Source organism: Nothobranchius furzeri, chromosome 1 (assembly GCF_043380555.1).
Source record: "Nothobranchius furzeri strain GRZ-AD chromosome 1, NfurGRZ-RIMD1, whole genome shotgun sequence".
Taxonomy (NCBI): domain Eukaryota; kingdom Metazoa; phylum Chordata; class Actinopteri; order Cyprinodontiformes; family Nothobranchiidae; genus Nothobranchius; species Nothobranchius furzeri.
Genome location: NC_091741.1, coordinates 79810986 through 80098231, shown reverse-complemented (window position 1 = coordinate 80098231; position 287246 = coordinate 79810986). Strand labels below are relative to the sequence as shown.

General features: G+C 41.2%; 15 protein-coding genes, 1 long non-coding RNA gene and 1 other non-coding gene across 23 annotated transcripts; 4 read left to right on the top strand and 13 right to left on the bottom strand.

The window, feature by feature from the left end:
* Window positions 1–13251: 13251 nt before the first annotated feature.
* rab28 (RAB28, member RAS oncogene family) lies at window positions 13252–50236 on the bottom strand. 2 transcript variants are annotated; one of them, XM_015949970.3, is made up of 8 exons: window positions 50027–50236; window positions 42383–42479; window positions 38129–38217; window positions 37016–37145; window positions 18383–18486; window positions 18216–18293; window positions 16026–16127; window positions 13252–15337 (listed from the first exon to the last, which is right to left on the bottom strand). In XM_015949970.3, the coding sequence occupies exons 1-7, from the start codon at window positions 50099–50101 to the stop codon at window positions 16032–16034; spliced, it is 669 nt and encodes a 222-aa protein (XP_015805456.1). In that variant the 5' UTR covers window positions 50102–50236; the 3' UTR covers window positions 13252–15337; window positions 16026–16031. The 2 variants fall into 2 exon arrangements, with proteins under 2 accessions (XP_015805456.1, XP_015805465.1); XM_015949979.3 differs by lacking the exon at window positions 16026–16127.
* On the top strand, window positions 50207–64754 carry LOC129162901 (uncharacterized). The gene is made up of 5 exons (XR_008562890.2): window positions 50207–50296; window positions 50393–50443; window positions 64033–64126; window positions 64256–64382; window positions 64666–64754. It is a non-coding gene; the product is annotated as an uncharacterized lncRNA (long non-coding RNA).
* On the bottom strand, window positions 53394–55939 carry nkx3-2 (NK3 homeobox 2). The gene is made up of 2 exons (XM_015949991.3): window positions 55251–55939; window positions 53394–54651 (listed from the first exon to the last, which is right to left on the bottom strand). The coding sequence occupies exons 1-2, from the start codon at window positions 55621–55623 to the stop codon at window positions 54227–54229; spliced, it is 798 nt and encodes a 265-aa protein (XP_015805477.1). The 5' UTR covers window positions 55624–55939; the 3' UTR covers window positions 53394–54226.
* Window positions 59299–60386, bottom strand: LOC139071005 (uncharacterized). The gene is made up of 2 exons (XM_070553853.1): window positions 60151–60386; window positions 59299–60064 (listed from the first exon to the last, which is right to left on the bottom strand). Exons 1-2 carry the CDS (start codon window positions 60220–60222, stop codon window positions 59528–59530), a joined length of 609 nt encoding a protein of 202 aa, XP_070409954.1. The 5' UTR covers window positions 60223–60386; the 3' UTR covers window positions 59299–59527.
* Window positions 64755–81597: 16843 nt separating the features above from the next.
* Window positions 81598–97663, bottom strand: bod1l1 (biorientation of chromosomes in cell division 1-like 1). Of its 2 annotated transcripts, none has more exons than XM_015950001.3 (30): window positions 97418–97663; window positions 97120–97244; window positions 96849–97039; window positions 96293–96775; window positions 96071–96220; window positions 95795–95961; window positions 95608–95704; window positions 95348–95474; window positions 95212–95272; window positions 93080–95129; window positions 92927–92997; window positions 91884–91998; window positions 91595–91708; window positions 91473–91516; window positions 91355–91400; window positions 91225–91274; window positions 91066–91132; window positions 90838–90878; window positions 90615–90753; window positions 90486–90532; window positions 90253–90391; window positions 90101–90162; window positions 88002–88128; window positions 87696–87748; window positions 87476–87599; window positions 87129–87196; window positions 86083–86173; window positions 83081–83219; window positions 82812–82883; window positions 81598–81949 (listed from the first exon to the last, which is right to left on the bottom strand). In XM_015950001.3, exons 1-30 carry the CDS (start codon window positions 97532–97534, stop codon window positions 81829–81831), a joined length of 5298 nt encoding a protein of 1765 aa, XP_015805487.2. In that variant the 5' UTR covers window positions 97535–97663; the 3' UTR covers window positions 81598–81828. The 2 variants fall into 2 exon arrangements, with proteins under 2 accessions (XP_015805487.2, XP_015805496.2); XM_015950010.3 differs by having other exon boundaries at window positions 90678–90753.
* Window positions 97664–97984: 321 nt separating this feature from the next.
* Window positions 97985–98066, bottom strand: trnal-aag (transfer RNA leucine (anticodon AAG)). Its single transcript has one exon. It is a non-coding gene; the product is annotated as a tRNA-Leu (tRNA).
* A 212-nt stretch (window positions 98067–98278) lies between these two features.
* aurkb (aurora kinase B) lies at window positions 98279–105046 on the bottom strand. Its single transcript, XM_015950034.3, has 9 exons — window positions 104927–105046; window positions 103580–103618; window positions 103401–103482; window positions 103272–103317; window positions 102990–103178; window positions 100092–100230; window positions 99810–99958; window positions 99525–99699; window positions 98279–98976 (listed from the first exon to the last, which is right to left on the bottom strand). The coding sequence occupies exons 1-9, from the start codon at window positions 104930–104932 to the stop codon at window positions 98803–98805; spliced, it is 999 nt and encodes a 332-aa protein (XP_015805520.1). The 5' UTR covers window positions 104933–105046; the 3' UTR covers window positions 98279–98802.
* On the bottom strand, window positions 104927–108349 carry LOC107379313 (F-box/LRR-repeat protein 12). Its single transcript, XM_054739259.2, has 3 exons — window positions 107946–108349; window positions 107734–107809; window positions 104927–107230 (listed from the first exon to the last, which is right to left on the bottom strand). Exons 1-3 carry the CDS (start codon window positions 108044–108046, stop codon window positions 106190–106192), a joined length of 1218 nt encoding a protein of 405 aa, XP_054595234.1. The 5' UTR covers window positions 108047–108349; the 3' UTR covers window positions 104927–106189.
* On the top strand, window positions 107862–113808 carry cops6 (COP9 signalosome subunit 6). The gene is made up of 11 exons (XM_015950045.3): window positions 107862–107977; window positions 108426–108498; window positions 109576–109701; window positions 109870–110001; window positions 110166–110254; window positions 111398–111460; window positions 111537–111584; window positions 111676–111790; window positions 112477–112569; window positions 112897–112997; window positions 113404–113808. The coding sequence occupies exons 2-11, from the start codon at window positions 108456–108458 to the stop codon at window positions 113542–113544; spliced, it is 951 nt and encodes a 316-aa protein (XP_015805531.1). The 5' UTR covers window positions 107862–107977; window positions 108426–108455; the 3' UTR covers window positions 113545–113808.
* A 398-nt stretch (window positions 113809–114206) lies between these two features.
* Window positions 114207–117139, bottom strand: and3 (actinodin3). Its single transcript, XM_070550475.1, has 5 exons — window positions 117015–117139; window positions 115764–115822; window positions 115633–115677; window positions 115400–115560; window positions 114207–115185 (listed from the first exon to the last, which is right to left on the bottom strand). The coding sequence occupies exons 1-5, from the start codon at window positions 117095–117097 to the stop codon at window positions 114394–114396; spliced, it is 1140 nt and encodes a 379-aa protein (XP_070406576.1). The 5' UTR covers window positions 117098–117139; the 3' UTR covers window positions 114207–114393.
* A 147-nt stretch (window positions 117140–117286) lies between these two features.
* mcm7 (minichromosome maintenance complex component 7) lies at window positions 117287–124438 on the bottom strand. Of its 2 annotated transcripts, none has more exons than XM_015950080.3 (15): window positions 124297–124438; window positions 122546–122625; window positions 122157–122321; window positions 121931–122055; window positions 121678–121858; window positions 121464–121601; window positions 121237–121386; window positions 121017–121131; window positions 120795–120926; window positions 120258–120341; window positions 119965–120176; window positions 119624–119889; window positions 119352–119520; window positions 118410–118519; window positions 117287–118046 (listed from the first exon to the last, which is right to left on the bottom strand). In XM_015950080.3, the coding sequence occupies exons 1-15, from the start codon at window positions 124325–124327 to the stop codon at window positions 117821–117823; spliced, it is 2184 nt and encodes a 727-aa protein (XP_015805566.1). In that variant the 5' UTR covers window positions 124328–124438; the 3' UTR covers window positions 117287–117820. The 2 variants fall into 2 exon arrangements, with proteins under 2 accessions (XP_015805566.1, XP_015805573.1); XM_015950087.3 differs by lacking the exon at window positions 124297–124438 and adding an exon at window positions 123105–123897.
* Window positions 124439–124662: 224 nt separating this feature from the next.
* LOC107379349 (cohesin subunit SA-1) lies at window positions 124663–173397 on the bottom strand. Its single transcript, XM_015950067.3, has 32 exons — window positions 173065–173397; window positions 172659–172759; window positions 172172–172262; window positions 171697–171924; window positions 171079–171175; window positions 170794–170870; window positions 170199–170403; window positions 169812–169963; window positions 163835–164032; window positions 163266–163364; window positions 162615–162694; window positions 150623–150730; window positions 150167–150263; window positions 149797–149899; window positions 149528–149631; window positions 149288–149380; window positions 149110–149202; window positions 147627–147827; window positions 147096–147163; window positions 146928–147015; window positions 146617–146697; window positions 146029–146121; window positions 145770–145938; window positions 145305–145432; window positions 144901–145002; window positions 127450–127583; window positions 127136–127258; window positions 126519–126694; window positions 126226–126418; window positions 125587–125688; window positions 125410–125497; window positions 124663–125211 (listed from the first exon to the last, which is right to left on the bottom strand). The coding sequence occupies exons 2-32, from the start codon at window positions 172685–172687 to the stop codon at window positions 125161–125163; spliced, it is 3651 nt and encodes a 1216-aa protein (XP_015805553.1). The 5' UTR covers window positions 172688–172759; window positions 173065–173397; the 3' UTR covers window positions 124663–125160.
* A 1256-nt stretch (window positions 173398–174653) lies between these two features.
* gpc2 (glypican 2) lies at window positions 174654–197569 on the top strand. Its single transcript, XM_015950099.3, has 11 exons — window positions 174654–175134; window positions 176552–176710; window positions 179580–179714; window positions 181346–181521; window positions 181645–181725; window positions 181944–182109; window positions 183858–183988; window positions 185109–185255; window positions 191849–191985; window positions 194756–194928; window positions 195425–197569. The coding sequence occupies exons 1-11, from the start codon at window positions 174978–174980 to the stop codon at window positions 195694–195696; spliced, it is 1734 nt and encodes a 577-aa protein (XP_015805585.1). The 5' UTR covers window positions 174654–174977; the 3' UTR covers window positions 195697–197569.
* Window positions 197570–202093: 4524 nt separating this feature from the next.
* On the bottom strand, window positions 202094–223175 carry LOC107379381 (integrin alpha-6). Its single transcript, XM_015950111.3, has 25 exons — window positions 222913–223175; window positions 222706–222824; window positions 222259–222338; window positions 221731–222001; window positions 221286–221405; window positions 220963–221176; window positions 217287–217483; window positions 211032–211120; window positions 210830–210957; window positions 210285–210374; window positions 210140–210204; window positions 209600–209739; window positions 207192–207329; window positions 206593–206714; window positions 206342–206498; window positions 205996–206079; window positions 205836–205915; window positions 205684–205758; window positions 205505–205607; window positions 204926–205102; window positions 204762–204848; window positions 204509–204619; window positions 204336–204440; window positions 204052–204177; window positions 202094–203904 (listed from the first exon to the last, which is right to left on the bottom strand). Exons 1-25 carry the CDS (start codon window positions 223086–223088, stop codon window positions 203857–203859), a joined length of 3102 nt encoding a protein of 1033 aa, XP_015805597.1. The 5' UTR covers window positions 223089–223175; the 3' UTR covers window positions 202094–203856.
* Window positions 223176–235885: 12710 nt separating this feature from the next.
* Window positions 235886–240313, top strand: LOC107379389 (uncharacterized). Of its 3 annotated transcripts, none has more exons than XM_054739260.2 (5): window positions 235886–235962; window positions 236052–236393; window positions 236482–236775; window positions 237111–237221; window positions 240134–240313. In XM_054739260.2, the coding sequence occupies exons 1-5, from the start codon at window positions 235923–235925 to the stop codon at window positions 240154–240156; spliced, it is 810 nt and encodes a 269-aa protein (XP_054595235.1). In that variant the 5' UTR covers window positions 235886–235922; the 3' UTR covers window positions 240157–240313. The 3 variants fall into 3 exon arrangements, with proteins under 3 accessions (XP_054595235.1, XP_070411120.1, XP_015805609.2); XM_070555019.1 differs by lacking the exon at window positions 240134–240313 and having other exon boundaries at window positions 236052–236166; window positions 236308–236393; window positions 237111–239032; XM_015950123.3 differs by lacking the exon at window positions 240134–240313 and having other exon boundaries at window positions 237111–239027.
* Window positions 240314–269532: 29219 nt separating this feature from the next.
* Window positions 269533–272337, bottom strand: LOC107374738 (uncharacterized). Its single transcript, XM_054737391.2, has 6 exons — window positions 272223–272337; window positions 271811–272137; window positions 271269–271622; window positions 270953–271060; window positions 270109–270155; window positions 269533–270028 (listed from the first exon to the last, which is right to left on the bottom strand). Exons 1-6 carry the CDS (start codon window positions 272335–272337, stop codon window positions 269909–269911), a joined length of 1071 nt encoding a protein of 356 aa, XP_054593366.2. The 3' UTR covers window positions 269533–269908.
* Window positions 272338–277967: 5630 nt separating this feature from the next.
* LOC139070978 (uncharacterized) lies at window positions 277968–281306 on the bottom strand. 2 transcript variants are annotated; one of them, XM_070553852.1, is made up of 6 exons: window positions 281262–281306; window positions 280865–281191; window positions 278698–279042; window positions 278443–278556; window positions 278320–278363; window positions 277968–278247 (listed from the first exon to the last, which is right to left on the bottom strand). In XM_070553852.1, the coding sequence occupies exons 1-6, from the start codon at window positions 281302–281304 to the stop codon at window positions 278179–278181; spliced, it is 942 nt and encodes a 313-aa protein (XP_070409953.1). In that variant the 5' UTR covers window positions 281305–281306; the 3' UTR covers window positions 277968–278178. The 2 variants fall into 2 exon arrangements, with proteins under 2 accessions (XP_070409953.1, XP_070409952.1); XM_070553851.1 differs by having other exon boundaries at window positions 277968–278363.
* Window positions 281307–287246: the final 5940 nt, after the last annotated feature.

Here is a 287246-nt window from a genome sequence, read left to right as displayed (position 1 = left end):
TACAATACTAGCTTACTACCTATGTGTATATACATGTACCTTTGTTATTATTATTCTTCAAATTATTCCCTTAAGTGTTGGTGCTGCTGTAACAAGTGAATTTCCCCATTGTGGGATCAATAAAGTCTATTTTATTTTATTCTATTCTAATTACATCTAAACAGATGAGTTACAAAAACATTCACCCTACTCATATTTGTCATGACAGAAAACTTAATTAAATTTAAACTATTAAAAATGTAGATGTTTCTCTGAACCAGGCTGTAAACATGTTTATTTCTGCTGTGAAGTTTGTATTTTTAATGCAGGAGTCGATGGGAACTTGCTCCTTTCTGGAGCCAGGCCCTTGTGGATGAAGGAGGGAACAGCAGTTTTTTTTTGGTCATTTCCGTGCTGGCTTCACTTTTGGCAGCCAAGGTTTTACACTTGGCATTTACTCAACTACTTAAAGCTGTTTTAGCAAATCTGTGAAACAAACACAGTCATAGAACCCCTCCCATCCCCCTTGTCCACCAGATATGGGAACACACATTCCCAGAGTAATTGAGCTAGTGCTAATCACCAGTCACCATTTTTTAGATCCAAACATTTTTTGTTGTCCGTAACTTCAAATGGTGTTTTTCTTTTTTGAACTCTGGTAATTAATCCTAAAGTTGAAGAGGTAGCAGCCGGCAGTTTCTCCTTCTCTGACATTACTGAGCTGAGATCTTCTCACACCATTGGTGTTCTGTTGCTAAATACGCAACTGCATAATGAATGGAGGCCCCGGGGAATGGTCCAATAGTTGTGTGCTTGGTAGAGGTTTTTAGGCAAATGCAAGAGAACCACTTAATTCTTTTCCTTTTTTCTTCTCCACAATATATATATATATATATATATATATATATATATATATATGGCCATACTATGTTAGAATGTTGTTAAGAGGCCAAATAAATGTTGCAATGCTTTAATGAGCACTTCATGCATGTCTTCATGCCGTCGACATTTCCTGTCTCTAATTGCCTAATAATTTGAAAACACTTAGGTTGGCTCATTAGTTGTACAGAAATACTTAAAGAGAGGAAACTGAACTTAACTCAAATGAAAAGCATTATACTGTGTTGAAATGCAGGGCAAAAAAGGACATTTTTATTATATTTATTACACTTTATTACAAATACACAAATAAACAGGTCATTTCCATATATCTGCTTGTCTTATCTAGCCTGATAATTTCATGTCTCTGACCTGAGACAGAGTAAAAAAAACTTGAGTAAACAATCCAATAGAAGCTGCTGTGATCATGCAAACTTTACACATGGAGTGTTTTGATGATACTAATCAGAAAATGTTTTCATACAAATGTTAAAGGATCTGTAATTACGTCACTCTGTATATCCAAACTGGATTGATGCCTGGCTAAAAATTCTGTTCCGTACTTTTCCTGCAAACCCAACAGCTCCTTAGATCACATTATAACATTCTCATTTAAAATGAGTCTATTGACCTTTTTTTCTCTTGTTTCAATTGGATCTGCTAATAAATCAGCTCTCAAAGATATGCATTAGCCACAAATTCCACCTTGTAGGTGAATCGTTACGTAAGCATGAGATTTTTGTCATTTAATAACAAATTCTTTAAACTGTTTATTTCTGTGTGATGGCAGGTTTTCACACGGGACTCACAGATCCTCTCACCGATCTTCGGCGTGGCCACGGAAAGATTTGCCCCTGGAAGCGTCACCTTCCTGCCATCTTCCAGCCCCGTTGGCTCACACATTTCTGAGCAGGAAACCCAAGACCTCAGGCCACAAAGGGCTATGTAAAGCATCTCACCCTTCCCTCTCAGAATAGTAATTAACCTGCCTCTCACCTCCGTGTCCAGCAGCGTCTTCAGAACAGCCTGGCAATCACCAGACACTTTACACAACAGCCTGCACTCGGCAACATGACCCTCACGGGTCCTTTTCTTCTTTTGTGACACTTTTCTCAGTGGCACTTCTCTTTCCAATTTATGGCAGCCAGCCACACACACACACACACACACACACACACACACACACACACACACACACACACACACAATCGTCACATCCTGTAATGACTCGATGTCTCAATAAAAACAGCTTGACAGATCAATGTGAATTAGTAGCTACTTGAAGATGATTTCATAGGAAAAACAACTCCTTGATGTGCTATTGGAGCCTCAGACGTCAGTAAATCACAGGCTCCGCTCTGTCCATGGGTCAATTTTAAAAGTAAGTAAGAAAATATTAAAGACTTATTAACTATTAGTAGATGTTCGGCACAGGTCAAGAAATGGAAACAGACTAAACAGCCAATGAAAGCATGACTCCCTCGCTGGCGCGGCTCACGACAAAAGCAGCCCTTAAATCAGATGTGAACAACTCGGCCTTGTTCGTCGCTTGTCTGAGCTCCACGTGTTCAGAAGGGCACGCCTTTAGGGCAGACCTGCACCTTTATTTCCATCAATAATTTCCTCTTCTTGGCTGATGACCGTCCGAGCCCCCGGTGCAGCCTGGTTTTGATTACCACTGCTGTGCACCATAAGTGTGACCTGCAGCGTTCGTGATGCTATGATGGATACTCACTCACCATCCAGATTTTCCACACTGGCCACATTGTGTCGGACAGAGAGAGGAATGCTAACGTCACCTCGCATTATATCAGCTCACAATGTAATCCTGCTACTTTTTTCCATCATAGACGTTCTTGTTCTGGCAATAGAGTGTGTGAGTGTTGTCTGTTACTTTCAAGAAAATGACCCACTCACTGTCGCAGCACATTTCTCTCAAGCAAAATCCCTCGACTTAAACATTCGGGTGCTGCTGCATATCGTGCCAGTTGCTCATTTAGCCCATATTGTTGTTGGCTAAACCAGTGGGGTGGTGTTGTGATTAGTGTCACGGTACTTCAGCCAGACAGCCGGGGCTCAATTCCCTCTGACAGCCAAAGTCCACCCTGCTGAGGTGCCCTTCAGCAAGATATGGAATTCTTTCCAGCTGTAGAGATGCAGTTCTGAAGCCAACTTCACCTACACTCAGTGACTTAATATTTTTAACAATAAAATGTAGCTTTCCTATCCTTTTGGCTCTTCAGTCAAAGAAATAAAAATCTGTCTGAACATTATGACTATTTTATCTGAAGCACTAAATCAATTTGTATTCTAGTTTAATTTGTTTTTGAGACTTTCAGTTCAAACTTCTCAGACTGGTCTCTCCCCAGCACCTGAAACTGGTCTATGGGTGTGTTTTATCCATCCAGCAGAGATTAAAATACACGTATTTAAGCTGACAGGCATTAAAAAAGAAACTGGTATAGTGTAAAAAGTTTACACAGATGTTATAAAACAGATGTTAAAATATGTTTATTATCACAACTCTATGGGTCTTCTTGACTGATGAGGGCATTTTACTTTCTGCACCTGGTTGATTAGAGTAATGTAGAAACCCTGCAGACCCACTACGGTAAGTCTCGTGCTTGCCTAAATCTTACAACCTGCAGGCCTCTAACTTCTCTGCCATATTTGTGTAGAGCTGGTTTTGCTTGATTGGCTTTTGCACATTACAACATTTACACACACATTCTTCAGAGAAAGCATGAGGCTTATACATCAGATGCTCCAACTACCTCCTGGGACACACCTACAGAAGCAAGGCTGCCTTTCACCTGCCTACTACTGGTCTCTCCAAACACTACCAGTAAACAAGGCGAGTGAAATGTCTTGCCCAAGGGCACAACGACTGAGATGGATGGCAGTTACAGGATAATCTCCTACCCCCTGAACCACTGTCATTCCTGTCCAAGAAGGATCATTCATCACATTAATGCACCTAACATTTACAACTCTACTAATTCTTGTGCAATCCTAAAATCTCTTATTTTTGTTCACCAACTAATGATGAAATATTAAACATAAGCATGGTTCAAATCCCCAAATGACCAACTTGTATGTTTACATGATTTACTTTTTCATCTCTTTTTTAACCTAAGAACTTTAAAAGCAGAAAACAAAACAGTTCTTTGACAAACACGAAAAATTTAGAAAAAATAGAAACGGTCACTCTGCTTTTATTTGTCTGAAAGATCACATTTTTACACCCCAAACACAAAAATTGACTCAAATGTAAATTTTGAGAAAATGTCACATGGAACCAAGTTTCAAAATTATGTTCTATGCTATTTCCTGGATGCTAATCAATCCAACTAAACATCTCCATAAATATTTATTGAAATTTATTTTATCTAAATTTTTAATTCCAAGTGTGCTTCTGCTCATTTATCATAGTCTCATTGTCAGTTCAAATCAGATAAATGTGGTGTTTTACCAATTGCTCTTTAGAATAAAGTCTTAAAAATAAAATGTTTGCATGACACAAGAAATGCCTTTCCAGCTCGCTAAAACGGTCATTTTTCTTGACGGCAGAAAAGTTGACTTTGTGGAGGTTCAGTGATGCCCCCTGTCCACATCAGGACACCATCTTTAAAAACACCTGGTGGGAAAATTTTGTTTCCCATGCCACGCGTTTGAAAATAGGTGGGTTAGACAGGCCACATATTTTAATAGATTCTCCTGGTTGAAGTGGTCGACCCTGCTGGGAAAACGAACACCTGAAGCGGTCACTCGTGGATGTCAGTAAACACAGACACATGCCATCGCCACAGACCTTTGTTTCTGCGCTGAGACCTGAACAAGAAGCTCATTTTGGAGCTGAATGAATTTTCCAGTCAGATATGGAGTCAAAGTTCCAGTCTGTCGCACGTTAAATGGGACATAATGTGTGGCGGAAATCAATATGGAATTACCATATTTCCACAATTCCAGATGGAATATGCCCTCTATAATTAGCAATGGAGCTCAGTTCACTTTGGCAATCACCAGGTTTTCTCTGTGCGTTGCTTCCCATGTGGATGATTCACTAGTAAACTCAACCTTTTTTTGTTCCTTGAGGCACTTTTCTACAGCAGTAGCTGTTCTCAAAACCTCTAAAAAGTGTCATCACTGGATAAATGCAATTTACAGTAGTTTGTAATGAATAGCACTTTAAAAATGAATAGGCTTCGTATCGGGTTTTACGTCCAGTATTCTGTAGAACAATGAGGTAAAAATCACAAAGCGGGAGACAGGGAGAAGCAAAGTTGAGTAATGATCTTGTATTCTGCCTCTTTCTTTATATTTTCAAAGTCCTTATAAACTTCATTTCTTTTTACCTGCCGTGACACACAACTCCGGATCCGCCCGGGCTGGAACCTCTTAGTTTGAGAACGAGCAGAAGCTGAACTGAAGTGCTCAGAAGTGGTAAGTGTTCAGGTGTTGGAATGTTTCTGTTACTTTTACATTATGATATCATTTTTCCCCTTCTAGCATAACAGATTATTTATCAAACATGTAACTGTAACAGGCCCGCAAGCCAGAAGAGGTCTCAGTTATCAGCTCTGAAGAGGCCATTTACCACGTGCTGTTAAACGAGTCATTTTGTTATGATTGTGCACACTTATTGCATATCAGATGCTCTAAGAGAACCTTAACAAGGATGATTAGATGTTATGACAGGGGTGTTATTTTTCAAAAGATAGAAGCACAACTGATTGGCTCTGAAGTCACCCTATTTGCAAAGAAAAGCAGAATAACAGATTGCTAACCATTGTGCAACATTTTAGCTAGTAATACAAACTACTGCGATTCTAAGATTGATACTGTTCTCCTAAACACGACACATGCAGAATTTCAGACACATACAGTTTTAGGCTGAGACATTGTGTTTGATATCTAAACTAATTTGCCTGATTTGATGTTGGATTTAAACAAACATTCCTGTGTTGCAGCAGCTCTACATTTCTCTGTTTTTAAAATGTGATCATATGTAAAATGAACTGACAGAAGGCTTGCACTGTTAAACCTGTGTGGACAGCTATGCTGTTAATAGATTTTAATGTTACCAATCTCTGGTACTGAGGTCACTGAGGTGGTCAAAAAGCTCCTTGGTGGCAAGGGGTGGCTGAGAGCCGCCCAGAGTTCCTTAAGGCTCTGGATGTTATAGGGTTGTGTTGGATGACGCAGCTCTGCAATATCACATGGACATTGGGGGCAGTTCCACTGGATTGGCAGACTGGGGTGGTGGTTCCCCTATTTAAAAAGGGGGACTGCAGGATGTGTTCCATGGGGGATCAAACCCCTGAGCCTCCCTGGTAAGGTCTATTCAGGGGTTCTGGAGAGGAGGGTTCATCGGATTGTTGAACCTCGAATTCAGGAGGAGCAATGTGGTTTTCGTCCTGGCTGTGGACCACTGGACCAGCTTTATACCCTTAGGAGGGTCCTAGAGGGTGCGTGGGAGTTTGCCCAACCAATCTACATGTATTTTGTGGATTTGGAGAAGGTGTTCGACCGCATCCCTCAAGATGCTCTTTGGGGGTGCTCCGGGAGTATGAGGTACCAGGCCCTCTGATACGGGCTGTTAGGTCCCTGTATGACTGGTGTCAGAGCTTGGTCTACATAACCAGCAGTAAGCTGGGCTCGTTTCCGGTGAGAGTTGGACTCTGCCAAGGCTGCCCTTTGTCACAGATTCTCTTCATAATTTTTAAGGACAGGACTTCAAGGCCCAGCCGTTTAGGTGGCCTGAGGATCGGGTCTCTGCTGTTTGCAGATGATGTGGTCTCGTTGGCTTAATCAGAACATGATCTCCAACTCTCACTGGAGCAGTTCACAGCCGAGTGTGAAGCAGGGGGAAGTGGGATGAGAATCAGCTCCTCCAAATCTGAGACCATGGTCTTGAGTCGGAATGATAAATGATAAATGACCCACACTTGTATAGCGCCTCTTAGAGTAAGGACTCCAAAGCGCTTTACACTAGAGTGTATCATTCATCCATTCACACACACATTCACACACTGATGGTGATGAGCTATGATGCAGCCACAGATAAGCTACGATGTAGCCACAGCTGCCCTGGGGTGAACTGACAGAGGCGAGGAAAAGGGTAGAATGCCTTCTCAGGGTCAGGGATGAGGCCCTGCCCCAAGTGGAGGAGTTTAGGCATCTCAAGGTCTTGTTTATGAGTGAAGGAAAGATGGAGCACAAGATCGAAAGGTGGATTGGTGCTGCGTCTTCAGTGATGCGGGTGCTGTACTGATCTGTCATGGTGTGGAGAGAGCTGAGCCAGAAGGCAAAGCTCTGGATTTACCAGTCAATCTACGTTCCCACCCTCACCTGTGGTCACGACCTTTGGGTAGTGACCGAAAGAATGAGATCATGGATACAAACGACCGAAATGACTTTTCTCCACAGTGTAGCTGAGCTCTCCCGTAGAGATAGAGTGAGAGGCTCAGTCATCCAGTAGAGGCTCAGAGTAGACCCGCTGCTCCTCAACATCGAGAGGATTCAGTTGAGGAATGCCATGGGATCCCTCCGGAAGAGCTGGCCCAAGTGGCAGGAGAGAGGGAAGTCTGGGCCTCCCTGCTTAGGCTACTGTACCGCGACCCAACCCCAGAGAAGCAGTCGAAAATGGATGGACCTTTTAATAGGTATTTAGGTTCTTAGTTTAAACTAGTCAAAGAAGAATCATTCACATAGTTTTACATTTCATAAAATGATACCAAGTTTGGATGGGTAAGACGAGTCTTTGTCAGGTCACATTCCAGATTGATTTACAATAAATAAATAAATGAATAACTTGTGGGGAACTGATCTGACCATAGAAAGCATTTCTTGTTGCTAGTTATTTCTTTTGTTTTTAGGAACTTTTTTCTTGATTGCATTTTTTTGATGCAGTTCAAACTTTCTGCCCACAAGATGCCTTTCTGTAAAAATAGTCTATTCAGACGGATTACTTTATTTGGTTTTTATGAGAAAATGTTTGGGTCACAAAAGATGCATCCTACCTTATTTTATGTCTACCAAGCTTGACAATTTCCCCTTTCATCGCACCCTTCTTTTCCTGTGTCTAATCTCTGGTATAAGAACTATTTTATTTTAATGCATTTACACTTAAAAAAAAATCAGTTTAGCACGCATGCACAAGTTCAAGCTTGAAGTTTTCTGTCCCCCGTTTCTCCCTTTCAGAATTGTTGTTTTTACTGGCAGATCTTCTCACCAAACCGGCAGGCTATAAATATGTCCCCTCTGAATGCCCACATCCTTACCCCTAAAATAAAGTGTGTGCCTCTCGGCTGGACCAGACACATGCTACCTACCAGGACAGCGCCGTCTGTCTACACTGACAAAATTCTCAGTTCACAAACACACACACACTTCTAGAGATACTCACAGAAAGCGGAACAGTCTTCCAAAGTACCGTGGGAACTGACTGATGCCGGCTCACCTCATAGTTCTGAACAAACCGATGCCAGTTGCGGCCCAAAGGAGGCTCTAAATCTGACGCTCCTGTCACTCAGTTTTCTGCTAGTTGGCCCATTGTAACAGCAGATCGGAGCCAGCGTGGGGACCAGGGGGACTGGAGCTCATCAGAGGAACTGACTCAGTCCTGCCTGTTCCCGAAGTACTGTGGGTCTGGCACACTGCACAGGTGGAAAACGGAAAAGGGTGAGTGGGTAATCATGAGGGTGTTGGCCCCGTTCTGCCCACACACACACACAAAAAAAGAGCACAGCCCACAACTATGGACCTCTTACCAGCTTGTCATGTGTTTTTTTTAAGATTGTCATCACAGAGTTTCAGCAATGAGAAACACAGATGGGAAAGAGGGAAGAGAAATCAGAAAAAACAGAACTTGTACAGATTTTAAACACACAGACCTCCAGAGTGAAGAAGTGTTTGGGTTTTGTGGAAGACCATAACTCAGTCTGAGATTGTAAAGTGCGGAACAAATTTAAAGTGTCAGAGTGAATACTAACCTTTGCATTTTGTCTGCATCTTTGCTGCCATGTGTACCTAAATGGAGAGCGAGCAAACATCAAAGCAGCTCGCCCAATAATTCACATGGAACTGCTGAAGAAACGGGTAGACAAATTCATTTTGACGCTAGTCCCCCTTGACTTTGACGATCTGTCAAAACCTCACCAATCAGGCATTATCCTCGTACCGATATTCTCTCCTTCCATCTTTAGAGTGTTGTGAAGGGTGTAAGCTGGAAACGGGCTGCCGTTGTTTCCTTTGCAAAAACACCTGTCTAAACAGCAGCAAAGCCAAGGGCGAGTCTCGCCTGTCAGAACTGGTGACAGCGCTTGACTAAAATTCAGCAGAGACATATCCTAAGACATCCACTCATGCGAAACAATGCACATGTGCTGGAATGACCTCACCTGGGCAGCCTCACTCGCCATTAGGACCCATGCTTGTTTGTCTTGGCTCCACAACCGAAAGTTGCATTTACCAACACCTGAGAGGATGTAAAATGGAAAATATCCACAAAAAGGTGGTGTTTGTCTTGTTTGTTTCAAAAGGGCTTCAGATGCGCTTAATCCCTCCAAATATGTCGGCATATTTGGTGACACTGACTCAGCTCAAACCCTTTCACAGCTGTGTGACAGCAACTAAAGCCTGAACAATGTAGGTGACTCATTAATACAGCTTACAACCATTTATACAGCAGTCTGGATCGTCTGTCCTGAGTGGACTTAGGAGCTTTTACAGTGAAGATTTACTGAACAAAGACCAGGAGGCTCATTAGCTACCAGGGATTAGTTTGATCTGTATAGGGAAGGATCACCAGGGCGGTCAAGTTTCTGCCCCTTACGCTTAAATTTCATTGCATGGATCGTTAATGTGCAACATCCTTATCGCTGTTGGTCTAGATCTTATCCTCTGCCGCTCGCATCACCTCCTCCAGGGCCTCTTGCTTTCGGAAATTGTTGTCAGCATCAAGAGAAAAATTGCAGTGACACCGAGCCTCGAATGTGGCACAAACTTTCAAAGGTTGAGTAACAAGAAAGTCTGCACACATTGTGCAGAGCTCACTTTGAGAGTAGTAAGTGTATATGTCTCAAACTCACATCAGTTGCCGATCACAATAATTTAAATAACAGCAATTTAATAATGAGGCATACAATAGCTGAAAAAACATACAATCTGATTTTCATAATGTTTACATTGACAGAAAAAATATAAATGATTTTAACTGCTTCGTTTTTAAGCTATGTGTGTACTGACATTAATTTCTTTTAGAAGAAAAAATAAACATCTAATCTGATATTTCCTTGAGTTTACTGAATCAGCACATTGTTGGAATCCACATGCATGCAGCTGAATACTAACATCTAAATATTACAATCACAACGTGAATTTAAATACTGCCATCAAAAAGACAGAAGGAGAAATAACTCATCGTTAACCAACAATACTCCTACACAAGGATCAGGTAAAGCCATAGTTGGCATGTTCATGATGGAACAAATGTATAAATAGACCTCCCCTGTATTCCATAGCCTCATAATTAAATGTTAATTACATTCAAAAATAAAAACTGTACTTTATGTTCTTAGATGAAGAAATTGACATGTTTTGTTATAAAAAATGTGCTTGTGCACATTCCTTTATGTAAAAATATAATAAAAGTGACAAATCCCAGAAATGTAAAAATCACTGACCATTTTCTGCTAAATTCCTGAACAATAGTTTTAGAAATACGATTTCTATTTTTTTATTCGTTAGCTTACTGCCTTTGTGTATTTACTTGTACTTTATTTTTCTTTGTTTTCCTTTCTCCTTTTCTGGTGCTTTAACGAGTGAATTTGCTCACTGTGGGATTAATAGTCTATTCTGCAGGAGATGTGAGAGAAAATGGAAAAAGGACAAACTGCATGGCTCCCTGATTGCCCTAAGGGAAAGCTGGAAAAATTATCAGGAGTTTGTTAAAAAGGCAAAGACTGACTATTATTCAAACCTAGTCGCTTCTAATTGTAACAACTCTAGAATGCTTTATGCCTCAATTAATGCTGTGATAAATGTGGATAATGGTTTCCCTGCACAGCTATCAGACGAGATGTGTACTAGTTTTCTTGGATTTTTTTATTGAAAAGGTAGCATTGTTGCGTTCTGCACTGTCAAGAGCAAATATGCGAACTCCCTCATTTCCTTTGGATAGACATTTAGTCTTTTCAGCCAGTATCCCTTGATGACTTAGTTAAGTTGGTGGACGTAATAAAAACCGAGTGGATTTCCTGAAGACATCATACCACCACTGCTGCTTAAGGAAGTCTTTCATGGAATTGCACCATTAATATTGAAAGTTATTAATAGCAGTTTGGTCTCTGGCTATGTCCCAATTGGTTTTAAAAAGACGGTTATTAACCCACTGTTAAAGGAATCGGGGTTAGATGGTATGCAGCCTTGCAACTACTGGCCGATTGCAAAGCTCCCTTTTCTGAATAAAATTCTGGAAAAATGTGTCTATACTCAGTTAATGGAGTTCATAGAAGAGTCTAACATTAAGGAAACTTTTCAGTCTGGCTTTAAAGCTTTTCATAGTACGGAATCGGCACTGATAAAGGTATTAAATGACATTATGTTGGAAACCGATAGGGGAAATCCTGTGCTACTTGTTTTGTTGGACCTTACAGCTGCGTTCGACACTGTGGACCACAAAGTGTTGCTCCATTGGTTGGAGTATAATGTCGGAATCTCTGGTCTGGCCTTAAGACTGGTTCAGATCTTATTTGAAGGATAGGACTGTAAGTGTAAGGATGGGTGGGTTTAGTTCTGGATTCACACACCTGCAGTGGGGAGTCCCACAGGGTTCAATATTAGGACCACTATTGTTTTTGATTTACATATTGCCACTGGGGGACATCATGAGGAAGTATGGAATTCGATTTCATATGTATGCTGACAATTGCCAACTTTACTTACCCTTGGATTATAGAAGCGACTGTCCCATTATTACCTTAATGCACTGTCTAACTGAAGTTAAGTCATGGTTGACGGGCAATTTTTTATGTCTGAATGAAAGCAAAACTGAGGCAGTGCTGTTTGGGTTACATCATGATTTAGAGCGATCAAAACTAGATTGTAGGGATATGAATGCCTACCTACGTTCTTCGGCAGTCAACTTAGCAGTGACATTAGATAACGCTTTCACCTTTGATGCACATGTGGGTGCGGTTGTATCGTCCTCTTTTTACCACTTGCGACGTCTGGCCAAAGTGAAGTCATTTTTAACTAGAAAGGACCTCGAGACTGTTGTGCATGCATTCATCACCTCTCGTTTAGACTACTGTAACTCTGTCTTAATTGGGTGAGACAGAGTACAGTTGCTCGTCTGCAGCTTGTGCGAAATGCTGCGGCAAGATTCCTAGAAGGGAAAAGGAAATATGATCATATGACACCCATCCTGGCAGATCTGCACTGGTTACCGGTCGTTTTTAGAGTGTGTTTTAAAATTCTTTTATTGGTTTTTAAGGCATTGAATGGGATGGCACCAGAATATTTATCTGACTTGCTACAGCCATATATACCTAGTCGTTCGCTCCGCTCAGTCGCCATATGCTTCTAGTCCCCGCAACTAGGCTCAAAACAAGAGGAGACAGGGCTTTTTCGGTAGCAGGCCAAAAATTATGGAATGATCTTCCATTATCTGTGCGACTCTCCATGTCAATAGAGGTTTTTAAGAAGGCGCTGAAGACCCATTATTATAATTTGGCTTTTAAATCTGTGTGTTAACTGATGTTTTGTATTTTGCTGTTTTTAATTTTTTTTTATTGGGTTCCTATATATTCTTTGTTTTTATCTTTTTAGTTTAGTCTTGTGCAGCACCTTGGTGACATGATATATGTCTGTAAGGTGCTTTTATAAAGGTGATGATGATGACGATGATGATGATGATATTCTATTCTAACAAACTGTTATTTTTCTGCATTTAATGTAATTTATTATTATAAATTTATTAAGTCTAAATGTATGTATTCTTCATGGAACCATGGAGGATATATTGGGATACTTTTAACATCTTCATGAAAGTTCTTACCTGTTGTTTTCAGCCCAGTTAAAACAGGACACCTGTGGCCTGCTGTTGAGGTCATTAAGTCACCTCTGATTCAGAGTGGAGATAAATGTGGTCAGCTATCAAGTATGACTGTCAGCAGACAGTGAAAATTTTGTTATTGTTTTCTGACCCATGAGCTTTCAAATGAAGACATGATTGTTTTTAGAAAAAAAAATTCCCATCTAAAACCTTCTTTTATTTTCTGATACTATATCATTGGGAACATTGCATTCAGCACTCTACCACACAAGTTTTGAAGATTCATATAAAATAACAACCACATCATGCGTTCACACAAGAATACACTTTTTGGCTTCCATGTTGCATTTTTTTTATTTACAGACAAATCATTGTCGCTTTGCCATACCATGTATATATATACTCAGAGTTTAAACAACATTTACACAATCATAATTTACAAAATATTTTCAGAAATTTTTAACCAGTGGCAGAGGGTTTAAACTTGAGCATAGTTGCTTTTACTGTACCAATATATAATTTACACAAAAAGCATATTTGATTGATGGACACAGTAAATCATGACAACATGTTTAACCACGTTAAAGCCGTACAGATGAAACTGATACTATGGGTGTTTCTCAATGCCAAGTCACCTGGCCTTGCGAGGCGATGTCTTGTGAGGCCAGGCGCCTTGCTTACGAGGACACTGGCCTTCCTTGGTCAAAGAAAACGGTTAAATGGAACAGACTTGCATCACGTGACCACGGCGGTCACGCAACGTCGTGACATGGGAGATAATGTTACATTTTGTATGTATTAGTTTCAATATAAATATATAACGAGCCTTTTACTTTTAAAATTGTGTATTTGTTTATTAAATTAAAAATATAAACGAGTTACTAACCGCTAGCCACCAAAGCTGCAACTAATTAGCAACTAACCAATAATAGATAACTTCTTTGGATCTAAAAAAAAACATTTTAAATTAGCTGACTTACTTTTAAACTTGAAAATTGTCCCCGAAGTAGCTGCCGGCTCCTGATCCTCTGTCTTTTTGAAAATACCGCTGTGTATTGTGGGTAATTTTTGACCAAGGCTAGGCTACAAGACACCTCCCGTGTGTCCTTGCTCAGCTAGCTAAACGGCTAACAAACGGAGAACACACGCCTTGGTAGAACATGAACACTGGAACCGATTGGAACACGTCTTGGCGGGTCCTGGTGACGTATCTCCTAGGCAACTGGGGCGGGGCCAAGACACCAAGGCACGGTTCCTTGACATTGAGAAACACCCTATGTTGGAAGTAAACGACACATTAGCTTTAGCGCATCATAGCCACTCTGTTACCAACCTCTGTTCTACAACGGACAGTTACATAAGGCTATGGAGAGTAAGCCAATAAAACATTTACATCCACTGACTTGAATGCTAATTCCTTTAGCTTTATCCTAAAAGCATCAGACTTTTCCTTGGGAATGTGAAAGTTGAATCACTAAAATACATTTTCATTTCTAAGAGAAACACCTCATTCGCAGATCTACCACCTGAACAGCATAGACTATGTCTGTATGTATTTTGAAGAACTAAACAGGAAATATTCATTTGTATATCATTGTTAACACGTTAATTGGGAAATAGGAAGATGAGATTCAATTTCAGTTAGTAACTTCTTTTGGTCTAGCTAATGAGTAAAAGATATGAGAGAATTACAGAAGAACAGAACGAACATTTGGTTTCAGCTTCACATTTTTACCCAAAGATGTAGCATATTTTTTTTATTTAAAAACATTCATTAGAGGCATTAATGCTGTCTTGAAAAAATTCACTGAAACTAACAGTGATGGCAGAAGAAAATCTAATGTTTTACAGCACCAGTGACTAATTTCAGGGGCTATGCTCCTCCTTAAAAGGACCGGTCTCACAGTAAAGTAGAAACCCGGTAGAAGCTTTGAGAGTGTCAAAGAAATAAAACGATAGCTGCATGTAAACTTGAAAAAAGCTTAGGACCCATTTTCCTTCTTAGTGAACCACCCAAGAACTTGCTCCTGCTGAATATCCGAACTACACGCCAAGGCCTCGGAGCCACGCAGTCTGTTTTCCATCCTCCCTTACAACCGGCACGCAGGAACACAGAGACCACGCTCCCAACACCTTTCATCCATCGACCAGAAACTCCAAACAGACTAATACTGACTGAAGACAACTTAACGTCTGTGTGTGTGTGTGTGTGTGTGTGTGTGTGTGTGTGTGTGTGTGTGTGTGTGTGTGTGTGTGTGTGTGTGTGTGTGTGTGTGTGTGTGTGTGTGTGTGTGTGTGTGTGTGTGTGTGTGTTTGTGTTGGAGGAGATCACTGCACCACACACATGGAGCTGCGAGGGTGGTTGACTGTCCTGGCCACGGTGTCCTGACTGTAGTTGACAATGTCCGCCTTCACGACACGCTGTCAAGACAAAAACACACACACAGATTTGAAAAAGCTGCGACGATTATTGCATCACTTTGGTGTCTACTGCTGAAGAGATACAAAAACTGACATAATGTTTATAAATGAGCTAATCCCTTCACCTAAATAACGTCCGACTTACTCCGTGTCTGTTCTGTAAACACGAAGCTAAAAGGAGGGTAAACACGTCTCTCTCCTGGAGTAACACAACCCAAAAACACTCCTTCATTTACATGGTTAATTCTGTTTGTTAAATATGTGCAGAAACTGAACTGCTTTTCATGACGGAGCAGCAGTTTAGTTGCTGACTGTTGGATTATTGGTCGTGCTCAGCCTGGAGTGTGCTGTTGGTCTGAGTCTGAGTAAGCATTTAACTCAAACTGCTGAGTTGTTTCTTTAATATTTCTTGGAGCACAGCTCATAATCCATGCCAGCGTTTGAAACCATGGTCTAAATGAATGTTTGAAGAGCAGCAGGAGTCGTGTTCATTTCATCATGACAGTTGAGCAGAGAGAAAAAACTCAAATCTTTATTAACACAACATTGGGATTGGGATTATAAAAAAATTTTTTAAACTTTATCTGAACTAATGGGATCTAAAAACTAATCTACTGTTTCCTACAGCTACAGTTTGTGTTTTCTAGCAGCTTTACAGCAGATCTACCGAGTAACAGTCAGGACCTACTTCCAGCTATTGAACTGAACATATTTTGCTTTGCTGAGTGTTTTCTTGTGTAATTGGCCCTCCATCCTGCGGGTAGTCCACCAGCTCAGCTTTCACAATCCTCTGAGCAGCAAACAAATAAAGCAGAAAAAGAAAATACAGAACAATGACAGAAGCAAAAATTAACAGAAGGGGGGAAAATTATTATAAATAATGAAGCAGTGGACGAATAAGGACATTTAAAATACATCTAAACTAAAATATAAATTTAAACAAACCAAGTCAAATATAGGGTAGTGTATATTTAATGAACACAGCTAAGCTATTTACTAATCTGAAACTAGTTTTAAAATATGTTAGAACTTGTAAGAAAAACTACAAACAGAATAAATTCAAACTAGAGCTCAGTTTGATCCCAAAACCACTGATTTTTACTAATTTATCTGTTTGATTTAGAATTTTCACCGAAACTCTAAAGCTTAATGAACTCATTTAGACTTTTAGTTGATCGTCTTATTTAGAATGGCTTATTCTTACTAATAATCTCACATTAGCATTTATTTGATGCAAATCCCACACCACTAAATGGGCCTAATTTTGCACGGTGTGAAGCGGAGGCAGCGGGCTGGCTGCCTGATGAACGAGCTGTCGAAGCCTGGTGTCGGGGTTACTGAGTGATACGTGCTCTCACTATCTGATCGAGCAGACAGAAGACCATGATGGAGGGGACTGCCAGGCAAATATAATGCTGTCGGAGGTTGTGACCCTCATGTTCGGCTCTCTAAACATGACAGCTGATAATGAGACTTAGCTCGGCCTGCAGCTACACCCAGAGCCGTGACCCGCTCCAAGCCTCAGCTCTGTAACCATGACTCAAACTTTAAACTATGTCTTTCTGAGAATTTGTGTTCTCTGATGAAAAATGGCAAACCATCCTGTATTTAAATCCCATGTGGGGGGAAATGGTTTTATTCTGACTGCTGTCTTTTTTATAAGGTGTTAACTGACTGGCTGAATCCACTTGTGGATAATAAACAAAAATGTTATATATTTTTGGTTTTGAGCATTAGTTATTCTGGTTCATCCAGGCTTTAAAAATGAAGTTTAAAAAAAAATAGGAAAGCAATCACAATTGATACGAAAACAAGACTTTACCAACTTGAATCCCTGATATTTAATATAGATATTTATATATAAGTTTTTGGAAAAGGAAATTTTTGCTGTAAAATTTTTGCTAAACATCAACATCACTAAAAATATCATAAAATACTAAATCAGGCAACAAGATAATTTAACACAGGTATCAACCTTCATTCACATTCATACTTTCCTCATGTATATTGTTTTTATACTAAACATTAAAACATATAACTCTCCCAACCATTTTTAGGTGATTATATAAATAGTCTTTTTGTTGAGGCATAAACTGGGCCTAGCCTATCACCCAGTCTGATTTGACTGGATTAAAGCACTTTACTTAACTGACAGGACTATCGAAGGGAGGGCTGGGTGAATAAAATAGATGGACAGTTCCATTAGTGTGAAGCCATTTTCAGTTAGTGAGCAGCCCCGTTGGTGATGGGAGTGGAGTTTGAGAATTTGGCCTGTTCTTCCCCTATATGCTCTCTCTTCTCAGGGGGTCCTGACCCCTCTGTAGCCCTCAGGCTCATCAACCATTACCCAGCCAGTGTGGCTCCAGCCGCTCATATCAGACCCAGGATTAATGCTTGTGTGGGAGGTAACCTTGTAAATCCTACAACTGCCACCACTGGGCATCTTGCTCTGACTGGCAAGCTGAGGCTGCCTCATCCAGAAACGGTGGGAGATAAACTTAATAAATCAGACAGCTACCCCTAACCTCCTCACCCCTACGACTGCCTTCCTCTGACCCCAGACTTCATACATTAATGTGGTCAGTGTGGTTCTATTTACAGATGGACAGCATCAGTGGTAGGTTGAGCATCACTGGAGGCAGACGTAACAAACTCATGTTTACACAACAAGTCTCTTACATTGTGTGGTAACCTTTGGTGACCTAACACACTCCCTGTGACCTGGCTTAAGTTCATGCATAACACTGCATATATTCCATGGGGAGAATGAACCAAAAAAAAAAAACTTTCCTTAAGAATGAAGGGGGAAAATTTGTATCCTGATTAGGACCAAATAAGTTGACTAGAGACAAAAAAAACATGCCTATGACTCACTCACCTGGGACTGTTCTATTTCTGCTTTATTTAGCTTTATACCAAGAATTTCAGCAGCCACTCTCTGGAAACCAAGATACACCTAAAGAAGGATAAAAGATAATAATAAAACAAACAAAATATAAAAAAAAATAAAACTACTGATGACTTGTAAAAGTAGCTAACACTAACCGAATCTCCTGTCTTGGCTGACACAAACTGACTGATGAGGCCATTCTCCTGGCAGAAGCGCTGGTGTTTGTCTGCCTTTACGGTCCTCATGTGCTCCAGGTCGACTGTAGACAGAACATGTGAGGAAACTTACACAAGATGGATAGATAGATTTATGTGGTGGTTAAACAGCACTCTCACAAAGCTAACTGTTACAAATCAGAACATAAACAGAGAAGATAACTGTTTACACTTGAGTTAAGATGGAGGGGGTCTGTCTAGAGTGCAGGGATGGTGCACATAAAGACTTGAGATAACAAAGCATTTTTTAATTATGTTGCTTTTAAAGCCATTCACTGAAGATTCACTAATTGCACTTTTTCATTTGTGGAATCATTTTATGAGCAGGAATGATCCAAGTAGCTTCCATTCCCAGCTGGTTTAAAGCTGGATGTGACACATTCCTCGGTGTAAGTTTAGTACTGTTCCACCCTGAAGCCATGAACCCCTGTTTGACCTGAAACAGAAAAACTAGCCCAGCTGAGGAGAAAAGCTTCAGAAACAATGCATGAATGACCAAAGACTTGAGGCTACACTGGCAGTGTGAGTGTAGATGGCGAAAACAGCTTGACTTATGAGCGTTCTGGGCCTTTTAGGCGGCTGCAGGGATCCCAGATCTGGGGCCATTACCTACATACTGATTTAGTGAGATGACACAATGACAGCATCCTTCTTTTTTTTTTTTAGCTTTTGTGAAGATGTCGCTGTGCATTTGACTCCTGTGCAATGATACTGGGAGCTCAGCTTCTCTCCTTCCTTACTATGGGGTCACACTGGGGTCAACCAAAAAGGGTCACCTGGGGGTCTTGAAGCTGAAAGCAATAGCTTCGTTCTTTATTTCTGGCTTTGTCCAGGAAGGTGGGCACGCCCGGTATCTGGTGCATACATGTCTGTGTTAGCTAGAGGAGGTCAGACTACTGTAAGGTGTTGCATTTCTCTCATCCCCTTCCTGAGTTTTTGTCTTTGTGTAAGGTTTCATTGAAGTTGTGAAGGATTTACCCTGTTCTCATGCCCCTAAGTGTGTGTGTGTGTGTGTGTGTGTGTGTGTGTGTGTGTGTGTGTGTGTGTGTGTGTGTGTGTGTGTGTGTGTGTGTGTGTGTGTGTGTGTGTGTGTGTGTGTGTGTGTGTGTGTGTGTGTGTGTGTGTGTGTGTGTGTGTGTGTGTGTGTGTGTGTGTGTGTGTGTGTGTGTGTGTGTGTGTGTGTGTGTGTGCGCGCGTGCGTGCGTGTGGAGATGGGAGACAACAGAAAGACAAGTATGTCTGTCCGGACGGACGGGCGTGCATACGTATGTACATACATACATACATACGTACATACCTACGTACGTATATAGGTACATAAAGAGAGCAAGAGAAAGAAACATGTTTATATATACAACATTTCTGGATTACAATAGACACTTTTGAAGTTTTTCAAAGTCCCGGTTAGACTCTCGTGAATGTCACTGCACATAAACACAAGTGTCTCAAAGGCGTCAGTAAGTTATTTATTCCATTCATTAACAACGGAGTTACCCAGCATGCTGCTCGAAGTAAACACAGCTAATCCGTTTGATCCTGTACACTTGGGGAAAGTTATCAATCATATGTCACAAAAGATAAACAAACATTATAGCTAGAGCTCAAAAGCTAAGGAAAGTGACCAAAAAAGCGCATTTTCGGTTTTCAGTCGAAACACCTAAAGCACCGAAACAACACAGCCGTAACAGGCCGTCAGGTGAACCCCATTTTCGTTTCATCTCACTCTGCTCTCATATGGAAACTTGCTCTTTGCTTCATAAAAATCATACATTTGTACTGATTTCTAAAGCAGAGTTTTTCCCCTTTTAGTAATGCTGTTTTATTGCAATCTCTGCAATATTCATATCAATTATGTGAATAGAAACATGCAAAGTGTTTCTCAGATTGAAGTTACACATCTCCACTATCTTCTGGTGTAAAGTAATAACTTCATGAGGGATTATTTTAGCAGCTGTGGTTCATTAAATGCAATATTGCAACTTTGGCGTTTATTTCAAGGTAACTGTGGCAACACTGCAAATGAGTTTGTTGTTGTTTTTTTTTTTGTTTTTGTTTTTTTTGGTGACGTACAGGAGCTAAAGGTTTGGTTATTTGCCTGCGTCTAGTTAAAGAAAATTAATATTGCTCCTTAATTTTCAACCTAGAGTCAGATGTAATTTAAAGTCTCAGGACAAAGTTCTTAAAACGAAATTACTTTGTCAATATATAATTTACTCTAATGGCTAAACAAACATGAGTATGCCCGGTTTTGTAATTGGCAAGGTTCGCAATTTATAAACTGTGCAACTCCATTTAGTCACAGAAAATTAATGTAGGTGGGTCTACTTTTTCACTGAAAGAATTTTCAGCCTGTGGCATCAGTCTGTGTAAACTGAATACAAGGCTAATCCCAAAGTTTTAGTGTTTTGCTCCATTTTTCTCACTAATGTACCCATTTCTACTTATCAGGTCAAAACAATCTTCATCCAATGATCTGGTTTCCCTCCATTTCTGTCAAAATGTACATAAGCTTAACAACCCCTAGGAAGTGACTGCAAACACGAAATAAACTGTTTAGGCCTCTGAGCACATAGAGATAGTAGAGAGGGTCATCACTCGTCATGAGTAATTACCCTCCCTCTCTCTGGTCACCATCAGTGTTTATTTAAAAGGTCTGCCTGTCATTGTGTTGAATTACTGGACAACAGAGATTGATATCAGGCGGATGAATTGGGCTTTTACCGTAAATAATTGATATGTTTTTGTGATGGGAAACACCAAATGAGACAAAAATATAAATGTAGATCTTCACATTTTATGTTGATCTGAGTCCAATTATTTCATGGAAAATATCTTCTCACTGGCAGATCTAATTATTCTGAAACTATAAAATATGAAAGGAGATTTTAGTCAAAAACTGACACTGTAATACGTCATATTGGACTCTTGTATTGTCACAGTTGGCTGACAGATGTTTTTATGACAAAACACTGAGCTAACAGGTCCAATAGCTCATTTCCATCTACTGTTTTGGCATGGAATGGGAAGGACCGGATCGCTACTTTTCCTGTTCTGATTGTAATACCTGTCCAGACAACCTACCCGAACCGAGCCAGTCACGGGGAATTTTTTTGGCCCCCTTCTGTTGTAGGCCCAGAAATTTCTGGAGTGGTATGGTTAATCGTTGTACATGAATGTGAAAAAATGCCAAAAAGTAGCAGCAAGTTTTGGTCACCTGCAGAGCTCCATACATCACTCACCGTCATCATGAGAGCCCACACTCAGGAGGTGCTAGATGAATTGGTAAGGAAGTTTGTTTTCTCGGCGGATGGAAGCCGAAGGATTCGAGCGTACGTTGAAACGGTGTCGGGCCAAGCTGAAGAAATTAAAGCTCAATATAGAAAAGTTAAGGACTGAAACGGCCAGAGAGGATTTTATTTTCCGGATTGGGAGAAATACATGGAGATGCTACGACGCACTGGATGCTATTTATAGTCACAGACCGGCAAACCGAGGCAGGCCTAGACTCAGCAACCACACTCTGGAGTCACACGTGCAGCCTGTGGTAAGCATTTCGTTTTTGTCTCTCTGTAGACCATTTATTGCAGCACAAAAATAATGAATAGTTGCACAACTTATTTTTAAAATTGCGTGTGACGTGTCATTCTTCTGGTGTCGGTACAGGATCGGCTTGAGGTCCTTTGACTGCCGATGACGTCACATTACTGCAAATCTACTCGGCTTTCACACATACGTTTTGGAAAGACATCAGCAGTTTTGTTAATAAATTCTTATTTAACACCTAAATGTTTTCTTCATAGTTGTAATTTGTTAATACCGTATTATCTTTGTTTTGTAACGAATGTAAAACTGCATAAAACCAACCTCGGATTGACAAAAAAATAGAACAGTTCTTATATGTGAAGCCATATCTGTTTGTATTAATGTGGAGTTCGTCTGCATATTTACTTAGTTGTTATCTAAATACATTCTTTGACTCAAAATATTGCTTGGTGTCTTTCAATAAAGTTCTTATATTTTATTTTATTTATCATTTGCTTATATTTTACATTTCATTTAGAAATTCAAACATATTTTCTCCAAAAACTGTTGATATTTGGACTACAGGACTACAACCGCTAAGACTACGACCGCAAATTTGTTTTGACCAATCAAAATCATAACATGATAACGTCACTTCCGTAAGCTTCATGTTCAGCCAATCAACTACTTTGACGTCATCGGCAGTCGAAGGACCCCAAGCCGATCCTGCACCCCGAGCAGATCCTGTACCGACACTGGCTCTTGGGCAGTACAGACATTTTTTTCCTCCTCTCGTCCCTATCTTATCCCCAAGGTTCTTTGTCTGTCTTTGCGTGTACGGAGCTTCTACATTTTTTCTGGAAACTGGAAATTATTAAAAATGGACCTGGTCACTCAACGCGATTGACAAAATTTTCTCAACAATGAGAACAGGAGAAGGGGCTCCCGGGTGCCCCTCTGGGACAGATCCAGTTGGGCACATCATGGACTCCTGGAAACAGTTGAACCCGATTTGCCTATCTCAGCTGTCTATAGAAAATTCTGAAGATGTCTGGATATTCGCGGTGTTCATAGGCGTCATTTTAACCGAGGACACCGGGGACATGTCCCCGGCAAAATTTGTGATTAGCAGCTATGTCCCCCCCACTTTCAAAAAAGCCTGCTGATGAGGATTTTTGTTTTACCAGCTCAGATCTTATACCAGGGGTCGGCAACCTGTTCCCATCAAAGAGCCATTATTACCTGTTTCCCGCAGTAAAGAAAACACCGCAGCAGCCGCGGCGTTGTGGGCGGGGCCTAGTCTCAGACAGCAGAGAGCTGCTCACATCAGGTGACAGCAGCCGGTACCATGGGCGTCGCACCCGTGGGGGATTCAACACCCACACTTTTCCAGCTGTTTTGCTCACCTCCACACCAGTCTAGTTTCTTTATGTCGCACTCACTCTGTTTGCCTCATCTCCATCTTCACCTCCGCTTCTGACAGCCGATGTCGGGTTTCCAGGAGAGCAGGAGAGGGAGGGACGGAAGAGCTCGACTGAATTCATAATTTTACATCTTGACATTAGCTGTACAAAGTCTGAGTTTGATAACGTGAAGAACAATTTGCAGAGGTTCATAACAGGCGCGGCGTCAGGTTTTCATTTTTGGGTGGGCCACGGTAATTCTGGACGAACCTTAATAAGCAGTGACTTAGTGAAGCAGGCAGGTCGCGCTAGAAAATTTTGTTTAAAAAGACCTCATAAATGTTTTCCCCCATAATTTTTATTTATAAAACTCCCAGTTTAATTTTCATTCATTTGTCATTAATATGTAGTCTACACCTGTGCGTTAAGTGGACCATCTTCCAGTAAAAGCCAAGCATCCAGCCCATCTCTCCAAATGCGTAAAATGTGCATCAGCCGCTAGTTAGGCGTGCCGCGCGCACCGTCAGCTACGTCAGCCCAGACAAGAGCAGAGCAAATAGAGAAAGAATAGAGGATAATTGTGTCTGGATGTGGATGGAGATTACATTTTACAGCAGCCTGATCATCATTTAAATACATAAACCATCACCTGTCTTCTAGTCCATGCTATCAGCATTATTTTATCTGGTGTGTGTGTGTGTGTGTGTGTGTGTGTGTGTGTGTGTGTGTGTGTGTGTGTGTGTGTGTGTGTGTGTGTGTGTGTGTGTGTGTGTGTGTGTGTGTGTGTGTTCCACTTCAAACACTGGTCTAACCAACCAGACCAGCGTGTCCAGTAACATATTAATGTTACAATTAAACAGTTTCACTTCATGTAGGCTAGGAACATTTCACCTGCCGTGGCCCGACCGCTTCTGCTCCACATAAACTTGGTGCGTGATCAAATGTCTCTACAGGTGCTTTCTGCGCTGCTATTCTGCCTCAGACTGGATGCGTCATGCATCTCCATATTGGAGACGGGAACAAGCGCTGTTCAGCCAAACTTTCATAATTTCATAAAAATAAAATTTTTCCAAGTGACACATTCCTCAGAGAGACCGGGTTTCCAGACCGCTTCAGTGGGAGGAAATCAACGAACATCCTTGAGTTTATCCGTCAAAATAAACAGTCAAATGGAAATATCTGTAACCTGCCATTTAACTGTTTTGCCTTCCTGTGAAGATTGTTGCAAAGAGAAACAATTAAACTTGATTAACCCCAGAGCCACGCGCACTGCACTGTACTCCTGACTGTAAGGGGAAACGATTTAATCGGATCCTTTTCTTTTCAACATGGTTTAATGTAAAGTTTCATTCAGTACAAACTTTAGTTACACCAATCTAACGAGACAGAGCCTGGATTTGTATTCTGAACAGTTTAAACATGTTTAAAACGGAGACATGCGTGACGCGCCTAAAATTCGCACCTGCTCCGCTATTATGGAAATTAAACTAACAAGATGAATAATATGAACTTATTTTAGGCACAGACAACATCCCCAACACTTTTGAAAATCTTGCAACACGCCTGGTCGCTCGTGTATGTCAAAGTTATCTTTCATAAAAAGATAATCAATAAAACGATTTATATAAAGATGATCCAGAAGTTGTAGCCCCTCTCTGCCTACAATATTTTGATATTTTTCACCCTGTTGGTGGTTTTACTGAGCAGGTGCCACTTTTGTCACGCGATTCTTTTTAAAACATGTTTAGACTGTTCAGAATACAAATCCGGGCTCTGACACGTTTGATTGTTGTAATTAAACTTTGTAGGTGGGGAAGGTCAGAAAGCAGCTCAGAAGCGCCGATATGATTACGCACAAGCGTGACGCGTCAACCCGGTCTCACAGTAAGACCGGGTTGGAACTGTTCAGGTTTACGCAGACAATCTTTACATTTAGAATTGGCATACAGATGTAAAATTAATGCAGTAAAATATAAAGCATTTTATTTAAATATCCATTCATTATTTTACAAGCACAGAGAGCCGCATGATGGATGGAGGAGCCGCATGCAGCTCCAGAGCCGCGGGGTGCCGACCCCTGTGCTAGCCTATATTGTCCCCAGCAATTTTTAAACCCCATTCAAGTGTATGGTTATTGTCCCCAGCAATTTTGAAAACAAACTGACGCCCTTGGTGGTGTTGGTGTCAGGTTTCCTGCTCTTTGGCCTTGGAGGTTACCTGACTTACCAAAAAATTAACGAGCTGTCGAAGAATATTGGCTCACTCCCGGAGCTCAGATGTGGGATGCTGCCGTTGTCATGGCAACTCTGTCTCCCTATCCCAGCCTGGGCGGGACTACGAGCTGTGAAGGCCGCTGAATCGGTCCAGGAGTCACTGTGCTCTGTAAATCCAACGACCTCCCACCCCTTTCCAGAGGTGAAGAGCGCTGCCTATCGCGGCTGCTGCTACTGACATGTGGAGAGTCCCAAAACCCTACCACCCACCTAGTGGACACTTATGTTGTGTAATGTCTGAAGTCTGTTGCATTTCTGCCTGAGGTGTTTTTTTGCATAGGAAAGCTGCCCTCCCTGTGGAAGGTAACTCTGTAGTGCCTTTTTTTCTCCACCTGATCCAATCCTCATGTAACCCCTCTGTTCTCTAATAAGGTAGTGCGACTCGGGTTGTGAACAGTCACCAATTCTTGTCATGTGTCTTTGCCTATGTATGTCTGATCTCAGAATTGTGTGTACTGAAACTCTTAATTTCCCTCTGGGATTAATAAAATATCTTTGAATTGAATTTGATTTAACCCTGCCATGCCAACCTGAGAGCCAAAGCTGCGATAGAAACGCTCTCCTGAAAATGCAGACCCTTACCAATACACGACAGTCCACAATAACTTGCTCCACTCTGTGCCAAACCTTGTAGACAGATAAGTGGCATAAAATAGCTAACCAAGCCAAAATGCTAAAATTGCACATGTGCCCCATGTGTTTTTAAACAGTGTGCTGGGATAACAGTGACATATACTCGCTGTTCTGCCCAGTAGGCTGCTGGAGACCAATAAGAACAGTTTATTCTGGGAGCAACAGCCAGAAAATAGGCTTGCCATAACACGGTTAATTGCCTGCGGTCAAAATTTAAACTAAACAGCAGTTGGTGCATGGAAGAGTGTATTTAAGGTGGAATGTATGTGTGTGTCTGTGTTAGTAACGGTTCATGTGTGTGTGTGTGTGTGTGTGTGTGTGTGTGTGTGTGTGTGTGTGTGTGTGTGTGTGTGTGTGTGTGTGTGTGTGTGTGTGTGTGTGTGTGTGTGTGTGTGTGTGTGTGTGTGTGTGTGTGTGTGTGTGTGTGTGTGTGCAGTAAGAGACTTGAGGCCCTACGAGGTCATATCCCATTAAGTGAAAGTTACAAGGTTGAGACTAATCAACCCCAGGGGGGAACCTATCACTTCCAACATTACCTCACAATATCCCTTGAAGTCCTTTTTAAACATTTTTGCCTGAGTTTCTCCCAAATGACGACCGTGAATTTATTTAAAGCGTACAGTGAAGGCAAAGACAATCAAACCCAATACGACTACTAATGACTTGGAAATTTCTGGTCCAATTCTCAGTTCAAATATTCATGGACCACTGACTCTAAAAACATCCCTTAACAGCTCTGGCTTTTAATATGATATGGTAAGCCTCAACTCTTGGCTTTATTGGGCAAATTGCAAAAGACCAGTAATGTTCTTGTATAGCTATTCTCAAAAAGTCCAAAATGTGGAGGTCGAATTGCTTGGATTTTCTCTGATTTTGCATTTTAAACATGTGCTTCACAAAAGGAGAATCTTTCCATGAGGTGAGGTTTGATGACACAAATTGCTCCCAAACAATAGTTAATGCACAAACAATGCCGAATGTGACACAGCTGCACTCTGTGCTTTGTTCATTGATCAGATTCCAGATTAGGATCACTATCTGTGATGGAGACTGTTTTTCTCATCTCACCTCTATAACTTGACATAACAAAAAAGATCCATTTTGGGAAAGTAGCTCTAAAAAAGTATGACGTTTGATGTAGCAACTTTATTCACCATATACATAATGGTAATTGAAGCTTCTGGTTTCATTAGGTACATTTACAGGTGCCAGATGTCCTGTATTTGATTCAAATCTTGGTTGATTGGAAATCACATCAAAACATTTGCACTTAAGTGTGAGATGCAATATGTATACATTTGTAACTTTTCTTGCAATTCATGTCTGTCATCCCATCAAGTTATCAATTTTATTGTGATTAAATTTACGTCTCTAAAATTCAAAAATGCCATTTCTCTGCAAACTCAAGTGCTGCAACAGCTTGAAAATATCATCTTGAAACATAAAACAAATCTCTGCCATCTGCCACAAGAATTTATGAGGAAATTTGCATTGCACTTGGTTTAGGAGTGATACAAATATGATTTTTTTTTTATCTTTGCCAAACTTTTATTACTTTTGGCTTCCAATTTGTGGTTTTGGAGTGCTTTTGGAAACTGTACTACAGTAAATTCAGTTACACGTACAAATCTTGTATAAAAATACAATAAACATGCACGAGAGTTGTTTGGACTCTTAAACCATCTACTTTCCTATTAAGCTGCAGGAGTCTGCATAAGCAGCAGAGTATTTTCTTGCTTAAAGTAGAACCTGTAAAACTTGTTGCAGTGGCTTTTTATTTACACAATAAATATTTTGCTACAAGATATGAGAAAATAATTATTATAGGTCAGTAACAGCACAATAAATCTTTTGGGTGTGATTAAACTAGACTCTGATTAAAATTTCACAACACAAGTGGCTCATAAAACAAAACGTGCAGACTTTATGTGAAGCATTTAAAATGACTGAGCCCAGCATGACTCAGAGAGAGCTTTAAAATATTTTGTTTTTTATGTAAAAATGGGTGATTATCCTAAACCTTTAACACATTTTGTGCTATTAAAACAAAAACTACCCCCAAGAAAAATTACTGGCTAACCGATACACTGTAAGAAATGAAATGAAAAGAAAAAGAAATGAAATGTTGAATTCACTTAACCAAGTTATGTGAACTGGTTCAAGGACACGTTGTTACTTAAAGGGGTATTATGGAAGTTTGACAGCCAAAACATGTATAGAAATAATAAATTTCTTCTTCATACATTCTCCTGCAATGCCCTGGTCCTGTAGAATGAGCCCTGGCATTTTTACTGTGATTGCCTGTTTTTCTGTAAAATCACAGAAAAAGAGAGTTGCTCGGGTCGAGCAGGCTGCTTCATGCACGTTCACGCTCAGGCATAGCTATCAGTAGCTTTAGCAGCAGAGAGTGAGGCAATGCCACTTTGTCGCTGTTCCTAACGCCTAGTGACAAACCTAGCTACATTTCTGAGGACCCTTAGCTACTTTCTGTATAACTTTCTTCTAGATATTTCCTGCAAATTAGCAACAAAATAACCATTTTCGCTTCGAACCGTTCTTAGAACGTTGGTTCAGCTGTCATCGAGGATATAAATGTTACAGATACAAAAGACGTCACTGGCGCTTTAGCTCACCTAGTAAGACGTCGGACTCTCGTGCAGCAGACCTGAGTTTGATTCTGGATTTTACCATAGTTTAATTAGAGTTTCTTTTTTACATTAATGGTATATTCTTTACAGTAAGATGCCCAATTTTTTATTTGAGACTCGCCGAACGGCATTGAATTCACAGTTAAAAAAGATGTGGGTTCAACTTTCATTTTGGAACAATTTTTCAAGCAAGGGAAGGGAATGGTCTGAGCATGCAGGAGGACGACCCATCTTAAACCTTTGTCGGCTGTGCTGAATAGAAAGGTACAGAACCAAATTATTTAATTAATTAGCTGCGTGTTCTCCTGTCCTCTGGGCCACACACACACACGGTACTGTCTCAGCTGTTATTTTCGTTAAGGAGTGTGCACGTACAGCATGCGCGTCTCGTGCATGAGCCTACTATTGAAGTTGCCATTACGCTTTTGGCCTGAGGGGGCAATCGCGAGCATAAAAATTCAAAACTCCGTAAAGTCCCTTTAAATGTAAAGAAAAATATACCGTACATTATTATACATTGTGATGTTAAAAGTAAATGTATATTCCTCTTTACGTTTAAGTAACTAGGTTTAGTGGAACCAGAGGACATATTATGGTTAAGTCATTTCAACATCTTGTTTCTTTGAGTGTGGTTGCTTTTCCGATAAATGTAGTCAAAAATGTTTTACTGATTTATTTTTGTTTTTGTACTAAACATTTATTTCAAAGTCAAGCTGCATATTTCACTGCTAATTAACAGTGTATTTATTGTTCATTTTTAAATTATTGAATATTTAATTAACTAGAGTGTAGCCCAACATGGTAACATGGTTTTTAATGACTTCACACACACATATGATTAATCTAAATCTGTATAATCACCAGAAATAATAATAATCAGCATACTAAGGCTTGAGGGTCGGTTGATAACATAATCTTGACTTTACTGGATGAGGACAGACAGATGAAGTGCTGTTAGTTAGGTGGGTGTTGTTGAGGTGAGCGGGGCCCATACAGGAGTCCTCGGGGTGTTCCTGACAGAGACAGAGTACTCTTTGTGCTGCGGCGCCCCTGCTCCGGTGGCCTGAAACGGGCCAGCACCGTCAAGGGACTCACTTTCCACTAGGTCAGAAGTGTTCTGTCGACAGCTCATTGATCACAGCTCATCTTGTCATTCGATGACTTCTTGTGAAATGATGTGCAGACACAAACACACGTGCAAACACACACATTCAAATGCACACACATTCACACTTTAAACATGATCAGACCCTCCACAAGGGCTAGTAAACAATGTGGCCTTCCTCCCCGCTCAGGGAACGTAAAAGCGAGTGTCCAGCAGTCGCTCTGAAGGCAGGGAGTTAGCTGGCCTGTTGCTGGTATAGTCAAACCTGAGGCCAAGGGCCTTGCAGGCTGGGTTAACGGGCTCTAAGGACTCATGAAAAGGGAACAAAAAGCCCAGTTCTGAGCCGACCGCACAAGATGCAGTCCAGATTTCACTGGCCATGTCCTCTGCGCTCTCCTGCTGCTGTTAAACTAAGTGGACTTTTATGGGAGAGCAGTAATACTTACCTCCGTGAGCCAGCACCAAAACTATAATAATTATACAGTGCTCAGGGCAGTCTTCAAAATTATATGCATCTCATCACTATAAGTTTATTCATAATTACAAAGTCTTCCTATGCACAATGATGCATAAAACTGGCCTACGCTGACTGCACATGCCGGGGCAGTGAACCAAAACACTGAAAGAGTTCCGATCACAGCTGCCTGAAAAAACCTCTTCAAAGTTTAAGCCTGAAGATATGAGGTCATATTTCACTGCATAACATGCAGTTACAGCACAATGAAAAACTAGGAATAACAGTTTCACATACGTTTATAATATAATCCTGCGGGTTCATATCAATCAGTTATTTACCCAGACCTGTGTCAGCAAGAGCCCTTCCAGGAATTCCTCCATATCAATGTTGTGAAGCAGCGAAGAAATAAAGTATAGCCTGAGTGTGATGAGGGTTCCAGGCTGCACTTGGGTCAGGTGGCTAAGCTGCGCTGTGCAACTCAAATGGTCCGTAACCTACCACACAAGAAGGCATTCGAAGACTGATCATCTACTGCATGTGCAACAATATTTTCTTTATGGATGGCTAAAGTGAATGAGGACTTTCCACGTTTCAACAGACATAAGAATTAAGAGAGACATATGCAGAGATCTTAAATGGGTAAAAAGTTGGTACAATTAAATCCTAGAACTTAGCAAGGGCTAAAAAATTTGTGTAGCACATTTTCATCAACAGTGAGTACAAGTAGTTGTGACTCTTAAACTTATCAACTGCAGTTTATTACAGCTGTAATTCTTTATTCATCTCCTTGTATTTTGTAACATGAATCTCTTTTCCCTTCTTTTCCAGACTTACAGAGAGACGACAGCCTTCAATCAGTGTGGTTACTAAGAAATTTTGATACACACATCTAGTTTGACCCTTTACCTTAAATAAAATGTGAAGAGAAACAGGAAAGATTGGATTTGCTGTAAACTGTAAACATTCCAGGTCTCAACCCAACCATTCACCATGCCTTACTGGGTCTTTATATTGTATATATAATGTTTTACTGCGTCGAACCTGTGGTCTTGCTACCCACAGAGCAAAACAGACACTGCTGACGTGTTCATCCCTCCTATCTGAGGAGGGGCGAGGATGTCGGGTAAGAGTACTGGGCTTTTGTCCCACCACATGTCTATTGTGGCTAAACCTTTCCCTTGAGGGCAATTAGGACCTTTTAGTTTGTTGTAAGAGGACCTAAGTACGAGTGGGCTGAGCCAGTAAAAACATTTTTGAGCTAAACCAAAAACAGAAGTACACTGAGCTTCTCAGCACTCCTGGACTTCTGAGCATCTCTCTATTAAGAAATGTGCAGACCTACACTGCACAGACGGGAACTGTGGCAGCTGTACAGAGGCAAAGAGGTGGCGGGGTGGGAGAGCAGGGGAGGGGGAGTCTTCAAACCCCACCCAAAGCCGAGCCAAGAGGGCAAACAGCTCAGGACCAACAATATCTTTGGGCAAGGACATGCTTCATGAGAAATGTAGTTAGAGGATATCCATGTTTCACTTGAACTTTCACACGGCTGAATGGAAAACTGGGGCAATAGAAGTGCAACAAGTAAATGGTATGCAAAGAGGTCTGCTGTAGCACACAGAAAGCAAACACACGCATGTTGTTTAACACAACAGAAATGGAGCACATGAAAAGACATTACTGTAAGTGAAGGCAGCCACAGCAGTGGTGTTAGTCTACACATGTGAGATAAGCATGAGGGGTCTATGAATGAAAGAGTTTGTGTTTGCAAAAGGGTGGAAATGTATGCATGTTTTAAAGATGGCCAAAGATAGTGGCTCGGAGGAGAGGGAAAGAAAGCAGGGGAGCAGAAGAAAAAAGGTAGGGAAGCCTAATTTAAGTACACAAACTCTCCTAATGCAAAAGATCTTATCTCCCTTCATAAGGTAACATTTCCCATGGCAAGCCTGAGTGGATCGCCAGCAAACAGTGGTAGAACCACTAAGCAAAACCCCATGAGTAATGAGGAGGGGTTAAGAGAACTGAACCCATTTAAGTCACCCAAATAAGGGCTGTGCAGGACTGTGATGGATGCTTCAGAGTTCCTGAGGGAAAAAGAGCACTGGCAGTGGGAAGGGTGATGTGGGGGAATGAGCTGAGGTCCTGTGATCGCCACTTAATGAAAACAAATTGATTTGATAAATGACACAAGCCTAATGTCTAAAAAGAAATAGGTCTATAACCTCTAAAGTCTCATAAGCCACTCCAACCTCTTTTGGTTCATACAAATGATTTACAACCCTAAAACGATGCAAACTATGAATCAGAGCTACCAGTATGGCACTGGTTTTCTATCAGATTTACATTTTTGGTTCATAAAACAGTCAGAAATAACAAAATGCAGATGGAATTGTATCATTTTAATTATAGACAAAAATTCAACCCTGTGTTTAAAGAGACAAAGCTAAGCATTCTCCCATTACCCATGTGTTTCCTAACATGTCATCAGTGTGTTGTTTTACTCATGTATGTGTTTCTGTGGGATCATGTATGTGTGCAATGTGCATAAACAATTGTGTCCACAGACGTGTGTTCTTAATAAAAAATGTCATCGGCTTCCCCTCTAAATCTGTACAAGTGGTGTCATTATTTAACACGAGACTGTGGCCAGCATGTAGAGGGCAAAGGTGTGCAGCATACTTGTGCTTAACAAGCACACTTAACCCCAACCGGCCATGCAACGCCAAAGAAAGAAAAGACTGTTCCCCGGCAGTGGCATGGCACACGGGAGCAGACAGATCAATGTAAGGAGAGGAGGGGACAGCATCATTAATGAGTCTAGTGGCTCAAAAACCAACCAGAGTAAAGAAGACAGGCTTTGTCTAGACTACACTGTAAACCAGAGGGAGGTCTTTAAATTCAAGCTCAATGTCTTCTATAAGCCAGAGGAAAATGGGGATGTAGCATCTGTATTTTCAATGTGCATAAAATATCACACGACAATGATGCAAGCATCTCAAAGCACTTCAAAAAATACTTTTAGATACTTGTGTACATGGTAGTGCTCTAATGAGGCACTCCTGTAAGTAAAACCTTCAGCATTAACCTTATCTCTCTGGAGAATGTTTGAATGAAGAAACATCCCAATCCCCCCTAATTCAAGCCTTCACAGGCATAAATCTGCACTGCTTTTGTAAGCTCCATGTTATGTCTGGACTTCTATTTCAGTTGTCTCAAATATGTTGCCTCTCTTAGTGCAATATCACGGGAACAATCTGAAATCTAAACTTTAAAAAGTATGCTGACAAGTCCTTTGCTCAGTTCTTGTAAAAGTGTGCCAAGTGCTGAATTTAGAAAAGAAAAAATATTCAACACTTCACTAAGGATTGGAAGAACAAAACCTCAATGACAGAAAAGTTAAATTAAGAATTTACTTTTCAGGACAGGCTTATAAACTAGTTTACTTTGAGAATATATTAATGTAGCCAATATGACACAATTCAACAGTTTGTCAGTTGTTGTTTTGAAGCATATTGTCCAGACTTGGGCTAGCAGTAGCTCAGGAGGTAGGGTGGGTTGTCCTGTAGGTTGCAGGTTCAATTCCGGCTCCCACCAGAGAATGCTGCTTTTGTGTCCTTGGGCAAGACATTTAACCCACCTTGCCTGCTGGTGGTGGTCGGCGGGACTGGTGGAACGAGTGTTTGGCAGGCCTCGCCTCTCGGTGTGCTCCACAGCAGCTGTGGCTACATCATAGCCAGCCCCACCAGCGTGTGAATGTGTGTGTGAATGGCTGTTTTGTGAGGCGCCTTGGGGGGTTGTAGAACCCTAAGAAGGCATTATACAAGTACAGGCCGTTTATCATTTTTTAATCAAATGTAACAATTTTTTGACAGCATAGTGGAGTTGTAAAGTGATACCTGAAACACTTCCAACTATGTCCAGTAAGACTAAGTCTTACACTAAGTCTAAACACTTTAACCGGTTCTGAGCCTAGCCTGTGAATCTTGATAAGGACTTTATTAGAAAATTTGGTGTTTTAGGAGATGAGCTGCCACCTATGGCATTAGACTTTGAGAAACTTTCATATTTACATTTTTTTTAAATCAGCACTTGACTGTCATTCTCTATATACAATCTCAAGCTTAAAGACCAAGTTCACTCATTTTTTAATACATTTGCAGTGGTCTCATTAATCATACCTACAAACTCAGAACTTACTGAACCCGACCAACCCCCACCCCACAAAACTAAAGTTCTTCGGATCTGTACAATGATACTTTCCGGCAAAAAGCAACACGTCTGCAGGTAGGATTAATGCCTTGTGAGTCAGTGACAAAAAAGCTCTTGTACTCCACTTTCAAGAAGCAGAAGTTAGTCGGAGGAGAGGTGACCAGAATTCAGCAGGATATGGAGTCTTTTATTTGCTGATATTTGGACATCTCTTGTATTTGCTGATATTTGGACATCTCTTGTATTTGATAGAAGAAGAAGAAGAAGAAGAAGAAGAAGAAGAAGAAGAAGAAGAAGAAGAAGAAGAAGAAGAAGAAGAAGAAGAAGAAGAAGAAGAAGAAGAAGAAGAAGAAGAAGAAGAAGAAGAAGAAGAAGAAGAAGAAGAAGAAGAAGAAGAAGAAGAAGAAGAAGAAGAAGAAGAAGAAAAAAACACACTCACACACACACGTAAAAGTGTTAACATGTTTTTACAGATAGTCAGCCAGAATATTTAACTGAGGATGTTTTTTCTACTCAGCATCAGTCTCCTTAAACTCAAACCAGGTCTGATTAACCAATGTTATCATGTCTTCTTTATGAGCACGTCTCCATCCACCTGCTGCGTTCAGAGAAACGGGGATCCATGCTGCAAACCCTAAATGAATTTGCATGTTTCCAGTACAGACATGAACATGTTTGTCTAATGATTTGTGCAATAATCAGATTTTTATTTTACTTCCACAAAATGCAAGTTCTGGATTAGATATTACAGAAACGGGGACGGCTTGCCATCATATTTAAAAGTGCTCATTAATTATGCCGTCATTTTTTAAGTCAGGCAGTCTAAATGACAACGGGGAGGCTCGCTAGCTGTTGCACACATGCGCAGTGGGCATTATTTTACTCCAACAATCCGAATGGCTGTGTACATGCACGTCAATCGGAACGATGATCGGACAAAACCACCTCTCTCAATCTGATTGAAATTTCATTCCGATTGGGCCGAATCGGATCAGAACATTCCGATTGGCATGTTTACATGCAGAATTATTGATCTAATTGGGCATTCAATCCGATTAATTGTGCGCATGTAAACGTGGCTAGTGTGAAGTAGAGCTTTGTGGCTTTTTCTGGCCTGTGCATTCCCCCGTCTATTTTCCATCAGCGGCTAATGCAGGAAATAGGGGTAGGATATTAGTTTCACATTTAGCCTGCATGTGAAACTCAGAGTGACCAATCGTATTTTAACAATAACAAGTAAAAATCAGTGAACCTCGTCTTTACAGCACTGAAAATTTGAGAAATCAGTTGAATGTTTCAAGTATTAATGACAAATTTATCCTAGTGGGGCAGCTTGTGTGTGTGGCTTTATTTATTTGTTTTATAGTCTGTGAAAATGGGGAAAACACACACTGACCATGATCACAAATTTAGTAATTTGATGGAAGGTGCAAGTGGAGCTGAGAGACTGAGGAAAGTGCTGAGCCTGACAGCGGGATGACCACTGCTTAAATATTACAAAACTCACCCACACAGCTAAGACCTAGCCTAAATACAGAGGCGCCCGGTGTGTAAGCCGGTGCATCAGATGTTACAACAGATGTGAGGACAAGAGAATCTGCTTTAGACAGCCGTATTAAAGCATGACCTATGGTCCCCATTGAGTAACATTAGTGGGAGCTTCCTGTGTGCAGGCACCATTCTGTTGACCGTTCATCACAGCTCGGGAAGGTGGACTGTCACCATTGCACACACACACCAGCATCTTCCTTTACAATAACACTGCATCAGCCATGACTCCACATCTGTCAGGGAGATGTTTAAAAAGAGTTCTCATTATTGGTTATTTGGAAGATGAGGGGGTGGGCGCAGACTGATAGGAGGAGAACTGTCTGGTTAACGTCGAGTTCCTCATCCTAGCCAACTATGTGGGCCAGGAGAGCAGGCTCAGAGATGAGGGGGGTTGAGGTCGAGCAGACGGGTACTAACTGGGAGGGAAAGGGCTGTAGATAAGCAGTAACCTGGGTCCGCTGGCCCGAGGATATTAAATCACCGTCAGTCACTCCCATGAGTTCACAAACATCAGCATTCCCACTGCTTTCAAACTCTCTTATCACAACAATCAGTTATCTGGTGCTCTAACAAACATGTCTGCAACCATCAAACACTCACTCCTTCCCTTGCAATCACACATGTGAAAAAATGCATCAGATAGACATTCATCCAGAAATTCATAGTCCAATAAAACCTGATTAAAGTGTTTATCAGGAAGTTAAATTAAAGCAATCTATGCAAGGTGCATGTAGTTTTTTAGACCTTCTCAAAGCAAAAGAGGAAACATACTTACTTTTGTTGCCTACCAAGAAGACAGCAGGCTGAATGTCAGAATCTTCATTGGCCTTTTTGACCATGTTGAACCAGTCCTCTAGATTCTCAAAGCTCTGGTAGTTTGTTATGTCATAAACAAGGAGAACGCCCTGGAAAACAATCAATTAAGTTTTTAATCTTTCATTGAAGCACTTATAACAAACATGTGTATGCTGATAGATAAGGACTGGCGAGTTATTGTTTTTAACTTATATGAGTCACATTTAGCATCAATAATAAATGAAAAAGAAACAGTAGGTGGCACTGCTTCTCTTCTGACATTCAGGAAAAGACTCTCACTCAAAGGTTAACTTTGGCCACTCTGACAAGATTATAATTCCAACATGAGTATGTAGACTCAAGCATATTCATTTCAACCGACTGTCATATCTATAATCCAGATCCACTGCAGAGCAGAGGTCGGATTTGGTTATCTACTGTCTGAGCTAATAAATGAAGGCTGGCTTTAGTAATCAATAACCCTGCCATGCAACAATACCAAAGCTACGTCTGAGCAAACAGAAGTCTGAAGGAGTTGTTAAAATGAACACATAAAAGAATCAAAAAGCAAACAGAGACGAGAGCTGCTGGCTTACATCAAGCAACCACCTTTATTAGTGCTGAAACTTTTACTTGTTCTGAAGCACTGAAATGAATGAGAGCCAAAGAAAACACCTCTTCTTTAACTACATGATGCAACATGACTGAAACGCCTTCTGTTGCTTTTTGTTCAACCGACACACGCTGTCACAACATGCAAGGTTGGTGACGACAGCCAACGTCTCTAACAATTACTCTGATCCGCTCTGAGCAGCAATGATTGATTACAGGACGCCTGCTGCCAAACAATCAGTGTTAAAGTTTTATGCAGAGTCGATGATAAAACTCATTAAGTGAAGTGTCGTAATTTAGCATCCATGTATAAAATACAATTAAATAAGTACATTATATGGATTCAATGCAGAATGACTTAAAACATGGTGGACAATACATTACTATAGATGGACAGGAAACTAAGATCTATTGTTCTTATTTTGAATTGTAGACTGAGATGAGTAAACTTGAGTGTGTGTGGTGTAGCGGTAGGTCTTACATGAGCTCCGTAGACATATTTATCCAACATCTTCCCCCCTAATGTTTGGCCTCCAATATCCCACACTTGCAGAGTTACATTCAAGTTGCCTGTGTTGACAAAAATGAGAAACAGAGATATTAAAGTATCAAAAGAAATTACATTTTAATGGCAAAAAAAGAGAAAATGCAATGTGATTTTCATATTTATTTAAATAAATCACAAAAATATAATGCAGCAAGTTCTGAGTTTCCATTCTTGATTTTTTTTCCTAACACTAACACATTCTTTATACTCCCGTGTCAACAACAAACACAGAGTAACCAGAGCCTGTGCTTTGGGTGACCAGTTTTTTGTTATAATAAAACCTAAATTGTCAATCCATGTAATGAAAATAATAAATCAGTAAACAATCTGTAATGCAGTAGGAGTATAAACTGTTAGATTTAATACATTGAGCTCACATCCAAGAATATCCTGCTGAGATGGAGGGGGATGAATATGTATGCCTACCCTCTAATTTTAACCTTCTCAATACACTGGCTGTCCGAAAATGACTTCATATTAAGCGGGGAAACACTGTTTGCAATGTGTCATGTGCTGCCAAGTACGTAAAGTTGGGAGAATTATGTGCTGTTAGGGAAAATAGCAATAATTAAATTGAAAATGAGAGAAAAAAGAAGAGTGTTGTCCTTAAGCTTGTGGAAGGAGAAAGAAAAGGTTAAATTAGAGAGAAAGACTGGCACAAAAACCAAATCCAAATAAATATTTTCTTCCTTTGGAAAATAAAAAACGTAGTTAAAAACGATTATGGAATGGAGAAGGAGGGAGGACCAGACAGCGAAGCCCTGCCTCAGACTGCAGCTCTGATTGGGATCAGAGAGAAAGACGTGGACATGGCTGTAGCATCGTCCAAGACTTCCCGTTTTAAAGCCCGACTTAAACGCAGGGGTTCACAGTCACTTCATCTAGACTATACAATGTCAAGGTAAACTAGGGAAGGCCATGAATTATGGCCTTTGGTGTCATAAAGACACCCTCGACCCATTACCCTTAGTTTTATTAGTGTTTAAAAAAACATGTTGACTCCAAGTTTCAGTACATTTAAATTCACAAATTGCTTAAATAAATAAACAAAGGAATGAGAATCTTTTCAGCTAAGTTGAAAAACACAAAATCCCAAGTTTAACCAGAATCAATATCAAGTAGATTTCACCTCCCGTTACAAATCTCCTCTGCTGATGTGCATCACTGGTTTGGCAGGGACATCTAGACGAAGTATTGTTATAAAAAGCACACACAGAGGAGTTTGTTGTGTGCCAGTCGGCCACTCCTCACCTCTGCCTGCATTGGAAAAAGTACATTAAGTTTGACAAGCTGGGCCTTCATGGTGAGAGGGGCCAGCTCTGGCTATAAGCTACTCTCCCCCCCGCTGCACAAAAACCCTTACAGCCCCATAGAGACCCACACAAACCTCTCCAATACAAGGCAGAGCGGAGGTCCTAACAAAGTTCGGGACCACCCAGGTCGAAGAGCCACCCTCCTCTTCATCAGCTCATCAACACCCAATTCCCCAGAAAATGGGCTATTTAACAACCGGGGTATTGAATCCAGCTTTGTTGCTGCCCCACTGATACAGAGACATGTAAACTAGATTCAAACATAAGCTACCACTGAAGAGGTCGCAGGTTATTTCAAGGGTGAAAGTTACTGGAAAGAGAAGTCAAACGATTAGCAGCATTTATTCAGGTTCGGAAGTTAGCCCAGCCTGTGCTTATAGTTGGCTCTTTTCATCCCGACTCCACCACAACATTTTTGGGGGTTTATTTCTCCTAAGTCTCATGAGCTGAAATGGACACAAAATCAAAATAGAATCCCTTAGCCAACTCACAAATCAGCATAACTTTTACTTTTAGCACTCAATTTGCCCTTGCCTAATGTTGTTTTATTAGTAATGAAAGAATGGAGCCACTTTTCAGATTTCTGGAGAGTAGGCTTTGGCTCAGCTTGAAAAATGCCTCTTAAAAAGCTACAAAAATCCCCATTTCAGACAGTATGAAGTTTTAAAAAAAGAGCATTTTTGTCTAAATATAGCATACAGCAATAAACATTCATTTCATAGCTTTAAGAGGGGTGCCTGTTTTTCCTTTTCTTTGTGGGTTCAGTACAAACAAGCAGGTTTTAAATGGCTCAGAACAAAGATCAGATGAACTCACAGGTAGGCGTTGTGGAAATAAAAATGTTAATGTATTGTTCTCTGAACAGTTCAGCAAGACTCATCAGGCTTAACTTGACCATCGTCACTAAACAGTCAAAAAAAAGGCACTGTTTGCTCAGGAGAGTAGAACCTTCAGAGTGAATAAGCCTGAGATGTGGCAGACACTATGATGAGGAGCAAAAGTCACATTCAGCTCCTGCATCAAGGGAAAAACTAACTTTAAGAGAAAACACTCACAAAAAATGCATTTATGACAGAAGCCGATGCCGTTCAGGTCTTTGTTAAAAAGATATTTAACATTCTGTTGAACACAAAATCCACACTCAAGTTTATTATGACCACTAACAGTTAAGCCAGTTGGTCTAAAAGCTTTTTAAAGATGTGGTTCACTCATTTAATCAATACATCTGCTCTGGTCTCAAGTAGGAATGAATGCCTTGTAAGTCGTAATCTGGGTAAACAAAGCTCCGGTACACCAGTTTCAAGGAGTAAAATTGAGCCACAATGGAGTTGAGCTGTAAACGGTAGTAAGGCTGCTGAATTAATAGAATTTTAATCCCAATTACGATCTGAGTTTTGAACGTTTACAAAAACAAAACAAGCCGATTATTTGCTCCTCCCACTTGCGCTGCCCTGAGTTGCAAATGAAGCGCTCCTCCCAGAGTGTTGCCAATTTAGTGACTTTGACGCTATTTCTAACAGCTTTTCAGACTAGGAAAGGGAATGATGTAGTGACGTGTCGGTCACTAAAGAAACAGCTCTCGGAGTCGGCTCCCTGTTGGGTTAACCAGGGTGAGTGACACACACCGTACCCCAGGGCTCCTGATTCGTTAAAAAAAGCTAAATGTGCACGTGTGGCGCGCAAAACGCACGTGCAGCTTGCCCCTGATTGCTGTGAGACCGGGTGAGGAGGGGGGTGCAGCTGTGGTTGCGACAATTATTACATTAACTGATGGACTTGTAAATAAATAGCTCATAAATAAGGGAGAAATAACTTCCTCACACTGAAAAATAATAACTAATCTCTCTGAGACTGAGAACACGGTGCTAGTGCACTCTCCTACAGCACCTTGACATGACTAAATACATATAATGCAAAATTTTGTGATCATCAATTTATTTGTTATAAATGCCACTGTATAATTCTTGCTGTCAGTATTTGCAAGATATTGGTATTTGGGTCTGTACTGGTTAGACTTAAATGAGTTAAACCAAGGTCTATAGCCCTTGGGTCATAAACTATGAGCTGTAAGTATATTGGTCTTTTTACACTGGGAATCAGGAGTTATTTTAGTGATCATCTTGTTTCTTTTTTTTTTTGTCCTGATTGTTCCCCGAGCAATTTTATGACTGAATAAAAACAAATAAAATCAAAATTAATTGAAAAATTGTCTTAAATAATCGAGATCTCAATTTCAGAAATAAAAATCGTTATTATTTTTGCCATAATCGTGCAGCCCTAAACGGTAGGATTTGGAGTATTTTTTCCTGATATTTGGACATCTCTCCTTGGAATGGATAACAGCAATGTGACTCTACCACTGAGTCTGTTTGCTCTGTAATGTTGATGTTTCATCTCCCCAAATAACACAAATCTGGAGGTTTTCTGCTGTGTGGTGGAGCTGCTAATACTAATGGTTAGCTTCTACTAGCGGGATTGTTCTATGATGTTCTCTGGATGCTAAACCAACAACAGTCTTCCCTGTTGCCTTGCCAAGATGGGTGAGTCTGTGAATGTTAAGTGACACTGTGATGTAGATCTGTCAGCATTTTCAAATCCTAGAGTTTCACCATCTAGTTTCTATCAGAAGCTATCGCAGGAGATAGGTGTAGGAGACCAGTTTCATGCTCAGCCTGCATGAAAATCTCAGAGTGACCGATTATAATCAGAAATAAGATTTTAAAATGGATTTTCAGTTAACTACAACTTAAAAAAACGCTAATTCTCATACTTCCTTTGCAGAGACGGAGACTGCTGCTCTGTGCTTGTGCAATACACTTCTGTACAGCATCTCAGAACAAGCAAGTGCTCCCTACAGATTATAAAGGTGTCTCACCTGGAAGGCTTATTCTCTTCAGAAAGAAATCCAGGCCGATGGTTTGTTTGTACTGCTTCCCAAAAGCCTCCTGAGCAAATCTGGTGGCGAGTGATGTCTGAAAAAAAGAATGACAAAAGGACAGATGTGGAAAATGAGTACCAGACACCACTGCTCCATTAAGAGGACTACAAATATGCCCTTCATAGTAAAGCATTAGGAAGAAATGTTTTATAATAGAAGAGAAGCTTTCGTAGTATTTATATTGAATATCTACACGGCACAGCATGAGCCGCGGTGAATTCTGGATGCTGAGAAACTACTTCCAGGAAAAATATACAGACTATCAAAGGACTTCCTGAGAAGGTGATATTTTGGTGAGGCAGAAGTTTCAAAAAATAACAGCCAAGATGTACTAAAAATGAGCCAAACTGGGCTTTTATTACTGCATTTCCTAAAAAAATATGGTGTCATTAATATAACCAAAACAGTTCAGTGCAAGTTTTCAACCAGGCATGTGTATAGGAAAAGGTAACCTTGGACTTTGTCCTGCAGATCATTAGGCTTCATCATTCAAATCCTTCTAAAACTCGGGGTCTCTGATGTAATGGTCTGTCTCCTTTGCTGTCTCACTGCTCAGCTATGAGAGTGACAGTGCAAATCAATGTGAATTACAAAAACAGGTGACGGGAGATGTGTCATGTCTCAGACCTAATAATCACCACAAATTAGAAAACCTCTATCACTGTCACTGCTGTTTTTAAGGAGGGAAAATGGAGTGTTGGGGCTCCTCTAAAATCTGTGGGAATTCACAGAGCAGTCAGTACATGCCAACTTTAATTCATTTTGATGGATGAGTTTGAAAAAGAAAAAAAAAAGAAGTGCCGAATGTCTATTAGCTATCTTTAGAGTAGCGTGCTTCCACAAACACAACAGAGGAGCAGAGTAATGGAATCCCCTCAGTGTCAGACCGTGTCAGTAAGTAAATTCTAATGTGGTGTTAGACAGTCATTGTGGTTTTAAGGATTTAAAACTAGATTTTCTCTTTCAATCTATTGAGATTTCACTTGAGCATGGGGTTTTCTCCCCATAATTCATTCCCAAAGGATGTAGATTAAGTCAAACAGTGCTTCAAATTTTACAGGATTTTCTTCAAATTACTCAGGACTGATATAATCTATAATAGGATAAATAGGATACCCCTTATTACAACTAGGGATGCATTGTATATAGGCAGTAACATCGGTATCGGCTCATGTTAGTCATTTTATAACAGATCGGTTCGATAAGTAACATGGGGCCAATATTAATAACTGATGTGTATTTCCATAGGCCCGTTTCCACCATCTGAATTTCCAGGTAATTTTACCAGGCCTTCGCAGCATGCACATCTCCATATCAGCGGGTCAGTTTGAAAGGACCACTTTCCAGAATGTTTCAGGAGCGAACCAGGTACCTGCCTTGGGGTATTTACCTGGAAGTGGTCCGGTAGAATCACTGGGTGGGAATTGTGATTACTCCATGTTGATTATATCAGCAAACGTCACCAAGCAACTGGCATTTGTAAAGTTGGAAGAGTTGCTGATGAAGACGAACAGAACCCAAGATTCAGAACTCAAGAAGCTTCTTGGATGAGAGGTGAAACCTCTTAGAGGAAAACAAAATGCCAGTTGTTTCCAGCTGAACTGTCCAGATTACCATGTCCTTGACAACTGAGAGTCTAGGAAATGAAAGTAAGCAGAGTTGACGCTGCTTAAAGATCGCCATTTCCAATTCCCAATGATGACAAGTGTGGCAGATAACCCTACACAACTCCACAATTTACACTGCTTTGGGGTATCTGACAGAGTGCCATAGAAACTTTTTGTCTGGTCACTGAACACCATTTTTTACCTAACATAACAGCTCTCCTAACCTATCCCCTCAATGGTGTGAAATACAGCATACTTGGACAGAATAAAACAGGGGTGGGGAACCCTGGTCCGGTCCATCGAGTGCCACTATCCAGCATATTTTAGTTTCAACACTGCTTCAACACACCTGATTTCAATCAGCAGGTGATTAACAGGCTCCTGCAGAGCTTGATGAGCTGCTGAACAGGTGAATCAACCACTGAATCAGAAGTGTTGGAGCAAAGACATGCAGAATACGGGCCCTCGAGGACCAGGATTCCCCACTCCTGGAAAAAAAAAGTAGGGCTGCAGCTATCAAATATTTTTGTAATCGGGTACTCTATCGAATCTTTTATCGATTAATAGAGTACTCTAATAAATTACCCTTTTGTGTTTGTAAACCATTTTATCAAATAGCATGTTATGAAATATGAAAGACCTCTTAAAATGAGCAAGCAAGTGCCAGTGATTCTTAAAGTTTTATTCAAAATTAGTTTTCAAAACTTCAGCAATTCAACTTTACTTCACAGTAAACAAATGTCTGTGCAAAAAATAAGTACACAACCTGAGCCGATTTTTCCCTCGTGTGAGAATCTGGCAAGCCAAACAAAAAGGATAAATGTTGAAGTAGCGCTGCGAGCGGCTGCGGTCCAAACTGCACCAGAATCGCTCATGGCTCACGCGCAAACATGGCTCGCCAGTTATTTCCCTATTAACACACACGTCCGTTAAAATTTCTACACGTTTTTTTCTCACACAATAACAAGGATTGTCGAGAAAACATGTTTGCCGTGGTTATGGCAAATTATACTGATCACAAAACATTTATTTACTTTCTTTCTTTTTCCTCCGCCACTCTCATAAATACCTGTGTCCTCCTGCAGCATTCCCGAGGGACAACAGACATCAATAACAACACAACAAAAAGTCAGACGTGTTGTGTAAAAACTGCTATTTTTAGCACATGTGTAGGTCCGGCGTGTTACTACAAGACGCATAGTGTGAGCTGAAACTGAGTGCTACAAATGAAAATGTTGCACAGTGTCCGCAGAATATATAGCAGACCTCCGAGTCCACTCGCAGGAGTGACATTTACATGTGGATGTTACCTGGTCAGGTTGCAGCATGGAGGATGTGGTGTTGTGGTAGGCTAAATCCATTTTACAGCATTTACACGTTTTCTGCCTCACAATGTGAAAAATGGTCCCACACCTTTGACATTTTCGGTCTTTTTCGCACTCCAACGGGGTCCAAGTTGTCCGCCATGGCTTAAGAGAAAGTTAAGTTATATATGCTACTCGCGTGTGTGTGCATTCAGTGCAGTGTGTATGTGCATCACTTATTTCGGTACGGGTGAAGCATGACCCCGAGCGATTGCAAAGCCATGAATTAATTAAACATGAATTAAACGAAGCCTCGAGGCAAAGAATTTGACTCGAGGCTTTTTTGTACTCCAATTATTCGAGGTACTCGAGGAATCGTTTCAGCCTTAATAAAAAGTCTTTAATGTTATTAATGTCCGTGACTGTGGGCACCTTTTGTCACTGATCAGTTATGTCACTTTCCACCGAAATGGCTACTGTTTGTTAACGTCTTAGCAAAGGGCCATTTTTCGTTTAGAGACGCAACAACTGAGAAGACTGATCCAGTGCACTTTCCCTGTCACCTCATTTGGTTATGTGACAGCAATCGTCTTAGAAACTGAAATAAGTGTGCGTATATAAAATTCTAATATCGGTAAATATTGGTATTTGGCCATGACCACAATATTAATATCAGATATTGATATTGGCCCAAATTCTCATATTGAAGCATCCATAGTTAGAACTCTTGGCATGCACTGTTTTATTAGGAAAAGGTCCTAATATCTAGGATTTCTTTGCGTTTCAAATGTATTATTCAATTTTTCTGTAAATGAGGTTTTTTCTGTGACACAACAGATTGTTTTTCTTTGGGTATAAAGTTTGTTTTGTTGCCTGACAACTAAAAATATCAGTGATCTATAGAGCTTTTTTCCTCATCCTGTAAAACTAGTCACAGCCTTGTGAGTGACTGAGAAATTACTAGAGGTGACTGATGCAACAAGGAGAAAATCGGCCATTTAAGTAGCCCAAACAATCAATAACAACATAAGGCTAACTTGTTGGGACAGCAAAAATGTATTCCACATGCTCTCACTGGCCCGGTCGGCCATTTCTTTTGGCATTCTAGTAGTTTGGCTCTCCTTTCTTTCCCACAGCACAACAAGAACTAACCAGTGAAATGTAATTGCTGGCATAATCTTGACACTCCAACACAGAACAGCACAGGGTCACCACTGATACCAGTGCCGGGAAATGAGGGAAGGGCTAATGAAACAAGAAACTTGCTAAGACCATGCGATGCTACTTAGAGGAGAAGCATTTTTACAGTTCTGTAACAAAACGTTTAATCTTTAAAAAGTTCTGATAGACATAAATGTTGTCTGATTAGGAGTTTAGCAATAATTAAGGTTCAGGACCTGCACCTAAAGCTCCTTCTTGTCCTATGGGTCACAGAGAAGCAAATATTGGAAAACTGAGAGGCTTCTAACTCAGGTTGTAAAATAGACCAGTGTGTACACTCAGCTCCCCATCTTAAGAGCCTGGCTAAATGCAAGAGTCCATATTTTAAAAACATCTTGCTCAGGTGGACAAGCCTTCCCACATCTGCCTATATTCTAAATGGACAACCAACCGCAAGCAAAAAATACCACTGAAAAGGCTGTCCAAGAAAAACTGATACGATTGCAATTTGCTCAGCAAATTGACATTAATAAGGGGGGGAAACGGCATTCAAGATGTCAGTCAGTGGTGCCGAGTCAAAATGGGGGGCAGGGCTCCTGTTTTCTGTCCAAAACGGACAAGCAGGTAAGTCATTCAGACAGAGACGAGCTGACACCTGGCAGCAAAGTGAGGAGGGTTATTAATGTAGCGTATCTACTGGGAACTGGGTTGTGTGTGTCCCCTGAACAAACCAACACACACACACACACACACACACACACACACACACACACACACACACACACACACACAGATAGAGCCCCTCCCAAAAGAGTAAAAGTCAACTTTCCATGAGAGCATTCATTTTCCTCATTGGGGCTCACTATTACAGACACATTCGTTTTCTTTTTCTCCCACAGGGTGAAGAGATTAGTTACAAAAGAGGATGTGTTTCTGAAAGGCAATCACAGTCAGCTTGGGAGTCAAGGTGCAGTGAAGAAGAAACATGGTTGAGTTGTCATGACAACCACCCTGCTTTCACTGCAGATGATGGTTTAGTGAAAATCTCCTGTGTAGTTCTGTTTAAGTCCAAGGCTGGGTTTGAGCTGTAATGATTATTAATCACTTTTTACTTTGAAAGTGAACCCAAGGTCAAATGTGAGTAGCAAATGATGATTTATCAATGAGATTTAATGGTGTGTTATTTTTACTAATTGAGGAGATATCTATAAATAAAGTATGTGACTCTGTCTTAAACCACTAAAAGACAGTAAAGTTTCTTATATGATGATAAATGATAAATGATAAATGACCCGCACTTGTATAGCGCCTCTCAGAGTAAGGACTCCAAAGCGCTTTACACTACAGTGTATCATTCATCCATTCACACACTCAATCACACGCTGATGGTGATGAGCTACAATGTAGCCACAGCTGCCCTGGGGCACACTGACGGAGGCGAGGCTGCCGAGCACAGGCGCCACCGGACCCTCCGACCACCACCAGCAGGCAACTATGCCCAAGAACACAACAGCAGAATTCTCTGTCCGGAGCCGGGATCGAACCTGCAACCTTCCGATTACTGGACAACCAGCTCAACCTATTGAGCTACTGCTTCCCCCAGACACATGTTTCCTAAATAGGGCTCTCCCTGGAATCACATGCAGGGGGGTTGTAAATATATTGGCCATGTGATGCAATCAGCTGTGAGACCTCAGCATCCGTACTCTTCTATTAATGCTGCACAGTACGATGTTTTAGCCAGACAGCAGTAGCAGTTTTAGGGTATGACATATAACTATTAAGTTTTGTGTGTTACTCAGTGTTGAACCAGGTGGTTATAGTCTAAAGACGCCTTGTTCCGTGTAGAAATTAAGTTTAAATAAGCTGCAGGAGTGTGGTACCTTTAAAACAGTTTTCTTAATGACTGACAGGCAGAGACATCGGGCTGTCAAGCAACATTATAAAAATGCTAATTATGGTTTTCAGTTGTTTTGATTTTTGTAACTTGTAAGGTCTTAATCTGTGCTGTCTGCTCAGGGCATTCTTGAAAAAGAGACTTAATTTCAAATCTGATTTTCTAGTTAAAGTGTGCTTCTTGGCAATGCACTGATGCAAGAAACTGTATATTTACTCAAAAGTAAACAATTGCCGTTACAATAAAACACAGCAACACAGACACAAGTCTACTACTTCACTCAATAGTACATGCATCATGGATTAAAAGCTGGATAGACTTAAGTGGTTAGAATGACGGATTTGTGTTCGATTTAAATGCATCATTAAGACAGAATCATAACTTTAACTGTTCATCAACTTTGCATGAATGCTATTTGATTTTTATCACTTTAATAAAGTTGCTTTCCCCTCCTGCAAACCAAATAAAAATAATTCTGTTTTTAAAGAAAATGGCACATTTTTATAACTTTGTTATTCCTCATGATTGTTTCTGTTGTTTTCAACATGTAAACTTTTTGTATTAAGTCAAATATAAATAATTGGAAACATACTATTTGATTTAGGGAATCTACTGACTGCATTATGACATGTTAACATAGTTGTTTAGTATCCAAATAAAGCTAAAATTAGTAATCTAATTAAGTGGTTACCATCCAGTTATTTTTATTTATTTGTTTGTTTATCTATTTGTTTTTTGTTTATGCTTTTTATGCAAAGCTACTTTGACGAACTAGAGCAATTAAAAAAACAGTACTTTTTTTTAGTAAACACAAATGTACATTTATTAACATTTCCACCAAGTCGTCAGCCTTTAAGAGCTAACACTTCAGTTCTGGTGAATAAAGGAGAAAGGTCATGGTTTACTAACCTTACAAATGGCTGAGCAGGCATTTCAGATTCCCTCCAATGATATGTAAATTATTATAATGTAGTTTTAATAAGAAAGCATGAAGGCATTTTGATGAAAAACATATCGCTTAAGCAATCCTTTTTAGTAGGAGCACAACACAAATATCTTTAAAAAGAAAGATGTTTTTGTGTTGTACAACACATAACAGATATTTGAAGATGTCAGCTTGAATACTGCACACAAAAGGTTTGACATTATTTGTTTTGTGTTATTTAACTAACTATTTTGATAAACGCAGAAGTTGTGACATGAGATATTCTCAAACCACACACACACACACACACACACACACACACACACTCACACATTTCTCCCTGTCTTTTTTAAACGTTTGCAGTACAAAACAAAGAAAACGTGATGTAGGTGTTAACTTAAGTGTTTAAGTTGCGGTGCTAAAATCAGAAGGAAAAGCTTTGACGTTCCGTGCTGCTTTGTTTTTGTGCTGTGTTGTTGTTAGCTATGATGCTAGCCTGTCTAGCTGCATTAGCGTCGGTCGCCATGGTGACTAGGGCAGTGCTGTGTCAGCAGGAGCTGGATGCTGCTTTGAAAAGTCTCGCAACAGACAAAAACACAGTTTGCCGACAAATGTGACGCTAGAATAGCTGTGCTGTTCTCTAATAGCGCGTAACAACAAGTGGTCGTTTTGCTGCTACGCTCTCACCTTCCCACACGCTCCGTCTCCAACCACGACAATTTTGAGCTGCTTGTCCTGACTGTCCTCCTCCGAGTCCGACATCTTGCTAGCTATCCTCTAAACGTTTGACAGAGAAACGCTGGTAACCAGTTACAGGCTGCTGAGTCCAGCTATCAGAGCGATCACTGACGGATTACAACAGACGCCATTTTAACTTCCAGCTAGAGGCTGCAGCTGCGAAGTTTGCATCACGCACGCGCTGCTGCCTCAACGTTTTTATTTTTTATTTTTTGGAGGGTTCGTTTTATTTTTAAACTAGGATAACGACCACCACAAAGACTGTATTGTAACCGTAGCATTGTAATTCAGTCTGTATTTTTTTTTGTTTTGTAGCATCTCAACAGGAAACGATTACAACCGGAAGTTGGATCGCATGTGAGTCCTGTGAGTAACGCTCTACTGTTGCTATGGTAACGGCAAATGTCGATAGAAGAAAAGATTTTCCCTCTAACTTGTAATTATAATTTAATTTTCATTTATTTTAATATTCCACATTTAAATTTCTTGCTGATTTATTTTTTGTATACATTTTTTATGGAATAAAATATTTGAAGAGACAATCTCGTCATATTGGGTATCGGGCATTATTATTGTTATGCATCCGTTTAGAAACACACTTAACAAACTTGTAATTATCGATAATTGCTCTATTTAATTTTTGTCAAACGCTTCCAGCGATGTTTAGGCATGTAGAATCTTTGTGAAGCAAATCTTGAATATTATAAGGAATTTGCAAGAAGTTGACGTTATAATCCTGCTGCTAAGGATTATGTAACTAGTTGAATCTCAGTTATATATTTCACAAGCGATCATTTTGTTCAAATACGCGGAACAAAATATTTTCAGCGTTTTCCTGTTGCAATAGGTTGAAGTTAATTTTTGCGTGATTCAAAATTCGATTATAAAGCCATGAAAATGAGCAAATGAATAAAAATTACACACTTTCAGGCATTTACTATGGTATTTTTGTCCATATGTTCTAGAAAACATTGATATTTCTCACTTCTTTTTTTGTTTGTTTGTTTGTTTTTTTTTTTTTTTTTGTTTTGTTTTGTTTTGGAAAATCAATTTAGAATCCGTGAAATAAATTTGGAGATAAGAAAATAAATGTGGCCTGCTTCTGGAAGAGAATAAGACACGGGACATCTCACTTCAGAAATATTTCCCTTCACTTTTCTTTTCTGCAGAATGACGTTTATTCACAAATCCAAGCGTGTGAAATGATAAAGTGAGAGAGTTTAGAAAACATCTTTTCCTGGTGTTTGGGATTAGATTTGCTGTTGAATGTCGCTCCTCGTCTTCCCAGATATCGCTGAGCGGAAAGAAACCTGAACCTGAGCCACTTTGAGACAGGTGGCAGCTTCTCTCTGTCATGAGATGCTCTCATGTCTGCTGACAGTTTTGCTAAAAGAAGAAAGGAGAGAAAACTTTGGGAGGCACTTTTTAAAAGAAGGAAAATAGGTCAAAAGAGAGGATGCGTTTAAAAATAAGAGACTTACATGCTTCGTGCTTTAATTTAAAATATTCTGCAGCGGGTTTAATGTGCATGGATGAATTATAAGTAAACAATGTATATTTTTTATTAAACACTTGATCACATAGAACTTTCATTACTGAATACAAAAACAAATAGTGTTAAAAGTCTCGGGTTTTTTTTTTTTTTACATGTGAGGGACAACCATTATTTCTCTGTCTGAGGTGGGTTCATGTTTTAGTTCAAATAAAAGTTACTTTGTGCAAATATCTAGAAAATTCAGGAGCGCTTCGACCTAAAGGATGCATGCAAACAAAATCCAACGAGCTGAGCTCATTTTGACATGACGAATCAGAAATCACATTTGGTTAAAATTAATCTCTGAGAATAGATGTCTGATAAAAATGCGACATTCAAAACATAAATGAACATGGTTGTTTTAGTTATAGCTACGTTAAGACCCATCTAATGATTTCTGCGTGAATAAACAATAATGCGTTTGACTGATGTTCTCATCGGTGAATCTGCTGCGGTGTCCCATCACAATTATGTTTTATCTTACTAAAATGAAAATTTAAAATAACAAAGCGATTAAAATTGTATTTCAAATATAAAAAATCGAAATAAGCTGTTCAGCTCCAGGTTTATGGACCATAACGCCGTAGTTGTTAACAACAAGCGTTCAAATTGGGATAAATCCCATTGGAAACCAAATAAGTCACAATAAAAACTAAAATTATCACATGAACGTTGCTTTAAAAAAATCTTTTATTTACTATTTTTACAGGAGTTGAAAAGTCCAATAAAGATTTATTTATCTAAACAAAAGGTGAATTTAAAATATATAGTGTGAAATCAGCGTAATTATATTAAAATATTATTTAAAAAACTAACAATGGCTTGAGAGGGAAACTGGGGACAGAAAATTAGGTCACCTATTCTAAGACAGACGCGGAGCCTTCAGTGCGCCATGAAGAAGCAGCGCACTGTGGCCTGTGATGGCACGCAAACCTGCGTCAGACTGATTCGATTTAGAACAAATCGGCACCTTAAAGAGAGAATAGTCCCTATATGGCAAAGACGAGAGTACTCTGATTAACCAAAACATGCACTGATGAGTAATAAAGGTAGTTCCGCCAGATGTCACACACTTCTGAAATTGGATCATTTAAATGTCAGCTGATTGCTGCTGGGAATGAAGGGTGCTTTCAGAGCCGCGAGTTGGCTTTTTATTTTGGGTTTATTTTGATATGAGATCAAATCCCGAAGACTCCAGGTCTTCTTTACGCGCTGATCTACAGTCAGACTCCTTGCGTCTGTAAGGAAATAAAAAGTCAGTGAAAAGCGACGCAGCAACTCCTGACCTGTATTACCTCCTAGACGTTAAGAGTCACAAATGAGGCGACTCATGCAATATTTCACTCCAATAAAAGACAAATAGTTTTCAGATGCCTTCTGCTAAAAGTGAAAAACCTGCTTATACGTCTAGGTGCGCCGAGCTCCTTAACACCAGAATACTCCTCTGGTTGTGATGACATGGTCCTGTCAGTCTTTCCTGTTCGGGGATCATTTTAACACTAGGAGGAATCCTGGTCCAGGAAAAACAACAATCCAGTTTCTGTTCCAAACTCCAGAAAAATGGGCAGAAAGAAGAAAAATACATTTTGTCCAGACGACTCCGGAAATTTTAATTTGCAATGGCAAAAATATTAATATTAATGAATACATCACTAATCACGTGTAATAAAATGCATTACTTTTAAAAATCATGGCGCTTAGATAAAACAGTCAGACGTATGTAATTCTAATGTGTTTCCTCTCACTCGTGTCCCAAAACCCCACAAAAAGAAGCATCATGAATGAAATGTCTGATATGTTTTAATTCAATCTAATCAGCCATTTGACACAAATCAAACATTTCAACTGGGAGTGGGTTTGTTTCAGCCTGCCTCCTCCTGCTCTCAGGCCAACAAACGCTGCATGCATTTACACGGAAATAATGTAACAGATATGCTGAAAAGTGCTTAAATATCTTACCTTAACAAACACAGCAAGACACGCATGCACACACGCATGCACACACGCATGCACACACGCGCACGCGCACGCACACACACACACTGTAACAGAGACAGTTATTTTGAAAGTCAATGGAACGTGTCTATTTCGCAGAGGTAGGAAGGCGCATGTAAAGTCAAAACCAACAGAAGGTGTTATTTTAGGTCTGGCTGAGCCTCCGGGTCCCACAGTAGGGTCCAGGGGCCCTCGGAGATCCGGGAGGGGGTCCCAGCCAGCACACAGAGAAACAGGCCTAAGCTGCTTCTATTTTTGTTATGTCAGTCCACACAGAGGTTTTATAAGCAGGTCCTGTCTGTCCGCCCGACTGCAGCTCAGACATTTACCGTCTTTGAACCTAAATTTTACTGGGGTCCTTCGAAAGAGACTCTTATTTTAAATTAAAAAAAAAGTATAATTCGATCTTTTAAATTGTGAAAAGGTATTTTCAGAGTGTGGAGAGCAAACGGAAGAGTTTGTGACCCCCCTGGTGTTGCTGTGACGACACAATGAGGCTGTTCAGAGGCGCAGAACTGATTAACAGCTCCCTCGGGTCTCCTCTTCTTGTCAGAAAAACATAAAGTTAGTTTGGTTCCCGGGAACAGGAATAATAAAAAGAATAAATACAGTCTGACTTTTCACTGATTCCCCGCGCACGCAGACAGTGTCCATGCGGGGAGGCAGTAGGCATAGGGGTAATAGTAGGACGGCTGCAGGGAGAGCAGCGGGGGCCGCATGATCTCCCCCGGCCCATACTGTCTCTGGTCGTCCCGCACCAGAACCTTCACCGCCACTTTCTTGGCTGCCGGTGTGGACGCCATCAGATCGGCGGCCATCTGCCGGCGTTTGGTCTTGTACCGACGGTTCTGGAACCAGATCTTGACCTGAGTCTCTGTTAGCTTCAGGGAGGCCGCCAGGTCCGCCCGCTCCGGCCCAGAGAGGTACCGCTGGTGGTTGAAGCGGCGTTCCAGCTCGAATACCTGCGCGTGAGAGAAAGCGGCTCTGGAGCGCTTTTTGCGCTGTTTGGGCTGATCCGGGTTCTTCTCGTCCAGGATGCTGGAGTCTGAAAGTAGGAGACACACACACAGGAGCATTTTAGATCTCTGACTGCGTCTCTTATGACGCAGGGTTGCTCTGGGTTCTGCGTTATCGGGACAAGAAATAACATGATCCACACCTAAGAAAAAAACATTCTTGTTGAGTTTTTCTTTAATTAAATAACTTTAAATGATGTACGCTCGTTGTCATTTTTGGAGTGAAAGCGTTAGAAACGAATAAGTTACGCAGGAGTTTTATTTTGGGAAATTAAGCAATCAGATTCGGGAAGAGTTAAATGATTTAAAATAACTGTTTAAAGTGCAGCATTTATACTCATACTGCAAGACCATAGTTTCTCCTTTTGTTTTGTTTTGTTTCAACTTGTTTACAATCACGCGTACAATCAACAAGCCGTGCGTAAAAGTTAGGAGAGGTTCTTTAGAAAATAGGCCTACCGACTGCAGTGCCCCGAAGGAAACGCACATTATCATTATGCACAGCGTTACCGGCCATAATAAACATCATATTTAACCGCTACTGTCTGGTTTAGATCGAGAACATTCGTCATAGATCCACTAAATCACGGAGCCACACTTTACGCACGCACCCCTCAGGCCCACTTACCCGTGGTGTTATTTGGCTCAGTGTCGCTCTTTGTGTTTTCTGTAGCTGCAGACTCGTGGTCCGTCTCTTCTTGCAGGCTCTCCTCCGGCGCGTCTGACGCTGCGTCCCCGTCCTTCTCCGGCTTACGCCCGCCCGGAGTCTTCCTATCGGTGTCGTCGCTAAGCCCAGAGTCCGAGTCGTAGCCTTTCTGCTCAGTCTGCTCACACGGCTCCCCGTCGCTCCTCCCCGAGCCTACGTTCATCTCACCGAATATTTTCCAGCACGCCGTCTTGGACAGACACATGTCCAAATCTGGCAAGTGTCGGCTGTCGTCCTTTTTGTTCAGGATCGCCTGGATGGAGAACGGCATCAGCGAGTTGCCACGAACGGCCATTTTCAAAGCAGCGGCGTTCAGTCACTTTTTAACTTGAGTAATTAGATCGGATCGTTCAGTAAATGTCAGTTCATCCACATTGCGTAACTTTTGTCTCCCCCAGCGGCGATTTCTGGTTGCATCCCCGCGGGAGAAGCGGTGGAAGGTTCCTGCTACATCCGCAGAGGCGATGCTGCTCCGCTGCACAGCTCCACCATCAGCTCAGGCTCGCTCCTCTCTCCGGCCCTTTTCACCCAGTTTTTTTTAACCGTACAAGCTTCACCTGTGACTGACGGACACTCCTTATCTCCTCCTATTGGTCTAGAGAGGAGGAAAGCCTTTATTCGGATTGGTCACTGTAAACTACGTCATGCTGCTTTCAATTGAGTGGGAAAAAGTTAAGAACGATTTTAGAGGAGGTTTTATTTTTAGATCGAATCGGCATGCTGGCTACAGCTGAAACGTTACCAATCTTTCGTACAAATCAGTATAGATCATGTTTGAAAGTTTGGGAAAGCGAACGTGAATAACTGGATTGTTTTCTCAACTCCTAAAAAGAGTTTAAGATAAATGAAAGAAAATACAGTGCGAAAAATCGGAGAGAGAGGCTCCAACATCATAAAAGCGTTTCAAACGCAACCCTTCATCAATCGGACAAACATTAGGTGCTTAACGAACGGGTCTGGCCGCACTCGGACAGGTCTGGTTCATTTTCAGGTCATTAGGGTTTATTTTAGCTGCTTTTATCTCCTCGACTGCATGATGATTGTAGTTTTCTGCCATTTTTACATAATAATTCCACTTTTCAATTTAACATGCAAATCGTCGTGCACAAGCTGAACGTTTGAACAAATGCACAACGATGATTAAATGATCTAATTATTATTTAAAACAAAATATTTCAACCGATCCTCTACGTTGTTGATGTTTAATTTAATCTGACATGAGAATGTTGCTGCTCAGCTTGCTGACGACCTGTCGCAGTTGACATCAGCGCTTAATCTTTTCTATCTGATAAACATCAGCCTGTGCAGGACAAATCAGTTTAATGCTCTCATTTGTTTCATTTAGTCTATTATTGGTTATCCAATGAGACAGACATGCACATTAGTAGTGCTATTCTTGTTTTCTGAGTTTTGTACTTCTATCATTTGTCACGAAAAATCACGAAGAAAACCAAAACGTTCAAGTTGTGTCTGTTTCGTTCATTTCTAATGTTCGGGGACTCGAAAACAATGTTGAACACAGGCTATTCGTTCTTTTTGATTTTTGTACAAGAAACCCAAAAATATGAAATCTTTTGGAAATCACAACGAGGAGATGTAATAGTGGTACGGAGCGTATACTCGGCAGGTGTAATGAGACTAAACAGATTTAAGGACGCACATGATCCTGAAGGGCATTGGTTATTAATGGTTGTAAAATACATTCATGTGTTTATTTGATGTAACAAGGCGGTGAATAAGAGCTTTATTAGCAAGAAACGAAAGAACTGGAAATTGAGACATCAGATAGATTAAATAAAATAGGAGATTTTAAAAATTCCCCGAATTGTTACAATAATCATTATTATTATTATTATTAACTTACAGCACGTTTTTCTCCAGATCAAAAAGTACAAAAGTGGATATTTATCATTGCTTGATGACAAGCTTAAAATGTCAGTTCACAGGTGTGTCATATGAACGGACCAATCCAGACATCATGTTATTATATATAAATATATGTGTATATAGGATTTTTTTCCAAATAGCCCACCCTTAATCCAGCATGTCCAAAATAAGCCTAAAATCATAACGTCTTTTAAAGGAGCAATATGTAAGAATTCTACAGTGAAATAATCACAGAACATTCTAATCAAGTGGGAAAGAAGGTTATATTGAAACAGATTTTCTTCTCATTCAGCTGTGTGTGTGTGTGTGTGTGATCCTTTCAATAAAACTAAATAGACCAAGTGAAGAAATAAGAGTTTATCAACTGTAAGAATAAACTTTCTGTATTTTTAGAGAGGACACGTTCAGTTTAAAATGAAAGCCAAAACTACTAGCATAGTTTCAAGGCTGCCTGTGAAGAACACTGGACCCACAGTGAAAGAGAGGAAGAGGAACAGAGATAGAGACGTAATTTTCAGTTTTTTTTTTTTTTTTTGGGGTCATTCAGAAGATCACCTTGGTACTGTGCTTTGGATCATTGTCCTGCTGCATAACCAAAGTGTGAGTGTCCTTAAGGTCCTGTATGGATGGCTGGACATTCTCATGCAGGATTTTCTGTCAGAGAGCAAAATGTCTGATCTAATAAATTAAGGGAAGTTGTTCACATCTTAAGGAGGCAAAGTACTCCAACCCATCCTCTGCCCTCAACCAGTAGAATTTCTATGGCATCCCTTGGCCAACATAGAAATATAATGCCTCCAACATGTCTTGGTCGATCCAGAGGCCTCCTGTCAACAGAACATGCCCACAACATCTCCCTGGGAGGTGATCAGTAGACATTCTAATCAAAAGCCCAAAACACATTTGGCTCCTCTCAGTAAATCGCTGTGAATCATTACTCTGGAAAAAAAAATTTACTAATCATTATCTGTTTTATTGTTGTGATTTTTGAGATTATATTATGAAATATTTATATTTATTCCATCACACCAACATCACCCATTTACCTCAGCATCACACCAATAGCACCAACAGACACATTTACCAAAAATTACTTTAAAATTCATGACTAAGTCACAAACGTCTGTTAGACTTTGTGTCCAGCAAATTTAGGTTTGATGAGCAGAACTTCTGACAAATTTATATCCATTAGGTTAATGCAGGTTCTTCTGACAGAGATGCACATCTATAAGCACTGATGTAGATAAAGAAAAAATGTTTTACTTTCTGAATTTTTTTTAACCAAATTATTCCCAATAGTATAAGCAGGAATTTCCAATTATGTGTTTTTTCAGACATTTTAAGATCCAAGATTACAGCCAATTTTCTTCTAATCATACGTTACATAAAGTAAACAGAAGTAGATTAATACCTAATGAGATTTTCCACGCTCCCTTAAAAGTTGGTAGTAGTAATAACAGTAATATGAATAGTAGTAGTTTGTGCAAAAATAATTTAAGCCCTCTCTATTAAAGTGGGTAGGTAATGAGGGGCAGGAGAGTCAATTTAGCACTTCAAAAAGGGAAACAAGAAACAAGACAGCAGGGGCAAAAAGAGCAGATCCAGACAGTGCCCCCTCCTTAAGGGTGGCTCCCAACACTCAGAACAGAAATGCAAAAATAAAAAAGGTGCGGGGGCAGGAACTCAGACTGCTGGACTTCCTCTGAGAGAGGCAGGGGGTGTTTCTCAATGCCAAGGAACCTTGTCTTGATGTCTTGGTCCTGCCCCGGTTACCTAGGATATATGTCATCAGGAACCACCAAGGCGTGTTCCAATGTTAATGTTCTACCGAGGCGTGTGTTCTCCGCTCATTAGCCGTTTAGCTAGCTGAGCATGGATACACGGGAGGTGTCTTGTAGCCCAGCCTTGGTCAAAAATTTCTCAGAATATGCCGCAGTATCTTCAAAAGGATGGCGGATTAGGAGCTGACAGCTACTTCAGGGGAAAATTTCAAGTTTAAATGCAAGTAAACTAATTGTAGCTATCGGGCTGATATCTAAAATGTTGTTTTAGATCCAAAGCAGTTAGCTATGGTTGGTTAGTTGCTTAGTCATTGCAGCTTTGGTGGCTAGGAGGGAGTAACTCACTAACATATTTAATTTAACAAATATAAACACAATTTAAATAGTAAAAGGCTCGGTATATATTTATATTGAAACTTATACAGATAAATTATAATGTTATCTCCCGTGTCACCTGCCATTACGTGACTGCCGCGGTCACATGATGCTAATCTGCTCCACGTTTTCTTTGATCAAGGAAGGACAGTGTCCTCATAAGCATGACGCAAGCAAGACATCGCCTTGCGAGGCCAGAGACACCTTGACATTGAGAAACACCCCCAATCTCTTCACGTGGTACAGCTGGGGTCTCAGGACCGGGCAGCATGGCTGGGGCCTCTGAAGATGACTGAGGCTTTTTACAATGGCTGGATTTTGGCGTGGATCTCCAGGTGCATCGGCATTTGCCCAGTGTGACCTGCAGGTGCTTGGTATTGATCTCTGGGGGGAGCGACAGGTGCTCGGCAGGAACCCTTCAGTCGGCACAGCTGGAGCCTCAGGACAGGAAGACACGGCTAGGGCTTTTGAAGATAGCTGGAGCTCAGTGTGGAGCTCAGGACGTGGTGGCAGCAGGTGCTCAGCATGGACCTCTGGGTGCAGCTGAAGGTGCTCGGCATGGACCTCTAGGTGCAGCTGCAGGTGATCGGCATGGACCTCTAGGTGCAGCTGCAGGTGCTCAGCGTGGATCTCTGGGTGCAGCGGCAGGTGCACGGACTTTGTGAGCAGCAGATATGCTGAGAGGCATGCTGACTATCCAGGAATACATAGGATACGTTAGAATGTGCTGTCTCGTTTATTTGTCAATGCTTATCAGAAAAACTAAAACATACACCAACCTGCTCACCTCTGGATGCTTTGTGGTCAGATCCTTCTGTCAAGAAAAAATGTTGTTTGATTTGGACCCACATGCAGGGGACCAGGCACAGGAAGCAGTCTGGCAGGTAAAAAGAATTGTTTATTAGAATAATGGCAGGTAGGCTGACACGTCGGGAAGCCAGGACGAGGATCTGGCACAGACAAGCACAAACAGAGGCTTTAAATGCACAGGGGCAATCAGGGAAACAAGGGACAGGTGAGTAGAATGAACACTTAAAAAGGTGAGACGAGACACAAGACAGCAGGGCCATGAGAACAATATGTACCATACTGAAAGATGGTAAATTGCTGACATTCCCAGAGCTGGGAGAATAGTTCCAGTTGGAAAATATACATATCTTTCCATATTTGCAGATTAGGGATTATTTTACAAGAGAAATACAAGCCCCCAAATTTCAAGGAGTCTTCTTGGTATGGTTATAAAAACATACAAGGGAACACAATTCAAAGAAATTTCAACATTTTATAAGACTATAAGAGAAGCTATACTGATATCAAGCATGTATTTCAAAAATAAATGTGAAAAAGAAATCAAAACTGATTTATCACTTGAAGAATAGCAAGATATAAAGATAAACAGGGTATAGCGGTGGGTTCTTAAAGTAATAAAAAAGCATCAAATTCAGTAGAGCCAAATACAAGGCCTTGAAAATATAAGAAAAGGGCATTAAATTATCAAAAAAATAAAGATACAAATTTTGATTATTTTGATGGTTTTAAGAATTCTGGCCAAGCAACTTACCCCGTTGGAAGATTTTTTTTACTCAAAACAAGAAGCTTTTGATAAGATTTAAAGTGACATGTGTATTTTTCCTGGAGATTAGGGCAGTACATACCTAAATCAATGCAAGAAAGAAGTATTTTTGGGTTTGGGTGAAACCTTATCAACGAATGTCCATTAGGATCAAAAATCCCTGCAAGTGTCGTAGCACACATGCTTTGCCCATTTGGAGGATAATTTAGTGACACAGATGGATCATTCTTGCTGTGTGGTTGATTGTTTGGACTGTGCGATATTTATTTTGAAGTTTTATTGGGATTTCCTCCTTTAAGGACCGCAAAATATGTTAAATAAAGAGATGCCTGGATTCCTGCAGAGCCAGACAGTTTGTGAGGCTAATTTTGATCATGGTAAAACCTTGTGACTAAGTATTTGTTAATTAGAGAAGATGTTTTTAAAAACACGGTCGCTTTACACTCAGCTGAGAATCAGCTCCTTTAAATCCGAGACCATGGTCTTGAACCAGAAAAGGGTAGAATGCCTTCTCTGGGTCAGGGACGAGGTCCTGCGTCAAGTGGGGGGGTAGTTTGAGTATCTCTGGGTCTTGTTCAAGTGTAAGGGAAAGATGGAGCGTGAGATCAATAGGCGGATTGGTGCTGCATCTGCAATGATGCGGGTGTTATACCGATCTGTTGTGATGAAGAGAGAGCTGAGCTGGAAGGCAAAGCTCTTGATTTACAGGTAGATTTACATTTCAACCCTCAACTTGGTCACAAGCTTTGAGCAGTGACCGAAAGAACTAGATCACGGATACAAGCGACCAAAATGAGTTATAAGCTAGTCCTGCCTTAAGCTCAGTCTGGAGAGTATGTTTTCGGGTAGATGGGTCATGTTATTGAGTCAGTGTGTGGGTTCACTAGTCTTGGATTGTGTTCATTTTTCTTAAAAAATGGTAAATTATTGTGTAGAGGAGGTACAAACTTCAGCAGGTACGGACACAGAGTCCACGGGTTTTCAAATAAGAGAATGAAAGGCACAATCTTCCGTTCCTGGCGTTTTGGGCAAACTGAAAACACGATTGTTTCTGCTCCGCACTTCAGACCAGAGGATCACAATCCCAGTGATGTGATGGGAGTTCAAAATGTCTCCTATCCTCCAGAGCACCGTGGTGGAGTTTAGAAAAATACTTGCCAACTCATTGAGCCCAAATCAAGTCAAGGAGGTCCGCGCTGATCTCCAGAAGCAGATGGGGAGCTTTTAAAAATTCCTAGCGAGCTGGGGATGTTGGTTTCTGGGTCGGAACCAGCTCAGAACTGGCACCCCCGACCTCCAAAAGAGGATGCAGAACTTTTAAAAATGGCTAGCGTGCCAGGGAAGCTGGTTTCTGGGTCGGAACCAGGTCAGAACCAGCTCGGAACTGGCACCCCTGACCTCCAGAAGAGGATGCAAAGCTTTTTGAAATTCCTAGTGAGCCAGAGAATCTGGTTCCTGGGTCTGAACCGGCTCAGAACTGCCAGTCTTGACATCCAAAAAAGGATGTGGAGCTTTAAAAACCCTGGTTTCTGGTTTGGAACCGGGTCAGAACCGACTCAGAACTGGCGCCCCCAACCTCCAAAGAGGATGCAGAGCTTTTAAAAATGGCTAGCATGCCAGGGAAGCTGGTTTCTGAGTCGGAACCGGGTCAGAACCAGCTCAGAACTGGCGCCCCTTACCTCCAGAAGAGAATTCAAAGCTTTTAAAAATTCCTAGTGAGCTAGGGTATCTGATTCCTGGGTCTGAACTGGCTCAAAACCGGTGCCTCCGACATCCAGAAGAGGATGCAGAGCATTTTTAAAAATGGCAAGTGGGCCAGGGAAAGTTTCTGTGCCATGAGCAGGCGTCTCTCCCTCTCTCTAAAGCGCTAACCCAGATAGCAGACGACTCCGCGCTGGATCCGGTTTCAGGCCGGCAGATCCGTAACAGTCACATCCATTTTGCCTCTGGCCCCCGAACCAGAGGACGGGACTAACACTCGGCTCATCTACGGTCTTGGCTCTGGGAAATGGAAGCGCCTTTTTCCCCTCCTTTCCCTTTTTTTCTCCCAGGAGGAGAAAAGAAGGAGCAGACTGCAGATATTGCATTTAGCATTGTCTTTGTTTGAAATGAACTGATTTTCAAAGTAAAACTTCATCAAGGTAAGGCAAACTTGGTCAAAACTTGTCAGAAAAATATTTACTTTAGCTTTGTTAATTACTTTAAGGACCTAATACTGGCAGTTAGTGTTAAAGACTTGAGCTAAGAAAGCTTTATAAGTGTGTTCATAGAAAAACTGTTGATTTTATGTTTGTGGTATGGTTAAAAAAAGAAAAACATACAAGTTGTAATAATTAGTTAAAGCCCTAAAATTATTAAATGAACAAATGTGCCACTTAAATGCTGCTTAGCATTATTTGGGTTTTAGCTTTGTTAGCTTACAGCCTCCTTATTAATCTGTCTGTATTATAGACAGTGTTAAAACCAATTAGCTCAATAATTTTACAACTCTATCAAAATACAGGTTTTTGTCAAAATTAGTATAGGTTTAGATGTCTAATAATTTATGTGTATCTAATAGATTAGTCTAATTCTAATCTATCTGGTTTGTTAAACATGTAAACTGAGACACGTGTTGTGAAAGAAAAACATGTAATAATAATAAGCACGATCACAGAGCAAAGTAATGTGTAAGCTGGTGGAGACTCTTGTGTGACTCTGTCAAGCACACCATAAAGGGAGATGGTGTGTTTATTTCTACCAGATCTCTACCAATAAATGTGTGTTGGGGTACAAGCCAGGCTTGATTTTCGGTACGAGAGTGACGGCGTGAGTAATCCCAACCATTACACAGTTTAGTACTCTAGTTTTATATGGTGTTGGCTAAAAAGTATTTGGGTTTAAAAATATACAAATAAAATGTGAGCAAATCTGGCTTGTGATCATTCCATTTAATAGTAGGCTACAGGTTATAAACCTTAATAAATGAAGACAGACCACTTTCATGTTTTTTACAGCTGCATTGTCTGGATGGATACAGTTTAGAAACTAAATCTCTTACCTGCAACTAATGTCATGTCAATGAATATGGTTTTATAAATTTCCACAGGTGACTGTCTAAGGTCCAGGGAGAAACTGGAGGCTTCACTGACCTGCCATACTTCTGAGTTACACACGAAAGATGAGGAAGAAATTAAACCAAGGTATGGAACTCTGAGACATGATGCATTTACATTAGAGAATAACAGCAAAATCATTTTTAAAAGCTATCGTATTTATTATGAAGCTATAAATAAATGAATAAATATGAATGGGTGTTATTTGTTTTTTAGGGTATTTGCATCTGTACTTTGGACCATCCTTCTGGACATTAGGAAAGGGAACGATGTGCACATGTGCAGCACGATCACGTTACACCGACTAACCAAGAAACAGGGATCAAACTGTCACACGATGACTGTGAGACACATATATAACTTTCTTGTTATTTTCCTCTTTATTTTGATCTTGCAAATGTTTGCTCTCCATATCTGTCTTAATCATGATTATCATCTTTGCTGTAATGGAGCAGACCTACTACCCCCATGCTACTTTTGTCAGTGACTTAAAACAAGTCTAGTTGGTTTCAGACAAACTTCAGACATTTTTTGATTTAAGGGTACAAGAGTGAATGCTTTCACATAGCTGCCTATCTCCACCTCCTGCATCATAACTAATGTTTTTGCTGTATTTCTTTCCCCAGGCTGCATCATCTGTCTCTATTCCTGTGTACGACATGCCTTCCAGTCCTCTTCTCCATGTCAGGAAGGTGCCCGATCTGAGAAGCTCTCACTGTGTTCAAGGTACCTTTCTTCATCAAAGTTTTCACCTATGAAAACAGTTCCAGAGATCTCCATTTTCTCCCCATTCTACCACTTGGCTTTGAGCTCCCTGCATCTCCTCTGAACATCAAGGCGGTGTGTTTAGCTCTAGATGCAGACTGGGCCAGATGGGTGCTGGACCAGTTCCTCGCTCAGGTAAAACATTTGTGTTTTAAGCTATGAAGATGATATTTAAAGCCTCAATGTGTCAGATTTACTTCCACCAATGGTATACCACAATACATGTTCTAGTGTTTCTCCTGCTCCTCTCACAGAATACAGAACTCTTAAGTTTTATTGTGGAGCAAACTAATCATGAAAGATGGCATATCTGTGGATGATAAACCTGAGTTTATTAATAGACAACATGAAATGTTACACACAGGGGCTTTAATTCACAACACTTGGTTGATCTGTTTAGCTTCTGTAGGTGTTAATGCACAATGCTTTTAATAAAATGTTAATTTTTCAGCTGCACATACTGGCGTTACTGGAAGAGACGAGGGAGCAACAGATGCTGCTGCTGTCACTAACCTAGCCCCACAGATTGTTGTCTGATGCTCCTGTGGCTGAAATGCTGCACACCATCAACACCCCACTGATGACCATGTCTGACGGTGAGGAACTGGAGGAGTGGCTTAAAGATCCCAGGTATTCATGTGAAATTGTGTCATGCTGGATATAAAAATGTGTTTGTCTTAATGGCAACAGGATCTTGGTGTGTATTTGTGTTTTCATACATTTCAGCACTGGTGTTGGAGGGCAGATCGACTGGAAGGATGTGAATGGGAAGAAGAGTTCCAAGGATTTGCAGAGCATCTGTTTGTTGATCAGTAAGTGCAATATAATACAGATAATTGGAGTATTTCCAACAGGACGTATGAAATATCTTTGTGCCACCTCCAAGTATATATCCAGATTTTTGTGTGTACTTCCTGCATCTGTGGGTCACAGCTGAAATGGCTTACAACTCCCTGGATACTGGTATGTGCAAATGTATTAAAAATGAATGATGACAACTCAAAAGTTTTTATTTTCACTGGTCAACCAAATCTTTTGCTCTCCTCAGTCTCTTCCACTACATTTTTACTCCAACGATGTATGCAACACTATCATGGACTTTTTTTAATCAGAAAAACGAGAAAATTCACCACCTTTCTACAGTTTCTACTGTCCATCCTCCCCCTGATGTGTTTAGTTATTCCTCACCTCTGTCCAGTTTATCTATTCCAGACGCCTCCACTATTTCATCACTCATCCAAAAATCTAAACCTTCAACCTGTCTTCTAGATCCTCTTCCAACCGCCTTAGTTAAAGCCTGTCTCCCATCCCTTTTACCCCTCATCATCAACATTATAAAGTCATCTCTTACCACTGGTTCTTTCCCCGCTCTGTTTAAGATGTCTGCTGTCACTCCCATCTTAAAAAAGCAAGGTGCTGATCCAAACGACTACAATGTCCTCCGTCCAATCTCTAACCTTACATTTCTATCCAAAATTCTTGAAAAAGTGGTCGTTGTTCAACTACACTCTCACTGCACCAATCCAGCAACTGCTGCATTTTAATAACTAGTATTAAAGGTGAATACACCAATATTTGCACAACAAAAAAATTTGTTTTAAACTCTCAGTGACACACTTTGCGGGGGTGGGGGGTGGCATTAAATACTTCTTGGCATCTGGAAAAACATCTCCTTCTGCCCCCCTTTATTTGACTTTCTCCAAGATCATTACTGGGCTGGCCCTATTAAACACGTTCTACACCCCTGCTTAGTAGACTTAATGAAGTATTTTTAAGCCAGTATAAAAATGACTGAAACACAAATTTACATATTTGGCATTATTGACCAATATCTTTGATTTAATTTATTTGTTAAGAACATCAAGATGCATTACGGTGAACATTATAATAAAGTACATTTTCTAGTGCAGAGAGGAGACAACCCATAAAAGCACTGATTTGATCTCATTTCAGAGAAAAATAGAACAGGTCAGATGCACCTAATAAATAAAATTACTAACAAACTCAGGAATCTGTTTCTTTGCTTCATTGTTCTGGTGCTGAAAATATCACTAATGCGGATCAAAGGAGACACACAGATGAATGCACCTCTTATTTATTATTTGGAAATCAGTGGGTGTGGTTTACATCAATACATTATTTTAAATCTGAAATTGATATGGATTGATCAGAAGTTGCTATGTGTATTGTTTATTTCAATTCAATTCAATTTTATTTATATAGCGCCAAATCATGACAAGAGTCATCTTGCAAGCAAGCATATAGCAACAGTGGAGAGGAAAACTCCCTTTTAACAGGAAGAAACCTCCAGAGGATCCTGGCTCAGTATAATCAGCCATCCACCACGACTCACTGGGGATCGAGAAGACACAGCACACACACACACACACACACACACACACACACACACACACACACACACACACACCAAGCAATGTGTCTATGGTTACGCTGTGATTGCTTAGTAAATATTCTATTTGGCGAGAGATGAACTTTATTGTATTTATCCTAGTGAATCTATAATTAAACGGGTAAACTAGTAGTAGCACATCCAACGTCAAGGAAAGCAAAAATTTATTATTAGGAGAAGGAGAATATTTAAGTGGTTAGCAGCAGTGTGCTAGACGATGGCCCCCTCCATGAGGCCACCACAGCTCAGCAGAACATCGTTGTAGCTTCTTCTGGGGAGAAAAACACTTAGAGAAAAAATAAAGTTAACAGCTGCAATAGCAGGAAATACTACAGTTAAAGAGCAGATTGTAGAAGAAAGTGTGAAATGTGGTCAGTGTATCCTCCAGCAGTCTAAGCCTATAGCAGCATAACTACAGAGATAACTGGATAACCTAGCCCTTTTAGATGGAGGCATGTTGGAGGCAAGGCAAGGGAGAGCCATCTTTACAGACTACACTCCACCTCCCTCTACACCCCACTTGTCCAGATCTAGGCTGATATCAGATTTTAACCACAGGCCCTATCAAATAAAAATGTTTTAAGCCTTGTCTTAAAAGTAGACAAAGTGTCTGCCTCACGGACTAAAGCTGGGAGCTGGTTCCACAGGAGAGAAGCCTGATAACTAAAAGATCTGCCTCCAATCCTAATTTTAGATATTCTGGGAACCACCAGTAAACTCTCAGTCTGAGAGCGAAGTGCTCGCTTAGGAACGTATGGAACAGTCACTGATGTATGATGGACCTTGATTATTAAGAGCTTTGTATGTGAGAAGGAGGATCTTAAAATCTATTCTGAATTTAACAGGTAGCCAATGTAGGGAAGCTGACAGGAGAGATATGATCTCTCGTTTTAAATCTCATCAGAACTCTAGCTGCAGCATTTTGGACAAGCTGAAGACTTTAAACTACATTCTGTGGACTTCCTGAAAACTATTTACAGAGCAGCCTCAGAATTGAGATTAAATATTTTTGATCACAATAGTAAAGGAACTATTACAGAACAAGTTTTTCAGTAAAATCAGAACATTAATATTTAAGTGCATGAATTAATACATCTGAACTCATGCAGTAGGAACTAGGAAATATGAAATATTAGAACCATTTTATTTTAATTTGATTAAACTGATTTTTCCTAATGTTGTTGGCATTTTTCCCACACACAGTTAAACAAAACAATGTTGATTGAGGTGTGTGTGTGCAAGAGAGAGCGGGAGGGAGAGAGAGTTAAAATTAAAAAAAATTAAAAATAAAAACAACCGGAGCGGAGGCAGTGACCGACTCATGCACGAGCCGTTTTCAGCTCTGTCTTGTCAAATGCACCACGGACGGACTGAGCTCCCGGCTGCAGTTTTGTGTGTAGGGAGGGGCGGGTGCTCTATGTGACTGGCCAATCACAGAGCGTGAAGACAGTCAGTTACCCAATGAGGATTTTCCTTCAGCATGATTACAGATATTTACGAGTTTTACTCGTTTCATGCTCGTATTCGTCAAAAATGCTTTATCCGTACCGGATACTAGTCTGAAATGAGTATCCGGCTCATCCCTAGCTTTAACCACCCTGCCCTGCCTCCTCCTCCTTGCTGCCTGCCGGCTATGATCACAAGCAACAACAGAGTAGTCCCTGCTGCTTCTTCGGGAAATGGTGCAAAAAAAACAAAAAAAATTAATAAAACTTGGGATCTTGCAGGCATGACGCTTGGATTTCAGCCATGGCAGGCCGCCACGGCTACAGCTATGTAAGGGAAATGTTTGTCAATTTTTATCTGCACAGTGTCCTTGAAAGTCCTGAAAGGCGCTTCAAATTAAATGCATTATTATTATTATTATAAACTGAGAAATCACCAGCCTTGGATGTGTTCAGATTCTTAAAGTATAGGCTTGTTTCCTTTAAACAGCAGCAGTCTGGAACAACCATGCAGCTGATTCCTGTGCTGGTTCGGTCTTGCTTCTGACCGTGGAGGTGGCTGGAAAGAGAGCAGCCAGAGAGGCCATTTCTGAGGTAAGTTTTACAGCATCTACAAATAAAATGTGTTGCACTCATTTTGCACAGCGTTTGATAACTTGTCTTACTTATTCAATATGAATGTCTATAAATGCAAATCTGTATAGTTGGGCTGCTCGATTAATTTAATTTAAATAAAAATGAAGATCCTGGTTTTGAACAAACCCATCCATCGATTTTCCTCCGCTTATCTGGAGCCGGATTTCAGGGGTGTGTGTTTCTTTTTCTCTGATTGTGCTTTGGTGCAATTTTATGGTCAAATAAATAAATGAAATAGAAGTTAATTTAAAATAGTCTCCTAAAAACAGATATCACAATTTCAGTGAAGATAAGTGTGATCATCATTTTTGGCGTAATCGAGCAGCCTTACTGTATATCATTTAGGAGTTCTTTCACCAAACCAACAATAATGAAAACATAGTTTACTTACTTGGCTCAAAGCTGGACTTTATTTTTACCAGTTTAACTTTACTTAACATAATACTATGAAAATGGTAAATAGCTTGTATTTGTATAGTGCCTTGCCTTCTAGGGTTCTACAGGGCCCTTCACAACATACCTGTCATTCACCCATTCACACACACTTTCACACTCTGGTGGTGATGAGCTACATTGTGACCACCGCTGTTCTGGGTCGCACTGACAGAAGCAAGTGCTACCAGTCCCTCCAACCACCACCAGCAGTCAAGAGAAGTTAATGCCTTGATCAAGGACACAATGACTGACAGACTGAGCAGGACTCAATCCCACAAACTTCCAATTACAAGATCATCACTTAACCTTGCGTAACAGTTCACACTTTATCCTTATCTAACAAAACACCAATCCTAAACCTAAGCTCATAGAATAAAGTGTAATAGCAAACTAATGTAAAATACACATAAAAACTTAGAAAAAGATTTGTTTTTTTTTTTTGTTTTTGGCAGGTGCCTCCTCACTGAAGACTCCTGTTGAAACAACCAGAATGTTTTCTTTTTTCGGCTTTTTTCAGTTTTTTTGGACTATTTGTGTGTGTTTAGAAAAATAAACATGTTAAATCAAATGTTGCATTTGTCCTTTAAATTTGAATTTTATTGGTGAATTCTGTTGCTTAAATATTTCAATTCATTATTCTGATTTAAATTACCATGGTCAGATCATATCTGGATCTGCAACGGAGCTGGGCCAGACTCAGGCCAGATGTGGTGCAGATTTGTCTTGGAACTTGACCAGAGTAGGACTGGATGACAATTTAAGAATCCACATTCGGCCCGGTGCCGGTCCAGTTTTGGCCCTGATTTGGAAAAATGGATCCGCACCGGTATTGGCCCGGTGTGCTAAAGGACACAGGCCCGGGTCCATTTTGCGGATCCGGGCCAGATTTTACGAAGGCTCAGAGGCCAGATCTGGGCCAAATGATTTTTGCTATCTGGGAAGCTACGTTACGTGAACAGATATTAACGAGTATGAAACAGATGACAAATGCTCATTATATAGTTTGTTATTGTCAAGAATCAATATTATATTAAATGACCAATAATATTTTAAATGTCTGGTCTGGTGCATGACAGTAATCTGTTAAACATTGGGATGTTAGCACACGTGTTTAAGCTAGCTAGCTAGCTAGCATTGTTCACTCAGCGAGACACCTGCTCTCTCCACAGAACCTCCTGGCACCACAGCTAAATCTTTCTCTCTAAATTGCTCTCAGGGGCGTGCAGCAGGCTGATAACTGGACAGTTGTGGTCCACCATAGGTGTATTAATAAACATTTAAAGTTTCCTCTGTGTCAGAGTCTGCATTAAAATCCATATTTTTCTCTGGGTCAAGCCAACAGGACTCCCACTGCCTCCCCCTGTCTGGTTTTGCAGAAAAAAATGTTTTTCTCATAAAAACGACTCAGTGCCTAACTAATTTATTTATGTGTACATTTTTATTTAGAACGAGTTCCTATTTGTTCACAGGAGGCTCTAACCTGCAATATGCTCTTAAAGAATATTTGCCTTATTTTAAAGAGCAAGTCACCCCTTACAAGAAGCGTACCTCACTCCCACTTCATGTTTCAAAAATGCAACAAATGCTGTTGCCTAGCAGACCGAGAGGGTGGAGCCACTAACAAATACACACACTCATGACATTGTGACATCATAATGTACCAGTTTACATCATAGTATACCTCTTAGCCAATAGCGGTGGCAGATTTAAATTCAAATGCAGTGAAGAGTTTTTACCTGACAATGGCACAGCACTGACAGTTTCAGGCAGAAAATTTAAATTTTAACTAAAATGCACTAAAGTGCAAAACTATTGACTACACGTGTCTGCAGCACGATTAGACACGCATTTATATAGTTTATCTAAAAAAATAGTTGGTTTGGGGGTGACTTGCTCTTTAAATAATAGAATATTTTTTCTGTTTAGACTAAAAATATATGAAAATGTCTAAAAATTAGGCTTTTTTAAAACTTTCTTAGAAATCAGTTTTTGCAATGTATCCATTTATTACAGCGCATAGGAAAAAGGGCATCTAAGACAAAGGAGGCAGGTGCTAAAGCACTCAGTTTTTTTTTTAAATATGTCCTTATGCAAATATCTGTCCAGAGACTGCAGGTGGCTTATAACAATGCATTAAGACTTCTGGTTAAAAAAAAAAAAAAAAAAAAAAAAAAATCCCAGATGTGAACTGTTTGTTTCTGCCGGGGTCAGCACATTGAAAGCTGTTTTAAGAAATTTTATGTATAAATTTATATGCCATCTTAATATGTCCAAGAACAGTGTCATCCTAACTCTGACTAATACCAGTTATAGTGCTGCATGCTACACCTCTAAGCTATGGAAGCACTGGTATGATTGTCTCTTGTAGGATACTGTTCTTCTTTGTTGTTTTCTTTTTAATGTCACCTTTGTATATTTTTCTATGTATGTTTTGGACCGTGAGTCTGCAATAAAGGCTACTACTACTACTACTACTACTACTACTACTACTACTACTGCTGCTGCTACTACAACTACTTATGCAAATGTCTGTTTCACATCCATATCTGTTTTGTCATGCATTAAATATTTTCTGTAAACAATAAGGGTGATTACTGCATCAAGAAAAATCATCTCATCAGGCTCATCAGTTTTTGGAAACTGATGAAAACTTTTATCAATTTTTTATATTTGTAACAATTTTCAGATGAAAAGGGGCTGTCTTAACATGTTTGGTGCTGAAAACACCATTGTCCTATTTATAAAAAATGTTTTTCAATTTGAATTGATGTATTTATGCAGTTAACGATCAGCGTGCTACATGACTGGATTTTTTTCATTCTAAGTGTAAAAAAGTGAATACGAACAAGAACGATAATTGTAGATCATGAGGTTTGTGATTAGTTCTTTATGTGTGTTCTCACGCCCTCTGTTGGTGGGAACAAAAACCTGCACCCATAAAAAAGGTCAAGTGGGAAGATGAGATATTCATCTTATAATAGCAACATCAGGGGGAAAATATGTATTTTATTTATTTTATAAATTCACATTGACACAAGTCTTTGACCGTAAAACTTGAGGTAAAATCTACAGCCCATTTCCAGTAAAGAACTCAAATTTAATGGCTTATTAAAGTCCATTAGAGACCGCTACATCCGCCTTCATCCTACTGACTCCAGTTATTATGCCACTTTTATCTGAGGTTTGAACTAAAATTTTGTCTGATGTAGTAAAAGCCCGTTACTGTGGCAACATCATTATTTCTCCCTTTCTTTTTCTTTCTTTTTTGCAGGGTGTGTTTATGAAACGTCTTGATTTTTGTGTTTTAGTACGGAGAAGCAGGCACACACCACATCACTGCTGCCAAATTGTGTTCAGATGTAGCAGCACAGCAGAGGGCACTGCCAAGAGTCATTTGCTGTAAATGCTCCCAAATGCCCTCTAGATTTCTCATCAAACATCAGATCCACCATGATCGCACCCATAATCAGCATCAGCGCTAGAAAGTGGAAGGCAAGAAAGGGGACGGGGAAGGAGGTTGCTGCCAGCTTTAAGTATGCTTTTAGTGAACCGAACCCCTTTTTCCCAAAGAAAATTTTTATTTGCATGCAACTGAGCTTTAAATGAGACAAAGCACTTAGTGCAGCAGATGGAAAAGGGACACAAGTGCAGACGTTCCCCTGCCTTTCTGCAAGCTTTTCAAAACATCTCAGCTGCATACACAAGAGCAGGACTGCTGCTACAGTCCAATTAATGTGTGTAGATGGCACAGACATGATTTATAGTTTTATTTTCAGCTCTGCCTTGCTGACATTCGAGCTTCCATCAGCCTCTGGCATGCAACAGATAATGCATGCAGCTCAGGCACACAGACTTCTGAGGTCTGAAGGACCTTTCGTTGCCTACTCAGGGCTTCTTTCTCTTCCGCTCATGCCTAAATAAAGACGTCCCTCAAAGCTTTTCTTTGATTTTGGGCAAAACCATCACATCTGAGTAGACGAGTGGACACAGATATGAATACTTCAAGGATCATCTAGAAATTCTTCTTTTCTTTTCAGACGGTGAAGTGGGCGTCAGAGGCTGCAGCTGTGCTATATCATGGATGGAAGGAAGACATTTATCTCTCTTAGAAATGTTCCGAGCACCAAGGCCTCCGCTAATGCACTGATTGTGTGTTGATTGATTAATCACCTTTTCTGAGACTTGCAAAGAAAAACGTTCACGTGTAAAACTGGCAAAGGAGTCAAGTAACCAGATACAATACTTACTATACTTAAGTACATTTTTGAGTATATATCACTGAAGTAATTACTCGACTTTTACTACTACTTTAATTTTCACACAATTATTTGTACATTTTACTCCTTACATTTTAAAAACAGCTTCATTCCTTGTCGGCTACTTGTCATTGCTGTCTATTATTATTAAACAAAATGCAAACCCAGGTTAATTGCACCATCCAGATGGAGTGAATTTGTTCCATTTGAATGATAAATCTACCATTCTCCCAACCTACTGGTTTGTACCATTCCCATAGGATTCTTTGATTTAAATGGTAAATGGCCTGTATTTGATATAGCGCCTTCTAGAGTTCTTGAAACCCCTCAAGGCGCTTTACAACACAATCAGTCATTCACCCATTCACACACACACATTCACACACTGGTGAGGATGAGCTACAATGTAGCCACAGTTGCCCTGGGGCGCACTGACAGAGGCGAGGCTGCCGAGCACTGGCGCCACCGGTCCCTCCGACCACCACCAGCAGGCAACGTGGGTTGAGTGTCTTGCCCAAGGACTCAACAACAGCGACAGACTGAGCGGGGCTCGAACCTGCAACCTTCCGATTACAGGGCGAGCGCTTAACTCCTGTGCCATTGTCTCCCCCAAATTTGCACTGTACTAAAATGCATTAATTTGTGATGGGTGCACATGTGACTAACAGGTAGCATAAGAAAATACTGATACTGAAATATCACAATATTGTGTGTTATGAAACTAAACCAATATTTAAAGTAACACCAAAGAGGTTTCAACAAATTATTCCTTTTAAAGTGATTTTCAGTGATTCTTGAGGTAGAAACTTTACCAACTTTACTCTGCAGCCCTCTGCTGACCACTGCACTTATTTACCATTCTTACCAGGGACAAGTAGGTTCACTAGGTGGAGCTCTCTAGCTGCTTTACAACTGTTAGCTATTTACTCTGCTGATAGCTAATATAAAGGCCAGCAGTTAGCTTTATAGTTCACCGACCATCGGAAATAGCACAAGGAAAAGGTTGAATTTTCGAATTTTCAGTCTCACCAAACTGTCGTCGTCATGAGTTTAGCGGGCTTCAAATCCTTCTTTCAGGTAAAAGAAGGAACAATAAATGTGGAGAAAATCACTTTAAATCTGGCCATGTGGTAAGCAGCAGATACGCTGAGGGAGAAGAGATTCTATTGTACTATGACATCAAATGCAACTTCTGATCTGTAGTCTGTTCAATTGCAAATTTTAAAGTATGTGACAGATATAGATGAAAGACACAATTACTTTTCATTTAAACTGAAGAACAACGTATGTGTGGTTCAGGGCATAAGGCAGAGTTATTCAGGGCCTGGAGGGCCACTATCCAGCACATTTTAGTGGTTCCTCTGCTCCAACACACTTGATTCAGTGGTTGAATCACCTGTGTAGCAGCTCCTCAGGTTCTGCAGAAGCCTGTTAATCACCTGCTGATTGAAACAGAGTTAAGACTAAAACCCACTGGCCCTCCAGGCCCAGAATTGATTAACCCTGGCATAAGGCAAAGCAGAGTAGAAAATAGAGTTTGTAGCATCATTCACTTTCATTCATTTTCTCTGTATTCTGGGGACCCATGAGCCGACCGGTGGGGGAGGACACTCAGGCTTCCTATACTGGATGTGTCTTTAAAGTGTCCTGATTTTTCCAAGTGACAAATATCAACTGGCTTATATATATATATATATATATATATATATATATATATATATATATACACACACACACACACACAGTTTATCCAACTATAAATAGTGTAATGTCGATTCAACCTGGGTCATTTTTAGGGCTCCCTCTTGGTGTGTCAGATGAGGGCTTTCGGAAGAACCCGTCACCCTTTAAGGCAGGGGTGGGGAACCCTGGTCCTGGAGGGCTGCATGTTTCAGTTGTTTCTCTGTTTCAGCACTCCTGACTCGGTGGTTGAATCACCTGTTCAGCAGCTCATCAAGAGGCCTGTTAATCACTTGCTGATTAAAACCAGGTGAGCTGAAGCACCAGATTCTTGCCTAGTGTATCAGAAATTTATAAGTTTTATTTAACTGAGTCTTTATGGCCTTTTAAAAATGATTTTGGTAAGCTGCGGCTACAGCTTTTGTCTTTAATGGCATTAATTTTTGTTACATTACATTTTCTTTAAGTAGACTTTTTTTTTTACTTTTACTCAAGTAAAAAAGTTTGAATTGATACTCCCTACAGAATTTTTTTTACCACATTGCAAAGAATGTGAATACTTTTGACAATGGTTAGAGGTCTAGTTTTGTAAAGTTAACCATAAATAAACTAATTTGAAAACTACTTTGTGTGTAAAGCTCATCACCCTCAACATACAGACTGATGAAAATGAGCTTTTATGCTTTAAATCCGCATATTATGAGCTAAAAATGTATTATTTCTAATGAGATTGGTGTTTTTATTGGATTTATTGCTGTCAGAATTAGTGAACAGTTCAGAGAAATAAAGACAGGTAACAGGTAATAGAAAAAACAGGACAAGAACATTAACCTCTGAAGATCAGGTGTCTCTGTTTAGGTTTCTAGTTTCATTGGTTGAGTTTGGCTTCACCTGTCCTAATGAAAACAGTTTCCTCCTGAACGTGTGTGTCCATCCTCAGATTACAAGGATGGCTGATCTAATCCTTGAGAGCATAAAACCATGTGCATCACGTGTCTGTTGATCCTCTGTGAATGTACTTTGCATTGCTCAATAAAAACAGAAAAGTCCAGATTAAAAGCATAAACATGTGTTTTCATGACTTCATACGGAGCTGACATTCTGCAAACAATCCATCTGCCTCCATGTGGGAAAGTAAACATTTTTGCTGCACATTTGTTGCAGCTTCTGATGCCAAAAGTCAATCTCAAATCTCCACTCAGCCGCAGAAATATCAAAATAACCACAGAAGAGTGAAAAAAAAGAAACTACAAGACTCAATGCCACCACTCCTCCTGCGGCCTGTCGCTGGCTATTTCTCAGACTCTTGTGTGAAACATTTTTGACATTAAACACCTGTTAACTTTTATGTCTTGTGAGAAGAGTGGCTGAAAGGCAGAGCATTATGTTCAGTGCCAACCAGCCGGGTCCAATCCCCAGTAGAGGAAAGACCACTCCCAGAGTAGAGGCACAGCAGCAGGAGCGAGCCCCATTTCCCCCCGCAGCAGCATTTCAAGGATCCCCTACACTCAGAACCAAAAGTTAGATCTATTCCAGTTGACAGCTGTGTAAAACCGCCATCTTTCCACAGCTCTGCTGCACAAACGGCACGACTACCACCTGCAGACCTGCTGGAGAGCTAGAGGAGGGATACGTGAGGTAATTTATGTTGAAGCTGTCCTCCCTCAGCTCTCTCTTTTCTGCACTTTCAGGTTTGGATAACAGGTCTGGGTGTGACGAGCTAGAGTGCAGAAAACCAGCAGCCCTCATGTTAAAGTACATAAAAAAACAAGCTGCACAGCCTTTTTCCAGCTCGCTGCAGGTGACTCAGCCAGCATTTTGACTTTCTTCAGTGTGACTGAAGTTCTTATGCTTTTTCTTTACGCCATCAGAAGTGGAAGTGACGACCTTTCATGGTGTCTCTTCTAGAGGTGGATCGATATATCAGTAGGCCGATATATCGGGCCAATATTTACCATAAAATATATACATATATATATGTATATATATATATGTATATATATATATATATATATATATATATATATATATATATATATATATATATATATATATACACATATCAGCATCGACTGAAATACATTGGCTTGTGAAGACATTTAACATTTTAAATGTATATTAAAGTTCCTGAATAACAGCTGCACAATAAACACAAACATTTCGTTTTGTATTTAAAAACTTGGTCAGTTAATTGATTTTCTTCATCAACTTTAACTAGATGGGGTTATTAGTGACATTTTATCATGCAGATAGAAAACATCTAGATACCAACCATGAAAACTGACCCATCGGCTGACCGTGACCTCTGCATCTCGACGTTTTTAGAAAAGCCCATCAGTCAACCTCTGGTCTCTTCTTCACCACCTGGACTCAAACATGTTTTTATTTATTTGTTTTGGCAGATCTGCACAACCATTAAGCGCTCATTGCAACGCTTGATTGGTATTGTAACGGAAACAAAGTGATGTAACTATCTAAAGTTGTATTTTAATACACTGTTAGTAGTTCACTTTTATAAACAGAAGAATAGGCTGTTTTTATCATCAGGGAGTTTAATTAAACACTCTGTATTGACTTTGAGACAAGAAAAGAGAGAGAGATGGGATCGTTTGAGAATCTTTAATTTCTGAATTATAAATTCTAAACAATCTACCAGGACTACTCTGTGATGGATGAGAATGGATTCGGATGTTGTGTTGGTGCGTGTGTGTGTGTGTGTGTGTGTGTGTGTGTGTGTGTGTGTGTGTGTGTGTGTGTGTGTGTGGTTCAGATTCTCTAGGATGACGTAATCGAATCTGGTCGTCTTTGTTATGACTAGATATCACGAGGCTTATAAAGTGATGACATGAGCCGCTATTTTGCCGTGTAGTACCCAGTGGGGGTCTCCCAGGTAGATCAGGAAGTGCCAGGTCTGGAGACCTCGGATGTACGATGGAGCTGTCGGTGCAGCGATCACAACGTTTCAAAGCCCGTCTGGAGGGTCGACCCCGGTACCGTTCAGAGGCGTCAGCAGGTGCTCTTATTTTGAAAGGACGTCGTTTGGTTGTTAAACGACGAAAATCTCCCGCTTCACAGTTCTTAGTTTAAAGAAGAAAACACATGTGGCCAGGCTGCGCTTTTCTTTAGGATGACGGTGAATAGAACTGAAGTCAAAATGGAACTGACTTAAAATGGCGTTGCCTTGTTTTATATCTCTGAATTGTTGATAAGTTGGAGTAAAGTGGATTGGACACTTGAAGTCAACACCAGATTCTCCTGCGGCAGCCGAAAGCTCTGATTGGTTGGAACAATGTGTCATGCGTTTCTATGGAGATGAGGATCAGTATGTCTGTGCCGTAGTCCTGTTTTCATTAAACATAATTCATGACATAATATTTCACAGATCATTCACTTGATTATTGTTGATCAACATCTGTTTTGCTTAATAATTTTAATCACAAATAAAGTACTTTGATTAAGTAAAGCTTCTTCTTCTCCTTCGGACTCTTCTCCTGGAATGTAAACAGTCTGAGGAACACCCGACCTTGGTTTTTCTACACGGTGTTATTGTGCCCAGGGGCCAGCTGTATGTAGCTGAAAACAATGAACTTCATTACCTTACAGTGTGCAGATCTTTGTTTTTGAACAAATACCCACTCCTACTGTATTTTGAATACCTTATTTAATGATTTCACTCAAATGCAAACCTAAAATTAAATGTTTCCTTCCCTGAATAAAAATTTGAACTATAATGTAAAACTCACATTTCTATGTATTTCTCTTGTTTTACTTATTTTCTTCTGTTGACCTAAAGGCATCCTCCTTCAGTTAAGATAAGGCTGGCAAAAAAATAAAGTGTAATCTTAAAATCACCCTGATGACTTTACACTAACTGCATTCCATTTTTAAATCAATTTGAAATCACTATTAGTCAAACTTCAGAATTCTGATCTGTAAAAATTCAAATCTCTCAAAGTTCCTGTCACCAAACGAGTTCATTTTAAGTGTTTCATGTTTTTCTCACCTATATTACCATTTAACTCCAACATTTTCCTTTTAAATGATAAAAATGTCAAAGTTGGTAAAAACACGTTTTATCGATAATTTGCTCAATGCTCCCAAAAATATTTTGATTACATCAAACGTCTCCAAATCTGTCTAATTAACTGGGAAACTAATTATTTTTGCATTAAATCGTTGTTTTAAATCTTTTTCTTTTCTGCTGCTGTTTTCTTTTTATTATGTATTTTTATTTTCTGTAAGAAAACATAAGTGTGTGATTAGCAGCACATCTGGCACCAGAGGCAGCAACAAAAGTGATGTTTGGACATAGCACATATGATTTAAAAGGTTAGTGATTGCTTTTATTTTAGCGTTTCTGGTAATTATTTTAAATTTTAGCCTCAATTTGAGCTCCTTGAAAAATCCTCTTTAAATCCGCCTGAGTCTGCAATTTTCAGACCTGCAAAAGCTGCTTATCAATTGAAAAATCATCGCGGATCACAAAGTAAACCTGTTGTTCTGATGGTAAGAGTGAAAGGTGCACTGTTAGTGAGCCAGGCCTGGGGGCTGCATGAAAACTGATCCAAAACCCTTTCAATAAGACTTGTTGAGCTAATATTTTATGGCTTGGATTGCAGAATCAGGAAATACCCGAGAGGTACACCTTTAAGGAATAAAAAAACTTGGCAACCCGCGGGAATGGTTGGAAAACTTCAGGCAGAGAGCTTTCTGCATCCTCCCTCCCGAAAGCTCACACACAGCGATTAAAGCCGGCTAACGCGTTAATGGTAACAGGGACAGCAGTAGCTCAACAGGTTGAGCGGGTTGTCCAGTATTTGGAAGGTTGCAGGTTCGATCCCGGCTCCGTACAGAGAATTCTGCTGTTGTGTCCTTGGGCAAGACACTTAACCCACCTTGCCTGCTGGTGGTGGTCAGAGGGACCGGTGGTGCCTGTGCTCGGCAGCCTCGTCTCTGTCAGTGCGCCCCAGGGCAGCTGTGGCTACATCGTAGCTCATTACCATCAGTGTATGAATGTGTGTGTGAATGGATGAATGATACACTGTAGTGTAAAGTGCTTTGGAGTCCTTACTCTGAGAGGCGCTATACAAGTGCAGGTCATTTATCATTCATTTAATGACGGGGGATATTTCCCTTGGAGTTTGTCAGTTTTACCCCCCATTACCAGGCAGGAATGTTCTCTCCTCTCCTCCCACTCGCAGGTGACTGGTTTGAGCTTGTGTACACATCACACACAGAACATCCATTTAGGAAACACTTGAGATAAGGTTCAAGACATAATACGGGTAAATGAACACAAACACACGATCTGCTCTCAGATCAGCAAAGACAAGGGGTTCTGTTGTCCCAGAGGAGCTTATTAGATAGTAAAGAATTACCTGAGCGAGGGAATGAAAATGAAACCAGACATTTAAGTGGAATTTTAAGGTTTATTATTAAAAACAATTAAAATAACATGTTTACATAAATGACTTAAAGACTAAAATAACCTAAAGAGATACTTTGGTCAGTCTTGGTTATTAATAAAACTAATGTTTGTATACTGACAGCTGGTAAAAATAATTCAACATCTATGTAATCAGTAGGAAACAGCGCTGAGCCCGCAGGAGTGAAAGAGTGACACTCAGACATTTCTAATACTTATTAAACAAACTAGACTCTCTTTTATGTAAATATTTAGACTGAATAAATTCATGGTAGAAAAATGTTTCCTTTCATTCACAGAATGAATACCAAGAAATGAAACTGACAACAACCGTCGGACGAGAACAGGTATGAGAGACGTGAGCCGTCTGAAACGCGACGCGGCCTCTGCCGAGTGGCAGCTAGCGTTCTTTATCTTGAAGCAAAAGCTCGGAGCCACATGAGGCCTCCGATTGGCCCGAAGCACTCTGGATCGGACTTCAGCGCTTTGTGGTTTCTTTAGTAATGCCCACAGTAAACCAAACCATATGGGCAGACGGGATTGTGGGGGATTCTAACAGATTCTCTGATTTACACTCCGTCATCGGAGGAGAGTGTGAAATACTCTCCAGAGCTTTTTGGCATCGACGGTCACCGAGGCACAAACATCTTTACACGCTAACTGACAGCAGAGGTCTCTGAATGTGAAGTGTAAAAACAACACAGCGGGGGCCCACGGCTGCGCCGCTCTAAGAGGTCTCAGCGCTTGGCTCTCTTGGAAGGGGGCTCCTCTGATTTCTGTCCTCCCCGCGTTCTCACAGCAGGAGGGCTGGCCTCCCGCTTACGGGCCCCCTTGGCTGCAGCCTGGGCCCTCGTCCCGCTGCAGGAGGGAAATAACGAGCAAGTGTCAGATCATTTGTCCAATCTAAGGTTTTTTGTGAAAAGCCCTGCAACAGCTCCGACATGCACACAGACCAGAGCTTGTCCACTTTACAAAGAAAAGAAACCGCATGAGAAAGAATTTAAAAACACCATTCTCAGGTTTCAGGACGTCTGTAACTTTCCTGGAATTAAGAAAAACACAAAAGAAACATTTTGGATGACAATCCGGTTTAAAACAGGAGCGAGGAGGAACAAAACCAGGAAAACTGTACTAAAACAAACCTTCAAATGTGGTCATATTAAACATGGAAGTGCATTCTATCACTTCAGAGACCTAAAAATCGTTTAAAAATGTGAAAGTTCATTATTCCACGTTGAACTTCTAAATCGAGGATGCATCTTCTTAAACTTTAATTTTTTAACTTGATATTGAAATTGACACAAAAGTATGTTTTCCATGGATTTGTTAAAAACAAAAAACAAAGCTAAGGAACGTTTGGCTGTAGCGTTACAATTAGATAAATTTCTGAGATGAAGTCATTTATCAAATAAAGAATAACTTATTCATCCTTTTTTTCTTTAGCAAAATAAAGAGAACTTGAGGGGTTGTCTCAAAATCCTGTCAATAACTGACCTTTAATTTAAAATAACCATAAAAGAACAAACAACTTTTATGAAAATAGTCTCAAAAATGCAATAAACAATCACCGTTTATTACCTCCTTCATAAAAACAGTTAAAAAGATTTATTCATTCATTTATTTCTGGGCGCTAATGAGATTCCAGGAAAAGGTTGAATAAAAAGTTCTCTTTGACAGAGCAGCAGCGGTTTGGTGCTGAAGCTCAAAGAGACGGACTCACCGTGTGCCAGCTGTGGTCTCCTCTTTTACGTTTTGTCGACTAGCCCGCGTCGACGGTTTGCTCGGCTTATTTCTGGGAAGCAATAAAAGAAAATGACAACTTTAGCACCAGATTTTCCTTCTCTGCATTAAAGGTTATGAAATAGATTTTTTTTTTCCAGCTGAATATTTGTGTGAGAGGAGTGCTGACTCAGCACTGATAGGTTATTTTATAGGGTAACTAAATATTATCAGCATGTTTTCACTCTCTAGTGACTAAACTTAAGTTACCTCTCAGCCTCCAGACGAGACGCCAAGCGAGTCGTAGCTCTGGTTTTCATTTCCTTTCCCTCCTCTCCTTTCTCACCATCATCGTCCTCTTCGTCGTTCTCCTCCCCGTCTTGCTCGTCTGCTTTGTTGTCCTTTTTGTCTGAGGGAGACATGAGTGGGAGGCTTTGTGAATTTCAGCTGTGGAAAGTCTGTCCTGCCATTAATCTAAATAGGCTCAACTGGACCCACAGGGCTACATATTGTGGACAAAATTGTTGGTACCCTTTAGTCAATGAAAGAAAAACCCACAATGGCCACAGGAATAACTTGAATTTGACAAAAGTAGTAATAAATAAAAATGATATAAAATTTCACCAATGAAAGACACACATTGTTTTTCAACCATGCTTCAATGGAAATATTTAAAAAATAAACTCATGGAACAGGCCTGGACAACAATAATGTGACCAAAGGGACGTCTTAATTCAAGGTGTCCACTAATTAGCATCTCAGGTGTCTACAATCTTGTAATCAGTCAGTGGGCCTATATATAACGCTCCGGATAGTCACTGTGCTTGGTGACATGGTGTGTACCACACTCAACGTGGACCAGAGGATTGTTAAAGGTAAAGGCTATAGGACCATCTCCAAGCAGCTAGATGTTCCTGGGACTACAGTTGTACATATTATTCAATCCATGGGACTCTAGCCAACCTCCCTTGGTGTGGCTGCTCAGAGAAAATTGATGACAAATCAAAGAGACAGATAACCCAAATGGTAAGGAAAGAGCCCAGAAAAACTTCTAAAGAGAAGGTGAACATCAGTGTCAAATTGCACCATCCGTCGTCGTTTGAGCCAAATGGGAGACGACGAAGGAGGACACCATTGTTAAAGACAAATCATGAAAAAGCCAGACTGAAATATGCCAAACTGCATGTTGACAAGCCCCAAAACATCTGGGAGAATGTCGTATGAACAGACGAGACAAAAATGGAACTTTTTGCCAAAGCACATCAGCTTAATGTTCAGACAGAAAAATGAAGCTCATCAAGAAAAGAACACTGTCCCTGCTGTGAAACATGGAGGAGGCTCTGTTATGTTCTAGGGCTGCCTTGCTGCATCTGGCACAGGGTGTCTTGAATCTGTGCAGGGTGCAATAAAATCTCAAGACAGTCAAGGGATTCTAGAGAGAAATGTGCTGGCCAGTGTCAGAAAGTTTGGTCTCAGTCACAGGTCATGGGTCTTGCAACAGGACAAAGACCCAAAACACACAGCTAAACACACCCAAGAATGGCTTAGAGGAAAACAATGGACTATTCTAAAGTGTAAAACATGCCGTCTGAAAAAGGCGCCCTTCAAACCTGAGACAACTGGAGCAGTTTGCTCCTGAGGAGTGGGCTAAAATACCTGCTTGAGGTGCAGAAGCCTCATTAAGAGTTACAGGAATCATTTGATCACAGTGATTGTCTCAAAAGGTTGTGCAACAAAATAATAAGTTAGGGTACCATAATTTGTGTCCAAGCCTGTTCCATGAGTTTATTTTTTTAAATGTTTCCATTAAAGCATGGTTAAAAAGCAATGTCTGACTGTCAGTGGTTAAATTTCATAGAATTTTTATTTATTACTTTTGTCAGATTTCTGTGACCATTGTGGGTATTTCTTTCATTGACTGAAGGGTACCAACATTTTGTCCACGTCTGTATACCCTTGGTTGTTTTTGCTTTTTTTTTGGTCACATTCATGTTTCCCATTAGCAAAAAAACAAACAAACCCAGATTTAACACAAAATGTAGATTTCAAATGATCTCATTCATTTGTGGTAGAAGTCTTTCTGAACCAATATGGACTCCACAGTTCAGCTGCCCGCAGAATTAAATCGCTTCAATAGAAGCCGTCTGAGACCATGAAGGAGGCCAAACGAGCTAAAGCAGAAACATAACGTCCCAAGTTATAAAGAAATTCAGGAACAAAAGAACACAAACATCATCTAAAGCTCTGAATGTCTGACGTAGCTCTGGTTAAGGTCAAAGGTTATAAATCAACAAAAAGAAGTTGTTTACATTACATTGTTTGCATGTTTGCCATGCTTGTTTATACTGTGAGTGCTCTTGAGAGCTTCCTTGAGAGTTTTACAAACTTGGCAAAATGATCAAATTCTGAAGAAAATGGGTGGAAAATGGCCTCCCAGGGATGATTCCACATCCAAAACCTCTACTGACCAAAAAAGAACACAAAGGCTCATCTCATACTTGATGATCTCAGTGATCCCCAGAGCCAGGACTTAGGGAAAATTCGCCTGTGGACTAACAAGACTAAAAAGTGGAAGAGCATCCTGTTCCATGCATCTCCCAGCTGTCCATTGAGGACATCGAAGACGTGTGGATATTTGGCCTGATGATCGCTGGACTTCTCCTGATTGGAGTGGGAGGATGTCTGGTTTTCTGGAAATTTGGGAAGACTGGAGCGATTGGAGGGCAACCCGCACCCGTGGAAAGCACCGTCCGTGTGGAGACTTCTCAGACTGGGACGTTACTCGAGGTGAATCGTAAGCTGGACAATGTTCTAGCTGCGATACCGGTATTAGTGCGCACAATGGATGTCATCCGGAGAGAGTCACCGGACGGTATGGACAGGTTTAAAACCCAAAATTGGCTTCACTGAAGGACTGGAATGATCAGTTTAAAGACTGAAGGCAGAGAGGAAAATTATCTCAGCCTGACCCAAACAAATTTTTGTTATCCGAATCTGACGCCCTGGTAGCCTTGAGCGGCGAGCACATAAAACCCCCACGAAGAAATGCAGACAGATGTTGGGAAAACCCGACCTACCTAGTTTTGTGGGTTAGGGGTCACTTACTACATAAATAAAATTTACTTACTTACATTTTTCATATCAGCGTGGTTTTGTTCCCTAATTCGTTAAACATTATTTGAACCACATATTGCATTCCCTCAGGTTTGTCTTTGTCTGAAACTGGAATGTGTTTGCTAATCTGGATTATTCAAGTGTGACAGATAATTAACCTGAGTCTTCTGCTGCGGCAGCCTTTGGTGGACGTCCTCTCCGTTTCTTTGGAGTCGGCTCCAGGTCCTCCTGTTGCTCCTCCTCCTCAGTCTAGACAGAACAAACACTTCCAGATTTAACGGACAGGGAAAACACAGAAAAACATTCCAATACAGACAGAAAAAAAAATATGTGCAGACCGTAGATAACATGTTTACAAATATTAAAAGGTGTGGATCACTTGTTTAATCAATAAATATTTATTTAATAACAATTTTTTTAATTTTCTAATTTTTATGATTTTTTAAAATCTTTTTGAAGCGCCTCGTGATTTTTCTCTTGAGAGGCGCTATATAAAAGATTACATTTGCAGTGGTCTCTAGTGGGATTGAATGCCTTTTAAGTCGTACTCTGGGGTAAAAAAAAAAAGCCCCAGTGCACCTGTTTCAGGAACTAGCAGAACGCCAAATCAGAGGAGAGCTTCAGACGACAGGATCTGGAGTCTCATTTCCTGATATTTGAACATCTTCCCTGATTGGCTAGCGTGACTCCACCACTGACTCAGTTTGTTCGGCAACTATCTCTACGATTAACGTACACCTGGAGCTCTGCCATGTTGGGGAGTTGCTAATGCTAACAGTTAACTTCTACTAGCCAAGGTGTTCTCTGCTGTTTCCTGGACTCTAAACCAACAACAAGATGGGTGAGTCCATGAATGTTAAGCGACAGTGTGACGTAGATATGTCAGGCTTTTCTAATCCTAGAGTTTCATCATCTATTTTCTATCAGAAGCTAATGCAGGAGATAGGTGTAGGAGACTATTTTCATGTTCAGCCTGCATAAAAAATTCAGTGACCAATTATAATAAGAAATAATTATTTAAAAAATGGTTTCACAGTACCACACCTTTAAAAGGAGCACACATGTAAGAGTTATTTTAATTGAACTGATCTCTGAACTGCTTTTCACAGAGACACACAAAGACAAACACCCAGTCACACACTCAATTTAGAGTCTCCAGTTAACCAAGCATACATGTTTCTGGTCTGATTAATTTCAGTCTTACATCGTCATGTTTCTGCTCACTGCAGCTGTCCACGTTTACATCCTCTGATTGTTCCACAGATGGAGAACCTGCAAAAAATATTATATGCATCAAAGATATAAAATGAAATGTTCACTTACGATTTTATGATCTATTTTGCACTTTCAAGGTTTTTATATGTTTTTGCTGTTTTTAAACTTGGTTTCTTTATTGCTCATTTTATTGCTGTAAAATGTTTCTTGAAAAGCACTTAAAAATAAAATGCATTATTATTATTGTTGTTGTTGTTATTATTATTATATAAAACTTCAGAAAGCATCAAGCCATTTTCTGGCAAAATTAAAGAGGCCAGGATGAAATAATCTAACCTAAATATGTGGGGCTTATAAAAGATCTGAGTGTTCTTGTGTCCTCGCCACCGTCTCCGTCAGGTCTTGCTTCAGGTTCTCTTTGTTCACTCTCATCCATCACCTCCTGCTGAGCCTGGGACTCCTGTAGGATTGGAAAACAGTCATGGCTGCAGTTAAAGCACTACACAGAGAAAAACAACAGTTAAATAACATTTTGGGTAAACAAACATCCTCTGACCTCTCCAGAGTCCTCTGCTTCCTCAGATGGTTGTCTTGTGATGGCTGGTTCCTCTAGTACAACAAACATGACTGATCCCATCAACTGTATCATTTCCACAGACAAATTTAAATTGCACAATACAATTTTTAAATGTATAGTTGTTAACAGTGAATGTAAGAAAGAACACACATTTCCATTGCTGATTCTGAGTGTATTTATGTGTGAGGGTGGGTGATATGTTTCCTGCCTGCAGGTGGCGCCACTGTATTCTTAAAGGACTGTTGTGCTGCAGGGGTCACAGACTGGACTTTAACACACACTCACGCGTGTCCGCAGACTCCTCAGAGTCCAGGTGTTCAGCATCTTCACCGTCTTCTGGAGCAGCAGAGGGAAGACAGGCTTCTTTTCTGGTTTGGTCACTGATCTGCTCTTCACTCTCAGCTTCAGATTTCTAAAAGAGAAAGAAAAATGTTTGAAGAATGAAATAAAAACAAAAATAAATGGTAATCCTCTGAATTATTCTTATGCCACAGATCTAGAACGTTTGACGTTTGTGAGCAGTAGCTCAGGAGGTAGAGCGGGTTGTCCAGTAATTGGAAAGTTGCAGGTTCAATCCCAGCACTGACCAGAGAATGCCGTTGTTGTGTCCTTGGGCAAGACACTTGACCCAACTTGCCTGCTGGTGGTGGTCAGAGGGACCAGTGGCGCCTGTAGCTACACTGTAGCTCATCACCACCAGGGTGTGAATGGGTGAATGACTGTGTTGTGAAGCACCTCGGGGGATTGTACAAGTGCAGGCCATTTGTAAAGTTTTTTGCTTGAAATAAAATGAGGAAAAAACAAGTAAAGAAACATGCTGTTCAGGAAGTACTCTGATAAACGCGTTAATGTTACTATTACATTTAAAAGTAGCTTCTTCACTCATACTTCAAGTGGTTTTGTGTGGCTGTTTGGAGCAATGCACATTCTTTTTGAACAGCTTTGAACAGATTAGTTGCAAAAATTGAGACGAAGCCATCCTAAATCCTAGGTGTTTTTGACTGAAATCACTTTTGATTTAAGTAAATAAAACCGCCAAATGACACAACTTCAAAAACCATTTTGAGTTATTTACAACCTATAAATGCTTTGAAACTGTTGTGTGCAATCAGTTGGAACGTTGCATTTGAAATTTTATGTTTGTTCAATACCATTCAGATTATAATCTGACAATTACAATAATTATTATGAAAAACCCGAGAAATATAATGTGTATTATACTTTGGAAAACACTGTTTAAGCATATAGAGGTTATGATTTTAGCACAATTCTACAAAATCAGACTGAACTGTGTGTGCTGATGTCTTCTAAATGAGTACACAGTTGATCTTATGTGGAAGTAAGTAAGTAAAGTTTATTTATATAGCGCCTTTCACAGATATAAATCACAAAGCACTGTACAACATGATCATGGATCATGTGATCAGGGCAAATAGCATGAGGCATGTGGAAGCATGAGCTAATCCCGAGTCTGTGACAACACAAAAACTTACGTGTTGGAAGTTATAATCTGACACTCTGATTTCTCCCAAATGGCTATTTGATCCGTCTCTCCTCTGTCTTAAAGACGTGTTGTTCTCATCTACTTTAAGCCTGTTTTAGTTTCTTCCTTTAGTTACCTTGTCTGTCTGTGTTCCTAACCTTTCAGCAGACGCTGCACCAAACGCTTTAGTGGCAGGAGCTGAAGAGAACATGAGAGAGAAAGTACCCAAAGCCGAAAGAAAAACCCTGAAACAATCTTTGGAACAGCTGCAGAACTCTTGATGAATAAAAGACGACAAGAAGGTCTGACTCCTCAGGAGGAACAGAGAGAAACTAGAGGAGGTGTTTATGTCTGCACAGCAGCGTTCATTTGGACTCATTTTTATTTAGTCCAAGTCTTCTGACTAAAATTATTTTTAGTCGTCCAATTTGTTTCAACTGTAGTCGACTTAAAATGTACTTCATTTCTTCTGATGCAATAATTTTAACTCCTGTAAAGGAAGTCTGAAGTACACCTACTTGAATGTGTGAAGAAACATGAAAATTTTACACTTTTGATCAATAAAACTTTTAAAATATATATTTATAATATAAATAAATATTTATAAATGTTTATTAACAATGAAAAATACCTCAATGGATTTTTGTTAATTTTCTGTGTCTTATTTGTCTGTGAACATGTCGATCTACATTTGTCATAATTTAGTCTTTACTGGCATGTCTTTTTTAGTTTTTGTTTAGTTTTAGTCCACAAAACGAAATTTGTCATGAAATAAACAAAACAATATTTTGTCAATAAAATGGACACTAGTAGGAACGTAAACACGATAAGAAAGCCACATGATCAGTGAAAATGTGAGTGCTGTCACATAATCATTAACTTCTTGATGACGTTAACACACCCGTAGCTCCTCCGTAGGTTCTGGTGTTGGTACTTCACCAGGGCCGTCCTCGCTGCTTTCATCTGAGGAGGAAAAATAAAACAACAACATCAGAAAAACTCACAGCAGGGCGCCGTGTGTAAACCTGATCAGTGTATTCAGGATAATAATACCAGCTGTTGCAGCTTCTGAACATCTTTCCCTGCAGCTCTGCATCTCCTCTGCTCCTTTCTCCTGGTCCACTCCCACCTCCTCCTGCTCCTGCTCCTCCCTAAGTGGTGTTTTTACCTCCACCACCTCTTGCTCAGTTTCCTGCAAATAAAACACAGGTTAAACTGTAGATAAACACTTTTACTCAGCCCTTCTCTCATGTGCATGGACACCAGCAGGTAGAGGTGGTGTTTACCTGGGCAGACAGCTGGTCCTCACTTTCTAGTTCATCCCTGGTGTCACCTGAGGAGTTAACCAGCAGCACACCTTCAGTTTTAATCATTCTGGTGTCAATCCAGATATATGAACATCAGACTTTATTTACTACAAAGGCAGTGTGAAGTCTTTTGTGTTGATCCTGAATGTTGGTGGGATATATAATTGTTACCAGACTCTTCCTCTGGTGCCGTTTTCTGACTGGACAGCTTTCGTTTACGTCTTCCTCCGCCATCCCCTTTCTCTTCCTAAGAAACAACATGATTAAAACAGAAACCTGCCTCCATTTACTTTTATTCTAATATTTCTCATTTTAGTTGGAAAAAGGTTACCTTTTCTGAAAGGTCTGAGCCATCTGTGCTGGAGACATCACCTGAAACGACAGAGGTTAGAAGAAAAGGATTAATGTCTGTAAAGGTGGATTGGGGGCATTTAATCGTGTCAAATCCATATTTAGTCTTAAGCTTAAAGTACAGTTAATTTTCTTTTTCTATCCAAAAGCAAAAAAAACAAATAAAATGTATGAATTTGGGCAAAACATCAGTCAAAAGGCGACTCACTGATTTGTGTGACTACTCTGGACTCTGGTTTAGTTTCCTCTGAAGCATCAGGAGGGGTTGTTTCCATCTGAATGAAATTAAAAACAGTTATGCAAATAAATAAAAATCAACATGTTGATTAAAACCTGGTAAAAAGATCATATTGAGTGGAAAACTTACCTCCAGGTTAACAACCTGGTCCTCCGCTGTTTTACTCTCAGTCTCATCGACTTGTAAAGCAATAATAATTACCTTTAATTAACTTTATATATTCATCATAATGGATTTAAACCAACAGGTTGTCTCATACCAGCATCAGTTTCTGTCTGGTTTTCTTCCCTTTCCTCCTCTTCAACCTGTTGTTCAAAATCAGATCATTTCCGTGTTTCTGTGCCTAGAAATCACATAACATCAACATGAATACTCACCTTGAAGCTCGTCTCTGTAACCACATCCTGTGTCTGGGCAGGCCCTTAGGTACCAAGCACAAGATTAAAAGTCAGTTAAAGAAAACTACTGAAATAACAACTTTTTCCCCATCGACACTCACCTGATGGACTGTTGGGAGTTTCTGGAGTTTGTTCAGGCGTGTCAGAAACAGCAGCTGCTGCCGTTGCTTCTATGTCTGTAGTGATGTCCTCTGATTCAGTCAGAACCTCCATCACTGGTAATGAAAACAAACCATAAAATATAGCTGTGAGGTTGGTGCAAGAGCAGCACGTCACCATCAGAGGAGGAGGAACAGAGATGTGAGAAGAACCAAAACCAGAAGAAGCAGATGAACAAGCTGCAAACGCAGAAGAAGGAATAAGAGAACAAGAGTTGGAAATCAGCCGCACCTTCGCCGTCTGCTGTTTCTGTTATTTTGTCATCTGATGATGTCTCGGGAGAAACTTCGGCACTTTCTTCTCCTCCTGACTGAGTCCGACACGAATCTGAGGGAGCGTCATCCTGCTGCATGGAGACAAAATTGTCCTTTTTACCAGAAAAGCTAAAAAAAAATAAATTCTCCAAAACAAATCATTTCCTTCCTCTGTGGCATGTTAGACTGCATGCCCTTACTCATGGAGTGGACAGGCAGGGAGAAAAGAGACATACAACACAAACGGAAAGACAAGGAGGGACAACAGCACACAACAATTACACAACAGACAACACACACACAGGCAGGACAAAACAGTGATCATCATAGTTTTAAAAACATGAATACAATCTACAGGAACAAATGGAATAGGTACTGTTGAATGGTATTGTCTATATTTGTGGTATATTTCTGTGTGTGTGTGTGTGTGTGTGTGTGTGTGTGTGTGTGTGTGTGTGTGTGTGTGTGTGTGTGTGTGTGTGTGTGTGTGTGTGTGTGTGTGAGTGTGAGTGTGAGTGTGAGTGTGTGTGTGTGTGTGTGTGTGTGTGTGTGGGTGTGGGTGGGTGTGGGTGTGGGTGTGGGTGTGTGTGTGTGGGTGTGTAAGTGGATTTGTCACCATGAGTGTTGTTTATTTTTATTTTTTCATGTGATGAGGGAGGGACTGCCCGCAGCAGCCCAGCACCCACTAACGCTGGTGTCCGGGGCCACACATGCTCCAGCAGCCAATGGCCACCAGCAGACGGGCACCAATAGGCCAGCCTAGAGGGCAGACCCCAGCCCAGGGAGGAAAAGGGGCCAGCAGGAGGACAACAGGTCACCAGCCCCCAGCCAAAAGTAACCCATTAGGGGCCGCCGAGCCCGGAGCCCCCAGTCCAACACACCAACACCACCACCACCACCAACACAGACCAGCCCAAATCGAGACAGCCCCAAGGGCCCACCCCAGCACCCCACGGTAGAATTCTTACATGTTGCTTCTCCAAACAGAATCTCATTTTACAAACCTCACGTGTGTTTTACCTGCGAAGGAACCATCTCTGATAGTTCAGCCTCAGTCATGTCCATCTTTGTCTCTGCGTTTAGTGACTCATCTGTAAACAGAGCCAGCTTTAGCCAACGTTGGCTCTGAATCGCTCAAGTATCCAATTACATATGTTGCCATTTTTCACATACCTCCAACGTCTGATGCTTCATCAGTGAGCTCAGATGAGGGAGGCATCTCCACAGGAGCTGGCTGATCTCCAGCGGCAGCAGTTTGTTGGGGTTCTGGTTGCATCTCCACAGAAGACAACTGCTGCTCTTCTTCTGCAGTTTCTTGAGGTGCAGCCGGTGAGATTTCAGAGACACGGAGCTCAGATTCAGACGCTGGTTCCTTCTCCTCGGAAGGCAGAAGCTCTTCACCTTCAACAGATTGTTGAGGTGCTGTTTGCATCTCTGCAGGAGAGGGCAACTCTTTTTCTCCATCAGCAGTTTGTTGGGATGCAGCTGGTGAAGCTTCAGATGCTGGCTGCATCTCCTCGGGAGAACACTGCTGCTCCTCTTCAGCTGTACTGGTTTCTATTGGTTCCGGACTGGTCGGATTTAACAGAGATTCCTCCTCTGTGCTTTGGACCCTTAAGCTGGAGGACACCGTGCTATCAGGATCCATGGAGAGAAGCGTCAGGGCGGCCTCTTTCATCTTCATGTCAGCATCCTGAATTTCCATCTCAGATGACGCTTGCAGCTGGAGGTTCCTAGCGGGAAGTCTCGCCTCTGCTGAGGCACAAACATCCATGAGCGTCAGCAGCGCCGAGGCTTCAGCGGGTACAGCTGGAACCTCATCAGGATGGGACGCCGCATCACCCTCGGCTGGTTCTGGGGTGATGTCACTTAGAGCGTCACAGGTGTCCTCTGAGAAGGAAGCTGTACCGGCGGCGGTGACGGGATCAGAGTCTGGGCTCACATCTTGGACAAGTGGTGGTTTCTCTGGTGGCTCTTCACTCTCAGGATTCACAGACAAACCCGAGGACTTTGAGGATTTATCAGACTTGTCCAATTTGTCCTCTCTCTGTGATGTCCTCTCCTGCTGACCGTCCCTTTTCTTTTCAGGAACTTTGTCCTTCTTCTCTACTTTTTTCTTTGCACATTTAAGGTCTGGTTTCTCATGCAAAGCTTCCTCAGAGACTCTCTTCACGTCTTTGTTTCCCTCTTTTTTCTTTCCCTTTGTCGTCTCAGCTTTAGACGACTCTTTCCCTCCAACACTTTTCACATCAGGACTCTGAGCTTTCTTATCTGCCTTTAATAAAAGCAGAGCTTTTGCCTCCTCTTTGGACTTTTTAAACTTTTCTGCCACTCTCTTTTCCGTTGGTTTAACACTTTTGGGATCTTTGTCCGTGTCGGAGCTCGACTTGTGTAACTTCGGTCCATCCCGGTCAGACTTACTCTTTTCTTTCTCACCATCTGTTTTGGATCTGGGTTTGTCTCCAGGTTTGTCCTTCGTGTGGCTCTTCAATCGTTTCAACCCTTCTTTGGAGTGTTTATCCCTCTTTTTGGCGACGTCCGAGCCAGGTTCCTTGTCAGAGCGATCCTCAGAGGAGCACGTGGGATCTGGGCGAAGGAGCTGCTTCAGATCACCTTTAGCTGAACTTTTCTCCCCCTTGGCTTTTTCCTTTTCTTTGATCTTATCCTTTTCTCTTAGCTTGTCCTTCTCCACTTTAACACCCTCCACAGATCCGCCTTTTGCCTTCTTGACATCTTTAGAGCCTCCCTCCTCAGAACCAACTTCAGTCACTTTTCCTTCTTTTGTACTTCCAGCAGCTTTCTTCTCACTTCTGATTTTGGACTTCTTCTCTTTCTCTTCAGAAGACACCCTAACAGCAGAGCCTTCCTTCTGCAGCTGTTCTTCTACTGGATGCTCACATTTCTTCTCCTGCTTCTGTTTGGGCTTGGCGCGTTCGTCGGACAGGCTGCGTTCCTTCTCTTTGCGCTCCTTCAAATGAAGCTCTTTGCGAGGCGGGCGGTCAAATTTGCCAAAAGAACGCTGTTTGAGAGCCTCTTGGGAGCCTTGTTCCAGATCTAGGATGAAGGAGTGGGTCCGGTTTTTGTCCAGCAGCTTCTTTGCATCACAGGAATCCTCGGAGATGCTGCCGCTCATCCGCCTGTGCCCGTCATCAGAAGACGCAAATTCTGTCTGAATCCTTGTTATTTTTGCTTGCGGTGTCTTGGAGGATGAAGATTTTCCTTCCTATTTGAAAACAAAACCCAAAGTGTCTGGTAAAAGGAACAAGGCCTATGAATCTGGTTCATCTACGGTGGCTTCAACATACTGCTTTCTTTAATGCGTCTGCTGCATCTCCTTTCTTCTTGCTCGACACGTCTGCCTCCTTCCTAAAAGGTTACATTCATATTTACGAGCAACAGAAAGATGGGTTTTAGAAGAGTTTGGGTTTTCTGACGGCTCACCTGGAGTCTAGTTTCCTCTTCCTGCTGAGAGCCATTTTTTTCTCTAGAACTTTCTTTTCTTTGCGAGCTTCCTTTGCTTTTGGGCCCTCCAGCGCAGCCGACTCTGTGCTCTTCTGCTTTTTATCATCTGCTTAAGGTATGAAGCAGATATTTGACAAGTTTAATGTGATGTGTTCCAACCAGTTTTTGTGAAAACATCAGATCACATTTGAAAAGTCTACAAGCAGATGAGATGAGATTAAAATAACAAACAGAAAGACCTTGTTCATCAGACTGAGAGGCTTTCTGTTTCCGCTTCTCTTCCATTCGCTCTCTGTTCTGCTGCCTCTTCAGGAGCCTTTCCTCTTTATCCTTCGCCTGTGAAGACACGCTCTCTTACATGGCTGCATTGGATTTATTCATTCTGCCAAACGTTTCCACTGTTGGTGCACACAAATGTGAACTTACGGCAGATCTGCGACGTTCCTCCACTGTGATTTCGTCATCCGAGTCGCTATAGTAACGGGAGTAAAGGAAGGGTTTGTGAACGTAGGCTTTGCGGCGAGGTTTGCTCTCTTTGTCTTCATCTCCTGTGTCCCCACTGGTGTGCTTCTTTCCTGGTTTTTCCTCTTGATCTGGGGACAAAATCCACACGCAAAAAAGAAAAATAATAATAACCCACCAACATCCAGCCACCATTCTCAACAGCTCAGACTAATTCTGGTACAATAAATATGTCCGGACCATCTGGTGGAAGCTCTCCTTCTTCTGATGAATCAGACGGCTGCTCCTCTTCCTCGCTCTCCTCCTCAAACGATGACAGGTCACTGGTGTGGACGGAGCTCACTGTGATGTCGCTCAGCCCTTCTAAGTCGGAGTCCTCCAAAGAATATTCTGCAATCAGGAGCACAAATGTTTTTAACTGATTAAAGCTTAATTATTTAAAATAAGAACCGCAGGACTCACCCTCCTTTATCCTCTGCTTGGCATTCTGTTTAGCCAGACTTGAAGAGTTTAACGTCTCATCATCCATCTTTTCTTCTGAGACTTTGACACCGACTTTGCTCACGTGTTTGTCTTTTTTCTCCTCAGTCTGCTCCGGGGATCCCGACTCCTCTTCCACTTTAACCTCCTGTATTAGCTGCTCCTTTTCCACCTCCATCATCTCCTGCACGTCCTCCGTTTTCACTTCTGATGCTTGGACATCTGTGGCCATTTTCCCCTCCTCCATCTGCTTTTCATCTGGGTTACTGTCCCCTTCCTCTACAACATCCATGTCCTGCTCGTTCTCCTCGGTCAGTGGCCCAGAATCATCCGGAGTCTGACTTTTATCGCCCTTTTCAGTTTCTGAACCGGACCAGACGCTAGCCTCCTGGTTGAGAGACGTAATGGTGTCCAAGATGGACATGGCATCGCTGGCAGTGGACGGGGCTGGAGTTGATGATGAAGCTGTGAACACATCAGATTAAGAGCAAACTTTTTCACTATATACATTTACTTAAAAACACAAACTGCTGTGTACCCTGCTCAGGAACGCTGCTCTCTGCTTTGACTTCTGCTGGAGTCAAAAGGACTGGGGGCTCTTGGGAGCAGCTCCCCGGTGACAAAAACTCCTGAACCACCTGCTCCACCTGTGGCCTGAAAATATGGTTGACTTTGGGATCCACCACCTGGGCTACAATCCTGTCCACTCCCTGCTCCAGCATTCCAGATCTAGGAGACACAATGGACTGTGATGTAGAAACGTAATGAATGAAAGACAACTGAAGAGCAGGACACAGGTCCTCGCTTACTGCAGGACGAGGTGTCTGATGTTGTTTCTCAGCTGGTTTTTGTTCAGATGAGGGCTCCATGTGTGGTTAGACAGGTGATTAGAGACAAAGTTATCCACTCTTTGTTTCAGGTTCAGGTAAGCTGGCTGTAGGAGAAGAAAATGATGACAAACATTCAGGATCAGTTTCCACATCAGCATTGAAAGCTACATTTTAAACTAGCTTAAAAACAACACATTACGAAGCCTCAAACCAAATGCACCAACTATAAAAACAACTCTACCAGACACTCATACAGACAAATATCACGTTGAATTGCCTTGGTGTCGACGTCTGCGAGGCAGTCCCTCCTGAACTGGTCGAAGAGACCTTGTGTTTTTAAATGACTGACGATCATGGAGACCAGCTGCGGATCTCCCGGTGGAAGACCGGCCATGTTCCGGTGCTGCTGGATGACACTTCAGTCTTTTCAAATAGAACAAAGGAGCAAACCATCAGGTTAAACACAGCAGCTTTCTGTTGTGGGTCCGGACGTTAGAAGGTCTATCAAAGAGAGCGCTTCAAGTGAACCGGAAGCATTCCGATGGAACGTTTCCTCTACCAAAATAAGAGTTTTAAATTAGACGTAAAAAAAACACCCAAAAACCAATAATACGGTTCAATGTTATTTACCGTACGCAGAAAAAAATAAAGAAATTTCTTCTAAGATGGTTAGAAAATTTACTTCTTTTGTAAAGGCGTCGATTTTCATTAAACCTGTACGTCTCGCAGGGACATTAGCCACTGAAGCATAATAAAATACTTGTTTTAATTACCGTAAACCTATTTAAACTACCTATACTAAACTAAAATCTGCCTTGCTCGATTGAATAGACGCAAAAGTTTTTGGCAGCGGTGGGATTCGAACCCACGCCCCCGAAGAGACTGGAGCCTTAATCCAGCGCCTTAGACCGCTCGGCCACGCTACCGTGTTGCTTTTCGGCAGATGTTTTTAAAACAATTTTCGATTTCAGCGACTTCAGATGGTATATTTAAAAGTATGAATGTTTTTGTTAGAGCCCTTTCTTTTTCCACCTCCCTTTTAAAGTCAGAGCATGTAAAGTGAGAGCTGGTCTTTTCCCAAACTGAAAACGCCTTTTTATTACAAAAGCAACAAGAACAAAATAATGCTTACACAGTCTCAATGTGATGAAAACAAATATTTATTAGAAGTCTGCAAAATACCTTAGGCCAATGGAAACAATCTTGGCAACTCAAGCCAGTCACATCTTTACCAAGGAGGGTAACAGACTTGACTCTGAGAAAGGCTAACAGTACTTTGGTGATCACAATGTAGCAAAACATTGAGAACAAGGATAAGTCTTACACTGTCGCATTAATCAGAATATATAGCTTAAAGAACACTAGAAAATAAGAAACCAGGAAAATATTCTACATATAAAAACATCACAATGCAAATATTAAAAAAAAATCAGAGCTGGTGCATTAAAAAAACAGACCCATAATGTGGTACACTCTAAATACTCTAAAATACTTGCTGCGTATTATTCCTACTATATATAATCAACTACAACCATCAAACCAACAAATTTGCCAGAATACTAGCAGTTTAAAGCCAATGGCAGTGATACAGTCTCATGCTGGCCTACAGTTTCTTGTGGAGGACAGAAGACACCCAAATGTTTACAAAGCAGGCAGGAGCGCTCAGGAATTTTCAGTGGGACATGTTGGAGGAAGGAGCCTACGAGAGTTGGCCCGCACCCATGGGTGGTCCATAACCTCCTTAAGAGGGAGGCGATCTTTAGGGTTGTGGCGAAGAAGCTTAGAGATTAAGTCCTTTGCACCATCAGACACAACATTCGGGAAGATCAGATCCACCTGAGAGGAGCGATATGAAGTTTGGTTATCAGCACAGCTTACGACAGTGACCACTGACAAAAATCTAAAATTCTGCTTATTAAAATGTGATACTAGTCATAATCATGTCCAGGATTAACTCAGAAATACCAGACGTTGACGCTTTCCCCCCAGCATCTATGAACAAATGGCTTCTGATCTTGTAAACAGCTTGTCAAGACATAAATTTAGTTACCCCAAAACCTTTAACCAGCTGGACCACAAAGTCTGTGTAGCAGATTTCATGGCATTGACTTATCTGCATGCTACCCCAGTAACCACAATGTTGGCAAATACGACATAGTAAGGCTTCAAATTAAAAGATTCTTTTAGTTCACTGCATTATTTTGATTAGCATTTTGCAACACTCACAATCAATTCCTTCATTAACTATAAATAAAAAACTGCAGACACTTCATTCCTCAAGAATAAAGTTTGATACCCAAACCGTTCCTTTCACACCAAAAGCAAATTGTGTTAATGGTTTCCAGATCCTTGTAAAGCTATTGCACTTAATTGCCTGAACAAACCTTTGTAATCCTTTTGTATGTTTCTGAATGACTGGCAGTCTCAAAAGGTGGGTGGCCAACTAAACATTCAAAGCAGAGAACCCCGATGCACCACAGGTCCACCTTCTCACTGTGGATGCGCCCCTCAACCATTTCTGGAGGAAGGTAGTCCAGTGTCCCACACATAGTGCGACGTCTGGAGGAGATCAATATAAGGTGACAAGAAAAACACACGGTAGCTTTAAGTGGAAGCATAAAGTAAAATAAAATGAGAAGAAGAGATGCTTTACTACACTGGCTTCTCACCTTAGAGAGGGCGCATGAACGGACCAACCAAAATCTGCTATTTTCAGCTCTCCACGAAATCCGAGAAGTAGATTCTCTGGCTTGATGTCCCGGTGAATCACTTTCCTCTCGTGGCAATACTGCAGAGCATCAGCTATCTCCTCCATGTACTAAAGATGTAAAAACCAGCAAAAATTTGAAGCACTAATGACATTTTAAAAAATTTAAACCCATAAACATTTTGACACTGCCCAGAACACAATGACCAACTCAGTCATGGAATACATTTGATTCAGCTCCTACCGTTGCCGTTCGCTGATCATCAAACCGTCCGTATTTCTGTAGCTCCTTGTACATCTCTCCACGTGGGGCATACTCCAACACTAGGAAAACTCTCTTGCGATCATGGAAATAGTTGTAGAAGCGCAGGATGTTAGGGTGCCTGAAGGTAGACAAAGTACATTCTGAGAAAACCCGTGTCCAACCCGTGTCTAAAAGTCAAATAAGATCTTTGCATTCAAAGCAAAATGAGACAATTTTAACAGACGAGTTTGAATTTTGTTTCACCCACTTAATTTATGGTGATATGACATAATGTATGGTGATGGAGTGCATCATTGAAATAAGCTAGTGTGCAGTAGGGTTAGGCATTGTTTGATTTTGAACGATTCCGATTCTGATTCCAATTCCTTGTTATGATTCCGGTTCCTATCGATTCCCGATTCTTTGAAGACATTACATGAGCTAGCTAACCACAGGTCCTACAAGATGAAATCTTAACTTCAACATGAATTTTAATTCTATGAACAACAACATCTCCTTCATTTAAACAAAAACATGTTTTGGAGAAAAAAATAAAAAGACTTGCAGCACAACCAGTGTGTTTGTTTCTGACCACAACCAAAGTCTGGAAGCAGCCTCTGGGATGAGAGGCTAAATGTCTCCAACATATCCAGAAACGTCCAGCTGTTTTCAGCTAAAACTCTCAGGATGATCATGTCCAGGATGACTGAGAACTACACCTCCGTGCTGCAGCAGCATTGTCAGAACAGAAAGTGAAACTTAAATCTTGGGACGATGGTGGCACAGGAGTTAAGTGCCCGCCCCGTAATCGGAAGGTTGCAGGTTCGAGCCCTGCTCAGTTTGTTGCTGTCGTTGTGTCCTTGGGCAAGGCACTTAACCCACATTGCCTGCTGGTGGTGGTCGGAGGGATCGGTGGCGCCTGTGCTCGGCAGCCTCACCTCTGTCAGTGCGCCCCAGGGCAGCTGTGGCTACATCGTAGCTCATCCCCACCAGTGTGTGAATGTGTGTGCGCGAATGGGTGAATGACTGATTGTGTTGTAAAGCACCTTGGGGGGTTCCAGGACTCTAGAAGGCGCTATATCGAATAGAGGCCATTTACCATTTTAAATGTAGCTGCTGTCAGGAACAATCTGATTTTAAACATTAAAACTCTCAACAGAAATAGATCAAAAAGTAAATTTCACAACTTTGTGTGTGATTTATTATTATTATTTATTGTGGCAGAAGCTGGTGTGGTCCACCACAGAGAAGCTTCTCTAGCACGATGACTTTAATTTCTACAGGTTATTGTTCAGCCTTCTGACGCTCACACACACACACACACACACACACACACACACACACACACACACACACACACACACACACACACACACACACACACACACACACACACACACACGAGTGTTGGTGAGCAGCTGCGTCTGACTGCTGACGCTCCGTGTGTGTTTTTATTTCTGCCGTGAGACAAACTCACCTCACACCGTCCAGAGTTTGTTCTTTAAAGCTCCTATTAAATTCACCGTGTTGACGTATTTTAACAAGTTTCCTCTAACGTTGCAGGAATTAAAGTTTACATTATGGAGTAAAAGTTCAGCAGACGTGTTTGTTTATATCTGGCCGCTGCGTGCCGGGTGGGGTGAGGGGGCTCTCGGTGCTGCACACAGACAGCTGCGTGATCAGCTCTGGAAAGCGTTGATCACAATTTGCAGATCACGATTATTTTTCCACTGAGATGGGCAGCGGATTCCTCTTCTAATCGGCATTCTAGGAATCAAAACTAGGAATCGAAATAAAAAACGCTGAGCGATTCCGAGAAAACCTAACAGTTGGTCCCGGTGTTGCACCAAATTCTGCGACCCATCACAATGTGTGACCCCAGGGGGCAGTGTTGCGTTTTGTTGCGTCTTTACATCCTGAATTGGAATAAAAGAAGATGATACTTTAAACCGTAAACTACGTAAGCTTTAAGGAAGTTGTGCGGCGCGGGACCATGGATATTAAAAAGAGCGTTTGTTAATGTTTATTGCAAACAAACGGGACAATAAATGCAGCGATAACCAGGGCTTTGACGAGAAATGTTTGCTAACGTTAAACATTGATTTTACAACATGTGAGGTCCGCAGGTAAAATGTTAAGAACTTCCATTTATTGAAATAAATTGTTGTGATCCACATCCTCAGTTTATTAGAAACCACTGCAGATTATCTGGTTGCTACGTTTTCTTTCCTGTCATTCCAGTGCCACTCATATGAACTGGTGGAGATAAAAGGGAAATAAGATGACACAAACATCACAAAACGCCTTTTGTTGTTATTATCTTTAGTGAAAATTGAAGACATCTGCATTATTACTGAGATGAAGATGGCCACATTCTGTGATAGCCACTTTCATATTGTGCGACCTTACTGTAACTTCAGTTATAATGACTTTTACATCACACAAACTGTTTCTGGTAACTTCTCTGATGATGTAGTTTATAAAAAAGTGCATTTGACCTCTGACATCTGCATTATTACTGAGATGCAGATGGTCACATTCTGTGATGGCCACTATCGTATTGTGTGACGATGGTCCGCGCCGCACAACTTCCTCAAAGCTTACGTAGTTTACGGTATTAACGTAGCATCTTCTTATTTATGCCAATTCAGGATGTACAGACGCAACAAAAAACAAAACCCAACACTGAGCCTAGGTCACAAATTGTGATGGGTCACAGAATTTGGTGTAAGACCGGTTCCAATCGATGCTCGATGCCCAACCCTAGTGTGCGGTAATAGCAAAGCCAGTATTACAGCACTGCACTAATGATACTAGGAAAAACAGGAACCTTAATTTTAAAAATACACTTATGGATCAAAAATTAATCAGACACACTTTTAAAGGTGAGCCACTAACCTGAGACGAGCTTGGATCTCAATCTCCCTCCTGAGTTGATGCTCCACACCTTCGGTCTCCATCTGAGACTTAAACAGAACCTTCAGCGCTACTATAGCTTCCACCTTCTTCACCCTTGCAAGGTAGACGTTGCCAAACTTGCCCTTTCCAAGAGGCCGACCGATGTCAAAGTCTTCAATGGAAATTTTCCTAATAAATAGATCAGAGGAAGATGCTATACGCAATAAAAGTAACAAATACAAATACTAATAATAAACGCAGTGTGGTTAACAGTCCACTTACTTGGGTGGTAAACTAGAAGATGTGCTTACACATTCTCTTCCAGGACCTAAAAAAAACCAATACCAATCTATTCACATGACTATTTTAGTTTTTAAAATCAGATCTATGTACAAAGGAGAAAGGACTTACCCGTGACAGTATTTTTCATAGTTTCTGCTCGTGGCTTTACTAGAACACGCTGAGGTCCTGTACTCATGCTCGGGGTCTGAAACTAGAGATTAGAAAGTACACAGTCAAACATGCCAATAGTGAATAAGTTAGACGGATCATTTGACTCCAAAATAAACCTTTGACAGTTTACTACTCACAGGCCTTTGAAGACCCCTGGGTTCATAATTTTCTTTATTCTGTAAATTAAACAAATTAATCAAACGAGTGAACAGTACAGATGTGATTATTAGTTTCTTATCCCCCGGATCTAGGAGTACAAATATTACAAACCTAGATCACGTTGGTTACAGAGCAGAGTCCATTCAAAAACTTAGGTTTTAAAACTTCCTAACCAAATTAATCATGAACGTGTGAATGCAGGCATCAGTGAGGTGTCACAATAAACGGGTGGACGTACAAAGGGTGAAATACTAACGTATTTTTAAAACAGGCAGACAGAGGCCTGAAGAAGCCGATCATAATGCCTCAGCCACAGTCAACTCTAATGTACAGCAGATGGCAAATAAAGCACCAGTTAGTTGGGGGAACTGGGTAGGCCTAGTTTAGTGTAACGAGTGATGTCTAATCACGATCCTCAAGGACCATCATACTGCATGTTTTAGTCGTTTCTTCGCTTCAAAACTCTTGATTCAATGATTGAATTGTCTGTTTAGCGTGTGGTAAAGCTCTGTAGAAATATCCAGGGACTAAAGAGAAACCTCTAAAACGTGCATGATCCAGAAAGACAGGCTTTAACATTACTATATATAAATGTGTGTGTGTGTGTGTGTGTGTGTGTGTGTGTGTGTGTGTGTGTGTGTGTGTGTGTGTGTGAAATGTAAAGACATAAGGAATTTGTGGATCTGACCTAGTTAAGATGGAAACAAGACAACTAGCGCAGCAAGGGTTTCTGGAAGCTTAGATGATAAATTGTTGCCACCTTATTCTTTTTACAGCAATGCACTTTACAAAAAGTAAAGTACATTACACAAAAGTACAAGACAAAAAGCAGGTAACCGTTTTGGACAGGTAGTGTTTTGTATACAGTTTCAGTGCAAAAGTTTAATGGTTTTGTTACACTTTAGTTGCTTACGTTATCACGAAGCATGTTGCAAATATAAAAGAAATGTGTCACGATATCTAGGTTTAGATGAATGCAAAATATTTAATGTTGTTTCGGTTATTTTCTGTAAAGTACATAACGTTTAAAATGAAAACGGAAGTATCCTTTGTGACAAAATAAGCTAAAAAAAAGAAAGAAAGAAAGCATACAAAGCTTTTGACTTGACTTCTGCTACTTTGAATGTCGCCTGTAACGGATGTGTGTAACACATGAACTTTGTCTCTTTACTTTACCATTACGTCTGAAACCGACGGAAGCTACACGCTAACATTAGCTCAAGTGTGCGTCAACCGTAAAACGACACATGCCGCACCATTAAACGTTTTTCACAGTTTTTATCAAGTTCACATTAATATCAAACAAGTAGAAACAATTACACTACCTGCATCTTCGTGGCAAAAGAAATGTTATAACGAGCGTAACGTGGAAAACTGGTGGAAATCTTCACAGGCCGCCTCAGGTTTTCAAAAGTCTGACTTCGCACGAACAGGATTGGCCAAAGTGCTACACAGAGAGCGCTCCCATTGGCTAAAATTACTGCAGAAGAACGTATGTGATTGGTTAACAGACCATTGACCTGCCCCTTTTCCGTTTTTCTTATCTTCTCTTCCGCCTCATTTTCAAACAGCTAATGAGACATGTTTGAAACATTTTTTTTAATTATTAAATTGTTCTGTGTAACTGACCTTCTGTAAAACCAACAGTATTATTCTCAAACATACTTTATTTACAGTGACATTAACAATAAAAAGCAGTAAGCATTCAAACAAAAATGGTGTAATTAACCTTCATAACATTTTATTCACAAGTCGCACTCTCCAGATAATAATAATAATCTATCGATACATTCATTATAATAAAAGTATTTTTGTCAGTTATTACAAATATCTGCACTTTCAAGATTTAAATTGTTAACAATAGTGTAGTTTACCTAAAAAAAAAACCATAGGACTACAAAATGTGGAAAAAAAAACCTAAAATACTGTGGAGATGCATGACTATGAATAATTATAAAATGACGAATGCTTTAAAACTGGAAAATTCAGCCTTGGGAAAACTTTAAACATCAATTCCAATTCAACTCATAAAAAATATTTTCTTAAAACATGACAGACAATATTATTCTTAATTTCTTGTTTTGTGGTTTCTAAAATTGATGACAGTAACACAAAAGTGAACCGGGGGGTGAGGGGGGGGGGGGGGGGGTGAGAAAGACTTCAGTATGCTATGGTGTGCATTTGGTCATCACGTGTGATTTTGATTGTAAAAATAAACAGTTAAACAACAGGAAACAGGTGGAGTTTCTCACAGTTTGCTTCAGTTATCTGGCTCAAACACCTGCATACACGATTAAGTTTAAAAAATGCTTTTCTTGCCTTGTTCCCAAAGCACTTAACAAAATATCTTCTCTCACATTTAATCCTTTTTAATGCATTGACAAACTCACTCATATACTAATGGCTTACAGTCTAAATGATGAGCTCATCTTAACTGATGTTTTGGTTTATCTACTTGTCTAAGGTCACTTTAGTAAGTGGATTCTTAGAGCTAGATTTTAAGCCTGCCACCTAACAATCAGACATTTCTCCTTTTTGAGCTACAACTGTCCTGAGAAGGAAAGGTATTCTTAGCTACTTACACAGATTCAGTCTGAAATAATCTGAACAGAACAGTTGGTGAAAACCAGAGAGCAAGATGGCAGCAGGACAGCTAGTGAGCGCCGCAGACTTGGGAAAGGTTCATTCACATCTGGTGCCATATTGTCATCATTCATATTTGCATCTGCACCTTCCTCTTTGTCTGGTTGTTCATCATTACCTTCTTGTTCCTCTTCTACTTGAGGATTCTGAATGGGCTGAAAGATCACGTCCAAAAACTCCAGCCGACGCAATCCTCGAAGCATCCTGCAGCTCCGCACAATCTGCAACTCACTGAGCTTGCAGGCCCAAAGGCACAAATGCTTCAGGTCCTTCAGACGGCTGGCACAGAGCAAACCCGGCCCCACCTCCTTACCACCAAGACTCAGCTCCTCCAGTCCAATCCACCCTGCCCCTAGTCCAAGGGAGGCCATCTGTAACTGGTATCCTTGTCGTCCCGTAATTCCTATTTCAAGAAATTTCAGCCGTGAGAGCCCTTCTACCCCCGAGAGACCATCCTTGGCTGCACAATTTCGAAGCCCATTAGCTGTTATACGAAAAGTGTCACGCAACTCCAGTTGACTTAGCCTCTGCCACGATGTTAGACTCTGCAGATGCTGGTCTGTGAAAGAGGGCACATTGTTGAGGATTAACTTCTCAATACAAACTCCCAGAGGAGAGCCAAGCCCTGTTCCTTTCTGATCCCTTCCTTGATGAGGAGCACTAGAAGTGGCTTCTGCTTTGCCAGGGGGATGAGTGGCTGAATTAGAAGAGCTTTGGTTGAAAAAACCCCGAGGCAACTCACAACCACGCAGCTCCAGCACTCTCAAAGTTCGAGGGAAAACCAGGCAGTTAGGTAGACTTCTCAGGTCTGTATGCAGAAGGTAGAGCTTACTCAGACGGGGACATCTTGTGGACAAAGCTTTGAGCCAAGACTCAGAGAGAAAGGTGCCGCCTCGGGCTGACAGCAGCAAACCTCGCAAGCGAAGGCATCTTAGTCCACAACCAAGGTACTGACGCAGCAGGACCCAAAGGATGCGGGATGTCACCTGACACAGTGGATAGTGTGTGTGTGTGTGTGTGTGTGTGTGTGTGTGTGTGTGTGTGTGTGTGTGTGTGTGTGTGTGATGGGGAAAAGGAGAAAATAACTGTTAATAACTATGCAAACAAACACATTTTTCTTTAGGTTAAAATACACACGTATCACTGACTGGTTCATTATGGGTAAATAAGTTGATTTTATTCATGAGAAAGTTCCTCTTTTACTTTGGTGTTGCATCTAAAACCATCAAGTGACTTTACAAACGCAAAACTTTGTGTTTACCGTTTCTGTACATATTTATGAAAAAGCGTATAATTTAGTCATTCAGACAAAACATTAAAAATAACTTCCTTCTGACACAGGTGTTACTGGAACAGATATTTTATGTCTAAAACCTAATGCAACATTGTTTGTAACTCGCAGGTGTTACTTTATTGTGATTATTTTCATAAAGAATAAACATCAGATAAATAAAACGTTAAAGCCACACAGTGTGCTGACAATTCTTACCCCCTTCCATGAGGTCAAGTCGACAGTTTTCCACAGTCTTTGGTCTTTAACAAGGCGTTTCCATCTTTTGCACACCCTAAAAAAAAGAGGAAAACAATGGCAGCAACACAGAGCAAACTCACTTACACCACCGGATGAGTCATAACAAAGAAAAAGCCTGGCGCTGAGTTTTTGGCATACAAGCAAAATTTCAGCTGGAATACAGGTCTTACCTTCCAGCTCTGACAAGCTCTTTGACGCTCAGGTATGACAAAACATCTATCAAAATGTTCTCGGGAAAGTAGTCCAGATTACAGGCTTTAAATTCGTCCATTTCGTTAAAAAAAAAAAAAAAAAACTCGTAAAGCTTCCACACGGACTAATATCCTGACGCACACGGGTTGCGCCCAAATCAGTAATCCCCAGGAAACGGCTACTCGTTGACTGTATGATGCTGTATGACCTAGACGTTGGATTAAAGAACATACAATATTATAAATTCCTTCGGATAGTTGTGTCTCCGTCGATATTTTCTTTCTTTTGATAACACTTGACAAATTTCTGACAAAGGTCGAGCTCCACACCTTGTTTTGAAACAGCCTGAAATGCAGTTTGTTGCCACCTAACGTTCGTTAGCTGAACAGCCCTCCTGCGCCTGCGCGTTGAATAGATGTTGCACCGAATTGTGTGACCATGGTATATTGTGACTCCAGGAGGCGCTGTTGCCTCACACACCGGACAAGATGGCGACCAGCGATGGTGGAGGAATGGAAGTGGATGGGGCAGGCGAGTATTTATTTCTTATTTCACCATTTAAGTCTGACATCAGCATAGATGGATGTACGATTCCCTTACATGCTGTACAGTTTGGGTGTGAATGACCCCAAGTTAAGACTTAGTGTCATTAAAGGCTGCTGCTGACATAAGTGGGTTAACGTGCACTGCTCAGTCTGTAGTCATGACTCTGGATGTTACCGTCGCTCCTTTTCTGTTCTTTGACTGGAGTCTGGATGACTTGTGTGAATATAAATTTATATACACTAATTGTTTTTTGAAAATACTATTTTATGTATTCTGTTCAAATTACAGCACAGCATATTAGAGGAGCACACGAGGGACGTTGTGTACACCTGATTTCCATTGCTCTGTCACGTCATTTTGGCAAAAACAAACTACAGTTCAGTTGCTTCCCTTATTTTCGCCCACCTATGGCTTCACTACTAAGTTTATTTCAATTCGGCTTTGTTATTTCTGTGTGATGATGCAAACCTAACTCTAACCAGTTATATTTATCCTGGCTGCTGCCTAGCTTGGCCAGGTCTCCCTTGAAAAAGAGGTTGTTAATCTCAGTGGGATCTTCTTGGTTCAATAAATACATCAAACATTGGCCATATAAACAAAAACATCTGCTTGTTTATTGTTGTTTGTCTGGGTTGGTATCTGGGTATGATATTGCTGTGGTTAATGTGATTGACACTTTCTCAGCATCTAAAAAAAACTGATTCACCCATAGTGCTGCAGCAGTTAGCGCCATACCACAGAGACAACTCTTTAAAAGGAGAATTGAGAGCATTACATTTAATTAGTCCAATTTCTGATTTAGTGGAGACATCCTTCAGCTGATTATCTGATAAATGAGACATACGAGGGATTCTTTGGGATCTGCCTTATTGGAGTTAAAATATTATTTTTATACATAATAAAACTTCAAATATTTGCTGTTTGTTAAAATGCAACCTCCTTTTTCCCAAAACCAGTCATTTGTTTTACAGTTTTTGTTTGTTTTCGAGTAAAGAGCTTTATGTTACATGTTGCTGGTGTCCAGTTAAAGCTTATTTTACATCTGTGTCCACGTGTCTGTAGTGGGCCCTAGTGTCATGGCCTCGGGAGTCACCGGGAGCGTTTCTGTGGCCTTGCACCCTCTGGTCATCCTCAACATATCAGACCACTGGATACGCATCCGCTCCCAGGAAGGGCGACCGATGCAGGGTATGTGTCTCTTTCTCACCTGTTTGTTCTTAAAGAAAAAAAAACTGCTTCCAGGGAGAAACAAACCCTGCAGTTATCAAAGCTTTGACTTAGATTCTCTGTAATTAAAATGCAGTAACGTTTAATGCCATAATAATAAGTGTTGTTCATCATGTGTTCTCCTTTCAGTGATCGGGGCTCTGATCGGAAAACAGGAGGGTAGAAACATCGAGGTGATGAACTCCTTTGAACTTATGTCTCACACCATAGATGACAAAGTGCACATTGACAAGGAGTACTACTACACCAAGGAGGAACAGTGTAAGCATGTTTAAACATAACACGTTTGACAGGTGTAAAGTGTTCTTATGGGGTGATTTTAATAAGACAATAATGAAATGTGTTCAGTTTTAAACTTTGTAAATCAAGTTCCTCTTCTTTTTTTTTTTTTCAAAATGATTGTTAACTTTCATTTTGTCTTTCAGTTAAACAGGTCTTCAAAGAAATGGAGTTTTTGGGCTGGTACACCACAGGTGGCCCCCCCGACCAGTCAGACATCCACATTCACAAACAGGTAGAAACACTCTGACGTCCGTGTGATCTTAGCTGGAAGGAGATAAAAGACAAAGTTAAAAAATGACCATAAAAGCAAACATGACCTCGTTCAGCAGTGTGAAACTTTATTTTTTCCAAAAATTGTCTTAAAATCCTTCAAATTGTGGCTTGAGTTATGTTCAGTTCTATTCAGTTTATCTATATAGCAAAAAATCATGACATGAGTTGTCTCTCAAGCCCACACTGTAAACATTTCAATAATAATAATAATACATTTTATTTCAAGCGCCTTTCAAAGCTCTCAAGGTCACTGTACAAGACAAAATATAACAAGCAAGCAATACAAACAACAAGAAATAAATGCTAAGAGTAATTCCCAAGGGTAGAGTCGGAGCAGTGCAATGGATAATAGACTAAAAAGAGTAGATGGAAGGAGGACAGTTACAGTGAGTAAGCCAGGCAGAACATGTGAGTTTTGAGTTGAGACTTGAAGGATGAGAAGGAGTTTGTATTGCTGAGGTCAGGCGGTAGAGTGTTCCAGAGTTGTGGAGCTGAGTGGCTGAAAGCTCTGGCTCCCATAGTACTGAGACGAGTGCGAGGAACAGACAGGTACGGTGTAGATGATGATCGGAGAGAGCGAGTGGGAGTGACAATGTGGAGGAGATTAGAAAGATATGGGGGAGCAGAGATTATGGATGGCTTTAAAGGCATGAAGAAGGCATGAAGTCAATTCTGTACTTGACAGGGAGCCAGTGAAGGGGTAATGTGATCAAAAGTGGAGGTCTTGGTGATTATCCGGGCAGCTGAATTTTGGACTAACTGTAACTTGTTGAGTGATTTTAGAATACAGGTCAGTTCATTAAGCCAATCAGTAAAATGTTTCCTGTATAAGGAACCTAGCAGATTGCATCAAGTCACTGACTAGTGTCAGTGACTTTACAGCAATCCTTATACTAAGCAAGCATAAAGCGACAGTGGAGAGGAAAACTCCCTTTTAACAGGAAGAAACCTCCAGAGAATCCTGGCTCAGTATAAGCAGCCATCCTCCACGACTCACTGGGGATCGAGAAGACAGAGCAGGCACACACACACACACTCATGAGTTTTGTTATTAATAAGTGTTTATAATACTTTTGTTGTATACGTGTGTGTTTGCTGCCAGGTGTGTGAGATCATTGAGAGTCCACTCTTCCTGAAGCTCAACCCAATGACCAAACACACTGACGTAAGTTTATCCTCGGTGCATCGGTGAAGCAGCAGCAATCAGACGGGTTTTAAAAAGTGTTTCCTTTCTCCTTCAGCTTCCTGTTAGTGTTTATGAATCTGTGATTGACATCATCAGTGGCGAGGTACGTCCTGCTCAGTTGAAAAACTTCTTTTCACAATAATTTTGTTCTCTACTAACATTTCTGTGTGTGGTTTTCTTTTGTTGCCACCCAGGCTACCATGTTGTTTGCTGAGCTGACTTACACTTTAGCCACAGAGGAGGCAGAGAGAATCGGTGTTGATCATGTAGCTCGAATGACAGCCACCGGCACCGGAGAAAACTCCACAGGTGAGGAGAACAAGCCAGGCCAAACAGGGATCTAATTCAGTATTTATTTATTTTGTTTGATTTGTTAGTCTGTGTTTATGACTCTGTTACTTACACCAAGTTTAGCTCAATATCTGTAAACTTCACTAAGTTACATCCATCTTCGTGTTTGCTAACGTTGATTAGCTGTGACGGCCATCTTTAATGGACTCTAAAGCTAATTTAATTGTAAATACACATCAGAGTTTCGATAAAACCCACCATGTGGGTCATGAGATGCTTTGAGAGACGAATACACACCAGCAGCTGGTTCAGAGTCAAGGCGAGTGAGGAAGAGGCAGGTTGTTAGTCACCACTCTGATGTGTCTGATGTCAAAGTCCCATTAGTTGTCACACACACAGGTGTGTGTGCGACATTTGTTCTCCGCATTTGACCCATCCCCTGGGGGGAGCGGTGAGCAGTAGACACAGCCGCGCTCGGGAACTATTTGGTGGTTTAACCCCCCAATCCAACCCCTTAATGCTGAGTCTCAAGCAGGGAGGCATTGGGTCCCATTTTTTCAAAGTCTTTGGTATGACCCGACCGGGAATCGAACCCTGATCTCCCAGTCTCAGGGCGGACACTCTACCACTCGGCCACTGAGAAAGGTTATTCTAACTGACTGTGTTTGTTTTTAATGTGTTTATTGTTCTCTTTCCTCTGTCAGTGGCTGAACACCTTATAGCTCAGCACAGCGCAATAAAGATGCTCCACAGCCGAGTGAAGATAATTCTAGAATACGTCAAAGCCGTCGAGGCAGGTGAGAGACACGTTTATGAGGCTCCGAGGGGAAAAATGTCTCAATACATCAGTTAAGCAGCTGTTCTCACTAGGTTCTTCCCCTCTTGTCTTCACACACACACACACACACACACACACACACACACACACACACACACACACACACACACACACACACACACACACACACACACACACACACACACACACACACACACACGTACAAGCCCTTTTGTAAATAAACATGATCCCAACACATTATTATATGCTTTTTAAGTTATTTTTCCTGTGTGTGCATGCATGTGTGTGTGTGCATGTGATGCGTGTGTGTTTGTGTGTGTAACAGGAGAGGTGCCGTTTAACCACGAGATCCTTCGTGAAGCTAACGCCCTCTGCCACAGACTGCCGGTCCTCAGCACCATAAAGTTCAAAACGGATTTCTATGACGTGAGTAAACTTGGTTGTAATTCAGAAATATTCATGTTTCATGACTAGATTTTTAGGTTTTTTAGAAAAAGCGCAAAGATTTAGTTAATGAACACCTATTTATGAGTTTTAAAATGAACACTGAGCTAAATGTTGATGTAGAAAGAGTACAGGAGAGCACGGAAATTATTAGAAGCTATTTATTCCTATAATAGAGAAAAATGAGCCTAAACCTGGGTAAAGCTCAAAGCAGCAGGGCAAACATGGGGCTGTCGTTGTGTTTATTTAATGTGAGTAAGAAAAAGAGATTTTCAGGTTTGTTTTCTACCATCTAAACATGACGCTGGCTGTTTGTGAGCAAAATATCAACATTTATGTAAGCAAAAGTCCAGATTTGATATGTTCCTATTTCCCCTTGATCCTGCAGCAATGTAATGACGTGGGCCTCATGGCCTACTTAGGCACCATCACCAAGACTTGCAACAGTATGAACCAGTTCATCAACAAGTTCAACGTCCTGTACGACCGGCAGGGCATCGGCCGAAGGATGAGAGGACTTTTCTTTTGAGCTGAGAGACAAAAACGCACCAACTCCTCCACCTTCTTCTTTGTTTTTTTGTTTGGTTGTATTTTGATGAGCTAAAAGAAACTCTTACGCAGCTTTCCCCCACAAAGTTCAACAGCGAGTGTATCTCAGAGCACACGATTCAATAGTCAATCCATACAAACTCTTTTAACTCTCTGGGTCACTGTACATGGACTTGATCTAATTTTACTCCGTTTGTTTTACTGTTTCTGTAATAAATGATCTTGTTTTTTTTTTTTCATGGAACCTCGTGTCTGTTGTTTGAATGCATTAATAAGAAAACACACATGGTGGTAATAACACAGCTGCAGGTTTAAAGGAGCTCATGAAAGCTTCGCTACGTGGAGCTGCAGCTCTAGCAGCTTTAGTGTTTGTTGCTAACTCATCGTTTTGTTGTGTTTTTGAACTCGTCCTCCTGCTGCGTGATTTTTGCCCGTGGAGGTTTTGAGACAGACATGCATGTGTGGCAGGAAAAATGAGGTTCAGAGCTTCCAACGGAGTCAGCAATTACTGGAGTGTTTAATGCAAAGCAGCAGCGGATGTAATGACCTGTGAGTTGGAACTTTACGAGTCCCAACTTAAACCCGAGAGGATCCAACCCTTTGGGTCTCCTCTTGCATTTTTCATTAAGTCAAAAACTCCACTGATTTCACTCATCTTTTTTTTTTATTGGCTCACAACTTAAACATAATTTGCACATCAGTGAATCAGGTGATGATAAATACAGTCAGGTGTGTTTTTATTCACAACTCATCAAAGCTGCTTCCTTTACAGAGACACTGAACCCCTGGACGGGTGTTTTGAGTCAGTTCGTTTCATCTAAAGAGACGTTCACTTGCCCCCCTCTGCAGGCCCCTCGGGGGCGTCGGCCGGTTGTGGGTACTGGAAGCGGGCCGGGTCGTACAGATCATCTCTGGGGTCGTAGGGGTGAGCATAATAGTAAGGGTGAGGGAAAAAGGTTAGTTTTTTCTCCATGGGGGCAGGAGGTGCAGGTGGTTCCTCCACAGGTTCCTCCTCTTCCTCCTCTTCAGGAGGGGGTGGTGGCGGTGGGGGGACCAGGATCTTCCCCTTGACAGGCCTGGGTGGGTGGTCGATCAGGCAGTCGGGGTCCCAGTACGGGTCGCAGTCATACTCCATGCCCTTGAAGGTGCGGATGGAGGCCGGGGGAGTCTTCTTGACCAGGACCGGAGGAGGCGGGGAGAATTTTTTCATAGGAGGAAGAGGAGCAGACTTAAATACTTCTACAGGGGGAGGCGGAGCCTTCTGGGGAGTGCAGTGGGGGTGGTAGCGAGGGTCACACAGCACGGGCACAGCGCCGGTGGGCATGTAGACGATGTGGGGCTTACAGAGGGGGTCCTTGTTGTTGCACAGGAAGAGTACATCTGCCTGGGAGATTGCTGGAGCAGGAGGAAGAGGAGGAGGTGTGGCAGGAGGATCTGTGGCCTTCGGAACACCTTTCATTGCAGGAGGAGGAGCTTCTTTGCACCTCTTATCTGTAACTGGGTCACACATGATCATCGGCACGCCCAGTTTGCTCTGGAAATAGGAGGCGTTTGGGCCATAGGCGTGTTCAAGGTACCGCATCTGCTGGTAGAGCATCCTCAGCTTGTCGATCTCATAGAGCTGAGAGGTGGAGAAGAACAGCAGACAGGTGACATCACAGCTTCTAGAGGAACTTCATAAAGTCATGAATGATTTTACTGATGAGTTTCTCATTAAACATCAGCTAGAATCAGAACACACTTGGGTTTCTGCAGCAGTTTTGATCTAAAACTTGATACTTTCAAAGAAGTTTTAGCTTCACGTGACAGACTGTATGACCAGAAACCCGTCTCACCCCCTCGGTGTGTCCGATGCTGCTGTAGTATCTGTAGTAGGACTGAAAGTCCGGGTTTCCTCTGTACCACCTGGCGTCCACGTTCCTCTTGGGTCTAGAGTGGGTGAGGAAGCCGTTTGCTCGTTCTGAGGTGATGCTGACATCACCCACGGGAACCATCTCTGTCAGACAGAAACAGCAAGGTTGATCCTTATAGAGGAGCTCAGAGAGCAGAGCGGCTGGTGGGAACTTACCTTCCTGCTTGATGGCCTTCAGCAAAGATTTGGCATCCAGGAGGCCTTCAAGAGAGGGTTTAAAGGACTTTATGGAGTTACCTTCTGAGTAATTTGTCACGTTTGTTCAAGTTAAAGAAATCAGAACTGACCTGGGAGAAGCAAAAAACAAACGGGCCCCAGCAAGCATAACGACGAAACCATCTTCAACCTGGAACCCAGAAAAAGGATTTTTATTAAAACAGATCATCTGAGTGAAGCGTTAATGAATCCGTTTTACTCTCCCAACATCCTTTCTGGAGTTTATAATAAATGTTTCACGTACCAGCTCAGGCTGTCTTCTCTGGGCCAACAAGGGTCCAGTGAGTTAAATACAAGCCCCCCCTCAGCCAGTCTCCCTTCAGCAGCATCTCTTGTCCAATAAGAGCTCACCAAAAACCTCGTCTCCACCTCCCTTTCAATATTTGCCTTCAGCACCAATTAGGAATAAAAAGCCCCTGGACCAGAGCCATAAAGAGAAGACTTCAAATGGAACACGACCCCCCCCCCCCCACCACCACCACCACCATTAGGACTGGGAGGAAACCATCACCTGCTGGGACGACTACAAACCAGCAATGCTGTCTTGACTATATCTCAGCAAAAAACAAAAAGGAAAAAAAAAAAAAACAGCCGACGACTGATCGAGGTTCAAACTAACATTTAGAGACATTTTCTAGATGTTTGAAGAAGCCTGATCCGAACGGTGGAACAGCTGCTTTCTGACAGATCTGTGGCTGAGGAGGGATGTGAAATAGCATCCTTTGTCTCAGCATGTTGACTTTTAAACCTGATGTGCTTATGCTGCATACCTGTAGGAGGCTGCTGTACATGCAAGTCAGTTCACAACTCAACAAGGCTCCGGAGTCCATCATTAAATGTAAGATCTCATCCGAGTACAGAAACAGCTTTTTGCACCGGTGAGTTTGAGCTTGAATCTCATTAAACCAGAAAGCACCCAACAGTCCCCCCAACGCCTAGAAACCGATGCTGTAATTAACTGATAGAAACTTTATTAGGGTTTTCAGGTTGAAGCTTTCAGAAGTTGAGACGTTGAAGGAGAATTCGACTTAAAGGCGAGATGGAGGATAATTACAGGTTAGCTTTGTGGGCAGGCACCGAGCTGCAGCACCACCAAACCAGATGTTCAGACACTTCTGTCCTAAAATAAAATGTTTTATTTTATTTTAATTACCTTAAAAGACTCAAAGTCTCTTTTTACACTTTATATTTATTTAATCAGGATCGTTGTCAAGTCGACGCCAGAAACAATGAAACACAACTTGAATATCAGATGAACAACAAGGCTTTATTTAACCGGCATTCATACAAGTTATCAATCATGAACGAAACATTTCTCTTACCGTTGCTTATGGGTGGAGAGCTGAACACCCCAGTTAGAAAACGTAATCCATGATAGGTGAAGAACTGAACACATGTAATCCATGAACCTCGTCAGGTAGAATCCTTCAAGCAGCTCTAACCCCCTGAGCTCTGCTCTGCTCCTTATACATTCCCTGATGTGCGTGCAAAGCTGCACACCTCCACCATGATTACCCTTGATTACATCCTCATGATAAGTGTGATTGACAAACAGTAGTGATCAATAACTTATATAAAGCAATTATACAACAGATGACAAGTTCATTTTTATTACAACTTCTCATGACACCAGGAGCCAAACTGACAGTGATGTTTATTACTGAAGCATTTATTATAACTAATACAAGGTTCAACATCAACATCTCATTACAAACACAATGTACAAGAACTCTCACTGATAAACTGATGCTTTACCCCACTGAACTGCAGATTAACCTTCCCACTGTCCTAATGGGTGTGACCCCGCGAAGAAAGTTGACCATTAAGCAGGGTTGATGGTTTATCCCTTGGGTCCATGTGGCAGGGGTGAGGTGGTGCTCAGTCCTCACCCCTGCCACGTGGACCTCACACCCATTAGGACAGTGGGAGGGTTACACAATGATGTGCTCTGACAAATATTTACAAGAAATCCATTAATTAACAGGAAACCAGTCAGGAACAGGATTTTTCATCATGTCCAGGTATTGAGAGGAAGTCTGCGTTCTGCCCAACTTGGGTTACAAAAGACATGATGCAGAAATAAAGAGAGCTCTAGTCGATGGCTGGGGCGAAGCGTGTCCAGGTGTGTTCATACGAAGGTGATGCGGCTGCGGGCCTGGTTGATCTGCCACACATTTAACTCCTCATACTCCTCCAGAGCCTCCTGGAACTGAGCGGGCGTGAAGCCACGAGAGATGCAACGCTGCTCAGCTTCAGACATGCGAACCACACCGCCTGCCCCGCCACGGCCGATCGTGCCCTCAGTGGCGAGCTCCCGCACCAGAGAGAAGATGACATCAGCTGGACGCTGCGCCCTGCAAGGGAGGAGGTCAGAATCAGGACAAACCAATCAGACGCTGATTAGAGGCATTAGGAACCAAACTGCCAAGAAAAGTTTGTTTTCCAAATAAAAAAAAACAGAAGAGTTTTGTGCATGGAAGGCCTGCTGCTTGAAGCACCAACTAATGACCAAAGTGAACATGCTGCCGTGTGAACCAAGCTCTATAAAACACCAGTCATGTTTTACAGCTTCCTGCAGAGCAGCTACTGCATATTCAGCAAACACAAGAAACCCATAAAAGGGAATTCTGGGTTTAACATCCGGTTCCCTCGTGTTAGGCTCAGGGTGCCTAGATGACCCCCCCCCCACACACACACACACACACACACACACTAACCTGGTGGTGCTGGATTTGTCAGCCTGCAGCGAGTCCTTCGACATCTCCATCAGCCGCATAGCCTCGTTCACATCCTCCTTCTCCACAGTGTCCATCATGCGAAGCCGGGCCTGATGGCAGGCATGGACAAAGTGTGGTGATGATGGCAGTTGTACATAAACACACACAAATATCCGACTGGAGTCATGTAAGAAGGTAGGCTGCGATGTGCCGGCACTGTCAGACCGAGACAAGTGCAATGCCCTCTGGAATGGCCGGCAATTGCTCAAGTCTCCGCCTCTCAAAACCAGCTAGTCTCTCCACAGGTTAAAAACTAAACCACACGAGATGAATGAGTCTTTTCAATCTACTCTACATGTAGAAGCTTGTGTTGACAGTTCTCGTCATAGTCAGTTTTGCATGGGTTTGCACAGCTGGTCCTAATGCACACAGGCTGACTGCCCACCCTGCAAAGCTGACCAGGATTAGAAACAATCAATCCCACTTGTACATTTCTTTGTATCAAACAGAACATGAATACTAAACTGAAGAGCAGCTGTGATCGTGCGACATCCCTGCTGCTGAGAGTGCCCCCTTGTGGACGGTGGTGTGCAGCACATTGCCTGCTTGTTTACCTGAAGTGCTGGTTTTGCAGTAGGTGGATGACTGCTACCTGCACAAACAGCACTTTTGACAACCAGAGGCAGAGACACCCCCCCCCCCCCCCCCCGTTAGGTTCAGTCAGCCTGAAGAGTCGGTTCAGCGTGGGAAGCAAGTGCTCACACTGCAGTAGACCAGGTTATCACTACCTGCACTGTAAGCACTTTATCACACACGGAGCTGTCCGTGAAAGTTTACTTTACCATTTCTAAACCCTCACAGTTCCTGTCACCATCTAAACTGATCACAGCTGGCAAAATGTGGAAAACTTTGATTTGAGGGTTGCACAGTAAGAGTTCTCACCAGGGCCGTGGACAGGCGGAGGATGGAGAGGAGGGTACGTGCTGAGGTGAAGGTGGTGTCTTTGCTGACTCGAGCTTCTTTCCTCATCTCTACGTAAGCAGCGGTGATGTAATCTGCCAGTGACTCCGGCACAACGGGCTGACGCTTCTTACACAGAGCTATGTAACGCCTGAAGGAAACAACACGTGTAGACGTTATCAGGAGGAAAACACCGTAAAAAGTCTCACCGTAATAGGTAAGCTACTTGAATTATGACAAACGTGTAGAAATACCTCATGAGTTTCATGTCGATGGGGGTGAAGTGAGTGGGCGGCTGGCGGGAGTGCTGGTGGACGTAGGTGATGTGCTGAGCCAGACGCAGGTCAGCATCAGCGTCGGGTTTGTCCTGGATGAGCCAGAGCAGATCAAACCGGGAGAGCAGAGCGGCCGGCAGCTGAATGTTCTGCTCGATGCTTTTACGAGGGTTGTAGCGACCGTATGCCGGGTTGGCTGCAGCCAGAATAGAACAACGTGCGTTGAGGGAGGTCATGATGCCGGCCTGCAGCGCAGAAACACCAGCAGCATTAGTCGGGATGTTAAAAGTGCGTAGACTGATCACTGCAGCAGGTCATACCTTAGCAATGGAGATGGTTTGCTGCTCCATCACCTCGTGGATGGCTGTTCGATCAGCATCTGCCATCTTATCAAACTCATCAATGCAGCAGACACCCTGGTCAGCTAGCACCAGGGCTCCACCCTCCAAAGTCATTTCACCGGTCAGAGGGTCACGCATCACCGCAGCGGTCAACCCGACTCCAGACGACCCCCGACCTGTCGTATACTGGCCTGAAAACCACAAAGGAAACAAGTTTTAAAGTCAGGTCAATAAAACAACAAGATCTAAACAAATAAAACCTAAAAACTTACTTCGAGGAGCCAGTCGGTCAATGTAGGACAGCAGCTGGGACTTGGCCACTCCAGGGTCTCCCATCAGACAGATGTTGATGTTGCCTTCAGAGATATTTCATGAAGAGGTGCAATTATTACGTTATTAAAAAGTAAAGCTTCAAATTAAACAGACTGAATAAATTACATTGAAACAGTGTTGGGAGATAAATCAAAAACGTATCATTATTGAACTTTCTGAGTAATCAATATCGTTTTTCCCATCTTGATAATAAAAGAAATGATAAGGTGTGTAGGTTGGCCACGTTCATGTCACTTTAGGGAGCTGTACCACCTCAAGTCACATGACAACGCGACTCACTGTAAGACACGTGACAGCCCCGTCTAGTGGACGACTAATGTTTCTGTGCATACATGTCGTTATCGTCCATTTGCCATCATCATGGAGAACTCAATATTCTGTAATACTGACTTCAGGCCGCTTCGCCCTACTTTGAGAAAATTGACATTTTACCAATTCCATTCAGACAAAAGCCAAAGTCGAGTGTTTGAGCTCACCTCTGATCTTCATGCCTTTGGGAGCCTGTTCCACGCCCCCCACCAGCAGCAGCAGCAGAGCTTTCTTAACATCCTCGTGCCCGTAGATCTCTGGTGCTATCGAGCCAGCCAGCTTCTCATAAAACCCTTCCTCTGAAACAGAAAGGCTTTCATTTAGTTGATCCGAAACCACAGCACATGCGTGCTAGTTGAACCGCACCAGAGTCCTAGACAGATTGAGACCTGTGATGCTGCGCAGCTCCATGTCGGTCAGCTCCTCGTTGCCGAGCTCGTCGTCCTCTGACTTGTTCATCAAAGTGATGCTGTGAGCCTCCAGGAAGGTTTCTGACAAAAGTCCCTGAAAACATCCAAATGAGAAGATATTTGAGTAGTTTTAATACTTAAGTCAGGCAGGTAACATACAGCTACCCGGGTAAGTGAAGGCAGCTGAAACACAAATTACCTGCACAGCCTGGCTGAAGCCGGTACGAAGCAAAGGGAGGAAGATTCCCACGATGGCTACGTGGTCTCCGGGCTGAGCCAGACGTGTGTTTTCACCACGAGCATACACAGTCATGCTCCTTGGAATATTACCAACAGGCACCTGGTCACTCTGCAGAAGATCAGAGAAAACAAATAAAGAAACGAGTACTCTACAACAAAGACAACACCAAAAGAAAGGTCCCTCACGTGCTCCTGAATCCGTAGCTCCTGGAACTTCACAAACTTGGACCCTCTGGTCTGCAGGTAGAGTCGTCCTCCAGATTTGTTGGTGACACACTCTTGACTGGGACACATGACCAGAGGCATAAAGGTGGGGGACTGGATCTGGTGGGTGCATGAGGAGGACATCATGAGGATAATAATCTTACATCAAAACTTGAGTGGTTTTACCAGATCTTACTGGTTGGTAGGTTTCAGCACCACACTGGTCACACGTGTACGTAGCTACAGCCATCATCGGTTTGACCTCGGTGGCGCGGGTCACGATGCCTCGGACTGTGACCAGATGGCCAATGCTGTCAGCCCGGATATCACGCACCACTTTGGGTTTTGAGGTGCTGGAAGACTTGAAGTAGAGCTCACTGCAGAAACAAGCCACTATAGTGAAAAAAGCCCCAACACACAAGGAAAATTACGAATCTGGTTCTACTCACAATCTCCTCATGAGCTCAGGTGGGTACTGGTTATGTGGATCTCTGGTGTCGGCCGGATCACGACCCCTTTGCTCCATCATCAGCCTGTGCTCAATGTACACGTCCAGGGAATCTTTGGCCACAATCTAAGCACAAAATGTATCTTTTTAGAATTCCTTCAGATAAAAAATCTGAAATGCACTGGAAGCGGATTTAAAAAATGTACTCAAAACTAAGATCTACATACATCTCTTTCCTTGTATTCTGGCAGCAGCTCGTGTATGGCGTCAGCAAACAGGTTTGTGTAGCGTTTTGCATTCTCACAGATACTCTCAACCAGATCTGGGTCTTCCTCAGCCACATCTTCCAGCTCAACAACCAGGGACACCTTCTCCCGGTGGGCCAGCTGCACCTGAACACACAAAACAAATAATTAGTCAAGCTTCAGAAAACAATTACACATGTGCTTTTGTGAGAAAAAAAAACAAAAAAACAACAACAAATGACTACGATATAGAACGACGAGACAAAAAAGAAACAACCTAGTTACAAAACACAAACTAGTTGTCAAAGCAGGAAGATAAACAGAATTACATCACAAAACCTCTTTCCGTAAAAAGCATTCACTATACTCACAAGTTGCACTCCATATTTGAACACCTTCTTCCCATCGTCATCCTCCGTGTAAAACTCCTGCAGAAACCTTTTGCACTTCTCTGAAAACAAAAACACAACAGCTCCACTTTACAAGACTAAATAAAAAGGCCACGTTCACATATGTCCCTTTCCTAAAATAGCAGTATTAAACCCAACAGCAGAGGGCCTGCACACTGGGAGCTAGTTTGTTGTCCTACGACGAGCCCCCCTTTGTTGAGTAACACGGCATCCTGTAATCTCGATGAGTCACTATTGCTACAGTTCAACATAAACTGTCACTGGGGCTCAACATGGAGCGAATGTCGCTCATGTGAGTCTCGTCTCCTAGTTTTAGAGTGAAATAACAAGTACTACGCAGCGTATGGCCCCGGGGTGGGAACGTAAACACAACAGGCGCGCTCAGTTCGGTCCTTTTTTCCCCTTCCTCTGGTAAATATCCCCCCTCACTTCTCGAAGGAGCCACAACTACCAACGATATTTAACTAGGCGCCACGGGCGACGGAACAAGCCTTCGAACTGAACTTAATATTCCACTTACTTTACCGCCGTAGAGGAAATTTGCTGCGTCGTGGGGTTATTTCCATGTTCGAGGATGTTATTGTAAACAAAGCAGCACATGGCTTTTGTGCCCAGTCACTGGAGATATCCCTCCGCGATTCCTCCGCTCCTAGAACCAGTCCCGGTTGTTGTTTTCAAACCGTGGCCAGCCATTTTTTAACATTAGCCCAGGTTAGCTTAGAGTTGTGAACGCAGCAGCTGCGCTGCCTTTTCTAATGTCCTGATGACAGAATCACTAAGCGGCGAGAGGAGGTTTGCTTAATGCTTACCACGAGACGTTTATGACGACTAAGAAATTGCTGCTGGTTAGTGCGTTCGCTGAATTAGACTCGGAACACGACTACGTTCAGGAACTACGCGTGTATACGATTCATTAATACACCACATATTGCTACAGAGCCCTTCCAAACCCATGTGAGTGATCAACATAAACCAAAGCTATAATCGTTTATGCTGAAAACGAATAAGCTGGAAGCAAATATCAGTATTAAAATTCATTTTAGCTAGTAACGAAAAAGCTAACAGCACTGTTCAACCCTGTAAAATCAAAATATAGCCCAGACGGTGCGTTAACGGACACTTGACAAAAAGTACAACATAGTTGGGTGAAGGATTTTCCTTTACTTCCCGACCACATAGATTACCCCTAAACTAAATCATTTTATTTTACACCGACACACGTCGACAGCATAGAGTATAACTTTGCAAAAGTAGTTTTTGAAAGGTCCGACTGTCTGCACTCGTTCCTTGACTACTTATGTACTCTACACGTCTTGATAGTGTGCGCGTTCCCGGATGTGCTTGCACAGTGGCGCCTGTTTCCTTTGTTTAAGGATCCATCCGGGTCACCGGGTAGTAAAGAGCAGACAACGCTAAACTGGTTACCGACGACCCAACGTTAACAAACTCACTGTGAAATACTTAACTAGTACTTCCATTACATCGCTGCTAAATGACGCATATTCGTACACATATTTAAAATGGTAATTTTCTATCTAACTCAAATGGCAATATTTAAAAACGCTAGTGACGTAAACTACTGAAACAGGACATGAACATGTAATTCAACTCTGAAAGACACATACTTCATATAGGTAACATTTATTAAGACTTTCAGTCCAACCTGTTGCTACCACCCATGCTGTTACTGACACACACAGACAACTATTTACCTTTCTCTGCCAGATAATCTTTACGAGCCATGGCAGCACACGTTGATGTTCAGGCGAATAACTTGAAAACGAGATCTTGAGGTGCCCACGTACCTAAACGAGGTTTTTACTTAAGAGTTTAGCAAATTTCTTGCACCGGAGACTTGAATTCATTCACATGCAGCCAGAACTTCTCCCGGTCTCAAGAGTAGAAACTGGCGCCACTCTCCTCGGCCAGCAGCAAATCACGTCGCATCTTTCACGAAGTATGGGCGGGACGTTTTGGTGGCGCGAAAATCGCAGGAAGCTGCGTGTCACATGGTTATGAAAACTTCCGCCGGGGTTTTCCACTAATGGCGCGAAATGTTCTAAAGACAACACAACTCATCACAATGGGTGTTATTTATTGTATGTTACACACAAACAACTCAACACGTTAACAGCAGAGTGCATGCAGACACAGGCTGCTTTGAAACACTCATCAAAAGTGTCTCAAAAACGGAGTAAAATGATGATCAATTTTGGAATGAATTGTCACCACTAACTCGCTTTTCCATTTTATTACAGACTTCGAACCGATAATACTTCACTTTTTATGAACAATTATATAAAAAACACATCAACAAAGCAAAAATGTGTTCAAAATAGGTAGCTTTAGCTTTCATTCGGATAACTGTACTAAACATTTTTAATATCAGTTTTTGCTTTTCATCAGAACATTAACAATTCAATCATTTAATGGCAAACTGCAGCAAGTCAGATAACATGAAGATAAAGATGTAGTCACAGGGATGAACAGGTGGCTGAGATTTCAATTCATGCAAATACTTCAAACACTGATAACATAAAAATGGCATCTGAAAATGGTGGAAGCGTTCCAGTACATCACTCAAAGAGCTCATCCAGGAAACTGGCAGAGGTGTGGCGTGTTGAGGGCTTTAGGGGGAAAATGGAGAGACTGACTGTTTAATCTTACCAGGAATACAATTATTTTATTCACATAGTTTTAAATCAAGTCTTCAGACTGTATTATAACTCCACAAATCCCAATTGAACTCAGATCTTCAAAGTTTTCCTTTATCCAAATCAATCCTAAATTACTAAAGCTAAGATCTATCAGTATTGCTGTTTTACCAGTGTGTATCCAGACTCCAGGTCACTTTCATAATCTTCAATCTCAGGCTCCTCTTCTTCTGAAATGTCATCCTCTATCAGAGAAAGCCTAAGTGGCAAACAGATTAATTAGCTTGTTTAAGAGTTAAAACGTTATTCACAAAAACCATCTTCCCTTTAGTTCTAGACCAGTCTTACATGGTGAGGTGGGAATTCAGATCCTCCTGCTCGTGAGGGGGTGCAGACTGGGAGGAAGAGGCTGTTCCTTGCTTGGTGGGCCTCACATTAGGCATCTGTGACCTAGTGAACATCACAAGGTAAATGGTCTGTATTTGATATAGCACCTTCTAGAGTCCCCCCCAAGGCACTTTACAACACAATCAGTCATTCACCCATTCACACGCTGCTGGTGTGAAGCCAAAGCTGCCCTGGGGCACAGACACAGGCGAGTGCCATACACAGGCACCACCGGTCCCTCCGACCACCACCAGCAGGCAAGGTGGGTTAAATGTCTTGCCCAAGGACACAGCGATGGACTAAGCAGGGCTCAAACCTGCAACCTTCCGATTACAGGGTGAGCACTTCTGTGCCACTGTCGCCCTGTGTGTGCCCCGTCTATACTTTGTTATTCCTGTAGACTAACTGACGATTTAATACTTATAAAAAAATCTGTAATGCTCAGTTATATCTCAACTGTTGTCAGCGACTTAACTAATTCAATGCTGACATTGATTTATTTTGTGGACAGACAAACATAATATTTGATTTAAAATGTTCATCAACTGTTTCCAAAACTCTGAAAGGCAGCAGATGCAGCAATGATAAAACCCAGCGGACCTGGAGAACTCTTCCTCTGAGTCCTGCTCAGTTACACCACTACCAGCATCAGACAGCGCAGCTCTGGGCCTGTTCAAACGTGGCGACTTGGCTGGCTGTTTCTGCGCGGTTGAGGTGAGGGCTGGATTGAGAAGCTGGCTATGGATGCTGCTGCTCTCCAACCAGGACCCTCTGGCTGTGCTGGATGATGAACCTAGAAGACACAGAAGTCACCACAACAAACTGACCGTATTTAAAGCACCTTGTTCAAGAAGCCCAGCTGTAAATCAGCAGACAACTTAACAAATTTTCACCTCGAGCAGTGGTCTTTTTGCCTGTGACTACAGGCGTATCGTGTGAGGAGACTCTGTGGCCTCCTCTCTCCCCTGGCTCTTTGGTCCTGGAGTGAGACTCCAAAGAACGCTGGTACAGTTTAACTGGTGGCCAGGAGAGGGCAGCACTCGGACACTCTGTTTTCACAAACTCAGCTCTGGGAGGGATGTAAGAGGCAGGAAAGGGACCAAGACCAAGGAAACCTTTGTTTACATTTTAAGTTCAGTTTTAATTAACTATAAAGGATAATAAAATCTGATTATTAAACATACAATGCAACAAAACAGAAGCAATATTCTTTAAAATCACTTAATCCAGTAACAGATACATCTAGTGATTATTTTTCAAAAGAGATTAACTGATTAATGTGTCTCAAACATCTATCTTAAAAACTGTTTTAGACTCGTTTCATCACAGACATTTGATTAGAGAAGGTACAGGTGTTTTAACAAGAGATGCATTCCATTTAGAAGCTCTATCAGAATTTCCACAGAACATCTACAGGAGTAGAATGCAGCCCCCATTAACACACCAACTCAAATCAAAACATCCACTGTGCAACAGGCCTCATGTGATGATGTGTGTGTCTGTTTCTCACAGCTGGGCGCGGTCTTGAAGAAGCAACTTGAAACTGAACTCGCTGAGGATTTCCAAAAAGGCCACATTTGGATGCTCCCCCTCTTCTCCTTGCATGCTCCGAAATGCAAACCGTATACCATCTCTGATAGTAAACGATAATAAAAGTAACTTGTTACAGCTTTCGTTACAATACTTGTGTAACAACTTTATAGATTTAAGACTAGACCATTTAGAAAACATTTACTTGAAAGTTTCGTTATAATAGTAATTAAAGCCAATTACAATGGTCACAGTGGGTTGGTGGGGTACAAGTAGATGAAATGTGTTACTAACGTGTGCAAGGCCACCAGCGGTTTGCGGACTCGACGAAGATCAATGCCAAAGCTCAGAGCGAGCTTCTTGGCCAGCTCTTTAATCTCAGCGATCTCCTGCTGGTTTTGGCACTCCGTAAGCATCTCTGAAAACAGCTGAACACACAAACACGACTTCTCATCAACACGTTACCTCATGAATGGAACCAGGAAGTGTTTTTGTGATATAACGTCAGGGGCTCTCAGGTTGATTCAATTCTAATATTTCTCGGAAAAAATGGACTTCATAGGAAAAAATTCAATTTCAGTTTATTTATATAGCGACAAGTCGTCTCAAGGCACTTCACAAAGTTAACATTCGAATAAGCCAATTAAGCCAATCAGTAAAGAGCTTCCTATATAAGGACCCAAGCAAATTGCATAGTCAACGACTACAGGTCCTTCTCAAAAAATTAGCATATTGTGATGAAGTTCATTATTTTCTGTAATGTACTGATAAACATTAGACTTTCATATATATTAGATTCATTACACACAACTGAAGTAGTTCAAGCCTTTTTTCAGATGAAAGCAAAATTTTCATGTCATTCAGAGTCTGGAGGAAGACTGGGCAGAGGGAAATGCCAAAATGCCTGAAGTCCAGTGTCAAGTACCCACAGTCAGTGATGGTCTGGGTGCACTGTCACCTGCTGGTGTTGACCCACTGTGTTTTATCAAGGGCAGGGTCAATGCAGCTAGCTATCAGGAGATTTTGGAGCACTTGATGCTTCCATCTGCTGAAAAGCTTTATGGAGATGAAGACTTCCTTTTTCAGCACGACCTGGCACCTGCTCACAGTGCCAAAACCACTGGTAAAGGGTTTACTGACCCTGGTATTACTGTGCTCAATTGGCCTGCCAACTCTCCTGACCTGAACCCCATAGAGAATCTGTGGGATATTGTGGAGAAAGTTCAGAGACGCAAGACCCAACACTCTGGATGAGCTTAAGGCTGCTATCAAAGCATCCTGGGCCTCCATAACACCTCAGCAGTGCCACAGGCTGATGGCCTCCATGCCACGCCACATTGAAGCAGTCGTTTCTGCAAAAGGATTCCCGACCAAGTATTGAGTGCATAACTGAACATAATTATTTGAAGGTTGACTTTTTTTGTATTAAAAACACTTTTCTTTTATTGGTCGGATGAAATATGCTAATTTTTTGAGACAGGAATTTTGGGTTTTCATGAGCTGTACGCCAAAATCATCAATATTATAAACAATAAAAGGCTTGAGCTACTTCAATTGTGTGTAATGAATCTTATATGAAAGTCTAATGTTTATCAGTACATTACAGAAAATAATGAACTTTATCACAATATGCTATTTTTTTGAGAAGTATACACTGTAGTGTCAGTGTCTTTACAGCAATAGGGAACCTAAGTCTCCTACCTTTCCGGTCAGCTCATGGGTCCCCGGAAGAACAAAAACATTAATGTAAGTCAATGGTGCTAAAAACACTATTTTCTAATCCGCTTTGCCTTACTCCCTGGATCACACATATGTTGTACTGCAATTTAAATGAAACCAATGATGGGTGTTTCGACCATGCCTGACACATACTTTGAGATTTTTCAGCTTGTAAAAGTTTGTAATTAGCATGACTACAAATCAGAAAATGGCACGTCGCTTATGTGACGTCACCACATAATCTCCTCTCCCCTAAAGTAGCTGCTACTTACCAAATGGCCAGATATATGGTGGTTTTTTTCCTCTCGTGGGAAGTTTGCTGAACTTACAGTCCTTTTCGCTCGGTTTTATCCGTGTCTAGTTCGATGACATCACTTTCGTGATGCGCATTTGTGCCCTGGACTTATTTTGACATAAAACCTAAAATAGCATTTACCTCGGTTCGAAAATAAGCGCGTTCTTGGTATCAAAATGCGTCTTTAAAATTCACGGACATCATATGTGAAATCCATGGCACAAAACAAGCGGATTAGAAAATAGCGTTTTTTAGCCCATTGACTTGCATTCATTTTTTCATTCTTTCATACTTATTTGTATTATGCAGTTACAAACATTATCGAAAAATGTTAAAACATTTCAGACTGTAGTTGTCAGCGCTATATTACAACAGCAACAGTAACAGGGGAACGGGCAGAACCAAGAAGGGTCTGGAAAGGTAAGATGTGCGTTCCCCTTGTTTTAAGAAAGGTGGCTGGTCCTTGCAGCCTGTGAAAGTGGAACCAACATATGGTAAATTATTTCCTATATGCATTTAGAAATATGTGTGGATGCATAATTTTACATGCATGTTCATCATATTTAAAGGACTACAATTACAGACTATGCCACAGCAATTAATAGCCGGCTCCAGGATGCCTCTGCCAACAACCCATTAAGACTAAGCAGTGCAAAATCTGGAATCAAATCAGCTGATCCTGGACTACTGACAGCCATTTGTTAGAGTGGACAAGAATGAAGCTATTGAACAGTACAGTATTTTCAGCACATGTACATTTATGTAGCTTTTATTTACACTGGACAAATATATCTGTAGTCAATTGTTTGTGTGTGTGTGTGTGTGTGTGTAATAATGTTAATAATCATTAAAAACCAAGCAACAAGTACTTTCATAATTTTAATATTTTTTATCCGTTCATGCAAACATTGACTTACATTTTTTTTACAGTTACTACACTAGTCCAGATCAGGGCAGTGGAAACCTCAGTGCTGGCCATCTTCATCTGGAAAGGCTGCTCTGATGGCGTTCACCACACATGATGGCAGAGGCTTGCAGATGTGTCACCCAATGATGCCATGTACTCATTGGATCATCTGCCTGTAGGCTACATAGCAATAGTGCCTGTAGTGTAATATAATGTAAACATTGTAAAAAAGATGATCTCCTCACCTAAGAAGCTTATTGCTTTTCAAAGTTATTTCTATTACTTTTAAATATTCTATTCTATATATATTTATACATACACTGTACTATATTATACTATGCCATTTATGTATACATTTCACTAATGTTGTTTCTCACCCCTACATTTGAGAACAAAAGTTTCAGAGATGTGCTTGAGCTTTACTAGTTTGGTTGATGTATCATTGTAGATAAGGTTTGTAAGAATGTATGATTGTGTTAATAAAGTATGTATGTAAAATGTCAAGATGTCAAAAGAAAAATGGAAGAATCAATAGTAAGGTAATATTGCTAGTTATCCTTGACACTAAATTTATTGTTTGAGACATTTAGGGTTGTCACGGTAACCGGTATAGCGGTAAACCCCGGTAAAAAGGTTGACAATAAAAATAACCGTCCAGTTTTTAAAAACCTAAATTATCTCGGTGGGTTTACCGTGGCCGCGGTTTAAGCGCGGTGACCCTTACCAGCCACCGTCGCTTCAGCTGAAGTTCCCGCGGCGCGCACACGCACTTTTTAGTTTGCAACGGCACCAAAACTTTGAAGCTGAAATAATGGCCGAAGGAGGAGACGGCAGCGCCCAGGACATCCATCAGCCCTCAAAGAAGACTAAATCGGAAGTATGGGCATATTTTGGATTTCTGAAAAATGCTGAGGGACAGTTAATAGAAGACGGCTATCCCGTTTGCAGAACGTGCAGGAAACAAGTGTCTGCAAAAGGCAGCAACACTTCAAATCTCATGGCACATCTGCGTGACCATCACCCACGTCTCTACAGCCAGTGCAAGGTAAGATAACATTAGCATTTTAGCTTAAATGCATGACGCGAGGACATCTGGTTGACGGAGAATGCAACGAGCCACCATATACTGCAGCCGCAGCGTCCTCTGCCAGCATTTAAACCGTGTCACGGACACCCTGTTGCTGGATGAAGCATCTTATTTGTTGATGATGAAGAGAAATATACAATTAGTTCCTTGTCATTGATTTGTTTACTTATTCAATGCCATTTATACTTGAACGTTTGGATTTGATTACATAGTGTAGTAGTTATTTTAGTAATTTGTTTAAAGTGGCTATTTATTTTAAATACATATTTTTTTAAGGTTGACTTGTACAGTGCTCAAGTCAAGTGTGGACTGGAGTTTTAGATTTTCATTTTGATAATGAAGAAAACAAGTATATGAGAAAACAAGTGGTGTTTCTTTGATTTGTTTACATATTGTTTATGTTTCGAATGTTTGGATTTGTATCATTTAAACCTGCACTGACTACTGGCACATGTTCCAGAAAAAGAAGCTATTTGTTCCTTTACTTGTGAAAAGTTGCACTTTTGCTAAGGCTTTGTGTTATTTTAGGTTTAATAAACACTGTTAAACCTTTTCAAAACTATTTCAGTTTGTGTAGAACAGGACTATCAATGCTTTCTGAACATATGCAACACCGTTTAAAAAATACCGCGATAATACCGAAAACCGTGATAATTTTGGTCACAATAACCGTGAGGTTAAATTTTCATACCGTGACAACCCTAGAGACATTACATTTGTTCTATGAAAACCAAAAATTTGTTGTTCAGTCTTTATACAAATTACAACACATTTCATTTTCATAAATAACATGTCCTTACTCATTTTACTGCAGATTTATGGGCCCATGTTGATTTTTAAATGTGTGGTATGCCAGCCTATAGCTGAATTAAAAGAACTACTTGGTAGTATGATCATTAAAATAGTAAGCACTCCAGCTGCTTAACTTCGTAAACTTCCCTGTCCCTATGTTTTATATAGCAGTGTTTATACACATTTAATGACATTAGGCAACTTCTTACTTGTAAATAAAACTGTGTTTTGAAAATTCACTTACCAGTTCACGTTGCCCAGTCCGTGTGCATTTTGACTTTCCCACGACTCAATATCTCGTCTAACACCATTTAAATAATCCCTCTCACGAATGCCAACATTAGGTGTCGCAGTTGGCTCAAAATTATATGGTTGTAGGCCTTCAGCACCAAAGTTGTGGGCAAATTCTTGCTCCAATTCTGGTGACATCTCTTGGTAAAGCTCCATGTAAACAGCCACTAATGAAGCAAATGACTTCTCCCTCCTACGCCAATTCAGTTTTTTTTTTACCAGTAGGCGTTGTTTTTCAAGCAGGTCACAAGAAACTCACTAGTAGGCAACAAAACATGTTTTTAGAATCAGAACTCGGTCATAATTTCATTCAAAGTACTTATATAGGTCAAGCTATTCAAAAATGCTTAGATGGGTTTAAAGTGGAAGATGGTAGGGCTGAAATGATTCCTCGAGTACCTCGAATAATTTGAGTACAAAAAAGCCTCGAGTCAAATTCTCTGCCTCGAGGCTTCATTTAATTCATGTTTAATTAATTCATGGCTTTGCAATCACCCGTAGTCACGTTTCACCCGGACCGAAATAAGTGACGCACATACACACTGCACTGAATGCACATGCGAGTAGTGAATGTAACTTAACTTTCTCTTAAGCCATGGCGGACAACGTGGACCCCAGTGGAGTGCGAAAAAGACAGAAAATGTCAAAGGTGTGGGACCATTTTTCACTTCGTAAGGAGGAAAACGTAGTGTAAATACTGTGAAATGGATTTAGCCCACCACAACACCACATCCTCGATGCTGCAACACCAAGCCCCCACAATGCGGCTCAAAAATTGAGTCCAACCCAGAAGTACCAAAAATTGCAGTTCCACCCTCATCCGCTGGGGGCTGGTGTCAGAAGCGAGCAAATCCTCATTGACTCCCATGTTAAAAATACCAATTTCACAGCAGAAATAAACATGTTTACAGCCTGGTACCAAAACATGTTTTTCGTTTAAATTATCTAGTTTACACTCATGACAACTCTGAGGGGGGTGATTTTTTTTCTCACTCTTCTGTTTAAGTGTATTAAAAGCCTAAAATTCTGTATAATTAATGAGCATCCGACACACGTGACCACAGCTCTGTGGAAAGGCCTCAGTAGAGCCTCGGTCTGGCTTGGAAACTGCTCCAGGACTTAGAGTCTCTGTTTGTGTATTCTTTTTTGGATATTATTTGTGCAATTGTTGGACAAAATGACTTGCTGTGGCATTAATTGCACTAATAGAGCGTCCAAGGAGTCTCCACTTCATTTTTTTGGTAAGTAAAATTATATTTATGTGTTTTAGGTCACTGCCGAGCTGAGCTTAGATTGTAACATGTACCGTTTAACCATGAAATTTAAATGTAATAGGGTAAAACCCAGTGCATTTAGCATTATGCTGCACTTTAGAAAATGGGTTGAAATATAACATGTTGGTGGAGCTGGGTTCCGACTATCGGCTTGTGGAGCTCTCGGGAGACCGATGTTTTCCACCCGGTTCTCCCCTCCCCGCAGCTCTGCACATCTCTGTCTGATCGCGGCTTCTGTCTGCTGCGCGGGCTGCCAGCTTGTGGAGCTCTGGGATGGAAACGTTTCCACCCGGTTCTCCCCAGCGGCAGCTCTGCGCATTTCAGATCGCAATCAATCAAAGCTTTATTTATAAAGTGCCTTCCGCAACCCTGTCAGGAAGCCCAAAGCGCTGAACATTGTACAGTTGTATGTAAATATATTGAATAAATCAACAATAAAAGAAATTCAAATTACAAAATACAAATTACAAAACACAAAATGGAAATTACAAGATAGATGAAACATTCTGGTAAAGGACAAATGTGTGAAACACATTTGGATTGAGTGGATGGATTGAGTGTACCAATGAAAACTGTGGAATGGATTCAACATAAAAGAGGGCCAAAATCAAACATGTTCTGGAAACGCCAAGCGGAGGAGGTGTGTTTAAAGACTGGCAGAGAAGGGGACAGCCTAACTGAGGGTGGCAACTGGTTCCAGAGTAAAGGTGCTAGGACTGAGAAAGCCCGGTCCCCACGGGTACGACACCTAGACCGAGGGACAGCGAGCAGGCCTTGGTCAGAGGAGCGCAGAGCACGTGATGGGGAATGTTTGTTCAGGAGAGTGGCCAGATAGGGGGGACCACCACCCTGGAAGAAATGATAAACAAAGACGAGTATTTTGAATTGTGAGCGATAGCAAATCGGAAGCCAGTGCAGAGAGGCCAGAACCGGACTGATGTGGTCCCGTTTCCTGGTCCCAGTCAGGAACCTGGCAGCGCTGTTCTGCACAACCTGTAGGCGACACAGTGATGACTGACACAACCCTGGATAGAGAGAGTTGCAGTAGTCAAGCCGAGAAATAACAAAGGCATGCAGTACCCGCTCCAGGTGGGCTCTCGACAGCATAGGCTTGATTTTAGCAAGGCGTCTCAGGTGAAAGAAACTGGACCGGATCACAGAATTGATGTGAGCATCAAATTTAAGTCCTACATAAAGTTTCACCCCCAAACTGGTAACAACTGGTTTTGAGTAGGGAGAAAGAGGGCCAAGATCAGCATAACGATCCACATTCCTGCTGTTGGGGTGAAAAACAATGAGCTCTGTCTTTCCCTCATTCAGATGTAGATAGTTGGACATTAGCCAAGACTTCACCTCATTAACACAGGAGACAAAGGACTGAATAGAGTGACCTTTCTCCTGACACAATGGAGAGTAAATCTGGCAATCGTCAGCATAGAGATGGAATGATAGGCCATGTTTACAAAAGATTAACCCCAGAGGAAGCAGATGAATTGCAAACAAAAGTGGACCAAGGATCGACCCCTGCGGGACCCCCCAGCGGAGCCCCTCCCAAGAAGAAAAAACATCACCCAGTTTAACACAGAATGTCCTGTTTTGGAGATACGATCTAATCCAATCCAGAGCTGACCCTTTGATCCCAACCCATCGTTCCAAGCGATCGAGTAGAATCGCGTGGTCAACTGTGTCGAAGGTTGCTGTCAGGTCTAACAACAGAAGCAGCACAGATGTTCCCTGATCTAGTGATAGGTAGATGTCATTTAGGACCCTCAGTAGAGCAGACTCTGTGCTATGGCCAGACCTGAACCCTGATTGGAAAACCTCAAACAGATCAGAGTCAGCTAAATGTGAGACCAGCTGCTGATAAACGACTTTCTCAAGCAGTTTTGATGTAAAGGGCAGGGTAGAGATAGGCCGGTAATTTTCTATCACAGAGACTTCAGCACCAGGTTTCGTCAGGGTCGGCCGAATAACTGCTGCTTTCAAAGCAGCTGGGACAACACCTGTGCTGAGGCTCCCATTGATAATCTGACCAAGTGAAGGGCCAAGGCACGGAAAGGCAGCCTTCCAGAGACGAGGCGGCAGAACGTCAAGTGGAGAGCCAGATGGCTTCTGTCTCGCAACTAGCTTACTCAGCTCAGAGTATGAAACTGTATTGAGGGAGCTCAGGGTGGGTGGTAATGGATGAACTGGAACAGGGTCAACAGAGTTACCTGAAATAGCTGCTCTAATGCCCGACAGTTTATCAACAAAGAATTTGTGAAAAGCTTCAGAGTTTCCAGCAGCTGTAGGAGACATGGAGCTAGGCTCCTGATACACCAGAACTGAGTTTAGCGTTTTGTAGAGAATCTTAGGATTATTGGAGTTTGTCTCAATGGTGTCTGCAAAATAGGCCATTCTGGCGGCCCTCACTGCATCCTGATAAGCAACCAGAGATACTCTGAACAACTCACGCGAGACCTGTAGGCCATCCTTTTTCCACTTTCTCTCAGAGGATCTACACGCCCGCCTGCAAGCCTGTGTGACATCAGATAGCCAAGGCTCCCTCCTAGGTCGAGACTTGCACAGTTTGAGAGGGGCAACCACGTCCAGGACCTGATTACAAAGTAAATCAAAGTGTTGTGAATAGTGATCAACGTTAGATGGATCTGGGTTAAAGGTCTCTAACCTTACACACATACAGTCCACAAACTTTGAAATAGTTTCTGCATCCAGGGCTCTGAACCTAGTAGCGGGAGCTTCACACACAGGGACAGGACATGGCAATGTAACATCACAGAGTATTGGAGAGTGGTCAGAGAACACAGGAGGCAAAGTCACAAGGTTCATGACGGGTAGACCATAAGAGATAACCAGGTCCAGGGTGTGACCCCTGGCATGAGTTGGGGATGATACCCATTGAGTTAGATTGAATGAATCTAGCAAATTAAAAAAACCTTTAGCAAGCACATTGTCAGGACAGCAGATATGGATGTTAAAATCACCAAAAAATAGGACATAGTCATATTTTAGGATGCAGTCTGCCACAAGATCACAGAAATCATTAAGGAAGTTAGAGTCAGTCTTTGGAGGGCGATAAATCAGCACGACGAGCAGGCGGGGGGAGATGCACAGTTCAAATAAGCACAGTTCAAAGGAAGAAAATGACATGGTGGGTGTAAGCTGTTTACAAGGAAAGCTGGATTTAAAAACAACAACCAGCCCTCCACCTCTGCCCCGTGACCTGGGGATATTAAAACACGAGCAGCCAGGTGGTATGAGCTCGAGTAGGAAACTTATGTCACCAAACGGGATCCAGGACTCACAGATGCAGAGAAAACCCAAGTCATGCTGAATAAAAAAGTCACGAAGAATAAAAGTTTTGTTCAGCACAGGCCTGGCATTGACCAAACCAAACCGGGTCTGCAGCGGGGCTGCAGCACTGAGATCGCGCACGGACCCAGTCCCCTCTAACTCTGTGCCCGTAACCGAGCGCAGATTCTCCCAGCAAACCCCAGTCTGGCGAGATCTTCGAGCCGATCGGCCGTGGCGCAGTGCCGGTTCACCCTCAGAGCCGGCCGAGTTCCCTGAGCAGGGCGCCGAGTAATCCAGGAGACATCTCGGAACCATCGGGTCAGAAGCTGGGCTGGATCGGGCCAGCCGCTTGTTCAGGGATCCAGGCCGACGTCTCACGCGCCGGCTACCTCTCTTTCCTTGTCTTCTCCGATGCTTCCTTCTCGAGCTGGGGCGGACAGAGGGCCGACACATCACGGCTTGGGTGGAGAGAGCACGCGGGCAGTTCAACCAGCAGCATCGTCCGTGAGGTTCACAGCTCGCACAGCCCGGTTCCCAGCGCGCGCTGCCGGCTACATCAACGGAAGGACGAAGCCTCAGCAGTGCAGCTCGATCATATGTCAGCAGAGGATCCACACCATTCAAAAAAGGGATCAGCGACAAGAAAAGTGCATAAAAGCCAATAAAATGCCAATAAAAACCAATAAAAAGCAAGGTATCAGTGCGTAAAGAGGACGAGCAGCTCGCAGCGTGACCGCGCGCAAGCGCCATCTTACTCTTACTCTCAGTCATCAGGAACGATGATTATGTAATCAAGCGGCGCTTGTCTGCTTTGCGGGCTGCCGGCTTGTGGAGCTCTCGGGAGACCTCTGTGTTCCACCCGGTTTTACCCAGCGGTCAGCCCGGCGTATCTCTGACTCAGAAGCTCTGGTGTTGTGCACAATTAACTCCGGTTGTAGCTAGGTTGCTACCCCCGTTAGCTTAGCTCCCACCTCCGCGTTAGCTTTGGGTTAGCTTCAGGTTAGCTTGTAGCTAGTTCGACCGGGTGTCGTCAGTCGATCCCAGCCTTACAGCCCCACCCTCAGCTCCACCTCTCTTCCCTTTTATGGAATTGTCTGGGCTTAACGGAACCTGTGACACGGTCAAAATGGCGGTGGTGGCCACCTCCCATTTAGCCTCAAAAACGTGTTATCGGAGACTATGGAAACCCATTGTCCAATATATATGTCGGTGTGCAGCACATGTAAATGCCATTTCTGCATGCAGACTCGGAGGTCTGCTATATATTCTGCGGACATTGTGCGACTTTTTAATTTGTAGCACTCAGTTTCAGCTCATACTGTGCGTCTGGTAGTGTAGCGTCATGAATGTCCTGTTTCGACCTAAAGGTCATGATCTGCCGTGTCTGCTCGAGCAGAGACATAAAGTCTCTGACAGCCTAATCTACGAGATAATGGCCAAGGTCTTTCATGCACTCTGCTCATCTGAACTGCTTCACCTCTACCAGCGAAGACAAGAACTATTTTGATAAATACATAATCAACAACGTTGTTAATTACCAATAATAATGTGAGCCCAATGTTCAATCAATCTGTGAAATTACAATGTTTATTACTTGATATTATAATCCTGCGATCAGTAGTATTTTACAAGTTATTATAATCTTGGACATTTGCACTAGACACTAAAGACACGTAATGTTAAAAGTCACATGAAACATTTCCTTTTGTCTCACCCAATCAGAACCTTCGTTTCTGGGGCCAGGCATGGTTTTCTGTGGTGTTTGTATAAACCTTCTTTTTGCATGTCAAATTCTGATTCGCCAGTAAACCAAAATATGACAATTATAAAAACTATCCCACGCCACCTTTTAGTTAGTTCAAGCGTTCTAAAGAAATCTCGGACAGGCCATCCGGATTCCTCTTCAGCCATAAAGAACCTCAGACAAGCTGGATAAAATCTGTTGCAAGTGACACCTGACCGCAACGGTTCCTTCAGAATAAAAGCTGAACCTCACGACCCCTTCAGGGTCTCAGGGACGCCAGTGATAACCTGTCGTCACCTGGAAGCATTCCAAGACTAGTTTGGTCGGCAAAGCTGCTTTTCTACCAGCTTCGGTACCAAAGAGGGTCCACAAGGACCTCGGCATTCTGGATCTGAACGGAGGCTTCCCCTGGGTATGTAGACCGACAGATGGCGTTTCATGTGTGTTATAAATCTACTAAAGTTTAGAGCGAAACATTTACTCCCACTCAGAACTAACTGCTTTTCCAGATCCACTGGTTCTGAATAACATCCCACACACACACACACACACACCATCATCATGTTACGTCTCACTCCACCTTAGTCCATCAGTACGCAGAGTGCTTAATTTAGTCTTGTTTAAATTGTGTGGAAATAAATTTCTTAACTATTTTAAACCTGACTCTCTCTCTTTCCTCTGGGTTAATACGAAGTGTTGCTTAATCCCTGCAATAAAACGTTCCGATCTTCTGGTTAAAATAGTCAAAGATCCATCAGATTGATTTTTCATATTTCTATGGAATCTCACATTTTATGGTTCATAAAGTAACATGTAAACGACTCATTCTATACAGTAGCAACACGTCGGACCTAAAAATGTGCTAAAAATAGCAGTTTTTACTAGGGATGCACCGATGGATCTGCATTTGATCCCAATCGGCCGATAGCGCCCCTATCGGTTTTGATCGGAGTTTTCAAAAAAGATCAAAGCAGACCGATCAGTAGGGTTGTCACGGTAACCGGTGTAGCGGTAAACCCCGGTAAAAAAAAGTTGACAATAATAATAACGGTCTTGTTTAAAAAAAAAAATTATCTCGGTGGGTTTACCGTGCCTGCGGTGTAGGCGCGGTGACCCTTACCAGCCACCGTATCATCTGCTGAAGTTGCCGGCGGCACATGCGCGCTTTGATGTTTACAACCAAAACTTTGTTGAAGCTAAAGCTGAAATAATGGCCAAAGGAGGAGACGGCAGCACTCAGGACATTTATTATCCCTCAAAGAAGACAAAGTGGGAAGTACGGGCATTTTTTGGATGTTTGAAGAATGCCGAGGGACAGTTGATAGAAGACGGCTATCCTGTTTGCAGCACGTGCAGAAAAAGTGTCTGGGAAAGGCAGCAACGCTTCAAATCTCATGACACATCTGTGTGACCATCACCCACAACTCTACAGTCAACGCAAGGCAAGCTAACGTTAGCGTTTTAGCTAAAATGCGTGATCCGAGGATTTGGGTTGAGGGAGAATGCAACGAGTCGCTACATAAAGCAGCCGCAGCGCCGCTACCTGCATATAAACCGTGTCGCGGACACCCCCATGTTGAACTGATGCTATGCATTACGGGGCTCCCAGGGGCAGATAAGAGTTGGTCTCTCTCCGAGAATAATTATGAATTTAACAATGATTACTGCCTGATGACATTTTCTCAAATCTGCAAAGCTCACTGGAACACAAACCGAGGACAATACGTTCCTGATATAGGGTTTATTACTCAAGTAAGGGTAAAAAAGTATCTGATTAGAAGGCTACTTGAGTACTGAGTATCATCTGATCTAATATTTTTAAAATGATGACATCAAACAGACATAAAATAAGAAGTTATGGGCAAATATTGGTATTTTATAGACTAAAGGGAAAAAATGTAAACAAATAAACAACATAATTACAAAATAACACATTTTAGGCAAAATTTAGACACAAACTGAGGACAATATTTCCTGACATACAGGGTTTATTTAATTGTGTGAAAATGTAACACGTTTAAAAAAATACCACAATAATACCGAAAACCGTGGTAATTTTGGTCACATTAACCGTGAGGTTAAATTTTCACACCGTGACAACCCTAATGCAGACCATTTTAGATCAGGTTACATTTCCTTTATTCCCAGATTATGTAGTTTGTAGCACTCATTATAACGTTGTAGAAAATTTCTGGCCAATCCACGTGATCGGTATCGGTGATCAGCATTCTTTGATATCGGTATCGGTGATCGGCAGCAAAAAACCTGATCGGTGCATCCCTAGTTTTTACACAACACGTCTGACTTTTGTTGTGTTATTGATGTCTGTTGTCCCTCGGGGTTGCTGCAGGAGGACACAGGTATTTATGAGAGTGGTGGAGGAAAACGAAAGAAAATAAATAAATGTTTTGTGATCAGTATAATTTGACATAACTACGGCAAACATGCTTTCTCGACAATTCTTGTTATTGTGTGAGAAAAAAAAGTGTAGAAATTAAAACAGCGTTTGTTAATAGTTTAACAGCTGGCGAGCCATGTTTGCGCATGCGCCGTGAGTGGTTCTAGTGCTGTTTGAGCCGCAGCGGCTCGCAGCGCTACTTCAACAGTTATCCTTCTAGTTTTTTCAGGCTCAGGTTGTTTACTTACTTTTTGCACAGGCATTTGTTTACTGTGAAGTAAAGTTGAAATGCTGAAGTTTAGAAAACTAATTTTGAATAAAACTTGAAGAATCACTGGCACTTGCTTGCTCATTTTAAGAGGTCTTTCATATTTTATAACATGCTTTCTGATATAATGGTTTACAAACACAAAAGGGTAATTTATTAGAGTACTCGATTAATCGATAAAAGTTTTGATAGAGTACTCGATTACATAAATATTCGATTAGCTGCAGCCCTAGAAGATGGCTTTTAAAGGAAAGCAGATCAATTTACAAACTCATATTTGTCGGGCAGAAACCTTGTGTCGAGTTACCCGATGCTTGAGCTGACAGCACATTTGGTCATCTTTCTATTTTAATTTAATTTTCATGGCACTGCTATGGCTATTATCATGGCTGTGGTTGTTTGTCTCTGTTGTCACCCGCATCTTAGAGCTATAACAATATGCTTACTTAAAAAAGCAACTTCTCTTCATTCATAAAGCATTTGAATTTTTCTTTAAAATACGTGTGATGAACCAGTGGTCAAATTTTCATCAATAAAATGACCAGAAATTAACTTTTCATTTGCAGACAGAAAAACACCATCTGTCTGTCCTCTGAATCCAAAACAAAGTTTTGCCAGTTCTTGTTACTGCAAAAAGCCATAACATCCTTGCTCAAGGCCTCAAGCAGGAGTCAGACTGCTGTAACCTCACTCTAAATAAAAGTCAACTTCCTCGAAGTTCCTACGTGACTTTACAACTTATATATTGAAATAATCAAATATGTTGAATGAACAAGATGTTAAATAAAATTTTTTGAATAATCTGTGCTTTAGTCACCGATGGCTTTAAAATTAATATTGTTCCTGCATTGATCCATTTCAGATCTCATCTACACCAGATCAGTATGTGCTTGATTTAACAATACATTGTGTTACTCACACACGAAAATCCAATAGTTATTAATGTTATCATTTACTTCCAGTGTTCCCCTAGGAATTTTTCCAGCTGTGGCGGTGGGGCCGGCGGGGGGGGGGTAGAGCGGAGACAACTCATAGAAGCACTGATTTGATCTCATTTCAGAGAAAAATTGCACAGGTTTGATGCACATAATAAATAAAATTACTAACAAACTCAGGAATGCGTTTCTTTGCTTCACTGTTCTGGTGCTGAGAATATCACTAATGCGGATCAAAGGAGATACACAGATGAATGCACCTCTTATTTATTATTTGGAGACTACATTTACTGCAGCTGGCAGAGGCAGAGATTGTTTCTATTGATATACGGAATTTACAGAATCATTTTAAATGTTAATAGGGGAAGACTGCAGGAGGGAGCGGTAAAATACATGGGGTCCCCAGCAAAAACAAGAAACTTTACGAGTCTGATGAAACCCGCTGGTTTTCCATCAGGCAGTCACGGGGTAGCTCCAATGACCCAGTGGCTGTGCTGGGTCAATGTTATCGAGCCCAGTCCGGTACCGGCCGTGAACGAGCCGAGGCGACGTCGTGCTCTGCTTAAGAAGAAGCATTATTTTCCCGCTTCAGAAGAAGCGTCCAACGTGTTTTTACGCTTTCCCCGAGACATGTCACGTCGCTGAGTTGTTAGCGCCGCGCGCTAACACGTCAATAGTGCAGCGTAGCCTGCTGGAGGTTTTAAGGGTTCAGATGAAAACACCCGACCTTTCACGCTGCTCACACATCGATCTTAAGTTGTCGCTGTTGCGCTCACGCCGTAATACAGTATTAGATGTGGTTAAAGTCAGACATGAAAAAATAAATAAATTTTACATGATTAAGTGATGATTAGCCTGGGGGGGGGGGGACCTGGCCTAATAAGCACTGGAGGAAACCCTGTCAAGATCGTCAACACTAGTTTATCTTAATGCTATTGAAACATGTAAACCAAAAAGCATTATATCCACTGCTACCTTTCTAATTTTAAACTCAGTAACTTATGCTGTAACTGCACCTTGCCCTGCCTGCTCCTCCTTGCTGCCCGCCGGCTGTGATCACAAGCGACAACTTAGTAGTTCCTGCTGCTTCTTCGGGAAACAGCGCAAAAGAAAAAAAAAAACCTTGGGATCTTGTAGGCGTGGCAGTGGGATTTTAGCCGTGGCGGCCCGCCACAGCTACGTCTATGTAAGGGAAACCCTGGTTAGTGTGATCAGCTCTGAAAAGCGTTGATCACAATTTGCAGATCACATTTATTTTTCACGGAGATCGGCCGCGGATTCCTCTTCTAGTCGGCATACTAGGAATCAACACTAGGAATCAAAATAAAAGACTTTGAACGATCCCGGGAAAACCTAACAGTTGGAACCGGTTCCAATCGATGCTTGATGCCCAACCCTAAGCTGCAGTAGGTGCAAAATGCTGCTGCAAGTTCTTAACAAGCACAAATAGACGTAGCCATTTCACCCCTGTTCTGGCATATCTCCGCTGGTTGCCCGTGACTTTCATGGCGTGCTTCTGTTCTTTGTTTTTGAAGCATTGAACTGTCTCACACCATACTACCCATGTGACCTGCTCACACCCTATGTGCCAGCGTTCTCACTGAAACCAGCAAATCGCCAGCTGCTCTCTACTCCAACAGTGAACTATAAAGCAGGGGGGAGCAGGGTTTTGTGTATGCTGCCTCCTTTCTCTGGAATGCACCGCCCATTGCAATTCAACAGTCATCATTTTTCACTGTCTTCAAGTCACGACTGAAGACCCACTTCTATGCTTTGGCTTTTGGAAAAGGACTACTTTTTTATGTTTGTTCCCTTTGACTTTGTATTTTTTTACTGTGTGGGCGTGGGAACAAGCCCCCGCACTGTGAGAACAAACATCCTAGCTCTAAAGCCGATCTTCATCCACGTACGTCACGTGATCAGGAAGCGGAAAATCCATGTGTTAGGAGATTTTTTTATTTTTTTACAGCAGCGGCTCAAAACAAAGTGAGGCGTGAACCGGAAAAGCTTCTGCCAATCACAACTCGACAACGGATAATGAAAGAAAGGATAGTGGTCGAACCGCGCAAATTCTTCCAGTTGTAAGAGATGAGTCTCCTCTTTGTTTTGTTATTTTTGACATTGACATCATAGAGCGCAATGTTCTGTGTGAAAAAAAAACTGTGAAAACGCTGAAAAACGCTGGCAGTGAAGGGCTTTTCTGATCAGCAAATGGCTGGCAGTGAAGGAGTTAATGTGCCAAAGCTTGATTTGACAAACATTGAAATTACAATTCAATCTTTTCCTACAATTGTTCAGCTCTTATGGTAAAGGAAGCTTCTGATTCTTTGTCCAAGACTTTTATCTTGACCACAACCAGCATCACTTTCTCTGGCAAAAACACAACCCTCTCCACCAACCTGGGTGTCAAAATGGATTCACAACTCATCTTTGACACCCACATTAGACACCTGTGTAAGACTTCCTTTTATCATCTTAGGAACTTTGCCAAACTACATCCAATGCTGAGCTTGGCAGATGTAGAGAAGCTTGTACACATCTTCATCTCTTCTAGAATGGACTACTGTGCAACTATGAGTTTGCATTTTGTAAATCTATTATTCTCTGTGTTTTCTCTCAGAACAGAGCTCATCTTCACATCCCACTCTCAACCCCCTCGCTGCTTCTCTCCATCGCTGCACCACAGAGGAACATTCCTACCTTCTTCACAACAGTCAGACAGGAAAAGTGAAAAAGTCTACCTGCTGCAGGCTCAGGCACACAATCTTGGCACTCTGGATGGGGTTGATGAGCTTGCTCCTGCTCACCAGCTCCTTGATGATGTCACCAAATTCTTTCAAATGCTGGGAGAAAAAAATCAATAGTTTAATTAACAGCCTTAGATGAGCGTCTGAAAATGTAAAATGATCCTTTCTCTCCACGTCATTCTGACTTCTTTTAGCTACTGTTCTCTGTGACTCATCTTTAGCACCTCTCTGGTTCCAAATCAGATTTTGCCACCCTCCTCCTCTTTTAAACACATCTTTTTAAATCAGACTGCTCCTGTATTCCAAGCCCAGTTCATTTATTCAAAGAGTAATCAAGTACCCTAGCTGTAGATACACGTGTCTGTGTTATTACACGGGGAGACTCAGGTCAGCACCACCTTGCTATAGTGCCTGAAGACGTTGGTTGCTGCTGTGAGGTCCAAAACACCATAAATGATCAATTTGCAGTAGCCAGCCAGCTGGTTGCGTTTCTTCTGAATAGTCATCCTTTGATCCTCACTCACATCTAAACAGGAGAGGCAAAAAGAGGACAAGATGGAGGAATAACAAAGAGTTACTTATGTTTAGAAAGAAGGGATAGGGAAGGTGTTCAGGTGTTTAGAAGCAAACAGAGCACCTGGGCCTGCTGGTATTATTTCAGGGGATTTGACAGAACATCCTAAACTATGAGAAGACTCCAAACAAAGACATCAAACAGAACGTTCACAGGCAAATGTGAGAGTAGAATCCCCAGGGAGGGAACAACTGAGATGAATCCTCTTCATCGTGACTCAGAAAAAGAAACCAAGTAATACACCAGGGAAGTCGACGATAACTGAAGCCGCTTTAGAAACTTTAGATACCATCCAGCTCAAAATGCTCCGTGTTGTTAAAGACATAGTCCAGAAGGAAAGAAGCCATCTCAGCACGTAGAGAGTCAGACGGCAGGTGGACCAGGCTCCTGAGGGCAGGCTCGGTGCTGACTGAGCAGGTGCTGTACAATAGCAGCAGGTCACACAGGAGCTCAAAGGCCTACAAAGGGAAGCAAAAGTCAATGCTTGTCAGAAAATAATCTAAAACAATATGGCTGTTCTGCTACTGTAGGAGATGCTGCTCATTTACCTGATCTCTTATCTCAGACTGGTCCAGAGACAAACAAGACTGGCAGATATTACAGAACCAATGCACGTCCTTCTTCAGAAGCCTCAGTTCAGCCTTGGAGAGAGGAGTCATGGCAGAAGAGTCACATCCAGATGTTGATTATCAAAAGTGCATTGTGTAAAAGAGACATCCTGAATACGGCTGAATCATATATTACACGCTTTAGAGAATGAACCAAACCATTATGCTTTTAAAGCAGTGGACGGTTAACAAAATAACTGTTTTTTGCAGTTTTAGTTGTCAATCACATTCGGTAAAGAGGTCATCCGGGTCCTTCAGAATAAACAAATCTAAAAAAAAAACTAAAATGACAAACTAAGCATTTAAAATTGAAATAGAAACAGACAAATGAAGCAAACAATATATGAAAAATAAGCTAAAGGAGAATCACATTGCTGCACTAGCCGACACAAACACAAAGGAGTGGCTGTGACAGGACCACTGCTATTGTTAAAGCACCAGTGATGTAGACACACCAACACCACCAGGATCCAAGAGGATGAACAAAAAGCAAACAAGCTCTGTTTCATGTTTATATCCATCAGTCACCTCCGCTGGCTTGAAGCTGACCACATTGACTTTGGCCCACATCAAATGAAAACCTGCAAACTTTAGAGCTGCCACCATCAGCTGAAATCACACAAAAACAAACTTTTATCATATCAAGGACAAAAAACAGCAAACTACAAAAGCTTGATGCAAAGGCAAAATAGTATTGTTAACTCAGTGAAGCCTACATCATCATATGAACTAAGTTAAATATCACCACTGATGGCACTGATGACTTGACACCCTCTCCTACATTATTTCCACAAACCCCGAGTCATAAACCCACAAAAACATTAAACTCAGTTAAAAACCTCTTTGTCAAAATCCAGGGACTCAATCCTGCTCTTCAGTAACTCAAGACAGGAGCCAAGCAGCTTCCAGGAAGTGGGGTCTTTGGCACTGAGAAGCACAAACTCCACATCAGCATGATCCCAGGTCCAGGAGCAGCACTACAGCTACACGAGTCACTATAGACCTACCTGCTCAAGGCAGCCATTCTTTTCAAGGCTGTGGAGGCATTGTACACATCATCCTCATCTGCAGTCCCCTAGGAAAATCAAACACACACATCTGGGGTTTATTAAGTTACAATAAACAAAATTACCAGATTTTAAGAAAATAATCACATTAGTTCCCTTTTTTAAGTAAAAACTCTAGTTGTTTTTTCTACTTTGATTTATATCTCTAAGGAACAATTTATTGTTAGTTTGAACAAATGACCAGAAGATGCTACACAATCAAAGAGTGTAAGCTATCAAATCATCAGCAAACAATTATCATTACAGCAATTTTCAATAAGTTCTATATTGTCCAACACGGATGTTGTTACCATAAGTGAGTAGGATCAGCATCCATCTCCATTCTCTCACTCCATTCGCGTTTATGTGAAAGCAGATTGTTTTAATCTTATTTTTATCTTGGTGCTGTAAATAAACGGTGGTAAAGCATTGTATAACCAACCACCTGTGTGTACACATAAGCAAGCCCCACCGTCTGGCATGTGTTCTAACCTGCAGCAGGTCACTCAGGTAGGTGTTGAAACTTTCAGTCAGGTCATCCAGCAGCTGACTGAACACCAGGTGTGCGCGGGAGGAGAAGGTGTAGCTGTCTGAACATAATGTGCTGATCAGGTGGGTGCAGGCCTGCAGCACAGTGGCCTCCGTGTGCTTCTTCACAATGTCACATATCTGAGCCAGTAGCAGGTCCAGATGCTGACGGGGATGGGGGGGACAGAATATGCACACAGAACACAACTTTCCTGATCTGAAGGTCTGACCTAGTTTTAATTTGTTCTGACAGGTTACAAAGAGCTTTTCAGGTCCAAAAAGCAGAAATGCTAACAAAAAGCACCTCTTTTATAAGATGTATGTCCCACATTTTCTCATGTATTAACAATTAGCATCATATTACAGGAGAATGTAAAATATATTATGTGAAAACAAACATTCAAAACTAGGGCCCGACCGATATATCTGCCGACATTGGGGTCATTAACACTATTGGCTATCAGCCAAAAAGACGGCCGATAAGGCCAATATTGCACTTCCTATCCAGCAGATGGCGCCAGCTTCATGAACTCATGTTGTGTGGCTCCACTCCTTTGAACTTTGAACACAAATTATTGTTTTGAAACTTTTTTAAAATTTATTCTTATTTATGTTTCTTATGTGCAATTATTTCCTGTCCAGGGTGAATGAGTTCACCAAGTTAACTTCCACAGAGTGTTACTTTGTTACAAAGCACACGTATTACGTTTTATTTATTGCTGCAATTTTATTATTTTAATATTCTTATAGGGATCTTCTGTCCCTAAACTTGTGTGTGTTGTTAGATTCCCCAGAGGTAGCCAAGTCAGAAAAAACATTTTGTAACCAGTCGTTTTAGCATAAAGCAATGTAAGGGAAGGCTTGCATTCACCTACATAAAAAAACACTACAATGTACGTGAATGCACTTACATTGTTTTATACTAAACTAAGAAAACCAACTGCTGCCAGATCACATTGGGCTGGTTATAAAATGCTTTTTCTGACTTGTCTAACTCTGGGGAATCTTAACAAGACACAATTTTACTGAGTGGTGGAATATTCCTTTAAGTTAAAATGTATTTGTGGAAACCACAGTTTACAAGAAAAAACTTGAATGTTAGATTTATGCCGTGACTGAGTTTGTGTGTTCTGTTGTTTTTTGAGATCTGCTAAATAAATCTTATTTGCATTACTTGGAAACCCTAGTGAGTTATTGAGACAGTTCTTTGGTGAGTAATAGAGAAACAAGTTTGCATCAAAAAGGCAGAGAAGGAAGGGTTTAAGCTTAAGAAAAATCTTATCTTTTTTTTGTGAGGGAGAATTATCGGCCATTATATCGGCTATCGGCCTTTGTTAAAAGTTTTATATCGGTATCGGTCCCAAAAAAAGCATATCGGTCGGGCCCTATTCAAAACACCAAGTTATTGACTCATCATGCAGGACCTTCCCAACTCTGGTTCTCATACCTTCTCCAGCCACTGAGTGCTGCTGTACATCTCCAGATCAAAGTAAAGAGGAGCTTTGAGCAGAAGGCTCACTTTTCCTTCATCAGCTGAATACTGAAGGTCAGTAAAAGGAGATATGGTCTGTATTAATTTACATGAGAATAAAATGCTGAAAACTTAAATAAGTTTAGCTTTTTACCTTGGAAAGCAGCTGAGGCAGAATGGGGATGAAGTGTGTGGTGATGCGGCTCCGGTCTTGTTCCTGGATCTTCTTTTCTTTTATACTCAGGAGCTGACCCCAGATCAACATTGGTCCACAAACACACAGGGAAGGCAAAAAACAGAAACATAAGGCAAATTGTGCATTTGTGCTAAAAGTATCGACCAATAGAGACCCAACCTACACAGACCATTAAACTTTAAAAAACAACACTTGCACCTTTTTGCTCTGAGACCTTCCAGCAGGCGGGGTGGCCTGAGTTGCCTGTCTGATGGCACACATCATAATATCCAGAAGCACTCCCTCCTCCTCGTAAATCAAACCTGACGTCACAAAAGCAGAAAACAAGAGCAAACTCAAAAGAAAGCAGGACAGATGTGTACAGCGCTAATGTATCATGATGAATTTCTAAGTATTAATCTTAATAGTTTCTGCAGAATCCATCTAGCTCAAACTGCTGCTAATGGTTTTGTCTCAATCTTCCTCACCAGCATCCTGCAGCAGTAAAGCTGTCATCGTCTCCCAGTCTCTTAGCTCAGAGCTTGCCACAGCCCACAGACTGTCCACCAGGTACGCCCCATGCTCGTGGAACTGTTAGAAGATGGTAAAGTTCAGATTTACTAACAAATGTTATAGCTGGGTTTAAAATACACTGATAAGTTTGTTGTTGCAGTGTTATCTCCCACGGATCTTTTTGAGTAAAGCAGCATTACAAGAATGTGTGACCTGAATCTTCAATAAAATACAAAATGAAAAGAATCCATGAGGAAAAACATCAATTTACACTAAACTTCAGTTAAAGCCAGTCTTCAAAATTCAAACAAAGGACTGTTGTGAGAGAAAACATGGAGGCTTGACCTCGCTCTGGATGGAGAAGGAGACGAGGATTTGAAGAAAAGCTGAGTTGTTGCGATGATCCTTCTCCTGGGCATCACTACAGATCACGCTTTTCAGTCTAACACATAAAAACATTTTATGAGTTACAAACAAACAACATGTAGTTGAAAAAATAACATAACTACCATTCAATATAAAGTGAGTTATTTAACATGCAAAAACACCCTCTGCTGCTGAAGGCGACGGATTTGTTTCTTTGCTTTTGTGGAAATCAACATTCATGTTGATGCACGCAATTATAACGATTACTATGATATTGTGTTTAAAACCCTATCGTGTTTTTAATTATTCATTCTGATGGAGCAAATCAAATAGGAACAATGAAACGATTTGTGAAAACTCCTTAAACAAAAACGCTGCAGCTTTAAAAACACCACAAAGATGACAACTCTGCACCTGTGCAGAACGTCTACACACTTGTTACAGAGGAAGGCGCCAGCTGCTGATGCCAGCCCTCGGTGGGAAGCATAAACCAGCGGGTAGATGTGGCCGCACTCCTCCTCCTTCAGGCCTTCTTCTGTGGTTCTGATGGTGACAGCACAAACAAATGGGTCAGCTTCACATGAGGAAAAGCTTTAGTCATCCAACAGATTTCCCTGCAGGTTTTTATAAAGAGCAGCAGAACTACTTTTCCTGAAACCACTCATTTTATATGAAAGCGTATTGTCACTAGTGCGAGGAAAATGCTAGAGCAGCATCTCGTATTAACGAGAACGTTTTTTATAATAATGTGTTTAATAACTCGTAATAGTGAGGAAGGTCGTAACGTAAAAATGTTGTGGTGTTTATTCAGAATGAACGAGGAAGTTATTCCAGTTGTTGATGTTTAACTTGTAGGAAGTGCAGCAGCAGCAGCGCAACAAAAACGAGGTTTAAATCAACAAATTACACTGGCTAGCTCTCTCTTCTGCCAACTCTGCCACACACATCCGTTGCCAAGGCAGCAGACTGACATATTTTAAACAGAACGGTTGTGCTTACGTGTAACAGGTGTGTAACACCAAAACTCCTACAGATTTCCCACAAAGAAAACATGTCTGGTGTAGTGTCAGTACATACTTTTTATGAATTTTATTTAGGGATGTTCCGATGGGGGACATTGAGTCCGAGTGGGCCTTGTTCCACTCTGCGATTGTCGAGGCGGCTTTTGCTAGCTGTGGTCGTAAGGTGGCCGGTGCCAGTCGTGGTGGCAACCCCCGTACCCGCTGGTGGACACCAGAGGTTCGGGGAGCCGTCAGGCTGAAGAAGGAGGCCTACAGGGCGTGGCTGGTCTGTGGGTCTTCGGAGGCAGCAGACAGGTACCGGATAGCCAAGCGGGGTGCAGCAGTGGCAGTTGCCGAGGCAAAATCTCGGGCGTGGGAGGAGTTTGGTGAGGCCATGGAGAAAGACTATCGATCGGCTCCAAAGAGGTTCTGGCAAACTGTCCGGTGCCTCAGGAGAGGAAGACAGCAACTCGCTCACACTGTTTACAGTGGGGATGGGGAGCTGCTGACGTCAACTGAGGCTATAGTCGGACGGTGGAAGGAATACTTCGAGGAGCTCCTCAATCCCACCAATGCGCATTCCGAGGAGGAACCAGAGCTGGGAGGCCTGGGGATGGACTGTCCGATCTCGGGGGCAGAAGTTGCTGAGGTAGTCAAACAACTACACAGCGGCGGAGCCCCGGGGGCGGATGAGGTTCGTCCTGGGTATCTCAAGGCTATGGATGTTGTAGGGCTGTCATGGTTGACACGTCTCTACAACATTGCGTGGTCATCGGGGGCAGTTCCTAGGGAGTGGCAGACCGGGGTGGTGGTCCCCATCTTTAAGAAGGGTGACCTGAGGGTGTGTTCCAACTATAGGGGGATCACACTCCTCAGCCTCCCTGGAAAGGTCTACGCCAAGGTACTGGAGAGGAGGGTCCGATCGATAGTTGAATCTCAGATTGAGGAGGAGCAATGTGGTTTTCGTCCTGGCCGTGGAACTGTGAACCAGCTCTATGCCCTTGCAAGGGTGATGGAGGGGGCATGGGAGTTTGCCCAACCAATCCACATGTGCTTTGTGGATTTGGAGAAGGCTTATGACCGTGTCCCCAGGGGCACCCTGTGGGGGACGCTCCAGGAGTATGGGGTGGGTGGCTTTCTGTTAAGGGCCATTCAGTCCCTTTACCAGAGGAGCGTGAGTTTGGTCCGCATAGCCGGTAGTAAGTCGGACCTGTTCCCAGTGAGGGTTGGACTCCGCCAGGGCTGCCCTTTGTCACCGGTTCTGTTCATCACTTTTATGGACAGAATTTCTAGACGCAGCCGTGGTGTGGAGTGTGTCGAGTTTGGTGGCAGGAGAATCTCGTCTCTGCTTTTTGCGGATGATGTGGTCCTCCTAGCTTCATCCAGCTCTGACCTTCAGCTCTTGCTGGGTAGGTTCGCGGCCGAATGTGAAGCGGCTGGGATGAGGATCAGCACCTCCAAATCTGAGACCATGGTTCTCGACCGGAAAAGGGTGGCTTGCCACCTCCGGGTCGGGGGAGAGGTCCTACCTCAAGTGGAGGAGTTTAAGTATCTCGGGGTCTTGTTCACGAGTGAGGGTAGGAGGGATCGGGAGATCGACAGGCGGATTGGTTCGGCGTCTGCAGTGATGCGGACGCTGAGCCGATCTGTCGTGGGGAAGAGGGAGCTGAGCCAGAAAGCCAGGCTCTCGATTTACTGGTCGATCTACGTCCCAATCCTCACCTATGGTCATGAGCTTTGGGTAATGACCGAAAGAACGAGATCGCGGATACAAGCGGCCGAAATGAGTTTCCTCCGTAGGGTGGCCGGGCTCAGCCTTAAGAGATAGGGTGAGGAGCTCGGACATTCGGGAGGGACTCGGAGTAGAACCGCTGCTCCTCCGGATCGAAAGGAGCCAGTTGAGGTGGTTTGGGCATCTGGTCAGGATGCCTCCTGGACGCCTCCCCGGGGAGGTGCTTCGGGCACGTCCTGCCGGCAGAAGGCCCCCGGGTCGACCCAGGACACGTTGGAGAGGTTACATCTCCAATCTGGTCCGGGAACGCCTTGGGGTCCTGCCGGAGGAGCTGGTGGACAAGGCCGGGGAGAGGACGGCCTGGAGCTCCCTAATTGGGATGCTGCCCCCGCGACCCGGACCCGGATAAGCGGAGGAAGACGAAGACGAAGACGGATGTTCCGATGATGTTTTTTTGGTCATTTGATTTTAGAGCATGTTCATCTTCATGGTTGGACATTGTTTGTGGAGTACCACAGGGGTCTGTGTTGGGTCCAAAATTACTTTTGTTATATATTAATGATTTGAGTAATGTAACAAATACACTGACATTTGTTTTGTTTGCCAATGATACCACTATTTTCTGTGCAGGAAATAATATTAGCGACTTAGAAAGGATTGTCCAAATTGAAATGTGCGCTATTAAAGAGTGGTTTATTGAAAATAAGCTTACTTTAAACATAGCAAAAACAAAATGTATGCTGTTTGGTATGGCTAATAAAACTGATGTTAAGCTGCAAATGGATGTGAAATTGAGCAAGTGACAGAACATAAGTTCCTTGGAATAATAATAGATAATAAAGTTGGAAACCACAAATTAAACATGTATACAGGTCCTTCTCAAAAAATAGCATATTGTGATAAAGTTCATTATTTTCTGTAATGTACTGATAAACATTAGCCTTTCATATATATTAGATTCATTACACACAACTGAAGTAGCTCAAGCCTTTAATTGTTTCTAATATTGATGATTTTGGCGTACAGCTCATGAAAACCCAAAATTCCTAACTCAAAAATTTTGCATATTTCATCCGACCAATAAAAGAAAAGTGTTTTTAATACAAAAAAAGTCAACCTTCAAATAATTATGTTCAATTATGCTCTCAATACTTGGTCGGGAATCCTTTTGCAGAAATGACTGCTTCAATGCGGCGTGGCATGGAGGCAATCTGCCTGTGGCACTGCTGAGGTGTTATGGAGGCCCAGGATGCTTTGATAGCAGCCTTAAGCTCATCCAGAGTGTTGGGTCTTGCGTCTCTGAACTTTCTCTTCACAATATCCCACAGATTCTCTATGGGGTCAGGAGAGGTGGCAGGCCAATTGAGCACAGTAATACCAGGGTCAGTAAACCCTTTACCAGTGGTTTTGGCACTGTGAGCAGGTGCCAGGTTGTGCTGAAAAAGGAAATCTTCATCTCCATAAAGCTTTTCAGCAGATGGAAGCATGAAGTGCTCCAAAATCTCCTGATAGCTAGCAGCATTGACCCTGCCCTTGATAAAACACAGTGGGTCAACACCAGCAGGTGACAGTGCACCCCAGACCATCACTGACTGTGGGTACTTGACACTGGACTTCAGGCACTTTGGTATTTCCCTCTGCCCAGTCTTCCTCCAGACTCTGGCACCTTGATTTCCGAGTGACATGCTAAATTTGCTTTAATCTGAAAAAAGTACTTTGGACCACTGAGCAACAGTCCAGTGCTGCTTCTCTGTAGCCCAGGTCAGGCGCTTCTGCCGCGGTTTCTGGTTCATAACTGGCTTGACCTGGGGAATGCGGCACCTGTAGCCCATTTCCTGCACACACCTGTACACGATGGCTCTGGATGTTTCTACCCCAGACTCAGTCCACTGCTTCCGCAGGTCCCCCAAGGTCTGGACACGGTCCTTCACCACAATCTTCCTCAGGGTTCAGTCACCTCTTCTCGTTGTGCAGCGTTTTCTGCCACACTTCTTCCTTCCCAGACTTCCCACTGAGGTGCCTTGATACAGCACTCTGGGAACAGCCTATTCGTTCAGAAATTTCTTTCTGTGTCTTACCCTCTTGCTTGAGGGTGTCAATGATGGCCTTCTGGACAGCAGTCAGGTCGGCAGTCTTACCCATGATTGTGGTTTTGAGTAATGAACCAGGCTGAGAGTATTTTAAAAGCCTCAGGAATCTTTTGCAGGTGTTTAGAGTTAATTAGTTGATTCAGATGATTAGGTTAATAGCTCGTTTAGAGAACCGTTTCACGATATGCTAATTTTTTGAGATAGGAATTTTGGGTTTTCATGAGCTGTATACCAAAATCATCAATATTAGAAACAATAAAAGGCTTGAACTACTTCAGTTGTGTGTAATGAATCGAATATATATGAAAGTCTAATGTTTTTCAGTACATTACTGACAATAATAAACTATCACAATATGCTAATTTTTTGAGAAGGACCTGTATAATAAGGTTGCGAGAAGCATCTACATTATGAATAAAGCTCGACAGTACTTGAATTATAAATCACTCCATGTCCTTTATTATTCATTTATTTATCCCTATCTTATTTACTGTGTAGAGCAGGGATTCCCTAAGTGTGGTGCGCGCACCCCTGGGGGTGCGAGAGCTGCTGCTAGGGGGTGCGCGAGGTGAAAAGTGTAATGGCTGTGGAGCTCAGAGGAGTCTGTCATATGTCACCATTAGCGTAGCAAGAAACTCATTTGTGGGTGGGCCAAAGAAAAAGTAAGTGGGCCCAATAAACGTAATTGAAAACAAGTATATTTTGCGCGCGCGCGCGCGCGTGTGTGTGTCCTCCGCATGTGCCCTAGCTTCATAATAACAATGCGCCGAGCTTCAGCGCTCTGGCCTGGCGCACGCCGATATGTTCCGTATTTGATCACTTTTAACGATGTTGGAGAAATCTGAAGGTGGTGCCTGCCAGATTGTAATTAACACCCTGTCTCATGCAGGTGTTCTGACATTGTAAACGTCACACAAAGAACATTATGGATGTAACAAAATAAATCAAGACACGATTCCCATCTGAGCATTTTAGCATTATTATATTATTATATTAGCACACTGACTGTGGGACAGCATTCTAAACACGTCAGGCTATTAACAGCGCGCTGAAGATCTGAAGATCAGAGTGCGTCTGTCAGAGGTCAGACGCATTCCAGCGGAAGCACGGCTCACGGGTGCACATGTGAGCACATCTGGGCTGGGCATAAGTAATTTTACAACATTGGTTTAAATAGCGCCAATAACGAGACACAGTGACTGGAGCGGCTCATGGAGCTGTGCCACACACACACACAGATTCAATAAGCACAGGCGCCGCGCCGTTACTGCAGCATTTGTTATTCCAGTCCGTGTGGCAGTGGATCGCAGATTCAGCCACATTTTTTATTTATTCATTCTTCCTGTTTTCTTTTATTCATTTATTGTTTATTTTGTACAAAGCTGAATTGGTTCCCTTTCTAGTTTCTATAGAGGAAAGGTTGATTCCAACAAAAATTTCCACTTCCTGCATCTTTAATCTGCTCTGATTATAAAATGTTTTATTTCATTGGTGACCAATATAAATTCTTGAAATAAACGTAGCCTACTGTTTATAAACCTGTAGTACTGGAAAATCATGTTGCTAACATGATAATCCAAACTCACTAATTCTTTCACTAATCTACCTAGCTATTAGTTATAAATCATCTAGTTAAGGTCTGAAGAGTCTAGGTGTTGTAGATTTGGAGCTCAGTCGAATCTAATTGTTCTCTTTTGTTTTTTGTAATAATTTAATCTCTTGTTCTCGTTAAAAATATGTAAATAAAAAAAGTATTCACATCGACAATCCATCTCTGAGGTGATCCATAAGCAGGGTTGGTACACATAATTTTAACAACTGAATTAGCTCCTGTTTCAAATGTTGATTTGCACAAACCGGATGTTTTAACACACGGAGGCTGCAGTTCTGTAGTGTATGAGCAGAGCGCACCGCGGGAGTGAGCTTGTAATGAGCGTGCACGTTTTGTTGCTTGCGCTGTGGAGCGGTGGAGAAATGGGTTTCAACAACAGAACCAACCAGAATACTGACATAACATCTGTTGAAGTCAGAGAAGGAAGGAGAGGAAGGGAAAGAGGGCAAACAGCAAGAAACATGGAGGGACTGGACTGATAGTAAAGCTTTTGAACTAAACTGCAGTCAAGTGTGGGTGTTTTAACCTCCTCATTAGAAAAACCGTGGGTGTTAAAACATCCACATCCCCATGCTGGTCCAGTCCGCGGACACAAACATATACAGAGAGAGAGTTTACCTTTTTAAAGGGACTTTACAGAGTTTTGAATTTTCATGCTCGCGATTGCCCCCTCAGGCCAAAAGCGTAACGGCAGCTTCAATAGTAGGCTCATGCACGAGGCACTCATGCTGTACGTGCACACTCCTTAACGAAAATAACAGCTGAGACAGAGACAGTCCCGTGTGTGTGTGTGTGTGTGTGTGTGTGTGTGGCCCGGAGGACAGAGGACAGAAGAACACGCAGCTAATTAATTAAATAATTTGGTTCGGTACCTTTCTCTTCAGCACAGCCGACAAATGTGTAAGATGGGTCAGTCTCCCTGCTTGCTCAGATCATTCCCTTCCCTTGCTTGAAAAATTGTTCCAAAATGAAAGCTGAACCCACATCTTTTTTATCTGTGAATTCAATGCCGTTCAGCGAGTCTCAAATAAAAATTTGGTCATCTTACTGTAAAAAAATATACCATTAATGTAAAAAATAAAACTCTAAATAAACTACGTTCACATCCAGAATCGAACCCGGGTCTTCCGCACGAGAGTCCGCCGCCTTACTAGGTGTTCTATAGCACCAGTGACGTCTTTTGTATCTGTAATATTTATATCCTCTAGAAGAAAGTAGCTAAGGGTCCTCAGAAATGTAGCTAGGTTCATCACTAGGAGTTAGGAACAGCGACAAAGTCGCTGAGTTGGCACTACCTCACTCTCTGCTGCTAAAGCTACTGATAGCTATGCCTGAGCGTGAACGCACATGAAGCAGCCTGCTCGACCCGAGCAGCTCTTTTTCTGTGATTTTACAGAAAAACAGGCAATCACAGTAAAAATGCCAGGGCTCATTCTACAGGACCAGGGCATTGCAGGAGAATGTATGAAGAAGAAATGTATTATTTCTATACATGTTTTGGCTGTCAACAGGGTCCGAAATTAACACTCGCCAAATGCGAGCAAATTGCTCCATTTGGCGAGTAAATTTTTGAGCTCTATCTGCCACATAGCGAGTAAATGTTTGCACCAAATTAGTTATGATAATCAGTCATCTTCCATGGATTTCTGTGATACTCCTCCCGCCTGCACGCAACGTACACAAACGTACGCGAAACGTGAGCGCCGCATCCAACGTCATTTCCACCTATCCCATTCAATCAGTTTATCAGGTTAGCGGTTAGCTTCGTGTTAAAACTAGCGGTGAAATGTGGCGGTTTTTAACTGGAGTCAGCCAGCCTTCCAAAAGAAAACTCGTCGAACTGGAAGAAAAACCACCAGGACCTGTGGCAACCAGAAGATTTTGTGAAAAGTGGCGAACTGGAGATGGCGGAGTCGTGAGACAATGGCTACATTATGATGGCCACGTAGCGTTGCTGCCTTTCACAGACACTTTTTCTGCTCGTGCTGCAAACAGGATAGCCGTCTTCTATCAACTGTCCCTCGGCATTCTTCAAATATCCAAAAAATGCCCATACTTCCGACTTTGTCTTCTTTAGGGGATAATAAATGTCCCGAGTGCTGCCGTCTCCTCTGGCCATTATTTATGGTGTCAGAAAAAGGAGGCCAGACTTCATGGACAGAGAAAACAAGGAGTCTGACTAGATTTCAATGAAAGAGTTCATAAAAACATCTCTAAAAATAAATAAATAAATAAATAGTGAAAATGACGAAAGAGTTGTTTTTCTTATTAATTGATGTTTTAATTATTTTGTCACTCTGTTTGGAATCAACATAATATAGAATAACATGCTTTAGGTGGATCTAAATCATTTAGAATTTTGGCCGGTAAAAAATATGCTTGGCCTGTAGATTTTCATCATCTACCGGCTAACTTGGCCGGTGAGTAAAACATTTAATTTCGGACCCTGGCTGTCAAACTTCCATAATGCCCCTTTAAATGTCAGAGCAGCAGCGAGTGGGAACTGGAGGATGTAGCAGGGAGGAGGGGGCAGGGGTGTTACGCTATAAGTTAGGTAAATTGTTTTTCTCCACTTTTCTACGATGACTGGCTGCTGAGTCATGTTGTCAGACATGAGTACCAGACATGCACATTTGCTGCCTACAGAACTCACGTGTCTGCAGCTTTTTGCGTAGTTAGAGGGGTGAGTCGTACCAGCGTAATTAGATGCCAAATTGCGTACTTGCTACACAAAATGTGTACAGGTTGGCAGGTCTGAAGATGTTGGCATTTCACCCTTTAGAGCCATCTCATTTTGATGTGATATTAAAAATCAAGAAAATCTCTCGTTAAAACAAGATTTCTATTCGTAATAAATGTCTCGTTATTATGAAATACTGCTGCTATACATTTTCCCTTGCGCTGAAAGCAATACTCTTCCTTAATTTTACACCCAACAATGTGAGATTTTAAGCAAAACCACAATATCTATTAGGAATCCATAACGATCGTCACTTGCTGGTTGGGTGAGAAAAAAAAAAAAGGATCAGACACTAACACTATTGAGATTCAAGTTAGGGCTGCTCGATTATGGCAAAAATGATAGTCACAATTATTTTGACTGAAATTGAGATCTCGATTATTTAAGACGATTTTAAAAATAATGTTTATTCTATTTATCCGTTTATTTATCGGTCATAAAATTGCTCAGGACACACTCTTCCTTGAACTGTCACCTTATCGTGGAGGAGTTTGAGTGCCCTAATGATCCTAGGAGCTATGTTGTCTGGGGCACTTTGTGCCCCTGGTAGGGTCTCCCATGAAAAATTGGTCTTAGGTGAAGGGTGAGACAAAGAACGGTTCAGAGGATCTTTCATGGATGAACTATCAAGGAGTAGGAGTACCCGGCCTGGAGGGTTACCGGGGTCCTACCCTGGAGCCAGGCCTGGGGTTGGGGCCCGTGAGCGAGCGCCTGGTGGCCGGGCTTTCGCCCATGGGGCCCGGCCGGGCCCAGCTCGAACCGGATACAAGGGCTCATCCAACTGTGGACCCACCTCCCGCAGGAGGAACATGAAGGGTCCGGTGCAGTGTGGATCGGGTGGCAGACCGAGGCGGGAGCCTTGGCGGTCCGATCCCCAGACAAGGAAACTGGTTTTTGGGACATGGAACGTCACCTCGCTGGCGGGGAAGGAGCAGGAGCTTGTGGCAGAGGTTGAGCGGTGCCGGCTAGATATAGTCGGACTCACCTTGACACATAGCATTGGCTCTGGAACCCAAGTCCTTGAGAGGGGTTGGACACTCTCCTTTGCTGGAGTTGCTCCGGGTGAGAGGCGGAGGGCTGGGGTTGGCTTTTTGTTAGCCCCAAGACTCTTTGCCTGTGTGTAGGGGTTTACCCCGGGGGACAAGAGGGTAGCTTCCCTGCACCTTCGGGTCGGGGAACGGGTCGTGACTGTTGTTTGTGCTTATGCCCCAAATATCAGTTCAGAGTACCCACCCTTTTGGGAGTCCCGGGGACAAGTGCTAGACAGTGTAACGGAACGGAATGACTCTTATTTTTCCCTTCTTTGTTCAAGACTAGTCTGCATGAGACGCCATGGTTCTCGACCGGAAAAGGGTGGCTTGCCAACTCCGGGTCGGGGGAGAGGTCCTACCTTAAGTGGAGGAGTTTAAGAATCTTGGGGTCTTGTTCACGAGTGAGGGTAGAAGGGATTGGGAGATCAACAGGCGGATTGGTTCGGCGTCTGCAGTGATGCAGACGCTGAGCCGATCTGTCGTGGTGAAGAGGGAGCTGAGCCAGGAAGCCAGGCTCTTGATTTACCGGTCGATCTACGTCCCAATCCTCACCTATGGTCATGAGCTTTGGGTAATGACCGAAAGAACGAGATCGCAGATACAAGCGGCCGAAAGGAGTTTCCTCCGTAGGGTGGCCGGGCTCAGCCTTAGAGATAGGGTGAGGAGCTCATACATTTGGGAGGGACTCGGAGTAGAACCGCTGCTCCTCCGGATCGAAAGGGTTCAGTTGAGGTGGTTTGGGCATCTGGTTAGGATGCCTCCTGGACGCCTCCCTGGGGAGGTGTTTCGGGCATGTCCTGCTGGCAGGAGGCCCCTGGGTCGACCCAGGACACGTTGAAGAGGTTACATCTCCTATCTGGTCCGGGAACGCCTTGGGGTCTTGCTGGAGGAGGTGGCCGGGGAGAGGGCGGTCTGGAGCTCCCTAGTTGAGATGCTGCTCCCGCGACCCGGATAAGTGGAGGAATACAAAGACGAAGGACACAATCAGGACCAAAATAAATGAGAAAAAGAAACAAAATAATCACAAAAACAACTTCTGATTCCTAGTACAAAAAGGCCAATTGCTCATAGTTTTTGAGGCTGAGATTTCACTTACTTAAGCATGCCCAATACAGACCCAAGCTTACAAATACTGACAGCAAGAATTAAACAGTGCATTTATAGTATAAAATAAACATATGTTTTGGTGACATTAACAAAATGTTGCATTATTATTTAGTCCTGTCCAGTGCTGTAGAGAAGTGAACCAGCAAAGTGTCACTCAGAGAGAAGAATTTATATTTATCAGCATGAGAAAATTAATTATATCTATTTCTAAACTATTTATTTACAGGTCTCATCAGTTAATGTGATTATTGTCCCAGGCAACGATCGGAGGTGTGCTGCAACCCCCCACCCCAACAGGATCTCACAGCAATGTAGGGGAAAGCCGCATGTGAGTGTTTAACACGCCACACGTGCACATTTTACAGTTCTTTAGTGGCTCTGGAGCCTGCAGGTGTGTTACTTATTCTGGATATCCAAAAGGGAGCCGGTTCTGTGAGCCGTTTCTATCTCGAACAACACATCATTCCCTTCACCTAATGTCCGGAAGGACAGTCCGGAGTGCAGGTTGAGTGTTTTGCTAACCTGCAGGAAATGTCGACGACAGTTATCCATAAAGTAGCTAAGGGTTACCAGAAATGCTTCTTTGTTGTTCACTAGGTATTTTTAGGATTTGAAAAGTCAAGAAGAGGGTCGGAAAAGTTGTTAGACATAGCGACAAAGTCACTAAGTTGGCAACACTGTGGGAGGAGCGCTTGATTTGTGACTCGAAGCAGTGAAAGAGGGAGGGGCAAATAATCAGCTCATTTTGTTTTTATATTTGTTCAAAACTCAGATCGTAACTGTGATTAAAATTTGATTAATTGAGCAGCCCTAATTCAAGTACATCTGATCCTATACTGGGTCTATAAATCAGCTTCTCAGTGATGTTGGATTTGCTTCCAAAAGAAAATAAAAATTTAAAGGTATGTGTGACAAAGATTCAGGTTTTCCCTTCAAAACATCTAATTGTAACAACATGTAGTATCAGATAGATCAGTGAAGCTCAGAGTTTAGGTTAAAATATTTAAGGAATGTACCACATTCAGCTATTTTTATCTTTTAAAGCAACATCCCTGAGCTACATGCACAAAGACAGAAGCACAAAGAAACCATGTGGGACAGAGAAAGCTCTCACTGTTGGATCACCAGCAACAGATTGACCACTTCCACTGCCACGTCTGGGTCTTTGTCCAGCACCATGCTGAGAAGCCTTTCCTACACACACGCACGCACGCACGCGCGCGCACACACACACACATGCGTGCACACACACACACACACAAAGATGTCAGTTACATACTGTAACACACAGACTGATTCACAATCATGCCTGCACACTAACTCTCAATGCACAAAAAATAATACACACTGATATGCATAAATGCACCCACACCCACACACACACACACACACACACACACACACACACACACACACACACACACACACACACACACAGCCACTGAATGAGCGGTGAGCCACGGCATAAAAGAGCATTTATCTGCAGCAGCACATGTGGCTTACAAGGGTTTTCATGTATTTGAGAAGGGCTTATTATCCATCAGTAATTGGCAGCAATTAGCACAACCAGGCACACGCTCAGACAAAGGATGGGACCATCACAACAAACAGAAGTGGTGCAAAAGAAAAAAAAATGGAAATTTTGGTGAGGATAGATGCAGACAGGCAACAAAGTAGAAAGAAAACAAAAAGCTGACAGGCAGACAGACAGAGGGAGAAAACAGCATTAATTCAGATACGAGTCCAGTCCAGAGGGAAGCCTCACTTTAAATCTGCTAGTAAAAAGCTCCAGGCGGCCAATGAACTCCTTCTCCTTGTACAGACCCTGCAGTGCACGCACACACTGCAGACGCACTGGACTTTGCTACAAGAAAACAGAAAACAAAGTACAGTAACATGGTTTACACACACACACACACACACACACACACACACACACACACACACACACACACACACACACACACACACACACACACACACACACGTCTGAATGTGTTCAGAGGAGGCTTCTCTCTGTGTGCATGGATTCAAGAGCAGGTCAAAAAGTGAGGTGATTTTTTTCTTTTGTTCTGCTCGTCAGCAAGATTTTACAAAAGAAAAAAAGAACTTCCAGTTTTGTGAAGCTTGGAAGGATTATTAAGTTTATTTAAAAGGAAGGTCAGTACATTTTTTAATGTGGACTAGGATTATTTAAAATTACATCTGCCATTCATTCTGCATCTTGTGCAGAGAAAGAGAAAGTCCGATGAGATGCTACTGATGCAAGCCCGGTGGTACCAAACGATAACCGGTTACTTTTGAAGCTTTTTCTTTTCTTTTGTTTGTGTTTACCTTGTCGTGCAACATCCATCCCAGATATTTAAGGCACCCATCGTTGAGAAAGTCTTCAGGGTCTGATTTCAGCCAAAGGCCCAACTCCTCGATGCACAAGGCCCTGATTTCAGGCAGCCTGTCACGGTAGCGATGCACAAAGACACCGCGGAAGGTGGCGTTCATCATGGAGGCTACCTCCATTCTGTTCTCTTGCAGCTACAACACACACACGGAATGAGATCAACTTAAAGCATCACTAAAGAGTTTTTAACACTTTGAGATAGTGATGCACCAAAAAATTTCAGCTGTAAATGACCCAAAAGTGCATTTTTGGGCACAAATCGTACATTAATTCTGATTTCAAAAGTATATTTTTCCCCCTTTTAGTAATGCTGTTTTATTACAATCGCTGGAATTTTTATATCAATTATGTGACACACTTTTTACTTTCAGTTTCACATCCATCGTGCCTGCCCGACTTTTTTTATTCTTCTTTTACGATCCTGCGACGACTTGGCTGGCCCAGTCCACTGACACACACACACACACACACACAGTGAGAAAGAGTATACCTTTTTAAATGCCAGAATAGCAGCGGGTGGGAACCGGAGGACGGAGAGAGAGGCAGCGAACAGGACGTAGGATGGAGCAGGGAAGGGGGCAGGGGTACGCTATAGGTTAGGCAGAATTGTTTTTCTTTGCTTTTCTAAGATGATTGGCTTAAACTTCTTCACCACGCTGCTGAGTCGTGTTGCCAGACATGAGTACCAGATGTGCACATTTGCTACAGAACTCAGGTGTCTGCAGAGGGGTGAGTCGTACCAACGTAATTAGATGCCAAATTGCGTACTTGCTACGTAAAATGCATACAGGTTGGCAGGTCTGCATGAGTGGGTAGACTTGGGCAATATCCAAATTTTAAAACCGCCTAGCTTCCTCTACATTTTACCAAGGTGTACGGTATTACCGGGACTACTTTAAATATGACGACGTAAGCCTAAAGTGGAATTACCAAGCTGTTGGTTTGGACCTTCACCGTTCAGAAACTGAATAGCAAACACCATTATAAAACAATAACAACATAACACACATAATATAAAGATTTTTCAAAAAAATAAAAATAAAACACATCTCATAAAAATATGTTTGGCCTGAAAAAAACAGCATGTTTACCGTTCCTGGCTTCAACCTCCCGACTGCTGAAAGCTCGCTTTGATAAGCTTGTGGCAGACACCCGGTTACTTTAGAGCTAGTCGCGACATCTGGAGAGGGCTGGCAGCTTATTTTCCACCAGAAAAGTGCATTGTTGTCTTTTTTAATGACAGACTCCAGACAACAAGCTACTATTTCCAACAGGGCATGCATCTTTCACTGTCATCATTTGTTTGCACAAATTACCTCACCAGTGTTTACCGGCTCTCCTTTAAAGTTTGCTTCGAACCCCAAATACTCCCAAACTGCAGAAGTTGTGTTTTATTTCGCCACCAAGTCAGCTGGTGCGTAAGCTGCCATTTTTTCTTTTCGCTTTTCTCTGTGCTGTTACAGGATGAAATTGCATTCATACACTTTATGGAATATCTCTAAAAATTGGAAAAAACATTTTAAACAATTTAAGTAAAGCTGAAAATTCAACCACGCATCTGTTTAATACCTTAATACAGCCCAAACCAATGAGTGGCGTTAAGTGAAATATTTTTGAGTTTTTGTCTATAAAGGGCATTGTTATGTCAGTGCTAAATAAATATTTTCATGGTTTAGTAATTGACTTATTGCAATGCTTTCATTTTCATGAGTTTATTACACCTCATTTCAGTGTTTCGGCCTCGGTTTCCTCATTTTTGGTTTCCTCCAAGATTTTATTTTGGTGCATTCCTACTTTGAGCTATTGCTTTCAAACTGGTTCCAGTGATTCTTGAGCCAGAAACTTGAGCAACCTTGGACATCGCTCTGTTGCCTTCTGCTGACCACACACCGCACAATAGTTTCCTTAACTACAGCATTAGCCATTTACTCTGCCAATGGTTAATAAGTCGCCTTTTTTGGCAACACGGCAGAGTTTGGAAGTAAAATTAAGAGTAATCTCTTTGTAGGCAAAGCAAAGAGCTAAAACCAGAATGAACATTGGCACAGCTTACACTCGTTTGAAATCATGGACTGATGGTGACCTGGCTTTGTTGCTACTGGACTTATAAGTAATTATAGCTTTTGTTCAACGGTGTGGCACTTTTTTACTTTATAGTAGTAATTAGGGTTGGGCATCGTTTGATTTTGAACGATTCAGATTCCAATTCCTCATTTCGATTCTGGTTCCTATTGATTCCCGATTCCGATTCTTTCAAGACATGACATGTTTTACATGATCCAGCAAACCACAGGTCCTACTTGATGAAATAATCTTAACTTCAACATGAATTTTAATTCTATGAACAACAACATCACCTTCATTTAGACAAAAACATGTTCAGGAGAAAAAAATAAAAAGACTTGCAGCACAACCAGTGTGTTTGTTTCTGACTACAACCAAAGTCTGGAAGAAACCTCTGGGATGAGAGGCTAAATGTCTCCAACATATCCAGAAACGTCCAGCTGTTTTCAGCTAAAACTCTCAGGATGATCATGTCCAGGATGACTGAGAACTACACCTCCATGCTGCAGCAGCATTCAGTCAGAACAGAAAGTGAAACTTAAATGTAGCTGCTGTCAGTAACCATCTAACAGATTTTAAACATTTAATCTCAACAGAAATAGTTCAGATAGGGAATTAAAATGTTCACAACTTTGTGTGTGATTTATTATTATTATTATTATTATTTATTGTGGCAGAAGCTGGTGTGGTCCACCACAGAGAAAGCTGCTCTAGCATGATGACTTTAATTATTCTACAGGTTATTGTTCAGCCTTCTGATGCTCACACACACACACACACACACACACACACACACACACACACACACACACACACACACACACACACACACACACACACACACACACACACACACACACACACACACGAGTGTTGGTGAGCGGCTGCGTCTGACTGCTGACGCTCTGTGTTTTTATTTCCGCAGTGAGACAAACTCACTTCACACTAGGGCTGTAGCGAAGCCTCGACGAAGTCGACGGCTCGATTCTAAAAATTTGTCGACGTCAGATCCGGAAGTCGACGCACCGCGCCCACTTGTTGCATCCCCAGGAGTTTGTAAATAGAGGAGAAATCTGCCTGTTTTTCCTCTAGTTCGCCCTCTTCTCCGCCTTCACTAACATCTCCGCCAAATACCGAAGACCCGGAGCAACGTCCGTCCACTACTAGATTATTTTCCTGTTTTGCCCCTTCGTCTCCCGGCAACGGACAACAACTTCCGGGGTCAGATGTGCGCTGCTCCGTCTCTGTCGCAGATGTAGAAAATCACCGGGAGCGCTTCTCCCTTCATTAAGGAGCTTCTTTCAGACATGAGGAGAGCTGTTTTGGTGGTAGCAGTCTCTCCTCCGTGCTGGTCTGTTTGCTGCTGGGTGTTTTTGGTTTATTTAAACTTGGTAACTTGAACTTAATGTTGGTAAAGCTACTGTTAGCATCTTCGCTAACAGCTTCTTGCGTTGGGATAAGCTGTTACGTTTTGGTTTAGAGTTCATCTTTTTTGTGGTGTAGATCTCCCTTTTATTACATTTAGAGTGTTGTGGGTTTTCGGTTTAGTTTAAAATGTAAGACCACTCGCCTCACGCACATAAGTGACCAAAACAAAGCAGCATGGAGACACTCCATCTTCTACCACCTCTCAGGCAGCAGCCTGCACTCCCAGGTTCTACACGTCACCAGAAAACCAACACAATAAACGCAGTGTTATACAAAATGGAAGGCCTGTAGTGTTTATTCTCTTACAGTAAGAATTTATCAATTTTTTTGAGGAATTTATTTGAGATTTTCTGGTTTTTGTTAATTGTGCAATAGAAAAATAATCATTAGATTAATTTTCTAAATAGTCATTAGAATAGTCGACTATTCGATAAAATAATCGTCAGAATAATCGTTTTAAAAATAATTGTTTACCCCCAGCCCTACTTCACACTGTCAAGTTTATTCTTTAAAGCTTCTGTTAAATTAGAGATGAGGAAAATAATCAAATAATCGATGCATTAGGATGCGGACATAAACGATTCTGCATCGTAGAAGAGTAGCCATAATCGATTATAGTGGAATGTAGTTATGTTTTAACAGCGGCACCAGCGCAGCATCCAAAGCTGTCAGAGTGAGCCTCCTCCACAATTACAAAGTGGTTCCGACGTAATGTAGTACTGCAGGGCTGAGCGCTAGAGTTGTAACCTGAGACCGAACCGGAACCGAATCAGCGCGACCGGTTGAGGGGTTGAGGGGGCGGGGTCAACGACGGCGGCTGCAGCGAGATCGTCTGTCTCTTTTATTTAGGGACACGGAGAAGTTAAAAGGAGAGAGAAATAGAAGACAGAAGTTCTTGTTCCACTTTATTCTTTTGTTTCATGATGATAAACTGATGTTAAATTCAATTTTTAAAAAAATGGGAAGCTTTGGTTCATTTTAGGTTACAGGAGACTTGTCTCCTATCTGCTCCTCCAGAGACAGCATGGACATGAGGGTTACATGGTGAGGGCGACACAGGACAGGTTAGTGGAAAGGTTTGTAGTTAGCTGGTTAGTGAAAGAGATCCATCAGCTGAGTAATTTAATCCTAATCCAGCCCACAGCCTTCTGCTGGTGTTATCAGAAAGAATAAAAACACGCATCTTAAATATTATTGGAAGTGTAGAATTTGTGTTATGTTTTATTATTTTCTGCATCAAACAGAACTTGATTCATTCTCCAACATTTCAGAAATGAACCACTGGGTTCAAATAAAATAAACTAAGTCAAACATTTCATTTAGTGTTATTTCTGACACCCTTGAACTGTGGCATAAACATCTGACTCTAAAGCTGCTCACAGACATTAAACACTCATATGAACACATTATGTAATTTATTATTACATTATGTGTCCTGTAGGTTTTCAGTACTTTTTTAGATTTTGTGAGTTTTTGGAAAGCATGTTTTTCTCAGCCTGAGGCGTGGTGTTGAACGAGGAAACAGACGTTTTACTTTGTTAAATCTTCTTAAATGTTTAAAATGTTTTGTCCTAACCTGTTGTGAATGGAGAGCTTTTGAGGGATGGCAGGTTGTGTCAATTACGTTTTTGATAAAAAATAAATAAATAAATAAAAAGCAGTTATCTGACATCTTCTATTTATTGATGAAGACAAATCAATATGAAATAATCGTGATGCATCAGGATATCGAATCGAATTGAATCGTTGACCCAATAATCGTAATCGAATCGAATCGGGAGACAAGTGAAGATTCACACCTGTATATGAAACCCACTGTGTTGACGTATTTTAACACGTTTCCTCTAAGCCGCATTTTTTGGAGTTAAAGTTAACATTACGGAGTAAAAGTCCGGCAGACGCTCTTGTTTATATTTGGCTGCTGCGCGCCAGGTGGGGGAGGGGGGACTCGGTGCTGCACACAGACAGCTGGTGTGATCAGCTCTGAAAAGTGTTGATCACAATTTACAGATCACGTTGATTTTTCACAGAGATCGGCCACGGACTCTTCTGTCAGCATTCTAGGAATCAAAATAAAAAACGTTGAATGATTCCGGGAAAAACTACCAGCTGGAGCCGGTTATAATCGACGCTCGATACCCAACCCTAGTAGTAATGCACAATATAATTGGTATACGGTTGGTATATAAATTTAGCCACCGGTGGCAATGCTGACTCTCCCATCCAACCGCCACTGTGTAAAAAATTTATCAAGCTGCTTCACCTTTGGATGAATGTAGCAGCAGAAGCTGAATGCCCATTTCACTGTGTATGCTAAAAAACTTTAGGTGGTCACAATTTGGATAAAACTAGCCAGAACCTGGATTCATGTGAAGTGAACATATCTGAGCAGGTCGGTGTCTGTGAGGCTGCGTGCATCACCTCACTGACGGTATCCTTCAGTTGCTGCAGTCTGTCAGAGCTTCTGTCACTCGGACTTTTGCTGTTCTCCATGTCATATCGTCGCTGGGTGGTCTGCAGCTGAACCAACACTGTCACAGCTACTCCCACCAACCCTGTCATCAGCTTCATGGCTAGTAGAAAAAAATACAGAACATAATAATGTCTGTCAGAAAGACATGAACTCAAAACGCGGCAGTCATTTAATCATACCAGATTAAATCATACAATTAATGAAAAAAAAAGGTGATATTTTCTAAAAAGCAATATTTTAAACACTTGCTTTGAATTTACTTAACTGGACTAAAAAAAGCAAAAGAAACACCTGAACTTATTAGCTTGGATTTGTGTGCTCTGTAGTGTGTTTACCCAGCAAGGTACTGGTGTGTCTGAAGGCTCTGACTTGAGAGTCAGACAGGCCAGTGAGCAGAGCCAGAAGGGAGGGGAAGAGGTACTCATCATAAATAAGACTATTGCTGCAGGAGCGCACCAGAACCCGAGCAAATTCAGACAGACCAGCTTTGAATCGCTTTAGCTGAGGACCTGGAGTGGTCAGAGGGTAGGTTACCGATTCCTGACAGAAGAAACAAACAAATAAGCAAAAACAATAAAGAGCGGACAAAGAAGGTGTCTTTAATATCCTTTGTTAAGCCTGGTGTGCTAACATGGGGACAGAAGGTTGTGTTTTTATTCTGCTAATGACAAAAACAAAGTGATTAACTCATTAATGTGTTCATTTATAAACATTAGATTGTAATTAGCCTGTTCCATCATGCTGCGCCCCATCCTTCAGATCATAATCTCTAGAGACACAGAGATTATTAGTTTCTAAACTAATTCCAGACGGATTAATTCTAGACAGAAGCAATTATGATTAATACTTCCACCACTATAAGGATATTTAGTTTTAGTCTTCTTTCCACAAATCTACATTCTGCATGAACAACACTTCTCACTGTTTCACCTCATCAAACTCTTTGGTGAGTGTGCCGATAATCTCAGCATTCTGCATGCTGTCGAGCATCTCTCTGGTCACCACGCCTAAAGCAAAAATACACAACGTTCATGGGGGAAAAAAACAGAACTAAAGACATTTTTTTATAGTCCATTACTTAAGCATCACTTTGTGAACTGAGAGGATTAACATAACACATGGATCAATACTGCTGAGTTGAGGATGGAAAGATCCCCCCCCCCCACACACACACCAGCTAACACCCATCTCCTGGCCTCCTTCTTAACCTCTGACCTCTGCATCCGCAGGATTGAACAATGAAGTTGATGAGCACCAGCAACCCCGCCTCTCGGCTCCGTTTGTAGCTGTCCAGCCACTCGTCGACCACCGTCTGCAGAGTGACGAGGAGAAAGCAGCCAATCAGAATGTTGCATGCAGATCAAAGAGCAAACAGACGGAATTAAAATACACCAACAATATTGATTGCAGCTTTAGCTGCTCTATTTATCTCTGGAAACCTGACTTCCTTCGTCATCCTTCTGCATTTTATTGATCTGTGCATACAAGTTTGTAAAACAGCTCACTACATGTGTGTTCATTTGCTATGTAGCCTCTCCTTTCTGTCTTTTATCCAGATAAAACCGACCACAACACAAAACTCTGAATGAATGAGTTCCATCAATCATTAACTGTGTTTTGATCCAATGAGATTGCCCCTTCCTCTTTGCCTATCAAAAGTAATTATGTTGAACCACATCAATCAGCCACTGACAGCACATAAAATCTCTCTCATTGTCAGTTTGCTTCACCTCTCATTAGACATGCCTACATTGGTTCCTCCCTCCTGTGATGTGGTTATCTCTATTGTTGCCTCCCCCTCCCCTCTGTGCTCTTTGATTAGGGTTTACTCACCACCATGGCACTTTTTCCGGAGCAGACGGCATCATAAATGTCCTTTGCACCAACTTCCGGGCTTTCCCCATTCCCATTCCTCACAGGTCTGCTAGGAGAGACCCATCTGGATGTCCCCTGAGAGAAAGCTTGCTGCTGCTGGGAGGGCACTGATGGGCTTGAGATGGGGCTGCTGTTGGGGCTAGATGTCACTCTTAATCCAGCATTATTCTTTGGTCTCTTAGGTGGCTTGACATGAAAAAGAATTATTTAGGGATTGGTAGATAATTGTAACCAGTGGATGGTAGGCTCTTGTTAGTGGATCTTTTGAGGTGTTGCAGGTTTTTTTTTTGTGATTTAGATTTTTTATGGTAATTTCTAAATGATGCTGTACTATTCAGTGAAATAAAAACATCAAATCTTAAAACCACAGTCACTGTTTACCCACTAGGTTGATGAATAAAATCTGAAAGGTGAAATTTTTTTGAGAATTTACCTGAGGCCCAGTTCCAGCCTGCTTTCTTCGCTTTGTGGTTTTCACCTCAGGCTCATACAAACTTCCAAAATCTGAAGAGTCGTCTTTGAGACTGATAATCAAAAACTAACTTAGGACAAGTATCAGTGCAAATAATTTTACACATAACAGGAATTGATCATCAGAAGCTGTGTATGCTAAAATAATAAATTTACCAACTATACTTCCAGTTTTCTAACATTCTCACTGTATTTCTAACATTTGGAAAAGTACTCAAGTGTTTAGCAAACTCATCGACACTACAAACTAAATTTACATATTTCCAAAATTTGATTTGTAAAGAAAAATAACATTAAATTTCCTATTTTTAAAAACACATATTTTGTTTTTTGCACGATCATCTACACGATCTAAAAAATGAATGAACTTATTCCAAATACCGTTGTAACTTTGCTACATGAATATTCAGTTAACTACAAATTGAGAAAACATTGATGGCTGACTTTACCTGTCTGAATCTATGCTTTCACTTTCCATTTTGGTCCAGAGAGGCCTCCAAAAAAGCCAATTTCGATCAAACGTTAGCTCACTGACCTTTGGCTTTGTCCACTAAAGAAACAATGGGAGAATTAGGATAATATTATTAATATGCTTACCACAGCAAATCATTTCTTCGAGTAACTAACTATTCATATTAATACGTTAGTTGCAAAAACGTTAATTTTTCCCCCCAAGTCTAGTCAAGTTGTGAAGCTAAATAACTCACTGTCTCAGCTAGCAACAAACTTGGCTTGACAGCTGCAAGAACGTGTTAGCAAATACAATTCACCAGATACTTGTTATCAAATCTAAAATATTTAAAAGCGCAACAAGTAAAACCAATAACCAACAATATTTAGCAATCATTTTACTACCTTATTGGATGAGATATGATCTTATTATTGTAGGCAAGTGTTTCTTCTCTGCCTCCCGCCTGCAAGTTAATGAGCGCGAATGTATTTCCGTCCTGGATTGGATAGCACCTGCTCGAGCTAAAAGCTGATTGGTTCTTTCATAAAGCCACTTCATAACTATTGGTCATTTTTATTGTCATTTAATTCAACTTCACAAATCCAACTCTTGTGTATTTTCTTTGAGTTGCTACTGTCGTATAGTTTTGTTTATACTTTTGGCTTTTCTGCACAGTTTTGGAACCTTGAGAAGTGCCTTTCAGTAGCTCCACGCCCCTTTGCTCCCCGTCCGAGGCTTCTCCTTTGGTGTATCTTTACATGGGCCCATTGTTGTGGGCTTTCGCTGCTGGTGTCAAGGTAACAGGTTGAACCTCAGCTTCCGCTCCAGCCTTTCAAAATAATATTTTATGTGAATGGACTTAATATGACAATTGAAGGTTTCAGCTATCAGCAAACATCAATTTCAACTTAGATACACAGATTAAAATGTTACTATATTTATTTAGACTTTGAATTAATAGATTTGAATTATACTTGTCTATTTCAGAATTTGACAGACTGTGTTGGTTGCATGTTGGAACTATGGAACACATTAAATGAAGCATTTGTTTACCAATAGGTCTGTTTTTACATCTTAGGACATTCATTCTTTGTTGGTTAAATTGCTTAAAACGTGGGACTGGGAGGGGAAAAAATCAAGGTGTTGCTAAAATAATGAGGTGGACTTTCTGAACAGTAACAGACAAACAATTTTATTCACATTTCATTTACACTTGACTTTTTAAAATAATATATACCATATTGTCCATGTTCTCCGTATGGAACATTTGTGGTTTCAAATATCTCCCACCATTGTACTACTGAACCACTTATTTTGTCCTGTGAGAGGGGATACAACATTTGTATGAATGGGGTTAACCCAATGGGTCAATAACCAAAAAAAGCACTTTATTGAAGAAAATAAATAAGTGCTAAAATATTTTATTAAGCAACGTTTCTCTTGAAATGTGCTATTTATCTTTCATAAAATAATGTAAGCTATTATTTTCTTCAGGATTTTAATAATATTTTACCATAATATCTTTGTGATTAACCATCCTCTATAGTGGACAAGTGTGATCAATCACTCAATTTTATTTGTAGTACACAAATAATGAAAGTGATTTGCAGCAAGAAATGTACAAAAAAGGACTGGTGTTATTTTTGTAGGAAACTCAGCCAAATTTTGTTCACTCATTTTTGTGTTCTGAAGAATATGCATTACCATTTATATTTACACAAACGTTCGGCTTATTATTTCCATCATTTTGACATTGCCAATCCTATTGAGGCATCAATAATGAACGTGGTTCTGTTTCATGTCATGTCCACTGTAGTGGACAGAAGATACAAGATGGCTATCTTCAAAAGGTCTGCTCTCCAAACAATAAAAGGCAAAAATATGAAGAGTGTATTACCCCCTTTGTTGTCTGTAAGGACAACCCAACACATTAAAGTTTTATTTTGAAGGCACTACCGTTTCCGGTTGTTCCGTGGGTAACTTCTGCGGTTTTGACGCAGTGAAATGATAGTTGAGGCCGGGGAGTTTCTCATTCACGCTGCTTCTGTATTTACGTAGGACAGTGGGTCTCCCAGGAAGGAAAGAATAACCGGACACCGCTGATGGAAAAGTCCGTGATGTAAATCCCCGGCCGGATGTTTATTCTGGAAAACAATGGCTGCCTTGGAAAACTGGTGATTTCTATAGGTTTTATTACTTTTGCGTGCATGTAACCAAATCTGGTCATCCATTCATTCCAAGCCTGCTGCACCCTGGACTCAGCACCACAAACCCACTCACTCCACCCTGAGGTCTGCTTTGGAGTCCCGCGGAGAGGATGGATACCCGGCTGCTGTTGCTGCTGTGCACCGCCGTTGCCCTGTCGGGGACCCGGAGCCCCGCGGCTGCAGCGGGGAGGAGCTGCGCTGACACCCGGCAGGTGTACTCTGAGAAAGGGTACAGCACCAACACCGCTCCGGTGACTCAGATCTCCGGTAAGGTCCTCCACCCCTCAGCAGAAATTAATTAAACCATCATGCAGATTAGTTAGTGTAGACTAAACACATTTCGACTGTATCTTGTAGTAAAATCTGGGTTTTGATATATAAACCTCGAGTTTAAATGTCGCAGAAATAGGTGCGTCAGCGCGCTCTATAGTTTACCTCAGCAGCAGGGATAAAAATATCACAATTATTATTAAGGTCAGTGCTACCTCACTGTTCATCTCCCCCTGTAGAATATTATTCATGAAAATGCTCCAAAAGCTAACTATTACTCGAAATAAGCTTCTATCCCACAAGCTCACATAAATAATAAATTAAATAAAAATCCCCAGAGCATCACGGTGAGTTTTCCTCGGGAGGAATATTAGTGTGGTTTAAAACAAATCTCACCCGCCCCGCTCTCCTCACCGGGTGGTTTAAATAGAATGATTAAGGGGATGAGTAAATTGCCAACACCGGTGCAACAAAGAACCTCGCCCCTAATTAGTCTTTGCCCACGGTTTAAATCCCAGCTTATGTGGGCTCTGCTTACTGGTAGAAATCTCAGGAATAAATCATATGCAGCTTGGGTGTTTTGGAATAATTTTAGGTCCGATAAAATAAAGATGAAATGAGGGAATCCCTAATCATATAAAAGAGCAGAAATCTCTAATGATGATGTCTACATTTAGGAGTCCGCCCCCCCCCCCCCCCCCCCCCCATTATTAAGACTGTCTGACTACTCCAGCAACAATCTGCTCTTGCAAAAGATTTATTTAATTTCAAATGAGTTCAGATTTTGAGGCCAGTGCAGGATTGATTGATTTTTGTGTGCTGGGCTATCACTGCCTGTCTCCTGCTCGCTGTCCCGTGGGCCAGGGGGGAGCAGATGGCCTGGAGAGAGAGAGAGATGAGTGGAGGCAGTTTAGAAATGGAAATAGAGGGATAAGAATGGGCTAATGTTGAGACAAAAGAGAACCAGGGAGGAGTTGAGAAGGAGACTTTCCAGCGTATTAACAGGCACATATTCATGTAAAAGGAGTAATTATAGCATAGAAACAAAGAGTCTGAGAGCAGCGTGTCATCCCCACCTCCCACTGGCTGCTGTTAGCATATTATTACCTAAAGACAAATCAAAGACACAACCTGAGATGACAGAGAGATTAACTCTGAATAATTCATGCAGAGAAATGGCATTTTTCTCCCACAGTCTTATCTTTAATAAGAGTATCTTATTAATTGAGCCAAGCAATCACTAGATGAATTGATTCTCATTTTAAAAAAATGACCCATTAGTGCGACGTCTCGTCTCCAGCAAGGTCATGGTGAATTCAGGGGGATTTCTATTTAAAATGATTGAGTAATCTTGTTTCTCTGGTTAGGCATCAAACCTGAGAGGCCTGCCCTAACCTTGTTGTGTCTTGAATAGGTGAGCACCTGCGGCTCTGTCCTCAGGATTACACCTGCTGCTCCAGTCAGATGGAGGAGACGCTGTCCCTCCAGAGCGAGAGGGATTTCCTCAAAGCCATCGAAGACAACAGCCAGTTCCTTTTGACCACCTTCACCCAGAGACATCGCAGGTTTGATGGTGAGAGGTTGCCTGCAGACACCCAGCACCAGAATGCTAAAGGCAGACCATGTTTTTTGGCAAAAATATTTCATCAACAGCTGGACTGATTTTACTGAAACTCTAATTATTGGATGTGCATCTGCAGCTGATTAACTTTAGAAGAAAACAGCGCTCAAGAAAGCTGCCACAGCTAATTAACCTTAGAGAACATAAAACGGCTACAACTCAGATCCTTTTACAAATATTCTGATACAATTTGATGTTCTAGTGGTTGAAAGACAGTCCCAACACTCTAGAGAATCGTGCAACATCTTGTATTAATGCACAAGATTGTGCATGACTTTATTTTCTAGATTGGACCAAAACAGAAATAATGCACATCATTTCTCAGTATAAGATGGCAGTTTGAAAGTCTAAAGGCATATATGCACTCTGTCCAGGACTTGAGTTAAAGTGCAAATCTGGATTTTTCTCTCAGATGACACCATCTAGAGGCGAAAAAATGAATTGCACCTTAAGCCCCACTCACTACTTCTATGATTGCAGGTAGAAGCAACACCTCTCGTTTGTGAACATGCACCTCTAGCTGGGTGACAGAGCTAAAACGTATTGTTTTACAATTGTTATTCTCTCGTTATGTTGTTTAAAGTCAAAGTCCCATAGTCATTATCACACGCTGGTGAAATTCAACTCCGCATTTGACCCCATCCCCATGGAGGGGAGCGGCGATCTGCAGCGGTGGCTAAGCTCGGGAACCATTTGGTGGTTTAACCCCCCAATCCAACCCCTTAAAGCTGACCTCCAAATTCCACTACCTCCGCTCCACCCCTGCCTTCTGCAGCCGCTCGCTTCCGAACTCAATTTTTACTGTACCCGCTCTACAACGGCTCCGCTCCGGTGCGGAGACCTGAGGTGGGCAAACAAGCATGCACGGGATTTTCGAGATCTTGCGATACAGTCCGAGCAATAAACACGGAAGTTGGATCCAAACACCCGTCGTGTGGGAGAAGCATCCAAATGAACTGTTTAATCTGCCATCATTTGTGTTGAGAGATCAACAGTGTTTGGATCAACAAAGTGTGACTACTTTGATAGTGGAAACTGTATTTATGGCTTACTTTTGTGCATTTAAAGTTCAGCCGCCATTGATAGTTGTTAAAAGTTGTTAAACCTGTGCATATGAAACAAAAAACGCTTTTTGTTTATCGATTTATTGTGAAATAACGGAAGCTGTGCTTGCTCCATTTCCTGTTGGGCGGTTGTGATTTCTGTCCATAGACTGCGGAGGTGCTCCGGCGTCCGGCAAAAATAGAATTGATCCTATTTTTGCCGGACGCCGGAACAGAGGGCGCCGCACTGCCGCAGCACGGCCGCAGTAGTGGAATAGCTCTGATTGACTACAACGGGACCGATTTTGCTGCGGAGTTCGTGCCGGAGCAGAGCGGAGGTAGTGGAATTTGGGGGTGAGTGTCAAGCAGGGAGGCATTGGGTCCCATTTTTAAAGTATTTGGTATGACCCGACTGGGAATCGAACCCCGATCTCCCAGTCCCAGGGTGGACACTCTACCACTAGGCCACTGAGCTGGGGTAATTAACTATTATTTATTTAATTATTGGTTATTAACATACATATGTATATTAAAGACTTAGTTATCCATAAGAAATGCTGCCATCCCTGCATCAGTCTAGGTACGTCCTCAAACTCTTGCACACGCTCTACGATTGACTTCTGCAGTAATAGGATGTCTAATGCTATTGGCTAATGCTGAGCAGTGTTCATTTCAAAATGCATGGGGCTCGATGGGAGTCTTAGCAAAAAGAGATGTATATAACATATTATAACATGTTATAATTTATAACATATATGGGCTAAGGCAGTTCTAAAAAAAACACAATTCCTGAAAGAGGGAAAACTCTGGATTGCTGCTTTAATTTTGATATAAAAATAATCTATTTGTTAAATCTGAAGTCAACACAGAAAATGCAGGGTGCTTTCTCTCCTTTCTCCCCTTCTAATGATTTTAATGCCAGCAAACGAGTGCTGAAACCCTAATCAGGACCTCTAACTTATCACAGATCCACTCAGATGCTGAAAGATCTGAGCTTGTGAATTGATTTCAGGACTGAATGAGTCCAAATGTGGTTGCTGCTTGTGTTTAATTCAGGCATAAAGTTGGTGAGCCCACTGAGCTCATCCATAAAAACTCTCAATTGATGCAACAAAGACCCAGATTTGCTGACTTGGACTCTCTTAAAAACAGCCGAGCCTTTGATCAGAGCCTCTCCGCCCTTATAAACCAGACATTTTAGAAACCTCTTCTGCAGACTTCCTGTTGTAAATCCAACACACTCAAGGCCGACCCGCACTAACCAGGATGCCATCACCATGGCATCTGTTACCCAGAGCCACATGCTGCTCTCACCACAGCCTGTAAACTGACCTGTGTGAGTAAAATTAGCTAATAGCCCCTTTAAGCATCTGGAAACAATAACAGCTTTAATGCTCATTTATGTTTAAGAGAATTTAGCACTCATTATTATGAATTCAGCTGATGAAGCTGGAGGTTTGTGCTGCTGCCTCACCACAGAGCTGCATTTACACTTTCTCCTCCTACCTGCTTGGACTGTTATCACCTTTTTTTCCCTGGTACTTTTATATAATATAGGCGATGAGTCATGTAAAGACGCTCAAGGAGTGGGAGACTGCATCTGAGTCTTTAAGACAGATTTTGAATAAAGTACACGTTGTTGCCCTCGCTCAAAGCTGTTCATGATCCGATGTTCTTATAAGCTGCTCGCGGAGCTCCTGTGTAAAAACCTGGCTGACAGAATAAGGAGTCGGATGATAGATTCATGCTACGTGTCTCCTCACATGTTTCCTTTGCAGAGTTCTTCAGGGAGCTTACAGACCTTTCTGAGAAGTCTATGAATCAGATGTTTACCAAGACCTACGGCCTGCTCTTCACTCAGAATGCACACGTCTTCCAGGAGCTGTTTGTGGAGCTCCGCAGATATTACTCCGGTTGGTTCAACCACTCTTTTTATCCATCTGACTTCCAGTGTCATGTGGTCTTTGCAAACCAGTAATTGCAGGATGGTGCTGCCCCTTTTTCTGTGGCTTTGCTGCTTAAAATAAACAAAAAGTTAAATGTATCATTTTTTTAAACAAGTTTAGTTCAAATTGCAGACTCTCTTCTGGTACTGTTGGTAACTTTTCAATGAAATCATGAATATAAACATAAATCAGGTTATTTTGGCTAAAGTTGGTAGAGGACTCTGGATAATGGCTGCAATAATTCCCAGCGTTTTACTAAATCCACAGCTACTGTGGACAGCAGAAAAGAAGCTGCTTTGTCTCTTTGAGACGTGCTGACATGCCAAGTGGAATTGCAGGAAAAAAGAAAAGAGAGAGAGAAAGAAAATTGGATTCCCACGGATGCCAGACTGTTTCTAATTCTGTTCCGTATAGCTCTGTCTTGGCATGACAGCCGCTTGCTGGCGAGTCCATCTGCAGGCCGTTGCTGCTTAGGCAGCCTGTCTTTGTCTGCCAAACAGCGTGTTTGGCTAATTTGAGTCCGGATCGTAGACTGCAGATTGTACTGCAGCGGGCTCGTTCTGTGCGGACAGTGACGAGAACCCAAGCAGACAGCACGCCACATTATGCTGTTTCTGTTCAGCATGCAGCATACAAATCAGAGAAAAGCTAAATATTATGACATTTGTACGCTTAATTCAGAATCTCTTTGTTTATCATATGGTGAGCCATGGTTAAATCAAGCCTTATTCAATTTGATTTATTTGGAGAATTTTTCCGTTTGTCAGCGTTTGTGTCTCATTTCAGTCACAAGATGTGACCGAGCTTTTCCCAGGCTGTTTTACATCAATCTCACATGATGCCCATTAAAGCTCGACGGCCTGCAATTTGTGACGCCAAACAAACAAATGAAAAAAGAAGTAAAATTAGCAAGAGTACTTTTTCTTAATTTGTTTTTGCATGATAAATCTGGAAAATGCATACATTGTCTTCATCAGTTGGATTGTTACCAAAGAGTGTGGGTGCCAGTGAGAGGGAAAAAACAGGGCAGACATATTGAGATTAAAGTTAAAATGTCATGAAAAAGATTCAAATGTCTATGGGGAAAGTCTAAAGTACACTGGACTGTGTTTGTAAGATTATACAAATGTAGCGTTCTCTGTGGGCTTTTACTGAATAAACTAGAAAAGTCCATTTTATTAAGTATAAGGTCAAATCTTTTGTCTCTGGCTGCAGTGGAACTCAAAACATTTCCTTTGATCCTTCACAATAAGAGTCTGAAACGCACACCTAAAACATCTGGAGCCTATAAAGTAGTTTATTATTATTTTTCTGATCAAACTCAAACTGTTCTTATAATCTTCAGATGTTTTGTAGATGCTTAGTGTGCAGAAGTAGCTAAAAGACAGCTCCTGGGACAAGAACAATGAGGGTTCCTTCCTTCAGCTCTTTCTGAAATAGCATTTTTAAACTTTTATCTTTATTCTTGAAATAATAATTGGACTTTGTTCTCATCATTTTGACACTGAGCTCAACACTGTGTCTTTATTATTGTCTTCACACCTCACACCGAAGTGCTTTCATAGACGTTCACAGTGTATTACAATAACTGTCCACAGGGGGCAGCGTGAGTCTGGCAGAGGTCCTTTCAGATTTCTGGTCCAGACTGGTGGAGCGAGTCTTCTCCTTGATCAACCCCCAGTATCAGTTCAGCGAGGACTACCTGGAGTGTGTTAGTAAACACGTTGAACAGCTGCAGCCCTTTGGAGATGTGCCTCGCAAACTTCGAGCACAAGTGGGTGAATGTTACAATCCAAAATATCAGCAGCACAAAAGTTTTGTACTTGTCTTATAACAGAGGAGCGTGGGTTGTGATCTATGACTCATTGTATTCAGTAATCGATGGTTTTATATTAAGGTATTGAGGGCGTTCATCGCTGCCCGGGCGCTCTCTCAGGGCTTGGCTACCGGCCGGGATATTGTGAACAAGGCCTCAAAGGTCAGTGACTCCTATTTAACATCCCCTCATGTAGAAAAAGAATACCTGTGATCCCAGTGGGTGTTTTTCTGCTGCCTCAAGTAAAAGCAGAACGCTAAATTACAGAGTACTTAAGCATCACAGGGTAACGGCCTGTAGAGAAAGCTGTTCACTAGCAGGAATATTAGCACAGCTGAGTCCTTTTATTTATTCTTCCTTTTGTGCTGCTTTGTTTTCAGCTGACAGCAGATTCAGAGTGTGTGCGAGGCCTGATGCGTCAGTGGTACTGCTCCCTGTGTCGAGGCGTTCCCTCCCTACGGCCCTGCCACTTGCTGTGCCTTAACGTGATGAAGGGCTGCTTAGCCAATCAGGCTGACCTGGACACTGAATGGAACAATTTCATTGGTGGGTTTTAGGAAAAGTTAGTGTTAGAGGTTTTTGGAACAAAACGCGCAGTAAAGCCAAAATCTTTTAGTTTCTACATTTAGTTTGATCTATGGCTGTCATTTGAAGAGCTTTGGTTCATTGTACCAGAGGTTGCTGGTGCACACAGCCATGCTTTCAGCATAATAAGACCAAGCTGCTGGACTGCTTTGCAGCCATATTTTAGGTTTCTAGGTGGGAGAGATTACTTAACACTCTCTCAATCATTTTTGATCCCTTCACTTCAAAGATCCTCTGCGCATAAAGAGCAATGATGCAAAAAAACAAAAAGAAGGCTGGAGCACATGTCATGTTTTCTTTCATTTCCTTTTCAGTAAATACAATATGTGTTATCAGATGAAATGTAAATGATAGATTTTAAGATTCACTACATTTATCTTTTACTTGTGTACACTTGCTCCTCCTTCCCGAGAGTATTTGTCCAATAGGGATCACTTCCTGATTAAGTGCACCTGTATATATTGAGCCTGACAAGTTGTGCTGATGTTACCCCCAAATTCCACTACCTCCGCTCCGCTCCGCCCCCGCCTTCCGCAGCCGCTCGCTTCCGAACTCAATTTTTACTGGTACCCGCTCTACAACGGCTCCGCTCCGGTGCGGAGACCTGAGGGGGGCAAACAAGCATGCGCGGGATTTTTGAGATCTTGCGATACAGTCCGAGCAATAAACGCAGAAGTTAGATCCAAACACCCATTGTGTGGGAGAAGCATCGAAGTGAACTGTTTAATCTGCCCATCATTTGTGTTGAGAGATCAGCAATGTTTGGATCAACAAAGTGTGACTACTTTGATAGTAGAAACTGTATTTATGGCTTACTTTTGTGCATTTAAACTTCAGCTGCCACTGATAGTTGTTAACAGTTGTTAAACCTGTGCATATGAAACAAAAAACGCCTTTTGTTTATCCATTTATTGTGAAAAACGGAAGATGTGCTCGCTCCTTTTCCTGTTGGGCCGTTGTGATTTCTGTCCATTTACTGCGGAGGTGCTCCGGCGTCCAGCAAAAATAGGATCGATTCTATTTTTTCCGGACGCCGGAACAGAGGGCGGTGCACTGCGCCGCACTGCCGCAGTAGTGGAATTGCTCTGATTGACTACAACGGGACCGTTTTTGCTGCGGAGTTCGTGCCGGAGCGGAGCTTACTCTGACGAAGACACCGGCAGCTGTTGAAACACTAGGTTTTTTTGGTGCTTGCACCTATTAAATTTTTCGTCACTTTTAAGTGCTCCAGCCTTCTTTTTGCTTGTTTGAATCATTTCTGATCCCTCTGCACAAAAATCTTCTTACCTGAATCACTTTTAGCAGCTTTCTCAGTCATGAGCAGATTTAAAGTGGACATAACTAAAACTAGACGTATGTTATTGCACCCTTGTCACTCATTTATTCCCTCTTTCTTCTCCTCCTTCATTAATCATTTATGCCTCTTTGCCCCATCACAACCAATCTGCCTGCTCATGTTCTCCTCCTCCTTTCATCAAACTTACATGTTCTTTTCATTTTTTCTCCTGACTCTGAAGCTTCCCTTTCATCACCGCACTTGCAATAAACTCTTTTTTTTCACGCTGTTTTAAAAATGATTCCAGGAAATCCACCTGAGGCTGGTTAGCCGGTTATAGCAGCGAGCTATTGTCTTCACATTAATTTGGCTCTTACAAAGAAGAGCCTCACAATAAAAACATGTAAGAAACCTTTGCTCTGCTTCCCTTCAGACGCTCTGTACCTCGTTTCTGAGAAGCTCGAGGGCCCTTTTAACTTCGAGCTGGCCGTGGACTCCATCTCTGTTAAAGTGTCCGAGGCCATCATGCACATGCAGGAAAACAGCGTCAGCATCTCCAGTAGGGTAAGCAGGGGAGCATCACCAGCTGATTACAGGAAAAGGAAATTAAAACCGTCCATTGTTGCTTTGACCGAATTTGAAAATGGAACATTTGAACAACAGAACCTCTGAGAGGACATAAGAGTCATCATCCTGTGTTCTCGGTAATCCAGAGCTGTAATCTTGATTATATTTTAATTCCAATCTTCCTAATGCACGGTGGCAAAATGACAGAGAACATAACAGCCCCAGTATTAAGCTGCTTCCACCAGATGTGATGAGAGTAAAAGAGGTTTCTATTTCATTCAGCCAAGAAGAAGAACTTCAATCTTTGACTGGACATTTTTTTTTTTATTATTCAACCGGTTATTTTTTAAATAACAATTACACTACATCCTATTGTTGCTGTAGCAAATCTGTCGTAATCTTTATTTTTTTATTTTTCACTGGTTGCTGATTCAAACTGATAAAGCTCCCTAAAGATGAATTCAAATCCTTTAATTTATTTTCTTTTTTTTTTTAAATCATTTTGCTTTATCTTAATATCTTAAACCAAATGAATTTATAAATCAAAGTTTTTATATCTGTGTGATGATATATCTCATGACAGAAGTTTGGAAGTAAACCAAGAAAAAAAAATGTTAAAGTGTGTTTTTATACAAACTCGTAACGGTGGACATGCAGACGGCCCTTTGCCACCTTAAATAAAAGTCTTTAGATCTGCTACTGGCTGCATTCTCAAAAGCATGATCAGGTGGCTTCAGGCTTTGGTCTCAGGATGTCTTCCTGCCATTGGATCCAAAGGTTCCTTCAGACATCAAAAAAAAGGCTAAAGGTTAAACAAAATAAAAGATGAAAGCAGAAAACCATTACTAAAAGAACATTTGCTACAAAGCACCTGTTGCTGTTTGAGGGTGAAGACATTCGTCATAAATATTCCATTTTCAAACTGCAAAATAGAAAATCTAAGCCATGAAAGTGACTCAGATTATAGCAAAATGAAACCAAAAGGTTTAAAGGGAGACTGAAGCAGCATATGTGCTATAAAAAACCCAGAAAGCTTCAGATTAAGACTATAAAAACTTTAAAATTTCCGGTAACCTGTTAAAAATCTAAAATGTTATCTCTACTTGATCTACTTCAGGTCTTCCAAGGGTGTGGAAACCCCAGGCCTGCCCCGGCCCGGTCCAAACGATCACCCAAAGAATCAGGAGACAGCCGGAGGCCCTTCCGCACCTACACAGCTGAGGAGAAACCCACCACTGCTGCAGGCACCAACCTGGACCGACTGGTGAGGACAAAACAAACCCTGAAGGGTCAAATCTCCATTCACCTCACACACCCCACACCCATATACACATATCTGTACATTTTATATGTTTTCTGTACTTACAAAATTCTGTTTGTTTGTATGGAGCTATTTAGTGTCTCCTTCACCTATGGTCCTTTTGCTATGAGAGATGTGAAACACTTACATTTTTCCTTTGTGGAATTATAAAGGTCTATTCTATTCTATTCTATTCTATTCTATTCTATTCTATTCTATTCTATTCACCAACTAAACATTTGTACGGAGTCGATAAAGTGAACAGCTGCTGCTACCGGTGCTTACTGTCTGAGATACTTTCCCCACTTAGTGAGGAAACATTTGAGTTACTTCAGGTTAATTTATTAACACACATTATTGGATTTATCCTTAAGCATTAAAATGATGAACTTAATCTTTATATTCAGACAATATTATATTCTGGTTTCAGTTGCTGACATGGACATAGTTCTTCAAAGTCAATTTTTGTCCCATGCACTTTTTACTGTCCAAAGACAACATTACGCTATATTAAATAGACAAAATAAAAATCTCTGCCAGGAATTTATCTCTGCCAGTGATCAAAGACACCTGTTTGGAAGGTTTGGATGAGTTGATTATGTAGAAATGTTAATAGTTAACCCTTCTGTGGTGCATGTTCACATTTCTTTTTTTTTTAATCAAAAGTTTGATTTTCTTCCATAAAACTGCCTTAAAATGAGAGATGCCTCTCTATTGCAGTCATTTCAAATAAAGTTGATGATTACTTGCTTTAATTTATGAATATTTTTTATTAGTTTCCACCTGATATTACAGTCAATTATACACAACCACCACTAGGTGGTGCTGGTGGTCCAAACATTTGAAATTATTTGATTTAATTTTCACATTTACTAGTCTGGGATAATCCATCCAATTATATAACTCTTGAGCTTAACTAGAGTCAAAATATTTCAGAAGTTCGGCTAGAATCTGATGTAACTATTGATCAGATATTCAAAAATAAGTGTTAAATGGTAACAATTGGGCCATTCCCATCTGTACCTGGTCGGCCCGGCCTGGATAGCATAGCTTGATTACATATCTTGGTGGCCAGCCTTTTTTCAGGGTGCAACAAGACTGTTTTTCAGCCCTCTTTCTGAGGTGGTCTGCTTCAGGCTGACCAGGGCCAACACACCCACTGCTGACAGCAAATTCCAATATTACCTAGCTGCGGACGTAGCCCCGGCCAAACACGCCCCCGGCCAAACACGCCCCCTGCACACCCCCTTCGCCCCCGGCCAACACCCCCTCCCCCCACCCCGACAAAACACGCCCCCCTGTTGAGCTACCCCCGAGCTCAATAACGGCGGCCCTCCCAGCGAACAACACAATTGAAAGAAAATAAATAAAGAAATAGTAATAATGTAATTAAACAGACAGGACTCCAGGTTTAAATATGAATGCATGGATTTTTTTGGCCATCCCCAGTGAGATTATAAAACACAGATACCACCAACAAATAATCAGTTGCTGGACAATAGGCACAACATACCTATGCTTACTGAAGTTAGCAGGTGAGTAGTGTATGTGCAAGTGTTTATTTTAAATGCAATAAAATAAAATATCAGAAAAAGTAATTAGTGGTAATCGTTTTAATTAACCCCTTAAGCCCACTGGCCTCCATTTTTGGGAGCACGCCTCCTACAGCAGTAGTGGGTCTAAGTTCATACGAGTGAGTAGTTAATATTTATGTTACTATTTGTGATTTTTTATTGCTTCTTTACAGTGAAAAGCTGCTGATGTGTAATTTTTAGGCATATTTACATGTGTATATATGCATTTCATGTATTCTGTTAACAGGAATAATTGCTGGCCCTTTGACACAAAATGTATTGATTTAGAAATTACTAAAATATTTTGCATTAAGTATACAATTCACAAGACTAGTAAACTGATATTGACCATGCACTAATCTTTAAAAAATATACTGTAAACACAAAAGCAGAAAAGTTTGGCTTTAGAAAAAAAGTTCTGACAAATGAAACACCCAGCAACAGCTTTTATTGGCCTTACAAATACCTTCCCAAAATAAATAAATAAATAAATAAATGTCCACACAATGCTACAGCAGATGAGTCCAGAGCTTTTCTGAATTTCTCTCCCGAGTATATGAGCAGTTCCATGGCATTAGGACATCAGCTGCCTCTCACTAATGAGACAAAGATAAATAGCAATTAGTAAAAATGACATTTACACCTAGAGGCTGTCATAAACAATGTGAAAACAAGAGGCTGTCATAAACAATGTGAAAACAAGAGGCTGTCATAAACAATGGGAAAACAATGCATATAGGCATTAGCACTGCTCTTGTGTTTGTAGAATACCTCCGGGCTACCACATTGCCGTCGTGAGTTTGCTGCTTATTAGATGAGGAGTCATAAACGGTCAAATAAACAGCCTATTGTTATGTTTATTTTGGCCAAAAGGCTTGCATGTAGCCCATTAAAAATTATATTAAAAAAATTTGCGTCCATGACGTCTTCCCCCACTGCCAATAATGCTTAATTTTATATAAAAGTGTTTCAGAAAAAAATTACGAATGCGCTATCTATCAAACTAACGTTCAAATTTCTAGTATAAAATCTTCACAAGTTGTAAAAATATAAATCTGTCTTTACCTGAACCGTCATTTCCATCTCTTGCTACACGCATGCGAGTTCTCGTCTTCGTACATGCACGCGTGTTTTGTACATAGGGGCGTGTTTGGCCAGGGCTACGTCCGCAGCTAGACCTTACTCGCAAATTCACACCTTCCATTACAGCAAGCCTCTGACTGGTGGGTCGAATCAGCCCACATGGGCTTAAGGCATGCTCAATTCATTATCATTCATTATTATGCTGATTACCTAGAAGCTGAAAATGTATCTGACTGCATTCCTTGCATACCTAAGCAAGGATGTGTGGAATCAACCGGGCCAGGCTGGGGCCGACTGGAGCTATCCGGGCTGGGCCGACCAGGTACAGATGGGAATGGCCCATATGAGTAGGAATGAAAATGACTAACAAGGTGAAAAACAAAGCCGAATTTTAAGTATTAGTTTTTTTTACTGCCACCTGTGTACCTGACATTGTATAAAAGAGCCTCTAGGCTGTTGTTTTATGCATATTTCTTGTATACTTACTGTAAAGACCCCCCTAGGTCATGCTAGTTATGCCCCCCCCCCCCCCACACACACACACACACTTCTACAGTAAGTAAGTAAGTAAGTAAGTAAAAGTTTATTTATATAGCACCTTTCACAGATATAAATCACAAAGCGCTGTACAACATGATAAAGATCAGGGCAAATACCTCTAACCAATAAAAACATCAGAAAAACAATAGCAGTGATAAAATAGTAAATTAAATCATGAGTATAAACAAAGTGACGGTGTGAACAAGAACAAAGCCATATTTTTGAACATTTAGGGAGGGAACGCCTGGATGAAAAGGTGAGTTTTTAGATGATTTTTAAAGACCTCTACAGTGTTAGAGAGACGGAGATTTGAAGGCAGACTGTTCCAAAGTCTGGGTGCAATAGTCTGAAAAGCCCTGTCCCCTTTGGTTTTCAGTCTGGTTCGAGAAACAGCCAGGAGGTTTTCAGATGTGGATCTAAGGTTCCGAGAGGTGGTGTGTGGGGTTAAAAGCTCAGATAGGTAGCTTGGAGCCTGGTTGTTAAGAGCTCTATAGGTCAGGACTAAAACTTTAAACTGAATTCTATATTCTACCGGGTGCCAGTGGAGGCAAGGCCGGATTAACCATATGGGCAACTGGGCAATTGCCCAGGGCCCACAAACTCTAAAGGGCCCAGGGCAGCAAGGGCACAAGGAAATTACTGTCTCCCGCTTTATGAGGACTATGGTGACCGTACGTCCTGTTTTCCCCAGACATGTCCGCTTTTCACTCTGTCCGGGATGTCCGGGTTCTTGTATTGATGAAAATGTCCGGCTTTTCATCCAGGAGCAGGGATGGGGGTGCTGTATATCCTACACATCCAGGGGAGCCGGAAAAAAGTTTTCTACCTATATTACTATATTATCATTCATGGATTCTTTTCAGCAGAGAGCGGCAGAGCGATGATCAGTGTTCAGCGCTCCAGGCGGCTGCGTCCAGCGCACGGTCCATTCTCAAAGTGGCGCAACCAAAAAACTATAATTAACACACGATCGTTCATGTCCGCACATGTTCTCTACTTTCTGTCTTATTTGTGCCTGAAGCGCTCTGCCACTGCGGAGCGCTTCACCTGTGCTGCGGTGATTTCACCTCACTGACGCATCATCGAAATGCGCTCTCCGCTTTGCGGTCAGGAGATCCCTTTGATCTGCTCCAAAGTAACTGATGAGGTGAAAAAGTAAGAATCCAGGCAGTAGTTTTTCTGGAGAGTTTAGAGGAGATGCAGGAAGATGAGAGACAGACAGGACAGGAAAATAGTTAAATAAAAACAAGAAAACAAAACAAAGTGTTGAAAAGTAAAATGTACGTAGATTTATCTCCACTACACGTTTTTACCTGTATTAAACAATAAGTTATACACCTGTAATATTTATACATCTGATACAATTCAGATCACCTTCAAAACTCACCCAGGGCCGTTTCAAGACATTTTGGGGGCCAAGGCGAAATGACCCCCCCCCCCCCCCACACACACACACACACACACACCACCACCACCACCACCACCACCCAACCCCCATTGCTGGGCTCCCCAGAAGCCTCTGTGTAATCCATACCCTCTCCAGGAGTGTTAGTTATACAGTGTTTATAAAAGCCCCTCAGATATTACTGACATGTTCTAATATTATCAGATGAAAAACTAAATTATCAGACATGCTGTCTCATCTGCTGCTTTTCTAAACTTGCAAAAAGTAACAAAACCATTTGAAAGCCACTATTTGTGGATTCTCTGAAAGTTTCCAGTGTGACAACTTATTTTTTCATTTATCCTATCGTCTAATCTCACAGCTGAAACAAGCATCCTTAATAATCTGTGCACAGGAAGCTTACCGATGCTGTAGTAAAACAAAAGGTATAGTAATTTATTATTAATAAAACCTTGTTGCAGCACTAGAGCAGAAAAATGAGATTTTGCAGTAAATATGCTAAGTATTTATTGTTTTAGAGCCCTTTTATTGGCAGAATCTGATATTAATGTAGTTCTTACAAAAAAAATGGGTCCCAACATGGTTTGTGTGGCGTTGCCATAGTGTGACGTCATAGGCACAGATCCCCTGTCCTCTTGTTTGGAAATGGAAATATGGTGACTCTATATTAAACAAACTGTCCACCCGGGCTTTTGCGCTGCACAGAGACTGTTCGCTGCCTATGGCTTTGAACGTCAGTTGAGAGTCAGTCTCTTGCAGACTGACCAATGAAGAGAGGGCCTCAAGTTAAGACCCTCTCCTCATTGGTCAGTCCACACAAGGTGGGTCAAAGGTTACCCTGAGCGGGTTACGTGACATCAGGCATTCAAGTATTGAGTATATTTACTGCATATTACAGTAAAATATTCTGTATGTGACCATATTATGGTGAGCCTTGGGTCATGATGATGGGGCCCTTTAATATTGTTGCCCAGGGTACAACAAAGTCTTAATCTGGCCCTGAGTGGAGGGACTGTAAAACTGGAGCGATGTGAGCTCGTCTGCTGGATTTGGTTGGGAGTCTGGCTGCTGCATTTTGGATGGCTTGAAGGCGTGAGAGGGAGGTTTTGCTGAGACCAGTAAAAAGAGCGTTGCAATAGGCTAAGCGTGATGACACAAAGGCATGGATGATTTTTTCCAGATCTGCAGTAGAAACCAGTTTACGGACTTTTGAAATGTTTCTCAGTTGAAAGAAACAAGAGCGGGAGATGGTTTTGACATGTGAGTCTAAACTTAAAGCTGGATCAAAAATAACTCCTAGGTTTCTAATGTTGGCCTTGGCTGATGGGCAAAAAGAGGCAATTTCTTGCTCGATTTTTGGCTGAAGTTCCGGGGGTGCAGCGATCAGGGTCTCTGTCTTGTTAGTATTGAGGACAAGAAAGTTGCTGGACAGCCAGTTACTGATCTGGGTCAGGCAGAGTACAAGGGTGGCCAGCCTGTCCAACTGGTGTGGCATAAAGGACATATAGAGCTGTATATCATCAGCGTAGATGTGGTAGGAGATGTCTGGGAAAGATTGAAAGATGTCAGCTAGGGGAAGAATAAAGAATGTCAAAACTACATCCATGTTTGGTGAGGACAAAACCACCAAAGCAGAAAATGAGGACTTAGATAGTCCACTCTTGACCACTTACACGATGACCAAAGCTAAAAAAATTTTTAATACAGTACACAGGTAGAGGAGGAGCAGCATGAAGTTATTTATATCTCTTAGATAGAGTGGATTTCAGGAGTGAACAGGAAGCAGTCATTTTCATGCGTGCACCCACACACACACACACACACACACGCACGCACGCACGCACACACACACACACACACACACACACACACACACACACACACACACACACACACACTGGGAGACTTCAGAACCAGGTCTGACTCATAAACATCTCCCTTCCACCTCCACTCAGGTTACCGAGCTGAAGGAGCGACTGCGGCCCATGCGAGGCTTCTGGGTGTCCCTCCCACACACCATCTGCAACGACGAGAGGATGGCAGCCGACGTCACTAACGAGAACCGCTGCTGGAATGGACAGACCCGCGGGAGGTGGGTGAGATCAGAGCAAAGGGGCTGGAGGGGGGCGTTTAGGAACAGGCGGAGGAAGCTTGAATGAGGAAATAAATGGTGCAGAGGTGGAAGGACGCAACAGATGGAAGTAGGTTTATTTAATTTGGCCACTAGCGTTCCCCACAGGTTCTCTGTGTGAGGCCAGCATGGTGTACCAGAGCTGGAACACGACCAGGGTCTTTGTGTGAGAAAGGATGAAAATGAAAAGGCAAGTCTGTTGGTGTCTTATCAGGTTAACAGTTCTCGGATTTCAGATTACGGCCAAATAAATAAATCCTGTAAGACAAATTTAAAAAGCTGGTAAAATGTGAAACACCCAGAAAGTGAAGACCTCCATTCACTGCTGCACATTGAAATACATAAATGGATCATTGCAAATCAGAACATCATCAGTTTGAGTCAAACACACACACACACACACACACACACACACACACACACACACACACACACACACACACACACACACACACACACACACACACACACACACACACACACACACACACACACACACACACACACACACACACACACACACACACACACACACACACACACACACACACCCTGCAGCCGTTGTTGGCACACGGATGAGGTTGAAGTAAATTCTTTCAGGACTTGTTAAACTGAGTTCTTCATTTCCCGGGTTTTGAATCTTATTAATATAGCAGAAAGTTCTGTGCAGCTTCACGCCGATCCATGGGAGAACCAGGATCACATTTACTGTCAGTACAAGATATAAAACATATGATTTGAGCCAGTGACAGAAAAGGGGGCCCTAAAATATTGGGAAACATATTTCAGCTCATAGTTGATCATATCAAACGGTGCTCAGAAGGCCTAAAATAAAAAGCAGCGAGTCCCAGTGTGATGAGTCACATTTCTTCTCATCTTGGAAACACTTCTGTTGTCATCTTGTCTATTTGTGGGATTTCTGAATTTACACGTTTTGGCAGAATGGTTCAGTTCTCTGTGTGTTTGCTGGTAGCTTGTTGGCAAAATAATACAGATGTTGTTTTAGTTTGTAGTGCGTTCCCTTTTGCTCATGTTTTGAAAATTTACAGAACATTGAGCCACCTCCATAACTAACTTTAAAAAAGGATTTAAAATTACTTTAGAACAGAGAACTGGTAGCCTCTGTGGATGTAGACTATTCTGAAATGATTCCAGTATTATAAAGGCTGATTTAAACATGACCTTCTGCAAGTCCAAATTCCCAATGAAAAGTAGACATTTATTTGGCTACAAATCCCATTAAATGTGACAAACATGAACTTTAAGGCATCACAATTATGAAAAACAGATTTTCTGAAATTCATGAATGTCAAAATAATCCATCAAAAGAAAAGTTCAGATGTTCAAAAGAAGCGTACTTCAGCAGTTTATACTGTCACCCTTGAGATGGAAGTCTTCCTATTAAACACTGAGATGGCTGCTTCCACTTTAAAACATTTATGAACCTCACAGAGACAAAAGTTAAAGCGTAAGTTTTCTGCTTCTCTCTCCTACTGACAGAAAGTGGAATTACAATGGCCCCAAATAAACTGCACTGGTCCAACAACACAGATGCTCTGTATAAGAAGGACCAAAGCCGCCTCCACCTCCTGAGGAGGCTGAGGTCCTTTGGAGTTAATTCCCAGCTGTTAAAATCCTTTTATCACTCTGTGGTTGGCTCTGTTATCCACTCTGCTGTGATCTGTTGGGGTGCAGGCAGCTCTGACCGAGATAGGAAGAGACTGAACAAGCTAGTTCACAAAGCTAGCTTGGTTGTGGGCTGCCCACTGGATACATTTGAAGAGACATGTGAAAGGAGGAGGCTGGGGAAGATGACCTCCATATTAAAAAACCTCCCACCCACTGCATTCCACTGTGGAGATCATGGTCAGCTCCTTCAGAGGCAGACTGAGACATCCCAGATGTAAAACAGAACACTACTGTAGGTCATTCATCCCCTCTGCAGTAAGAGTGTATAACTCCTCTGTTTAAGCTGTACTGGCATTACCCTGTTACACAATAACACCAATGCAATACTCAGTATGTGTTCAATACTTGTGCAATATCATTATCAATTTTTCTTCAAATTATTCTCTTAAGTGTTGTTGCTGCTGTAACAAGTGAATTTCCCCACTGTGGGATCAATAAAGTCTATTCTATTCTATTCTATTCTGTTCTATTCTATTCTATTCTAATAATCCTTCTGCAGCCTGCTGTAGCTTGGCTGGCTTAGCAGATAACGGCGTCGTCAGACGTGTCGTATTTTGATGAACATAGGATTAATTGCAATCCAGAAACAAATAAAGAAGTAGGACTTTGCTTTCTTCTCTTTTAGATGGTTGAAGCTGAAACAGGGTAGGCTGCACTCTTGTTTGTCTAGTTTACACCTTATTTGCTTCACCTCCAAAGACGGAAGGAGCCTTTTATTTCCAGGCTCCGTCATGAAGCCAACAAAAAACAAACCTCTTCTCCTCCTTCATGCAGTTTTATTGACAGTGGGCTAACTGGAAAAGCTAACTTTTAGCCTTTATATGAGCTGCTGGCACAGTAAAGTCATAGAGCAGGAAAAGACCTCCCACCAGTGATGCCCCAAACCACCAACTTTTATCGTGCCGTTTCTGGTCAGCAAAGGGCTGCAGAGTGCTGTCCAGTGTGAAGCTGCTGAAGTTTCTGGTTAAAGAGCTACTGAAACCAGTTTGAAAGCAAAAGTGTTAAAAAGTCTTTAGTATCTCTGCTCTGTGCTCTGGTTCAGGTACCTCCCAGATGTGACGGGTGACGGGCTCCTCAGCCAGATCAACAACCCAGAGGTGGAGGTGGACATCACCCGTCCCGATGTGAGGATCAGACAGCTGATCATGGAACTGAGGGTGGTGACCAACAAGCTGAGACACGCTTTCAATGGACAGGACGTGGACTTCATGGACAGTGAGTTTACATTAACATGAGTATGAATCTTAGCCTGGCAAGCCAGACTAAATAAATGTATTATTTAGTCTGGCCACGCTCCATTGACGGCTCTCGGTTGTGGGGCGGGTTCTACCGTTGTCTTTCAAATGATCTACGCATTCCACTGGACAATGAATGTGACATACTCTTGTTTCACTCTGTTGCATCATCCCACCCACCAGGCACATAGAGTGCCCTGATTGGCCCACAAAGCGATAAAGCTCTGTGATTTGTTCACTAAGCAGATAGAGCACTATGATTGGCCCACCATTATGGACCATTCACAGCTCTTTATGTGTTTGAAACCCCTCTAGAGAGTTGTGATTGGCCAGCCAGAGTCCTGGTAGGAGCTACGGTGGTTCCAATGGAGCATGCCTAGACCAAACTTTGCAAAGCAAGAATTTGGTCTAGTTCACTAGGCTATATGAATCTAAGAAGGAGCCTAAAATACAGCTGATCTCTTCTCTTGTTTCAGGTGAGGAGGGCAGTGGCTCAGGAGGAGGGGACCACGGGGAAAGGTACAGCGATGACTGGCCAGGTTATGGGCCTTATTCCCCACCCTACAGCAAATCTCCACTCAACCCCGTCTCCAGTCCTGCAAAACCTCCCCGAGGCCGGGACAGAAACGGGTCCAAATGGAACAAAAACAACGGGCGGGTACGATCTGCAGCCAATCTGAACACCTTCACCCCGGTTCTGTTGTTGTTTTTGCCTTTTGAGACCACTGTCGCCCCCATGTGGAGATAGCTGCTCTTTACAATCTGGAGGTTGAGGGAACTTTCTGCCAGGCTGCCGTCCTAAGCACAAAATGTAAGAAAAAACTAAATAAGCCATTCCATTTGGATGCACCAGCAAAAAAAGTTAAACAGGCTAATTTAGCAATAATCAAAAACCTTTTTACTGCACTAAATAAATCAAATCAAAATCCCACCTCCCACTAACTAACACTGATGAGTAATAATACAACCTGATAAGTACAGCTGTTACTGAAGTGCCATTTCTGAGATTTTGACCTATTGGAGCTTGATGTGGAATGTTGTGCTAAGAGCTGAAAGAATAGTTTTAAAAAATAAATAAATTAGAGGCTTGTTTGCGGGATTGAGACGGTGGCTAGTCTGATCTGTGAAGTAGAGATTAGTCGTGTTGGTTTTTATTGTGTTGTTTCGGCCACCAGATGATTCCATTTAGGAACATCTGATAGCTTCATCCATTTTTGTTTGCTGTTTGATTGTGTTTTTTTTTTTGTCATCTTGTTTTAGAGACGGTGTACTTCGTTTGGAAGTAAAGTTTAAAAAGTAAAAAAGACACAAGTTTGACTATTAAAACCAAACAATGAGCTGATTTTGAATGTAAAGGCCTAAACCCATGTGGGTTGCTTGTATGTAACATATTTATATTTTTATTTATTTTTAATATATTCCCTTATTTTTATGAGTTTAAGAGCAAATGTTTAATTTTTGTTTTCTAAGACAAAAGTACAAACTCTTTGTGATGAATTTAGTTTCCTAAACCTAAAGCAGCCATTTTTAGTACATTGTTGCAACACTAAATTAAGGAAAAGTGTGTTTTCTCTGGTTTAATCAGACTCAGTCAGAAATGAAACGTGTGAATGTGTTTTATGACGGTTTACATGTTCTCCTTTCAAGTTCAAGCTCCGAGTTCTTCTTTTTTAGAAGACATCAGGATGTTTTTCATTGTGAGCCTTTCTACATGAACACACCATCTCTGGATTTTAATGTCTTATGTGTGTTTTACTGAAAAAAAAAATCAACAATGAAGAAGAGAAGTTGTGTTGGAGCAGAACGCTGATGTGGTAAACGTCTTTGTCTTGCAGAGTTCATTCTGCATGGAGGTAACACAAGTTGCACACAAGCATATTAAATAATACACATTACTTATTTTTTCTAACACAAAACAGACGCGTAGAATTTAGTGCAGGACTATTTATTGGCAGTGAGCATTCCCCCATGCATAACATTGCATTTGATGTGAGGTTAATTTATGTCTTATAATGGGCTGTGTCATCCATGTTGCTGCTCCTGAATAAATCAGCTGTTTGTTCATTTTCCGGTTTTAAACCGTACTAAATGTCTGTTAATCTGGTGTTAAAAGTGAACAGAGGGCACTGAGATCACACAGAAAAGTAAAAATGCTGCAAAACCCAACATTTTTCGAAAGAACATATTATTTCCTCCTGGTTTTAATGCAGAGATGCTAAAACACACGTCCTTTTGCTAAATGTGAACAAGGTTTTGATTGAAACTTGAAAGAGTTTATTTAAATTGAATGAATAAAACTACAATCACAGTTGTGAGTCTGAAATAAAATCTTGCGACAGTAGAATCCATGTACATCTTTCCACCATAAACAGTATTTTCTTGAATAAATAGTGTTTTGCAGTATTTCTAATGATGTTGTAATTATCCACTTTCGACGTGAGGCAGTCAGATAATCCATACAGCTTCTGTTCCGTTTTATTTCTGGTATGTTCTTTATCTTTTCTCTGTTTTCTCTTCAAACATTCCTTCTATGTGAAAAAATAGCTCAACTTTTTCATGTTGTAGCCGTTTTTATGTTTTCAAACAAGTGAAATTCATTAAAAATAAAACTTAAAAATGTGTTGAGTTTTTTTTAACTTTCTACAAGTAAGTCAGATCATAAGTTTGTGGTTTTATTTATAGTATTTATAAAACGTAAACACATCCTCCTTTAATTAACACAGACAGCTGTCTGTTTTTATTGAAAAGGTTAAATCATATTTGGATAGAAATACATGTGTTGCTGCTGTTTTTATAGATTTGAAAAGATATTGAAATATGCAGTCATATATGATTTAGGATTAATATATATAAGAGACAAATTGCCTGACATCATTCTTAAACTAACACGTATGTGTTCTTGTTGTACAACATGTTTTTAATTGTTTTTTTATATCTTTGTCTATGTTGTTGATTGTTTTATTTGTTTTAGCAACATCAACCTGCCAAAGGACTGCATTTTATGCATGAATATATGCTATAATCTGGCATATTTACAGTCATTTTACTGTTCATAAGTATGCAATGTCCTCCTTTAAATAAATAATTAAAAATGTGTATAAATCTTTTAGTACAATCAAAATTCAAAGTTTTATACTTAAAAAATGCAGCATAGTAGACAGTGGTTAGCACTGTGAGCTCACAGCATTTAGGTTACAAATTTGCACCTTTCTGAGAAATCTTGTTAACTCCCATGGTCCAAACACATGTTGGGTCTCAGGTATGAATGTGTGTGAACTCTTGCTTTTGTGTTGACTGGCCACCTGGGTGCAAGATGTTCATAGCTGACTGAATCTTGTTCCCCATCACCTTGAACAGGATTTAGTGGGTATAATGGAACATAGGTGTACATAGTGAATAGCATTTGACCATTTTTTCAAAGCGTGATGACTTAGCATAAATTACATTTATTAACAGCATAGATGTAAGCATAAACAGCCTCTTTAATCTGCACCCACTTGCAGTGGGTGATGATTTTTATACACCTTTATCCAAAGTTAATAAATTAAAATGACAATAAAAAAGTTTAATCACTGAATGTGTGTGATGGTAGTAAATGTACTCAGGAAGTTTAGCTAATTTGCTGGCCATATTGGAGTTAATGAGTGTTGCATTTATTAAGACTCAACACTGGGTGTGGGGAAATTGTCACACCTAAAAGTGATGACATTTCCATCCACGTTAAGCTGAAGAAGAGAACTTGTCCACTCACGTTAAAATTAGAACTATGACAACACACTATGCTTCATTTTCTTGCATAAAAGCATCAAAGCAACAAGTTCACTGGTTTACTGTGTGTGTATGACCGGTTCAATGAGACATAAAACTTCCCCAACAACAAGCCTTTGGTCATCAGTAAACTGAGGCCATTTACGGAATCGGGTTTTTGTAAAACCGTATATATATCCACCCCAGCTTATCTAAAAACTTGAATTGACACCACCTTATTTTCAGCAAAGAAAATCCAGTGTATTGTTACTCACATTCATAGACATATCAAGCTTGGAGCTGGCAGTAGCTTCCCAAATCTTTTGGGTCTTTGCTGAAAAACATTCCAAGGATGTGGAATAACAAAGGCCCAATCTCAACACTCGCATGTGCCCTGCGGTCTTCAGCAAAGTGCACTTGGAGAAAGTGTGCTGTAAGGCTTCGAGTGCGTTTAAGTGTGCGAATAATTGCCGAATTGAGACAGGAAACATTGCGTCATTGATCGCAACGCATGCCGGGATGCTGGTCGCTGTGATACAATTTTCAAAAACCTTTAACAACTTTCAAACAACCAGACATTTATTTGAAATAAATTAACTTTCATGCTGCTTTGCCTAAAACATTCAGAGTATTGTTACGCTCCGTCTAGGGGGCCTGGGGTAACAAGGAGGACACATGCTCGGGTGTTTAAAAGTTAAATTTATTTACACCAAGGAAAATTAATAAACACAACTGGACTAATCAGCGGCAGCTAAAATGGTAAAACAAAATAAACTCTACTTAGCCAACATAAGTACGAATCAGGGAAACCCCTGCACATAAAAGACACAAATTGGCTAAAAGAGATTAAAACAAAAGCACTCTAAGGAGCCAACAGGACAGAGACCACATGCCCAGCCTGTTGCTCCTTGATGATGAAATGAAATTAAAACATGAGTGGCACCAGCCAAAACAGTATCAACTAATCATCCTAAAATTAACTAATTTCATTAGAAAATACATATTTTCAGAAAAGGCGCTTGAGCGTTTTTTCCTGCAGCAATGGATTGTGAGTAATATACTTCAGTGCAGCACAAGGGTGCACAAGTGCCATGATCAACTTCCGCACTTGAGAATCGGGACACCTTATGCACTCGCACCCCTGGTTGGGATCTCGCAATTGAAGGGCGCAAATGTGGAAATGCGAGTATTGAGATTGGGCCAAAGCGGTGGACTATAGCAGTCCCCGTAAGGTGTCTTTCACCTGTGATCTTCCACATAGAGCAGTTATTGAGCTTGAAAAAACAAGCAATCAAGTGTAAACCAAGGTCTCATTTTTGTCATGAGCAGTGACGTTGGGAAAAATCGCGGTTTTATATGCACGAGCAAATCCTGACAATGGAGTATTTGCAAATCTTCACTTTGGCCAGAGTTTTTAAGAGTCGTGCTGTTCATCTTCACTTTCATGTGGACGACAGACCAACCCTCAGAAAAATATCCTCATTTTGTGGGATACCTGGCTACGTGTGGACAGGGTCTGAAGTTCCTGAAGAACAACAAGGTATTGAAGCAGACAGTTGTATCAGTGGATGGACACTTAACTTGCAATGCAGGATGTGGTAAAGATCCCCAGATCTTATTTTGCATGTACAATAGCAACACACACACACACACACACACACACACACACACACACACACACACACACACACACACACACACACACACACACACACACACACACACACACACACACACACGATTACTGAAGACTTTTTCTAACCATAACTCCACTACAGTGACCTAAAAGGTGATTGTAGCGATGCATGCATTACAACAATGACTTGTTATTCTGTAGAAATGGAAATCTGAAACCTACTTTAAAGTTGCAGTAAAATGCTGTTTATTTACATACGGAAACTGTTCTTTGAGCCTCAAATCAAACTATTTTGGTGCTCTGAAGGTCCCAGGAGCCCAATGACTGAAAAAATACTGAGCTAACACTCTTTGATGTCACTTGTAGGTTTCTGAAGAGCTGAGCTGAAGCCCGATCACAGCTCATATCCGTGCTCAGGTTAGTTCAGTGGTACAAGTCTGGATCAGAGTTTCACACATGTTTCATTTTCATTAATAATATCATCTTTAATGGCCAAGCAGGAAGAAGATATGGCCACAGACCATCCAAAACAACACAGATCGCTGAGACCTATTATTGTGCCGAGGCTGTATTTGGTGAGACTTTGTTTGGTGAACCAACTAAATTGGAGACAGGTTTGTATGAGCAAATATTTGAATAGTAAAACAAATAGATGGTGTAAAATGATCTGTTTTAACATAATATTTTTAATAGTCCAAATACATTTAATTTACTTAATTAGTGCTGACACAATGTCTGTTTTTCATTCATTCATTGAGTCTGTTGTTGGGAATAATACGAGACCATGTCATCACTGGGCTTGGTGTGCTGTTAGCTCTATGTGGGATTGTGATTGCAGTCCTCATAATCACCAGAGAATGATAGTAAGTTTACACCAAAAACATGGCAGTTTTTACAAATTATAGTGTTTGGAAAGGGTAGATTAGAATGCCTTCTCCGGGTCAGGGATGAGGTCCTGCTTCAAGTGGAGAAGTTTAAGTATCTCTGGGTCTTGTTGACGAGCTTTGGGTAGTGACCAAAAGAATGAGATTGTGGATACAAGCGGCCAAAAATAAATTTTCTCTGCAGGATGGCTGGGCTTTCCCTTAGAGATGGGGTGAGAAGCTTGGTCATCTGGGAGGGGCTCTGAGTAAACCCGCTGCTCCTCCACATTGAGAGGAGCCAGTTGTTAAGATAATTACATGTGTACTCTTTAATCGTGCTCTATGCTTTTATTAAATTTAAAGATTTTACCATTTTATGCTGGACAGTTGCTGTATTGTTTTGAAGTCTCCTCATGAGACTTTAAGGCTGCTGAACCTTGGTACTGACCTAATGTGACCCAAGGACATCTGCTGACTTGGACAACTGCTGACTCGTGCAACTGTTTGTTGCACGTCATATGATTAGACACTGAAAGCTCTTTGTGTAATACTGAACGGTCTTTGTGTGAAACTTGTAACAATTACTAAAAACTGAGACCTGTGATTTCCGCCTCCCTTAAGATCAGCTCATCAGACGTGTAACTAGGGAAATCCCAGCTTGTAATAAATAGAGGACGCTCAGATTTCAAAGGCAGAGTGATTTTGGAGGACCTGCCAGCCCAGTGGAGACTGAGCTGGTCGGACCTTATTCCATTCTCCTCGAGCATAAAACAGAATTCTGACTTTTGGTGTCTCTTTTCTTCTTTGTGTATGGTGTCTAGGGGTTTAAACTTGACACCAGTTGAGGTGGCTCGGGCATCTGGTCAGGATACCTCTTGGACACCTTCCTGGCGAGGCACGTCCAACCTAGAGAAAACCTAAAGGAAGACCCAGGACACTCTGGAGGGACAATGTCTCTTGGCTGGCCAGGGAAAGCCTTGGGATTCCCCCAGAGGAGCTGGCCCAAGTTAGCCTGGCAAGCCAGACTAAATAAATGTATTATGTAGTCTGGTAACGCTCCATTGACGGCTCTCGGTTGTGGGGCGGGTTCTACCGTTGTCTTTCAAATGATCTCCGCATTCCACTGGACAATGAATGTGACATACTCTTGTTTCACTCTGTTGCATCATCCCACCCACCAGGCATATAGAGTGCCCTAATTGGCCCACAAAGCAGATTAAGCTCTGTGATTTGTTCACTAAGCAGATAGAGCACTATGATTGGCCCACCATTAGGGACCAATCACAGCTCTTTATGTGTTTGAAACCCCTCTAGAGAGCTGTGATTGGCTAGCCAGAGTCCTGGTAGGAGCTGCGGAGGTTCCAATGGAGCATGCCTAGACCATTCTTTGCAAAGCAAGAATTTGTTCTAGTTCACTAGGCTAGGCCCAAGTGGCTGGGTAGAGGGAAGTCTGGGTTGCTGCTGTTCCCACGTCTCGACTCCAGACACGCGGATAAAAATGGATTAATGTAATTTTTTATTAAATGTAAAAAATATCACCCTCTTACCTCTATTGATATATTGTATTTTTCAAAACTGCTGATACTATCATACATTGCTGTAATGCTATGAGTTGTTTTATAACTTTATGAAGACATTATGTCACTCATCACAACACTGCAATGTCACAAACAATATTCCTCCAGACAGGGAGTCAGAAACTTAAACAAATGCTAAAAGACCTACGCTGGTCCAGTAAGCAGCAACGATGCCAGCAAATCAAACTAATAAAAAAGAAAATTCTGACCTTTAGTTTTCAAAATCATTGTCCCATTGTCACACAGGGGGTGCAACGACTGTTAACTCTGGCAGCCTCTGTGTTCCAGTCCTGGTTCTGATAGTAAAAGGATCATTTATGTTGTGTTTTTAAGCCTGAGCTCATTATACAAAGCAAAGCAAACCTCACTTTGTCAAATTCACTAAAACACACCACTGCTACTATTACTAATAATGTCCTGCATACCTTAATTTGTCCAAATGTCTCATTTTTGTCCAGGGTGGAGACAAAGAGCTCTACAGGAGTTTGTTTTGTTCGACAGCAAAACTGAAGAGGCTCAGTCAGCCGTTCGAATGCATGTTTGTGTGATCCTGAACCAAACAAGATTACCGCTGGCTCCCATGACACTTCAGTTGTGTTTGATGCCAAGATGTTTGATAAGAAACAATGTGCCACAGAAAGACCTAAAGTGTGGTGTGGCTTCACTTACAAAACTTTTTGCACATTCTTTCTTCTTTAGTTTGTTTCCTTCTGTGTACTTTTTGCATTTCACTGAGTTTAAGGTAATGTAACTGGTTTTCGTTTAAACACTTTCCCTCCATTTCAACAGGTAGGCCTAATTGATGTTTGCAATGGACAAGAAAATATTCAAGTGGATGTAAAACATGTTTACTACTTAAAAGTTGTCTTTTACCTGCAATTTATTAGAGTTTTGGTCATTGAGAAAAGACAAAAGGCCAATTCATTCACTCGGCTGAGTAAATAGTAACTATGTAGTGAAATACATCCTATTGCTGTAACCGTGGAGATAGGCACCAGCTCCTCTCCACACTAGTGAGGATGAAACGGTTCAGATGAACACATGGAAATCCATCCTGATGCCTTTTAGCCTTTGAGAGGAGCTGACTATGAACTGGAAAACTTTTTATTAGCAAGGTTGTGGATGCAGTCCCCCTGAAAAGAAAAAAGAAGAAGTCTAAAACACTTACTGAGACAAGAGGAAACAGGTTACTAAACATATGTTAGATGTAACTTGATGTTTCATACTGCTCAAAACCCCATTTAAAATTGCATTATTTATTATATTCTATTAGTTGTTACCTTCCACAAAAAGTAGCAGAGCAACGCCAGCAGCAGCAGCAAGGCAACGACTGTCAGGAAGATTATCCACCACGCAGCTTTGGTCTGGATTTCGACTTTTGTCTCGAGAAACACTGTCAACTTTAACTGTGGACAGTAAGATAAAAGACAATGAAATCAAAATCAAAATAGTTTTACATCAACAGGTTAAGAAACATTAGTTAAATTCAGTTTTTGTCATTATGTTAAATGACTGTTTCCTAATAAATTGTTTGCAGAATTCAAAGAGAGAAAAGGAAACCTGCCTGAGTCACGGTCTTTTCTGGTTTGAGTCCAATATTCTCAGAAGAACTGGTCAGATTTAAAGAAGCCTCCAAAACAATGTTAAGGTAATCCAACAAGCTGTAGTCCTGAATGAAGATGGAGGTTATGCACAATACCTGTAGGGGGTTCACTCGGATCTCAGTGATTAAAGTACCTCTGCTAAAGTTGTGTTCCAAAGGCGTGCATTCAGAAGAATCTTTGCAGTACTGTCCAAGTCCAGCAGAGGGCAGTGCATCTCCACACACCTCAGGCCATCCCAGCATGTCTGAAACAGTAAACAGGCCTGAGACTCAGGTGAAACGTCTCATCATCAAATGGCATTTTAATAACAGAAGGCCAAGCAAAATTACGTTTTTCAACCTTCTAAATAAAAATGCCCAGATTATCAATAATATTTGGTTTCTTACCAAAGTTTTGTATTCTCTTTTTGTTGGGACAAAAGAGAGAGCATCGAGCTTAGCTTCACGTCTTTGCCTTGAAGGAGCCTGCCAACCCTTAAATCAATCCAATCTGAAGTTTATTATAATGTCACTTAAATTTGAAAGTATAAACTTTTAACTTTTTCATGTACCTTTACACGTCTGAGTGGATTGACCTCATTTGCAGGTGAACACGGGACAGCCTTAACACCTTCACTGCTTACATGAGTCAGGTACAGCAGCCATTTCCCCTCAGAGTTCTCCTTTGGCCAGTGGATGTTTAGTGACACATTTGCAAAGGACTTCAGGGGTTTGCCCAAGTTTGTTATCTGTTGAAATGGTAAATAGCCTGTATTTGATATAGCGTCTTCTAGAGTCCTAGAACCCCCCAAGGCGCTTTACAACACAATCAGTCATTCACCCATTCACACACACATTCACACCCTAGTGGAGATGAGCTACATTGTAGCCACAGCTGCCCTGGGGCGCACATACTGCCAAACACAGGCGCCATCGGTCCCTCTGACCACCACCAGCAGGCAAGGTGGGTTAAGTGTCTTGCCCAAGGACACAACGATAGCGACAGACTGAGCAGGGCTCAGCGTAATTTCCACAAAGATTACAGGGCGAGCTCTTAACTCCTGTGCTGCCGTCGCCCAACCAAAAAACAAAATTCCTTTCTACATGAATAAAATATATCCCAGCAAAGACAGAAACAAATGTTTTCATACCTTAAATTCATATAGAATTGCTGGTCCTATTTCATCCACCAAGTTAACAGCACTTTCACCCTTCAAAACATCTCCAAGTGAGACTTGAGAAGGCTTGAGGAGCCTGGTGAAGAAACAAACAAGTTCTGTTTTAGTAAGGATTAAGATATGACAAGAATGTGGAAGTATGCAGGATTCACCCTTGGATTTGCAACTCCAGCTCAAAAACCACTTTGGCGAACAGTTCAACTGGCTGTATGGTCTGCACGCTTGTTCTGCATCACAGGAACAGAAGAACATGTTGATTCAGAATCATTTACCGTCCAGTTTCCATTCTGATTCATCTACGTACGTTTCAAGCTTCATGGTGATGTTTACAGCTTTTGTACTCAGTGAGATTCCAGAAGTTGTGAGTATGATGTAAAAAGTAACCTGGATTTAGAGATAAAATGTAGAATAAACATTCAATAAAAAGGTTGGTATCCTGATGAAGGGAAATGATTATTTCGCACCTCAGCATCTCTTTGAAGTGGGTTTCCCAGCTCACATCTGATCAGTGTCCCCTTGTCGTTGGCTGTGCAGCTCACTTGTGCTGCCTGAGGATTTGAGCACAAAAATTGACATTTATAATTAAATGATTAAATAAATCTGAGTATTATACAAAATAAAAAAACAAGGGCATGTCACACATCTGAAAATGTATAATTATGCTTATGTACTCAGTACTTGCTTTGGACCCCTTTTGCTTTTACTGTAATAAAGGAACTTTAGCTTGATCTTTTCTCATTTTTGAAGTTTCTCCTGTAGTTTATGTATTTGACACAAAATGTACCACATCGCATGTTTTCTTGTACTCACCTGGTCTCCACTAGAGTACACAGATGAGTAGTGCAGTGTTTCTGGAAGCATAATGACTGAGGAACTCTGATGTGCATCGTCACCGTTTCTGTTTGTCACAGTGATCTCCAAGGCTACGTCATCATCAGACGGAGTGATGACAGCTACGCCATTGTCTCTACAGATCAGCAGATATGTGTACAGGTTGGATAGAGTGGGTTGAATTATGTAATTCACTTTGCCAGGTTTTCCATTTGGACATTTCTACTTACCTGACCAGTGACGTGAAAACATCTTTACCGTTTTGCTTCGTTCTGGAACAGAACTGGGATTGTAACTGTAGGTTACTCTGGCAGATGTTGTCACTGCCACAACCCTGGTTTCTCAGAGTAATCTGGAAAAAATAAATTATAATAAAAAAAACTTTTTACTTCACTACAGTCTCGGAAATGTAAAAAATGTCATCTAGCTTAACGTATTTTCATTACATTTCTTTTATACAAATGAGTTTAATCATTTTTCCGACACATTTTTGTTCACTGCATGTTTTGCTCTTGCAGAGAAAATACATGGCTACAGGGAAATTAACATGCAACATAAAAAAACAGGCTTCGCAAACTTTCTGGATGAAAAACAAACTAAAATCACATTAACTTTACATGTGAAAAACCACATGAGAAAATATTACATTAACATGTAAAACACGTGTTCCCCAAGTGTTTCCACTTTAATTTAGGAGTTTTTTCAACATAATCATGTGATCCCTCATGGTCCTGTTGTTCCACACATTAAACTGTTTTGGTTTTTCTTTAAGAAGAATTAAACTAATTTGATTAGGGGTTATAAAGGGCCTCACTGGATCTGTGCTTACCTTTGACACAGTGGGGTTTTGGTGATAAATGCTGAGAACAGGAGACTGATCAGAACTCGCTCCAGCTGTCTCACTAGAAGTCAACTGAGACACAAGGACAGAGACGGGGATGCTCTGTAGTTTGTCTTTAATGTCTGTCTGGAAACAAACAAATATATAACATTAGTTTTTAGTCTTCAGTGTAGTGGAAAAGATTTGTTAATTATGACCAATAAGATGTGATATTCCATACAAATATGAAATATCAACCTGATTGATCTTTGAAAGTTTTATCAGAAAATTCTAGGGCTCTTTGCTTCTTCAAGGACAATAAACACACTTCGTATTAATTCAGACAGAGTCAGGTATATAGTTTATAAAATGAATTTAATTCTTTTTCCTAAACTAACAATTTATACATAACAAGATATGAATAATGAGATGTGGTGTAATGGATCTGGAGTGATTTAATGTGATGTGTGAAATGTAGGAAGCTTTGTATCTGAGAGAAAATGTGAAGTGTGGGCTGTAAAGGAATTTGTTGTTGTTTATAACTTGAGTGTTGTTTTGATTAAAATCCTCATCAGACACCAGTATGCAGGCTTACAATACCCTGGTATGAGTTGCCCCCGGCGGTCCGGAGGGGTGCGGTCGAGCGGTGAGGTCGCCGGACGTCAAAACCACAATTCTCAGAGATTAGTAGCTTCCTCTGAGTTCAGCTTCCCTGGCCATGAGATGCAATACGGGGTCTGCAGGTTAGGTGTCCAAGATGGATGTCTGAGAGTTGAAGTAGCTCTGAAAAGAGCTGTTGTGTCTGTAATCACTTGTAGCGTCACAGAAAGGTTTTTGACTTAAGGTCAAAGAAGACGGTTTGAAAAGAAATGCTTCTCTCCCGATCTGGCCAAATCGGGCGTCAGCTGGAAACTGAATTAATCGGGAATTAATTCTTGTTTTATTAAACTACTTTGTTATGATTTCTGGCCAAGTTTGGCCAATCAGAATTTGACACGTTTCTGAGTATTTACCAACATCCCTCAGAAAGCCACGCCCTCCTCAGATACAAAGATTTCCAAACACTGTGAATAAGAATCCTTAAAACTCTTGTGAGGTGCATATTAACCTTAATGAGTATCTTATTGTAATGTGTAGGAGTATAAACAATGATTAAATTGTTAAATCAAACACATACCGATCTTTGATATAAATGGATCATTATAAGAACAATATTCATTTCAAATTCATTGATTTAAGCACAGATTATTCAAACATTTGATTTAACCTTCCCACTGTCCGAATGGGTGTGACCTCGCGAGGAAAGTTGACCATTGAGCAGGGTTGATGGTTTATCCCTTGGGTGCACGTGGCAGGGGTGAGGAGTGAGCACCACCTCACCCCTGCCACGTGGACCTCAAGGGATAAACCATCAACCCTGCTCAATGGTCAACTTTCCTCGCGGGGTCACACCCATTAGGACAGTGGGAGGGTTAAACATCTTGTTCATTCATCACATATGATTATTTAACTTATAACTGTAAAATCCTGTAGAAGCTTCAAGTAGATAGCAAAGAATTCAGCAGTCTGGCTTTTACGCAGAGTGCAGACCTTGGGTCCGAGTGTCTGTTTGAATGCTTTTCTTCATGGTATGTTAACAAGCACTGAGCAGAACCTTCTGGATTTGGAAGCCCAAATAGAAAGTGTATTTAGTTCTATGGATGAAAGGTTACTGTGTTGGTCAATATATAGGTGAAAATTTACCCTTTTGGTATGTTACATCAGTCTCCGATGAGTAATTAGAGCAGGGTTATTCTTAATGTTGGTCACTGAGCCGAAATAAGTCATTGTTGGAAATCACTTATTGAAGGTTTATTTGCATTTCCCAAAATATACAGTAACTGGAAAATGGTTTTGGATTTTAAAATTTCTATAGAGCTTTTTATATTTCTGACCCATGTTGTTGAATACAGACAGCTTGGGGTGTCTAATACAGCTTATCAGAAAACATGTGCTGTTTCTGACCCAATTTCCTATGTAATTTAGCTATGTTGTAACGGCTGCTGAGTCATGATTTGTTCTGAGAAAGATGGTTTAATGTCATACGCTTAGAAATACCACCTTAAATTAGCATATCCCAATACAGAAACTCTTCTGCAGAACAATGTTAGCCTGAGCCAATGCTAATGCTAGCCTGAGCAACTGCTAATGTCCATGTTGGACAAGAGGACAACAAAGAAAAATGTCAGATGTACTATGATTATCCAGACTTGGAATGAATGCCCGATAGATCCATAACTTACCAAGTGATCAGGGCTCCTGGGCCATTGTGAGCCCCAACAAAGTTCTATAAACAAAAGCTAAAACCACAGTTTCCAACTGTAAAATAATATTTTCCTTTAAGTAACAGTGAGTTTTCTATAATACTGAAATGGCACCTCAAGTTGAAGTGTTCTGTCGGTACAGACTTGTTTCCCTTGTTCAGGAAGCTCTAGTTTTCCTTGAGAAGAACCTGAAAAGGTGACTCGGGGCCGTGAGCTTTTCTTGTCATAATCAGCCTCAAAAGCATAGCTGAGTTCTGTGAAGCAGATGCACAAAGTCACTGTTCATTGAACCACAGTTAATAAAACGCTGATAGCACTATTTCTGGGTGGCATCAACATTTGGACGTAGGTTCAGTCAGACATGTCCTGTTTCTGCTTATCAGTCCTGTTGGAAAGTAATTCTAGTTGCATTCATTCAAGCAGCCGTCTCCAACAGCTAAGAAGGCAATTAATTATAACTTTTACAAAGGAACACACTCCAGAATAGTCAAACTGTCTTTTTAATGTTACACAGATAGCCTGATTGCTTCTTAGTCAATTCTATTACGAATCATTATGAGGATTTTATTACAGATGTTTTAGACATGAAACACTTAGCAGGTTTAAATGAGTAAGAAAATCACCTTTAGTTAAATAAACTGTAAACAAACTCACCCAGTTTGGGGTTAAAAGATGACGGATGTGCCGTGTAAGTGAAACATGCCTGACCTGCAAAATAACTTTAAATATTTGGAAAGATAAATACTGTAAAAAGAAATTCATGTTAAAACAGGATACCTAATGGTTTAGCTTTTCTCACCATTTCTGTGTATCACATTGTTTCTTCTTGATATCCACATTATTTGGTGTTATCCTGAGAGAGGTGTTGATGTTGACCACCGGCTTTGATCTGTGACAGAGAAACATAGTTAAACTCTTGTGGAGTCATCTTGTGCTTTCATGGCCAAGTCTCTCTTGAAAAAGAGATTTAATTTTAATGAGATGTTCAACTAGTCAAATCAAATTAAGTGTTTAACAGCTAATCTTAAAATGAGTATTTAAAAGAAAAACATTGATAAAAAACACTTTTTTTTGTTTAGGTTTAGATTTAAGAACAATTTCTAAAAAAAACAAATTAGAGGTTTCAATTAAATCCAATATTAATCTCACTTTATTTTAATTATTGAGTTACTTTAAATATACAGTAACAATTAAATAGTATAAATATTCAGTGTGACAGTCCTGTATTTTGATAGGGGTTTAAATTAGTTTTATCAGCTATGTTGAATGAGTTTTTATCAAGTAATGCAAGCTGATATGTGAAACTGTTGGAATGCACTCTGTTTTATTAAACCTACAAATTACCTGAAAACAAAAACTGAGTCTGAAAGTGATCCCACGGCTAAATCCGGGTACTGATTGTTGTCCACGTCCAGGTTCCCGCTCAGAGAATAACCAAACTGTTTCACCATGTTCCGCTGAGGTGAGAGGACCTGATGAATGAAAAATGTGAGAACATTATTTATGTTTTTTTTTTCCACTTGAGACAAAAAGAAAAAGACTTTACCTGAGCTGCTTCTCTGTTGATACCGTCTGATGTCCCACAGTACAAATAAACTCGACCCGAGCCGTCATAAGGCGCCCCCACAGCGACATCTGTCAAAGGAGATCAAATAATAATTAAACACACTTCATTCACGCTGTGACTTCACACTAGCTACGTTTACATGGGTGAAAGTAATCGGAATGAACGCCCTACCCAGGGCCAGACTAAGACTTTGTTGTACCCTGGGCAACAATATTAAAGGGCCCCATCATCACGACCCAAAGATCAACATAATATGGTCACATACAGAATATTTTACTGTAATATGCAGTAAATATACTCAATACTTGAATGCCTGACATCACGTGACCCGCTCAGGGTAACCTTTGACCCACCTTGTGTGGACTGACCAATGAGGAGAGGGTCTTAACTTGAGGCCCTCTCTTCATTGGTCTGTCTGCATGAGACTGACTCTCAACTGACGTTCAAAGTCATAGGCAGCGAAGCGTCTCTGTGCAGTGCAAAAACCCGGGTGGACAGTTTGTTTAATATAGCAGGGTTTCCCCCAGCGCTTTATAAGCCTGGCGGGCCGCTAGGCTTTGCTTGCCCACCCGCCAGGCTAAGCGTCATGCCCGCCCCCTCCCGACCCTACCGTGTCCGCTGACACGAACAGCGCAGCGAAACTAGGGCCCTCCATCAGCTGATACTGGTGAGAAACAGCAGCGAAACGTGTGCAACCCCCTCACCCCCGCTCTCACAGAGGAGCACTGCGGGATGGAGTGCGCGATCCCCCCCCCCCTCCCCGACGGCCGACGCCGCCAGGCTTAACTCATTTTCTGGGGGAAACTCTGTATAGGGTGACCATATTTCCATTTCCAAAAAAGAGGACAGGATCTGTGCCTATGACGTCACACTATGGCAACGCCACACAAACCACTTTGGGACCCATTTTTTTGTAAGAACTAAAATTAATATCAGATTATGCCAATAAAAGGGCTCTAAAACAATTCATATGTAATTATTTTGCATATTTATCGCAAAATCTCATTTTTCTGCTTTAGTGCTGCAACAAGGTTTTATTAATAATAAATTATTTTTATTATTTTGTGAAATTAGACGATAGGACCAATGAAAAAATAAGTTGTCACACACTCCATGGAAACTTTCAGAGAATCCACAAATAGTGGCTTTCAAATGGTTTCGTTACTTTTTGCAAATTTAGAAAAGCAGCAGATGAGACAGCATGTCTGATAATGTAGTTTTTCATCTGATAATATTAGAACATGTCAGTCATATCTGAGGTTTTTTTTTTTTACAAACATTGTGAAACTAATACTCCTAGACAGGGTATGGATTACACAGAGGCTTCTGGGGAGCCCAGTTATAGGGGAGTGGGGGGTCTTCTGTTTTGCCTTGGCCCCCAAAATGCCTTGAAACTGCCCTGGGTGTGTGACTGAGTTCTGAAGGTGATCTGAATTGTATCAGATGTATAATTATTACATGTGTATAACTTATTGTTTTATACAGGTAAAAACGTGTAGTGGAGATAAATCTACCTACATTTTACTTTTCAACACTTTGTTATGTTATCTTGTTTTTACTGAACTATTTTCCTGTCCTGTCTGTCTCTCATCTTCCTGCATCTCCTCTAAACTCTCCAGAACAACTGCTGCCTGGATTCTTACTTTTTCACCTCATCAGTTACTTTTGAGCAGATCAAAGGTATCTCCTGACCACAAAGCGGAGAGCGCATTTCGATGCTGCGTCAGTGAGGTGAAATCACCGCAGCACAGGTGATGAGCTCCGCAGTAGCAGAGCGCTTCAGGCACAAATAAGACAGAAAGTAGAGAACATGTGCAGACATGAACGATCGTGTGTTAATTATAGTTTTTTGGTTGCACCACTTTGAGAATGGACCGTGCGCTGGAAGCATCAGCCTGGAGCGCTGCGCAACAATGATCAGCGCTATGCCGCTCTCTGTGCTCTCTGCGCAAAAAAGTACATAAATGATGTAATATAGGTAGAACACTTTTATCCCACTTTTATAATTCGATCCCTGCTCCTGGATGAAAAACCGGACATTTTCATCAATACAAGAACCCCCCGTCCGGACGCCCCGGACAGAGAGTGAAAAGTGGACATGTCCGGGGAAAAGAGGACGTACGGTCACCCTAGTTTAATATAAAGTGGGAGATTACAGATACAGTATTTTGCTCGTGCCCTTGCTGCCCTGGGCCTGGGCCCTTTAGAGTTTGTGGACCCCTGGGCAATTGCTCAGTTGCCCATATGGTTAATCCGGCCTTGGCCCTACCCGATCAAAAATTCTTCATGTAAACATGTCAATCGGAATGACATTCCATTTCGATTGAGAGAAGTGGTTCTGTCCGATCATCCTTCCGATTGACGTCCATGTACACATCCATTCGGATTGTTGGAGTATAATAATGCCCACTGCGCTTGTGTGCAACTTCGGCGTGACATCTTTCTGCCTTTGCAGACACTCAGGTCAAGTCTGACCCCGGCTTTACACTAGCCATGAAAGCAGTCACGTAACGTGATAGCGGCATTCCACCCGCAAGTTCATTCCCAACTGGGAGCAATTCTGATGTGAAACGAGAAGGAAAGCGTTCCACACAGCTGATCCCATCACGTCACAAAATCACGAGAGAATTGGAACACCTCTCTTGATTTCACACATCCATACACAGTGATAAACAAGATGAAAAACAGCTGTATGCATAAAACATTCCTGTGGGTTATTTTCTGTTCTGTTTACATTGGTTACAAAAGTTCACAGGAAATTACTTACTGCGCGTGACCTTTATCATGAAAGTTTCTGGATGTTCTACACTGCTTTTGTTTGATTTCCTGTCTGGCTCTATCTAAACTGCTGAGTTTGACGAATTTTGGAAGTGTATTGTGTCAAAAATAGACTCAAGACGTAATGATAGCGTGCCTTCACTTCTGGGGAGCGTCCAAAACAAGTCCAAAACGTCACACTTAGCTGCGGACCGAGGATGATAGAAAACAAGGTTCATGATACTTCAGTCGATAGTACAGAATACCATTAGCAAAATGCAAGACTTATTTTATTACTAACTATGAATACTAGCATAAGTAAGCAACCTAAATGCTTAATCCTGGCACATATTAATGTACATAGTTTATTGTACAAAATTCAGGATCTTTCCCTATTTTTGCAATTAAATAAAATAGACATATTAACGATTTTCGAAACCCATTTGGACAGCTCAGTAGGCAATTCAGACATTGATATAGAGGGGTTCTCAATTTATAGACAAGATTGAAATAGATTAGGAGGGGGTGTGGCCATATATACGTGACCATTTTCCAGTGAGATTAAGAAGTGACCTAATGGTTGATGATATGGAAGTGTTTTGGTTACAGGTACAACTTCCACATCTGAAACCAATTATTCTCGGTAGTTGCTATAGACCATCTAGTGCCAGGATAGAGTGCAGACTGTTGCACCCTGACTTTGGAATGATCTCCCTTCATCCTTACGTAGCATTGACAGTCTGGACACTTTTAAAAAACAGCTAAAGACCCTTTTATTTAAAGCTGCTTCTAACTAAATCTTTTATTTTGCTATTTTTAACACAAATTTGTAATATTTTGTCTGTTTATAAAATTTAATAATTTCATGACTTTATTTTTTCTGATGTTAATCTATTTCTGTTTTGAGATAATTCTGATTTTATGACTTTGTTTTATTTTGTTTTGATCTATGTGAAGTACTTTGTGATTCTATGTCTGTGATAAGTGCTATATAAATAAAATTTACTTACTACTTACTTACTTAACCAGAAACAATTTGATTACCATGTCTCAGCATGTATAGGTCTGTTAAATCCACCTGCACTGCACAGACTCAAATGGTGGATAGCTGGTTAACATCAGTTGAAGAAGAAGAAGAAAAAGAAGAAGAAAAGATCATTTCTATAGCGCCTCTCAAGATAAAAATCACGAGGTGCTTCACAAAAACAAAAACGTAAAAATATAAAAATAATTTAGAAAATGATTTAAAAATCTAAAATGAGCAAGAAATAGACAATTATGATTAAAAATGTCAAGAAAGAGAGAGAGAGTGAATAGGAAAGAGGGAAATCAGTGAATCCTGGGGAAGGTGGAATAGGTGGGGAGAGCAGAACAAAGAGAGAGTGATGAAGGTCACATAAAAGCCAGCCTGAACAAGTGAGTTTTCAGCTGCTTTTTAAAGGAGACCACTGAGTCCACTGATCTCAGGCTCAGGGGGAGAGAGTTCCAGAGTCTGGGGGCCACTGCAGCAAATTATCTGTCACCTTAAGTCTTTAGCCTGGTGCGCTGCACAACCAGTAGGCTTTGATCACTGGACCTCAGGGACCTGCTGGGGGTGTAGGGACAAAGAAGATCACCAATGTATGATGGTGCTTGTCCATGTAAGGCCCTAAAGACCAGAACCAGGATCTTGAAATGAACCCTGAAGTTGACTGACAACCAATGAAGCTGGAGGAGAAGCGGGGTGATGTGGGTGTGTTTGGAGGACTTGGTCAGAAGTCGAGCACAGGCATTCTGAACCACCTGCAGATGGTTCAGGGAGGTTTTGCTCAGACACGTGAAAAGAGAGTTGCAGTAGTCTAAGCGTGAGGAGATTAAGGTGGTGATGACTCCATGCTAGTATGTTCAAGGCTACTTGGCTTTAGTTCTACCTTTGATATAATCAACCATAAAATTTTGATCTCCAAACTAATCAGTTTTGGTTTTACCTCCTCTACTGTCAAGTGTTTAAAAGCTATTTGTCAGAGAGATTTCAAAGAGTTTACTTTAATGGTGCATTATCCAACAGAAAGACCCTGCAATGTGGTGTCCCCCAAGGAAGCTGTCTAGGGCCTCTGTTATTCTCTATTTTTACAAATAATATGCCGTATGTACTTAGTAAGGCTAAACTGATGATGTTTGCTGATGACTCAACTGTCTATTATGCTGCTCCCACATGCTTTGAGCTCCATGAAGTTCTGTCCACTGAAATCGACAGGGTATATAGTTGGATAGCAGGAAATAAACTAGGTTTAAATGTTTCAAAAACAGTGAACATAATATTTAGTTTGAGGTATAGATTATTAACTAAATCCCACATTAAATTTACAGGTGAATGGCCAGAGTTTACAGCAAGTTAAAAAGATGAAGTTACTTGGACTCTGGATTGATGATTGCTCAGTGTTGTGGTCTGACCACATCAACAATGTCAGTGCTAAGACGGGCAGAGTTGTTTCCGTAATACACAAATGTACACCATTTCTCAATTCACCGCTGCTTAGTCTTGTTGTTCGTACATTGGTTTTACATCACTTGGATTACTTTTCAGCTATATGGTCAGCTGTGTCCAATTGTATTTTATATAAGCTACAGGTAGCTCAAAACAAGGCAGCGAGAGTGGTTCTTGGTTGTCCTCCAAGAACAAATACAATAGATATGCAAGATCGTGTTTCCTGGATGATGGTCAGGCAAGGACTTTCAGCTGATACACTTTTGTTTTTTAAAAGAATTATTGATACCCAAACTCCGAAAAGTCTTTATAATAACAACATAATTTTTCACTCAAATGTGTAATCACAGTTTACTAGAGGGGCAAAGAACTGACAGATTACTTTAACCGTAACCTGAGACCAATTCTGTGAAGAGAAATGTTTTAATCAAGTGTTCAAAGTTTAGATCAATTTCATTGTGGAATAATCTTCCACTTGAGGTTAGTGACAATAAGGATAAATACAGTTTAAAAAATAAACTACAATCGTACCTGTATGCAAAATCGTAACATCTGTATCCGTTAATCAAGGGGTTGTGATTTGATATAAGCATAAGGTTTTATTTGCTCTTTGTTTTGCTTTATGTCTATATGATTCTCTTTTATTGTTCTGTTTTTAATAGTGATTGTGTGATATAGTAAGAGTAATGTAAGTGTTTTGAATGTATCGTTTTGACCCCAGGAAGACTAGCTGTCAAGTATTTGTCAGCTACTGGGGATCCTTTTAAATAAACAAATTAAGAAAACAATGACAGAAGATAAAGTCAGAGAAGAGAATATGTGGTTTACAGTGTTGTTAAAGTCTGTGTCAACCTTTAGATGATTCTCTCTCCACTCATGACATCATCTTAAGAATCTAAAGCCACAGATCTAACCTGCTTCAACACTAACTTTGATGCATGTTGAGTCATGTGCTGCATGAAGGGGTGTATACTTTAATTGTGTGTTGCAAGATATTTGCATATTAGAACCTCCATAGCCATCTTGATTGATGTCTCCTGCATTTTCCACTGCAATGCCAAACATGGAGTCTTTGTGTCCATGAAGCTCAATGGGATCTGTTTTCTCCCAGTCTTTTCCCTTGTTGTTGATGTAGATGAAAACCGCTCCCCCGATCTCGCCGTCTTTGACAAAATACTGGGGTGCCCCTACAGCGAGGTCCTCCCACCTGCGTGAACAAAATAAAAACAACAAATGGTGAGACAAGAATTTGCAGTAGTGACATAAATGAATTAAAATTGAAATCCTTTGCATATCTCAATTTATATTTGCACACATACAGTAAAGAGACATGCAAATACATTGCATTAAAAAAGAACAATCACTGCTTTTACACTTATCACTGGGGCGCCACAGAGACGTGAGTTTATTCTGTTTCTTTTTTTCCCCCCGTGTCCTGTCTGGCTGTGAAGCAAACAGGATTAATGTCTGAATGCTGGTGACAAGCCTTACAGGTTTACTCTCAGGTGGAGCATCAAAGCTTCTGCTTTTAATGTCACTCCTGATACTTAAAACTGTTTTGTTATTGTTTTTTGATGCTTTATAATTTCAACCAGACACGGAGACAGAGGTAAAAGAAAAAGGAAGAGACAACAGGGGGTGGTGGGGTGGTGGGTGGGGGTGGGGTGGGGGTGGGTGGGATCCCCCTCCTAGCCTCCAGCCCCGGGAAGCCAAGCGACAACAGAGGTGTGCTAAGGCCCCTAGTCTCCCTCCGCGTGCTCCAATATAGTGTTAGTGCGTGTTGATGAGGTGTATTCCATGGCTGTGCCTACGCCAGCTGATGCCACCACACCACCCCACTTGGACCCACAGCCCTCTGTATCTAGTGCAGTTTAAAATTGGAAGTGGGCACCAGCACTCGGGATGAGGCTGAAAAATCCCCCTGCCAAATGTTCACTCCCAAGGCCCTAAGTGTGTGTTTGCGTGGAATGTCGTTGGTGGAAGTGTTTAATGTGCAAATAAAATTGGGGGGCAGGTTGCCACAGGAATGCGAAAATGGGATCCATACCCACACCCCCTGACTTGTCCACCCCCCAAGGTCCTATGTGCATGTTTGTGTGATGATGTGAGGGAGCAGGAGGAGAAAAATGTGTGGGGATGGATGGGGAGGAATGGCTGGTTGACCTAAGCCCTCCAGGGAGCCAGCTCCCCAACTGGCCCCAATAGGCACCTCTGTTGCCAAAATGCCACCCAGGGCATGGAGACCCCAACCCATCTTGCCAGGGCCCAAAGCAGCAGCATCTCAGAGCCTTACGGAGTCAGAGGGCACCAACCCAGCCCCACCCCAGCAGAATTTTTACTCCCATCCCTGCATTTGCACAACTTCCAGAATATATAAGACATAGGACATCCGGTTTATTCTGTTTCTATACACATGACTGTCTCACTGCACAGCACCAACCTCATTACCACATTTGAATTTGACATTGCAGAAGTGATCTCCAAAGGAAAAATAATCCGGCTCCCAATAAGGTAAAAAAAAAAAATTAAACAAAACTCATTATTGATGCATGATGGACATCCACAACTGCACAGTAAAATTTGCAGGGTGGTATTGCCCGAAAGACACTTTTCTACACAGCTCACAGTTTGTTTCCCTTTTCAGGTTTCTGGGAATACATAATTAACCTAAAGCTGAAAATGTATCACTCAAACAGACTTGCTCAGTAATTTTATTTGCAATATGACTGCAGGTTTTTTGCATGGCAAATGCTGACCATTTTTATTAGTACCTAAATCCTCTAATATTAGCCTGTATTTAATTAACTGCCGGGTATCATATTTTGGTCGGAGCCGGCGGAGGTGAATAATGGCCGGTTTTTTATTGTGGCCGGGTGGAATGTGGTAACAAGCAAGTACGGGGGGCGGTTGTGTCATCCGTCTCACTTTTGATTTGCCAGTGATAGACCGCGAGGGTAACTTTAACCGTGCAGAGACGAAGAGGAGGCGAAAATTTAATATCAAGTTCAAAGAGAACGTGCTGATTATGCTGCAGAACACTCTGGGGAGCAGTAGCAGGGGTTGTATGAACTAGTCACTAGTCGACTTCATCGCTCTATAGTGACTTTTTATGCCTGTCATCAACTAGTCGCTGTCACGTGATAATGACCGGCAAAATGCGGTCCTCGGAAAAGACAGCAGCCTGCTGTCAGCAGGTGACAAGCTCCTGCGCGTCGGGAGGCAACGCGCTGTGCCAGAGCGTCGGTACTGACATCCGCCGTAAAATGGACATTCAACCAAATTGTGACGTTTACCCTCTTGCAATTTAACCTTCCCCTCACCCCCATCCTAACCTTAACCAGCTTGGCATGCAAAGCTCTGATTGTTGACGCGCTCCAGACATCTGCGTCCTGAGCACGGCCACAGTAACATTATCAAATCAGGTGTCGCCACCTCAAAATCTAATTTAACACGCGATCGTTCATGTCGGCTCATTTCCTTTTATGTTTTCTGTTTTTTATTCTTTTATTTGTGCCTGATGCGTTTCGCTGCTGTGGATCGGGGCGCATCACCTGTTTTGTCCTCGGTGACGCACCTAACTGATGTGGCTGGCGAGCACTCCGCTGTTTTTGCGGTCGGTAGATCTTTTAGAACTGCAGTTCAAAGGTAACTCATGAGGTGAATATAAATGAACCCAGGTAGCAGTTTCTCTTTAGGATTAAGAGGAGATGCAGGAAGATAATAAACAGGCAGGACAGAAAAATAGTCAAATAAAAACAAGTTAGTTTTTGTACCTGGTGGTTGCAACAAACACACACCATTGAAGGTAATCAGAAGTGAGGAACAGAAAATTAAATAATTATTTTAATGTTTAGAGCAGCAGGAACTCCAAGAGGCTGCAGGCGCATCAGTGAGTTTGCGGCCGCTGCGCAGGGGGAGGGGGGGGGGGGGGGCTGAAGCAGAAACTACCGTTGTTAAAAGAAATGTGTTTAACTTTGAAAATGTGGGTGCAATTTTAATTGTCAAAAACTCCAGCGAACCATTAGTTCATTTTGCTCAAAAAGAAATAGAGGCCTGCCTCTAATTCTGGTCCTCCTTCCAATAAAGGCCTGGAGCTTGGTGAGCTTGAGTCAAATACAGGCCCGGGCCTGTATTAGAGGATTTACGGTATTTAATTAATTTAGATTAAAATAAATGGTTTCTGGGAAATGTTAGCCGATGTTGTCCTCCTTGTAGCAACAATGAACACATCTGTACAGAACTCCCTGACTGTTTTCTCAGACTTGTTCTATCTTGCTTTATAGTTTTTTATTTATTTTGGCTCCAACTCTGTGGAATGCCTTGCAGGCTTTACTTTTTACAAAGTTCAAGTCACGTTTGATTTCTCTTTATCTTTTGGTTGATATGAAAATTGCACTTACTGACTCTTTTTGCTTTTATGGGTCTTTAAGTCTAATTTTATTGCGTTTTTATTTAATTTTTGAACTACTGTGTGCATGTGATTGTTCCATGTAGTGTCCAGCACTTTAGTCTCCCAGTTGGATGAGTAAAAGTGCATTATAAATAAAAGTGACTTGACTTCACTAATTTAAAGAGTAGACAAATTTTTTTTTCTAATACCAAAAAACAAATTATTACTCATAAGCAGTTACCGTTATAACTCAATAACTGTTAAAGATTTAAATGTGCAATTTTGTACAAACCTACCCATCACTATTGAGATCCACCACTGTCAAATCATAGCCAAAGGATGAGGCCAGACCTGGACCAGACAGAACCATCTCCACCTTTAAATTACTCTTAGCTTCAGGATCTGATCTGATAAACGCCACCTGGCCGCTGTAACCTCCTCTGGGTGCTCCTGATACGATGATCAGCTCACCCGGCTCCATGAGGGCCATTCCTGAATCGATGGAGAACCCTGAGGTGCATCAGAAGAAGGCAGAGAGAAACATTTTGATGTTATCATCTGTATTTGATCTTTAAATATAGTTGATAAGGTTCTCATGCAAACGTCCAAAGAATCTGACCCAGGTAGCTGTTTTTCTGGATAGGAATGAGTTCATGCAACAAACGATTCGCATCTCCAGTTTCACGAGGTTCTTCACTGATTAAACCCAGGTCATTCAAGAATTCCTTTTGAACGATTCCTTTAAAAGTATTAAAGCAAATGAAAACAAGATAAAACCAGTTGGTTGAGAAGATACACGCTAAATGATGTAACGTTTCAATGTGTTAATCTCAAATTATATAAAGCGAAAAATCTACAATAGGATCATAACAAATGAGCTGTTACTCCTTTATTTAAAATGCCCTTTTAAAATGATCTGGTTATCTAAAAGGTTCCTTTAAATGTCCATGCATTAGAGTTTGTTTCTACATAGTGTTCTTTTAATAAGCACATGCTTACAGCTTCATTTCAAGGTTAAAGTTGCTGCTGGAGTTTCCTTACAGAGCAGTGTTTATTTTTTGTACCTTTCCACTGATAGGCTCCTGGGGCTCCAAACAGCAAAGAAACATTATCCTTTGCAAAAGATGCTCCATGACCTTGTTGGCAATATGCAAACCAATCATGGTTCTTTGAACGTCTTTTTAGGCGTGCATCATCACAAAGTACTCTCCGGTCTCTCATTCCAGCTTCTCTGACGTGTAGGTCGTTTCCCAGGATGTAACACTGACCAGTCAGCAGGTTAGGGACATCAGAGCCTGAGCTCATGCTCCATTCCTGATAACGGTGAGCACAGGTCTGAAACAGGGAGGGCAAGAAGGGTTTTAGCATCCACAAAGTTGTGTGTCTTCTGAAACTCAAAGGCAGATCTTGTTCTGGAGGAACGTAAATAAGTTGAACGATGAACTTAAAAGAAAAAGTTAAATCTAACATTAACTGAGCAGAATGGAAGACAAAGAGACAAAGAGAACATAAAAGAAATAGAAAATACTCAAAAGATTAATTAGCTAAACTAGATATAAATAAAATTAAATGAAACCATACAGAAATCTTACCATTACATTTTTACCTGGACCTTGGCTTGTGACTCTAACTCCCATCCATTGGTTATTTACACCTTTATTACCAAGGAACTCTGAAAATAAGCCAATAGTTTACATGCCAGCATGAAGTACATTCGTTAGAAACCACCTGACTAGAGTTCTAATACTGAAATATGACAATGCTTTAAAACATTTTTGACTTTTTTAATCCATTACTCCAAAATGAACATACAACCTTTACTTTTTAACTACATAACCCATGTTAATGTGTTTAAAATCTAAACCACTATATTATTCTGTATTTAAAAATGTATTCAAAGTCGAAAAACCTGAAAATCTGTAGTATATAAAGACGTTTCTTTATACTTTATGTTTACATTTTCAACAAAGTAAATGATACATAAACTCCTAAAATATTTAAAGACCTATTAATAAAATAATCCAGTATGTTAAACAAACCTTTACTGTTAAAATCAATGGGCTGACAGCGCTCGGATGTAGACAGATCACAACTGTAAACAGCACCTGTAACGTTCACTTGGTTCTGGGGTTTTGCATGCGGTGCTCCCACTAGCAGGCTAAGAAAACAAAAAGCACTAAGGTAAATATTATATTCAGCCCCCCCCCCCCCCCCCCCCCAAAAAAAAACGCTTTTGTTTGACTTACAGATTTCTTTTGGTTGGGCTCAGCTGCTGGTGGAAGGCAACAGAAAATCCAAAAAGAGTCCCTGGAGCTCCGTTTCTCTGCAGCACATTCTGAGAGTCTAGGTTAAATGCTGCAACATAAAGTATCACAAAATGCCACAAAATCCATATATTCACTGTGCACCAATGTTTCGCCATGATTTTGCATAAGAAATTAATTTTTCTATTGTTCTACAGATGCGCTCACAAGAAGGGGAACTTCTGACTTTCAGACAAAACGGATTTGCTCTAACATGCGTTCACTGGTTCACTTTTCCTCTGAAAAGGTGTGGTGGCATGCAATTACTCAAAAAAAAACTCAGATGTTGGATGAACACAATTTAATCATGGCACCTATTTCCACGTAATTTCACCAAAAGTACAATTAACCCATAGTTTTGACAATGTCAAACCAACACATTTGGCATCTGGCAGCTCAGTTTAATTGCATAACATTGAAAATAAATAAATATAAAGAAAGAAAGAAAGAAAGAAAGAAAGAAAGAAAGAAAGAAAGAAAGAAAGAAAGAAAGAAAGAAAGAAAGAAAGAAAGAAAGAAAATGATCTTTTATATAGCACCTCTCAAGATAAAAATCATGAGACACTTCACAAAAAAATTAAAGTATAAAAAAGATTTCTAAAAACTATTAAAAATGTGTTTAAAATGAGAATGAATAATTGTGATTAAAAAAATCTAAGAAAAGGGAGAGAGAAATCAGTGGATCCCGGGAAAGGTGGAATAAGAACAGAATAAAGAGGTTGGTGATGAAGGTCACACAAAAGCCAGCCTGAACAAGTGAGTTTTCAGCTGCTTTTTAAAGGAGACCACTGAGTCCACTGATCTCAGCCTCAGGGGGAGAGAGGTCCAGAGTCTGGGGGCCACAGCAGCAAATGATCTATCACCTTTGGTCTTTAGCCTGGTGCTGCACAACCAGTAGGCTTTGAACACTGGACCTCGGGGACCTGCTGGGGGTGTAGGGACTAAGAAGATCACCAATGTAAGATGGTGCTTGTCCATGTAAGGCCCTATAGACCAGAACCAGGATATTGAAATGAACCCTGAAGTTGACTGACAGCCAGTGAAGCTGGAGGAGAAGCGGGGTGATGTGGGTGTGTTTGGAGGACTTGGTCAGAAGATGTAGCCTGGCCTGCCAGACTCCTCCTCTGTTTAATTCTGCACAGAGAAAGGGTCTGGGAACTCTCCTATTCAAATAACCCCACCCCCTTAGAATTCTAACTGACCCAATCAGTGATGAGTAGTGTACGTCACACACCACAACGCCCAGTTTGTCATAAACATGGCGACTGAAGTGGAGTTTGCTGCGGCTCTTTCCTTTGCTCTAAATGACTTGGACATGTCTTTAAAACAACAACAAGTAGAAGCGCTAAAAGCCTTTCTTCTAAAGAAAGTTGATTGCGCTGTTGCCAGATGGCATTTTTGACTACAGCTAAAGAACTACAGCACTGCAGATGTCACACACAGTGATGCTCAGTTTCTCATAAACAACGAAGACAGTGGCGGAGTTCACTGCGGCTCTTTCCTCTGTTCTAAATGACTTGAATGTCTTTAAAACCACAAGTAGAAGTGCTAAAAGTATTTCTTCTTAAAAAAAAAAAGATGTTTGCACCGTTGCCAGACGCCATTTTTTACTACAGCTAAAGAACTACAGCGTTGTGTGGTACAGTCGGCATTTCCGTCTTTTTTCTGATTGGTTATTTTTGAGCTGCCTAGTCCCGCCCCTCATGTGCCTCTCTGCCTGTGAGCTACCAGACTCTCTCTCTGTGCAGAATTAAACAGAGGACGAGTCTGGCAGGCCAGGCTACAGAAGCCGAGCACAGGCATTCTGAACCACCTGTAGACGGTTCAGGGAGGTTTTGCTCAGACACGTGAAAAGAGAGTTACAGTAGTCTAAGCGTTGGGAGATGAAGGCGTGGAGAACAGTCTCAAGTTCAGGACAGAATGGGACTCAGCTTAGCAATGTTCCTGAGATGGATCAAAGTAGTACATTACATTGAGTCAAAATGATTAATTTAAGTTTGTAGAGTGAAAACATTCAAATAATTTCCAAAACCTCACTACAACCCTTTTTCAGTGCCTGTGCCTCATCTGTCTTTAGACTAGAGGCAGATCAGTATGGGGGTTTTAAAAAGCCGATGCTGATACCAATTTTTAAGAGAACTTTGTTTCAGATGGCCAATATCTAAAGTCAATTATTAAGGCCAATATGTATATATCCGTTTTAGCAGCACATTGATGGTGAGAGACAACTGAAAACTCACTGTTAAATACGTCAATAAATCTCTTAATATTTATTGAACTTCAAATATAAAATAAACGCAAAACAATAACAACGGGCAACCTGTTTCAGAACAATTGAAAATTAAACAGATTCAAGTTTTTTAAGGGTTTAAATCAAAGAAAATCTAATAGTACCCAGAATAATGGTGCAAAATAGTGGCTGGTCAAGGTAGAATATTTAAGTAAAAAAAATCACTAAGTAAAGCACACTACCACATTGTAGTAAAAAAAATTAAATCTAAACTATACATAAAAATAGTGCAAACATTGAACACCAAACTTAAAGGGACATTCCACTCAGAAGTAAAGTTTTGTCTATGCTAGAACCTCTCTTTTACTTACATTGTTTTATGCTAAGCTAAAGTAAAACGTACTGCTTCCAGATCAGGAGAATGACTGAACTTGTTAGCTACAAAATCCCCTTTCTCACTTATCTAACTCTGAGAAATCTAACAGACAAAATTTTACTTAGGGGTGGAATATTCCCTTAGGTGTAAACAATGAAAAAGGCTCCTGATTTTTTTTTAAATCAGCCATTGGCTGATATAGAAAAAACGGAATACATCGGCCTTCACTTTAGACCATGTTTCATACACTCCCTGTGATTTCCAGCAGTGGTATTCTAGTTGGAGGCACTGCCGAGTGCCTTTTGAACCCCTCTGTATGAATATCTTTTTAATCATGGTTTTAATTTTTTGCTCGCTACCAACTCGTAAACTATACAAAACTGTTTTAGCACATGTATATTTAATTTCATTTACAATACTTTAAAAGTGAATTGAACTTGAACTGCAATCAACTGACTTATTTTATTTTTCAACAGTCAGAAAGAGTGTGGCATGCTGGTAAATCTGTTCCATCCAACAGTAATCAGCAAGTGGAATCACAAACACAATCTATTCATGTTATCTCAACAAGAAGGAATCATGTATAAACGACATTGTACCCCTTTAAGTTGGCATTACACAAATCAATCATCCTACAAACGTGATTCAGTTATAAGGAAACTACATGTAAGGAATAAGTAAATTGAACAGAGGACTTCCATTTTTTCAGTGTGGCAACAAGGCTGACCTGTGTTTTCTAGGCTTTACAACCTGAGTTAATATTAACAAGTATCTCTTGAACACACACACACACACACACACACACACACACACACACACACACACACACACACACACACACACACACACACACACACACACACACACACACACACACACACACACACACCAACTTGAAACACACCCTGCTGAGCTTACATCTGCTGGCAGTTGATCATTACTTGATGTGTGGGACATTAGGTCATGCTGCTCTTTTCGCTTTGTTGAAAATAAACAAATATGTGTTTGTCATTGCTGATGCACGTTGCACTAGTTCTAGTATTGTGCTATTTCTCACTTTGATTAGTGAAGGAAAATGCAATATAAAAAATAAATGCATGTTTCAGTCACATTTCATGAAGCTGAGCACTGCCCTGACAGTAATAGACAAAACTTGGAGGGAAAACTAGACATCAGGCTCATTTGGCTCTTATTGATGCTTCTAAAACAATTTACAGGAATTCAATGTGTGATAGTAAAATGAATAAATCTAGATCAAAAATGCATTTTTTGTGCTAAACAGGTGGTGCTTATCAGATTAGTAAGAAAGTAGTGTTTATTTATGAAGTTCAAAAGGGTTCAAATGAAGGCAACTGGACTTCTTTGGTTTCTTGAAGATGTTTAACTTCTCAAAGGAGGAGTTTTGTCAATTCTGACTGGAATATGGGAGAGTCAAGCTTGACTCTCCCATATTCCAGTTGTCTTCATTTGAACCTTCTGGATTACCATGACCTGGATGACTGAGAACCTTTACCAGCATATTTATTTATTAAGCATTTTTCTCAGAAAGAATCAAAGTGCTTCACAACAGCAAAGCGATCAAACAAAAATCATACAGATACCACAGAGAACGGCGCAGGCATCAAAACAAAACTTCACAGAGTTAAAAATCCATGAAAAAAAATTAAAAGCCTGAGTAAACAAATGCAGTTTCAGTTGTTTTTTTAAAGGACTTTTCAGATTGATACTTTTTTACAGGCTTAAACTCATGCTTTGTGCAGCAAATTGGTTTATTTGTTTATTCTTCTTATCTCTTGTCAGTGGGACACACACACACACACACACACACACACACACACACACACACACACACACACACACAGCCGCTGATGGTAAGCTACTACCCTGGAGCAGTCTGACCGAGTCATTTGCACCATCAGCCTCTCTGACCACCGCCAACACATTGGATGAAGTCTTTTGCCCAAGAACACAACAGCAGATTACTCTGACAGGAGCTGGGTTTGACCCCAAATCCTTCGATTGCTGGGGACCCAGCTCTACCTCTTCACTACTGCTGCCCTGCTATATTTATGTTTTAAAGGTAGACACTAAACTGTACATTTACAAAATAAATAAAGATAATCCTGCAATGAAGTAAAACTAAATATAGTACAAATATAGAGCATTGTGCTGTAACAATATGGCTCTGATGTGATTAAACTTTGCATCAGCTGAGACAAATATAAAATCGACCACTAGGGGGTGACAGAGTGTTTGCCGAAGCTGGAAAGTCAATAAAGGAGCTGTCCTACTTGATAGAGCAGCATGTAGTTTTGGTCCAATGATGCCCAAATCAAAGTCTAATATGATTATTATAACTCATTTATACGTGCTTCTGAGCTAATTGCTTTTCTATGTTTGTGTTTGTCCTTCACAAAGTAGAAATGAAAACATTTTTTAACAAATATTCTAATGATTAAACAGGTCCATAAACATAAAACATATTTTACATCTTAACATGTTTATTTTTGATGAAGATGTTTTTGGAAATCAATGGCTTGAATTCATCTAAAATGAAATCTGTTATTTTGAGTCGTTATTGATTCATCTGCATTTTTGAAAACAAATAAAAAACACGAAATAAACCGTCATACAGATCATGCTTGACCTGATGTTTAAAAAAAAAGAAAAACTACAACAAACAAGTGACGTTGGATGGAAAATGCAGCACCGGTGTGGTTGTGTGGTGAGATCAAGGTGTGGTATCTCTTGCCTTGTCTGACAAACATAGTCACAGTTCCTTCCTCAGAGTGTTTTAACTTAAACAGCATCCAGAAATATAAAAGACATAATACGTTTAAGTGGTACTTGCAAACTTGTCTTCTGTCATTATTTAGAGATTTAAAAAAAGTGCTGCTTAATCACCCATCTGATCAGTGTCTTTCTAATAAGTGCAAACAAAATGACACCATCCCTCGCTAATCAGGACCAGTTTCAATCTTAAATCGTGAAAATACCCCTCAGACTTTCTGTTAATGTTCACATCAAAATGGGAGGCTCCACTTGAAGTGGCCTGTGACTGTGCAGTCTGCAGAGAGAACAAAACTCATATTTTCTTCCTTGTTTTTAACAACGTTCCTTTAATGAGTCCTAAGCTTGGTGAGTAAGAATTAGATGGCAAAATCTACATTAGATATCTGTGACAAAGCCAGCCACTTTTCATGTGTAATCCTTTCATTTTCCAGAAAAAGTGTTTTTGAGCCCACTGTAGAGTTTCAGAAATAAAGATTACAAGTATTTTTAGTTTCCTCCCCCAAATTAATCTCTAGACAAGGCCAGGGACAGTCAGCTTTTTTAACCAGGTTAATTTTATTTAGTCCTGTGCATCCCCCAATCTTCTTATCACCATTATTTAACCTCATGAAATGATTAAAAAAACAGACTGACCAAGGTTTTGAAAAAAAAAAAACATCACAGACTAAACTGAATGGGGATGTGGGAATTGTGTGGGTTGAAGAAATACTTTTTTCATTTGTTTGCACTGCTCAAGCGATGGCCAGAATGTTTGTTTTTACTAAATTTAGCTCGACAAGACTACTTGTGCAGCATGGGTGTGCATCCTGTTGATAACCAGAATCATGTGCTTTCTGAGTAAAGATGCTGTGCGGTTGGACAGAAGCAGAGAAATGGCCAGCCACAGCCTACCTTTCACATCTCAGCCCGCCACATGTGGCTTCAGCTCATGTTTCACAGGTACTGATGTGCGAAAACAGCAGTGCTTCAAAGAAAAAAAAGGCCTTTGTGCACAGAAGCATTCTTAAGCGTTTACATGCAAGCTAGCCTTTGTCAGTGGCCTGAGGATGAAAAACTGTCAGTTTCAATAAGGTATCTTTGTTAAAGATAGTATCAGTTTTGCTATATAAATAAATAATTTACCCATGACAGCTAGCTAGACAGCTAGCTGAAATGCAACTTTGAGAATATCTGGTGAGGACTACTGATTGCAAAAACCAGGAGTGTTTTTTTTTTATTTTTATTTTTTTACCAATGATCTAATGCAGGAGTAGGCAACCGTGGCCCTATAGAGCCACAGTCCTGCTTGTTTTCCAACTATCTTTGCTATATTAAAAGCTGTTAAAGGACAGCAACACATACAAAATCATGAAAAAAGACCTGACAGAAGAAAAGAAAAAAACATAAAAAAAACTATTAAAACCACTAGTTGAATGCAATGAAATAAGCCAGGTACAAGCACCTAGTACCAACAGCCAGTGTGACCCCTCGGATCTATTCTCCACCTTGCCACAGTAACTCTGGGTCTTAATGAACACGTGTGATCTGCTGACAACAGTTTTATCATAGCTGTTTCCTAGTGATCAGATGGGCTCAGTCTACTTATAAAGGGATTAGTCTAACAACCCTTTTACCCTAAGAACTAATTGAGTTAAAGGGGAACCGCGATCTCCCTGAAATGTTTATGGTGTTTTGTTCAAGGACGTTACACCAGCAGGATAACACACACCTACACACACACACACACACACACACACACACACACACACACACACACACACACACACACACACACACACACACACACACACACACACACACACACACACACACACACACACACACACACACACACACACACACACAGACTCTCCACTGCGCCCCATAGTGGACAGCATCGGATCAGTCACCTACAACCTATCAAAAGTCCTGGTGGAGATCCTCCAGCCTCTATTAGGACTATCAGAACATCACTGCAGTAATTCAAGACAACTGGCTGAAGAACTCAAAACAATGAAAATAGAAAAAAATGACATCTTCATCTCACATGACGTTATTTCACTATTCACAAAAACACCCATAGAGGTCACGCTACATATAGTCCATGAACGCCTAAAAACGGACAGATCACTGAAGAACCGGACAAATCTCACAGTAGACAACATATCCACCTTGTTAGATTTTGTAGCAAAATCCACATATTTTCAGTACAAAAATAAAATATACAGACAAAAAGAAGGTTTTGCCATAGGAGACCCGCTCTCAGCCATAATGAGCAGCTTCTTCATGTAGGATTTGGAAGAAAAGGCCATCAACACAGCACCTGCCCACATCAGACCCATGTTTTGGAGAAGATACGTGGACGACATCTTGGAAATAATAAAAATTGGACACACAACAACAACTCACAGACCACCTGAACACGGTCGACAACACGGGAAACATAAAATTCACACATGAAGAGGAAACACACAAAACAATAGCATTTTTGGACATGAACATTCACCACACAGACGACGGCAGCATAAAAATCACATTATACAGAAAACCCACACATACAGACCAATATCTGCTTTGGACATCTGAACACCCCACAGCACACAAACTATCAGTAGTCAGAACATTATGCGAACTGACCAGCTTCATTACAGATGAAACAGACCGCAAACAGGAAGAAGAACACATCAAACAAGCACTAATCCTCTGTCAGTATCCAATATGGGCCATAGAAAAAGGAAAACAACAAGTCAAAGAAAATCAAAAAAACAGAGAGACCAAAAAAAAAAAAAAGAAAAAGAAAACAAAAACAAAGACCAGACCACACGCACACGGACACCATCATATAGAACGTTTACAAAGGGCCATGAAAAATCAACAAATGAACATAACCGTCAAACCTCACGTGAAACTCAGACAGCTACTATTACACCCCAGGGACAAAATAGAACCAGACAAGAAATGCAATTTAATCTACAAAATACCCTGCATGTCGTGCAATAAAACATACATAGGAGAAACCGGCAGAACATATGACAGAAGAAGAAAAGAGCACCAGAAGGAATGCGAGAAGGAAACAACCGAAAGACTCACAAGGACAACAAAGAAAAAAGCAGAGGAGCAAACCCTCAAGTCAGCCATCTCAGATCATTGCAAACGAAATAATCACATCATGGACTGGGATCAAGGGAAAATTATCAACACGGAGAACAACCGGTTCAAACGTTGGGTCAGGGAGGCAATAGAAATAAGGAAACGGGAACACTGGAACATGAACAGAGACGAGGGGGCCTATCAGCTGTCTTGCACCTGGGATTCCCTTCTCCAAAGACCAGCCAGCGGAGGTGGGCGTGACCAGAAGAACAGCTGATAAAGACACGTCACTCAAACACCTGTGACACTTCTGAAGAAGACCACAGATGACGGTCAAAACATGTAAAAGGTAACTAGAAACACCTTCATGTCTGAAGCAAAAAGCGCCTTGTTTAATATTTAAAAAGAGGACATAATGAACATTGTAAAGGAACTATCTTTGCTGTTCCTGCTGTTGATTACCTGAATCGGGTGTGTTTAGCCAATTAGAAGCTGCAAGTTCATGCATGGCTAGAAAACACGTAGGACTGCTGCTCTCTAGGACCAAGGTTGCCTACCCCTGATCTACTGACATGTCCATCATCAGTGCACTGATATCATTCCCTTTCCCCACCCACAAATGTGCAGACCAATAAAATAAGCTGTGCAACTTTAAGGATGACTTACTATTAGCACCTTAATTCAATGGTTTACTCTGCTGTATGGTTACATATTCTGTGTTGGTTTTACTTTGCCCGTTAAGCCTTCAGGAGAGTCTGAGCCACTTGAACAGACTTCTGAAAACGAAAGTTGTAAATGCTCGACTGTCTCATGATCCAGTCATCAGCTAGCTCCAGGAAGGGCTCTGTAAGCAGTTTGAATTCAAATTCAGAGGCTAAGCTGTGTTGATGTTTGTAGTTTGTTTTCTAACTTCACTTAGATTCTAGATCCAAATCATTTTCTGTGGTTGAATCAAATTAAAAACGAACATGGAGCACTGCTCCTCCATTTGAGACATTACAGAATATGTTAGTATGTTATGGTAATATGTGAGGATGCTCTAACATGCTGTCATTTGTGTCTTTTTTAGCGTGTTCTTCCTCAGTAGTCTTGAGAAGTAAAAAGGCTGTTGTTGGGCCGTGTTGACAGGAGTTAGGTGCACCCCCTGCATGAACGAAGGGTTTCAGGTTTGTGCCCTGCCCTGTCTGTTGCAGACATGAGTCCTTGGGCAAGACACATCACCCACCTTGCCTGCAGGTGGTGGTCGGATGGACCAGCGGCACCTAGCCCCACCTCTGTCAGTTAGTTGTTGTGGCTACATTGTGGCTCATTGCTACCAGTGTGCGAATGTGCACGTGGGTGGGTGAACGACATTTGGGTTGCAAAGCACCTTGTGGCAGTGGGCAGTTCTTGGAGTCTAAAAGGCGCCATAAAAATGCAAGACATTCAATTAGTCCAAATCCAGTTCCTCAGCTTTGTGCACCACTGGATGTCATCTCTGTGCTGTGACACGTTGCTCTCTGAAATGACCCCAAAGTACAGTTGTGTCATGAGTAGAACTGATAATAGTGTCGCTCAGGTAGAAGTATAGTCAAAGATGTACAGAGAGTGAAGCAGTGCGTTTAACACACACACACACGCATGCACACACGCACGCACGCACACACACACACACGCGCGCGCACACACACACACATTGAGACAGTCTGGTGTTGACTCAAAGGCTGAACAAGGAGCAGAGGCCAAGTTTGAAGCTGTGAATAGTTTGTACAAAAGTAATCTTTTAGAGACAGCTGGGGATGGAAAGTCCCAGGCAGGGCAGCATGTTGGTGAGAATGTCTGAGAGGATGGTGTTAAATGCTGAATTAAAATTGTCAGCCTTGTCATTTTTTCCACGGTGACCTAGGTGGTTCAGCGAAGTGTTGGTGGTAGTTGTGAAAGTATGAGCGGGTCTGTGAGCCTGGTGAAGGTCAAAGGAGGCTGGTATCTCTTCAATGTGCTGAACTATCACTTTCTTCAAGCTCTTCTATGTGCAGATGAAAAGTCTCTGTTATTCAGGGCTCACCATAGATTCAGAAAAATGGCACCCGGAAAAGCCCAATTGACAGCCTTTTTTAGGTAACAATATAAATAAAATCATAAATAGGGTATCAAGCACCCCCCCCCCCCCACGTGCCTGCCAAAGAGTGAACCTAAAAACAAAAAAGTAACCATATAACTAAAATTCTAAAGGGAAGAAGTACTACAAAAACCGGTGGGACAAAAACATATTAAAGAGACTAAAAGATGAAAAGCTGAAACTATAAACACTGCAGAGGGATGACTGGCTGCAGAGGGGTGACTGGAGAAGACTAAAGGAACACAGGAGACACATGAATGAGATGCAGACAAAGGACATATGAGGGTGCTATGAAACACAAAAAGAGAACCTGGAGTGGGAACTGGAGGGGCTGGGGAACAAAGGGACACAGAACATGACAGCCTTGTGTCATCCTGGGTCTGCATCTTGGGTCTTAATCTTCCTCCAACCCCACATTCTGACAGCCACAAATAGAGCATTTGTTTTGGTTTGGAACGCACACAGTTGACCTTTAGGCAAATGAAGATGGCTGGACAGTGTAATGGCCTTTCTTATCTATCACAAACAGTGATGCTGTGATGTAAATTACTTTTCCATTTTATATTTTTGCAGAGGTTGTAACAATGAAATAGCCTCTAGGGTTTACATAATTTGTAACTAACAACATAGTCATAATCTGATTGTCTCCTATGAAATAAAAGATAACTTTTCACACACATGAAAATAAAAAAAGAAACATAATATTAGTTTACATAACCCACTACATTTAAATTGAACTGAACATTGTTTAAAATTAAATATGAGCTATCTCCTTAAAAATTCAGTAATTGAATAGTTTCAAATTTCAGAAAATTATGTTATATTCAGCTGCAAGAATTATTTGTTCAGCTCAAAGTTGCAAAAATGGATTTTTCCTCACATGGAACAAAAAACAGCAACTACACACACACACACACACACACACACACACACACACACACACACACACACACACACACACACACACACACACACACACACAGACAAAGTAAAGATAAGATAGATATGATCACAGTATTGTTCAACTCCCAAAGATGATTTTTTGCATTTATAGAACATTGAAGATCTAAACTGAAGATTACGCAGTTTACAAATCTCAAACTATCCCTTTAGTATCAGATAAAAAAGTCATAATTACCACCTAAATCTAAACACTTTTTTGGGAAATATCTTAAATATGTTTTTTCACTTGTTAGATGAATATTGTTGCATTATATTAGTGTGTATTAAGGGTTTACAAACCATGTCATCAGCATTTATATCTGAAAATGTTGTTTAAAATGTAGATCATACTAGGACAAAGATGGAGATTTAGGTCTTGCTTTAGTTACCCTGAAATACTGTAAACACAACATACTGGGGCTGGACTTTTGTGCAAGAGCGGCCTTCTGTGGAAAATTTGAGTTCTGCTGTAATCAGTTACGATGTTTGTAGAACAAACCTAAAAGACCTGATTTTAATCACGTTCACCTGCATTCAGATTGCAGTAACTGTCTTTTTTGATAATCTGTGTGCTATTTTGGTGACCTCTTTTCCACCTCTCTTCTTCTCAGCTCAAGACGTTGTGGCTTCTGTTAGAACAAACTCACAAAGTCACGTCAACAAAAAGATAAACTATGTCAAGTCAGAATTTATTTGTACAACAACAACGTCTGTTGCCCAAAGTTTAGAACAGCATTCAGAAAAAAGCAAGACGATTTAAAAGAGCAACATTAGAAAAGGCCCTGCCACCCCTTAAATTTGGGTTGAATCTGGGTGCAATCAGAGATTAGCAGGAGTTCATAATTTTTGGCAAACAAATAAACATCACACTTACAGTGACATGACATTTGGTAAAAATTCCTTGTACAGGTTTTTTACATTTTACCCATGTTTCACAGAGTATTTAATATTATTTACAATTAAAATACTAAAATGAAAAGCAAATCTGCATAAACTATTTATTTAAAATGTACTGATTGGATCTCACAACTAAAGTATCCCTTATATTACAAACTTTACATAAAAAGGCAAGTGTTACGTTGCTCAAAAAATTCTGTCAAAAATAAAAAATATCTGCACAAACAGATTTAAACCTAAACTCAAAATAAAAAAGAAAGCAGGTTAACACAACTTTCAATTGTACAATTTCTTTAAACTTCAAATTTCATAAGTTGAATTCGTAAGTTTATTTTGGTCATGATGAAATTGTTAAGTTGTTGCTTTAACCCTGAACCTTTTTTCTGATTGTACAAAAATGGGTCATTGGTATGCAGAATTGTAGGAAGTGCATTTTCTATGATTCAGCCAATCACTGCGATTTCCACCTTGTTAACATTGATTACCTAAATTATTCTTGTGGGTGGGAAGACATCAGTTGTGCAAGAGAAGTGTGATGAGCTACAACGATGGGAGGATTTGCTGCTTTCTTTCTTCTGAGTATTTTCTGTGAGATTACCTTTTTATGCTGAATGTCACATATTGTGGAAGAGATGTGATTTGTTTTAATTTGTTATTGGCTGTTTCTCTTCTTTCAGCTGTGGCTGAAACCTTCAAGGGTCCTAAACAGATCACTTTGACTGAAGCTGCATCTGGTGATATGGTGACTCTGACGTGTGATGTCTCTGGGCACGAAAAAGGACTGTTCAACTGGTATAAACTCAGTTATAGATATATGGAACAAATATTGGCTCATAGTACTCTTGGTAGTGTAGAAAAACAGGACTTATTCCAAGGATCTTATCTTATCAAAAAAGAGCATGATGTGTATTCTCTCACCATAAAAAACATCAGCATTGAGGATGAAGCAACGTACTTCTGTCAAACAGGACCAGCGTACAAACTGACATTTGTAAATGCCACTCATTTGGTTGTGATCGGTAAGGAATGTTCATTTGGCTTAGACTCATAAATTTGTGTCATCATCAAAACAAAAACAACATTTCTACTCGTCTTTGACTCACTTAGGTTCTCAAACCATGAAATCCATTTCTGTGAACCAGACTCTGCAGTGTTCGCTTTACTCAGAGAGAGAAGAAAAGTCAGACCGGTGTGGAGATGAGCACAGCGTGTTGTGGTTCAAAGCTGGACCAAAATCTGATTCAGGATTTATTTACACCAATAAAATCAGCTGTGCAGGAAGGAGCTGCATCTACCGTCTGTCCAAACCCATCCAGAACTCTCTGGATACTGGGACCTATTACTGTGCTGTGGTCGCATGTGGACAGATCCTGTTTGGAGAAGGAATCCAAGTGAAGACAAGTATGTTCTGAGACTTAATTTATGGGATATAAAATGTAAACGTTTTGAGCCTATATGGCAGGGGTGTCCAAACCTCTCAAGATGAGGGCTCAGTCCTTGAGGGGCCAGGAAAATATATTATTTTATTATTTAAAAAGCAAATGTATATATAGATATATAAATACACACACACACACTTATATATATATATATATATATATATATATATATATATATATATATATATATCATATCAGTCACATATATATATATATATATATATATATGACTTTTAGGAAATTCCTAAAATCACTAAAAGTAAATTAAAGAACTTGTGTATTTGTTTCTCATTCTAGGACCAGGAGTGTGCCCGTTTGTCATTGTGCTCGGACTAATGCTGGGCTGTTCTATTCTTCTGAATTTCATTTTTATTCTCCTGAGAAAATCAAAGCAGATTCCTGATAAAGGTAACATTGTCATGAAGCAGTTTGTTCAAATACTCAAGACTCTTTATCAATATTAAATTGATTGGTGGGGCCAGTGTTTGGCAACTTGGCTTCTATCAGTGTGCCCGAGGACAGGTGTGGCTATAATGCAGCTCATCACCACCAGTGTGTGAATGTGTGTGTGGATGGGTGAATGACTGGTGTGTTGTAATTTTTCATTGTTCAGCCTAAATTAGTTTTCAACATGTTTTCATAAATTTTGTGTGACACTGAGCAAAAACATTAGTATAAGAAAATAAGATTGTAAATTGCTAATTCTAGTTGCTGTTTGCTCAGTCTGTCTCACATTTAAGCCCCTTATTCTCTACACAAAGTACGATAAAAAATAGAAGTGACATTAAAGCATCAATATGTAAAAGCATCATTTAAAAAAGCACTTCTAAGGGTACTCGTTGAAATTTGTTTAGTTATTTTCTTAGGCTTAACAAAATGCTGTCAAGTTGGGAGTGGAGTGGAGAAGAAGGACCAAGTGTGGAGGAGAGTTCAGGAGGCAGGAGAGCAGGCACGGATAAAGTAAAAAAGGGTTTAATGACAGGATACGGCAGGAACGAGAACAAAACAACAAACAACAATGATCTGACAAAGACTAGCACAAGGAGGGAGGTATAAATACACAGGGAAATCAGGAACAAATGGGCAGGTTAGCGAGGGGCAGGTGAGAACAATAAGGGCTAATCAGGGCAGGAGAGAGACACAGTCAGGAAGACAGGGGCAGAACGTGACAAATGCTTTCAACTCGGTTGACCACAAAATTCAGATTTCTCGCTTGGAACACAAAGTGTGGTTTTGGAATGGTTTAGGTCACATTTAATGGACAGAACCTTTTTGGTACATTTATTATGAATGCTCATGTGTACCTCTGTCTTACGGGTTCTGCAGTGCTCCATTTTTGGGCCACTCCTGTTTTCATTGTATTTGCTCCCTCTTGGTAAAACTTTCTTGACATGCTTTCACCTTCCATTATTATTCAGGTGATTGTCAGGTCTATGTTCCCCTGAAAAAGAAAGAGGTTCTCTCAGAGAGCTGTTTACTGTCGTGTTTGTGGGATGTTAAAACGTGCATGTCCTTAAATCACCTTTGTTTTAATGATTCAGAGCTGACGGTATTTTGACCTAGTTCTGCTGACACCCCTCTTGTAGATTTGGGTGAATTGAATCAATACCGCAAGAAGGGAATTGTAAACCTAGGTTTCAAAATGGATCTTGAATTAAATCTTGACAGCCAGATCCGGTTAGTGGTTCGATCAAGTTTTTTTGAGCCAAGACCTCAGGCTAAAATAAAGCAGTTTGAAATGGTAATCCATGCTTTTGTGACTACTAGACCACTGCTGTGTCCTGTATTTTGGAAAAATTAACTCGTTCCTTGATTGACTGCAGCTCGCTGCATGTCTTTTGACAGGCACTCATGAACGACATTACCCCTATCTTGAGGTCATTACACTGGCTACCTGTGCAATATCATATCCATATTTAGCTGAGCTATCGATTTGAGGGTTCTTTTAATTGTTAAGTGTCTCAGTGGTCTTGGTACTTCTTATCTCTCAGAACTGCTTTTACCACATGAACCCTCACGGCCTCTGCGCTCCTCTGTCAGGCATCTCCTGGTCATCCCTAAAGTCAGGACACACACACGGCAATGCGTCCTTCCAGTATTACGGCCCTCGCCTTTGAAACGAGCTGCCGGAGAACCTCAGGGGCGCAGAGAATGTTCATGTTTTTAAGTCAAGGCTCAAGACCCACCTATTTAGGTTAGCTTTTAACTAATTATCTATTATGGTTTTATTACTCATTTGACATGATTATATTTTATTACTTGCTGTGCATGTTTTATATGATTATATTTTAGCACAGTTTCATTATTAAATTATATTATTATTTTACTGTCCATATGATTTTATTTATTGTTTATTTTCTTACTTTTATCATTTTTATTAGCTCTTTTATTTTCATATTTTACTCCTTTTAATCCAGTGTTTCCATGGGGCCCTCTACCCCAGGGGCGGTGGTCGAGCTTCCTGGGCTCTCTACAGGTAGTGTTTGAGTAGAGGTGGGGTCTATGCCATCCCTCCTCTGGGCACCCTGACTTGGTTGCTGTGGTTGACCTGATGCTGCTGAGGCACACAGCTCTTCTGATGGTGTTTCCTTGTCTTACCTTACTTGGCTCACCTGAACTCAGCAAAATATAAAAATAGAATTTTTACTGATGTTATTGTGTGTGTGTGTGTGTGTGTGTGTGTGTGTGTGTGTGTGTGTGTGTGTGTGTGTGTGTGTGTGTGTGTGTGTGTGTGTGTGTGTGTGTGTGTGTGTGTGTGACTGTTAATGCTTTTAAACTGTTATGGGAATTTGGGGTCATTTTGATTTTGTAAAGCACTTTGAGTCACACTTTGCTCGAAAAGCGCTTCATACATAAAATCTGTTTGTTTGTTTGCTTGCTTGCTTGCTTGATTGATTGATTGACTGATTGATTGATTGATTAATTGATTGATTGCAGAGATCTCTCTGATCAGTCTCATCTCTTTGGAGTTGCACCAAACAGCCTTTTATGCTGCAACCGCTGCACCCACAGGTGCAGCCACTCATGATCAATTACAGGCTACACAAAGCCAAACCAATGGCGACAGAGGGGCGTGGGCATGGACATCCGAAGCAGCATATCAGCTGGTCACACTGGCACAGCTAAATTTGTTTGTCAGATGGGTGCATGGTTTCCCTCATTGCAGGAGCTGTAACAGTAGCAAATTAGTTGTATGTGAGGTGTTGTTTAAATAAAGTTGAGTTGAGCAGTGACATAAACCATTTCTGGATTGTGTGTGAATTAGTACAAGTAACCTTGACACTACTAATATGTAAATGTTTCTGTGTCACTTTTCTCAGACAGAGGTGCCAATTCTTTGTGACAAAGAGAAAAACAGAGAGGAAAATGAAACGGATGGGACTTGAGTGTTGCTTGTTTCAGTCCACTGTCCACAAACTGCAGTTTCATAACGTGCCTAATAAAAATGTCTGATGATGAATCTGGCTGTTCATGAAGAGTTAACAGGGATACTTTTACAGGTGCTGGCCAGTAAATTAGAATATCATCAAAAGGTTGAAAATATTTCAGTAATTCCATTCAAAACGTGAAACTTGTACATTATATTCATGCAATGCACACAGACCAATGTATTTCCAATGTTCATTACATTTAAATTTGATATTCATAAGTGACAACTAATGAAAACTCCAAATTTGGTATCTCAAAAAATTAGAATATTCTGAAAAGGCTGAATATAGAAGACACCTGCTGCCACTCTAATCAGCTGATTTACTCAAAACACCTGCAAAGGCCTTTAAAAGGTCCCTCAGTCTTGTTTTGAAGGCACCACAATCATGGGGAAGACTTCTGACTTAACAGCTGTCCAAAAGACAATCATTGACACCTTGCACAAGGAGGGCAAGACACAAAAGGTGATTGCTAAAGAAGCTGGCTGTTCGCAGAGCTCTGTGTCCAAGCACATTAACAGACAGGCGAAGGGACGGAAAAAATGTGGTAGAAAAAAGTGTACAAGCTCTAGGGATAACCGCACCCTGCAGAGAATTGTGACGACAAACCCATTCAAAAATGTGGGGGAGATCCACAAAGAGTGGACTGCAGCTGGAGTCAGCGCTTCAAGAACCACCACGAGGAGACTCATGAAAGACATGGGATTCAGGTGTCGCATTCCGTGTGTCAAGCCACTCTTGAACAAGAAACAGCGCAAGAAGCGTCTCGCCTGGGCCAAGGACAAAAAGGACTGGACTGATGCTGAGTGGTCCAAAGTTATGTTTTCTGATGAAAGCAAGTTCTGCATTTCCTTTGGAAATCAAGGACCCAGAGTCTGGAGGAAGAGCGGAGAAGCACAGAATCCACGTTGCATGACGTCCAGTGTAAAGTTTCCACCGTCAGTGATGGTGTGGGGTGCCATGTCATCTGCCGGTGTTGGCCCACTCTGTTTCCTGAGGTCCAGGGTCAATGCAGCCGTCTACCAGGAAGTTTTAGAGCACTTCATGCTTCCTGCTGCTGACCAACTTTATGGGGATGCAGACTTCACCTTTCAACAGGACTTGGCACCTGCACACAGTGCCAAAACCACCAGCACCTGGTTCAAGGACCATGGTATCCCTGTCCTTGATTGGCCAGCAAACTCGCCTGACCTTAACCCCATAGAAAATCTATGGGGTATTGTGAAGCGGAGGATGCAATACGCTAGACCCAACAATGCAGAGGAGCTGAAGACGACTATCAGAGCAACCTGGGCTCTCATAACACCTGAGCAGTGCCACAGACTGATCGAGTCCATGCCACGCCGCATTACTGCAGTTATTGAGGCAAAAGGAGCCCCGACTAAGTATTGAGTGCTATACATGCACATTCTTTTCATGTTCATTCTTTTCAGTTGGCCAACATTAGAGAAACAAACATTTTTTCATTGGCCTTTAGAATATTCTAATTTTCTGAGATACCAGATTTGATGTTTTCATTGGTTGTCACCTATAAATATCAAAATTAAACGTAATAAACATCGGAAATACATTGGTCTGTGTGCATTGCATGAATATAATGTACAAGTTTCACGTTTTGAATGGAATTACTGAAATATTTTCAACCTTTTGATGATATTCTAATTTACTGGCCAGCACCTGTAGCATTTCCCTAATTTCTTTCTAAACATTATCATGTTTTCAAATATCTAATCAATATATGCTCTTTATGAAAGGAGTGAAAATAACCAAGTATTATGCAGTGAATTAAAATATCTTATGCTAACAAACATTCATCATAGCGGTTTGAATGGCTTTACTTACTGCAGTAATGTCTTGTGTCTACAAACAGGTAAAACGCCTTCCAGTCATGGTGAACCCTGGGGATCAGCTGAGGATCAAATTACCAATTTGGTAAAAACACCTAATATTATAAAAAAATGTATAAAATCCTTATTTGTACTATTAATGTTATTTGCAATCAACACCATGAGTTATAGATCACATGCTACACTTTCAAATAAAAACTATTATTTTTTTCCATTAAATTTAAAGATAATTATTCATATTGTGCTAAAAATGGTTCTAGAGCTAGAAAACCTCACTCGCTAAAATAATCAAGATCACCTAATATTAATCAGTTTCTTACAAAGTTACTTCCACATTAGTATGTAACAATTTTGTTTACCAGGATGGTGAAGAGGATGGAGAAAACTATGTGGCACTGAATTTCTCTGCACGAAAACCTACAAGATGGAAAAGTAGGAGAGAGACATCTGAGGAGTGCACATATTCAAACAAGGAGTGCACATATTCAAACATTAAACTGTCACTGAAAGGCAGCGTGCATGAAAAGTGATCTTTTAAAGTGAAATGATGAGCAAATATCCAATTCCTCTCAAAGAAAACAGTTTTTCCATTTTACAATTTTTTGTGTATTTTTTTTATATTTCTGTTTGATATTGTAGCGGAAATCCACATTTTACCGTATTTTCCGGACTATAAGCCTCTACTTTTTTCCCATGCTTTGAACCATGCGGCTTACAGTATATTGAGGAGCGGTTTAACTGAAGATTTTCCTTCACCTGCCAGGGGGCGCTTTAGCAGAAAGTGAAACAGGTGGAAGTCAAAAGTGGAAATCGAAGAAAGTGCTTATTTTAGTTTAGCACATGCAAGCAGCCGGCACGACGAAAAATTGTTTTTCAAATCCATACCCCCTCATCATGGAAACTACACGTATGAGAAAAGGTATGTGACAAAGCTCTTCTGAGGCTGTTCACCTCCGACACTGAAGAAGAGGACTTTAATGCTTTAGTGCGCAAGAGGAAGATGAGAGCGAATGACTTTTTCTGGTAGGCGAGTGTGTTTTATTTACTAACCAGGCATGTTTTGTGTGCAGTTTTTATTTTCTAATCATCCAGGGCTTATTAATGCTGTGTCAGCGCTGTTCTTTTCTTCTAAACATGCATGCAAATTACGGGTAATAATGTGTCAGTTCTGTTTTTATTTTATAACCATCCAGAAATATGAATGCTATCAGTGCTCACCCGTGTTTAAAATTCGTTTTGTCGAATTAAAACAATAACGAAAAACCTCCGTGTAGCGTCTTTCTGTCTAATTATCTTATGCAATGGCCATACATGCGCTGTGCGCCGGAGACCTTCATGTGGCTGCTGCACCACGGCTTGTATTTGAGTGCGGCATGTGTGTGTAGAAAGCCTTTTTTTTTTTGTTGGTGCGGCTTATATTGAGGTGCGCTCTATAGTCCGGAATTTACGGTATATCCTTAGATTAACTTTGTTTGCATTCACACGAAGGAGAACATAACTATTTTCACAAAGTTTTTCCTCTCACATTTAGCAGAAGAAAATAAGAAGGGGAATTTGAAACTGGCCCGCAGTTTGAGCATTTTGGTTAACTCCTACATCTTTCCCAGGAATGTAAATTTTACCAAGTGACTTGTTTGTTTCCCTCCTTAAGCAATCAGAAAGACGGACATTATCAGGACTTGGTCTGGTCCATGTCAAACTGCCAAGCCTTAGCTCTCCCCAAGAATTGAATGCTCATAAAACCTTCTCAAGGGTAATTCTGGAAGATTCCAGGTAGGCATGGTAGGATGCTGATTGATAGCAACCTGTTCTGCATCTGTCCCAAGTGACAACATGACATCACTCACCTGAGTTTCATGGATAGCCCGATTAGTGAATTCAGATTAGTCCATTTCTTAATGGCGTGTTTTTATTTCGATCCCAGATTCACATTAGCCTTCAAGATCCCCTTTCTTCTTCTGCCATAACGAGCCCCCTGACCACACTCACACACACACACCCTCCTGTATTCCTATACCCATAGGAACACACACACACACACACACACACACACACACACACACACAGACACACACACACACACACACACACACACACACACACACACACACACACACACACACTCACACACACACACCCTCCTGTATTCCTATACCCATAGGAACACACACACACACACACACACACACACACACACACAGACACACACACACACACACACACACACACACACACACACACACACACACACACACACACACACACACGCTCACTTGTTCTCCTTACAGAAGTTATTCCTAATATTTACTATAATCCTATGTGTCACCACATTTCCACTTTTATTACAGACTAGTTATGTCATAGCACTGCCATAAAGCCTTGTGTTTATCCACTTATTCTCATGCATGACACCATAAGCCGTGTTTGGTTCTCTTTGTCAAGTGTCACAACTGATGTTTGTAATAAATTCACAAAACTTAAATCATGACAGATCATTGCCTAGCGATCTCGAGAATAGCCGGCACATTCTGACAAGAATTCAGCTTTCAGATTAAAATGTGGTGTTAACTTTGAGACTGATTACATTGAGAATATATAAATATTAAATCCAGTGTCGCAGTTCACACAGACAAAACTGGGCGGTACCCCAATTAATTAATATAAGATCATAAACAAGCTAAATCTACACCACATTTGATATATATATATATATATATATATATATATATATATATATATATATATATATATATATATATATATATATATATATATCACTACAATATGTTTATGTTGTTCATGCTCTATTTTATCTGTCTTGTTGTAAAATGTCCTTTAGAGTCTTGACAATTTTTTTTAAATAAAATCTATTATTAAATTGCAGGACATTGCTACTTAATTACTATTAAGGAATTCTGATAATTCTACCAAGGATAATGCTTTAGAATGTGCCAAAGTAGAAGCTGTAATATGGCACAATAAACTCTGACTCTGCAGAGAATGCAGCAGATGCCCAAAATGTAATGATGTAGTTACCAGAAAGTAACATGAAATTATTTTCTTTTACATATATTTTTTATTATTTATTATTTTTATTTAGTAAGAAATTTAGTAAGAAATTCTCTGCTGTTTTGTATTTGACACTTGATTTTGTTTTTGCAGTAAGTATTAATAAATGCTTTTTGTTCCTTTCTGCTCACAGCCTTCATTTTCAAGGAAAAGCTCAAAGAGATATTTAGGAATGTAATTTACTTTAGAATGATCAATGATGTCGTGTTGGAAAGGAGCTTTACAACACAATCAGTCATTCACCCATTCACACACACATTCATTCCCTGGTGGTGTTGAGCTACGATGTAGCTACAGCTGCCCAGAGGCACACTGACAGAGGCGAAGTTGCTGAGCGCTGGCGCCACCAGTCCCTCTGACCACCATCAGCAGGCATGGGGGGTTAAGTGTCTTGCCCAAGGACACAATGATAGTGACAAACTGAGTGGGGCTTGAACCTGCAACCTTCCAATTACTGGGTGAGCACTTAACTCCTGTGCCACCGTCACCCGTGGACCAAATAGTGTTTTATCTAAAGTTAATTTAATAAGACTTGATTGCATGACAGTAATAATAAATCAAAAAAACTGTTTAATGTTGAAATGCATCATTTCAGAGCTCAAGTACACCAAACAATCTACTTGATGAGTTAATGTTGATTTTATTTTCATTCATGTCACATTTTAATATCAATATATTAACAAATTCAGTTATATCATATTTAGATCGCACAATAAGTGAAATGCACCTTTACATGGCTCTTAGCAAAAGATGTGACGTTAGAGGACTTTTCATCATGCCTCCTACATTTTCTGGCCTCTGATTGGTCCAGCACGGACCCTTAAAAGAATAGACACATGACCTATTCCTGAGTTCTTGCCAAAATGCCAAATGAGCCCCTCTTGTGAGATCCAGCCAGATCTCACAATATAACACTTTTTAGCAGCATACAATAACCTTTTTTCAAAGCCAAACAACCATTATTTTTTTTAATCTGCAACAACTTCATCAGACGTAAAACAACCCGTGATCTGCCACCATACACCCCGGGATCCCCTTGACCAGCCAATCTGGGTTCAAAGGAAACTAGGACCTTTGATGCCCCATAAGTCAATTCTACTCATCAGCCTTGCCGAGATGACTTTGCTTTGCCAGCCGAATCTCCAGGAATCCTCACCATGGACATTGTAGACCTGCAAACTGGCATTGAATGGGTTATGATAAAATTTGATAACTAATTGAACATCACTAAATGAAGTTAGATTATTCTTAGACTTCATAAAACACCCAATTAGACTCTTAATAACATCCAGGATCGGATCGTGTTTCATTAGAGTTGGTTATTGTCACAGTCGACATTATCCTGAACAATCATTTAGCTCTAGTGTTTCTGTATAATCATTAATCGTAGAAATATAGTAATAAATAGATTTTTATAAACTATATTTTTGCTTCTATGTCAAATAATTGTTAAGTGTTGGTTTCCTGGCTACCCAAATTACCTACTTTCAGTGTCAATCAGATAATAAAGGCTCAATAATATTAATGATTCGTATTATATGGAACACTATACTTTTTTGAATACATTTCATATTTTATTGACAGTTTATTAATTGTGACCACTTACAAAACGTTACAATGAGGTCTATACAGCAAAAAAATACAGTTGAACTAAAAAAATAGACACAACGCAACACTGAATGTCCCTGTCTTCTCTGGATGAAATTTTCATTTCATCAGTCCTTGATATAGCCGAAATCAAATTTAGGACAAGTCTCACCTCAGTCACAACCCAGTCAACTCTCAGGGAACAATGATTCAAGCTGAAATGGTAAAGCATTCACAAGCACAAACCATTTTGGGCTCTGAAACATTTGGACTTTGAACACTATGAAAATGTCCCTGTTATTGACCACAGTAAGGTTGAAAATGTCATGGTCTGAGTGTGCGTCTCCCCTCATGTTTCTCCTTATGTTCTCCATCTAGGTTCTCCTTTTGTGTCTCCTAGCGCCCTCATGTGTCCTTGTCTGCGTCTTCCTCTTGTGTCTCCTGGTGCTCCCCATTTGCCCCCAGATCTTCAGCCCTCTAGGTTTCTCTCCTTAGGCATCCCTCCTCCCAGGTCCTGTGCTCCCTTGGCCCCCTTTTAGTCACGCCCCTGTAGTTTTTCTTTCTGTAGTGTTTTTCTTTAGTTTCAGCTTCCCCCTTAGAATATTAGTTATGGTTGCTGCCCTTCTGGTCTTTAGGTTGTTCTCTTAGGTCATTTTCCTTAGTTACAGCTGTCCTTGTTATTAGTCTCTTTAGTGTGTTTTCCCCTCCAGTGTTTGTGGTTTTTCTCCCCCTTTAGATTATTAGTTATGTTTCCTGCTCTTCTTGCCTTTAGGTTTTATTCTTAGGTCATGTTAGTTTCCTCCCTGATTAATAATTGAGTTCACCTGCTCTCTCTCTCCCCACACACCTGCAGTTCATCTCCCTCTCATCCTCCCCAGTGTATATAACCATGTCTGTGGCCAAGTCCACTTGTAGCCGGGTTTTTTTTAAACGAATATCCGCCCCTCCAAAAATTTGCATCCACACCACCTCGTTTAAAGAAAAAACTTTGTCCACACGTACCCGGATAAATACGTTGTTAAGGACATGCCAGACCTGTAGGCGGCAGTACTTCCCCCATTCTTAACCTCGTCCTTCATCTGTGGTCTTCCGCAAGGAGCAGTAATTCCGCTTGCAAAAACAAACAAGCAAAAAGCGCTTAATTGATAAAGCGAGCGCAGCTCTGAGGGCATCCATGCTGTCGGCTAGTGTAAACACAGGTCACACATGTGATGTCAGCATTTTTTTTGTCGCGGAAAGTGACATTGCGGACCTTAAAACTCCGGTTTTGTCTGTCCACACGCAGACACCAAAAACGGAGAAAACGCAGATCTTCACTTTGGCCGGAGTTTTTAAAAAGATCCATTTTTGTGCGAAAAAACTACGTTTTCGTGTGGATGACAGGCCAAAACGTAGAAAAATATCTACGTTTTGGCAGATCCCCGGCTACGTGTGGACGGGCCTGTGTTTCTGTGTGTTTGTCGGTCCATTGTTTCTGTCATACGCGTCTCGTTTTCTCTCCAGTGTTTCCAGTGCTTCTAGTGTCTTTAGCTTCTAGTGTTTTTTGATCTCTGATTTAGTCATTTTGGATTTTTGGTTTTTGGCTCCCTGCCTTTTGGATTTATCCCTAAATAAAGGATTTATTTATCTTCCACCCCTGCCTTGTCTGTCTGGTTCTCTGCATCTTGGGTCCTAACTTCCTCCTGAACCAACTCATGACAGAAACTTGTTACGGACATTGGACTCTCGCTCCCAGGCCAAGGCCGTCGCCCTCTCCCTTCCTGGTTTTCAGGACCCTGGACAGATCCTCACTCAGGCTGGGCCTCCTCTCAGCGCCCCAGCTGCATGCAATCAGCTGATGAGAGCGGTTCCCTTGTAGGAGTGCAGCTGTCAGATCTCTGAAACAGAACCACAGCATAACACCCTGTTGTTCTCTCCTCGGATCTCGCTAGATTAGTAAGGATTTAAAACTTCTGACTTTTCGGTATTTTGATAATATAGTTCTTTTGGTTGAGTCCTTTAGTTTTGGATTGTTCCTTAGCTGTTCATTTTCTTCTGCTCTTAGAGCTTAAATTTAAGTTATCAGTCACCTGGTTTGTAGCCATCTTTGGTTTTCTAGTTTTTAGTCTTCCGCTTTAGAGTTTGGTTTTTATTTGGATATTTAGTGACTGTTATAGTTAAACAGCAGTCAAGTTTTGGTTTTGTTTTAAAAGGATTATTTTTTTCTTTATCTCTGACTTCTGCGTAAAAAGTGAATAATAGAAATATTATTTTTCCTTCCTGAGGCCTTTTGCCTCAGGTGTTTTGTGTCATTCCCCATTGTCACCATGCACTTGTTTAGTTATAGGTAGAACCCGTCATTTATCTGAAAAGGACTGAGTATTTGTGTTTTACCTTAGTTAATAAAAACACTCTTTTATTTAATCATACATACCACTCCAGTTCCCATGTTACCCCTCCATTCACAACCGCCTAACACCACTAAGGTTGTGACACTTGTGCAGTCAAAATTTTTCCCACATATTCATATCTGTCCAATTTTGGGTTGTGGGATAATGAAGCATAGTTCCACAATTTTTAAGTAGGAGGTTGGGGTTTTCTCCACCAGTCCATCACAAGGTCAACAATGACATTAAACTATGTGCAACCTCACTTAGCTTCCCTATATTGGCTACCTGATAAATTCAGAACACACACACACAAATTCTTCACAGACCCTCAACTTTGGAGCAGAGCCTGCAGGCAGTCATAAACAACACATTGGTTTGGTTTTTAGCCTTGCCTGGACCTTCTAATCATAATAAGAAGTACTGAAGCGAGGTCAACCTTCCTGCACCAGTTTAAATGCAAATAAGAGTGATGAACTCTGTTTGAAAGAATCCATACAACAGACAGTTATTAACAAGGTGAGGTGAAAATTAGTTTTTACCTATCATTGTCTGCCTCAAAGACTAAAGCTGGGAGTTGGTTCCACAAGAGAGGAGCCTGATAGTTAAAAGATCTTCCTCCCATCCTATTTTTAGATATTCTGGGAACCACCAGTAAACCTGCAGTCTGAGAGCGAAGTGCTCAGTTAGGAACGTATGGAACAATCAGGTCACTGATGTATGATGGAGCTTGATTATTAAGAGCTTTATATGTGAGAAGAAGGATCTTAAAATCTATTCTGAATTTAACAGGTAGCCAATGTAGGGAAGCTAAGACAGGAAAGATATGATCTCTCTTTTTAATTCTCATCAGAACGCTAGCTGCAGCATTTTGGACAAGCTGAAGACTTTTAACTACATTCTGTGGACTTCCTGAGAGTAATGAATTACAGTAATCCAGTCTTGATGTAATAAATGCATGAACTAGTTTTTCAGCATCGCTCCTGGAAAGGATGCTTCTAATCTTAGCAATATTCTGAAGGTGGAAAAAGAAAATCCTACAAACCTGTTTAACATGGGATTTGAATGGCATGTCCTGGTCGAAGATAACACCAAGGTTCCTTACTTTGTTCTCAGAGATTAATTTAATGCCATTCAGGTCAGGTGATTGAATAAGAAATTTCTTTTTCTGAATTTCAGGCCCAAAGATGAGAACTTCAGTCTTGTCTTTATTTATTGTCATGAAAATGTAAACACAAGTTACAAATCAAGAGTTACACACACGCACACAAATGTAGATATACACACACAAATATAGAAACACACACACAAATATAGATACATACGTACAAATTTAGATACACATGCTCAAATTTAGACACACACGCACAGATCTTTGGAAAATTTTCCTCCCCATATGGCATGGTCTAATTCACTGTGATTGTGTAGAGGCTTTATGGTGATGCAGTTCTTTGCACTGCTGCTTAGCAGTGGCCTTTTTGTATGTAGTTAGCATGTTTTCTGCATGCATGAGTCTGTTTTCTCCTGGTATTCCAGTTTCCACTAACATACCATACCATTAGAAATCTAACCTAACCTAAAATCTGAGCCCGTGTCCGGCCCGAGGGGGTGGAGCCCCAGCCCGACCCGGTCCGAAAAGGTTTTCAGGATTCTCTGGCCCGACCCAAGCCCGACTTTTTTTTTTAACATTTCATGATGTTTTAGCGTGATAGAATGCTCCGCATTCTCAGTGGCGGCTGGCCAGTAGAGGGCGATAGGGTGCCGCCCTCCCAGTTTTTCCGTGTTTTTAATTTTTATTTAAAAAAAATAAATAAATAAAATTAACAATAATCACATATTCTAAGTTAATTGTGTGTTTTGTAACAAAAATAAATCATATATATATATATATATCTATATTGGTCTCTGCCGGTCTCTGCCGATCTCTGCCGATCTCTGCCGGTCTCTGCCAAGCGGTGGAGGCTGTGTGCTGTTTTTCAATCGCCCAAACAGGACGAGACCAGCTGTCCAATTGCTGACAAGAATATCAAAGGGTAGGAATGGGAATGTATCCAATCAGCGTCGATGTTGTTTCAGAACGTTTCAGAAGCATGATTGGCGATGGAGCTACCGCCAAAGGATTCGTTGGTGTTCGGTAGAACTCGGCAGAGTCGTTTTTGGTCGTGACGCAGATGTAACATGGACGCCGCCGGTGACTACAACAGCATGGATACCGGATCTCAGCAGCCACTGAATTCAGTTTGGTCTCTTCTCCAGTATCCGTTCGAGAGGAGAACTATGGTGGAAAAACTTAATGTCAAAGAGCTTGGAACAGATCAGCCCGACGTAAAGATAAGCCAGCAGGAGAAGGAGCGAGGTAAACTTCCATTTTACTTGTTACACTTCTGCTGCAGCAAACAAATTTCCCAGCTTTTGGGACAACTAAACATTTCTGATTCTCAATCTGATGTTTTTACCTCAAATGTAAAAACATCTGATTCAGAATCAGAAATGTTTTATTGTCCCAAAAACTGGGAAATATGACATTTGTAAGAGGATACTGATGACATTATTTCCTATGAAAGTGTTTCCTATGTACTTATCTGTTGTTTTTTGTTTATCTACTTTAAAGAGGATTAAGACTTTCCTTGAGGAACACCATGACACAGGACGGGCTGAATGCTCTTGCCATGCTCTCCATGGAAGTAAAGCTTGTCACAAACATTCCTGACTTCAATAAAAAGCTCATTGAGAGCTTTGCCACTCAGAAGGACAGAAGGGCAAAATTTCTGTACAAATAAGGTATCACACACACACACAAATGCATCCTCTTGATCTTTGTATAAAGTTGACCTTGGCACAACACTCCAGAAATATTTAACAGTGTAAATTTCTGGCATTTTGTCTAAGTAGTGTTTACTACCATTACTGTAACAGTAACCTGCTCATAATTTTTTGTGTTCACTCAAATGTTGAAATTAAACAAAATCTTTTTGTTACTTGCCTCTTGCATTGCCTATTTACCATTTATGGTCATGTTATTTTATGTGCAATTTAATGCAGTATTTTTCAACCTTGGTCCGCAAGGCAGCGTGCCAATAGTCAGACACACCTGGATTAATCAGTTTGTCCAATGATGTAAGACAGGAAATAAAAGAGCTGTGCTTAATTCAGGAAATAGTGAAGTTGTGCACAAAGCTCAGAAAGCACAAGTTTGTTTAAAAATAAAAAATAGCACAGCCCCACCAAAAATATTTTTCACCAGCCGCCACTGCGCATTCTAATTATCTGTGAGAAGCGTTCTGCAGTAAAAAGAAAGAAAGAAAGAAAGAAAGAAAGAAAGAAAGAAAGAAAGAAAAACAGCATCAATGCAGCTTTTTTTCCTAAGAGAGCATATTTTCGAGCGGCAGATGAAATTTACGAACTCTATATTAATTGGATGCATTTGTAAATTTAATCTGCTCTGAAAATGCACTCAGCATTCTAATTTTCTAACTGCAGAGTGCATTTTCAGAGTGGTACATTAAATAAACATTCCCAATTAATAATTGCGTTTGTAAATTTAATCTGCCGCTCTGAAAATGCGCTCTCCAGTTAAAAAAACAACAATGAATGCTGTATTATTTTAACTGCAGAGCGAATTTACTCACAGAAAAATAGAATGCTGCCGTTTTCATGAGAATAAACTAATGGTTTCTGACATCAAAGTGGACATAACATGGCATATTAGAATAGGGGCACATGTTTCAATCAGCAGTTTGAGAATTCGTTTTTATAGGCGCATTTATAAACGACACAGACCTTAACTGAGCTAACGGGTGTCGGTGCGTGAGAAGCAGGCAGGTGCTAGGGCTTCAGTGCAGGGCTCTACACACCACACCACACCACACCACACCATACCAGTTAATTTAAAGAGCACATTTAAATATAGCATGGCAGCTAACCAAAGTGCTGTACTGGAGAGCGAAAGACTCACACACAACAACAAAGACAGCATAGGAGTAAAATATAAAGCTAAAAACATATAACACACATATTAGCAAGGCATAAAATTACATTAAAAGTTAACTAGCTTCCGGAAACCTGGTTGAACCACACATAATAGTTAACAAAAATCTTTTTCCAGATTTGCTGCGAGGCAGAGGGCCCACACAATCCACTATCACATGATCAAACAGATTTCCAATCACCGGCACAGGATGCAGCAGAGCAGGAATCGGCCGTTGGTTTGGTTTTCCTGTAACTTGGCACACATGACACGTTTTACAAAGTTTAACCACGTCCTTTTTCGTTCCGGGCCAGAGGAAATGCTCGAGTAAGATTTATATGTCTTACGGATACCCATGTGACAAGCCCATTCGCTTTGGTGGGCCAAAGGCAACACTTTTGTTCTGTACCTCTGTGGTAACTTGTGTTACCGTCCCCCAAGGGGCACCTTCATAAGCTGTGTTATTCCAGCGTCTCATGAGGATCTCCTCCTCCAGATAAAAACTAGTGTTTGAGAGCTTCCTGAAAACACTTCGCCAGGGAGCTGTCATGTTTCTGTTCCTCTCCTAACTTTGAACAAGAGAGAGGAAACGAGTTAGACACAGGAGGACAAACATCATGTGGCTTCTCTTTGTTGTCCCCAAACAAATCAGACACGTTTAAAGGGTCATTTTTTTCTTGCGTCCTGTGACCGAGTAACAACACAGGCTGGATGTAGCCCACTCTGTGAATCCACACATGGAGCAGAGATGGCTAAAGGATTCTCCACCACTTGTAAAGGAGGAGTAACTGCTCCACCAGCTAAGTCATTTCCCAGCAGAACAGCCACTCTGGAAACAGGTAATGAAGGACACACAGCCATTTTAAATGTGCCTTGAAGGAGATCACAGCTTAAAAACATGTCAAGCAAAGGTCAAGAAACAGGATCAGAATCAATCCCTTCTAACAAGACCGAAACTCCAGCCATAAAAGGTAACACATCACCCTAGATCAGGGTCTGTGAGACTCCCGTGTCACACAGAATCTTAACCTGAGTTGTAGTCCCAGAGCTATTTGGGAGAGACACAGAATCTTTAAACACGAAGGGTTTTAAACATTTTTCCACCTCCTGTTCCCTAACTGACTTAGCAGGGTGCCCTACAACACCAACCTCTCGAGGAGGAGATTTTCTAGGATCATTTTATCTTTTTAATCTCCAACAGTCTTTCGTTACGTGTCCTACTTTATGGCAGTAAACACAGCTGGATTGACTCGCAGCAGCAGAGTGAAGAACTTCAGATTTTGCCACAGTGGTGCGTCTGACGTCTCTCGGGCTGTCATTTCCATTAACCCTGTGGGTTAAGTCAAATTCATCTGTGAGCAGCGCAGCAGCAAAGTGTCAGCTTTCTGTTCATTTAAATATAAAACAACTCTTTTGGGCAAACATCATTTAAACTCCTCCAAAAGGATTAATTCTTTCAGAGAGACAAAAGAGACAGCTTTAGAAGCACTAATCCACTTCTCAAACAAGAGAGACTTTTCTCTATAAAATTCAACAAAAGTTTGCTCCATCCCCTTTTTTCTACACAACCAGAACTTTTGCCGATACGCTTCGGGTACCAGCTCGTATGCTTTCAAAATAGCCGTTTTAACTAACTCATAATTTAAACAATCATTCATGGACAACGATGACATTACCTCTTGGGCTTTTCCTGTCACCTTGCACTGCTGGATCAGAGTCCACACATCCCGAGACCAGCCGAGGGTTGAAGCAATGCGCTCAAATGCAAGGAAATAGCTATCCACCTCCGTCTCCTTAAAGGGTGGGATCAACACAAGGCACTTACTTATGTCCATCTTCGGCAGGTCAGGGGAGGTCACCACAGCTTTAGCAGTATTTTCAGGCATTTCATTAACCCATTCTTCCTTAGGTTCCTTTTGTAGTATTACCTCAGAGTGCACCGCGGTTCTGCTCTCTAATTCCAGTCTTTTGAGCTTAATTTTAGTTTCAGCCTCAAGTTCCATTCGCCGGATCTCCTGCTCGTTTTGCATTTGTCGCTGTTGAGCTTTCTCCTCCTCGTCTTGTCTCATTCGAGCCAGTCGGACCTGTAGTCTCATTCGATCAGGTGAGCAAAGAGTAGCTCCTGTAGAAAGAGGAACAGAAGGAGGCAGAGTTTGCGATGCAGGAGTACTCTTACTTCTGTAAGGTGGCATCTGAAGGCCTAATGAGCTTTGAAAGAAAAACGTCTGGACTTCTTTGAGTTGCTTGAAGACGTTTCACCTCTCATCCGAGAGGCTTCTTCAGTTCTAAGGTCAAATGGTGGAGAGTCCCAGATTTAAACCCTAGTGGGAGTTTCCCCCCGAAGAGGGAACAAAAGACCCCCTGATGGTCTTCTACATAAACATGAGCCAAGGTGTGAGGGTGGGTGTGGGTCCTATTCAGCCAGAATTTCAGGTGAGCTCATTGTGAAGCCTGGCCCCACCCTATCATGTGAATTCCTGAGGTCAGATGGCCCAGGATATGCGTGGGCGTTGAGGCATCTGGGAAGGGATCTCAAAACTGGATTATAGATGGCAGACAGTTGGTGTCATAAACCACCGCCTCTGTTCAAAGATGGTTGCTCACAGTGGACATAAATGGCTTCCTTTACTCCTCTTTCAAACCATCTGTCCTCTCTGTCCAAAATGTGAACATTGCCCAGACAGCAGCTGACTCCTGTCTGGATCCGGATCCAGACCGGTACATCCGCGTTTCAGTCACATCCGCTTTATGACTCCTGTCTGGGTCCGGATCCAGACCGGGACATCCGCGTTCAGTCACATCCGTTCTATGATTCCGACATGGAGCCTGACTGGATGCTGTCTTCAGGAGGCAGTGCACATGCAGTTTGCGGATGCAGATCTGTTCCATCTTGCGTACTAATACAGGCAATGCCGCGAGGACATTATCCAGCTTACGGTTCACCTCGAGTAACGTCCCAGTCTGTGAGGTCACCGCACGAGCGGCACATTCCATGGGCGCGGGTCGCACTCCAATCGCTCCCGTCTTCCCAAATTTCCAGAAAACCAGATATCCTCCCACTCCAATCAGACGAAATCCAGTGATCATCAGGCCGAACATCCACAAATCTTCCACGTCCTCGATGGACAACTGAGAAAGGCACACAATTCGCCAGACCTCCCAAGAATCGAGTGCATATCCCGCTGCAAATGTCCCCTCGGGACAGGTGGGAGCCCCCTTCTCCGTTCTCATCGTAGAAAAAATTTTATCAATCGTGTTGAATGACCAGTTAATTAGGTCCATATTTCCAAAAAAAAAAGAGTAGTGGTTTCGGAAGAAATGCAGAAAAGTGCTCTGTAGGCTGACAGGACAAGAGCCTTGGGGAAGCAGATAAGGGAGCTGAGAAAAAGCGTCTGTACTCTCTGAAGGCTGGAGAAGAAAGGAGTAAAAATAGGAGTAAACACTCCTAACTTCTCCTAAGAGAGCCTAGAGGACTCATAAAGAGCTTCTCAAAATCAATGTAGCTCGGCAGAGCTTAAGTAAGTAAGTAAGCGAGTAAAACTTTATTTATATAGCACTTTTCACAGATAAAATCACAAAGTGCTTCACAAAATACATAAAAAGGCAAAACAGGACAGGAGCACAAGGTCAACTTACAAAAAGCTTGTCTAAATAAAAGTGTCTTCAGCTGCTTTTTAAAAGAATCAACAGAGTCAGCCACACGAAGAAACAAGGCTAGGGCGTTCCAAAGTCTGCGAGCTACAGCTTGAAAGGACAGGTCCCCTCTTTTAAATCTGGTCTTAGGGACCTTCAGTAGGTTTTAGCTCAAGGACCATAGAGTGTGGCCAGAAGAGTGAGGGATTAAAAGGTCTGATAAATATTGTGCAGCTTGTCCATTAAGAGCTCTAAAAGTCAAAACAAAAATTTTAAAATCAATTCTAAACTTGACCGATAGCCAATATAAAGAAGATAAAACCGGTGTTATGTGAGCCCTTCTATTGGTTCCTGTTAAAAGCCTTGATATAGCATTCTGGACCAACTGGAGACAACTGACATCTGATTTGTTAAAACAAGTAAAGATAGAATTACAATAAGCTAAACGAGAGGAAATAAAAGCATGGATAATCATCTCCAAGTCCGATTTTGAAGTAAAAGCTCTAAATTTGGAAATGTTTCACAAATGATAAAAGCAGTTCTATACTAAATGTTTTGAGTGGCAGCTCAAAGACATGGACTGGTCAAAAAGAACACAAAGGTTTCTGAGACTGGTCTGGACTGAGGAGCTCAGGGAACTGAGGTGTTGTTTGATTAAAAGCACTTTCTGTTCAGGAGCAATAATCAGTATTTCAGTCTTGCTTGAGTTCAGCTGGACACAGTTACTGGCTAGCCAGTCCTTAATACGCACAATGCAATCAAGTAGGTCAGCTAGCTTGTTAAATTCTGTGTCCTTGAAAGAGCAGTACAGTTGAATGGTAGGACACATTAGTAAAGCTTTTAATAATCTCTCCAAGATGGCAAATATATAAAAGAAACGAAATTGGGCCAAGGACCGAGCCCTGGGGAACACCGTGAAGCAAAGGTGTGACTTCAGACCTTATCTTGTTAACACATAAAGATAATGTTCTGTTATTTAAATAGGAAGAAAACCACTTCAGAACCGTACCAGAAAATCCTAAGTCATTGTTAAGTCGATGTAACAGAATTTTATAGTCAACCGTGTCAAAAGCTGAAGACAAATCCAATAAAACCAGTACAGTATATTGGCCAGAGTCCACCGCCATCAGTACATCATTAGATACCCTTAACAGAGCTGTTTCAGTGGAATGCATCTTACGAAAGCCTCATTGGAACTTACCTAAAACATTATTAAGGTCCAGAATAGTAGTCAGCTGCCCTGCCACCAACTTCTCCAGAACTTTAGCCAAAAAGGGAGTTTTGAAAGTGGCCTATAGTTGCCAGGTTCCAATGGGTCCAAATTGGGCTTTTTCAAAATAGGGCTTAAGGCTGCTTGTTTGAAGTAGCTTGGAACTGACCCAGTAGAAAGCGAAATGTTAAAAAGTTTGGCGATGTGTGGGCCAACAACATCCCAAACTTTCAAGAGCAGTGATGAGGGGACTACATCTAATGGGCAGGAAGAATGCCTCATCTTTTCTAGAAAGCTTTTATGTCCTCCACAGTAACAGGAATAAATGAGGACCACAAGCTATCTGCGTGACCAATATTAGAATTTAGGACAGGGGATGGAGTAATACTAGCCCTAATGTCATCAACTTTTTTTTTTTACAAAAAAGTTTAAAAATCTGTTGCAGTCCCCAGTAGAAAATACAGGTATCATGGAAGCTGTCGGTGAAACAATTTTACTGATGGTGTCAAACAAGAATTTAGGGTTTTTTCTGTTCATGTTCACAAGGTTAGAAAAGTATGAAGATCTGGCATGTTTAATTAACTCGTTGAGCGATAAGATCAACTCTTTTAAATGCAATCTGTGGACCTCAAGTTTTGTAGATTTCCACAAACGTTCCGCCTTATGGCAATATCTCCTAAATATCTTGATGTTTTCATTCATCCAAGGGATAGTGTTTTTAGAAAAAAATATTTGTTCCCTAACTGGGGCAACCTCGTTTAGAAGGGACAAACAGTGACTATTAATGAGTCAATAAAATGATCAGCATCACTGTGACCATCAAACCGTTCTGACTCATACAGATTGGAGAATTTTTCAACAGCAGTTTGATTTATAATTCGCCTTTGGGAAATTACTTCATGAGGTTTACTTTCTAATTTAAAACACAGATTAAAATACACACAGTAGTGATCAGTAAAAGGAACATCCACAGCCCTCAGCTTGTCTATATTAAGGCCAAAAGAAAAAACTACATCTAAGGTATGGCCTTTTGAATGTGTAGAGCCAGACGCATGCTGTTTAAAATGAAATAACTCAGTGAGATTCAGTAGCTCTGATGCTGTCTTGCAAGAAGGATTATCAATATGAATGTTCATATCTCCAATGATTAAAACATTCTCAAGTTTAATAACACTGGAAAAGAACTCTGAAAATTCATCTAAAAACATGCGTGCTGGACCAGGAGGACGATAAACTAAAACACAATAAAATGAGTCAGTTTTCCCAACCTTAAACATTTGCAGCTCAAAGGAGTTGTAAGAGGGTTGGTTCATAAGCCAACAGGAGAAGCAGTCCCTGTAGATAAGAGCGAGTCCGCCACCTCGCCGCTCGGCGCGTGGGGTCCCAAACACAGAACAGCCGGGAGGGCACAACTCGTTCAAAAGCATGTGATCTTGTTCCCTTAAACAAAGGGGAATTTCACCCACTAATAAGAAGGGCTCTAAAGCTCAGCACAGCTCATCAAAGCTTGACACAAAAGGAATTTAACCTTCCACCAAAGTCTCTTAAGGACCAAAAGAGCTCTAACGCTCTGCGTATCTATGGAGAGCTCCAGACAGAATATGACACCCTTCTCGAACGGGTGACAAGCCCAGTCTTTAAAGGCAGTACATCAAGTGCTGATCCGCTTCAGCTGGGCCGGTGAGGATCCACGGCGTGCCGTTCTCCACGGTGCTGAACCAGCCGAGTGTGACTGACGCGCTGCTCTCCAGGATTCAGATTCTCCGTGCGGTAAAATCAGAAGACAGAAGAGACCAGGGGGCCGCTGGACCTCCGCAGGACGGGACAGCTAGACCCAGGGATCATAACAGTGGACAAATAACCAAATAACAAATTGTTGGCCTTTGATACGTTACATAGGTCTTAGGCCTCGTTTTAAAAACTGCCACTGAAAGAGAGCGCATAGCAGACTAGGGAAGTGCTCTCCACAGTTATGGTCCTGCTACGGAGAACGCTCTATCCCCTTTTGTCTTCAGTCAAGCTCTGGGATCCACTAACAGCAACTGACTCTCGGAGCGGAGCATTTGAGCAGGGACATATGGCTGCAACAACTCTGCTAAATATGCTGAAGCCAGTCAATTCAGAGCCTTAAAAACAATTAAAAGGAGCTTAAAACAAATTCTAAATCAACAGGCAATCAGTGAAGAGTGGCCAGAACAGGTGTCACGTGATCGAACTTTCTTTTGCCAACCAAGAATCTTGCTGCAGCACTCTGAATGAGATGCAGATGAGCTACAGTACCCTGACTTACACCAAATAAGAGAGTTACAGTAGTCTAGGCATGATATTATGGAGGGATGAACTACAGCCTCAAGATCCTGTCTAAATAAAAATGGCTTCACATTTGACAACCGTCTCAGATGATAAAAGGAGGAGGATACCACCGTACTATTGTGGGCATCAAAACAAGAGGCATTGCCCATCTTCACCCCATGATTGACCACTGAGGCACTTACAGGAATTCAGGTCACCAAAGCCCACCTTGGAAGAGTCCAGATGACCATTTCATCCAAAAAACATTGCTTCTGTTTTACTCTCGTTTAGACACAGAACGTTCTCATCCATGCTTTGACTTCAGCAAAACAGTACATAAGTCCACTGATTGGACCATTCCCAGTGTCATCCAAAGGCAGGTATAATTGGCAATCATCTGCATAAAAATGGAAGCCAATTCCATACTTCTGCAGGATGTCACCCAGTAGTATGACAGTAGTATATGAGATGGCCAAGGAGACCCACCCAGTCTCACACAAACCATACTGTCTTAGGTTGTATGTGTATGTGTGAGCATGAGGGAGGAAGTGTGTGACTGTGTCTGTGTATGACTGTATATGTCAGGTGGGGCCTTTGATTCCTCCCCTCTCCTGGGACTTCTTTTGTTGCTATACATCTTCGTCTCCCCTCCCTCTGCCACACTTGGTGTGGAGTGTGGTGCCTTGGTCTGCTTGAGTGTTCAGGGCTCCCGGGTCAGGGGGTTTAAGATTTTTGACGTCTGCCTGATCAATCCCGGTGGCTGCCTTGTGGGAAATGGGTCCCTGGGCTGTGCTGGGTCCCGGGTCGCTAGGTCCCAGGCTTGGCCGGCTAGGCTGCGGGCGGGCCTGTGGGCCTGTGGGCTTGCCGCTGATATCTCCCGGGACTCTGCTGGCTGCTGGTTGTGGTGCCCGGGCAATCCTCTGTGCCTCTCGAGGGAGGCAGGGGCTTTTCTCATTGCAGTCTCCTTGGGGTCCCTGTGCTCTGGGGTAGCTCCTGGATCTCTGGGACTTGGAGCTCCCTCCATCTCCTACACATATTTGGGGGGCAGATCTGTGGCCCCTCACACTCTCTATTGGACGCCCCTACAGAGAAGCCTTACATATACAAGCGCATGTACACACCCAGGTGCTCACATGGTGCTCTCATAAGTATGGACTTGGGCACGTTCAACACATGTCTTAAGGCTATGGTTAGCACTAAATGCACTGAGATTTATTATCGTGTGATTGTTCAGTAAAACAATGTTGATTTTATATTTCTTCATCAAGTTGACACAGTGATAGCTTGCTCCTGTTGTATTGCTGTGTGTCCCTTTTCTGCAGGTCTACAAGCAGACTCTTGTTCATCATTGATTGTTTATTTTTGAGATTTAATGATACAATCAGCACTCTAACCATCCTAACCCTATCCAAGACATGCAGAATCATTACAGGACAACGGTTGAAGGAAAAATAACAATCTTTTATTAAAAGAGAACGTTAACTAAAGGTGCACTGGAAGTCCAGCAGCTGAAGGAAATGGAAGGCAACGTCTAGAGGGGAGAACAACAGAGGTGAGTCCTGGGAGATGTAGTCCAGAAGGGGAATAATGAGTGGGGACTTATGGAGGTCGAGGAGACTAGGTGAGTAAGGGGAGGTAGTGAGCTGGGGGTTTGTCCAAGAGGGAGATTTGGAGCTGGAGAGGGAGCGGAGGGTTGATGGAGAGCAAGCCAGTCCAGACGGGAGGATGGCTGAATGAAGAAGAGGAGCCGGTGTGGAGTCCTATGGATTCAGCGTGGGGTTTCCTAATGCGAAGCAAGACCTGAGGTAGGTTGTTCAAAAACATCCAAGAGTTACGAGAGTTCCAAAAAGTCACAGAATACACTGGGAGACCTAGACACGAGTACAAGTAACTAGAAACTACCAGTCAGTAGCAATCATCCGGCATCGAGTAGTGTTCACCATCCTCCTTAAGTATCCAACTCGCTGATTAGCTAATAAGATGCAGCTGCCGCTCCCTCTCCTGCAAACAGAACACTCAGAGATGGTGAAGATGGGAAGAGTACTCACCCCGGCTCATGACAGTATTAGCACTACTGGGTATTTTACAATAGTGAGCACTTACTACACTTATTATGGTAGTATGCCTCTAGACTAGGAGTGCAGCTGTTTGCAGTCTTTGCTGTTAGCTTGCTTTTAAGGCTCTGAACAACCTCAAACTGACCGATCCTCCTGGTAGGCACACTTCATATTCTCTCCAAATCTAACAGTTTCCCCATCTCTATTGCAGTTACTCCCCTTCTCATATTAAGAGTCTGGGTGTCATCAACAACAGCACACTGTCTCTTCAATCTCACATCAACTATATTACCCGGTCTGCTTATTTTCACTTGCATAACATCTCCCATCTCCCTCCATCACTCACTCCTTACACCACCATCCTTGTCCACAGTCTCGCCATGTCACATGAAAGGCACTTTTTAAAATAAAATGTATAATAGTAATAATAATAATAATAATAATAATAATAATTATTATTATTATTATTATTATTATTATATATTTTTTGTATATTTGTATGCTTTCACTGAAGTGCCAGAATCAATCCATGCTTCTAAGGCAGTTTCAGGGTTAGTTTATGGAAAGCGTCCTTCTGATGATGTGGGCACTTCCGAGAAGAACAATCTTCTGGATTTCTTGGACTGTTGGGTTTCCAGGAATCTGTTTTGTTCTCTTTTCCAGTCCCTTCTTGATGAGGCCAAGTGCACCCACTACGACGGGTATTGTTGTTGTCTTCATCCCCCACATTCTTGTGACTTCTATTTCCAGGTCCTTGTACTTTGATAGCTTTTCAAGCTCCTTGGTGGTGACATTTTTTTCAGATGGGATGGTCATATCAATCATGAGGCAGGTCTTCTCTTCTTTGTTTTTGATGACTATGTCTGGTCTGTTGGCCATGATTTCTCTGTCTGTGTTGATTGGCACGTCCCACAACACTGCGATGTTGTTGTTTTCAGTCACTGTTGGTGGTTGGTGTTCATACCACTTATCTGCAGCTGGTAGATGGAAATGTTTGCAAATCTTCCAGTGGATATAGCTTGCTGCCCTGTCGTGTCTGTGGATGTACTCAGTTCTGGCTAGAGTGGGGCAGCCTGAGACAATGTGGTCAATGGTTTCTTCATATTGGCTGCACATTCTACACATGGGGTCTGCTCCGTCTTTAATGATCTTGTGGTGATATGATCTCGTTGACAGGCTCTGGTCTTGTGCTGCTATCAACAATCCTTCAGTTTCTGCCTTCAGTCCTGCACTGCGTAGCCACTGATGAGTATGATCTTGTTCTACATCAGCTTTTTTTACTCTCAAGGGGTATTGTCCATGCATTGGTTTTTCCTCCCATGTTTCTCTCATCCTTTTTTGTGCCCATTTCTTTGCCTCCCTTCTGGTCCTCTTGGCAAAGCTTGTCACTGTTTCTTTCTCTATTCTTGCCACATCTGGGATGTTTAGTTCCTGTGCATATCTTATAGCTTCTTTTGTAACAGAGTAGAGCTTCTTTCGAGCTTCATGTTGACAAACGAGGATCAGTAGGGCATCGTCTGTTGTTTCAAGGTAGGTTTTCAATGCCATTGTTGTTGTTTTGTAAGCCAACTCAAGTTGTGTAAGTCCTCTGCCTCCAATCTGTCTTGGTAGATACATTCTTTCAACATCCGCTTTTGGGTGGTGCATTCTTTCAGAAGTCAGCAATTTTCTGGTCTTGGTGTCTAGTTTCTTTACTTCTTTAAGTTGCCAGTTGATGATATTAAAACTGTATGTAACCGTTGGAACAGCTAAAATGTTGATGGCTTTGATCTTATTTGCAGCATTGAGTTCACTCTTGATAACAAGCCTAACTCTTCTGTAGTACTCTTTTTTTACTTTTTCTTTCATGGTAGCATGTTGTATTCCATCTCCTTCATTAACCCCAAGATATTTGTATGTATCCTCTTGATTGAGCTCCATTATGACAGTCTCTTGGTCCAATTGTATGTTTGATGTTGATGTGAGTTTTCATTTTTTGAATGTAGCCTTTGCACATTTGTCAAGTCCAAATTGCATGCAGATGTCATCACTGAAGAGCTTGACTATTTGCAGTAGTCCCTCTTGTTGGTTATCATTTTTGGCATAGGTCTTCAGATCATCCATGTAAAAAAGGTGGTTGATCTTCTTGCCTTGAACCTCATAGCCATGTTCACTGTTGTTTAGCATGGTGCTGAGTGGGGCTAGACATAGACAGAAAAGGAGAGGTGATAGTGAGTCTCCTTGAAAGATACCACACCTCACTTTTATTGGTCTTGTCTTGATGGATCTTTCGTCATAAGTGAGCATCATAGTGGTCCTCCATGATTCCATACTTGTCTTCATGAAGGTAATGAGAGTTGGTGAGATTCTATGAAGTTCCATTACTTTGATGATCCATGAGTGTGGTACGCTGTCGAAGGCTTTCTTGTAGTCTATCCATGCTGTACTCAGGTTTTTCTTCTTCCCCTTGCTGTCTTCCAGTATCATCTTGTTGATCAGGAGTTGGTCTTTGCTTCCATAACTACCTCTCTTACAGCCTTTTTGTTCTGGTGGTAGCATGTTGTTGTTGTCGAGGAAGGTGTATGTTCTCTCTGTGATAATACTTGTGAGAATCTTGTACATCGTTGGTAAGCATGTGATTGGTCTGTAATTCTTAGGGTTTTTTGTGTCATTGGTCTTGGGTAGCAGATATGTTAGACCCTGTGTTAGCCAGGTTGGGCTCTTTATTGGTGTTTTAATAATTTCTGTGTATTCTCTTGCAAGATCTTCATGTATGACTTCAAGATGTTTAAGCCAGAAGTTATGTACTTTGTCTTCTCCAGGTGACTTCCAATTATTTGCTTTCTTTAGTGCCAGTATTACTTCTGTCTTGCTGATGTTTGTCCACTCCTGTACTGGTCGGCTCTTCAATCTTCCTGCTTCTTCTTTGATCCATTGTGCTGTCTCATTGTGGTTTTTCTGTTTTTCCCAAACATTGCTCCAGAACTCTTCTACTTTTTCCAGAGATGGTAGTTCTTTGATTTCTATCTGTTTCTTGTCAAGTTCTCTGTAGAACTTCTTTGGGTCAACTTTAAAAACATGGTTGTGTCTGAAGTGCTTACTTCTCTTTTCATATCTTCTGATTCTTTGTGCCTTTGCCTGTATCTGTTGTTTGAGCTTTTCTTTTGCTTCCACAATGTCAGTTGTGTCCTGGATGTCATACCTCTTCTTCATTTGCCTCTTTTTTCTTTTATTAGTAATGTTACCTTTTTCCATTTCTGAGTAGAGAGAGATTTTTTCTGTTCTTGAGAATGTCCTTCTCAATGTCTGTCTTCCATTTGGGCTGTTTTCTTTTTCCTTGTTTTTTTATTTTCTTGGCACAACTCAGATCTGTGATTACTGTAGCTGCTGCATAACATATTTCATTAATTGATGTGAGGTCCATTGGTTTAGAGTAGTCTTGTTTGATGTTTTGTATTGCTCTGTTGGCTAGGCTGATGAGGTTCTTGATAATTTTGTTATTATTATTATTATTATTATTATTATTATTATTATTATTATTATTAATATTAATATTAATAATAAATGAAGTTAAACACCACGCTTGACTCATTATTCATTGAGTTGTTGATTATTGAAAAGTAGCTTGCAAGCTATTTTTAGAGTCGACTATTTGCTTCTCATTCACAGTTAGCATTGTTAGATCAACGTTATTTTCTAGCCTTCTTTACCAGATATTAGAGTAAAACAAAAGGATGCTGTGGCTCCTTAGGGGTATAAGAAAACAACTCTGATGCTTTTTGCCTGCAGGTGCTGAATTATAAATGCCGGTGCTGCCGGCAACCACCTCAAGCTCACCGTGACTATGTCCTTCTTTGACTATTTTGAAAGGAGAAAAACTGACAACCCCTAGCCAAATGAGAAGGAAATCTGTTTCGAACTTAACTTTCCTTCCAACACGATTCAGACATTAGACTGTTTTGTGATAATTTCATTGTACAATTCTTATGCATTGCTGATTGAACTAAGTAAATGTAATAAACAGAAAATGCACTTAAGTAGTATACTTGATGAAACACAAGAAATAGCGAAGTGGCATCAGGCTCACAAATAACACAGTTTGGTGGAATTTTTTATGGATTATAAACACTTGCATTCCACAGCAATGTCACAGTTAACCCTCGACTTTGGAGCTCATAGATCTCACAGGTTTTCCTTGCACACCGGAAATGGTCGCCCTGCAATGTCGTATACACGCTCTGTTTCAGAAATATACCATCATGTTAAAATGCTGACTGCTTAAAGTCTTTCTCTGCTCCTGTTTTTTCTTCCTGTTTTTTTTTCTTCAGTCTCTTTATTTCTCTGCATTGTCTACTCTGTTGCCTAAGCGGATGCATTCTATCATGTCACAATGACAACAAAGTCAACTTCTCTGGTATAGTATGGTATGACACCCAGACTAACAATTCACTGTTTCAACTGTCAGAACAGGTCAAGTTAGAGAAAAAAAAAACAGAAGCAGGAAATGCAGTTTGATTGTAAGTTTTGAAATAACCAATCAGACACCAGACGCTCTGGAATACCACTCCTTCTTCTGGTACTAAAATATAATCAAGACAGAACAAAGATGATCCTCCTCTGGGTAACACTGCTGCTCCTCCATCAAGGATGTAAGCTTATTCTATAGAAATTGTACATTTTCATTTCTGATGATATTCACTGTTTAACATTTTATAATGTTCATCTGATCCAGATGCATTAGTTCCAGTGGTCACAGTTCAACTTGGTGAACCTGCAACCTTTACATGTGATTAACCTGAAGAGAAAGACAGCACAAGCCAGTTATACTAGTACAAGCAGAATGCTGGAGATACTCTGATCTTAATTGTGATGCTTCAGAACCTTGCACATTCTACGTATGGACCAGAATTTTCTGCATCAAGATTAAATGTGATGATTAACAGTACAATCAGCGCCCTAACCATCCTAAAAACCACTCAAGAGGATGAAGGAATGTATCACTGTGTTTTAATCGACTGGAATAAGAATACTTGGCAAGCCACATATTTATCATTAAAAGGTGAAAACCGGCCACTCCGGTCATCAAAAGATTGTCACCTAGCTGCGCCTACACCATGTTTAGGACAATCCAGACTCTTTTCATGTGTCGTTCCACAGATGTGGAATGACCTACCAAGCACTACCAGAACAGGGGCTTCCTTGTTGATTTTCAAGAAACTCCTGAAGACCCAGCTCTTCAGAGATCATCTTCTAAACTATCACCCTCCCAGCACCCATCCCCTACTCTACTGTCCACTCCTTGTTCATTTCCCTCTATGATTGATCATGCTACCTCACTGCCAGGACTGATTGATCAGTGTTTGTTGTTAGCCTAAAGGGCAACCTGCTGGCTTCATTATTACTTGCAAGTCACTTTGGACAATAGCGTCTACTAAATACACAAACATAAACATAAAATATTAAAGTTTATATTTTGGGTCACGTGCCTTCACAAACTGCTGAAAACCTTGTGCCTCCATTACAGACAGAGACTGGAGGTTCCTCACTATCACCTTGTGAGTGTTGTTGGTTTTGGAGAATCATCTAAATACAATATAAATACAAAGGGCACGTAAAACGATGACATCACTTAATTGTTAACTGAATATTTCACAGTTTAGGTCCAAATTAATGTATTTGATGTATTTTATTGGCAATTTTATTTCTAGTCAAAGCATTCTATATAAAACTGTATGTAAATTCCCATTTCTTTCCTCCTTAATGTAAGTTGTTTGGAATGCTGAGTCTCAATAAGATTAAGCATTTAATAACATGTGACACCATTGTTTTATGTGCCCTATGTATTTAGAATGAGAAGAAGAAGTTGCTATTTTTATTGGCATCGTGGTGGAGCCTAGGAGTAAATGTAAGAGAGTAATGTCTTTGGAGGTGAAGCAAAGAGCTAACACCAGAGTAAACACTAATGCAGCCTGTGCCTGTTTGAGGAAGCTGAAGGAAATCACAGACTGATTGTGACCTGGTTTTGTTGCTACTCAACTTGGTAATAATAGTAATAGTATTTTTGTCCAACAGTGTAGATCATTTTACTTTGTGGCTTATTCAGTATTGATTGGCTTGTGTTAGCATCCGCTTGTTGTTAGAATTAGCTTCAACAGGCTGTGGCAGGGTACTTTATGACAGTTGTAATTCTACTTTCAACGAGTAGCTTCGGTGTGTTTTCACTGTGACTTCAAGAAAAATAATAATATTACACATTTGCACAGAGCTTTTCTAAGAAAGACTCCTAAGTGCTTAATAGTGTGATCATTCACACACTGATGGTGATGAGCTGCATTGCAGCCAAAGCTACCCTGAAGCACATAGAGAGCTGCAATGCTGCCACACAATCGGTGTTCCTGGATGACAAGCAGGTTAAAGTGTTTTGTCCAGTGACGCATTAATTGACAAATCTGGATCAATCCAGCAACCCACAGATTACAAGGAAAACACCTAACTGCTAACTCACGATCGCTCTAAAGAATCATTAAATAAGCCCACATTGTTATGATTGGCCCCTTTTTGTGTTTGTTTAACCCTCTTCTCTGTTGTTTTGTTCAGGTCAGCTGCAGCTCCTCTCAGGAGCTCTCCCCTTCCCTGTGAACCTCCTGGAGCGCTGCAGCTGAGCCACATTACCTTGACTGCCCTCACCCTATTTCAGGCCACTGCTGCCAGTCCTCAGTGTGGAGTTGTCTTTACTAGTTGTTTGTTTATGGATCAACTTTGGTTTTTGTTTTTGGTTCCCACAGTCAGTGGAGGAAGTTTTGTTATTAAAACACTTTTGAACTCTGGTTAAGGACTATTATTCTTGCGATTGGGTTACTGCCGAACTCCCCCGTGACACAGATACACCCACTTGTGTCGTGTTGACTCACCATCATGTAAAATAATTAAATGTAGAAAACTGAAGACGAAATGCTTTGTAGATAATGCAGTGGATTCTTACAATTAATCAGATACATGTGCATGTGTAATGCCATTGCTATATAAATCTTATGATGTAATGTGTTGTATTCCTCCTGCTGGATTTTATTTTACCACAATTGTCTTTTTGGAATTATAGTTCAAATTAATTATTTGTTGTCTTAGATTACTTTGTTGTGCTGAGTGTTTCGTTGTTAATAACTGGTCAGTATAGCTTCCAAAAATATAATTATTTAAAATAAAGTGTGTGTTGGTAATTACAATTATAAAATTGAGAAATATATATTTTATTTAAACACAATGGTACTCAGACACACATATTCATTTTACCATGTTTAACACAAAAAACATGTTTATAGAGGCTGATTAAAAAAAAGACACATTAAACATTAAAAAGAAAATGGAGAATGTGTAAACGTCTTAGGTGGCAGCTGTCATGTCTAGGCAAGCCACACGAACATTTCATTTTATAATCTTTTTAATGTAATTTTCCTATTATAATCAGTAATTATCTCTCAACCTGTTGGTCACAGTTTTCTAAAAGCGTGGTTACAAAAATGCACATAAAAGTTGTAATGTCATGATCTGACCATTGCACATGTTTATTGTAGACATTTTTCTTATAAATGCTTGTTAGGATTAAAGCTAAACTAAAGCATTCAGTCTCATGTCAGTGGTTGTTATGATAAAACTGATGTATTCAGAGTTTAGCTTGGGAGTAGACACACTCTTGAGTCCTCAACCCTCTCTTATTTCCTCGTGTGGTGTCTCCTTTAGAGAAATTTAATGCAGCATAGTTCAGCTCTGGTCTATCTTCAGTCTGTACAGAAAATAAAAAATGCATACAGTATTATGCAAAATTTTATAAATCCTTTGGAATTTAATAAAATCTTTACTCACGGTAAAATCTTCTGGGTGTTTTACTTGTGAAGATTCTCTTTCTAATCCTAGAAATGAAAAAACAAGAATATAATTTATGAAACATTACCTATCTGTGAAAGTCCACTGCTGATTTACCAAATGCCTTGTTGCACACTGAATATGACATTGCAAAAGAACAACTTTTTTCCAGAAAAAAAAATATAAAAAAATTATATATATATATAAATTAGAACTAATAAAATAAGAGCATTGCAATAGCGTTTCAGCTGTGATTATATATATATATAAAGAAATTTCCAGAAACCACAGAAAACTTTTTTAAAGTTTATACTGACTTAGATCAGTGTTTCCATACCCTGGTTCTCAGGGCACACTGACTTGCATGCTTTCCATGTCTCTGCTTCACCTGATTTCTTCACCTGATTTAAATTTCCTCTTCAGGAGGACACCAAGTGCTTTAGATGACTGTTAATCACTCACTCAAGTCAAGTGTGTGGCAGCAGGTAAACAATGGTGTTTAAAAGGGCAACATGGAAAACCTACAGGACAGTGTACCTTGAGGACTGGGATCGGGAAACACTGAGTTAGAGAACGCTGTTAACACACATGCTCATCGCATCATATTCACAGACGTAGCTGTTCCGAAGTCCTTGGACGGACGGACACACACACACACACACACACACACACACACACACACACACACACACACACACACACACACACACACACACACACACACACACACACACACACTAGCAAATGGATCAGTGGTTATTTGTCTCAGTAGCTAGAGCCTGAACCACTTGATTGCTAACTCTCAAAAACAATATCCAACCAAAAGTCCCTGAAGAACACTTACCTGCTCTTGGTGTTCGGTAACAAAAGAAAATGATATTAACAATCACAGAAAGGACCAAGCAGATACATGCTATCACCAGAGCAATGTATTTAGGACCTGCTGTTTGATCTATAAAACAAAGACAAAAGTAGAACGGAATATTCATTCATGTTTTCACAGCTAAACAAGTAGTACCATTATCAGTATATTTTCCACTACTGCATGCAGTCATACCATTTTCCACTTTGATTCCATTCCCAAATATGATCTGTCCACATCACTGCATACGCAGCACCAATCCGTCTATTTATTTATTTATTTGGTTAATTCAGCTCACCTTGGAGGTCCACCTTAGTTCCATTCCCAAATATGATCAGTCCACATGTGGCCACGGCGCAGTAATAAGTCCCAGGATCAGAGGAGGAGGTGTTTCTGGAGAACACACATCTATTCACAGAGTCAGGTTTCTTCTCACATCCATCATGTCTTTTTCCATTCATGTAGATCACATCAGGATAGGACTTGTTTGATCTGGATCTGAACCAGAATACTCTGAGATCTTCTGAACACGTCTTGTTTGGGGCATCAGTAAGAAGTGAACACTGAAGACTCACTGAGCCTCCATGATGAAGTTGATCGGATCGTGTTGGTTGCTGAACAACAGTCAAGTTTGATGTCTTTTTATTGTTTCCTATTTAAAAAAGCAGTGTTATAAATTGTGATTTAGATAATATAAAAACCGAATGAAATAAACATAAATAAATGAGTCATGGAAACAATCACATATTTACTAAAACATTATATGGCATAAAGAAGAATCAAAAGGAAAAATTGTTCATTTCAAGTACTTACTAAAAAGTTAAATATATTTTGTCTCACCTTTTATTGATAAATAAGTGCCATACCAAGTATCTGATTTCCAGCCAATGAAAACACAGTGATACATTCCTTCATCCTTTTCAGTTGTTTTTAGGATGGTTAGGGTGCTGATTGTATCATTAAATATCAAAGATGGTTTTGATGAATTGAAGTCTGGTCCATATACGGGTTCTGCAAAGTTCTTAACAAACACAATTAAGTTCAGAGTATCTCCAGCATTCTGCTTGTACCAGTAGAGTTTGCTTCTTCTGTGTCTATTTTCAGGTAAATCACATGTAAATGTTGCAGGTTCACCAAGCTGAACTGTGACCACTGGAACTAACGCATCTGCATTGGATGGAAAATATTAAATGTTAAACAAAAATACAACAGTCACAAATGAGAATGCATAATTGCTATAGAATAAACTTACATCCTTGATGGAGGAGCAGCAGTGTCACCCAGAGGAGGATCATCTTTGTTCCGTCTACGTTAAACCTCTTGATGATTTTTAGTAACAGAAGAAGGAGTGTGGTGGTCCTGAGCATCTGATGTTTGATTGGTTGTTTCAAATTTTACAATCGAAGTGCATTTCCTGTCACTGTTTTTGGTTGTATTTTGTTCTGTCCTGACAGTTAAAACAGAGAATGGTTAGTCTGGATGCCATACTATATTAGAGCAGTTGACTTTATTGTGGATGTGTAGAAAGCATCTCCTTATGCAACAGAGTAGACCTGGCAGAGAAATAAGAAACAAACTAAGAAAAATCAGCGGAGGTAGAGGAGAGAGAGAGAGAGAGAGAGAGAGAGAGAGAGAGAGAGAGAGAGAGAGAGAGAGAGAGAGAGAGAGAGAAAGTAGAACATAGCCACAGTGAGGTGTGAGGTAGCCAGAAACAAACTAACAAGGCAAAATAAAAAAGAATAAATAACAAGCTGTGTCTTCATGTACCTATTTAAGAGTCTAAGTGTTTTTAATGTTTGGTGTTTTCCTGTGAGGGTTGAATGGTTCTTGAATCAGGTGTATAAGATGTGTGATGACTTCTGTCATTTGTTCTTGTGTTTGCTCATGTTGATATTTACTCTGTTGTCTTCAGACAGTGGGTGTGGTCTATCAGCTGCTTACTGGGATAACTTGGACTCAGTATTCCCAGCTTGGCATCTCCTCACACTCACTGGTTCTCCTGGCTCAGGCATAGCAGGCAGTCAAATGGTTTTTCAGATTCCTTTGTTGTATTTGTATTTTGTCTTGGCTCATGTTAGATCGTTTAAATAATCTAATTCACTTTTTGCAAACTGGAAGCAATGTGTCTCTGTTGTCATAACAACATATCAAGTTGGGTTGGGACAGATGCAGGAGGAGATGCCTGTCTCTCCACAATCCAGGCAACTCTTGCATCAGGGCAAGGGAGTCACATAAGTCAAGGTAGCTGGGAGTCCTAGAGGATGAACAGCAAAGACCAGGAAATGGCCACAAACTGGGACAGAAGGGAACAAGATATTGGGACACCAGTTCCAAGTCAGAGGGAACCAACTGAGGCATGCCAAGCCAGATGCCCAGCACATCACGTGCCCCTGTTGCAGGCCAGACAATTCACCCTGGCAACATAGGACCAGTAGGCAGTGTGAGATACCCAACATGCCATGACAGCATCTTCACCCACCACATAGTCAGAGGGTTGCAGGTTTGAGACCTGCTGAGTCTGTTGCAATTATTGTACCCTTGGGCAGGACACTTTACCTGCCTTGGATGCTGATGGTAGTCAGAGGGACCAGTGGCACCTGTGTTTGGCTGCCCCGCCTCAGTTAGTGTGCTCCAGGGCAGCTGGGACTGCACAGCCAGTGTGTGTGTGTGTGTGTGTGTGTGAATGGAGGAATGACTGGTTGTGTTGCAAAGCACATTGGGGATTGTAGAATCCTAGAAGGTGCTATATAAATACAGGTCATTTACCAATCAACAAGTGCAAAAGTAACTAGCCCATCAAATGGTTTCTAACGCTGTAAACCACATAATCCTATTGAAATAACCAAGTAGTCTGAATTAGATCGTACTCTTATTTTATAAAATAATGTTTGGATGATGCTACAGCCAATATGAGACTGGTCTTGTCCAAAGACAATCAGAACAACATTAGTGAGTGGCACCATTCAGACTTGTCTGTTGCTCATCAGTCTGGTGTAGGGTTGTCACGGTATGAAAATTTAACCTCACGGTTATTGTGACCAAAATTATCACGGTTTTCGGTATTATCGCGGTATTTTTTAAACGGTGTTGCATATGTTCAGAAAGCATTGATAGTCCTGTTCTACACAAACTGAAATAGTTTTGAAAAGGTTTAACAGTGTTTATTAAACCTAAAATAACACAAAGCCTTAGCAAAAGTGCAACTTTTCACAAGTAAAGGAACAAATAGCTTCTTTTTCTGGAACGTGTTACAGTAGTCAGTGCAGGTTTAAATTATACAAATCCAAACATTCAAAACATAAACAATATGTAAACAAATCAAAGAAACACCACTTGTTTTCTCATATACTTGTTTTCTTCATTATCAAAATGAAAATCTAAAACTCCAGTCCACACTTGACTTGAGCACTGTACAAGTCAACCTTAAAAAATATGTATTTAAAATAAATAGCCACTTTAAACAAATTACTAAAATAACTACTACACTATGTAATCAAATCCAAATGTTCAAGTATAAATGGCATTGAATAAGTAAACAAATCAATGACAAGGAACTAATTGTATATTTCTCTTCATCATCAACAAATAAGATGCTTCATCCAGCAACAGGGTGTCCGTGACACGGTTTAAATGCTGGCAGAGGACGCTGCGGCTGCAGTATATAGTGACTCGTTGCATTCTCCCTCAACCAAAAGTCCTCACGTCATGCATTTAAGCTAAAATGCTAATGTTAACTTACCTTGCACTGGCTGTAGGGACGTGGGTGATGGTCACGCAGATGTGCCATTAGTTTCGAAGTGTTTCTGCCTTTTGTAGACACTTGTTTCCTGCACGTTCTGCAAACGGGATAGCCGTCTTCTATTAACTGTCCCTCAGCATTTTTCAGAAATCCAAAATATGCCCATACTTCCGAGTTAGTCTTCTTTGAGGGCTGATGGATGTCCTGGGCGCTGCCGTCTCCTCCTTCGGCCATTATTTCAGCTTCAAAGTTTTGGTGCCGTTGCAAACTAAAAAGTGCGTGTGCGCGCCGCGGGAATTTCAGCTGAAGCGACGGTGGCTGGTAAGGGTCACCGCGCTGAAACCGCGGCCACGGTAAACCCACTGAGATAATTTAGTTTTTTAAAAACTGGACGGTTATTTCTATTGTCAACTTTTTTACCGGGGTTTACCGCTATACCGGTTACCGTGACAACCCTAGTCTGGTGAGAACTAATCATGACTCATATTATAAATGTTTGTTCCAACAAACTGATAGCTCACACTTCACAGCTTACTTTGGAAAGCTTAGCATAAGATGCTGGGTGTGTTATTAGTGTTTCTATGTTCTGTCAGCGGTTAGCTTGGAAATTTTAGCTTTTTTTCTCAAGGCCCAAAAGCCTTTTTCCACCCTGCACAATGACTCAAATCAAATGTTCATGCCTAAATTAAAATTCATTCAAACTATTTGATTTGTTTAAAAGTTAAATAACTGATCTAATTCATCATCTAGAAAGTTTACATCAAAAATGATGACACAGCCTCTTTTAGGGCCTTCTGCAGGAGGATCACAAAGACAGTAAACTGTGTTCTGGAGGTAGTTGTGATACATCCGTCCGTGATACAAAGAAGAGTTGCATAAAATATTTTAGAGCAAACAGCAGTGTTAATTTTGATAAAAATACCATATTGAACAAAGACAAAGTTGTTGTCATTGAAAATCATTTTAAAAGGTGGGGTCGTCTTATAATCAGGGTCTAACCATTACATGCCCGTAACAGCAGAGGGTGCCAGGCTGTATGTTCTCAACAGGGGAAAAAATATGGAGACGAGAGGTCCGGAGCAGAGTGGACTGAAAGTGAGGTAAGTTTCCTGATCAGAAAAGCCCTTTGCTGCCAGCGTTTTTCTGTGTGTTCAGTTTTTTTTAAGAGTCACAGAATGTTGCGCTCTATGATGATGTCAACGCCAAAGCTACCAAAACAAAGAGGAGACTCACCTCTTACATCAGGAAAAATCCGCGTGTTTCGAGCTTTAGCCGTTCTTTCATAATCCGTTGTCGAATTGTGATCGGCAGAAGCTTTTCGAGTTCAATTCAATTCAATTCAATTCAAGTTTATTTATGTAGCGCCAAATCACGACAAGAGCCGTCTCAAGGCACTTCACATAATAAAAATTCCAATTCAGGTCAGTTCATTAAGCCAATCAGAAATAATGTTTCCTATATAAGGAACCCAGCAAATTGCATCAAGTCACTGACTAGTGTCAGTGACTTTACAGCAATCCTCATACTAAGCAAGCATAAAGCGACAGTGGAGAGGAAAACTCCCTTTTAACAGGAAGAAACCTCCAGAGAATCCTGGCTCAGTATAAGCAGCCATCCTCTACGACTCACTGGGGATCGAGAAGACAGAGCACACACACACACACACACACACACACACACACACACACACACACACACACACACACACACGCACGCACGCACGCACGCACGCACGCACACACACACACACACACACACACACACACACACACACAGACAAGTAATGTGTCCATAGTTCTATTGTGATGTCTTAGTAAATATTGTATTTGGTGAAAGATAAACTTTATTGTATTTATCCTAGTGGATCTATAATTAAACGGATAAACTAGAATTAGCACATCAAAATTCAATGTAAACAAAAAGTTATTATCAGGAGAGAGAGAATGTATTAGTGGTTAGCAGCAGTGTGCAGTTCACACCTCAGTTTTTTTACAGCAACGGCCTAAAATGATCTCCTAACACATGGATTTTCTGCTTCCTGATCATGTGACGTGTGACGTACGCGGATGAAGATCAGCTTTAGAGCTGGGATGATTGTTCTCACGGTGCGGGGGCTTGTTCCCACGTCCACACAGTAAAAAAAGCAAATGACAACTTTAGTTGTCAATGGCAGTTAACATAATAAGGCAGAGTTATATGAATTTTAAGATGCCGGTGGTCAGTTCAGCAGAGGCATCAAACACTGCATGCATGGATGTATTGGATGGCAGTGATGATGACGTTCTGGGAGGAGTCGGCAGGTGTAGCGATCTGATGGTACACAGAAAACAAACACCGGCAGCAGGCGCTGGAAAAAACACAACGGAGGGGGCACTTCGGCTCTGCGCTAACGCCGCAAAGCATCATGGGAGTTGTAGTCATTGCAGTAAATTCGACCAGTGGGTTACATCTGGCCCGTGGGCCTTGCTTCTGACACGTGATCTAAAACATGTAGGCAATGTGCTGGAAGCAGATCCCAGTGCCAGGCATGTCAGCTCCACTTTTACTTCGTCCAACAGGGACTGGATCGGCACTCTGAAGGGCAATATTCTGGCCACAGAGGGAAGTGGTTGTCTGAGTGACATTTCATTACCATGTGAAGGGTCGTTTTAGCACATACTGGCTTAAGAAAATTATTTAAAACTTTGAAAAAGTTGCATATCATGCCTTTATCCCAAGACCTACATACATTTAAGATGATACCTGTTGTTAGCCCCATGACAAAACCCTGAGTGGAATCTAAAACTCAAAACCCCTCTAATGTATAGTAGATGATATTTGAATGAGCAATGTACTTATTACCTTTGTCCAAACTGCACGATTGCTTCAAATTTCTTAACTTCAGCAGAATTATTAATTACATCAGATTAAACCGGTGTGAATCTATTCATGTTGTTTGAGTTTTACAAAAAGTGAAGCAGATCAATGGATTTGCATGAGTTTATTTTGCAAAGAAAGAAAATTTCTTGAATTAACAATAATACAAATGACGGACAAAGAAATGCAAACAATTTTGTACAAATTTAGGTACCTATTTAGAGTTTTGATACAGAAAGAAGAAATATAACAAAATGAGTAGACATAAGGAGACAAAGCTTTAGGTCAAACTTTAAAAAGTCAAGCTCACATTGAAGAGATTACTGTAAGTACCAATTTCAGTGAGATTTCAGATGAATATATATATATATATATTTTATTTATTTATTTATTTATTTATTTATTTATTTGTATCTCCAACTAGTTTTCAGCAGACGCACCCCAGTGAGATACGGGATTAAAAACATAATTTGTCATTAAACAGTAACTGAGTTACATCAACATTATAACAGGATATTATTCTAAAAAGGTATTGCTGAATTCAGAAATGACACCAACTTTATTCAAATCCAAAAGCCTTCACAGCAGCGTAGATCTTCTTTTCCTCCGTTGCTCATTTTATTCTTGTGCTGTCATCTCTTATTAAAGAGAAGATGGCAGCAGAGTAAATCCATCCAGCTCTCTTGGATAACAACATGATATTAACATTAAATGTTGGAAGATTACGTTTAGATTTGCTGAATGTATACTTCACCTTTTGACTCTTCTGATTATCCCTGTGTTTCAGCTCAGCAACAGCTGGGATTTCAATGAATTATAAGATAATCAAAAAGGTTTCAGGCTTTTTAAAAAGAAACTTTGTGAGTATCATTTTTACCTTTACAGTGAACACATTTATTTTTGCTGAAGGACCAGATAAGGACGGCTATTACGATCAAACTTACAGCCAAGACAGCACACAGAGCAATGGTTGTTGCTTCAATCTGAGATCCTAAAACAAAAACAAACAAAATGGGAGTTAGAGATTATTTATTTATTTATTTATTTATTTATTTATTTATTTATTTATTTATTTATTTATTTATTTATTTATTTATTATAATTGGTTTGGTTTCAGGGTACTTCAGCTCACCTTGGAGATCCACTTTGGTTCCATTCCCAAATATGATCTGTCCACATGTGGCCACGGCGCAGTAATAAGTAGCAGGATCAGAGGTGGAGAAGTTCATAGATGACACACATCTGTTCTGAGATTTCTTCTCACATTGATTGGGGTGAGTTCCCTTACTGTAGATCATGTCTGGGTAAGATGTATCTGACTTGGCTCTGAACCAGAACACTCTGAGATCTTCTGAACACGTCTTCTTGTCTGAATCAGAGAAGACTGAACACTGGAGAGTCACTGGGTCTCCTGGGCGGTTCAGATCAGAGACTGTATGCTGGATGACAGTGGTGTGTGATCCCTTCTCAGAAGGTCCTAGACAATAACATACAAAAATGTCCAAAAGGTCATTAAAACCAACAGTTAAAGAAAGGCTTAGAAATGTTTGAACTTTTTTACAGGTGTGTTGCAACGAGCAAGAAAAAACATGAACTAGAGAGGACTCATTATATTTGGTCTCTTTTTATCTAATATTTTGTTAAAACTTCTAGTGGCATTTCTGTGTTATGTATAGAGTTTTAAGCACTTCTACATTTAGTTTATATTTACTCCATGATTTTACTTCACTGGCTGCCTGAACATTTTAGAATATATTTATAAGTCACTTGCTTTATTTATTTGCTTTTGTTAATCAGCCTCGCCCAATATCCCTCTGAGTTGCATCATTTCCACCCACCTTTCTGATCTCCCAGATCAGCTGACCAGCAGCTGAGCAATCCACAAACAAACCACAAGCTCAAAGGGATTGCAGCCTTTGCAGCTACAGCGTTTTAGAATAAGCTGCTATGCCCCTGGGGGTGCGCGAGCTGCCGCTTTTCCATCTTTTCCCCTATAGGCATTTGATTACGCAAAAGTAGGTGGCCAGTTCAGGTTTACGCAGAGCAGAAGGAAGGAGAAAGCTCTGGTTAAACGTTCCTGCTTTAAGAAAACTGTTAAATTGCATTGTTTATGTGCTACCTGGGCACTCTAAATATTGATTTAACATTAAATCAAAGGAAACTGTAATGGTATTGAATGTTTATTAATTACTACTTCAAAAATACATAATACATAAACATAAAAATGAAAGTGATGGGGAAAAAGGTCGATCATATTTTCTTAACCCTGTCTGTCGAGTGACTGTTTAGCGTGACGTCTGATATATATATTTGTATATACCTGGCTATAGGGATATATATATATATATATATATATATATATACATATATATACATATATATATATATATATATATATATATATATATATATATATATATATATATATATATATATATATATAGCCATGCCCTGATGTGGGGCTGGGGGGTGCATCGACAAGGTCGGGACATAGAAGGGGGTGCGCGGCTAAATAGGTTTGGGAATCGCTGTTAGTTTTTAAATTGGGTTTTAAAATCCATCACTTTTCTTTGCCATGAAATTGTTTGACCTGTCATAATTGTTGTCTCAAATCGAGACAATTCAAACAATTAAGATAAAAAATAATAGTAACTTCCACAAATGCGTACTTCAAAATCAGTTTGTTGTTGTCTTGTGCACACCTTCTGGTACAGCCGTTACACGATGAGGAGTTGCACAAAAAATAACTGTTTGAACTGCTGCACATTGACAATGAAGACATTCTAATTTGTAGATGCAGAATTTTTGTGTATAGCTGCACATCAATACATGAATTGTCATGCAGAGTGACAATGTAATGTAAACCATTAAGGTTACCCTACAGTTGAATCTATTTAAGCAATGAAAGAAAGAAAACCAGTCAGTCATTTAGTGCTGAGCGTAAATCTAATTCCTGATTTATTTAGTTTCAAACTGGACTCTTAGTAAAATAAAATACTCACTAACAAGCTATTTTTCCACTACTGCAAGATAAATTATTCATGTAAATCTAATATTCAAACAAGGTTAACAGATTTCATACTTTTTTCATCTTCATATGCCTTCACGTAACTGATTAGATTTGTTATATAACGTGTTATTTATTAATTTATTTGTTTGTTGAGAAAAAAGTAATTTTCTTTGTGACATGACATTTGTATTTAACAAATCAAACGTTATTGTAGTAGAATATTTAATGCGAGGATTTCAAAACTAGAGCTGGAATTCGTATTACAAAATAAATCTAACAATTACATTACCTTTTATTGACAGATAGGTCCCGTTCCAGTAATTCTTATTCCAGTCAACGATAGAGCAGTGATACATTCCTTCATCTTCTTGAACGGTCTGTAAAATGGTCAGACTGTAAACGTTCTCTTCATATGTTGATTTCAGTCTGGAGGCACTGAATCCTGCTTCATAATTAGGTTTTCCATCTGTCAACTGCTTCACCATTAAAGTCAGAGTATTCCCAGTGCTCTGCTTGTACCAATGAAGGTCACTACTGCCCTTCTGTTCATCAGGCAGAGAACATGTCAAAGTCACAGCTTCACCAAGTCCAGCTGTGGTGACTCGAATCAAGGTGTCTAAAAAAGTGTGAGCGTTAATAAAAGTATTTCACAGATGTAATACAGAAGTAGTGTGGATTTTACTTACATCCCTGAGGAAGGAGGAGCAGCATAACCCACAGCAGAATCATCATCACACATTTTACATTGAACTGTGTCTTTATATTTCAGTGACAAAAGGAGGTGTGGTGATCTTGTTTACTGATTGGTTATCTGGAAATGTACCATCAAAGATCATTTCCTGTCACATTTTCTATTTCCATCCTTTTGTTGTTTAGCCCCTAAAACTCATGTTTTAATTTCACATAAATGAGGCTTTTTTCTTCAGAAAAAAGTATGTTTGTGATAAAAACATTTTGAAAAAAATAGGGAAATCCTTTAAAGGTGCCTTTCACTCTCTTAATCAATACATTTGCAGTGGTCTCTAGTAGTAATACAATGAATGTCTTGTAAAGTCCTGGTGCACCTGTTTCAGGATCTAAAAAATTGCCACGTCAGAGGACAGCTTCAGACGGCAGGATTCTAAGTCTTATTTCCTGATAGAAGCCTTGAAGAAGGTTGCATGCGAGCGAAATGTGTCTGCTTTTCCCTTTTTTGTGTGCTCGTAATAAAAACATTTTTCAGAGTGCCTCGGATCACCTGTTTTTCTTCCCCATCCACATTCCATAACTTATTTCCTGATATTTGGTCATCTCACCTTTTATTGGCTAACAGCAGCAAGTTTCTACCACTGACTGCTGTTTTATCTCTACAAATAACACACGCCTGAAGGAGTTCTGTTATGTGGTGGAGTTGCTAATGCTTACGGATAGCTTCTACTAGCTGAGACCTTATCTGCTGTTTCCTGGAAGCTAAAACAACAACAGCTTTTCAGTGACAAGAGGAGGTGTGGGGATCTACTTTAATGATTGGTTATCTGGAAATGTACCATCAAAGACCATTTCCTATCACATTTTCCATTTCCATCCTTTAGCTTTTATTACTGTAAAACTCATGCTCTAAATTTGATGACAAATTATTTCAGAAAAAAAGTTTTATGAAAAATATTTTCAAAAAGGTTAAATGATTTATAGAATGGTGTGCGATTGAGCTTTGGACACATCAATAAGATACCAGAGACCAAGATGGGGACCGAGTAAAAGAAAGATGCACCCTGGACAGCAGTGCTACCCGACCCCCTGGATTATGGACCAGCACCAGTCCCTGGAGGCAGGCAGCAGAGTGTGGAGGTGCATGGGTTGCCATCTTCACACATACGGGGCCGGTGGTGCTGGTGTCTCTGTTTACTGCCAGAGAAAGGTGTGATGCATTTGAGGAGCGGCGCCGTTCTATGAGCTGCGGGGGACGACTGTGTGCTCATCGCCTAGTGGACGAGAGGAGTGCACAGGGCTCAAGAGTCAAGGGAAACTGGCTGTGGGCCGTAGGACAAGACAGGGGCATCGTTGTGTTTGACACGGTCAGCTGGAGCCAACGGGTGGGTTCTCTTGCTGACCACCACCCTGGTCTTGGTGACATTAAGGACAATTTTTAGACAGTTTTTAGGTAACTTTATTAGGTTTTATCCTTTTGAACAAAAATACAGATATTCTGGGAGGTTTTTTAAAACATGATTATGTTTTTATTGTTCAGATTATCATAAGGGTTTTGTATGTTTTCCAGGGTGTCTCAATTGCTTGCTCCGCCTTGTGTACAGAACAAAAGTTGGGACTGGCCACACAAGAAGGATGCAATTATATATTGGGCTCTGGGGTTGTTGTCAGGGACAGGGGGTGGGGGAATTACCCTGTTTGTTAGAATGTGGTCTTAGGGCCCTAGTCAGTACAGTTGTGCAGTGGGCTTGAGGCTGATGCCTGGGGGTATTGTATATCTTTGACTATCACATTAAGGGCAGGTCCCATGTTACCAGGGTGGCCTTGTCTCTGACTTGAGACACATCAGGGACACTCCTGGTGACCTGGGCTTAAGGCTTCTGGCGTGGTGTCCCCCTGTGTGTTCCCTCAGTTGTGCTGGTGTACCTATGTTCTCTGGCTTGTTTCCCTCCGACCCCAGGCTTAAAGCCTTCTTTAGAAAAGTTGGCCCATATTGATAGGATAGCATCTTGCAGTTGATGGAGATGTGTGGGATGCACATCCAGGGCAGGAAGCTCCCGTTCCACCCCATTCCAAAGATGCTCTATCGGGTTGAGATCTGGAGACTGTGGGGACCATTGTAGTACAGTAAACTCATTGTCATGTTTAAGAAACCAATTTGAAATGATTCAAGCTTTATGACATGGTGCATCATCCTGCTGCACCAGGATGGTGCAAGCAGAGGTGGTGGTGTGTGTTTCATGATCAACAACAGCTGGTGTGATTATGCGAACGTGCACCCGGTCAAATCCTTCTCCTCTCCGGACCTGGAGTACCTGATGATTAAGTGCCGGCCATTCTGGCTACCGAGAGAATTCACAGCGGTGATTATGACGGCTGTTTACATTCCCCCACAAGCCGACACTGACCGAGCACTCAGAGAACTGTACAGCACGATCAGCAATGAGGAAACCGTCCACCCAGAGGCGGCGTTTATTACGATCGGGGACTTTAATAAGGGTAACCTGAAGAAAGTCTCACCAAAACTACACCAACACATCCATTTCAATACACGTGGAGACCGGCTACTCGACCACTGCTACACCTCTTTCTGAGATGCGTACAAAGCCCTCCCACGCGCCCCATTCGGCCAGTCAGATCACCGCTCCATCCTGCTAATACCTGCCTACAGACAGAAGCTGAAACGGGAAGCTCCAACCCTGAGGGCGGTGCATCGTTGGTCGGACCAATCGGAGTCTGCGCTGCAGGATTGTTTTGATCGGGCGGACTGGGAAATGTTTCACGCAGCTGCTACAGACATTGATGAGTACACAGACTCGTCTGCGGATTTATCAGGAAATGCGTGGAAGATGTTGTCCCATCCAGAACAGTTAAATCCTTCCCGAATCAAAAACCCTGGATTAATGGAGGTGTGCGAACGGCGCTGGCGGCGCGGAGCACCGCCTTTGCCTCCGCGAACAGATCAGACTACAAACACGCACATTACCATCTCCGGAAGACGATCAAAGCAGTCAAACGTGAGTACAGAGACAGGGTGGAGCAACAGTTTGACAACCCCCGGAGTATGTGGCAGGGACTAAACACAATCACAGACTTTAGAGGGAGAACCAGCACACCGCAGACCACGACCTCTCTGTGTGAGGATCTAAACGCATTCTATGCCAGATTCGACACAGCGAACTCCATGAGACCGGACAGTGAGCGCACCGCGGATGACGTCAGTGCGCACACTGTGTCTGAAGAGGATGTGCGAAGGTGCTTCAGGAGGGTGAACGCACGCAAAGCTACTGGTCCGGACGGGATTCCCGGCCACGTCCTCAGGTCATGCGCGGGTCAGCTGGCTGGAGTGTTTACACACATCTTCAACTTTTCCCTCTCTCTGTCTGTAGTCCCAGCCTGCTTCAAAATGGCCACCATTGTCCCTGTACCCAAATCATCCACCATCTCCACATTGAATGACTGGCGACCTGTAGCCCTGAACCCCATCGTGAGCAAATGCTTCGAGAAGTTGGTCAGGGACTTCATCTGCTCTGCACTGCCCGATTCACTGGACCCTCTACAGTTTGCATACCGCCACAACAGGTCCACTGATGATGCCATAGCTCTGACACTCCATGCTGCCCTGTCACACCTGGAGAAGAGGGACACGTATGTGAGAATGCTGTTTGTCGATTACAGCTCAGCATTCAACACCATCGTTCCCTCGAAGCTGGACAGGAAACTGCAGGATCTAGGACTGAGCAGCTCCCTCTGCAGCTGGATCCTTAACTTTCTGTCTGACAGACACCAGGTGGTCAGACTGGGCGGCACCACCTCATCCCCCGTCACACTGAACACTGGTGCACCACAGGGGTGTGTGCTGAGCCCTCTCCTGTACTCACTCTACACCTACGACTGCACGGCCACGAGAAACTCCAACATCATTGTGAAGTATGCGGACGACACCACAGTGGTAGGTCTCATCACCAACGACGATGAGACGGCCTACAGGGAGGAGATCAGCGCCCTGACCCACTGGTGTCAGGACAACAGTCTCACCCTCAACGTCACAAAGACAAAGGAGATGATAGTGGACTTTCTGGTTCTCAATTAGATGTTTTTACTTCAAATGTAAAAACATCTAATTGAGAATCAGAAATGTTTTATTGTCCCAAAAGCTGGGAAATTTGTTTGCTGCAGCAGAAGTGTAACAAGTAAAATGGAATCAGATTGATGTATGTACAAATTTACTTGAAATACACATTTACATGATTAAATATGTATAATAGGTATGTGTGTTGAAATTAGTTTTTACAGTTATTGCACATTAAACAATGTACATGTTATTAAACAAATGTCCCGGTTTGTGGGACAACCAAGGATTTCTGATTCTGATTGTCTTGTTTACAGAAATGTAATGTACAGCTTACCTCTGCACCCAGCTGCTGTTCTCCCTGTCCAAACGTCCTCCGTTTCTTTGTTGGCTGCTGCACTGATGCGCTGCATTCCTCAGTCAGAGAATGAGTGGAGTCCCCAATGAGAAACAAGTTCCACATCCACCTTCTGTGGATCCCAGCCATTTTGAATAACAAACACAGAAAGCAAAATAACGCATTAGCGTGATTGCATCCAGCTAGCCACTGCTTCCTGGTGTACCAGTTTTGGGAGAAGCGTCGTGTGTACAGTTTACCCTTCTCCTTGTCCTGCTGGCTTATCTTTGCTTCGGGCTGATCAGGACCAAGCTCTTTGACATTAAGTTTTTCCACCATAGTTCTCCTCTCGCACGGATACTGGAGAAGAAACCGAACTGAATTCAGTGGCTGCTGAGATCCGGTATCCTGGTTGTAGGCTCTGCGTCACGACCAAAAACGTGCTGGAGTAGTCGAGACTCTCCGAGTTCTACCGAACACCAACGAAAGCCTTGGCGGTAGCTCCATCGCCCATCATGCTTCTGAAACAACGTCGACGCTGATTGGATACATTCCCATTCCTACCCTTTGATTTTCTTGTCAGCAATTGGACAACTGGTCCCGTCTTGTTTGGGCGATTGAAGAACAGCACACAGCCTCCACCGCTTGGCAGAGACCGACAGAGACCACTATATATATATATATATATATATATATATATATATATATATATATATATATATATATATATATATATATATATATATGATTTATTTTTGTTACAAAACACACAATTAACTTAGAATATGTGATTATTGTTAATTTTATTTATTTATTGTTTAAAATAAAAATTAAAAACACTGGGGAAACTGGGAGGGCGGCGCCCTATCGCCCTCTACTGGCCAGCCGCCACTGCCCAGAGCCCAATAAATAATTGCATCCTTCTTGTGTGGCCAGTCCCAACTTTTGTTCTGAACACAAGGCGGAGCAAGCAATTCAGACACCCTGGAAAACATACAAAACCACTGACCTTAAAAAAATAATTTATTTGGAGGACCAAGGTGATTATGATGATCTGAACAATAACCTCCCAGAATATCTGTATTTTTGTTCAAAAGGATAAAACCTAATAAAGTTACCTAAAAACTGTCTAAAAATTGTCCTTAATGTCACCAAGACCAGGGCGGTGGTCAGCAAGAGAACCCATCCGTTGGCTCCAGCTGACCGTGTCAAACACAACGATGCCCCTGTCTTGTCCTACGGCCCACAGCCAGTTTCCCTTGACTCTTGAGCCCTGTGCACTCCTCTCGTCCACTAGGCGATGAGCACACAGTCGTCCCCCGCAGCTCATAGAACGGCTCCGCTCCTCAAATGCATCACACCGTTCTCAGCCTGAAGCTCTGGCAATAAACAGAGACACCAGCACCACCGGTCCCGTATGTATGAAGATGGCAACCCATGCACCTCCACACTCTGCTGCCTGCCTCCAGGGACTGGTGCTGGTCCATAATCCAGGGGGTCGGGTAGCACTGCTGTCCAGGGTGCATCTTTCTTTACTCGGTCCCCATCTTGGTCTCTGGTATCTTATTGATGTGT

Bases quoted from the DNA above. Each gene is read 5' to 3' on its own strand.
- rab28 (XM_015949970.3), bottom strand. From the start codon at position 50,101: ATGTCGGACTCGGAGGAGGACAGTCAGGACAAGCAGCTCAAAATTGTC. The intron at 42,480-50,026 runs GTGAGAGCGTAG...TCTTTTTTTCAG, and splicing joins GAGACGGAGCGTGTGGGAAG to ACATCACTCGCCACCAGATT. The intron at 18,487-37,015 runs GTAAGTATGTTT...TTCTGTCTACAG, and splicing joins CTTCTTGGTAGGCAACAAAA to TCGACCTGGAGCACATGAGG.
- nkx3-2 (XM_015949991.3), bottom strand. From the start codon at position 55,623: ATGGCCGTTCGTGGCAACTCGCTGATGCCGTTCTCCATCCAGGCGATC. The intron at 54,652-55,250 runs GTAAGTGGGCCT...TCCTACTTTCAG, and splicing joins TGAGCCAAATAACACCACGG to ACTCCAGCATCCTGGACGAG.
- LOC139071005 (XM_070553853.1), bottom strand. From the start codon at position 60,222: ATGTGGGTCCAAATCAAACAACATTTTTTCTTGACAGAAGGATCTGAC. The intron at 60,065-60,150 runs GTTGGTGTATGT...ATTCCTGGATAG, and splicing joins AAGCATCCAGAGGTGAGCAG to TCAGCATGCCTCTCAGCATA.
- bod1l1 (XM_015950001.3), bottom strand. From the start codon at position 97,534: ATGGCCGGTCTTCCACCGGGAGATCCGCAGCTGGTCTCCATGATCGTC. The intron at 95,273-95,347 runs GTGAGCCGTCAG...GTAACCTTTTAG, and splicing joins AAGAGGAAACTAGACTCCAG to GAAGGAGGCAGACGTGTCGA. The intron at 91,517-91,594 runs GTGAGTGTCGAT...TTGGTACCTAAG, and splicing joins AACTCCCAACAGTCCATCAG to GGCCTGCCCAGACACAGGAT.
- aurkb (XM_015950034.3), bottom strand. The intron at 103,179-103,271 runs GTAAGTGGACTG...TCTATTTATTAG, and splicing joins TCTTCTAGTTTACCACCCAA to GAAAATTTCCATTGAAGACT. The intron at 98,977-99,524 runs GTTTGTTCAGGC...CGCTCCTCTCAG, and splicing joins CATACAAAAGGATTACAAAG to GTGGATCTGATCTTCCCGAA.
- LOC107379313 (XM_054739259.2), bottom strand. From the start codon at position 108,046: ATGGACGAATTTAAAGCCTGTAATCTGGACTACTTTCCCGAGAACATT. The intron at 107,810-107,945 runs GTAAGACCTGTA...TCTTTTTTTTAG, and splicing joins GAGCTTGTCAGAGCTGGAAG to GGTGTGCAAAAGATGGAAAC. The intron at 107,231-107,733 runs GTAAGAATTGTC...CCACTGTGTCAG, and splicing joins ACTTGACCTCATGGAAGGGG to GTGACATCCCGCATCCTTTG.
- cops6 (XM_015950045.3), top strand. From the start codon at position 108,456: ATGGCGACCAGCGATGGTGGAGGAATGGAAGTGGATGGGGCAG. The intron at 111,585-111,675 runs GTACGTCCTGCT...GTTGCCACCCAG, and splicing joins TTGACATCATCAGTGGCGAG to GCTACCATGTTGTTTGCTGA. The intron at 111,791-112,476 runs GTGAGGAGAACA...TTCCTCTGTCAG, and splicing joins CACCGGAGAAAACTCCACAG to TGGCTGAACACCTTATAGCT.
- and3 (XM_070550475.1), bottom strand. From the start codon at position 117,097: ATGGATTACATGTGTTCAGTTCTTCACCTATCATGGATTACGTTTTCT. The intron at 115,823-117,014 runs GTAAGAGAAATG...TCTGGGTTCCAG, and splicing joins CTCTCCACCCATAAGCAACG to GTTGAAGATGGTTTCGTCGT. The intron at 115,561-115,632 runs GTAAGTTCCCAC...TCTGTCTGACAG, and splicing joins GAAGGCCATCAAGCAGGAAG to AGATGGTTCCCGTGGGTGAT.
- mcm7 (XM_015950080.3), bottom strand. From the start codon at position 124,327: ATGGCTCGTAAAGATTATCTGGCAGAGAAAG. The intron at 121,859-121,930 runs GTGAGTAGAACC...TTGTTTCTGCAG, and splicing joins CCTGAGCTCATGAGGAGATT to TGAGCTCTACTTCAAGTCTT. The intron at 121,602-121,677 runs GTAAGATCTGGT...TGCACCCACCAG, and splicing joins GTGCTGAAACCTACCAACCA to ATCCAGTCCCCCACCTTTAT.
- LOC107379349 (XM_015950067.3), bottom strand. From the start codon at position 172,687: ATGGAAAGTGAAAGCATAGATTCAGACAG. The intron at 149,381-149,527 runs GTGCAAGTGTTG...ATCTGGGGTCAG, and splicing joins GAAGGTCTCAGAGCAAAAAG to CTCCTGAGTATAAAAGAAAA. The intron at 149,203-149,287 runs GTAAAAAGCTAA...ACTGACCTTCAG, and splicing joins TGCCTCAGCTGCTTTCCAAG to TATTCAGCTGATGAAGGAAA.
- gpc2 (XM_015950099.3), top strand. From the start codon at position 174,978: ATGGATACCCGGCTGCTGTTGCTGCTGTGCACCGCCGTTGCCCTGTCG. The intron at 176,711-179,579 runs GTGAGAGGTTGC...TTTCCTTTGCAG, and splicing joins GAGACATCGCAGGTTTGATG to AGTTCTTCAGGGAGCTTACA. The intron at 183,989-185,108 runs GTAAGCAGGGGA...GATCTACTTCAG, and splicing joins GCGTCAGCATCTCCAGTAGG to GTCTTCCAAGGGTGTGGAAA.
- LOC107379381 (XM_015950111.3), bottom strand. From the start codon at position 223,088: ATGGCGAAACATTGGTGCACAGTGAATATATGGATTTTGTGGCATTTT. The intron at 210,958-211,031 runs GTAAAGTCTTTT...TTCATTCATCAG, and splicing joins TCAACAGAGAAGCAGCTCAG to GTCCTCTCACCTCAGCGGAA. The intron at 206,715-207,191 runs GTAAGCACAGAT...TATTTTTTCCAG, and splicing joins AAAACCCCACTGTGTCAAAG to ATTACTCTGAGAAACCAGGG.
- LOC107379389 (XM_015950123.3), top strand. From the start codon at position 235,923: ATGGGAGGATTTGCTGCTTTCTTTCTTCTGAGTATTTTCT. The intron at 235,963-236,051 runs GTGAGATTACCT...CTCTTCTTTCAG, and splicing joins CTTTCTTCTGAGTATTTTCT to CTGTGGCTGAAACCTTCAAG. The intron at 236,394-236,481 runs GTAAGGAATGTT...TGACTCACTTAG, and splicing joins CACTCATTTGGTTGTGATCG to GTTCTCAAACCATGAAATCC.
- LOC107374738 (XM_054737391.2), bottom strand. From the start codon at position 272,337: ATGCTCAGGACCACCACACTCCTTCTTCTGTTACTAAAAATCATCAAG. The intron at 272,138-272,222 runs GTAAGTTTATTC...CATCCAATGCAG, and splicing joins GCTGCTCCTCCATCAAGGAT to ATGCGTTAGTTCCAGTGGTC. The intron at 271,623-271,810 runs GTGAGACAAAAT...TTTTTTAAATAG, and splicing joins CACTTATTTATCAATAAAAG to GAAACAATAAAAAGACATCA.
- LOC139070978 (XM_070553851.1), bottom strand. From the start codon at position 281,304: ATGATTCTGCTGTGGGTTATGCTGCTCCTCCTTCCTCAGGGAT. The intron at 279,043-280,864 runs GTAATGTAATTG...GTTATTGTCTAG, and splicing joins GACCTATCTGTCAATAAAAG to GACCTTCTGAGAAGGGATCA. The intron at 278,364-278,442 runs GTAAAAATGATA...TTGAAATCCCAG, and splicing joins TAAATGTGTTCACTGTAAAG to CTGTTGCTGAGCTGAAACAC.